Genomic DNA, 277,500 nt, shown 5'->3' with positions numbered 1-277,500 from the left:
ATAATAATAATAATAATAAAATAATAATAATAATAATAATAATAATAATAATAATAATAATAATAATAATAATAATAATAATAATAATAATAATAATAATAATAATAATAATAATAATAATAATAATAAATAATAATAATAATAATAATAATAATAATAATAATAATAATAATAATAATAATAATAATAATATAATTAATAATAATAATAATAATAATAATAATAATAATAATAATAATAATAATAATAATAATAATAATAATAATAATAATAATAATAATAATAATAATCATAATAATAATAATAATCATAATAATAATAATAATAATAATAATAATAATAATAATAATAATAATAATAATAATAATAATAATAAGTAGATGGGAGCGTCATTGACCATCTTGACGCCGGAGAGTCGTACAAATATCTAGGGATTGACGGGAGTCCTATGCAGGACGCCTCGAAAATCAAAACGACTCTCTGCAGCGAGTATGTGCGGAGACTCCGGAAAATCTGGTCATCAGAACTTTCCGGGAAAAACAAAGTCTCTGCAACAAACATGCTTGCTGTCCCGGTACTCCTCTACTCTTTCGGTGTTCTGAAATGGGCCCGAAAAGAACTCAGAGATCTCGATATCAAGACACGCAAAGTCATGAATATGAATCGGAGCATGCACCCTAAATCCTCCATCACCAGATTATACCTTTCCCGGCACATCGGAGGGAGAGGTTTACAGAGCTTGGAGTGTCTACACGATCGTTTGGTTTTGGGTATAACATACGAGGTTGTCAATTTCACTGCAGATGAAAACGACTTCCTTATGCAAATTGTTCATAGTCATGAGAATAGGCATAAGGGAACGTTTTTATATAAGGCAGCAATCTACGCTGCAAAATCCCTCGGTCTTGGAAGAGTAAACCCTCTTATCGAACTCCCTAAGGAGGAATTTAAGAGGGTCATCAGCAATGCTGAGCAACAAAAACTGCTCAGCACACATATGGACAAGTCCATGCACAGCGTGTTCTTTAAACACGTGCGTGAACATGGCTTGTCCGAGCAGCTGACGTTTTCCTTCCTCAGGTCAGCTGGCCTGATGTCTGAGACCGAAGGATATATTTTTGCCTGCCAAGATGGTGTTATCAATACTCTTGAATACCGTGCTAAAGTGCTCCAGATGCAGCTACCCGACACTTTGTGTAGGGTGTGTAAGCAACATCCTGAGACGCTTATGCATCTGTTGTCAGCATGTCCTGTGCTGGCAAGAAATGCATATGTCCAGCGTCACAATGCTGCCCTGCGAGTACTTTACTACCACCTAAGACATACTCACGGTATCGATAAAACACCAGTGCTGCCTTATCTGCCAGGAGATATTCCGCAAGTTGTTGAGAATGACCGTTGCCGTATTTATTGGAACGTGCCATTCGCAACAACGCGGAAAATCGATCACAATAAACCTGATATTGTGCTCTTTGATAAAACCGCTCGTGACATTTATGTTATCGAGTTCTCAGCACCTGCTGAGTATAACATCACGGTTAAAGAAGAGCACAAACACGAAATATATCAGGATCTCCTGTTTGAAATTGGCAAACTCTACCCAGGCTACCGTGTCAAGCTAGTCGTACTTATTGTTGGCGTCCTAGGAGGGATGAAACAGACTTTTGTGTCTGCATTGGCTAAAATCCCAACTTGTTCTCCGCAAGTTGAGTTTTTGGCATCGCGGATGCAAAAGGCTGTTATTCTCGGATCCCTCCGTCTCCTAAGGCAACGAAACTTGGCCTGCTGCGCATGCTGATCATCTTGTTGATGAAGCATCGCAGCAGTAATGATTTGGCGCTCAGGTGAGGCCCTCGGTAGAGTCGGACTACCGGGGATAACCCCCTGAGCATTTAACTAAAAAAAAAAGAAATAATAATAATAATAATAATAATCATAATAATAATAATAATAATAATAATAATAATAATAATAATAATAATAATAATCATAATCATAATAATAATAATAATAATAATAATAATAATAATAATAATAATAATCATAATCATAATAATAATAATAATAATAATAATAATAATAATAATAATAATCATAATCATAATAATAATAATAATAATAATAATAATCATAATCATAATAATAATAATAATAATAATAATAATAATAATCATAATAATAATCATAATCATAATCATAATAATCATAATCATAATAATAATAATAATAATAATAATAATAATAATAATAATAATAATAATAATAATAATAATAATAATAATAATAATAATAATAATAATAATAATAATAATAATAATAATAATAATAATAATAATAATAATAATAATAATAATAATAATAATAATAATAATAATAATAATAATAATAATAATAATAATAATAATAATAATAATAATAATAATAATAATAATAATAATAATAATAATAATAATAATAATAATAATAATAATAATAATAATAATAATAATAATAATAATAATAATAATAATAATAATAATAATAATAATAATAATAATAATAATAATAATAATAATAATAATAATAATAATAATCATAAAATAATAATAATAATAATAATAATAAATAATAATAATAATAATAATAATAATAATAATAATAATAATAATAATAATAATAATAATAATAATAATAATAATAATAATAATCATAATAATAATAATAATAATAATAATAATAATAATAATAATAATAATAATAATAATAATAATAATAATCATAAAAATAATAATAATAATAATAATAATAATAATAATAATAATAATAATAATAATAATAATAATAATAAAATAATAATAATAACAATAATAATAATAATAATAATAATAATAATAATAATAATAATAATAATAATAATAATAATAATAATAATATAATAATATAATTTGTACCTTTCATTGTCTAGTGCCCGTTGAAAATTGATTATTCGACTATCAATATGCGATTGATAAGCGCGACGTTCAGCACCAAGATCATGCCCTTGATCCAAACGCCGCCACCTCAACTCTTCATCTCTAATAATAACGGTTAATCTTTCTGAAAAAAAAAAAAAAACAATTTTTGAGTTAAGGGCATTCTCAGATAATGCCCCCCCCCTGCCCCTCCTCACTTTTTAAAAATATGCAATGACTTTCAACTGTTATAATCGTATTAAAATTTTATTAATTAATAAAAAAAAATTAAAACCTTAACTGAAAAAAGGACAACGTAGTCGTAATTTTGTTGAGGTATAGATATTTTCAAAAAATTACTTACAATTGATGATATCAATTGGGAGTTAAACGAAATTTGTTTAATTAATTTTAGCCAATAAAATTAAAACCTTGAATTCTAAAATTGACATGAAGATATTACGAAAATTTATTTAACTAATTTTGTTTCACTCCTAATTAATATCAAGTGTAAATTATTTTTTTTTTTTTAAATCTATACCCCGGTGAAATGACTTATACGTTGTTCTTTTTTCAATTATTGTTCTAATTATTTTTTAATTAATTGATAAAAATTTGACACGATTATGACAGTTAAAAGTCATCGAAAATTTTTAAAAAGTGGGGGGGGGGGGGGTGGGGGCACACTTTCTGAGAATGGTCTTAAATTGACGAGTTAAATAATCATAGCGGTCACAGATTTTTGATATTGAAATTCCCTGACTTTTTCAAGTATTCCAGTTAAACAATTCGAAAATTCCCTGACTATGTGTAGTAATATTAAATTATTGGAAATATTTATTTAATTTAAAATAAAATGGCATAAGCTAATTTAATCAATAATTAATCATTGTCGTTAAATAAAGCTTTTTTTTTATTATTTGTCAATTTTCATAGTTTTTTTTTTTTTTTGTTTCTTTATTAAATGGATAATTTTTTATTTTTGATTTGAAATCCATGTTTTTATATAACTTACTTTATAATAAAATAAAAATAAATTTTTCATTTTTACTAGCATAAATTTCATAAATAAGAATATTTCATAAAATATTAATCAAGTATTAATGAAGTACGCGAATAATAAATGTAGTGAAACTTATTAGTTCATTACTTATGCATACATTTAATGTTTTTAATTGTTTATCACGTCACTTTTTGAACAGTTTTTACAAAAAACTAAATTTGTCGGATTTTTTCAGTTAAAAGAAAGAAAGTGAAAATTTTTCCAATTTTGTTACGAATTTCCCTAACATTTCCAGATTTTACAGGTTTTCCAAAAATGTAGCCACCATGAATAATATACATTAGGGTAATAATTTTAGTGCACGTAATATATAGGAGAGTAAAGTAAAAAATAACACGTCGCAGTAGAAAAGCTGCGACTCTCTACAAAACTTTGAAAGAGATAGTATATAAATTTAAGAGAATTGACATTTTTTCAATATACATACCAATAAATAGAAATAAATCCAGATTACCGCCTCCTAATCTGGGAATGAGCTGGCGATTAAACGCTTCCGCAACATTATTTGTGCGGATGACCGAATGACGAGTAGATACTCGTTCAGCTTGTGGTAGCCAAAATGTCTCAAGATATGTGATGAAGAAATTTACTCGTGGAAACTCTTCTCTGGCAAGATTAGCTTGACGTCTAATTTCTTCAAAACCTTGTCTAAATAAATTAGAAGGAACCAAAGGCAGTACCCAAGTCAAGTGCAAAATAATTTGTGGAGCACGGTTTAAACGGAGTCGTCGCCATCTCCTGGTTACAGCCTGCAGAAGAAAACGCTGTAGTTAATAACTAAAATTAACATTTTACGTTTTTTTTTAATTATTGGTATTTAATTATGAATAGTAAATTAAATATATATATATAGTAAAAAATTATTGTGACAATTACTCGAGTAAAGTGAAACCAGCAACCCCGAAAGATTGTCCACGGCATTTCATTGCGGATTGCTTGAATAGATGCCCTTTCGAAATCCCCAGAAACAAATCGAAGGCTGTTACGGATATTAGGTGATCTATCAACGATAAAGCGCCAAATCGCTTCATACATAGCGGTAGTTCTCCTCTCGCAGAGAATAAATAATGCAGGAAGTCCCTAAAAAAAAAAAAAAAAGTAAATAATTTAATTTAAATAGAACTATGACAGTTACCTTTACTCAAGTACACGTGAAAAAAAAAAAACAACTTAATTACCACATCTAATCGCCGACAGTGAATGATTAACAACTGACAGAACCGTGGTTGGTTTGGGACAGCCTGAAAAATAGTATATTTATATAAACATTGGGGTGTTAAAAAAAAAAAAAAAAAAAAAAAAAAAAAAAACTTTTTATTTTTTATGGTATTCAAAAATTCAAAGTAAGGTAAGAGATCTAGTACCCGATTTCTCATCAGGGTGGCCACAAAGAAATTATTTCAAAATTCCCTGATATTTCCCGGTTTTTCAGTAAAGTTTTTCACATTTGTCCCTGATTTACAAATTTTATTCGTATCATTTAGATATTCAAAGTTTTTATTGTATTTTCATTTTTAATAATAAAATTTAATAATTAAATCATGCGAGAAACAAAAAAAAATGGCAATAAAATTAATTAATATTGCCTAATTTTGATTATTCGATGTTAAAAATGTATAAGTTAAAATATTTTATAAGAAATTTTATTATTCAAATGAATTCAAAATACACTGGTTACAAAAATTAAGGGATATTAAAAAAATGTTTAATTTGTTAGTAATTTTCAACAGTTAGTAACTCGAAGGAAAATGGTCGTATGACAAAAACAAAAAGTCAAACTATAGCTTCAAGTGTCTAGTTTTCTGATCTGGTATTAAAATTTCTTTATTATGCACGATTCCGGAGCAATAAAAAATCAATCAGAATTATCGAAAAAAATTTATTAAAGCTCGAAGACCTTTTATCAGACGAGCAAAACTTTTGTAATTTTTTTTTTTTGATAACTTTCTTCGGATTACTCCGGAACCACACATAATAAAAATATTTTAAGACCAGATCATAAAACTAGACACTTAAACTACAATTTGCCTTTTTTGTTTTTGTCATACGACCATTTTCCTTCGAGTAACATCCTCTTGAAATTCACTCGAAAATTTGCAATTTTTTAAATATCCCTTAATTTTTATAACTTGTGGATTATTTAAAATTTTTTTAATTTTGAACTGTCACAATTTAATTCCAGGATACTTTTCGAAATTCCCTGACATTTCCATGATATTTCCCGACATTCCCGGTTTGTGGCCACCCTGGGCTTTATTTATTTGGATATCTAAATATTTACTAAATATTCTACTAAATTTATAGTTAATTCTAAAAAAAAAAAAAGAAATCCCGTATTTTTGAATATCAAAAAAAACAAAAAGAAAAAAAAATTTGTTTTTCTTTAAAATACCGTAATAAACATACGTTAAATGAAAAATAATAAAAAATAAAATATTGAATATTTCTGCCATTTAATTAAATAAAATGCTTAAATGATTTACCTTAAATGTTCCATCGATAAACAACTCTGCGACGTTATTTAAACGCTCCATCATTTGTTGAGATCCGAATATGAAGGCTAAACTTCCGTCTGTTCCTTGGACTTCACCACGATAGATTTCTACCGCAGGTAAATAACGATCAAGCATTGGTCCCACGTGGTTAACAGTTGCAGGCATTGGTGGGCGGTGATGCCGCCGTTCACGAATTATCATCATACGACCAGCCGCAGGATTGAATATATCGGCAATATCATCAAATCTGGATAAAATGAGTTTCATTATAATTCATGTAAATATGAGCAAAACCTATACAGCCACTATACATGTGACTGGCCGAAAATTACTGCTAAATATAATTTGAATGCAACTATTTTTTTACATTTCTACTCTAAAATTGTCAATTTTTTTTAAATCGGTATAATATATATTTATAAAGTTATACATTCAGTCATATTCAGCAAAATTATTCAATGACAAAATAGTTAAAATATCGATCTATGCAAAGATAACTAATACCATCGTCTCTTTTTTCTGCGTAATTTAAATTAAATTCGAATGATGTAAACAGATTGATTTATCTCGATACTAGACAATACAAAATGGTTTAAAGTTTAAACTATATAAAAAAATATAAATTTAAGTGAAGACCTTATCTACGAAATTTAATTTTACTTTATTACTAATTTTCCGATTATCAAATTTAATTTTATTTACTAATTTTCCGTATATTCACTTGATATTATAGATTATTGTTTATTAAAAAAAATATTTTTTCTTATTTATTATTTTTTATATTCATTAATTACTGTTATTTAAAACTTTTAATTGAAATTTTTAGCATTAATAACTGAATCATATAACAAACGATGAATCGCATTAAAAATTATACACAGTAAAAAATCTCCAAGAAAATTTTTAATGGCTCTAGGAAATTTTGTGTATTATGAATTGAAAATGGAAATTTTTTGGAGCGATAAAAAATGTCTTGCGTCTCAAGGAAATGCTTATTTTCATTTCACCATATTAAATGTTTCTTGCGTCAAAAATACCTTATGATAATCTATATATTTGTGAATTATTTAATGAATGTTTTTACTTACTCCTGAGAAACTGCATTAAATATTTCATTTGGAGGCTCATTGCTTCGCATTGCACGTCTCTTTAACTCCAAAATCATTTGTTGCCTTCTTAATTCCTGTGCTGTAAACCGTGGTGCATGAAAATGAGTACCAAAGACTTGCACATCGCCGTTGTCATCTACAGTTGCGGCTGCTCGACATCGAAACATTGACGTCCTTAAGGAGCAGATATATTCCTCCTCATCGGATTCATACCGGGCATCATGATGGTACATATGTCCATTATGCAGGAATCTCAGAGTCCCATGACGCTGTCCGCGAAGCGCAATCATGTTATTGGATGAGAATTTTTTTATGTTCAGCAAATCGTCTATGAAAAAAATATTTTATATACTTAAATGAAAAAAATTTTGAAAAATTACATAATTCAATAATGATAAATTAAAATAATGACTAACTTTAAAATGGACATACATGATACTGAAGTTAGCCGACGTCTAATTTTTGGGTTTTTTTTTAGACGGTATATTATAAAAAAAAAAATTTGAAAAAATTGCAGCGGTAGTTTTTAAAATTTTCTACATGTGCATATTTTTATTTATTTATTATTTTTTTTTTTTGCTATTGATTTATTGAAAAAAAAATTTGAGAATTTATAATTGTCTGTTAACTTCAGGATCATGCATATACAAATGTTTTATGTGAAATACTGCACGCGCAGGCGCAAGCGGATCTGCTCAAACTTAGTGATAGCTAATAGCTCATCATGAAGTTTTCAAATTCGTGCACTTGCGCAGTGTTCTAATGTAACCGTTGTTCACCGAAGTGGGGAGAGTTTCGTTTTGTCCTAGAGTCCGAGCAGGTCGCTTTCTGCTAGCCATTACTTCGGGTTTGAACGCGAGTGAGTATGTAAACTTATTGCATTACGCTCGTTAAACTCGTCTTCCCAATAGCAAACAAGCTACAAATTGATAATAAATTTAATATTTTACCCAAGAAAATTTTTATACAACGCCATAATCAGGTAAATATATCATATATATATACACATAGCAAAACCTGTGAGTATTCTCTGAGTACAATATATTATAACGTCATAATTTTTCTTTTGTTTTTTTTTTTTTTTGTTTTACATAATTTTAGATTTTTTTAATTAAATTATAATATTATAGTTAATAATTGCCACGGAAATAACAATTTCTAAGCCCTGCAAAATAATAAATCTTGAATTCTGAGAAATTCTATCTAAAATGAAATACCTAGAGTTTTGAGAAATCTTTCGCGATGTACAAAAAACAAAAACCTATAGAATATATGTATACATATATATACGTAGCTAAATCTGTGTGTGTTCCGTCCATAGTGTATGAGCGTCGTGTTTTTTTTTTCTTTATTGTTAGTTGTAGACATTTTCAATAAAAATAAAACATAAGTAATAATTTGTATAGTGTATTCAAAGAAAAAAAATAATGAAACTATATTATAAATCAGTATATATTTCTATTAGTATGAATATAACAGACATAAGACAAATTTTAAATTACAAATAAAAAAATTAAATAATTCAAAATATAACAATAAAAAAAATGCACATGCTCATTTTCAAATTCTATAAATGCGCATTTTTTTATTTTATTAAATTTTTGTATAGTTCACTTATTTCAAAATTTTGAAAATTAATAATTGTCAGCTACATTTACACTCATATATATATATATACTCATAAATTTTCAAGATTCCGGTAAATCGATAAAAAAATTAATTTCACATAAAACATTTGTATATGCATGATCCTGAAGTTAACAGACAATTATAAATTCTCAAATTTTTTTTTCAATAAATCAATAGCAAAAAAAAAAATAATAAATAAATAAAAATATGCACATGTAGAAAATTTTAAAAACTACCGCTGCAATTTTTTCAAATTTTTTTTTTTATAATATACCGTCTAAAAAAAACCCAAAAATTAGACGTCGGCTAACTTCAGTATCATGTATGTCCATTTTAAAGTTAGTCATTATTTTAATTTATCATTATTGAATTATGTAATTTTTCAAAATTTTTTTCATTTAAGTATATAAAATATTTTTTTCATAGACGATTTGCTGAACATAAAAAAATTCTCATCCAATAACATGATTGCGCTGCGCGGACAGCGTCATGGGACTCTGAGATTCCTGCATAATGGACATATGTACCATCATGATGCCCGGTATGAATCCGATGAGGAGGAATATATCTGCTCCTTAAGGACGTCAATGTTTCGATGTCGAGCAGCCGCAACTGTAGATGACAACGGCGATGTGCAAGTCTTTGGTACTCATTTTCATGCACCACGGTTTACAGCACAGGAATTAAGAAGGCAACAAATGATTTTGGAGTTAAAGAGACGTGCAATGCGAAGCAATGAGCCTCCAAATGAAATATTTAATGCAGTTTCTCAGGAGTAAGTAAAAACATTCATTAAATAATTCACAAATATATAGATTATCATAAGGTATTTTTGACGCAAGAAACATTTAATATGGTGAAATGAAAATAAGCATTTCCTTGAGACGCAAGACATTTTTTATCGCTCCAAAAAATTTCCATTTTCAATTCATAATACACAAAATTTCCTAGAGCCATTAAAAATTTTCTTGGAGATTTTTTACTGTGTATAATTTTTAATGCGATTCATCGTTTGTTATATGATTCAGTTACACGGAAAAAAATGATTGACAATAATTGTAGTTCAACTTGTAATTATTTAAGTTATGTTCAACAACTTATGTCGTTTCAATCAGTAAAATTATGATTTTAATGTTTAAACTGCTATAATTAACAGTTAATCGTTGAAATATACTGCTGGAATATTTAAAATTACTACTTAAACCTTAAAAAAATACAAGACACTTGTCAAAAAAAATGCATCTGTAATAATTAGCAGCTGAAACTAGAATAAATGATGTTCAGCTTACGAAAAATGACTTTTTTAAATAACAAAATTAACAAAGTATTAGTTTAATATTTATAATGAAAACTTTAATGTTTAATATTGTTTAAACGGTAATTTTTAAAAATTGAGTTACACATATTTTATTAATTCTCAGCAGATTAAATTAATGAAATAAATTCGAATAAATAACCCTTAGAACGTATTTATTATTAATGTAAATGATAAATATTTTCACTCAAGTTTACTAAAATTTACGAAGCAAAAATATAAACTTTATGTAGTATATGAAAATACACTTTATATTTATTGAATATCTCCGATCAGTAAAAAGTGTAGTTCAATCTCAGCACTTTTTACTATTTGACTTAGTATATTGTCACGTTATTATATGAATCATTGCCGTTTGCCCTTAACAATTGGTCCGAACGTGTTTTTTTTCGTTTCTTTAGTTTACTGCGCAGCTACTTAAATTTCTTTTGTTTGAGTCTTGGCTTGCAACAACGCGGATGAGTTTTACCAGCGAATTTGTGCGATCAGTTATGAGCAGTAGTTAGTAGTGAAACAAAAACATTTTTGTGGTGAAATAAAAAAATAATATATATACCGGAGAATAATTTAAACAGGTGAGCAATTAATTTAAATAGTATAAAAATAAATCATAAAAAATACATATAAAATTAAGTGTAAGTATATATATACTGATTATAATTTAACATTTCCATCCTATATATGCCTACTCTGATTAAAAAAAAGTATTGAGACAAAGGAAAAAGTATTAAAAAGTATTGAATTGACGATAAAACCAATATATTTGAGTACTTTTTTTAACCAGGGTAATTATAACTCAACTGTCTTTGTTTCTGATGTTTATTTAATTCATAATGGTTTCGCATTCTCGAAGACTACGATTATACTCACATACACATACATGATGTTTACATAAATTTTTCTCTATTGTTTTTAACACTTTTTCATTATTTTTTTTCATAATACTTCTTTGTTAAATAGACAATCATAGTTGTATTGTATTTTTTTTTAATTATTTAGCACCACATGTTAATCCATTATGCAAGAATTATGGAGTTGGCAGGTCCAGTGATTCATTTTTCGTCAATGAGAGGAGAAAGCTTTCATCGGGGTAATAAACTAATTGCTCGAGCTACTACTTCTCGAAAAAACCTTTGCTATACATTAGCACTGAAAAATCAATTAAAATTCCACCATAAATTATGCACAAAGTCCGTTGATAAATGTCTACCAGAACCAGGTCCTATTCAGCAAGGCTCAATTTATAACTTAAAAAACTTTACAGAAGTCATCAAATTATTACCTTCTGAATTAGATTGTGAAGACTTTGTTTGTTTAAAGTGGGTATGCTGCTTAGGAAAAAATATATATCCTAGTGATATTATTATGATGTTGACAGATACAAATCCATCATTTTCAGAAATTGAATATATATTATTTAATAAAAATGAAATGATTTACTTTATTTCTCGTCAACTAAAATATTTATACTTCGATTCACATTTCCAAGCCTACTGCGTTGATCTAAGTAGCCATGAACTTTGTAGTTTTTCTTTGACTGATATTGATGGAATTTCATATATGATTAAGCAACCAAATGGAAAAAATTATGTAATAAATTATTGGTGATGTTGAAAAAATTTCATAATTATTTTCCATCAATAATAAGTCAACTTATGTAAAAAAAAAATTTTTGTTTAGGTGATAAGACATTGTATGTATACAAAAAAATTTATTCATTTATTTAATTAATAAATATTTAATTAATATAAAATAAATACTCAGAGCATTATTTTCCATCCTAATTAACTTTTACTCTTTATTATTAGCTTCATCAAAATTTAAAGCGGTAAATTTTATTCATTAATAGAACAATTATCAAAAATTACTTTGACTTTATTAAAAAGTAGTGAATTTAATATCAATTAATATGATTTTATATCGAAAAATTTGATTTATATGATTATCTTATTTTATTGTTTGAAACAGTAAAATTTAATGTTTGGTATTTGATTTTTTATCGTTCATTTGAATATAAATTAAACTCTACCTCGTAGAACTATACATGTTATACTTGATAATTTTTACTGAGTGACGCGTTAAAATGTATAGTTTGAATAAGAATTTTTAGTATTGTAACTCTGACAAACAACTGATCCTTATAAGAAACTTTATTATTAAGAATGACAATTTTTACTGAGTTAAACTTGAAAAACTTCCTTTTATGCTTATACTTTTTCTTGTTCCACAGTTACATATTTTTATTTATGACTTATTAATTTCTTTCGTTCTACTCCATAATATTTACTAATATTCGGTCTAGGCGCGCTGTTACTATTTCAATCAGTAAAAAATAGTGAGAATCTGAGTATTATTTACTAATATTTTTTTTCCGTGTATTAATGCTAAAAATTTCAATTAAAAGTTTTAAATAACAGTAATTAATGAATATAAAAAATAATAAATAAGAAAAAATATTTTTTTTAATAAACAATAATCTATAATATCAAGTGAATATACGGAAAATTAGTAAATAAAATTAAATTTGATAATCGGAAAATTAGTAATAAAGTAAAATTAAATTTCGTAGATAAGGTCTTCACTTAAATTTATATTTTTTTATATAGTTTAAACTTTAAACCATTTTGTATTGTCTAGTATCGAGATAAATCAATCTGTTTACATCATTCGAATTTAATTTAAATTACGCAGGAAAAACGTATTGAACTGCCCGTGGCCCGCCATGAATTGCATCAAGTAGTAGTTCAATTCTCCGTGCTTGGATTTAAGCCAGTCATCCAGTGAGTGAATCAGCCTGTAGGTCCATTTTCCTCGAGTGCAATTTTCCCAACGATGGTTCCACTCATTAAGTGTTCATCTTTTTTCTGTCTTTAGTGCGTTGCTGTCGAGGCTTCCACCTCGTCGCCGTTGGTGTATTTTCCTACGTTGTACCTGATTAGGGAACTATGGTACTTGATCACTTCTTGTATTTGTATACCTATATTCTGTAAAATGTAATGAATACAGGTATACAAATACATAAGTAGTCGGTTACTGAGTCTCTTACCGTACTATCTTAAATTCATTTAAATAAAAAATATTTATTATGTTAATATTTTTTTATCAACAGACATTGAAGAATTACCAGCTGTAATACTCGATGATGCAGGTGGAATAGAACCTTTAAATGGTCCTCCTGGAATTTATGAACGGATTGAAATTATTGACTTTGATGGTGATGAGGTTGCTGATGAAGATGAAGTGACTTGTGTTTATTGTCTTACTAATCGTCCGAAGGTGGCGGTGGTCCCGTGTAATCATCTATGCCTGTGTCTTCGCTGTAATTTTGGCCGGGAATTACAGGATGCTGAGCATTTGAGAAGAAATGAATTTTATCAACCTTTGTGTCCTTTATGTCGAGGCTCATTCCGTTCAGCAAGACAAACGTAATCTAATAAAACAATAAAACAAACAGTACCCCCCACTTTTTACAAATATACAATGACTTTCAATTCTCACAACTGTAAAAAAATTTAATTAATTTATTAAAAAAAAAAAAATTAAAACTTTATACGGAAAAAGGATAACGTACGAATAATTTCGCCGAGATATAGGATTTGAAAAAAATTATTTACAATTGATATTAATTTCGAATTGAACGAAATTTGTTAAATAAATTTCAGTAAGATCTTCATATCAATTTTTTTTAAATCGAATTTCCAAATTTTGTAAGCTAAAATGTATTTTACAAATTTCGTTCAACTATCAATTGATATCAACTGTAAACAATTTGTTTTAAATTTTATATCTCGGCGAAATTACGACTACGTTGTCCTTTTTTCACTTAAAGTTTCAATTTATTCTTTTAAATTCATTAATTAAATTTAAATACGCTTTGACAGTTGAAAATCATTGCAAATTTTTAAAAAGTGAGGGGTATTGTTTGAGAATTACCTGAATAAATGTTTCAAAATAAACTGTAGACAGTTTAAAAAATGATCAGAGAGGAGTGTAAACGAAAAAAAAAAAAAAAAACACAATGAATGGTATTGTTTAAAGCCTATTTTTAATATTTTAATATATTTATAATTTTTGAATTTTAAGATAACTAATTAGTTGTAAGAATAAAAAAAAAAGTTTATTATATCTAATACTTGTAGTCTGCAAATAGCATGGAAATTTTAATAAATTGACTTATTAATAAACTGTATGTTTATTTATTTATAAACAATTTTTATTTTTTTATTTATGACATATGCGTAATACTTTTAAAAAATTGTGAGAAATGATATGTACTTCAGTACTTTAAATAACTAAGGGATTTATAAAACTATGTATCTCCACTTTTTAAACAAGTCTAATGATTTTCAATTGTCATAAACGTAATAGAAATTTGTTTTATTTATTAATTTTCCGTTTGGACCTACTTTTAGGTCTTGAATTAATTAATTTTAATTAATTAACTTGAGATAATAAAGAAACAGGTTGCAAGAAAAATAAATAAATTAAGAAAATTTTAATACGATTATGACGGTTTATGATTATTAGATGTTGTGGAAAATTGAGGGATACTGTATTTAAATTTCTTCTTAAAAAATTTAATTTTATCAAATTCATTTAAAATTGAGAATTTTTTTTTTTTTTTTTTTTTCAACGGTAACTCAAAATTTTTTTTTATTTAATTTATCATTAAAAAAAAAAATTATTGTATTTGAGTCACAAGAAGGAAAAGGTATGTTTTATTTTATAATAGTAATTATATAGTACTTAATTAATAGGTTAAGTTTATTAATTATTTAAGTCAGTGATATTAAGTGAATAAAATTTTAAAAATTGTTTTTATTGGCAGAAATATAAACTAGAACAAAGTTTAACTACAAAAGATCATACTGCCAGTATCAGAACAGCATCATCTAGAAAAAATTATTTGGCATCAGGAGCTGCTGATGATTGTATAAATTTTTATGATATAAAACGTCGTACGGAATCTTGAAAATTGATCCATCACAATGGTAATTAATCAATTTATTAACGAGTTTGAATGTAGCAGACATCAGAATTTAAAATTATACATAAAAAATAAATAGAGTAAATAATTTAAAAAATAATATTCATAAAACATGCCCTTATTAATTTCAAAATTTTTGAAATGCACATTTTATAAAAATTTTATTTTATTAATTATTTACTCTATTTATTAATAATTATAAATTTTGATGTCTGCTACATTCACATTCATATTTATTTATCTATATATTTTACTATCTATATTACTATGAGTGCGAATGTCTGACAAGTGGCAATTTTTTAAATTTTTGATTAAATAAATAAAATGTTAGTAGAATAAAAATTAAAAAATGAATATTTAAATCAATGAAAAATCAGTACACGCATTATTTTGAATTTAATTATTTAAAATTTATAAATTGTATCATGTCTGCTGCATTCACATTCAGACATAATGAAATTAGCTGACATCTAATAATTTTTTGATTTTTGAAAAATGATAAATTAAAAAATATATATTTTAAAAAATTGCACCATTAGTTTTTTAAGTTTTCTACATATGCATTTTTTTAGTTTTTTTTTTTTTTTTTTTTTTACTGAAATTCAGGACATTCTCAGTGCTCCCCCTACTTATAGAATCTCCTGATAATACAATCGCCGAAATGAATAAGTTTGCGAATGAATGATAAGATTTTTCTTATTAAATTTCAATGATAATAAAAATAAGCAAGAGATTCTGAATAAACTTTGGAGTAGAGTTTTTAATAAATAGTTAAATTCAAAGCATATTACAAATTTTTACAGTACATAGTGACTGTAGGTTGCTCATAACTTATTAATCACATATTGACCAATTAATATTTATTTAAACTCCATTTGTAGGTACAGTAAATTCTGTAACATTTATACCAGACCCAACTCATCTTCTTAGTTGTAGCAGCAATGGCAGCATAGGATTAGTAAGATGTGGAAATTGGCAATTGAAAAGACATTGGACGTCAGCTCACGAAAATTCAAAAATTAAATACATTAGCAGTTCATCTCACTGGTAAATTAGCATTATCAGTTGATCCTTATGATCAATAATTTATAGAGTAGAATTATCACAGTGTATACAATTGTGTGGAGGATTCGTGGGACTTCCTAGAGGACATTCTATGCTTTTGAAAAGTTTAAATCATTCGACAGAGTATCCTAATCATATAAAAATGATTGGGCGCATGTGCCCCCTCAATAAGCTTAGACTTCAAAGCGCCGTTCGTGTAACAAATTGTAACAAATTCCTTTTTATTTTAATGTACTCTTAATGTCATTGAAAATTAAATAAAAATTTATAACTTAAGATTATTTCAACGAGTAATTTTTTTCTTAATGATTAATTGATGAAACGAATATATCATCCATTTTAAATAATAAAAGTAACTTTAATTATCCATAAATATATTAATAAAAAATATATGAATCTATAATTATGGAATTTTTAACTCTGCAGTAATAAATTAAAAAAAAAAAAATTTAATATTCCGCAATTATAAAGACTATTAATATTTTGCACCAAATTAATAATTGTATCAAATTTTTTACAACCAATTCCAAAAGTATAATACTCTTACAAAGCTTTATCAAAAGATAATATTTAAATTTTAATCTAGATAATAGCTATGTAACCACAATGTCTATCTTACCGACGGAAGTTAATTGATATTTTCTGTACTTTTTATCATATGATAACATATTTATAAGGTAAAGAAGTTTAATTCTCATGGTAGAGATTATTATGGTAGTGTTTTAAACTGGTTGACTTAAAAAAGTGTTAGAGTTGTCATAAGATAGAAACATTATTAGGTAAATTTGTTAATTGGTTAAGCATTTTTTTTGTAAAGTTGTGTTGTGGTAAATTTAATAAGGGGTAGAAATATTTATGATAGACTTTATTTGGTTTAACTGTTAAATGGCATAGATATTTCAGGTATACATAGATTTGGATCAGATTTTCATGGCTGAAATGGTTGTGGTGGAGTTTTCAAATGGTAAAGTTACAAAATTGAAGGGATGTTTCGTGGTAATGAAAAAATTTCGTATAAAAAATAATTGATACAGTAATATTTTGGTAGGATTTTTATATGGTATAATTGTCTAATGGTAGAAATGTTAGGGTAGAACTGATCTTGATAGAATTATAGTTGGAGTAGAGATTTTTACGGTAGAGATGTAAATGTACCAGATTTTCATGGCAGAACTGGTTATGGTAGTGTTTTCAAATGGGAAAGTTATTAAATTGTAGGGATATTTCATGATAAAGAAAAAATTTGGTATAATTAATATTTGATATAGTAACATATTGGTAGGGTTTTAATGCGGTATAATCAGCAAATGGTAAAGAAGTTAGGGTGGACTTGTTCTTGGTAGTTACATTTGAGGTAGAGATTTTTACGGTAGAGATGTAAATGTGCCGGCCAAATCTATGGCAGTAAACTATTAGATTCTTCTTCGATATGTTGATCATCAATGACAACATGAACTTTTTGTTGGGAAAAAATCGAAATAAGAAAGTACCAATTATTCTTACAAATATTTTGAATTACTCCTTAAAAAACTGATTATCATATTTCTATGTTAATCGTTATTGTTAACAAATGGCGAATGCTAATTTCATTTGAAAATAAATAAAACAATAAGTAGTAGGTTATTTTTGACTTTCTAATACATAAGTGGGGTTATATTTTTGTAAATTTTATATAAGTATATTTAAATTATATTTATGAATATGGAACGTTGTTATTATTGAAATGATGTTTCAAGATTATACGGCATCACTTGAAAAACTACTTTATACTGTAATTATAGACAATAATTGATAAAAAATATATGAATATGACTTATTAGTTATAATGAAAAAAAACCATAAAATTATAAACATTAAGGCGTACTTAGATGAAATCGTTTCATTTCCACAACGACAATTCATGCATCTGTGACTTTCATGAGATCTATAAATTATAATTACGGAGAAACTGCGAAATCCGAAAAAATACTTGGAGAAAAATTTTAATTGATGTATCATTTATAAAAAAAGTCTGTAACCCGATTGACACCGCAGGCTGTCCCTGGAATTTCTTGCTTTATCAGATTTGTAGAGTAATATTAATCTTATCGATTTTAATAAGTTCAATAAGCAATTGAAAGGATAATGAGACTAATATTTAGTTATAATTGCGGTATCGGTTCTAGCATGTTTCCATAATATACTTAATCTTCATAACATAGTTCGGTGTAACACGAAATTAATATTATCACGCTTACCATATGAGACTGTATTAAATCGAGTTGGTGCTGGACCAGGATGTAATTAATTAAATAAGGTAATAATTACGCGTGAACAATACTTCAAAAGACCTTAAATCCTTCTGAGCCTGAGACGGATTAACTTTTTTTGTCATTGCTTATTTTTTTTAAAATTACCCGCCTTCATCATTAAATGCGCGCATGCGCAAGACAAGTGTTCCACACATGAATATAAAACTAATTAAAAACTACAAATTAACATAAAACAAGACAATTTAACAATAGGACAAACACAATTAATGATCGGACAAACGTTTATAGATAATTATAGACCAAATATGATAGAATAAAATTATAATTTGCATAGGGGGGGCTAACTAAACAATCAGTTATTATTTAATTTTTTATAAATAAACAAAATTAGGACAAATAATTATTAATGACGAACATTCAAGGGCAAACAACGAACAAACGATTTATTACAATCAAAATCCAAAAAAGTGTCAAAAAAAATTAGAAGGGGCTGACTTTGCTCAGCTGAAAATGTCTATCAACTATTGGAGGTACCAACTGTTGGCGGTTAACTTGGTGTCCAGTTGCGGCTGCAAGTTTCTCGTCAGTTTCTCGCCAACTTGGCTGTCAGGGCAGACGAAGTTGAGAGAGATCGTAAAAAAAAAGTCGCATTCTAGTGTACTGTTATGTCCTCAACAGCCTCAGGTGTCTCCACCTGTTAATTAATTAGTAAACTCAAGATATATAAGAAACGCGCATTTAAATTCCATTTGAAATAATATATTAATATCCTACAACACTTATTGCGTCTTAACAATATGAAGTAAATAAATTAAATCACAAATCGTCGTGGCACATACTCATCAAATTATATATTTTTATTATAAGAAAGTTAAATAAATAGATGGATAAACTTTATTTTATATTTAGAGAAACATAAATACAGTTTGAGTGGTCTTGGAACGTTTTCTGTCACCTGATACTTAAAACCTAAACAAAACACACGCATAAAAATCATGAATAGGCCCTTGTTCTAAAGTTAACAGTAAATATGGTTATAAACAAATACATACTCTATAAGCAAACAAGAAGAGGAAATATATAATAAATAAATCTTATTTATAAATGAAAACCATATCACAGGAACTTAACTATTATTGTTAATATATATATTTTTATATTAAATAAAGAGTGATTCATATAATAAATGAATTAATAGAAATATTGAAATATAGCATTAGAATAATTATAATGATGTTTCACGATAAATGATAATGTCAATTGTAACGAATAACTAAATATAGAATAATTATGGAACACACCTCTGATAGTCTAGAATATTTAACCGAATGATTGTATCCAAGTACGGGAAAATAGAATATAAATAATAAAAGTAATAAGAATATATAGAATGGATAAAGTAAAGAACGTAAATGCATAAGCTTATATCTCAAATTCGTATTAGTAGAAAGTATAAATGTATAAGTATAATATTTAGTAAAGAACATAGATATATAAGTATATATACATATAAGCATGAGTGTGAACATGAGAGTAGTGGGGAGAAGTTGGAGAGTGGAGGTCCGAGATCTCTCTGTCGTCTGATGTAACTTCACTTCTCTCCGAGAACTCTTTACGAATACAACTGTTATTACTGATCAAGTGTTATCCATACTTTATAATAAAATTCAGTCTTCAGATAAAAGTTATTTTATCAATTACATCTATCCTTAATCATAGTTTAATTATTTCATTAAATAACAATCATAATCATCATAATCGTAGTAAACAATAAATTTATCCACTGTTTTCAAATTCAAAATTGGTCCCGCGTGACAACGAACTGCCCACTGTCCAGGAGGTGGCGTCAGCTCCGATCCTAGTAACCTCCCAGGACATAACAGTACTGACCAATGAATTTGAGTAAAGTTTAAACTTAGTTACTATTAAGTGGCGCTAATTATTTCTCTGCTGGCAGTTTATTACGAAGCGGACCTAATATTAATAAAATAATAACAACGCCATTCCATTAACCATAAATACACGATACAAGTAAATTTTCACCGTATATTATTAATATTAATGCAAGTAATACAAATTAGTCAACTATTTGTTTAAGAAATATCTATATTCACCTATGAGTGTGAATGTAGCAGACATCAGACAAATTTAAAATTATAAATAAATAGAGTAAATAATTTAAAAAATAATATTTATAATAAATGCACGTATTAATATTTGAATTTTTTAAATGAGCATTTTTTGAAATTTAAATTTATTAATTATTTACTCTATTTATTAATAATTTTAAATTTGTCTAAAGTCTGCTACATTCACACTCATATTCACCTACAAGTGATTGAATGAAAAAAAAAAAAATGTCATTATTTGCCTCCTATCCTCAAAAGTTAAGCTTACCCTGATTAAAAATACTCATTGAAAAGGATTGAAAATTATTTCAATTCTTTTCAATCCATACGGAAGTTTTGGAAAGTATTGAATGGAATTGAAATTTTAATCCTTTGAATACTTTGTAATTCTTAAAATGGAATTCAAAAGTATTGAAAGGAATTCAATCTTTCATCATTTCAATACCTTGCAATATGGAATTATTTTGGTATTGAGAAGAATTCAGAAAGATTCAAAAATGTCAATTCATTTTAATTCTTTTCAATCCTACACTGGATCCGAAATATCGAACTATTTTGGTATTGGGAAGGATTCAAAAAGATTAAAAATATCAATTCTTTTAAATCTTTTTCAATTCCTCAAAAGTTTAGAAATTCTCATATTATTTTTGGATTCAATAGAATTGAAAAGTATTAATTTTAGGCCCAGATGAAAATCTGGTGCTATAGAAAGTATTCAATTCTCATCTTTTTCGTGATTATATACAAATTATATACAAATAAGGTATAATTATGTACGATTGTATACAAATGAATCAGGCGATTTTTTGTATCCTATTTATACATAATTTTATACAATTGTATAAAATCTTTTTCCATCGGGAAGTACATGTCGGTTTCTCCTCGGCCAACATTACATGTGATCTGAGACGTTCCCTACTCTACTGCCCTGGGTGTATAATATACTTTTTGTTACAGATGTTCGCTAAAAATAGGAATGTAATGGAATAACTAAAACTACAAAACTTTAAAAACAATTTTTATTTAATAATTATTATTTTTACATAATTGTGATAAGTTATAAATGATAATACTAATTTACTATTTCACTTATATTGTTAATAAATCATTTTTAAAAATGATCATAATCGTTAATATTCTTTGTATGTATTTAAAAAAATTAAAAATTTAGATTGCAGGTTAATAGTTTGACTTCTTTCCAATCGGCCAATAACATAATAATTTGATTATTATATTTAGTTATTTTCAGTAGTTTAGTGAATATTTCAGTCCGTACTACTTTTTTTTCAAGATTATCGAAATTCAAATATTTCAAATGCTGGAGATTTTTTAATTTGAAAATTGTTAATTCAGCTAAAAATAAAACAAATATGAAAATTTTTTTTTTTATGAAAAAAGAAAATTATAAGTAAGAAATAAATGAGATAAAATTGACCACTTGAAAAACCCTGATTCAGAAATCTAATTTGGAATGATTCAATCCATACTAGAGTGTATACCTATATATAGTCAATTTTGCCAACTTTGAATTTTTTTAGATCGTGTTTGAATTATTCCAAATTATATTTCTGAATCAGGGAAATAAATTGATGCAATTATTTGCAAAAAGACATTTTTATATACATTACTTTTGTGGCCCTGGTGAAAATTCTTCGGAATTTTGTCTGAAAAAGTTCTTTAGAACTAAGTTTTCGGAGAAAATTCCGAAAAATTTCCGCCAAGGAAGTCTATTATTTCTCATACTTTTGGTTGAATTTAGGCTAGTAAAAATTTATAACATAACCAAATTATTTTATCATAATAGTATTGAGACTATATTAATAAATAATTACCTTTTGTTGTACCTAAAAAAAGATAATTAAAATATATGGTCATGAATTCAATCCCATAATCATTCGGTACAATGCTTTCTGGTATTTCGTAGCGTTTAAGTGTTGTAAGATGTCTATTGCGTTCGTCGAAACGTGATATTTGAACGATAAATGTCCTTGCTCTGAAGAAAGGATCTAAAAAATAGTTACAAGGTGTATATTTAATTAGGCTGATTCTAAGCAATCATCTATTTTTTTTTCTTTTTCAAGGGCATACTCTCAAAAGTTTCAGTAGAATAAAAAAAGACGCCTGTTTAAATTTGAGCCCTTAATATTAATATTCAGTACTCCTTGAATACGATTTTCAATTTCCCATTTAAACCCAGTGAACACACTAACGTAATAGTGATATCACATCTAGAGAACAGGTAACGTAACAAATGCAACTTAAATTTTACATTCCGATGATATAAAATGTAATGTAAATGGTATGTCAAGTTTGTGACGTAAATGTGACATTAAGATTACATGCATGTTAATGACCGAGTGACATCACATTGGTGACCTGAATGTGACATTATATTTATATCACACACTAACGTTAGCTTTACATTCTAGATATTATCTGAAAATTAAATAACAAAATCAACTTATAAGTGACATAATCTTGGTGATTCTATTGTATCGTCACATTTACATCACAATGTAATGTTTCGGATATGTTCATACTGTTCCTTCATTCTTACATAAAAAATAGTTATATTTATTTTACATCGAAACATTTCATCACATTTATGTTAAAAATTTTACTTTAAAATGATGTACGTATTTCGACGGCATTGTAACAGAAAGGGTTATGCATAAAAATTATGTAAGGTACCGGCGGGTAATAAGGCCTAGCTAAGGGAGATTTTGAATAGAAATCGAAAATATTGCATTTAATTATCAAAATGTATTATTAATCTTTATTTCAATACATTACCCATAAAATGTACACGGAGACAAGAATATAGTAAAAATTACAATCTTATAATAAAATTTACTAACAAATATGAAAAAATACATTCTGTATTATAAATATTACTAAACGTTTAGTAAAATTTACTAGTTAGTAATAATTACATAATAAGATATTAAAAATTACTATGCGTAATGTATTTTTTGCTAACACAATTGTATTTTTTACTATCTGTATAGTAAACTCTACTATGTATAGATAAAATTAAAAGTTGATATGAATAGCATATACAAATATGTGTTACAAGTTCTGAATTCTTTGTCCAAAGGAGACACTGGGCTGTCAGACATAGGAAAGGACTCACGCGTAGGAGATCAGGGTTCGTATCTCCGTTGAAACCAAGTGATTTTTTAAAAAACAAAAATCGACACCAACACCAATACAGATGACATAAATAACAATAATAATCAAAATGATAGTAATAATAATAAAAAAAAGTTAAAGCTAACAAAAAATTAATTTAATTTTTAACCATTCTAATATAGTAAAATTTATTAAACAGAATAGTACAATTTACTTATCTGTTTATGAATTTTTCATATAAATCATAAGCGTTTCAAGATTACTATCTAAATTTAGTAATTCTTCCCATATTTTTTTGTAAATTTTACTATATTTTTTTCTCCGTGTAATGAAGTAATGGTAATTTTTACCATAAACAAACAAAAATTACACTTTTACAAAAGCCATACGAATAGGCCTTATTTTACTTCGGTATTGTAATATGGTCTACGAGTTAAACAAACTAGAATAGTTTAACTATACTCAATAAAATTGGTATTAGAGATGAATTATCATTGCTTGAATTTAGGAACAATACTTTTCAAGAGTCAGAAGACTAGATTGTTTTGCCCAACAGCACTTAAAACTATCAGTATCCTTTTTAAGAGTCAGAAGACTAGATTGTTTCTTATAATTTCTTTGCGCTACGATAGCATATGACGAATGATGAAATATAGAAGACAGGGAACGTGGTATCGGGACTCTGTAATTTTGTCGTAACAACTCTTATGCAGGATCTTTCTACTAGAGTAGCCATTAGCGGAGGCGATTATTTTAAATATAATTTCTGTCACTTAGGCCTTACTACCCGCGGGTACCTTATTTGTTATATATATATAATTAATATTTTTACATTCAATTTGTGTAAAAATAAATATTTAATATTGAAACGCGTCGAGGTTTATGTCGAATCGGTGGAATAAACTTTTTTTTTTTTTATTATATAAATTTACATCTGTATGTTCATTTGCTTATAAACAATTTGAATGATTATTTTTATTGTTATTAATTCATTTGTTTTATTATCGAGCTTTTAATTTCCACTAAGAATATTTATTGACCTTGTCTGGTACAATAATTAGCTGATGAGATATAAAATTCCAAATCTAAAAAGAAGATTTCCCCGTGTTATTTAAAAAGGAAATTCAAAATTGCAATCAGGAAGTACTTGATATTAATATTAAGTGCTAATATTTCAACAGGCGTCATCCTTTAATCCTACTGATACTTTTGAGAGTATGTCCTTGAATAAAAAAAAAAAATTAATACACAATAAAGTTACATACACTCGTTGACGGCTATTACGACATTGATACATGGAACGGTAAAATCATAATTCTGATTAGCGTTCCGCACATACGAAAAACTTGCAGTATGGGTTCGATCATAAGCACTAATTTTCACTGGTAAAACTTGCGATCGTGGAATTTTAACAATTGTTGTTAGCAAAGTATTTGATTTTATTCCCGAAAGTTTATAAACTACCATTATCTGCAAAACAAAAATAAAATAAAAGTAATTGAATTTATAAAAAAATTCAAGACCATCTAATTACATTATGAAATAACTCAAAATAAATATTTAAAAAAAAAAAAAATTACTTATATTGTGTTGAATAAAAGATCAAAAAATTTTATTACTTTTAAAATAAATATGTATCAAGTTATAGAGAGATAAAGAGATCGTCTTTTTTCCAAGCATGTGCGCGTAACATGTAAGTTGTCACGTGCAAAATAAAAAACGTTTAAGGAGGTTCGACCTAACAGTTATAAAAATCCATTATTTTAATTTATAATAACATAACGAATTCATAAATTAAAATTTACTACTTATTTAATTAAAGAAAGTAATGAATGACTAAGTTATTTTCAACTCATATGATTTAATAAAAAGATTTGGCAACAAGTTAAAGTTGGAAAATCCTTTTTACATTAGATTCGATCGAACCTCCCTAACAAATGCTGATATTAACCGAAGATTAACGAAGACTATTGAATTATTGTTCTGCAGTTTAAAGTAAAAAATACTACAATAGATTCGAAGTTTTATTCTAAGTACCCGATGAAAAAAAAATTTAATGGAATTGTGTAAAATTGAATAGAAAAAATGGCCCGATCCAATTGTATACAATCGTATATAATTCTATATAAAAATGCAAAAAAAAAAAATAATAAAATTATATATAAATGTATATATTTGTATACAATTATATAGAACTTGTATATAATTATATAAAATCTATATTTAGAACAAGTACTATTCTTTTCACGCAAGTATTTTTGTATTCTCCAACCAAGAACACAAAAGTTGCTTTAGCCAAGAGAAAAAATTTCTTGAGAGAAAAGATCGATGTGGAGAGGAGGAAAGTCACCGGTGCTAGGCAGCAGCAGCGGGAGTAGTTCGGTGCTCGCCACTAGATTGCGCCTACCATTTGTAGTGGGCCCCTGGTACGAAAGATATTTTAGAATTGTTAAATTCCAAATTTCAGTACGATTTTCTTCGAGTACTCTGTCATTTGACTGAGCTACAAGTACTTTTTTGAATTGTACTATGGTATATCCTATAATACATCATGACTTTAATATTTAATATTAATGTTTACTTGAAAAACTTTTTGCGAAATAAAAATACAAAAGAATACGTTTCAGATAAAAAAAAAAAAAAAACATAAAGAATCAACACGTCAATCTTTTGTTAAGAGAATATAATTTGATTGTGAAAAATTTAAGTCTCTTTTGAAGAAGCAATCTTTTGGATCAAGAAATTTTTTTTTCTTTTGACCCAAGCAACTTTTATTTTCACTTAAGCAATTTATTTTTCGGAGCAAGAGAATTTTTTTTAACGCCAAGAAATTTTTTCTTGGCTCAACGGTTTCTTTTTTTTCAATCAAAAGACGTTTATATTTTAGAGCAAGAAATTTTTTTTTCTTTGGGGCAAGGAAAAATATCTTGGTTAAAGTAAACTTGTTTTCGTTCAAAACTTTGAGTTTTTGGAGTGAGAAATATTTTTTCTTGGGGCAAGAAAAAGTTTCTTGGCCGAAGTCAAACTTTTTTTCGTTTAAAACGTTGAATTTTTAGCCAGAGATGACTTATTTTCTTTAGCCAAGAATTTCTTTTCTTAAACCAAGAAATTTTCAATTTCGCTTCAAAAATAACATTTTTTTGAGCCAGAGAATTTAATTTCTTGAACAAAAAAAAAGTTTTTGAATCAAGTATTTTATTTTTATTAAATCAAGAAAGAAACTTCGGAAGACAATAATTTTCTTGAATCAAGTTAACTGTTTTTTCTGTGTACGAATACAGTATGTAATTATGTACAAATTTATATGTTTGTATACAATTATACACAAATTATATACAAATTATATACAAAATATATACAATTGTATACAATTACATATAATTATGTACGATTGTATACAATTGGATCGGGCCATTTTTTGTATCCAATTTTATACGATTGTATAAAATCATTTTTCCTTGGGTATAAGTAATTTTTCATCATGAAATTAATAGGTTCTAAAAAATAATATTTTGGGGAGTAAAAATTAATACACGTAGAATAAAAGTCGGTAGATTTAGATAAAATATGCACAATAACTGATTAAATATGGGATCGCAAAAGAGCATAAAATTAAATAATTATACCACTTTATCTGCTGTTAAAAATTACTCACTAGTAGAGTAAAATATAGTCGAGTGATATTAATATTTCAATGAAAAATATTAGAAGTTGAAATAAAAATATCAATTTTTGGATTGGCCCAGAGTTACTTGAAATTACAGAGTAATTATTCAAAGAACATTTTTTCCGTATGAAAACAACATTCAAGGAAAACAATTCACATCACAACTATAACTATACGTACTTTTCTCTCCTCTGCATGAAAATCAATAAACTTGAGAAATTCAACTACATTATACCTAATTATTAATAATTTTTTTGTAGTTATTTCATTTCCAACGTAATCCAATCTGATGATGTGCATTGTTTTTGTACTATTATTTATAATGTAAAAATATTCATCAGTTCCTCGTCTTGTTATGAAAAAGAAAAAAATTAGAAATTTATTGAATTTGACCAGCATCGGTTAATAAATTAATAACTCTATGAACTTTCATATTTCTTACCGAATATTTATTGAGTTCAATGAATCTTGTAAGAAAATAGATGATGGTGTTGGAATTTTAGTCTTTTTTTCAACGTCCCAAAATAAAAGTTGATTGCGAAAACATACAACATAAATGAGTTTTCCAGTACCTACAAAATTTTACTAAATTAAATTTCGATAAATTCATCAAAATACAAAAAGAAACTCAATATTTATAAGCTATTAAATAGTAAATAAATTATATTGATTCACCAGTTATCCAAAGTTTCACTTCAATAAAATCCAATGAAATTGGATTTTCAATCCCACGATCTAATCCAACATTACGATCAACATGATCGTCAAAATAAAATGCATGTGATAAGTGGATGCCTTCATCAATCTTATACAACCAGTTTAAACCAATGCGAGTTATTCCCACAGCAATATAACCAGCTAAAACAATTCATTTGAAAATATATTAATTAAAACTCAGCAATAGTATATTGTGAGACAAGGGATGAAACAAGACAATTACAGACTAGGGTGAAGTTGGCTGCTCGAGCCGTAGACGAGGCCTGATCAACCGCAGTATAATTAATGTAACGGAACCTAAGTTCACCTCCGCCAACCGGAAGCCGAGGCCTCGCCCTTTTGGGCATACTCGCGCAACCGCAGTATATGAAATCCCGTTTCATCCTTAGTCACACACTAAGGTACCCGCGGGTAATAAGACCTAAGTGACAGAAATGATATTTAAAATAATCGCCTCCGCTAAAGGCCACTCTAGTAGAAGGATCCTGCATAGAGATGTTACAACAAATTTAAAGAGTCCCGATACTACGTTCCCTGTCTTCCATATATCATCGTCCATCATATGCTGTCGTAGCGCAGAAGAAATTATAAAAAACAATCTAGTCTTCTGACTCTTGAAAAGTATTGTTGCTAAATTTAACTGATGATTCATCTCTAATACCAATTTTATTGAGTATAGTTAAACTATTCCAGTTTGTTTAACCCGTAGGCCTTATTACCTTACCGTAGTAAAATAAGGCCTACTCTTATGGTTTTTGTAAAAGTATAATTTTTTGTTTGTTTATGGAAAAAATTACCATTACTTCGTTACATTTTATGGGTAATATATTGAAACAAAGATAAATGATAATTAATTCGATAATTAAATGCAATATTTTCGATTCTATTCAAAATCTCCCTTAGCTAGGCCTTATTACCCGCCGGTACCTTATATTTTTCTCGATTATCTGCATCGGAAATTCAAGACTTAGTGTCAACAGCCAGTAAGAAACGTGTTAATTTCAAGCCAATAATGCGAAGAACTGTTAGAGAATGAGAAATCTATGATTTACAGGCATTTAATAATAAATGAGACAAAAAAATTATTTTCACTCATTTTTTATTAATTTTTTACCACGTTTTTATTAACTCGCTTTTATGTATGTCTGTTCGAGTGGAATTTTGTAATTGATTTTAAAGTAACTTCTCGATGAGCAGGAGACTTGAAATTTGGAACAAAGCTCAAAATTAGATGACAATGCAAGAAAATGAAAAAAAAAATTTTTAAAATGAGAAGAAGCAGCACTAGAAGAGGAAGAAAAAAATTAAAAAAACAAAAACAAATGAAAAGAAATCGAATAAATAATTCATATTCGTTTGATTGTCTGTTCAGTACGAATTTTTTATAATTAATTTAAAACTAATTTCTGGATGAGTTATATTCTCGAATATAGCTCACGACTGGATGACAGATAAACAAACACTGTGTAATGAAAATACAATTAAGGAGATGGAAAGAATGTAACGACTAGGACCTCCAGCACCATGAATAGAGTCAGATGTTCAAAATTTTTAACTAAAAAGAATCTGGCTTTGATTTGTTTTAATATTTTGAAGTATAAATCCTACAAAAAATGAGTTTGATATATTGGTAGGTAGAAATCGCGATTTTCTATTTCAGATTTGATTAAGTGAAAAGAAACTGAAATAAAGCTGAAATTTGTCGCATGTCTCCGTCATCATCTTGTCCAGGCCTTTAAAATCGATTGCAAAATTTCACTCACACAATGCTAAAAAGCAGAAAATAATTATCAAAATAAAAAAAATTTTTAATATACCACGTTTTTAAAACGAACTAAAAAGTGTAAAATAATATTTCTTATTTTCATGAATATTTAAAACCACATACAAATTCCAAACTTCTTACAGACAGTCCTAAAAATTTATAATTGTGAATTTTTAATAGTTATGAAAATACTTGTAAGATTTAAAACGAAAAACGGGGGGCGCATGCAACAGATAATTGATGCATCAATAGTTCAATTAACAATTTTAATGCACTGCAAATAATATGGACTGATTTTAAAGTTTTTTCATTGATAGCTCTTCTCTACCCCATGTAGGAACTTACAAGCTCTGACAACGGGGCTAAGCACGGACCAGGACTGGGTAACCCAGCTCTGGCTCCCCAGTGTCGGCCCTAGCTAAGGCCCAGTCGTGGGCAACCTAGCGCTGGCTTTCCGCTGTTGGCCCCAAACGAGACCCAGTCATGGGTAACCCTGCTCTAGCTCTTCAATATTGGCCCAAGCTTGAACCAGAACTAGTTCACCGAGCTCTGGGTTTCCACGGTAGACCCTAGCTAGGACCCAGCTATGAATAACTTCTACCCATACAGGAAGCCCCCGAGTTGAACGACGGGGCCATGCCTGGGACATTATTGGGAAGCCCGTCTTGGCAAACCTATACTGTCCCATGCCTGGGCCATAACTGGTTAATTAGTATTGGCCATTCTAATGATTACCCAGGCTTGGGCCAAGACTGAATACCCTAGCTTTGGCCAACCCTAGAGTCACCATAACATGGGCCAAGATTGAATAACCTAGCCTCGGCCGTTGGATGGTTACCCTAACATCGGCCAACACTAGATAACCTAGCCTTGGCCAAGCCGAGAGTCATCCTAACTTGGGAATTATGGTGGTAGAGTAAGATAATTAAACTGGGTTCTTGATAAATAATCAATTAAATTTAATAAATTTTATTTTCAAAAATTATGTCATTATAATATAAATAATACGAAATTATTTTTTTCTTTCTTAATCAAAAATATAAATTAAATTGCTCTTTATATTTCATAAAACCGAGTGGTTGTAGTAAAATGAACAAGTAGAACATATAAAAGTTTCAATTGAACGTTAGTAGGTTCGTCCAGTAGCCAGCGTTCAAACTCAGCAATCAGAAGGACGGCAGTTCGCGCCCAGAGCCCAGCAGAATTTTCACCGCGTTTTTTCCACGTTATTTACATCACTTAAATAGTTTAAACGTTAATGATCACAAACTCTAGTACTTTAATAATAATAAATTTTTTTTAAAATGAATTTATGTGTTTTTTCGATGCATGGGCCAAGTCTGGCAACCAAGCATGGGCCAGGCCTGGCAACCAAGCATGGGTCAGGTCTGACAACCAAGGTTGGGCCAGGTCTGGCAAGCAAGCATGGGTCAGGGCTGGCAACCAGGCTTGGCACCCAGTTATCATTCCAGACTTCTACCAAGGCTGGAACAAGGCTGGCTTACAAGCTTGGCCCAGAGTTCAACATAGGTGAACCAAGCCTGAGCCAAGCCTGGGCCCGTCGTACTTTCCTATCTGGGACACTTCTTATAGTTATATATTGCATGCACCCCACGTTTTTCGTTTTAAATCTTACAAGTATTTTCATAACTATTAAAAATTCACAATTATAAATTTTCAGGACTATCAGTAAGAAGTTCGGAATTTGTATGTGGTTTTAAATCTTCATGAGATTGAGAATTATTATTTTATACTTTTTAGTACGTTTTAAAAACGTGGTATACCAATCATTTTTTTTTATTTCGATAATTTTTGTTAATTAAAATTTTCACTTGAAAACTAAAATGAGTAATCGAAAGTGACAGGTAAACAAATGAGAGTAATAAGGCTGCAAATAAACATTAAATATAACTGACACCGAGCAGAAATACGCATGTTTCTACCGGCTGTATGGGGGGATTTTTGAATTACGAATTCACTAGCAGTTGTTTGCAGCATTGGCTTGAAATTAATTTGTTTCGACTGGCTGTATCGACACTGAAGCTTTAAATTTTGTCGCTGGTATTATTAAAAAATTTTTGCATGACTAAGCAATCTAGAAACGACTAAATATTATAGGAATTTTTGCTTACATTATAAGTAAAAATTACTGAATCATAATAAGTAATATATCACACATATGTAGTCGTCTACCCGAGCCGAAGGCAAGAATGGTAAAAAAACGGATTGGGACGTCCTACTATACATTTCTCCGTGGTGTGTATACAATTTTTCACCAGATCTGTACCTGAAAGTTTAAATTTTTTCCTCTGTTTGTGAGAAGAATGGCGTATGCGCTAATTTTTATCATTTCGTTTGAACAAAAGGCAAAAATTTAAACTTTCAGCGCAGGTATGGTGAAATAAATTACCATTATAAGTAAAAATTACAAGGATTCAATAATTTTTACTTATGCGGTATGTAAAAAATCACTTTATTTTCTAATCATTTATAGTTTGCTAGTCATCTATCAATTGTTGCTCAAGTTTTTTCTTTTGTATTATAAATTTGTGATATAATGAGTAAGAGCTAAGCATTGAAACTATACTGATTAAATTAAAAAAACATATCTTACCTAATAAATCAAAAGAGCATTCTATGTCTTCAAAATTTAATGAACGAGGAAATTCTGCAGGAAAATTCTCGAAATCATTCAAATAAATTCGGCCTGCATCAATTGTTTTACGCCATTTTCTGTACAATAAAAATATTTTTTTTAACTCTTTTTCTTTTAAATGCTTGTAATTAGCACTTTTTAACGAGGGATATTGTAGTTTAATCAATTGATTCTTCCATGGTTTTATTTCGTTCATTGAACATTTGTCCTTCCACTTTGTCATATCATCAATGATAGCTTTCCAATTACTATCGACGTGACGTAGTTCCTGACGTTCTTTTCGTTCAAGATTAGAAAATATTTTTCTTTTAATTTCATTTGGCAACTGACTAAAGCTCATTGTTAATTTTATTGTATGTACTATTATCGAGAATTAAAAATTTAATCAATTTAAATATGACGAACTTGAATTATTTTCGTTAATATTTTTTTATGTTACGTAGATCAATGACTTGATCAAACGACAGTTTTTTAATTAATGAGTATGAGACACTTTCATTTACTTTATATAGAATATCTAAATGAGTAATAATAATCGAGAAATATTTCCTGGTCATTGTTAAATGTATCACCGATGCAAGTCGACGTATTTCTAATTCATCCTCGCATCTTCTATGCATGATGTATAGAAAAAACAGGATTGTGTCAGAAATCTGTAGAAATTGAATTTTTCGAAAATCCTAATTCAGATTGTGCCTCGACTCAAGAATCGTAGTTTTGTTTCTCTTTTATGATTCATTCTTTACTTGTATAATTTTTCATAATTAATTATTTGGATTTATTAAACAATACTTTATTAAATATATCTCATTACAAATGCTATAAGGGCTATAAAACATACTAAAAAAAAATTTTTCTAAAATTCCATTCTTTTTTATACTCAGAATTTTTTTTTTTTTTTTTTTTTTTTTTTTTTTCAAATTGAAATTTTTTTTCAACTAACGAAAAAATTTTTGACCACAATCACGTTAGTTCTGGAAACTAAATTATTTCGTCTCTATTCTACTCATAGAATTTAATTACGTCAATTTCCGAAAAAAAAAATTTTATACGCCCTTATGGCATCTGTAACGCGATATATTATGCATGGTAATTATTCCCATAATGTATGGAAATTATTACCATAATATATTGTAATTGTTACCATAAATTTCTCTCCGCGAAGTGAGTATTTATTCAATATAAAACTTAATGAATGTAACATATATAAGATAATCGAAGCTATGATAAAATTAATCTAAAAAATTTAATATTTTTTTACGTTTTCACAAAATTTCTGTAAAAACAATTCGAATTGAGTAATATACAGATATACACTAAGCATATATCAAATCATTTTTCTTAATCAGGGAGTATAAAGTGATTCTCGAAAGAATTCTATTTTTTAAATAAATTATGACTGAAGTTATAATTACACCTAAAAATAAATAAATGAACGGTGATACTATCAAATGAAATTCTATTCAACACCTCCATTTTTTTTTATGTTTTGTTCATTAGTAACTAAGTGCTTATGTTTACCATTAAATCTTGCAACGAAACATTGTAATAAATTTGCGTATTTTACTGATCCATGTTGTAGTCCTCTTTTTTGCCTTTTCTTTATTTCATTTATTATAAAATATCACAGTTTTATTAAGTATTGTTATACTTGACTTATTATTTGTCAATATTTAATTTTTTAATTTTTTCTTGTCATGGCTAAGAACATCTCAAACGAGATAAAATCAGCGTTGACTGAAAAGTTTAACGAATGCAAAACTTTTGAAGGTTTTACGTTCATATCTAACGGGCGATATCGTTTAGTTAACAATCAACCGGCGAATAAGTCACCAATTTTTTGTAATTTGTCATTTTCTTTACTGTAAAAATTTTCGAAAACGCGGATTTTATTCAGAGTGCATTCGTTTCTTTATTTATTTGTTTTTTATATATTAGGGATATCGAATGAACTCGTCGACGCCGACCTCACGTTGATCAAGAAAATTATCGTGTGGCGGCGACAATTGATCTCAGTGGAAATTTTGTCATCGGTGAGGGGGGCAAAAGTGGGAAGGGTAGGCAAAATAGGGCACTCCCAAAATTTTATTAAAAAAAATTTTTTTTTTTTCGTCTAATTGCTATAAATCCGATATACTTGCGGATTTTAAGCCCTATGCATGACACCTGGGGCAAAATGAACCAGTCGAAAATTCTTAAAAAATGATTCTTTCATATTTTTATCATCAAATTAAAAAAAATTTAATATATTAATCCATTTTTCGGCTGATTTTCTATACTTGGGGTAAGTTTGACCACTAAAAATATTCGAAAATAATATTTTATCTTTTAATTGATACAATTAAATGTCTAAAAATAGATCAGTGACCACAAATAGTCCTTCTACTATATTTGCCTTTAGTCGAGCATTTTTTTTCTGTGTACAACTACTACTACTAATATCGTTTACACATATAAAACGATAAAATTTTAAATGTAGTTGTATGATGAGTGAAAGTTTTGAGTTCGATCCCTACAAGTTGTATTTGATTTTATTTCATTTATTCATTTCTTTTATTTTTTTTTTTCATGTCTTTCATTGACTTTTTTATTAAAAATTAATTTATTTATTTCATGTATTGCAATCCTTATATATATATATATATATATATATATATATATATATATATATATATATATATATATATATATATATATATCATTTTTTATCATTGATATCAATGAATACCACTTTCATTTAATTTATATAGACAATAAGAAAGTTTATTTTTCGAATGGTCGTGGTAGCTAAGTTGGTAAAGCGTCGAGACCTAAAGGAATCTATGGTAATCCGCCCGTTACATATGCTAGCATTTGCTGTCATTTGCTGCCATGTACCCTCATCTGCCCTCATCTTCTGTGATGTTTCGAGTATGAAAATACAAAATTTATACTTGAAATGAGTAAATTTTCTAAAAATATTAATTTATTTAAAGCCGTAAGATGGACGGTGGTGTCATTAGGTCCGCCCAGATGACGGTGAATAATCACAGATTAGGATCACTCGAAGATCCCTGGTTCGAATCCAGGCTGCGATTATTTTTTCAAACGAATTTTATAATTTTCAAAAACTCTTTGGGTTTACATTATAAATTTAGGAATAATTTTTAAAAAATTACAACTTAAATTCCCACTCATTTTTAAAATTTTAAAATCAACTACCAGTGATGAAAAGTTGACGTCGCACCAACTTGCAGCTGTTATCTACACAGATGAAATTACACGAGTCATATATTTACTAAATTCTGAAATATTTGCCAAAAAAATTAAATCTATATGTTTATATGCATTAAAAATTTATAATTGAATACCTCTTTTACAACTGGTGCGATTGCTGATTTTGAATAAGTATTCAAACAGCAATTTTTTAGTTTAATAATCATTAAAAAATACTTGGTAGTTATATTCTAAATTAATAAGAAAATTTTCATATAAAAAAAATTCAAAACACAGAATTAAGATGATAAAATATTTAATATTCTTGTAAATCACATTTTTGTATCCAAGATCAACTTGTAAACAATCAAAAATGTATGGATGAAAATAGATACCAGCTAAAGTTACTTAATAAAAATTTTACCCTGTGAATTTTAATTGAGTCTAATATCAGCGATGTATATTACAAAAATAAAAAACCCAATACTGATATTGATAAAAAAACATATCAATTCTCTTAAGTATTAATTAATTAATGACAATCTTTCACCGCGAAAGTATAAAAATTAGTATTTAATAAAAAAAAACTATGGAAACTTTTGTCAATCATCAATAAATAATTTAAAAATAAAATATGAATGAAATTAGCCGACGTCTAATAATTTTTGTATTTTTTTTTAACGATGAATTAAAAAAAAATATTTCAAAAAATTGCATCTATAGTTTTTTTAATTTTCTACATGTGCATATTTTTTTTTTATCTTTAATTGAATTGTCGAAAAAAAATTTTAAAATTGACTATCAATAATTTTCAGATGTTTTTTTTTCAACAAATCAATGAAAAAAAAAAAAAAAAACTAAAAATATGCACGTTTAGAAAATTCAAAAAACTATAAGTGCAATTTTTTAAAATATTTTTTTTTTAATACATCGTTTTAAAAAATAATCCAAAAAATTATTAGACGTTGGCTTTTTTATGATACTGAACTTAGCAGACGGTTAATGATTTTTGAAATGATGAATTATAAAAAAAAATATTTTGAAAAAATGCACTTGTAGGTTACTAAATTTTCTACATGTGCATTTTTTTATTTTTTTTTTTTTGCGATTTAGTTGGTGAAAGAAAAGTCCTAAAATTATTACATGTTTGCTAAGTCCAGGGCTATTGCTTTTTTCAGTATCATATAAAATTATTTAAATAAATGTGATGAGCAATTAAATAAAAATAATATAATACAGATAAATATGAATGATGTCACAGTACACTTAAATCACATCCTTTTTTGCGATTAGCAATATGTGCTTCAGCTATTTTCAAAAATTCTGGTCGCTTAAGAAGATTGTACGCCAGCGCGAACATTTGCAAAGCTATTCGCTGTACATATTTAACTCCGCTACTAAATAAACTATGACCTAATTCTAAAGGTGTACCAAAGTCACACTCATCTGCTGCTATTGTTGCAAGTCTTACAACTTCTTCGAGTTTACTCATCAGTGATTGTCTTATTTCATTGCAGTCTGCTTTTTCAATCTGATTTAATAATTTCAGTAGATGACCTTTCAATAAAAAAAAAAGAATTTGGTACATTTTATTTAGATCAATAAATATAAATGAGTAAAACTTACTGTCAGTCAATGCTAATTGTCTGTATCCTAATTGAGTTTTTTTATCATAAGGGACAACAATACCGGCACCGTGAAAAGTTTTTGCTACAGCATCACGATTGCGTTTTTGCAAATCAGCTGAACTTTTGTCTAAGCTTATATCATGTTTTTTGGCATAGTTTTTTAATGATTGTTGAATACGAGAAATTTTGGCTTTTTCAAATGGACCGGCCACTTTTAAACGTTCTTCTACATGTGTCCTAAAATATAATAAATATTTTTGTGAATTAAAACAAAATATAAAAGAGCATATTATTAGGTAGATTTTTCTAAAATCTAACTATTGTATCTGTCCTCATGATTAATAATAATAAATATCATGAATAATTATTGGTCTGTCAATTATTTTTAAGGACAAAAACAGACTTTATTTACTAAAATTTTTAGTCTGTTTTTAATCGCTTTTAGATCTAAAACAGGACTTTTTAAAAATATAAATAATAATCATAATAATCTAGACTTATAAATTTATTTTAATTTTCTTAATATTTGAAACACAAATGCGCTTCAGTAATAAGATGTTATAAGAATTTTGATGTTTTCTAATGCCAAAATATTTTCGATTTTATCCGGTAAATAAGAAAAATTTTTTTGACATTTCAAAAGTTATTTTATCACTTTTATTCAATGCTGTAAATATTCAGTCAAGACAACTAAAAATTAAGCTGTCAAACTTTCATTAACTGCCGACATTTTTAAACAAAAGATACTAAATAAATAGTAAACAAAAAATAATCAATTCTGTAACTTAATATTTTTTTTATAAATATTGCCCATAAATAAAAATTTTATAAGTCCATGATTTAATCTATTTTTGTCCTTGCAAATTTTCAGAACTAAAATTATTTAAAGTTTAAGAATTAATCTAATTTGGTCTGTCCGTAATGCAATTGTTTTTTAAAATAACAGGTCAAAAACAACTTAAAATTTTTATAAAAGATCATAAACAGATGAAATAGTCCAATTAGACTAAAATCAGATTAAATTTTTCGGTCCGAGTAGATCAAAAACAGATTGAAATTTTGATAGAAATTCAATAACAGACCAAGTAGTCCAAATACAGTCCAGTTACACCAAAATCAGATCAAATTTTTTGACCCGAGTGTTTTAATGCAAAATGACCGTCACTGATTTTTCGGTCAGAGTCTGTCATTTCGGATCATCAAAAAATTTTTCGTCACCAATTTTGTCAGTCGCATCTAGCTAGATGATTTGTGACCATCATTAAATTTTTGGTCACAAATTAACGGTTAATCAAGAATTTTATTTTTTCCTCTGTATTATCTCGTGATATTTTTTAAGAAAATGGCGGTTTCAAAATTTGAATTTGTATAAAAGTTATAAAGGCGTTTGTAGGATGTCGCCACAATTGTGTCAGTCCGTCATCTTATGGATGGTCCGCTGACGGTCTTGTGACCATGATGTGACGGTTACCCTGATAGCCAAGTTGGCGAGAAACTGACGAGAAACTCGCAGCCGCAACCGGACACCAAGTTGACCGCCAACAGTTGGTACCTCCATTAGTTGATAGACATTTTCTGAGAAAGTTGGTGGTAAAAGTTGTAAATCCAAAAAGTTGACGGTCACTTTCTGAGAAAGTTGGTGGCAAAAGTTGCTTGCAAAAGTTGGCAATCATTAGTTGACGGTAAGTTTCTTTTAATTTCCTCAGAAACTTGCATTCCAGTTGCGGCTCCATACTGGCGCCAACTTTCTGAGAAAGTTGGCGGTAACTTATAGCCAAAAGTTGCAAAAGCTGAAGTTGTCGAAAACTTGTCGTCAAGTTGGTCGAAAACTAATGAATGACCAACTTTTTCACGATCAACTCGTGTTATCAGGGTAGCTTCACATCACTAACTATTATGGTTAGTTTTGTAGGTTCCAAAAATACCACTCATTGAAAAATGGATATAAGGTAAAAGACCTAGTTCCTAATCAGTCCATGTATTTGTATAGATATAATTAGTAAAATTAATAAATTATAGATACATAAATACATGAGTGAGGTACTAGTACCCTGATCGGATACTGGGACTCTTACCTTATGATATATATACTAGGGTTAAGAAAATTATTAAATATGATTCTAATGACTGATAGTTTTACTGCTTTTATGAGAATTCAAAAATCTTAAAACGTCTTTAGAGAAATCTACCTTCCACTCTGGCTGCCACGTGGCATTTTTTTTTTTTTTAATAATAATTATACTTACAAGACTGCACCAAATATATTTGGCGCAACAGGTATTATTTTATGATCCTTATTAGCTGAATTTTTAGCAACGAAAGCTGGATTTATTTTACATTCATCACGCCAATATCCATAATGTAGTCCATCTTTGTCGTTTCCTTTTAGAACAGTCTTTTAAAAACAATGAAGACATTAAAAAATTATAAATTTATATTAAAGAGTAACAATTACCTGGAACTCTGGTGTATCATAAAAGTATCGCCAGTGTCTCAAATATTTCTCCTTATCATCATCAGAGTATTTAATTATTTTACCAGCCAAAACATCATAAGGACCAACCAGCTTTAAATCAACACTTTTTAAAGATGACACAGGATCATCTTTAGATAATGAACAACAGAAGTCATAAAATTTATAAAAATCATCTGGCATTTCTACGAGAAATAATTCTGAAATAATTTTTTTTTTAGCAGCGAGACTCGTTTCTGTTTCTTCTGAATTATCATTCGATGTATTTATTTTATCATCATTATGTTTCGATGTTGACATTTCAGAATTTTCTGTAATTAAATCATTAGTATCAGAATTATTCGAATTACAAGTAATTGGTTTTTCCACTGCAGCCTCTTTCATTATTCTATCAATATCCTCTTCATCACACACAAAATCATCGTCATCAGTTGAAATAGACGGACTTGGTGATATTTCTCGTTTATCTACAACTTGCTGACATTCATCATCTTTTTTATTTTTTAATTTTCTTGATGACTCAGAATCATCATTCTCACAATCATCATTTAATTTACGTTTTTTACCTTTTTTAGTACTGGTTTTACCGCGATTACTCTGTAAAAAAATTAACTAATTAATAATATTAGTAATTATTTTAATTATAGTCCTGAAGTTAACAATGAGTGTGAATGTAGCAGACATGAGGAAATTCATAAATTCAAAATAAATGAATAGAACATAAATTGAATGAAAATAAAAAAATACATGTTTGTAGAATTTAAAAATCAAGATGTGTATTTTTTTTTATTTTTATCATTTCAATTTTTTCATTCGTTTATGTAAAATTTATAAATTGTCTCATGTCTGCTACATTTACACTTATGAAGATAACAGACAATTAGCAATTTTCGGATTTTTTTTTCCACAAATCAATTATAAAAAAAAAAGAAACTAAAAAAATGCACATGTAGACAATTTAAAAAACTATAAGTGCAATTTTTTTAAATATTTTTTTTTCGTAATTTATAGTTTGGAAAAAAATCAAAGAATTATTAGACATTGACTAACTTCAGAATCATAAATTGACAGACAATAAATAATTTTCGGATTTTTTTTTTCAACAAATCAATAACGAAAAAATAAAAACCAAAAAAATACACATGTAGAAAATTTAAAAAACTATAAGTGAAATTTTTCAAAATATTTTTTTTTCATAATTTATCGTTTCAAAAACAATTCAAAAATTCTTAAACAGCTAACTTTAATAATTCATAATTTAACAGAAAATTAGCCAATTTTTGATTTGGTTTTTTAACAAATCAATTAAAAAAAAAATACATGTAGAAAATTAAAAAAACTATAGGTGCAATTTTTTTAAATATTTTTTTTTATAATTTATCGATTTTTTAAAAATTTTAAAATTATTGATCGTCGAATAACTTCCGTATCATTTATAATATGATACTAAAAGTAGCAGACATCAAAAAAATTTATCTCTTTCAAATAAAGAAGTAAAATAATTATATGGGAAAGTTTAAAAAATCTACTGTGTAAATTCAAAAAATTGATGTGTGTGAATGTAACTGACGTGGGAATTCTTTAAATTTTTGAATAAGTAAATAAAATGAGCGTGAATATAGCAGACAAATTTAAAATTAATAATAAATAGACTAACTAATTAATAAAATAAACTTTTTAAAAAATGGGCATGGAAAAAATTTTAAAATGAATGAGTGCATCTTTTATAAATATTTTTTTTTAATTATTTATAATTTTAAATTTGTCTGATGTCTGCTATATTCACACTCGTATAAAATGTAAGCAAAAATAAAAACTGAAAAATGTGCACTAAAATAATTAAAAAGTTGTCTGATATCTGCTACTTTAAGGGCCAGTTTTTCAAACCGAGTTTATTTTTATCCGGGTTTTAATTATCATTGCTAGTATATCTATATATTATTAATATATAGATATATTAGCAATGATAATTAAAACCCGGATATAAACTCGGTTTGAAAAACTGGCCCTAAGTATTATTTTTGAATTAATAAAATTAAAATTGAAAAAAAATAATGATAGTAAAGTTAGCAGACATTTGAATTTAAAAAAAATTTTTTTTTAACAAATAAATAATCAAAAACAATTTTTCTAAAAAAATGGACCTGTCAAATTTCATAAACTATACGTGCAATTTTTCAAAATATTTATTTTTTTGTTAAAAAAATCAAAAAATTTTTAAATGTCTGCTAACTGTATTGTCATAAAAAAATAAAATTATCTTACTTGTTGAGTTGCCGGTGGATGTTTATATTTTTCATGATGTTCCGGATTTTTCTGATAACATCTCACACCATACTGACAAGCGACACGTGGATCGTCATAAAATGCTTTGAATAAATCTCTTGAATCCATTATTTATTGGTAATTATTAATTTATTAAATTTATCACTTAACAAAACCAAACCTATAAAATAAAATCACAACTTTATCAATAAAAAAAAAAAAAAATAAAACTCGTTCTTATTAAAATATATTTTAAAAAAATGTGTACTTACTAATCGTAATTATCTAAAAATAAATTTAATTCAAAAAACAATTAAATATGTAATTTATTACGACAATAATTCATTAAAAATCACACGCACTTTCCCTGATAGCACGAGTTGATCGTGAAAAAGTTGGTCATTCATTAGTTTCCGACCAACTTGACGACAAGTTGTCAATAACTTTAGATTTTGCAACTTTTGGCTACGAGTTACCGCCAACTTTCTCAGGAAGTTGGCGCCAGTATGGAGCCGCAACTGGAATGCAAGTTTTTGAGGAAATTGAAAGTAAACTTACCGTCAACTTATGATCACCAACTTTTGCAAGCAACTTTTGCCACCAACTTTCTCAGAAAATGTCTATCAACTATTGGAGGTACCAACTGTTGGTGGTCAACTTAGTGTCCAGTTGCGGCTGCAAGTTTCTCGTCAGTTTCTCGCCAACTTTGTTATGTCCTTAACAGCCTCAGGTGCCTCCACCTGTTAATTAATTAGTAAACTCAAGATATATAAGAAACGCGCATTTAAATTCCATTTGAAATAATATATTAATATCCTACAACACTTATTGCGTCTTAACAATATGAAGTAAATAAATTAAATCACAAATCGTTGTGGCACATACTCATTAAATTATATATTTTTATTATAAGAAAGTTAAATAAATAGATGGATAAACTTTATTTTATATTTAGAGAAACATAAATACAGTTTGAGTGGTCTTGGAACGTTTTCTGTCACCTGATACTTAAAACCTAAACAAAACACACGCATAAAAATCATGAATAGGCCCTTGTTCTATAGTTAACAGTAAATATGGTTATAAACAAATACATACTCTATAAGCAAACAAGAAGAGGAAATATATAATAAATAAATCTTATTTATAAATGAAAACCATATCACAGGAACTTAACTATTATTGTTAATAGATATATTTTTATATTAAATAAAGAGTGATTCATATAATAAATGAATTAATAGAAATATTGAAATATAGCATTAGAATAATTATAATGATGTTTCACGATAAATGATAATGTCAATTGTAACGAATAACTAAATATATAATAATTATAGAACACACCTCTGATAGTCTAGAATATTTAACCGAATGATTGTATCCAAGTACGGGAAAATAGAATATAAATAATAAAAGTAATAAGAATATATAGAATGGATAAAGTAAAGAACGTAAATAATGCATAAGCTTATATATCAAATTCGTATTAGTAGAAAGTATAAATGTATAAGTATAATATTTAGTAAAGAACATAGATATATAAGTATATATACATATAAGCATGAGTGTGAACATGAGAGTAGTGGGGAGAAGTTGGAGAGTGGAGGTCCGAGATCTCTCTGCCGTTTGATGTAACTTCACTTCTCTCCGAGAACTCTTTACGAATACAACTGTTTTTACTGATCAAGTGTTATCCATACTTCATAATAAAATTCAGTCTTCAGATAAAAGTTATTTTATCAATTACATCTATCCTTAATCATAGTTTAATTATTTCATTAAATAACAATCATAATCATCATCATCGTAGTAAACAATAAATTTATCCACTGTTTTCAAATTCAAAATTGGTCCCGCGTGACAACGAACTGCCCACTGTCCAGGAGGTGGCGTCAGCTCCGATCCTAGTAACCTCCCAGGACATAACAAGTTTCTCGTCAGTTTCTCACCAACTTGGCTATCAGGGATTGTTTTGGGACCGATACAACACCATTCAAAACATCTCTACTCAAATGGTACGCAGCCATCTTTATTCGTCGACATGTAAATTCAACAACAACTTTATTCATCAGTATATACTTATAGCGACATCTATGTTGATAAAAATATGAATTCACTTCATGCTTATTCAGAATCACCTGAATTCACAATCATCTTTATTCCATTATTTTGTATGGACGAAATAAAAAATGAACGAAATATGAAAATAAAATAAAATCAATAGCGATAACTTTAAAATTAAAGAATTAAATATACTTATTAAATGAAATACTATTGTAAATTACATTTAATAAAATTGAATAAATAAAATATAATTGATTCAACCGAAATAAAATTTTTTTAATTAATTTATTACGATAAATATTATTTTATAGGATGTGAGTTTAAAGATAATATATATTTCAATGATCATTTTTTATGGTTTGAGTTATATCTGTGAAAATCATAATAACCGAGAAGATTGTTGATCTGTTATTTGATTACTTATTGAACGTTTATCATTAACAAGCTATAAGTTATGAGAGTAAAAAAAAAATTTTGGAGAGTAATTTTTGATTGTTAAAAGTGCATATTAATATATATTACTAAATAATTTTAAAAGTTAAGTTATATTTTTTTCTAAAAATGTAGTTACTCGAGTAGAGAGTATTTATTTAAGTCATTAAAAATTACTAAAGATAATTATTGATTAATCATTTTGTTAATTACTATACGTTTAGTGTTACTATAGGATATAAGTTTAAAAAATATGTTTTAATAGTAATTTTTTATCGTTTAATCTGCATATTAATCTATGTTACTAATATATATATATATATATATATATATATATATATATATATATATATATATATATGTTAGGATCAATTAATTGATTTAACAATAATCTCCAGCATATTTTCTAAAGTTAAGGTACAATTTATTATAAAAGTAAAGTTACTCAAATACATATTTGTTCATGTACTGGTGTAGTTTTGATAATTGCTAGAGACTAGAGTTAATCAATCAATTAATCGTATTTTTACTCATTTGAATTGGTAAACTATTTTATATTCTGTGCAGATTATTTGTTTTGAAAAATTTTGTATTACTGCCATCATATTAAGAATAAAATAAATTTATAATCATCGCTTATAGTTATTTATTATCTATTCGATCATATTAAACTAATATTTATCGTAATAAATTAATTAAAAAAATTTTATTTCGGTTGAATCAATTATATTTTATTTATTCAATTTTATTTAATGTAATTTACAATAGTATTTCATTTAATAAGTATATTTAATTCTTTAATTTTAAAGTTATCGCTATTGATTTTATTTTATTTTCATATTTCGTTCATTTTTTATTTCGTCCATACAAAATAATGGAATAAAGATGATTGTGAATTCAGGTGATTCTGAATAAGCATGAGGTGAATTCAAATTTTTTATCAACATAGATGTCGCTATAAGTATATACTAATGAATAAAGTTGTTGTTGAATTTACATGTCGACGAATAAAGATGGCTGCGTACCATTTGAGTAGAGATGTTTTGAATCGTTGTATCGGTCCCATTGTTTTCGCTGCCATTGTTACCATAATTTAAAAATAGAAATTTAAAAACTTTTTTACCTTCGGTTGGTACGACTGAATAGTAAAAGTGAGTTTTAAATAAAAGGAATTTCTCGTTTATTTATCAGAGCTTTGTTTTGTTTGAATAATTCAATTATTTATAATAAACTATTTTTTAATTAACAATCAGAATGTTTACGAAAAAAGTATTTCAATTTTTTATTTTTAATGAATTATCATTTATTTAATAAATTTTATATATTTTATTAATAAGAATGTTATTTTACAGGTTATCAATCTCACGTGCCTACAACTAAACCGCCTAATGCCAAAATATATGTCCAATGCTACAGATCCATCAAGATTAGAAAAAAGTATGTTTTTTTTATGCTTAATTAAGTCATTTAATTACTTATTAATTGCTTTTTTAGCTTAACAAATTATTTTATTAATAATACAGTAGGATTTAAATATTCAGAATATATGATGCTGAAAGTAAACGACAACTTGAAATTTTAATGTTTTTAATTATGAAGTTAATTTGGATGACATTTGTCAATTTTTTAAATTTTTAAATAAATAAAATGTAAAAAAAAATAAATTGTAAAAATGCGTATTTAAATATTTGAAAAAATCAGTGCGCGTATTTTTTTAAATTTAATTATTTAGTTAAAATTTTTAAACTGTCTCATTTGCAACATTGGCACTCATTAATTGTCATCATAAAATTTAAAAAAAAAATCCGTAAGATGGTTTTTTAAAATTCTTCACATGCATTTTTGCCTGTCAATATTTATGTTTATTGAAAATAAATAAAATTTTTTAATGTCTGCTAATGTCAGCGTAATTTAGAATGAGTATAAATGTAGCAGACACGAGACATTTTATAAATTTTAAATAAATAAATAAATTATCTAAAAGTAATGAAGTTTAAAAAAATGCGCTCATGGATTTGCCACTGATCCAAGTAAGGTACCCGCGGGTAATAAGACCTAAATGCCAGAAATGATATTTAAAATAATCGCCTTCGCTAAAGGCTACTCTAGGAGAAGGGTCTTGCATAGAAATCTTACGAAAAATTTACATAATCCCGATGCAACGATCCCTGTCTTCTATATTTTGTCATCCGTCATATGCTGTCGTAGCGCAGAAAAAATTATAAAAAACAATCTAGTCTTCTGACTCTTAAAAAACATTATATGAGTAATGTATTGAAATAAAGATTAATAATACATTTCGATAATTAAATGCAATATTTTCGATTCTATTCAAAATCTCCCTTAGCTAGGCCTTATTACCCACCGGTACCTTACGCATTTTTTAAATTTTTATTCTACTTATACTTTATTAATCAATTCAAAAATTAAAAAAATTCCCACTTGTCCGTTGCATTTGCACTCATCATTTAGGGCCAGTTTTTCTTTGGCAATTTAAACCTATAGCTTTTTTAAACCTATTTTAAAAAAAAAAGCTATAAGTTTAAAATTCAAAAATTTTTAATAAAACACTAGTTATAAAAATTAAGGAATATTAAAAAAATTTTTAATTTTCGTGATTTTCTCCTGGTTGTAACTTATAGGAAAATGGTCATACGACACAAACAAAAAAGGCAAACTGTAACTTCAAGAGTAGTTTTCTGATCTGGTCTTTAAATTTTTTTATTATGTGCGGTTCCGGAGTAATCCTAAGAAAACTATTGAAAAATGAATTTACCAAATTTTTGCTCGTCTTAAAAACGGTCTCGAGCTTCAATTAATTTTTTTTGATAGTTATGATTGATTTTTGATTGCGGAATCGTGCACAATAAAAAAATTTACAAACCAGATCAGAAAACTAGACACTTGAAGCTTTCGACCATTTTCCTTCGAGTTACAAACTGTTGAAAATTACTAAAAAATTTGAAATTTTTTTAGTATCCCTTAATTTTTGTAACCAGTATATTTTTAATTTATTTGAATAATAAAATTCCTTATTAAATATTTTAACTAATACATTTTTAGCATCGAATAATTATAAGTAGGCAATATTAATTTATTTGATTGCCATTTTTTTTGGTTTCTCGCATGATTTAATTATCAAATTTAATTATTGAAAATGAAAATATAATAAAAACTTTGATTATCAATGAAACCAGAAAAATTTCTAAATCAGGGAAAAATGTGAAAAACTTTACTGGAAAACCGGGAAATAGGGAATTGGAAATCATTTTTGTGACCACCCTATATGTGAACAAATCGGTAGTTTTTACTCCTAATTCGAATTATAATAATCTGAGTAAAAGTTTATAACTTTCTGTAATAGATCTATGATCTTTATTATGTAAAATAAATACATTTTTTTGCACCTCCAAAATAATTAAAATTGTCATGGCATTTATTAAACAGAATTTAGCAATTACTAGATGATTGTTTTTAAGTCCACCTTTAAAAATAGAGTTAATCTACAGTAGAATCTCTAGTCTATCAAGATGTTAATTAATTTATAAAAAAAATGAAATTTCAAAGTAAATTAGCTTGTAGTATAGCGTCCATAAATTGAGAAATTTATATTATTCTTTACGTTGGTGTTAAAATCCTTGATATTAATAACGTAGGCCACAGATTTAATCAATTTGGTCTGTTGCCTCGAGTCTGACTTCTGACTTGTTGATATTGTTGGAAAGTGTACCAAATTATAAATATAATTATGTATTCCCACTTGGATATAATATTTATTAAATTCAAATTTATGACATTTTATTATGAAACAATATTCAAATGAAACTTATTTTTCTTTTGCATGAGAATGATGACAGATTTTTGTAACTTAATTAATTTAGCTGAGCTATTATGATTATCACATAATTTAAGTCTTAATAATGATAAATTACCGTAACTTTTCAGCATTAAATCAAGTTTGTTTACTTGGTCGAGTTGGAGGTGAGCCACAAAAACGAGGAACTGAAGAGCATCCAGTTGTAGTATTTTCATTAGCCACACATACAAACTATAAATATGAAGGAGGTTTGCATAAATCTATTGAAATAATTTTTATTTTTACTCATGTTCATATATGTTATATATTGGGATAGCGCAAAAAAACCGACTATTTTTTTTACGAGTCTCTTATGAAAATTTGTTGGTTTACGATGTTTTAAGATGCCTCCAAAAATCAGATAAAAAATTTTCAAGAGGTCGCTCACAAATTTTGAAAATATCAAAAATTATTGAAATTCGGATTTTTTACTTATAAATTTTTTCTTTCTGGCAGCAATAGTTTATATTTATAAAATCATGTCTTTACTGAAAATTTAAGCCCAAAATTTAAATATTTAAACGACGCTCAAGAATTTTGAATATTAACTGATAATATGTGACCAATACTTTGAATTAGTTTTTGTATTTTTTTATAACTCAATTATTGTCATTTCACTAAAATATAACTTTTGCATAACCAAAAATATACAGGACAATTTTAAACAATAAAATTTGACAAGTTTTGAATAAGCGAGAAAACCTAAAAATTGAATTAAAAAATAAAAAAGTATGTAATTAACTTATTATTTCTATTTCTCGGGTTATATTTTCATTCATTGCGATGCAAATTGATGGTGAAAAAATCGAGAAGCTTTATTATCAATATTCTCGGGTCGCTCGAAAACATTCAAAAGTCAGCACTCGGAAACATTCAAAATTCTTGAGCGAGGTTTAAATTATTTAAATTTTGGGCTTAAATTATCAGCGTTGACATGATTTCACAAATATAAACTATTGCTGCCACGAGAAAGAAAAAAATTTGAAATAAAACTTCAAGTTTCCATCATTTTTGATATTTTAAAAATTCATGAGTGACCTCTTGAAAATTTTTTATCGAGCTGATTTAATATATATATATATATATATATATAAGTTAGTAAATAATTTATAGGTGATTATGTACAACGTACCGATTGGCACAGAATATGTGTATTCAAACCGTACTTGCGTGACAACGTTTACTCAAATTTAAAAAAAGGCCAGCGTATTTTGGTAAACGGAAGATTGAGTTACGGCGAAATAAAAGACGACAACGGGAATCCTAGACCTACAACCGCTGTCATTGCCGACGAAGTCATATTCTTCCAAACGCATAAACAAAGCGAATAATCATACTTCAACAAAAGAACAATCTTGTATTAATTGTTACTATTACTTTCTTCATAACTAATTTTTTTACTTTCTTTCATGAAATACCTCGTAATATAAGTGTGTTTTATAATTATTTGTATAAAAGTTGAAAGCTCATAATAAAAGGGTGAAAATAAATATTAATAATAAGTAAATGATTTAATATTTACATCGTTTGGAGTAAATCCATAACAATTACAATAAAATGAAATTTAAATCTATAATTTTACAATTGATATATTTTGTCTTTACACATTAATTCTGTCTCTTACAATATATAATTATGTATAAATGTTTTTTATTTATTTATTTATTTTTTCACAATGTTTACGATCGATTAAAATTATTCATTTTTTTTTAATCGTCACAACAATTATTCTACTTTATCATTTATTTATCTAACGGCATTTTTTATAAACTTTAAACTGTTATGGCCGTTAATGTATAAATTATATACATTTGTTTATATATAAATGAGAAACAAAAAATTAAACATATACATATAGATTTTTTTTCTTACTCTCTAATAATATTATGCTCTTATAGATCTTATTTTTTTATAAATCATTCATTTTATCAATCAAATGAGTGATTAATATTTTTATTACCTTTTTTTTTTACCTTAGAGATCACAGTATACAAGAAACCAGATATAAATTTATTATTTTAATTCCACATTTGTTTTATTTTTAATTATCACCTTTAGTGTTTTGTGGAAAAATACATCCCTACATTTTTTTTTTCTACAGATCACCAGTTTATTTTTTAAAAATTAAATTTTTAAATAAAGCGCGAAATAAATTGATTTAAGGAGGTACGGGTCTGAGATATCCTGAAGTAGACAATTAGTAATTTTTGCATTTTTGTTAACAAATTACAAAAAAAAAAAAAAAGTAAAAAAATGGGCATTTAGAAAATTTCAAAAACTACAGGTGCAATTTTTTCAAATATTTTTTTTTTTTATAATTTATAGACAAAAAAAAATCCAAAATTCATTAATAAAATTTTGAAAATTTGTGGCATGTTTCAGTGACATTTCAAAAATATTTTGTGAAATTTTTATAAAAAAATAGTAAAAAATAAGCGAGTGGTAGTGGGGAGAGACGAGTCATTTAAAAAGTTTCCATGCCGTAGGCAGGATAACTCATGGCTATCTAAAATCAAAAAACCAAAAAAATTTCTTTAGTACATCAGTTTATATTGGATTTGAACGAAGGATTTTTTTTTTCAATAACTATTTATTTTTTAATTAAACAAAAGAAAGCATTTTTGGCAAAAATCTGAGTTTTTTACTCGTCTCTCCCCACTACCACTGGCTTATTTTAAAATATTTTTTTATAAAAATTTCACAGAATATTTTTGGAAGTATGCTTAATAATGTCACAAATTTTCAGAATTTTAATAACCAAACTGAAAAAAAAATCCCATCCTTTTTTTGTATCTCAGATATTATTAGCTGACGTAATAGTTTTTGGATTTTTTTTTAACAAACAAATTACAAAAACAAAAAAAGTAAAATAATGGACATTTAGAAAATTTTAAAAACTACAGGTGCAATTTTTTCAAATATTTTTTTTTTATAATTTATCGGTAAAAAAAAAAATCCAAAAATTATTACATCAGCTATCTTCAATATCATGTCTGAAATACAAAAGCAGGATGTGATTTTTTTTTCAGTTTCGTTATTTAAATTTTGCAATGATTCGTCTCTCCCCACTACCACTGGCTTATTTTTCAATATTTTATTATAAAAATTTCTCAGGATATTTTTGAACTGTTCCTTAATAATGTCACAAATTTTCAAAATTTAAACAACGAAACAAAAAAAAATCACATCCTTTTTTTTTGTATCTCAGACCCTTTCCCTCCAAATTTTCTACTCAAGTGACAATAAATTTCCAAAATAACGACCATTACTTTTTAATGCAACCACTAATTAAATTTTTTCAAACATACAAATTTTGAATAAAAATTTTTGTATTAAAAAATATATATCTATATATATTTCATTTTTTCTATTTATTTTATCCATTTATATTTAATATATATTCATATATGAATTTTAAAATGTAAGTCTGGCCCCGAATTTGAATAAAAAAATTTAAACCTCAATAAATTTTTCTCCCTTAAATTATTTTAATATTTATACGTCCTTCCATTGCTTACTTATATTTATAACTTATAAATTCTAGCATTTATTTATTTACATTTACAATATAAATCTTATACACTAAATTATAAGTCTATACTTTATAAAATTGCAACCTGCCAAATATATATGTGCACGCACTGTAAAAAAAAAACTTTTTCTTCTCACACATTAATTATTTACTTTTATTATTGTGAGATGTAGTGCAGTAAACTGACGAGCCTTAAAAATACACATAAAAAAAAATATGTGTACATTATAATATATATGTTGATACGATAAACTTGAAAGTACACAAAAACATAATAATTTGTCATATAATAGTAAGGTAACATTCTTGGCACAGATATATCCCTGTTAGCGCGGATAAATTTTTATTTTTCATACTTTGTATTCCTCTATTTTTTATTTTATGTTCAAGTGTAAATTCACCCGAACAATTATTTTATTTTTTAATTAACTCTAAGCATAATTCAATTTAATTATTTTTTTTATTTATCATATATTTGTAATCACTCATACCATTACTTCTTTATATTTAATAGATACTTAATTACTTCTTTAAGTATATTATTATTTTTATAACTTATAATATTATAGTTATATTTATTTAACTTTGTTATCACTTTTTTTTTTACAAGTGAAACGAGGATGACTGGGCTTTGAGCGGGACGATGCAAAAATAGTCACTGATTTATGAAATTTTCAATTTAACCGAGAAAAAATATTCATATTTAATATCGCGTTACTAAAACCCTAAGGACGTATCCTGTTTTTTTCGAATTATTATCAATTATAGGTCAGAGTAAGAAAAAAAATTGCGAGGATAGTAAAAATTATCACTCCACAATTAAATTTATGGGAACAAATATTTATTTAAGTAAAAAAACGAATGAAACATGAAGAAAAAATAAATTCATCAGGGTATTAGTTCTATAACATCCATCGTCAGGATCATCTGTACCTAAGATTACAAAAAAAAATTTTCAATTTTTAAAGAACATAACTTTGATAATATTGATGATATATTTGGGGGATGGTGCGTGATGCACAAAAATGATTTAGGTCATCAAACTTGCTTCGAGATTTTGGTATTCTAGAATCATTACAATTCCCAAGAACAACAGCAATCGATTTTTGAAAAAAAAAAAAAAAAAAAAAAATCTGAAAATTTAACCTTGATTGAAAAATGAAAAAATGCACATTTGAAAAATTAAAAAATTTTAAAGTGCTCTTTTTTAATTTGATTAAATTAAATTTCACAGCATTCAAAATTTTTTAAATGCGTTTTGTCTATTCTTGAATTAAAGAGGTTCGACCGAATCTAATGTAAAAAGGATTTTCAAACTTTAAGATTTGAAACTTAGTTTACATGTAAAGAAGTACTTTATCTATGTATTCTCTAAATTTGAATATGACCCGCCGTCTAGTTTTTTAGAAAAAAAGATTTAAAAATGACGTTTTTAAAGTTCTTATACACAGGCTTTTATGGCGGATAAGCTCCCGTCATGACTTGTTCGATTATTTTCATTATTAACCTCCCAAGTTTAAGAAATAAAAAACCAAATGCCATAAACTTGAATATTTTTGGAATATGATAAGATTTTAACAATATAGTGTTACCGTTGTAATTATTTAAATAATTCCAGTTAAACTTTATTAATTAATCTCGTTCATCGACAGAGATACAAATTATTGAGGGTTTGGCAACGTCGCGGAAGCAGCTGAGAGAAAAAACAAAGACAGAAATACATTAATAAGAAAGACGAGATTAGAAATAAATTTTCCCGCTTTAATTTGAATATCGATGTGTAAGAAGTTAGAACTCGCTGTTGCCAAATCTTTTTATTAAATCATATGAGTCAAAAATAACCAAGTCATTTCGTTACTTTCTTTGATTAAATAATTAATAAATATTAATCTATGAATTCGTTATGTTATTATAAATTAAAATAATGAATTTTCAAAACTATTAGGAGAATTTAGCAAACAAAAAAATTCAAACACTACTTCGAGTCACTAGTTTCGGTCGAATCTCTTTTATAACTTATATTTCGATCAAAATTAAATAAAGAATTTTTGTTTTTTAGTTAAATGAATATTTGTTCAGATAAATTAAGATGTAGAGAGATAATTTTTAATACCCTTGCAAGTTTTTTTTTTACTCTAACCTATAATTGATAATAAACCGAAAAAATACGATACGCCCTTATGGTTTTAGTAATGTGATATTTTTTTTATATAAAAATCACACAATATATGATAATATTTGTTTACACATGACCAGATTTATTTAAATGATACTAAATATAGCAATAAATAGCTTCATATTTATATAAATATATATTTGTATATATTTATTTATATTAAATACATATATGATTAATATTAATTCACATCTAAACAGGCATAATCATATATGAGTAGATATTATCATATCTGACCATGTATAAGGCTATTTATTGGCACATTTGATATCACATAAGGTCATATATGAACATATATAATCATAAATTAATAATTATATGATTAAGAATGGATATCATCATATTCATAATACTTATTGCCACATATTTACGCACTTATCTAATACATATATAAAACGGTTATATATACTCAGATATGAATTTACAATATCATATTTTTTTTTTTCATTAATCGAAACTATGTATATTCTCATATTTTATTTTTTAAAACTGATACTTTTGAAGCTTTTTATTGCTATACATATCAAATCATATATAATCATATATATTTTTAGATAGACGAAATTTATCACTACATGTTTAACATGAGCGATTCGATATGCTTATATTTATTTATAAATCATTGTATGAACAAATAATTATATATGACTATAATATATAAGATATAAACATAGATATTAGGGTGGCCCAAAAAACCTAATTATTTTTTTTTTCAGTCTCTTATGAAAATTTGTTGGTTTACGATGTTTTAAGAAGCCTCTCCAAAAATCAGCTCAATAAAAAATTTTCAAGAGGTCGCTCACGAATTTTGAAAATATCAAAAATGATCGAAATTTGAATTTTTATTTCAAATTTTTTTCTTTCATGGCAGCAATAGTTTATATTTGTGAAATCATGACTACGCTGAAAATCTAAGCCCAAAATTTAAATATTTAATCCTCGCTCAAGAATTTTGAATGTTTCCGAGTGCTGTCTTTTGAACGTTTTCGAGCGACCCTTGAATATTGATAATAAAGCTTCTCGATTTTCTCACCATCAATTTGCATCGCAATGAATGAAAATATAACCCGAGAAATATAAATAATAAGTTTTTTACATACTTTTTTATTTTTTAATTCAATTTTTAGGTTTTCTCGCTTATTCAAAACTTGTCAAATTTTATTGTTTAAGACTGTCCTTTATATTTTTGGTTATGCAAAAGTTATATTTTAGTGAAATGACAATAATTGAGTAATAAAAAAATACAAAAACTAATTCAAAGTTTTAGTCACATATTATCAGTTAATATTCAAAATTCTTGAGCGCCGTTTAAATATTTAAATTTTGGAAAATGTTGAAATTTGTTGAAATTTTCGGCATAGACATGATTTTATAAATGTAAACTATTACTGCCACCGAAGAAAAAATTTCGAAGTAAAAAATCCGAATTTCAATCATTTTTGATATTTTCAAAATTCATGAGCGACCTCTCGAAAATTTTTTATCTGATTTTTGGAGAGGCTTCTTAAAACATCATAAGCCAACAAATTTTCATAAGCGACTCGAAAAGAAAATAGTTGGTTTTTTTGGGCCACCCTAATAAACATATATATATAATTAATATACATATATTTACAAATGAAAAAAAGTTTTTATTTTTCTCGATTAATTTGTCAATTTCAAAAATTGACATTTTATTTTTAATTTTTTTATAAAATAAAATGAGAGAGATAAAATATCACGGCTGGACTCTAATTACTGGTAATCCAACTGGAATCTCATATGGTAATTTGGAAGATAAACTTTTTTATACTCAACCAGTTAATTTACCGGCATTGGAGGACGTTTTTAGTTTAGTTTAGTTTACTTAACTTAACTTTTTTCTTTCTCTTCTTTTAAACTATACATATTAAATGTTTGTAATTGTATTAATTGAACATGAAATATTCGATTGTCGGATTTATGAATCAGTCTTGATTAATTAGATTCACTTGGGCACAGCGACGAATCATAACTAGTGAACTTTAATAAAATAAAAGCTTACTTTTATATATGTTTTTTTTTTCCTTTTTTTTTTATACTAAACAGTCGCAACACATAAACTTTTCAATGCAAAATCAAGCAGATCCCTGTTAAGTCTCGCGTCACTTCCTGTCTTCCGGTTCTTGATTAGTTTTAGCGAGATTGTACGCATGGCTACGATACTTGGCAGGTGGATCATGAAGAGGAAGAGGCTGCTCAAAAGAAGGCTGATTCATGCTTGACATTGAGAGGTCAGTCGGCATATCTACTTCCTGTTCTATTCCGTTTACGGATACAGGGCTTTCTTCATCTGGTTCGGATTTTATTCGCATTTGCTGGCGTAATAACGATATATTTTTTATGTTTTTTAATTCTGTAGGATTGCGAAGAAATCTATAACAAAAATAATATAAATTTATATACATACTTCAATTGTATATAAGGTAAAATCCCCTATACCCGCTCAGTACCATTAGTCGCTCACTTTAACTGTTTAAGGCGATTTTTTATAATTTTTATAAAAAAAAATTACAACTAAAAATATTACTGATAAATAATTATTTGCGAATCTAAATATATTAAAATATCATGTATCAAATTATTTTATAACAGATTGTAAATTTAAATTAAATGACTGTTTGCAAAATCGCGCTCAGCCGGGGATTTTTTACTTTGACGTTCATTCGTTAGATTAAATTTAGGTTGCGTCAAATTTTTTAAGAATTGTTATAACTATATATTATTAAATACATTTTTAAAATTCATGAAATTTTAAATTATCAAAGAATAAAGTAGTATAATTTATAAATTATTTGTCCAAATCAATAAACTTATGATAGTTTAATTTATATTGTCTTTGAGCGACTATAGGGCCATGTGTTGGTCGAGTAATGGTACATGACAACTTTTAGTGAGCGACTACGAGTACACTCAAGGACCTTATTTAAAAAATTAACAATAATTAATTATCAAGATTATTCTTGAAACTAAAATTTGATTCTAATACTCGAAACTTTAAAAAATAACTATAAAAAAAAATATGGTTTTTAATTTTATTTATTAATTTATATTGAGTGATTTAATCTCACTCCAATGAAAAGTGACCGGGTATAGGGGCTTTTATCTTACGGCTGATTCGTTTTGAATGAACATTTTTTTTTTCACTCCCAAAGCAAAATATTTATGTGCCAAGAAAAAAATTATCGAAAATTTTCACCCCTCAATTTTTAAAAATTTTATTTTTATTTTAAATTGTTTAAAAAATGATAAATTATAAAAAAAAGAAATTTGAAGAAATTGCACTTATAGTTTTTAAAATTTTCTACATGTGTATATTTTTAGTTTTTTTTTTTTTGTAATTAATTTGTTAAAAAAAAATCCGAAAAGGGTTGTCTGCTAACCGGGATCATTTAAATCCAACAAAAAAATCGAACTATTTTTTCAAAATTCTCTGTAGCTCAGCATTTCAAGTTATTGGGTCACCATTTGCGGCATTTTGTAGATAATTTCATACTCTTCAAAAGTTCTCTCGTCAGTTTTACTGTGACTCTAATTATTTTTTCTGTATTGGTTCTGAAAATCATTTCTCTAATGATAATTTGGGTTTTTAGTTGATACTGACTAAACTAGAAAATTTACAGTAAAAATGCAAATAACAATTTTTTAGGAAATTTTATTCTCTACAAAAAATGTCCTCTTGGTTAAGTGGCTCAAGTTGCTCGTTCGCGAGATATAGAGATTTTATTAATTTTGTTAAAAATTCTTCCGATGCTTATCAAATTTAATTCTTTTTATTTTCGTTAATCCGTTGAATTAATAAAAAAAGAAATTATTTACTGATTTAAAATTAATATTAAAAAGTAATTGGTGGAATTTTTTAAAAAATATTTTTTTACAAAGAATTAGAGCTACAGAGAATTTTAAAAAAATAGTTCGATTTCATGCGCATTTCAAAAGATCCCAGTAGGCAGACAATTAAAAACTTTCCGATTTTTTTTTTCAGCAAATTAATAACAAAAAAAAAAAAAATAAAAAAATGCACATGTAGAAAATTTAATAAACTACAAGTGCAATTTTTAAAAATATTTTTTTTTCATAATTTACCGCTTAAAAAAAATCCAAAAATTATTGGAATCGGCCAACTTGTGTCATCTTTTTAAATAAAAAAATCAAAATAAAAATAAAAATTTTTAGAAGTTAAATTAATGGCTTAACTTCGAGAATTATTTTTTGGATACATAAATATTTTGCTGTGGAAGTGAAAACAAAAATGTTCAAAACGAATCGCCCTAATATATATTGCTATCAACTGTTTTTTTTATACTTACTGATAGCAGTGACGTTCGCCTTGAACTTTCCTCAGTATATTAACACGATAATAATAACGAAGTGCTCTACTCATTTTATCATAGTTCATAGACAAATGATTTTTTTGTATTCCCCAAAGTCTTGCCAGACCTGGCGGGTCAACTATTTTGAAAACTCCCGTTTCCTGGCTTTTCCACGCAATATAATGCGTATATCTCTGGGACGGGTCGTTTAGTAGCTGTTGTAAAAAATCCCAAAGAAGTCTACCATCTGATAAAAAAATATACATAAATAAAATAAAATAAATCAAGCAGCAGTAAGATTTTAATTAAATATATGAGCATACTCGTGTTGGGTTCAGGTGAATCGCTGGGAAAAAATTCTCTAGCAGTAGAAGCAGGTCGGAATCCTCCAGGCGTAAGTGGCATTAATTGAGATGGCAATGTGGGACTGGGCTGGTCCTTGACGCAGACTTCACTGAGTCTCTGAGCCGTGAGAGCGGTTGGTGTTGCTGGTGGACTACTGCTACTCTGATGATTATCCTCATCTGAATCACTTTTATACACTTGAGTTTGATTACTCTCAGCATGACCGGGTGATCCCGCTTGACTATCAACTGATGGCGCCGGTGAGAGTGTTACTGAATTAGCAGACATAAGTGAGGCAAGGTTCGCTGCATAAGGATTCTCAGCCCACGTTGGCGTTGGCGGATGTGAGTGAGGACTCAAAGGATACGCCGAATGTCTCGTAGGCGTTACGGGACTACTCGGAAGACATCGTTGTAATTGATTGAAATCGCGAGCCAGCATACCGAGGACATTGTGAAGAACGTCTCCGGCACCAGGACATCTTTCTCCCAAGTCTGATTTTGTTAGCAGACACAGAGCTTTTCCGTTCATTTGAAACATATCCATGTCAAACTGAGGCAGATCGAATTCACGTTCTGACCATCGTAAAAATGTCGCCACATCATCTCGCGACCATACTCGAGGATCTGAAGCTATAAATAATTGTAATCATTATTCATTGTTATATATTTTTATAATTAATTTATATATATATATATATTAGGGTGTTTAAAAAATTTTTTCTCGGAAACAGGTTCAAAAAATTTAGATATAAAAATACGGCTGTGAAAAATAGAAGAAACTGCAGACATATGTTTGTTGGGAATTGAATGCTCTAAAAAAAAGTCTCTTATAATTTTTTGAAACATCCATTGGTTCAAAAGTCATTGGAGCTGAAAGTCAAATTTCTAGTAAATTTCTAGGTTTTTTTATTTTTCCGGCGAAACTATCAGACTTATCACAAAATGTCATAGGAACTTTTTTGTAGAGAATTTTATCCTCTACAATTTATTATCAATAAAGTTTTTTCAAATTCCGCATTGTTTTCTAGTTATTTTCATTTTAATGTCAAGCTCTTAAAAAAAAGTCGTATCCTGATCGATTTCAAGAGCCTGATACTTAAATGAAAATAACTAGAAAACAATGAGGAATTTGAAAAAACTTTATTGAAAATAAATTGTAGAGGATTAAATTCTCCACAAAAAAGTTCCTATGACATTTTGTGATAAGTCTGATAGTTTTACCGCAAAAGTAAGAATATTTAAAAATTTATTACAAATTTGACTTTAAGCTCCAATAACTTATGAACCGATAAATTTATCAAAAAATGCTAAGAGACTTTTTTTGTACAGCGTTTAAATTCCTACGAAAATATGTCCGCAAAATTTTTCTACGACGCATCATTGCCTAGTTATACAAATAACAAGACGCAAAAAAAAATTTTCCATGTTATTCTTATGGAAAATAGAAAACTGCGATATAAAACTAAAGTTAGCCGAAGAATTATTAAAAAAAAAAAAATATTTGAAAAAATTGCACTAATAGTATTTTTAATTTTCTACATGTGCATATTTTTATTTTATTTTTTTTTATACTAAATCATTGAAAAAAAAAATCTAAAATTATTAATCGTCTATTTTAAGAACTCTAATTTTCCCGCGTCTTTTTAAATTTAAATTAAACTTTAGAACCTGTTACCTAGAAAAAAAAAATTTTTTTAAACACCCTCATATATATATTAAATAAAATAATAAAATAAATTACCTAAACTTGAAGGCAAATGAGTTTTAAAGTCCAACAGAGGACTTTGAGGTGGATGAGAGGGAAAACTCATGGGCGGATATCGCCACAATAAATCCGTGGGACTGAAAGGTAAAGATATCCCTGGTGGGAGACGGGAATCCATTCCCGTCATGCCGCCAGCAGCTGAGACCGGCGGTAGTTGCGGCAACTGAATCGTCGGCAATAGTTTCATAACACGACGTTCACACTATCACCTGGCTGCAACACAAAATAAAAAAACCTTAATATAAAATAATTATGTTGCTTAATACTCTAAATTGTACATCAGATCTTATTACAAAAAATTAAAACTAATTAATTTTATTATTTGACTTTAATTACAAGATTACTTATACTCATACTTATATGTTATCATAAACTAAAAGAATGTCGCGTGAGAGTATTGTATCGTAAAACGCGGTCTTAACGATAAGTTTATAAGAAACAGTGACTACTGACGGTAGCAGCAGGAAGACCAGTATCCGTTCTTGTCCCGGATTTGCATACCGCATTTCCATCGACGTCGAAGGTGCTTCCGTTGTAAAAACAGCTTCAACAAATACTATATATACATATACATATACACACGAAAAAAAAAAAAAAAACAGAATATTAAAAATTAATAAATAGTAGTAAAAAGTGGAATCTGTTATCAATAATTAGTACTATTATGTGCTTAATGCAAAGTAGTTTACTAATTTCTGCAGATTCCTAAAAACTACCATCAATTATTTCTAAAAGTAACTAAATATTATTACTTTTAGGTATAATACGTGGGTTATTAGTGAAAGTTAATTAATATATGGCATAATCTATTAAAAAGTAATTATTGGTCAAATTAACAATTGGTACACTGAGAAAAAAGTATAGTAAGAATTTTAATACTATAGTAAAATTAACTAACATATATGAAAAAATACATTCTGTATTGTATTTATTACTAAACGATTAGTAAAATTTACTAGTTAGTAATAATTACATAATAAGATATTCAAAATTACTATGCGTACTGTATTTTTTGCTAAGACGATTATATTTTTTACTATTTGTATAGTAAATTCTACTATGCATAGATAAAATTAAAAGTTGGTGGGGATAGTATATACAAATATGTATTACAAGTTTTGAAACTTTTGTCCAAAGGAGACATCGGGCCGTCAGACATAGGAAAGAACTCGTGCGCGGGAGATCAGGGTTCGAATCTCGGTTGAAACAAAGTGACTTTTTAAAAAACAAAAATCGACACCAACACCAATACAGATAACATAAGTAACAATAATAATCAAAGTGATAGCAATAATAATGAAAAGTTAAAAGCTAATAAAAATTTTATTTAATTTTTTTTCATTCGAATATAGTAAAATTTACTAAACGGAATAGTAAAATTTATTAAACAGGATAGTAAAATTTACTAAATATAACTAAAAATTAGTATGCAATATAGGAGATTTTTCATAGTCAGTATATGAGAAATTACTAAACGACTTGTAAAATATGCTTATCTGTTTATTAATTTTTCATATAAATCATAACCGCTTCAAAATTACTATTCAAATTTAGTAATTATTCTCATATTTTTAGTACAATTTACTATATTTTTTTCTCCGTGTAGATACTGATTTTTCCGGCCGGAAATCGCCAAAGTTACTAACTTTTATTTTATAAATTCGATATCACTTAAAATATCATTTATACATCATTATAAATTAATTTACAATATACATAAATCGAATAAGTGGTAAATAATAAAATGAAAAATTAGTATACTAGATACTGATTTTGTTTCTCATAAAAATACCGAAAATTTTTAACTCTTATTTTATAAATTCTATCCCATTGACTAATAATTAATATAAAATGTTATTTATTCGTTATTATAAATTAATTTATTATATACATATATCGAGTAAGTGGTAAATAATAAAATGAAAAATTCGTATACTAGATCTTTATATATTAAGATGTACGTTTACTAATTTTTTCGTTCCTCATTTTTAAATTTTTCTGTTTATTTGAATAGTAATAACTGTAGATATCAATTTATCGATTCTTTTTCATATTAATTTTAATATACGAAATTACAAATTTTGCTCTTCTGCGTATCAAATTTGAATATAAATAATATCCATTTTGTAATATATTTAATGATCCTGGTTTGGTATTAGTATCGAATATACTAATTTTAAGTCGAAAATAAACCACAAACCATTAAAATTTTGAGCATGATTTTTTTCCATGCATATTAATTATAATAAAAAAAAAAACATTAACAATAATAGACATTTTTAATTGCTCCGAGCTCGGAGTTTAAAACTCACAAGATTAATCTTTGTTATTTTTTAAAAGAGGCTCATGACGAATGAAGTCATCTCGTCAATTGGCTTTCTTGTACTTGTGCTGACCAATATTAACCCCACTTAAATTATTATTACAATTCGTTCATTAAAAGCTCGGACAATTGTGTAAAATTTATTATTGTTATTTATAAAATTTAAAAAAAGTAAGTAGTACACGCATGAGTTGAATATTTACATGTAACAACTATACATCAGCATTTAAGTATCGCTATTGGAAGTAAAGGCTATGACGTGGAAGATGGCAATTTCCTGGTGCGAGAGAGCAACGCGAGACAACGGCACATCGACCTTCGCGTGCCGGGAGTCCGCCTTCTCTTCGTGCCCTCTTCTTCTCTTTTCTCCTCCACCGCCACCACATCAACATCGTCGTCGTCGTCGTCGCCGTCATCGCCTCACCTTTTATCAAGCTGTCTCTCCTTTTCTTGCTCGTTTCCTATTAGTCTCTCCCTCTCTTCCTCGCAAGACATTTATATATATATATATATATATATATATATATATATATATATATATATGTATATGTATACTCTAGCTTTCTTCAACTGACTTCCCTTCTCTTTGTCCTGTACCTTCACATTACCTCGAGCCCTGTACACTACTTATTCTCGCTCACTGCTACTTTGATTCTTACGCAAGAAAAAGTAACAGACCAGATTCTCCTAGTGTGGAGTGTGGTGTAGCGGGTTCTGTTCTTCGTGTGCCAGAACTCGCACACATTTTATTTTACCTTTTTTGTTACATAGAATGTTAACACTCATGGCTTATGTCAGTCAATACTTGCTATGAGAAGTTATCATAATTATCAAATAGACATGACATTTACTGTGTATGGATTTTTTTTTTAATTCATTATTCGATAATAATCAGTTACATCAACATTTTATATACTTTTATATATTGGTATATAGAAAAAAAAATTTTTATTTACCCGAAAAAATTTTTTGCATTGAGTTTAAAACACGATCCTGTAGTTGGCAGACAATTAACAATTTTCGGATTCTTTTCTCGATAATTAAAAAAAAAAAAAAAAAAAACCAAAAAAATGCACTTGTAGAGAATTTTAAAAACTATGAGTGCAATTTTTGGAAATATTTTTTTTTTTTTATCATTTGTCGTTTAAAAAGAAATCAAAAAATTATTAGACTGACTAACTTTAGAATCATGAGTTGGCATACAGTTAACCATTTTTGAATTTTTTTTTTTAACAAATTAATAACAAAAAAATCAAAATAAAAAAATGCACATGTAGTAAAATTAAAAAACTACAAGTGCAATTTTTTGAAATATTTTTTTTTTTATAATTTATCGTTTAAAAAAAAATTCAAAAAATTATTAATTGATTAACTTTAGAATGATGAATTGGCAGACAATTTTCGAATTTTTTTTTAACAAATTAATTACAAATAAATGAAAAATAAAAAAATGCACATGTAGAGAATTAAAAAAACTACAAGTGCAATTTTTAAAAATATTTACTTTTTCATAATTTATCACTTAAAAATAAAATCAAAAAACAATTAGACATCGGCTAACTTCAGTATAATTGAAAACAAAAAATTTCACGCCAATATTAAATTAAAAAAGAAGACCTAACATGTGATTTTAAAGCTTTCATATAAATCTTAGTATATTTTTTCAATAATTTTTTTTGCAAGTACATATGAAAACCAGTTGATGAATAATTACAGCTCAAGAGTGACCATGTGTAAAAAAAAAAAAAAAAAAAAAATTCCGGGCGACACAAAGAAACAGAGGCACTTATGTAGTGTGTAGGATCGAGGGGAATACGAGGTCGACATACGGGATCGCCTTAATCGACTTGTCGGAAGTCGATACAGCGAAAGGTCCCACGTTTGAAGCGCGACCTCGTGGTTGAACGAGCCGTGCTGGTATATATATACATATACTAACAGTGTTGTTATTTCTTACGTTAACTGGTCCAGCAAAGAGCAAAGTGAAGCTGTGTATTAACAAGTATCTAATGTATAAAGTCAGAGCAAGTGGGGCCAAGCCATGCCGGGTCATCTCACACTACTCTATAAACAATCTTATAAATATGAATACATATATATATATATATATATATATATATATATATGTACATTAAATAAGTAACAGAATAACAAATATATATAATCAGAAAATAACAGAGAAAAATAAGCAGGCGCGGCTTTATATTCTGTTAACTTTACTCAGTTCATGTCAGAAGTTCGTAACATGCTTTATTCATACAGCAACGCGATAGCTTTACATAATGCATATCGGGCAACCAACGGCAATCGGTTATAGGTCTCGCTTTCTCGCGAGAACGCGTAAGAATGGCGCAATCCGGAAGCTAATAACTTTAAGACTTTTAAATTAAATTGAGAACCACTGGAACCGATTCCGCGATACCAGGCCTGGTGCTGCTGCTGCTGTCTTGTCTTTAGCGCTTTTGCTACGGAGAGCACGATCTCGTAAGAAGTTACGCTCCTGGGTAGAGTAGTGACCTCTTCTCTTCCTACTCCTTTTCTTTTTTATTATCTCATTCTGTCCCTGTCTTCTTCATTTATGCCTGAGGGGATCTACACGGCTTAAATGGCTTTAATAATGTCACTTGTGCAATTGTCGCCGCGAAAAATAATAATCATTTTTTTATTTTAAATTATCATTACGTTATGTTATTTATTGTCTCTTCCTCGTTTTATTAAAACCTTTACTCCACTACTTAAATCATGTCTAAACACATTTCATTTTTAGAGTTATTATCTGCTATTGTGTCTTATTTAAAGTTAATTTAAAATTTATTTAATTATTATAAGTAATGAATAAGGAAGTTATGCTATAGATTTTATACTTCATGGAAAAAAATTATGCTCAGTTTTAATAATTTTTTATATTCAAATTTGATACGCAAAAGAGCAAAATTTGTAATTTTGTATATTAAAATTAATATGAAAAATAAACAATAAATTGCTATCTACAGTTACTACTATTCAAATAAACAGAAAAATTTTTAAAATGAGGAACTGAAAAATTCGTAAACGTACACACCTGGGTCAAAAAAAAATCTTAAATTTGACTTGATTTAACTTAATTTCCTTTAAAGTCGTCGATATGCCGACAACTGTAGTCCAAATTTTAACTTTTTAAACTTCCCGGGTCGAAAAATTTGATCTGACTTTGGTGTAACTGGACTTAAACGTAACTTATTTCGACTCAAATCGATCCTAACTAAGCCACAAAAAGTCAAATCTAAACCAAAGATTATGGAGATGTTACAGACTAAAAAAATTAAATTAATTGAAATTTGAAGGATTTTGACTTAAATTTTAAGACATAATCAAGATTTTTTTTCAACGCAGGTATTAATATATAAAGATCTAGTATACGAATTTAATTATTATTTACCACTTATTCAATATATGTATATAATAAATTAATTTATAATAACGAATAAATAATATTTTATATTAATTATATGTTAATAGGAAAGAATTTATAAAATAAGAGCTGAAAATTTTCAGTATTGTTATGAGCAAAAAATCAGTACAAGGAGAAAAAAATATAGTAAAAATTACAATCTTATAGTAAAATTTACTAACATATATGAAAAAATACATTCTGTATTGTAATTATTACTAAAAGTTTAGTAAAATTTACTAGTTAGTAATAATAACATAATAAGGTATTCAAAATTACTATGCGTATTGTATTTTTTGCTAAGACGATTATATTTTTTACTATTTGTATAGTAAATTTTACTATAAGTACTATTAATAAATACTAATTTAAAAAAGTTAATTTTTTAATACAATATAGGATTTGTTACTATACAAAATAGTAAAAATTACTATTCGCAATGTATTTTTTGCTAACACGATTATATTTCTTTACTATCTGTATAGTAAATTCTACTATGCATAGATAAAATTAAAAGTTGGTGGGGATAGCACATACAAATATGTATTACAAGTTCTGAAACTTTTGTCGAAAGGAGACATTGGGCCGTCAGACATAGGAAAAGACTCGCGCGCGGGAGATCAGGGTTCGAATCCCGGTTGAGACCAATGATTTTTTAAAAAACAAAAATCGACACCAACGCCAATACAGATGACATTAATAATAATAATAATCAAAATGATAGCAATAATAATAAAAAGTTAAAAGCTAAAAAAAATTGAATTTTATTCTTTTCCATTCTAATATAATAAAATTTACTAAACGGAATAGTCAAATTTACTAAACGGAATAGTAAAATTTACTAAACGGAATAGTAAAATTTACTTATCTGTTTATGAATTTTTCACATAAATCATAAGCGTTTTCAGATTACTATCCAAATTTAGTAATTATTCCCATATTTTTTAGTAAATTTTACTATATTTTTTCTCCGTGTATCTAGTATACTAATTTTTAATTTTATTATTTACCACTTATTCGATTTATGTATATTGTAAATTAATTTATAATGATGAATAAATAATATTTTAAGCTAATGATTAATCAGTGATATCGAATTTATAAAATAAAAGTTTGTAACTTTTACGATTTCCGGCCGGAAAAATCAGTATCTAAGATACCAATTCTTAATTTTACTGATCATTACTTTTTAATAGATTATGCTATAAATTAATGAACTTTCACTAATAAGTCGCGTATTATACCTAAAAGTAATAATATTTAGTTACTTTTTGAAATAGTTGATAGTAGTTTCCGGAATCTACAAAAATTAATAAACTACTTTGCATTAAGCACATAATAGTACTAATTTTTGATAGCAGATTCCACTTTTTACTATTATTTATTAATTTTTAATATTCTGTTTTTTCCGTGTGGCAATACTACCGATTTCTTTTTTAAATGTTGGCGCCACGTGCTGGCATCCGTAAGAGCTGTTGATAATAACGAGAAATAATATATGATCGGATGAAGATATATTACATATATATTTTGTATAAAAATAAGCGAGTTTTTATTTTATGTTCAGTTGTAAAGTAGAGGAAGAGAAGCTGACGCAAGACGAACCAGGAAGGTCCTTGACGCTTTGACAACTTGAGATTCAAGTCAAGAGATTTATCACAACATGCGGATATAAAACTAAGTAATCCGTTGCTCATATTCTCCGTCACGTCAATTGATCTTTTATTCTTTGTCGCAATAATTCCGCCATATTTTATCATTTTTCTTTTTCCTCATATATGCATATATATGTGTTCCGCTACATACTTCCGGGTTCATCTAAGTCATAAAAAATTTAATTTTAAAAGAGTTTACTTAGATGTCACTACTGTGCCACGTTTTTCACATGTGCACAGTTTAGAAAGAAATACTTTTTACATAGAAAAAAAAATCTTTTAGAAGACAAGTTCAGGAATAAACTCAAGATTTTCTTGAACCGAGAATTTTTCTTGGTCAGAGAAAATTTTTACACAGAAAAAAAATTCTTGACTGAAAGTAAATATTCTTAGTTCAAGAATTTTTTTGAAAACTTCAATTTTTTTGAATCAAGAACATTTATCTTGAATCAAAAATTTTTTTGAAAATGTCAATTTTCACTTTGAATCAAGAATTCTTTTTGAAAACTTTAATTTTCATTTTGAATCACGAATTTTTCCAAATTTCAATTTTCTTGAATCAAGAACATTTATCTTGAATCAAGAATTTTTTTAAAAATGTCAATTTTCACTTTGAATCAAGAATTCTTTTTGAAAACTTTAATTTTCATTTTGAATCACGAATTTTTCCAAATTTCAATTTTCTTGAATCAAGAACATTTATCTTGAATCAAGAATTTTTTTTGAAAATGTCAATTTTCTTGAATAAAGTATAAATCTTTTTCGATGAAGACAAATTTTCTTTGCTCAAGAAAACCTTAACTTGATTCTTAAGAATTTTTGCCTTACAAATATTTATCTTGAAGCAAGAATTTTTTCAAAATTAAATTTTCTTGAATCAAGAATTTTCTTCAACTTTAATTTTCTTGAATAATGTAAAAATCTTTTTTAATCAAGATGAATTTTCTCTGCTCAAGAAAATCTTGACTGGGTTCCTAACAACGTTTGGCATCCAAAATATTTTTTTGAATCAAGAATATTTACCTTTACTCAAGAATTTTTTTTTTCTACGTACACGCACATATAAATGTATATAAATACTGTTTCTACTTGACATATATTTTTTAACTGTTATCAATAAAAATCTCTTGAATCTAAAAATTGCGCAACCGTTTGAAGCTACGTTACCAAATCACAGACCAGTAAAGTGAAAATGAATCTGGCAACCACTGGACCAGTGAATAGAATGGCCCAGGTTCGTCTTTTACTTATATTTCTAGTTTTCTCTGTAACAGCCACCGCACTTGGTCGGATTAAAAGAGAAAATGACTTCTCACGGTGGCGTTATCATGTTAGATTAAGAAATATTTAAACAGGTGATGATATAACCTTTTGCTTTTCAGTATAACGAAATCATTATCTCTAATAAACTTATAGTTAACAACGTTATGGATATTTTAAATTTTTTCTTTTTCAAATTAAAAGTAAAAAAGTAAGATAATAATTGCACCCGCCGTTTTACTACGTTTGATTTAACTTGGTAGTAAATAGACAAAAGTTTATCTTATCGATAAGTTTGAAATAACGTTGAGGTCAACAGGAATTTAAGTATTATCATGACAATTAGTGTTTTACGTCCAATTTTAGTTTGAAACTCGAGTTTAAAGTCCAAAATTGTTATGCTCGTAAATTATCCATGTGTAATAGTGATATGATAAAATAAAATTATTATTACATACGATGGGGACAGAGTTACTCGGCAACTTCCGATTAATACTCGGGTAAAATCGTCATGTGTTATGTGTTGGGTAGACTAACATAAGCAATGAGACATGACGAGATGGTACGCGACATCGTCGACGCTAACGTGTGATGCATAGGGAGACAAACATGACACAAGACAACAGGGAAGAGCTTTCAAAAGAGTCTACTACACTAGACAACTCATACCCATATTAAAACGCATACTAACACATCCTACATACTCCATATTCACACTTATATATGTATTTACACACATGTTACGCATGCGCGTTATTACGCGCGTAAGCATAATCATTCGCTAGTTATGCATCAAGTGAACGATACACTAGTCTAATATGTAATTAGACTGAAACTAGACTTAATTAGTTTTTTTCTATTCTTCAATTTATAAAAATATATATTGAAGGAAAAAGTGTAGTAAAAATTACAATACTATAGTAAAATTTACTAACAGATATGAAAAAATACATTCTGTATTGTAATTATTACTAAACGTTTAGTAAAATTTACTAGTTAGTAATAATTACATAATAAGATATTAAAAATTACTATGCGTAATGTATTTTTTGCTAAGACGATTATATTTTTTTACTGTTTGCATAGTAAATTTTACTATAAGTACTATTAATAAATACTAATTTAAGAAAGTCAATTTTCTAATACAATATAGGAGTTGTTACTATACAAAATAGTAAAATTTACTATACGCAATGTATACTTTGCTAACACGATTATATTTTTTTACTATCTGTATAGTAAATTCTACTATGCATAGATAAAATTAAAAGTTGGTGGGGATAGTATATACAAATATGTATTACAAGTTCTGGAACCTTTTGTCCAAAGGAGACATTAGGCCGTCAGACATAGGAAAGGACTCGCGCGCGGGAGATCAGGGTTCGAATCTCGGTTGAGTCAAGTGATTTTTTAAAACACAAAAATTGACACCAACACCAATACAGATGACATAAATAACAGTTATATTCAAAATGATAGCAATAATAATAAAAAGTTAAAAGCTATAAAAAATTAATTCAATTTTTATCCATACTAATATAGTAAAATTTGCTAAACAGGGATGGTAAAATTTACTAAATATAACTAAAAATAAATATGCAATATAGGAGATTTTTCATAGTCAGTATATGAGAAATTACTAAACGACTTGTAAAATATGATTATCTGTTTATTAATTTTTTATATAAATCATGAGCAATTCAAGATTACTATCCAAATTTAGTAATTATTCCATATTTTTTAGTAAAATTTACTATATTTTTTCTTTCAATAATTAATTTAAATGAAAGGGAACTCATATGTGTATATATATATGTTTTTTTTTTCACTTGGAAAGTTTACACTTGATAGTCTGTAAGAAAAAGCCTTATAGAAGTCGAGAGGCGCCAGTATGATGATGTTCGGGGTCGCCGACCGATACAGGGTCGCACACAAGGAACCAAGAATTTGCGGACACACATACCAACATTTGCTTATTCCTACGAAAATGTATGACGCACAGGGAAAATTACATATGTCGTATTCAGAGAACATCTTCGATTTAAAGTTATCAGTCGCATGCATATGTAATAATAATTCTTGTAAGTCAAACTACTGAGAAATGTATATTATTTTTTATTAAGTTTAAATGATATCTTAATATATATATATATATATATATATATATATATATATATATATATATATATATATATATATATATATATATATATATGTTCTTTGTTATTTTATAAATTACAACTTTCAAGTACGAGGACGTACGATAAAATTTTAATTTTATTTAAACTTCATATAGTTTATAATTAAATGATATCTTATCGCTTGTCCCAAGTGTTTTTGTGAAACTTGGTAGACAGTCTGATGCGATATATGTTGTATATATATGTGTATACTTTTATAGCATTTTTAAAACAATATTTTCATTACAAAGAAAATTATTTAAAATGTGTTGCACATTAAGCTGGAATGTTAAGTGTGTACACAGATATAACTCGTGTTTTTTTAACGTACGTGACTGTTATTACAACCGGAAGTTTATTAATTTATTGATTACATATCTGTTTAATTATTTAGTTATACATACATTTTGTTCTTCACTCAATCGAATAATTTTTTATCAATTAATTTATCAATTATTAATCTTAAATAAATATATATAGACACAATTCATGTAAAGGAAAATTTTAATTTTCAAGAACAGATTTAAATGTCAGTTATTATTTTTAACGTCGAATTATTAAACAGCAAAAAAAATTGTTCTTGTTTAGATAATTTTATTCGATTATCTTATTTGTTAAAAATTAGTATAAATAAATATGAGCTTTTTTTTACCTAAATTATTTTTTCAGTTTAATTTTTAATTAATTAAAATAATTAATGAATCAAAAAATTAATTATTATTAAATAGTTTTTTTTTGTATAATATATATATGAATATATGTTAATAATATTATTTAAAAAAAATTATATTCATTATATATGAAGTAAAAAATTTTTGATAATTATCTTCAGTTGATTATTTAAATAATTTTATTTTTTTTTATTAAATAAAAAAATTAAGAAGAATTATTGAAGTAAAAAAATTATTTTAATTTTTTAGGTTCTGATATTGCTCCAATCTACTTTATATATTTTTAATTACACTATTTACTTGGTAGATAAATAGGGACATAAAAAAAACAATCAATTAAAATTAAATAATTTCATAAATGACTCAATCGTCATTTTTCCAATTATATTTTAATTGACATAATTGATTAATCATTAAATTAAAAAATATGTAATCTCTAATTATTGATAAGGTTAAAGCAACAATAAACACTATAAGAGACAAGATTATATTTCATTTTTTTTACCGTTAACGATTAATATTATTGAATTTTGATTTTAACATTAATTAATCTTTTAATTAATCAAATTCATGCTTTTTGATGATAATAAATTAGATTTACTAATTAATTTCAAGTGATGAAATAAATTACCAGGATACAGCAATTATTGACAGGTTAAAAACTCGACTGATCTAACTATTGACATGCTGTTGCTCCAATTATTGACACCCATAATGCGCATGCGTCATTAATCTGTAGAACTAAATGTAAGAAATAAAGTCTCTAAATAATTTCTAATTTATTAATTATTATTCAATTAATTGGACGAATTTTAATCACCAAACTATTCGAAATATTTTTTAATCAAACGAAAATTAAAATCGATTAATCACTTTATTTATAACAATTCAATAGTAAATATATGACAGCGTGGGTTCACCGGAATTGTCATTAGGGTTTGCAACAGATTTATGTTTAAAAAAAGACGTTACGGTGATGTCTACTAATCTGTCAATATGAGATACAACTTCAATATTACGTACTAATTATTGACATCCACTATTTTAAAATTAAAAATCATAAAATTTACTGTAAATATATCATATTGTTAATTTTTGATAATTTATTCGTTTATCAGAAAAAAAGTTGATGTGATTAGATGGAAAAAATAATTAAAAATCATCGTTTTAAAAGACTGCTTTTCTAACCGGAATAGTTAAGAAATTTGACGCTCCCAAGCTGTTTTGATAGACACCAATAAATTTAATTTTTTTTATTAATAAATATTTGATATTTTTCATTAACAATAATTCTTTCAATTTTTCAATTATAAAGATTGTTTATAAATGTATACGATTATTATTAATATAGTAGATGATTAAGTATGTCTTAAAATAAGATAGAGTGTCAATAGTTGGTGCTTTTACCTTATATTTTATAATACACATGAAAAAAATTTAGATATTTACCAAATGTCCTTACAGTATCAAACTTTTTTAGTAAATTTTACTAATGAATTATCCGCGTGTATTTTTATTATAAACATAATAAGATTAAATAAAATCTTAAAATAAAAATAAAAATAAGAAGTAGTGTAATGTAAGCAACCTGTTACACTTGGTTTAATGTGTAGGGATGACTGAGAATCACTGAGGCCCCCACAAAGAGAGCAGCGAGGCCGTTGGTGCACGTGCAAGCGAGTAACATCAACCGGAAGTCGATAAAAAGCCCAGTTCACCCTCGTCACTCAGCACCAGCTTCTCGTCATGGGAACGAACCTCTTCAGCAAGCGGTCCAGATCTTAAAACCTGCCTGAAGAGGATGCCTTCCTTTCTCCCCCGTCTTATGTCCATCCAACCATCCATCTATCCGTCCAAGAGTCGGGTTGCTCCACCTCCTAACGATTCACATGCTTTGCCTTCGAACCCTCTTTTGCCCTCAGACTCAAAAGTCTTCTTAATTTCACCCTCGGCGTGTAAAAACACAACACACACGCAGTATTGTACCATAGACTTTCAGAGACCCTTCTATGGCTTTAGTCTCATCTCAACAAATTCCTTATTTTTTCCTCACTTGATAGATCCGTTATGTTCCCTAAGCCAAGTGTTCTTTAACGGCACTAACATTTTCCTTTGACTAACTGAACGTTAATACCTACACTTGATATCTGATTCTTAGAACACCATACAAAAAATATGTCTCATCATTTTTTACTATTTTCTTTCTTTACCCGACATCTATGCGGTATTTTTTTTTAAGTTTTATTTATTAGTTTAATGGGGACCCACTTGTATGAATATTGAATTTTCGCGCGAAATTTGAAATTTTTTTTAAAACCGCCATTTTTTAAATTTAAATTTTTTCTTAGCCCGAGGGTCATGGTACAAATACCTTTTACACGGAAAAAAACAGAATATTAAAAATTAATAAATTGTAGTAAAAAGTGGAATCTGTTGTCAGTAATTAGTACTATTATGTGCTTAATGCAAAGTAGTTTACTAATTGTTCTAGATTCCTAAAAAATACGATCAATTATTTCAAAAAGTAACTAAATATTATTACTCTTAAGTATAATACGTGACATTAGCGAAAGTTTATTAATTTATTGCATAATCTATTAAAAAGTAATGATTGGTCAAATTAAGAATCGGTATCTCATACTGATTTTTCCGGCTGGAAATCGCAAAAGTTACAAACTTTTATTTTATAAATTCGATAGAACTGATCAATTATCAGCTTAAAATATCATTTATTCATCATTATATATTAATTTACAATATACATAAATCGAATGTGATAAATAACAAAATGAAAAATTAGTATACTAGATACTGATTTTGTTGCTCATAAAAATACCGAAAATTTTTAACTCTTATTTTATAAATTCTATCCCATTGACTAATAATTAATATAAAATCTTATTTATTCGTTATTATAAATCAATTTATTATATACATATATCGAGTAAGTGGTAAATAATAAAATGAAAAATTCGTATAATAGATCTTTATATATTAATATGTACGTTTACTAATTTTTCGGTTCCTCATTTTTTTAAATTTTTCTATGTTTATTTGAATAGTAATAACTGTAGATACCAATTTCTCGATTCTTTTTCATATTAATTTTAATATACGAAATTACAAATTTAGCTCTTCTATGTGTATCAAATTTTAATATAAATAATAGCCATTTTGTAACATATTTAATGATCCTGGTTTGATATTAGTATCAAATATACTAATTTTAAGTCGAAAATAAACTACAAACTATTTAAATTTTGAGCATCATTTTTTTCCGTGTAGTTCAATAAACTTTTTGTTTTTTTTTTATTATTAACACTATAAAAGTCGCTATTACTGCATTGAAAAGACTTTTTTAACCATTGGGAGACTGTAAATAACTCGCTAAATTTCGAATTTTTTGGTCCAAAAATTTAATCTAGTATTCATTATATATTCATAAATATATCCTTAAAATATTAAAACATTCCATGCAATAGTTTTCTTTAAAAAAATTCCCAAAAATCATCTTTTTTTTATGATACTGGTTGATCAATGTCTAATAATTTCTGAATTTTTTTTTAAACAATAAATTGTAAAAAAAAAAATATTTGAAAAATTGCACCCATAGCTTTTTCAATTTTCTACATGCGCAAATTTTTAGTTTTTTTTTTTTTTTATAATTAATACTCGAAAAAAAATCCGAAAATTTTGAATTGTCTACAACTTCAAAATCATTTTTTTTTTATCTAAAAAAAAATGGATGTATAATAAAACTATTAGCGAGTAAGAGAACCATTAAAGTGATAATAACAAGATAATTAATATTAATTTAAAAATTAAAAAATATAAATTTCGTTCGAAACGGAAACTTTTTATTGATGAGTAATAAAAAAAAAAAGTTTACGGACAAGAATTGAAGATTATAGTTGACGTAGGAATTTTCGGTGGCTATATTTTTTAATAATAAAATGTAGTATAATATAATATAAGTATTGTCGTGTCATCTCACTTTTATGCCCCGCCTTTTACTTCACGCTCTACTCAACCTATATTCCAACCATTGTCAGAACTTCCGAAGAACCTAAAGAATCAAGACATTCTCTATCCTGTTTACATCAATCATAAGTATATATATATACATATATATAATCTAATAAAATATAATTTTAACAATAATAAAAAAATTTTTTTTTTATTTTTTTCAAACAATAAAACACTATATATTTTCATTGTTAATATAAATGTATCATTTTTTTGTTAAAAAGATCAGCTTGATATTTGAAAAGACGTGATTTATTATCCAGGTATATAATACTGAGCTATATCAAGTAATAAGTTACGACTCTGTAAAAGACTACGTGATGTAATATGATGGAATCGTTCCGACTTTCTTATTTCCAGTTTCTCACTTTTTTAAAACTTCTTCCTTTTTCTCAGTTTTTTTTTTTTTAATTTCCTGTTTCGTAAGACGCGATTACATAACGATTCATCGATTCGACTGCGGCAGCCAACCCGGCTCAAGTCTCTTGCGCTTAGTTAATTCTTACGCAATACTGCCGATTACTATACGTGCAAGACCTGTTAATGATGATAATCACTGGTATGCAAGAGGCTCTAGACAACAACTGACAACTATTTCGTTTTCACACCGATTCTCTTCTCTATTTCGTTATCATTTTTTCTTCTTCCTTTTTATTATTAAAAGCTGTCTTAGTATATAACACATATACTTTAGTAACTCATAATTCACACAGAAGAAAAAATGATCGAAGTAAATATTCTTGATTCAAGAAATTTTTTTGAAAACCTCAATTTTCTTGGTTCGAGAAAAAGTTTCTTTGCTCGAAAAAATCTTGACTTGGTTACCGGAAATGACGGTCAAAAAAATATGTTTTTGACTCAAAATAACTTTTCGAGAAAGAAAGGGTTTCTTGGTGCAAAAAATTTTTACTTGTCTCAAAAAAGTTTTTACTCGACTCAAGAAATGTTTTGCATTATTAATTGAAAATGAAAATTTTTTTGAAACGAGAAAAAGTTTCTTTGAATCAAGAAGAAATTTATTGGGAATAAAAAAAATTTCTTGCATCAAGATACACGGAGAAAAATATAGAGTAAATTTTACTAAAAAATATGAGAATAATTACAAAATTTGAATAGTAATCTTCAAACGCTTATGATTTATATGAATAATAAATAAACAGATAAGCATATTTTACAAGTCGTTTAGTAATTTCTCATATACTGACTATGAAAAATCCCCTATATTGCATACTAATTTTTAGTTATATTTAGTAAATTTTACCATCCCTGTTTAGTAAATTTTACTATCCCGTTTAGTAAATTTTACTATATTAGAATGAAATTTTTATTAGCTTTTAACTTTTCATTATTATTGCTATCACTTTGATTATTATTGTTATTTATGTTATCTGTGTTGGTGTTGGTGTCGATTTTTGTTTTTTAAAAAGTCACTTTGTTTCAACCGAGATTCGAACCCTGATCTCCCGCGCACGAGTTCTTTCCTATGTCTGACCGCCCGATGTCTCCTTTCGACAAAAGTTTCAGAACTTGTAATACATATTTGTATGTGCTATCCCCAGCAACTTTTAATTTTATCTATGCATAGTAGAATTTACTATACAGATAGTAAAAAAATATAATCGTGGTAGCAAAAAATACATTGCGTATAGTAATTTTTACTATTTTGTATAGTAACGAATCCTATATTGTATTAGAAAATTGACTTTCTTAAATTAGTATTTATTAATAGTACTTATATTAAAATTTGCTATACAAGTAGTAAAAAAAATAATCGTCTCAGCAAAAAATACATTACGCATAGTAATTTTGAATATTTTATTATGTAATTCATACTAACTAGTAAATTTTACTAAACGTTTAGTAATAATTACAATACAGAATGTATTTTTTCATATCTGTTAGTAAATTTTACTATAGTATTGTAATTATTACTATACTTTTTTCTCCGTGTAGATGTTAATTATTTAAAATTTTTTCTTTAAGGAAAATTTTAAAAAACCGGAAACACCATCCAAGTAGTGGTCTACGACAGTGTGCTTCCTTCGGACCAATGACGAACTGGATTAGAGTTTCCGGGAAGTGACTTCACGGTTGTGAAGGCTCACCTTCATAATTGTATTCCTCTTTCCTTTCTTTGCGCATTAAAGATTTCACTAAGAGTGCAAGAATAAAATAAAAATAAAAAAAAAAAAATAAGAAGTAGATAAAAAAAAATTAAAATTGATTTGTATCATAAAATTATTTAAAATTATTTAAGCGTTATGAAGATTACTTCAGTATCAATGATAATTGATATAATTTATTTTTCATTTAATTCAATTATCATATAATTATATAAATATTCATTTAGATATGAAATTTAGATGAGTAAAAGATTAAACCACGATTTATTAATAAATTTATCATCGAAATATCAGCAGGAAAATTTAAATTGATATCAGAAATATTTTTCTGTACGAATTACTAAAAGAAAATCAGCTAAATTAAATGATTTATAGAGGAAAGGGAAATTTTTATTCAAAATTTGTTTTGAAGAAAATGTAAGTGACTGAAATACAAAAAAAAGGATGTGATTTTTTTGGTCAGGATTCGTTATTAAAATTCTTAAAATTCGTGACATTATTAAGTAACATTTCAAAAATATTCTGTGAAATTTTCATAAAAAAATATTGAAAAATGAACCGGTGGTAGTGGGGAGAGACAAGTCAAAAATTATGATTTTTGCCAAAAATTGTTTTTTTTGTTCAATTAAAAAATAAGTAGTAATTGAAAAAAAAAATCCTTTGTTCAAATCTTAGATAAACTTATGTACCAAATAAATCTTTTTCGTTATTTGATTTTAGATAAAGCCCTGAGTTATCCTGCCGGCATGGAAATTTTTTTAAGTGACTTGTCTGTCCCCACTACCACTGGCTCGTTTTTCAATATTTTTTTATGAAAATTTTACAGAATATTCTTAAAGTGATGCATAACAATGTCACACATTTTGAGAATTTTAATAACGAATCCTGAAAAAAAATCGTAATATCCTTTTTTTTGTATCTCATACCAGCTTCCCGTGTCTAATATTATTTAATATTTATAACATCTTGTTCTATATACATTAAGACTAATTAGGAAGGTAAGTAAATAATTATTGAACGTTAAGGTTCGTCGGGTCGTTAATAGATTAGTTCGCGTATAAATAACACCGGTCATAAATTAGAAGAAAACGAGACGAGGGAAAATGTATTATACATTTAAGTGGAAAATATAAAAAAAAAATAAATATTAATTTTAAAAATATCCGAACAACTATTTATAGGATGAAAGGAAGTCTACCTGCATTTACCTGGGGTTCACTACCTGCTCTAACCGACATCTCAAAAACTTGCTCATCTGTGCATTGAGTAGTGGGTGGTTGCTACCAGAAAGAGGTTCGACATAAGAGTACACATACAATGGCTTCATCGGGTAGGCTGAGAATTTTTTTTCAAAACAAGAAATGAAGAATTTATTGTATAAATGTGACTGAGCGTGAGAAAAGATTTCAAATTTATCTTATCGAGATAACAAAGCGACTATTCATAACTATTTTTTTTTTACTATTATAATTATTTTTAAAATTTTAAATTAAATGATTTTTATAATTGTCCAGATGTTTTTATCATATGTATATATATATATACATATGTAACGCTATACTGGATTTAATAACGAGCTTAACGATGCGTTGGTCTCTCGCCCAAGTTTTACTACCATGACTAAAATATTAAATATTTAATAAAAAAAACTACTACCAAAAAATAGACCAAGAAAGATGTTCACAAAGAAAAAAGTATAGTAAAAATTACAATCTTATAGTAAAATTTACTAACAGATATGAAAAAATACATTCTGAATTGTAATTATGGCTAAACATTTAGTAAAATTTACTAGTTAGTAATAATTACATAATAAGACATTAAAAATTACTATGGATTATATTTTTTACTATTTGTATAGTAAATTTTACTATAAGTACTATTAATAAATACTAATTTAAGAAAGTCAATTTTCTAATGCAATATAGGATTTGTTACTATACAAAATATTAAAAATTACACGGAAAGAAAATTCTAGTAGAATTTACGATAATAATATCGTAATTTGTCCTATTGATTACTGTAATAGTGGACTAGACTTTCAAAATCGTAATTTTTACGATGTAACGTTGGAAATTTCATTTAAGAAATAATACTTCAGACAAATAATACCAAGTCTTAAGCTCTCTAGTATAAATTACGATGTGAATATCGTAAAATTTGAAGAGAAACTTTAAATAAAAGAATAAAATAATGTCCGGACGTTGGATTCGAACCCAAGTCCTTGCGAGTTCGAAGTGTTGGACGCCTTTGACCACTCGGCCACTGAAAGCTTTCACTTTAAAATATTTTTAAGGTTCATATAAACGATTTGAATATACATTCATAAGTCATGAGAGCGCCTCTTACGGAAGACGCAGTTAATATTTAAAAATTACGATAAATTATCGTAACTTTTCGAGCTTATATCGTATTGTAACAGAGGCAGCACTGTAATATTTATTTTATTCAAAAGTACATAGAAAGATAAATATAGGAATAAATATAGTTTTTGAATTGTAATTTTTATTTCTTTTTATTTACGATATTAAATTGTAATTTTTGAAGTAATTTTTAATCCTAAAAGTCTTTGTTAAAATTACGATGTTAAATAGTAAAAAATATAACCCATATAGTAAATTTTGAAATAAGATATTTTAAAATTGACGCTAATAAAAGCCTAGTCCACGATTACGATATTAACATCGTAAATTTTGCTAGAATTTTCTTTCCGTATACTATACGCAATGTATTTTTTGCTAACACGATTATATTTTTTTACTATCTGTACAGTAAATTCTACTATGTATAGATAAAATTAAAAGTTGATGGGGATAGCATATACAAATATGTACTGCAAGTTCAGAAACTTTTGTCTAAAGGAGACATCGGGCCGTCAGATATAGGAAAGGACTCGCGCCCAGGAGATCAGGGTTCGAATCTCGGTTGAAACAAGTGATTTTTTAAAAAACAAAAGTCGACACCAACGCCAATACAGATTCTATAAATAATAATAATAATAAAAATGATTGCAATAATAAAAAGTTAAAAGCTAATAGAAATTTAATTTAATTTTTTTCCATTCTAATATAGTAAAATTTACTAAACGGGATAGTAAAATTTACTAAGCAGGGATGGTAAAATTTACTAAATATAACTAAAAATGAATATGCAATATAGGAGATTTTCCATAGCCAGTATATGAGAAATTACTAAACGACTTGTGAAATATGATTATCTGTTTAGTAATTTTTCATATAAATCATAAGCATTTAAAGATTACTATCCAAATTTAGTAATTGTTCTCATATTTTTTAGTAAAATTTACTATATTTTTTTCTCCGTGTTATCTTATCCGTTTCAACATTTGAATTATTGTTTTTTTTTTAAGCAAGCAAAAAATTAAAATAGTACTACAGGATATTAATAGAGAATCGGTGAAAAAAATTTGTAAGGATCAATAAGCGAATAAATTTTCTACAAATAGATAAATATTATGCTATTTTGGTTATTCTCTTGAGACTTTAAGCGGATTGAGAAAGGATAGTATGGTATATAGGTGTAAATTGCTGTCTGGTACCGGTTGTATAAATATGCCAGACGGAAGTGAAGTACAATAATAGAATCTAAACGTAGATCTGACCGGACAAGAGATGAGGAAGCAAAATACCAAGAAGACTACATCACTACAGAATAATAAAATAAAATAATTACTTTTTATCGTTTTCTGTATTTAATTATACGTGTAATTTTTTTTATTTAATTGTTTATTTTAATTTAAATGGTGTAAAATTTATTGACGTGTATTAAAATTTAATTTATTAATATTAATATAATTTATGGATTTTTAATATTAGGAAATTAATAATAAAATTAAGTGATCTAATTTTCAAGTAATAATAAGGTAAAAACACCAATTATTGACACCTTATCTTATTTTAAGACATACTTAATTACCTAGTATATTAATAATAACCGTATACATTTATAAACGGTCTTTATAATTAAAAAATTGAAAAAAATTATTGTTAATGAAAAATACTAAATATTTATTAATAAAAAAAATTAAATTTATTGGTGTCTATCAAAACAGCTTGTGAACGTCAATTTTCTTAACTATTCCGGTTAGAAAAGCAGTCTTTTAAAACGATGATTTTTAATTATTTTTTCCATCTAATCACATCAACTTTTTTTCTTATAAACGAATAAATTATCAAAAATTAACAATATGATATATTTACAGTAAATTTTATGATTTTTAATTTTAAAATAGTGGATGTCAATAATTAGTACGTAATATTGAAGTTGTATCTCATATTGACAGATTAGTAGACATCACCGTAACGTCTTTTTTTAAACATAAGTCTGTTGCAAACCCTAATGACAATTCCGGCGAACCCACGCTGTCATATATTTACTATTGAATTGTTATAAATAAAGTGATTAATCGATTTTAATTTTTGTTTGATTAAAAAATATTTCGAATAGTTTGGTGATTAAAATTCGTCCAATTAATTGAATAATAATTAATAAATTAGAAATTATTTAGTTCTACAGATTAATGACGCATGCGCATTATGGGTGTCAATAATTGGAGCAACAGCATGTCAATAGTTAGATCAGCCGAGTTTTTAACCTGTCAATAATTGCTGTATCCTGGTTATTTATTTCACCACTTGAAATTAATTAGTAAATCTAATTTATTATCATCAAAAAGCATGAATTTGATTAATAAAAAGATTAATTAATGTTAAAATCAAAATTCAATAATATTAATCGTTAACGGTAAAAAAAATGAAATTATAATCTTGTCTCTTATAGTGTCTATTGTTGCTTTTATCTTAATAATAATTATATACAAGAAACTAAAACAGTTCAATGGAACGAATAATAATTCTATTTATTATTATCTTTCAGCTAATATATTTTGTCCATTTTTTTTCTCGCTTTACGATTCACCGACTGGTCGTCTCAAAGTGCATTCTCCGAGAAAGCGACGAGGGGCCGGATGCCATCCATCCATGTGATGTTAGATTCTCCTTTTGCTCAGGTTTTCGTCTCTTCTCTCAAACTCAAAAGATGAAATGAGAAGAGAATAAAAGAGAACGGAGAAAGATATGAGAATGGGGGAGGGGTAGAGATGAGGGTCCAGGAACTGGCCAAGAGTCGACTGGGCGTTCTGGTCTCTCAATACCACTTTGCCTTTATGTACATCTACACCACCTTTAAAAACCAACTAATAAAAATACAAGAAAAGAAACGTATTCGTGACGCAGATCCAAGGTCCAAACTTCCGGTCCGGATACTGGACCGGTTATCTTCTCTCTTTTCCTCCTCTATACAACAAACTCTGCTAAGTCATCAACGTACTCACAATGTTAACCTCTCTCACACTATACACATTTATATATACATAGAAATATTAAATGTATACAAGTAGATGAGAACTAATATTCATACCGGATGAAACACCGTTAGTTATCTCACTAATTATTTTATTATCAATCCATAAAACTATATGATACAGAACGTCTCATATATTATTTATTACTCCTTATATATAATTGTATCCTTACAAACATATATTTTAATCTACACATGCTAATAAAATTTATAAACGTTTATATTTAATCGGACTTAAAAAATCATAAAAAAAGGAGTAATAGATCATAGCAACAAGACATTTGTTCTTTTATCTTGATCTTAATGAGCAACGTTCCCCAACACGATCCAACTCTCAGATCCTAGGAATCTTCGGTATCTTTTATATACATCTGTGTATTATATGTATATACAATAATACTCGTAGACTTGTAGAGAAATGTACTTTTTACCCGAGTCGCTTCCTCATCGCCCTTGCTTCCGGGTTCCGGGTTCTTCCGGCAGTCTAGTCAGAGCTACGTCTGAAAAGCCCTTTTTCAACCCCATTTTATATCTCTTTCTTCTTCTATCTATCTCTTTCTACACTACATTGACTTCACTTCAACCCTCTATACATTCCGCCTTTTCCCTTTCAACCCCTAGTCTCTCCCCCCCTTTCTTCGACATTATCTCGTTGGTATAAGTAACCCCTGACAAGGCATCACCAGGAGAGGGTGGACGAATGGAAATTCACGATGAAACGCTTGCTACACTCCAATGAGATCGATAATAACAACCAGAATTGTACCACCAGCTATTTTATGCATCGAGTTTATTTAATCTTTTATTAAAGCTATTATTGGATACCACGACTGTCGTTATCATACTCTCTATATGTTTCATAACCAATATATTTATTATTATTTTTTACTCCAATTAATGCTTTTAAATTCGCTTGTATGTTTTATGTAACTCGGATGCTCCAAATTAATTTTTTATCAAATCTTTAAAGTTCATATTTTCATTATCTTGTTATTATTATTGTAATCGGTTTTACAGAATGACACTAGTATTGATAAATGTATTTTTGTTTCACAGAAGGCACCTATTTTGTAGAGCTATTAAATAAAAGGGAGAACGTACGATCGATAAAACGAGATGTAGACGAGTGTAGTGTTTGTTGCAGTAAAACGACAGAAGGATGAGAGTTAAATGGCAAAAAAAATTCGAGCTGTGCCTGCTGTTATATTTTTATTCTGGACTTATGTCAGATGTATAGAAAATGTATATTGCACTACATAAATAAATTTTACGTTGAAAAATATATATTTTTTATGTTATGATTATGATACTTAAGTTAGCAGACGTCTAATAATTTTTGAATTTTTTTTTAAACGATTAATTATAAAAAAAAAAATATTTCTAAAAATTGCACCTATAGTTTTTAAAATTTTCTACATGTGCATATTTTTGTTTATTTTTTTTTTTTTAATTAAATTGTTGAAAAAAAATTCAAAATTTTTTAACTGTCTGCTAAGTTCAGGATCACTTATATGTTTTATAGATTTTCATAATTATGTTTTTTATGTATTCTAATGAGGTGGCAAAAAAAAAATATTTTGAAAAATTGCACTTATAATTCATCAAATTTTCTACAAGTGCATTTTTTTAGAAATATTTTTTTTTTATTGTTTATCTGTTAAAAGAATTTATTTAAATTTCAAATATCTGCTAACTTTACTGTCATTCTAATGAGTGTGAATGTGGCAGAGACAAATTTAAAATTATTAATAAATAGAGTTAATAATTAATAAAATGAACTTTTTAAAAAATGGGCATTTAAAAAATTTAAAAATTAATAAGTGCATTTTTTTTTAATTTCAATTTTTTAATTATTTACTCCATTTATTTTTAATTTTATATTTGTCTGATATCTGCGACATTATCACTCATGTACTCTAAGATATATTTTCAATGTACTTAAAATATATGATATATATACGAAAATCGGCCAAATGTTAGCTATTTATAATATATTTTTTTTACATATAAGAAAGCCGTAATTTCAAAATTAAGATTTTTATAATTAATCAAATTTTGAATCATTCATTATGAATCTTAATTTTTGAATTGCAGTGAAAATATTGGTCGCATTCAAAAAGTTTTCGAACAAAAGTTGTAGAAAATTTAATTTTCGAAAAAAAATGCCTCTTATAATTTTCTCTTAGGACTACTAAGAAAGCCGTAATTTCAAAATTTAGATTTTCGTAACTCCCCAAATTTTGAATCATTCATTATGAATCTAAATTTTTAAATTACAGCGAAAATATTGATCGTATAAAAAAATCATAAGAGACATTTTTTTTTTAAATTAAATTTCCTACAACTTTTGTTCGAAAACTTTTTTAATAAAGCCAATATTTTCGCCGTAATATCAAAAATTTGAACTACTCATTTAAAAAATAAAGCAAAAATCATGTCCCTAGTAAAAATTCTACTGAGTAAACGCAGATTAAATCCAGAGTTATTTTAATATTTAAACTCCAATTTGGAGTAAAATTCACTTCTAAAAGGAGTTTATTTTAATATAAAAATTCTGAGAGTAAATGCGAGTTTAAATAAAATCCGTATATTGACTCCGAATTTTTTAGTAAATAAATAAAACGTGATGTATATTTTAAAAAATTTTAATTTAAGTTAAATCGCAGCTTGAAAAGTTTATCCATTATGATTGTAAACGGAAGGAGAGATAAGACAATAGATAAGGAAGATGAGTAATAATTGTATATCTAAAAATAACTATATGCGAGACTTGTTGTTTGGTTTGTCGAGTTCTTCCGGCATTGCAACTTATTATACAGGAAAAAAAATGCGAAATGTCTTTTGTAATACAGCCCCGAGAGATGGCAGCTCAAGTCAACAAAGAAATTTCATTTGCATATTCTTTTTTTAATCTAATGCTATTAAATTATTCGGTTTTAATTTCAGTTGAAACAAAAATAAAATTGTGAACAACAATTGGTTTGAATCGAAGGGATTTAATTATTTTGAAAATTTTATGAAACAAAGCTCTGGTGAACTCAGTTTATATTTTGAAAGCAATAACGATCGATAGCAATGCTTTAAATTTATACCATTTAAAATTTAAGTCTCACGTCAAAATGTATATTAAATTTTAAATTTATATTGATTTATATATTTCGTCTCTGATTTATTATACAGAGATTTTAAAATTTATTAACTTCAGTCTGGCCCGTTATATTTTTTAATTATAATATATCAATAGATATTTTAGAATGATACTGAAGTTAGCCGACATTTAATAATTTTTAGATTTTTGAAAAACGATAAATTATTAAAAAAAAAAATATTTCAAAAAATTGCACTTGTAGTTTTTTTAATTTCCTACATGTGCATATTTTTAGTTTTTTTTTTTTTTTTTTTTTTTTTTTTTTTTTTTTTTTTTTTTTTTTTTCAAATTGATAGAAATAAAAATCCAAAAATTGTAAACTGGCTGCTAACTTCAGGATCATATTTTAGAATCTCAAGTTTAGTGATTTTAATATTTTTTTTTAACCATAATTACAAAAAAAAAAAAAAATAATAAAAAAATGCACATGTAGAAAGTTTATAAAACTACAGGTGCAATTTTTTCAAATATTTTTTTTTTTATAATTTGTCGTTTTTAAAAAAATTCAAAAATTAATAGACGTCAGCTAACTTGCATCATATTTTATTAATTAAAATATGTAACTAAAAATAAAAATTTAATTTTAAATAAATTTTTGTTTCAATAAAAAAAAATGTTTTTTATGACATCACTGTCAAAGTTTAAATACCTCAGATTATAATTGATGTCTATTAAAAAAAAAATAATTTAAGTATTAAAAAATTTTATACGGGTTTTCATATTAAACAATAATTAATTAATTAATTTATTATTTGACAGGAAAATTTACCAACAAAAAAAATTATTATAATAAATAAAAATTAATATTATTTTATTTATGATGTTGTAAGATAAAATATATATAAGAAATAATATAATAACTATAAGTATATGGAGAACAATGACTGTAAGCATTTCCGTTTCAGCTTAATAGCTTACGTCACGGTTTTTATTTCCTGACAATCGATTATAAAAAGATTGATGATTCGTACGACTGCACCACAATCTCAATGATCAGATGTGATATACTGAGATCTATACAATTTAAATATATATATCTACATATATATCATACAATAAACTTGCTTATCATACACGATTCATGAACGTGTTTCGTGTCCACACATAAACTTAAAGGGTAAAATATAGAAACAGAAAGTCACAGCTGTACATATAATAAATTATATGTAACATCTGACTTTAATGAGTTAAATCTACGTGACATATTTTCTTTTAATTTAAATACTATTGTTTTTATACTATTACTAAAAATATAAATATATCTTTAAAAAATCATACTAACGTTAGCAGAAGTCTAATAATTTTTGGATTCTTTTTTATAAAATAAATAATAAAAAAAAAAATATTTTAAAAAATTGCACTTCTAGTTTTTTAAATTTTCTACATGTGCATATTTTTTATTTTTTTAAAAATTAAGTCGTTGAAATAAAATTAAAAAATTTTGAACTGTCAACTAACTTGGCGATCATATTAAAGTTAGCTGACGTTTAATTTTTTCAAAAACGTCAAAAAAATTTTTTTTAAAATTGCACTTGTAGTTTTTTAAATTTCCTACACATGCATTTTGTTATTTTTTTTTTTTTTTTTTTGAGTGTAGCAAATGTGACAATTTATAAATATTATAAATTTAAAAAACGCGCGAATTTTAAAATTATAATTTTTATTCAAAAATTTAAAAAATTTCAAATTCTCTGCTACATTCACTAAATTTATTTTTGTAATTAACTGCATTTTTTTAGTTTTTTGTGAGTGTAGCAGATATATGGCATAAATATTAGAAATTTAAAAAACGCGCGGATTTAAAAATTTAAATTTTTATGTATTTATTAAAAAATTTCAAATTGTCTACATTCATTTTTTTTGTAATTGACTGAAAAAAAAATTTGAAAATTTGAAATTGTCTATTAAATTTAGAGTGTAAAACTTGAAGACGAAAAATAAAAATTCAAATTCGAATTTAAAAAAAAAAACTAACAATTACCTTGATTCTCAACTGGTGAATAAAATCCGAGAATGAGTGTCACTGGCCGCTGTCTCGCCGTTGCGATAGACCGTGCACTTTACCACTGTTCATTGGTCAATCTGGACGACGAATAAAAAACAACACGTTATTCCTTGAGGAATAATAATATATAAGATTTATAACTCGCGGAAGCACACTTGACCAAAAACGTCCTCAATTATTTATCTCTCGTTATTTAAACTAATTAATCCATTAACTGATTATTTAAATTCAAATTTTTACCATCATGTTGTAATAAACAGTGCAATTAAACCAATAAAACACAAGTAAAAAAATAAAAAATAAAAAAAATATCACAGACAAATATGCTGAGATATAAGTTTTTAATTCAAAATACTAAAACACACTTAAATAAATATTTTAAAAATCACTAATTAACATCCTCGTGGTATCACTTAGTCTCAGTAATTATTAAATTATCTGTTAATCATAATGTTTTTTTTTTTTTTTAATTATTATTTTAAATAATAATTTAAATAGCTCGTAATATTTAACACTGAATTGTGGTTTAAATTTAAAAATTACAGACGGTACGAAAACAGAACCGTCACTTGTTGAGGTTGACGAGCGACTGAACAGAGAATCATCCAAACGTCCAATCGTCGCGCCACTCTACAAGCGGCTTTAGGAAGTGTCGGATGGCGGAAGGTTGTCCTTTCTTCCCCACCTTCCTTATTCCACACGACGATGGATATAATACCAGTACATATATGTATATATCACACTGTCGACGTAATCTACGACATTTAAACGCTAGTATGACAGAGAAAGAATAAAAGAGTAAGAAGAAAGCTCTCCTCACAACAGTAAATATAAAACACTATAGTATTACATATATATATATATATGTATGTATGTATGTATGTATATATATATGTATATATATTTATACTAGATAAAAATTTTCTAATAAGAATCAAACTCCAAAATCATTTGATAATTTCAGTAGTGTATGACGTATTGGGCAAAATGTCGTGATCCGAACGGAAATACTCGAAGCTGGAGCACGAATCAACCCGAGAATACCCGAGTATCAGTAAAAGAAACAGCAGCAGCAACAAGAAGCAATGAACAACATCAACAACGCAGACTGGTACACCAGAAGCACCAGTTGAACAACCATACAACTACAACAACAACATCAACCAGACAGAACGTGGTGGAACGTGATGGTAGGAGATTATAAGGGGGAATTATCGTCGACTGAAGTGAAGACTTCCTCGTAGCTTCTTCATACTATCACTGTATGTAAAATATATATGATAGTCGACGACAATCACACGAGTCTTCTTTCTTCTCACTCTTCAAGTATTATTGCTTTATATATATTAGGGTGGCCCAAAAAAACCGACTATTTTTTTTTCCGAGTCTCTAATGAAAATTTGTTGGTTTACGATGTTTTAAAAAGCCTCTCCAAAAATCAGATAAAAAATTTTCAAGAGGTCGCTCACGAATTTTGAAAATATAAAAAATGATCGAAATTCGGACTTTTTACTTATAAATTTTTTCTTTCTGGCAGCAATAGTTTATATTTATAAAATCATGTCTATGCTGAAAATTTAAGCCCAAAATTTAAATATTCAAACGGCGCTCAAGAATTTTGAATATTAACTGATAATATGTGACTAATACTTTGAATTAGTTTTTGTATTTTTTTATAACTCAATTATTGTCATTTCACTAAAATATAATTTTTGCGTACCCAAAAATATACAGGACAGTCTCAAACTTAACTTATTATACAATAACTTATTATTTCTATTACTCGGATTATATTTTTAATCATTGTCACGCAAATTGATGGTGAAAAAATCGAGAAGCTTTATTATCAATATTCTCGGATCGCTCGAAAACGTTCAAAAGACAGCACTCGGAAACATTCAAAATTCTTGAGTGAGGTTTAAATATCTAAATTTTGGGCTTAAATTTTCAGCGCAGTCATAATTTCAGAATTATAAACTATTGCTGCCATGAGAAAGAAAAAAAATTAGAAATAACACTTCAAGTTTCAATCATTTTTGATATTTTCAAAATTTGTGAGCGACCTCTTGAAAATTTTTTATTGAGCTGATTTTTGGAGAGGCTTCTTAAAACATCGTAAACCAACAAATTTTCATAAGAGACTGAAAAAAAAAAATAGTCTGTTTTTTTTCGGCCAACCTAATATATATATATATATATATATATATATATGAAATAGCATCTCTTTCTTAGCAGTACTACTCATACTTATCTGAAACTTTTGTCTCATTTATTTCTTCTCTCTTGAGCTCTGTCACGTGCGGCATTTATAATATTCTCATCGGCGCTCTGTCTTACGGAAATTGTACCAATCTTTACGATGCGGGCAACGCTATCGTTCCACGCTCGTTTGACCTTTTCAATTTGCGTGGCGCAATTGATTCAAATGTAAAGCCATCTTTTTTTAATATTTTTTTTATTTACAGGATTGAATGTGATTGGGACATGGATATTTATTTTTATTTTTTATTTAAATAACTACCTCGTCTCATCAGACACATCACTTTCAAAATTGCTTGGGTCACTTAATGACAATTACTTTGTTGAATGATGAACATGATTTAAATATATATTTAAACTATTATCGTTTAATAATCGAGATTTATTATGGATATTTTAATATTCATTTAAAATAATTTTACAGCTTGATATTTATTTTTATTGTTATTTACCAGGCAAAATAAACTTATAAATAAATTAAGCGATAAGAGGATGATATACTTTAAAGATAAGAGATTCATTTATTGTTGATGCTTTAAGTTATTACTACCACGTTTGTAAATACCGATAATTATTACTAAACGTTTAGTAAAATTTATTAGTCAGTAATAATTACATAATAAGATATTCAAAATTACTATGCGTACTGTATTTTTTGCTAAGACGATTATATTTTTTACTATTTGTATAGTAAATTTTACTATAAGTACGATTAATAAATACTAATTTAAGAAAGTCAATTTTCTAATGCAATGTAGGATTTGTTACTATACAAAATAGTAAAAATTACTATGCGCAGTGTATTTTTTGCTAACACGATTATATTTTTTTACTATCTGTATAGTAAATTCTACTATCGATAGATAAAATTAAAAGTTAGTGGGGATAACATATACAAATATGTATTACAAGTTCTAAAACTTATGTTCAAAGGAGATATCGGGCCGTCAGACATAGGAAAGGACTCGCGCGCGGTAGATCAGGGTTCGAATCTCGGTTAAAACCACAAGTGATTTTTTAAAAAACAAAAATCTACACCCATACCAATACAGATGACATAAATAACTATAGTAATCAAAATGATAGCAACATTAATAAAAATTTAAAAGCTTATCAAAATTAAATTTTATTTTTTTCCATTCTAATTAGTAAAATTTACTAAATGTAACTAAAAATGAATATGCAATATAGGAGATTTTCCATAGCCAGTATACGATTAATTACTAAACGACTTGTAAACCCGAGTCAGAAAATTAGATCTGTTCTAAAATAAATGATAAATTCAAATATTTTTTCTTTAATTCGAATTTATAAATCGTATTTATTTTATATAGGAATTTAATCTGTTTTTACCTGTAATATTCCTTATCCAGACTAATATCAGACTTATTTTCGTATGATATTTAGTCTGTTTTAAATCGGGTTTAGACTAAAAACAGACTTATTTATTATAATTATTGGTCTGTGTTCAATTGTTTGTAAGGACAAAAACAGACTTTATTTACTATAATTTTTAGTCTGTTTTTAATCGCTTTTAGAACTAAAACAGGACTTTTTAAAAATATAAATAATAATAATAATAATAATAATATAGATTATTAAATTATTTTAATTTTCTTAATATTTGAAACGCTCAGACACTTCCGTAATAAGATGTCACAAGAATTATGATGTTTTCTAATGCAAAAATATTTTCGATTTTATCCAGTAAATAAGATAATTTTTTTTGACATTTTAAGAGTTGTTTTATCACTTTTATTCAATGCTATAAATATTCATTCAAGACAACTAAAAATTAAGCTGTCGAACTTTCATTAACTGCTGACATTTTTAAACAAAAGACACTAAATAAATAGTAAACAAAACATAATCAATTCTGTAACTTAATATTACTTTTATAAATATTGCCCATAAATAAAAATATTACAAGTCCATGATTTAATCTACTTTTGTCCTTGCAAATTTTCAGAAGTAAAATTTTTTAAAATTTAAGAATTAATCTAGTTTGGTCTGCCTGTAACGCAATAGTTTCTTAAAATAACAGGTCGAAAACAGCTAAAAATTCTTGTAAAAAATCAAAAACAGATCAAATAGTCCATTTAGACTGAAATCAGATCAAATTTTCCAGTCTGGATAGATAAAAAACATATTAAAATTTTTATAGAAGTTCAATAACAGACCAAGTATTCTAAATACTGTCCAGTTAGACCAAATTCATATCAAATTTTTCGACCCGTGAAATATGCCTATCTGTTTATTAATTTTTCATATAAATCATAAGCATTTCAAGATTACTCTCCAAATTTGGTAATTATTCTCATATTTTTTAGTAAAATTTACTATATTTTTTCTCCGTGTATTTACAGGTGTCTCTACACCTCTATAGAAATGTATCACCAGATAACAAAATAAATAATTATTTTTTGTAAAACTTGTTATGATTTATTAAATTTTTAAAAGTTGCGGTAAATTTATATAATTTACCGATGGTGAAATCCTACACCTGCAGCAATATATTTACAATATGTATTGTGGGCGTTACATTCACTTTTATTTTATTGCAAAAAACATTAAACTCAAAATTAAATCATTTATTTTCAAATATTACATTTTATTTTTTATTCTACAACACAATTATAATAATAATAATAATAATAATAATAATAATAATAATAATAATAATAATAATAATAATAATAATAATAAAATCTTTTCATTGGAGCAGAGTATTATGTATTATTGTTATTATTATTATTATTGTATCAGAGTATAAATCGCTATTGAAAAAATTTAATCCACAATGTAAACATTTAATTCTTAAAATATTTCATTTTAGTGTGGAGACCTTTTCCTTTCCCTCATGTTATTCTTCTGGATCCGCATTGCATTCTTTCTTCCACATACCACACGGCATAAGTATATCTACTAAAGATCGGATCACAGGTCGTAAGGTTTATCTTGTCGGTGTCTTTATTTTTTTTCTTCCTTTTCATCCTACATCCCCGCTTCTGGACAAAAAGCGTTTCTCTCTCTCGATGTAGTAATTCCTCTTTGCAATGAAATTTCCTCGTAGAAATCAAAAGAAGAACTTTTTGGTGTAGTCGCGGGTCTACTTCGGATAAATCTATAGTGGGATTCGAGGGTGATGATGTAGATGAGGAAGAGGGGGTAAGTTTAAAGCAGGACAGGTAGTCTGAGACGCCCACAAACCTGTTTTACCTGTTATATCTCTTAGCTGGCTTATGAGTTCCAGCTCGATGGGTTGCAGTGGTGGTGATGGTGGTCGTCCGTAACGTCTCCGATGATCAAGGTGCAGGAAAGGATGTGGTGAGGCTGCTGATCCTGCTATAGGTGACGAGGAATCTTTCATTTTTTTTCCCAGGCAACTCAAATGTTACTCCCCATTGTACTGAATAATTATCTTGTCATTTTTTTTTTCTAACCATCAGTTTTGTACACTTCTGTTTCAATAATTATTATTAACTTTAATCATTGACATTAAGAAAAAAAAAACTTTTGAAAATGTCATTTGACAATAGTATAAACAGAAGTATTTTATTTGGAGAAACTAATTTTTGTTTTACTTTAAATTCTTTCAGAAAAAAAGGTTACGATATTTGAAGAATATGATAGAATATATATATATATATATGTGTGTGTGTGTATATAGTAAAGCTCAAGTATACAAAAGAAAGTGAAGGAGGTGCGGCATTAGGGAGTGGACGAAGTGAAGAACTTTGAGTGGATCATCCCGGATGCACCTTCAGTGTCTCTTGATACAACCCGTAGACCATCAGACTACTATTATATACCATCACAGAGAGTACAGTAGTAGTAAGTTACGCGTCACATTCCTGAAGAACAGCGCAACCTGTCCTGGTTCTCTCTTTACTTCGGTCGAGAGACCTGATGCGAGAGGGTCTTCATTCTCGTCGGCCTCACCACATCGGAATGGCGTAACGGGCGATTTATACATGCCGCAACGTGCAATCCGATGTTGTAACCCGATGCAGGTCTTAGATCCTCGCGCCCTTTCTCTTTACATTTTTTATTTATATATTTTTTCACGATTCACATGACGCGAAAACTTATTCACCTTTCGTGGCTTAAGTGCATCAATGTCTCTACTAACATACTAACTTTTGCTTGATACTTTATTCATCAGAAAATTTACCCGGGTCGAAAAATTTCATCTGATTTTAGTCTAACTGGACTGTAGTTGGACTGCTTGGTCTGTTGTTGAACTTTTATAAAAATTTTAAACTGTTTTCGACCTGTTGTTTTAAAAAAAATTGCATTACGGGCAGACCAAACTAGATTAATTCTTGAATTTTAAAAAATTTTAGTTCTGAAAATATGCAAGAACAAAAGTAGATTAAATCATAAACTTGTAATATTTTTATTTATGGGCAATATTTATAAAAATTATTTTAAGTTACAGAATTGATTATGTTTTGTTTACTATTTATTTAGTATCTTTTGTTTAAAAATGTCGGCAGTTAATGAAAGTTTGACAGCTTAATTTTTAGTTGTCTTGACTGAATATTTATAGCATTGAATAAAAGTGATAAAACAACTCTTAAAATGTCAAAAAAAATTTTCATATTTACTGGATAAAATCGAAAATATTTCGGCATTAGGAAACATCAAAATTTTTGTGACATCTTATTACGGAAGTGTCTGAGCGTTTCAAATAATAAGAAAATTAAAATAACTTAATAATCTATATTATTATTATTATTATTATTATTATTATTATTATTATTATTATTATTATTATTATTATTATTATTTATATTTTTTAAAATTCCTGTTTTAGTTCTAAAAGCGATTAAAAACAGAATAAAAATTATAGTAAATAAAGTCTGTTTTTAGTCTAAACCCGATTTAAAACAGACTAAATATCATATGAAAATAAGTTTGATATTGGCCTGGATAATCACTAGTATGGACAAAAACAGATTAAATTACTATATAAAATTAATACGATTTACACAGAAATAACAGAATGTTAAAAATTAATAAATAATAGTAAAAAGTGGAATCCGTTATCAATAATTAGTGCTATTATATACTAAATGCAAAGTATTCTACTAATTTTTGTAGATTCCTAAAAACTACCATCAATTATTTCAAAAAGTAACTAAATATTGTTACTTTTAGGTATGATACGTGACTTATCAGTGAAAGTTTTGTTAATTTATGGCTTAATCTATTAAAAAGTAATGATTGGTCAAATTAAGAATTGCTATCTTGGATACTGATTTTTCCAGCCGAAAATTGAAAAAGTTACAAACTTTTATTTTATAAATTCGATATCACTGATCAATTACTAGCTTAAAATATCATTTTTTCATCATTATAAATTAATTTACAATATACATAAATCGAATAAGTGGTAAATAATAAAATGAAAAATTCGTATACTAGATCTTATATATTAATACGTACGTTTACTAATTTTTCGGTTCCTCATTTCTTAAATTTTTGTATGTTTATTTGAATAGTAATAACTGTAAATAGCAATTTATCGATTATTTTCTTTTCGATTCTATCGATTCTTCAAATTTAAATATAAATAATAGCCATTTTGTAATATATATAATGATCCTGGTTTGATATTAGTATCGAATACACTAATTTTAAGTCGAAAATAAACTACAAACTATTAAAATTTTGAGCATCATTTTTTTCCTTGTATAAAGTTGAATTAAAGAAAAAATATTTGAATTTATCATTTATTTTAAAACAGATCTAATTTTTTGACTCGGATTTAATTAAAAATTTCAGAATCCGAGGATTCAATAAATAAGTTTGTATAAGATGATATAGAACAAAAGTTTGTTTGACCCAGATAGAGGGTTGTTTAATTTCCTCAGTAACTTCCGATAACCGTTTGATGCTTCCGTCATATCAGGGTCGAAGTCAGTGACGATGTTACCAGAGTCGTTAGAGACGGTTTGTATTCGCGATGCTATTTAGTTCCGGTTCCCTTTCCATCTAAACTTTTTACTAGTCCATGTATACATTTATTTATAATACTAGCCCTTTTCCGTTTTCTCGCTACTGTTCTTCCTTGACTTCCGTTCACTTCGACTTCCTTACCATCCAGTGGGAGTTTTCCGTTTCCTTAGTCGCTTATTATTATTTCTTTTTATGTATTTAATTTTTTATCATAACGAATACGGCTGAAAAAAAGTATCAAGATTAATGTTACTGTTTTTTTTATTTGCACTGAATTTTATGTATACTTTGTTTTTGTTGTTAGACACAGCAATCACGTAAAAGTTTTTGTTTTGTATGGTCAAGGCGAAGAATCATACTTAGGATATGAAAACGAAAGAACAAGCGGAATTGAGGTTCATGTAACTTCCTTTCCTTTTTGATATGCTTCGCTGACTCCCTTCCTCTCCCACAGATTGTATGACAGGGTGTCCCAATGAAATACCCATACTCACATCAATTGCGATATAAGATTATTTAAAGTTAAACTATTAAGAAAAGGTGTCATTTCTTATATTATGTTGTATGTATGTTTTTATACACTCCAGTTAGAAAGATATTATCGGTTTAAATATAATTTAAATAGATACAAAAAGTTACGTCTTTATTATTTATTGTATTTAAATTAAATGTGAAAGTATTATGAAACTGAATAATTGCTTAATTTAAAAAAATACTTTTTACTGATTAATCATGATTATATATAAAACAAATAAATTAATATTGTTATTGAAAGTGCGGAAACCCATCAACTTAATATGAAAAGTTTGGTATACATTTTCATATACACGGAGAAAAAAATATAGTAAATTTTACTAAAACATATGAGAATAATTACTAAATTTGGATAGTAATCTTGAAATGCTCAAGATTTATATGAAAAATTAATAAACAGATCAGCATATTTTTACAAGTCGTTTAGTAAGTTCTCATATACTGGCTATGGAAAATCTCCTATATTGCATATTCATTTTTAGTTATATTTAGTAAATTTTATCATCCCTGTTTAGTAAATTTTACTATATTAGTATGGATAAAAATTAAATTAATTTTTTATAGCTTTTAACTTTTTATTATTATTGCTATTATTTTGAATATTACTGTTATTTATGTCATCTGTATTGGTGTTGGTGTCGATTTTTGTTTTTTAAAAAATCACTTGTCTCAACCGAGATTCGAACCCTGATCCCCCGCGTTTGAGTCCTTTCATATGTCTGACGGCCCGATGTTTCCTTTGGACAAAAGTTTCAGAACTTATAATACATATTTGTATATGCTATCCCCAGCAACTTTTAATTTTATCTATGCATAGTAGAATTTACTATACAGATAGTAAAAAAATATAATCGTGTTAGCAAAAAATACATTGCGTATAGTAATTTTTAATATTTCGTATAGTAACAAATCCTATATTGTATTAGAAAATTTACTTTCTTAAATTTGTATTTATCAATAGTACTTATAGTAAAATTTACTATACAAATAGTAAAAAATATAATCGTCTTAGCAAAAAATACATTACGCATAGTAATTTGAATATCTTATTATGTAATTATTACTAACTAGTAAATTTTACTAAACGTTTAGTAATAGTTATAATACAGAATTTATTTTTTCATATCTGTCAGTAAATTTTACTATATATAGTATTGTAATTTTTACTATACTTTATTCTACGTGTGGGAGTTCCGAAGTTTTAAAAAAAATCACTCCGCATACGGAGTAAATTGAGAGTTTGTTTTTTCAGAGGAGTGATTTTAGACTGATCTGGATTTTATTACAATTCGCATTTTCTCCGATTTAGAATTTTGATAATAAAATAAACTCCTTTCAGGAGTGAATTTCCCCCCGAACCGGAGTTTCAATATTAAAATAGTGCCCTTTGTACTTCCCCTTCTTACAATGTATTGTATTTAATTTTATCAAAAGTATCAAAAAATTTTTTTCCGATTTAGGGGCCAATGACAACGCGAAGTTCAGATTGTAATTAAGAGTCTGAAAAAATGAAATTTATTAATGCTTAGCTCACTTATGGCTGACTTCAAACAAAGATTCAATTTTAAAAAAAAAAAAATTTCTTACCAAATTTTTAGACTTTGATCTTAAAAAACTAAAGAAATCAAAGTTCGATTTTTTAAAATAAATTATGATTCGTACTATGGCTATTATATCTATAAATAAAATAAGTTTTCAATCTTTTAAATCAGGCCATTGATTTTCGAGAGCTATCATCAAACCACAATAAACGATCGATGAAAAAATAAATTCTTTGGTCAGCAGCAAAAAATATCTTCTTAATTTATAAATACAAATATTTTAAAACTTTTTTATACAGTCATATTTATATAATTTATATTTATCGAATTTTCAGATATTAAAATCTCCTAACAATAAAAAATTTCTGGTTTTTTTAAATCAACGGTATTTGAACTTTCGCGGCCCCGAAAACATAAATATACAAGAATTTCAGGTATAATAATACTTTTTTTGAAATTATATTAATTATAGATGATACTGTCAATCAACCAGAGAATTTATTAATATTCCAAACATTTCGTGCTTCAATACTTAAGTAATTGAAGAAGCTTATCATGTTTAATGTAACCATTGTATTTTATTTTTAAATTCTTGGCATACTAAAAATTAAAATATCAACAATATCTAATTCATATAAATATACATAATTAAATCCGCTCAACTTTACCTCATAATATAATAAAAGACCCAAAGGTTATAAGTATAAAATTATTTTAAATTAAAAAATTAAATCAACGGTTTTCACATCCGACCATTTATAAATTTTTAATGAATTTTATTTTAGATTATTTCCAATCGATCTGTCTGTCTTTCAGTCTGGGAATTTATAATTTAAAACTTTATAAACGGTTGACCCCGTGGGCTAACCTCTAAAAAACCCGCTATTTTCGAGCTCAGAGAGCTCGAAAACGCTAATGATAGTAGAGGTTTGAGCTCTTCGAGAAATAGAACTGACTTAGAGTACTGTAGCCGCCTTAGCTCTTACTTTGAACCCCAGGATCTTACCATTTACTATGAGATACTATTTCGAACCTCTGTTCGACATATTTTCTTGTAATTTAAAATTTTTTAATAAGTAGTAAGTAACAGTACGTAAATAGTAGCTTGTTTCGATCATTTCAGAATGTTTTTTATTATTTGAAATATTTAAAATTATTTTTGGTACAATTATTTAAACCAACGAAACAATTGCAATTAAATCTGTGAGATCGAAAGACGAAAGAGACTATGAATTGGTGCTCGATTCAATTTTAGGTACATTTGATAAATTACATGGAGAGTTATCTTGGGAAAATGAGGACAATTGACATCTTTTTAATATTTCATCGCCAATATCTTTCAACTAATATATTGAGAATAAATTTCTCTTCGGACAATTAAATTGGTTTTGTTAAATCCTGTTAAACTAAAATTTATTTGGGCCAACTAAATTTTATTACCTAATGATTATTAATATTATTATATTAAATCTAATAAATATTATTTAGACACAAAAAAATATATTCATTTAGAATAAATATATATATTTGTTCGAGGTTAATAAATATATATTTAAACCTAATGATTATTGATTTAATAAGTTATGGTGCTAGGCAGCAGCAGCGGGAGTAGTTCGGTGCTCGCCACTAGATCGCGCCCGCCTTTTGTAGTGTCCCTGGTAATAAACTTATTTCAGAGTTATCATATTTCCAACTTGAAGCATTCATAGGTCGGATCTGCTGTAAATCAGCAGAGTGACGAAAAGCCTTTTTCAATAGTTATGTAAGGGTGACTTATATTAAAATCTTACAGTAATATTTAATATAAATGTTTTCTTGAACGATTTTGTCCTAGTAAAAGAGAAAAAAATCGTGTCAAGGATATAAATTATTTTTCTAGACATGCATTTAACCAATTACTTTAAGGCGCGTCTATTTTTCCTTTGCAATTACATACGCTGTTTACAATCCCTGATTAAACAAAACGATTTGTGACGATTAAAACTGTTTTAATCGTTTTAAATTGTCATAAATCGTCAATTGATGATTAAAAGCGATTAAATTTTTCGAATGAAGATTAAAGACGATTCATGACGATTTGAAATTTTAATCGTCATTAATCGTTTTTAATCGTAAAATAATGAATCGCCTTTTGATGATTTGGGACGATTAAATCTGAAAATTCATGACGATTATGACGTTTAACGACGATTAATGATGATTTAATTTTTAATCGTTTTTAATCGTCACAAATCGTTTTGTTTAATCAGGGATCTATCACTTCAAAGAGCGTCTATTTTTTATGTACAACTTTATACAGTATTCACAATTAAGCACTAAAATCAGCGTCTATTTTTTGCGCTGTTTGATACACAGATCTTTTATTGTGTGCTTCTCTATTAAAATCTATATTTACCTTTTTTATTTATTGGCTTACTTGAAACAATTTGTTTTTATTATTTCTTGCCCTAAACGTCCTTTTGGATGAATTGATAGTAACGGACGAAAAACAATTTCAATAACCAACGTCTTTCATAATCCTGAATTGACAATAGACCACCGATTTATTTTAGATGTTCAGGAAAATGAAAGTCGACTCCTCATTATAATCGATTGATTAATTGTTACAGACTCAGTAAATTAAAATTTAATGGTTCATCTGAGTTGTTAGGTTCATGAAGTTGTCTGTTTTAGTGCCTAAAATTAGTGAAGGAACCATTTGCACACGAAAATAATATGTAGTGTCATTTACTACAAGGTTGCAGTAAATGTGTTTGTAGTTAAAAATACCACATAAATGATAAAAGTTACAAAATATGCGACAAATTTTACAAAGTTAATAAGTTGAATTTACTCCTATCTTGCGGTTAATTCTACTGCACACTGCAGTAACAAATACTCCAGGCGGGAGTTGAGAGTACTACAGAAGAAGCACTTCCCGCTATTTCGCCATTTTGAGGTTAATCTGTTGTGTATATTCAATTATTAAAGCGTCTCATAAATAATCATCTGACTTTTTTAAAACTCAAAAATTAACAATTTTTAATTTTTTTTATTCTGCTTGTTCTTGGTGCGCATTTATGATAAAAAATGTCGTGAGAAAAAAAATAAAGATTTTGATAGCTTTTTTGCCTTTAAAAGTTGGAAAAAAATTGGCTTTCATGTTTTTGGATATAATTTTTATTTTATCAATCTGATCAAAAAAAATTTAACATGGCCCAGCATCCCTGATTAAAAAAAGGGATTTAAAACGATTTGCAATGTTGAATTCTCATAAGAAGAGAGATTCAAAAGTATTCAAGGTATTAAAAAGTATTTAAAATTTTTTATTTCGAATCTTTTTAAATCCCTTTTTTTAATCAGGGATAGGTGGATCCTATTTTTAAATAATTACCATGTTTAATAAGTATATACAAATAACTCAATAAGTGATTTTTAAAAATAATTTATAAAAATTTTAGGTTATATACTGTTTATTTTTACGTAATCGCATATCGAGTGAATTGAACTACAATTGGAATTACAAATACCGCATGCTGTGGCATATCTTATTTTTTTCGATAGTTGACGCTTAACTACAATATTGTAGTAAATCTAACCATAATTTGTAGTTGTCTCATGTCATACTACAGCCTGTGGTAAATGGAACTCCAGTTGTTGTTGCCATTACTATAATTTATTTTCCGTGCATTTATCGGACGGGATACCCGCTGAAATTAGCAGAGCGACGATAGCCCTTTTTTGATAGTAGTATAGGAATCCTGTATTACACTATGACATTAATGTTCCCTTAAACAATTTTGGTCATAGTACAAAAAAAAAATACGTGTTAAGAAAATAAATCATTTTTCTAAACTTGAATTTATTTGACTGTAAAATAAATATTCTGTCATTTTAGAATAATATTTAATTATTATTAATAACTTATTCTCTGAGGCTCACTAATATATTTCATTATGTCTACTTTATAAGCTCTACAGGCAGTCAATATGATTTTATGCTTGCTACTTAACGCGTAATTCTCTTTACTTAATGTTTTGTGGTTTCTAATAATTTGTTTTGTTGGTGGATTTAAAATAGTTTGTAAAAACAACTAAATATATGATTGACAATGGACAATTTAATCATTTTGTTGTCATAACTAAAATTTAGTTGTCAGAAGAAAATTTTTTTCTCAGTATACATACACGGAGAAAAAAGTGTAGTAAAAATTACAATACTATACATAGTAAAATTTACTGACAGATATGAAAAAATAAATTCTGTATTGTAATTATTACTAAACGTTTAGTAAAATTTACTAGTTAGTAATAATTACATAATAAGATATTCAAAATTACTATGCGTAATGTATTTTTTGCTAACACAATTATATTTTTTGCTAACACGATTATATTTTTTACTATTTGTATAGTAAATTTTACTATAAGTACTATTGATAAATACAAATTTAAGAAAGTAAATTTTCTAATACAATATAGGATTTGTTACTATACAAAATAGTAAAAATTACTATACGCAATGTATTTTTTGCTAACACGATTATATTTTTTTACTATCTGTATAGTAAATTCTACTATGCATAGATAAAATTAAAAGTTGCTGGGGATAGCATATACAAATATGTATTATAAGTTCTGAAACTTTTGTCCAAAAGAGACATCGGGTAGTCAGATATAAGAAAGGACTCGCGCGCGGGAGATCAGGGTTCGAATCTCGGTTGAAACAAAAAGTGACTTTTCAAAAAACAAATATCGACACCAACACCAATACAGATGACATAAATAATAATAATAATCAAAATAATAGCAATAATAATAAAAAGTTAAAAGCTAATAAAAATTTTATTTTATTTTTTTTTTCATTCTAATATAGTAAAATTTAAGCGGCATAGTAAAATTTACTTAACAGGAATAGTAAAATTTACTAAATATAACTATAAATGAATATGCAATATAGGAGATTTTCCATAGCCAGTATATGAGAACTTATTAAACGACTTGTAAAAATATGCTTATCTGTTTATTAATTTTTCATATAAATCATAAACGTTTAAAAATTACTATCAAATTTAGTAATTATTCTCATAATTTTTATTAAAATTTACTATATTTTTTTCTCCATGTACACTAGGACATGATCTCTAAATTAGTCAGAATCGTTTTATATGTCAAGATTTATTAAAAACTAATTTTTCAAAAATCGAACAGAAACCGATAACTTTTTTTTTCCAAAATTTTAAATTTTTCAGCGGGAAATTTAAAAGATAATTTTACTTATTGTTATCAAAATATGTCAAGCATACTTTTAAAAAATACTTTCCAAAAAAAGAATTCATTTACGTAAATGTTATTGATAAAATCTAATTATATAAGCATTAGAATATATTATGCATACATTTATATATAGAATTTGCGATAAATACTATTATTTATATAAAATTATAATTAAAACCAGACAGTTGAGAAATATGATTTGGTAATCAAATCAAATACTACTTTTTATTTTCCATTATTTATTTTTGAATATAAACTCATGTCTTTTTTTTTTCTTAACAATTTTACTATCAAATAATTTACCCTTAATTTATATCTTATCTTTAATATCATATAAAATTTAACTATAATCTTTAACGATTTTATCTTATATTGCATATATATGTTTAATAGATTCAAACGACTTTATATATATATATACATATATACAGCAAGTTGATCGATATTCTATAATATAAATAAAATGCAATTTGTGAGCTAATAAAATTTTTTTTTATTTCCCTCATAAAGCTGCAATCGTTGCAATCATAATTATAAAAAAATATATATATCTGTACAGCGATTGTAGCAAACCTAGCGGTGATTACATGAATTTCTAAAATAAAACTCACCGACTCCCTGTTGGTATTTTCCTTCACTATAAAAATGTGACCGAGTTTACAGCTGATATTTTTGTTACTTGAAAAAACCAAAAAATAAATAAATTATTTGTGGTTAATTATTTATCAGTTTTATTGCTTGAATATTTCAAATTTGTGACTGATATTTATAAAATTGATGGTTTTTTTTTGTAATAAATAAGTTATTAAAATGTATATTAAATTATTTGACAAGCCATTTAATTATGCCAACGACATCACCTGTTGTTCGTTTAGAATGCAAACAATCAATAGTGATTACATTTTTTATTAATCATTTTTTTTATTGACAAATAAAAGTTATGACATTTAAATACTATGAATATATTAAAAGTTTATACTGAGGTAATTAATCCTTAATTTTTTATATTAATTATAATGAAATTATCTGACGTCTAATAATTTTTGGATTTACTTGAAGACAAATTTGTATTTTGGATTTTCTTGAAGACAAAAAGTATCTGACAGTTTGACAGTAATGTTAGCGGGCATCTGTCAATTTTTTAAATTTTGAAACAATAAATTTAAATGTTTAAAAATAAAATTATCTTGAAGTTAGTGGACATGAATTTTTTGATTTTTTTTTCAACAGTAAATTTAAAAAAAAAAAAATAAACTAAAAATATGCACATGTAGAAAATTTAACAAACTAAAGGTGCAATTTTTTTGAATATTTTTTTTTTATAATTAATCAGTTTGTTAAGAATTCAAAAATTATTTAACGTCTGTCAAATTCAGTATCGTAAAATTAAAACAAACTAAAAAGTATAAAATAATATTTCTCAATCTCATGAAGATTCAAAACTACATACAGATCTATTCTTACAGATAGTCCTGAAAATTTATAATTGTGAATTTTTAATAGTTATGAAAATACTTGTAAGATTTAAAACGAAAAACGTGGGGCGCATGCAATATATAACTATAAGAAGTGTAGAGAAGAGCTATCAATGAAAAAACTTTAAAATCAGTCCATATTATTTGCAGTGCATTAAAATTGTTGTTTGAACTATTAATGCATCAATTATCTGTTGCATGCGCCCTCCGTTTTTCGTTTTAAATCTTACAAGTATTTTCATAACTATTAAAAATTCACAATTATAAATTTTCAGGACTGCCTGTTAGAAATTTGGAATTTGTATGTGATTCTAAATCTTCATGAGGTTGAGAAATATTATTTTATACTTTTTAGTTCGTTTTAAAAACTTGGTATATTAAAAATTTTTTTTATTTCGATAATTATTTTCTGTTTTTTAGTATTGTGTGAGTGAAATTTTGAAATCGATTTGAAGGCCTGGATAAGCTAATGACGGAGACATGCGACAAATTTCAGCTTTATTTCAGTTTCTTTTCACTTAATCAAATCTGAAATAGAAAATCCCTATTTCTATCTACCAATATATCAAACTCATTTTTTATAAGATTTATACTTAAAAATATTAAAACAAATCAAAGCCAGATTCTTTTTAGTTAAAAATTTTGAACATGTGACTCTATTCATGGTGCTGGAGATCCTAGTCGTCACATTCTTTCCATCTCCTTCATTGTATTTTCTTTACACAGTGTTTGTTTATCTGTCATCCAGCCGTGAGCTATATTCAAGAATATAATTCACCCAAGAATTAGTTTTAAATTAATTTTAAAAAATTCGTACTGAACAGACAAACAAACGAATATGAATTTTTTATTCGATTTCTTTTCATTTGTTTTTGTTATTTAATTTTTTTCTTCCTCTTCTAGTGCTTCTCCTTCTCATTTTAAAAAAAATTTTTTTTTCATTTTCTTGCATTGTCATCTAATTTTGAGCTTTGTTCCAAATTTCAAGTCTCTAGCTCATCGAGAAGTTACTTTAAAATCAATTACAAAATTCCACCCGAACAGACATTCATAAAAGTGAGTTAATAAAAACGTGGTAAAAAATGCATGCTTTGAAAATTCAAAATATGGTAGATGCATTTTTTTAAATTTTGTTACTTAAATTATTCAATTTTTTTGTGTGTAATTAAAAAAATATATGTCTGCTGTATTACACTCATCTGACAGTTAGCAATTTTTTAAATTTTTAAATAAATAATTAAAATGTCAGTAGAATAAAAATTAAAAAATGCATACTTGAATAATTTAAAAATCAGTATGAGCATTTTTAAAATTTTTATTATTTTGAATGAGCGTGAATGTACTAGACATCAGACGAATTTGAAATTATAAATAAATAGAGTAAATAATTTTAAAAAAATATTTTTAAAAAATGCACTTATTAATTTTTTAAATTTTTAAATGCGCATTTTTTAAAATTTTATTTTGTCAATTATTTACTCTATTTATTAATAATTTTAAATTTGTCTGATATCTGTTACATTCACACTCATTTATTTTTATCATTTATTATGATACTGAAGTTTGCTGACATCTAATAATTTTTTGACTTTTTTTCAAAGCGATAAATTAAAAAATATATATATTTTGAAAAATTGCACCTAGAGATTTTTCAATTTTCTACATGTGCATTTTTTCAATTTTTTTTTTTTTATAATTAGTTGAAAAAAAAACCCAAAAATTGTTTATTAAATTCAGGATCATTAATTTATTGAAGATTACTAGAATTATTTCATATCTGCTAGATTCACTTAAAAAAAAAATATTTCCGAAAATTGCACTTATAGTTTTTTTAATTTTCTACATGTGCATTTTTTTTAGTTTTTTTTTTTTTTAATTAAATTGTTGATCAAAAATTCAAAAATTGTCTGCTAATTTTAGGATCATTTATATTTATCCTGGTTAGTATACCAAAAATTTTTGAATATTTTTTCACTACTTAATAACAAAAAAAAACAAAAAAATAAAAATATGCACTCGTAGAAAATTAAAAAAACTATAAGTGCAATTTCCTGAAATATTTTATTTTTCATAATTTATTGTTAAAAAAAAAATCCAAAAATTATTTGACATCTGCTAAATTCAGTATCTATATTCACTTACTTTTACGTAAAAATAATAACATTTTTTTTTTTTTTTAGGCATTATTATGGTGAAATATTAAATTTACAAATATATACATCAAACAATATATATATCATAATAATAATAATGGAGCAGGTAATACCAACGAGTTGGTTAAATAAAATTCTCTTGACTGTAAGTTTGGGATGTGCAATATTTTGTTTAATAATAGAACAGTGGTTCACTTTGACATCATTATCTATATATATTTCATTAATATGGTGTATAATTGTGATAATAATATCAACTTGGTTGAGTTGTTATCTTTTAAAATTAACATTGAAAGCAGTTTCGCCAATTAACATCCACCCAGTTGATAAAATAATTAAAAAAATTTTAAATATCGAATTAGAAACCAACAAAAAGTTATCATCTCAAAATGATGAAAATAAAATATCTGATAAATCAAATGATATAAATAAAATAATAACTGAAATAAATGACAAATTTATTGACACCTGGTACGCAATTATCAGTAATGACAGAACATTTAACGACGAATCAAAAAAAATTCTCAAAACACTTTTCGAAAAAGTTTACAGCAAAATATTACTAATAAATAAAATAAAACTATCGCATAAATTTGCTGATATTTTGCTACTGCATTTGAAAGAATATCGACGCGCGTTACGTCGAGTTGACAAGGGCAAAGCCAAAGACATTGAAGAAGCCTACAGATGTATACATCCAGGATCTCGCAGTAATTCAACACTAGAACACACACTGCATCGAATTGTAAAAATTATCATCCGCGAATTTATCCAGTGGGAATTGACAAATTCTTTACCATGTAAATTATTATTATCAATACTTGCCAAAAAGTTATCTGTTGTTTTGCATCAAGTGTCTGTACCTCAGTGGATTTTTATTAGAATAATTAAATATTTACAATTTACTGATAATAAAATATCTAGAGATACTGATAGGGGAATAGTATCTCAAGGTTTAAGTACAGGAATAACTTCAGCGACAGCTGCAGTAATAAAAAGACAGTTGCCAAATCCAGTATTAAATGATAACAACCCAATAATTGAGATAACTTCACCTAAAATAGTAACCTCGTGTAAAAAAAACGACAGGATATCTCTGTGTCTTGATGGACTGTCGACAATTGGGCACAAGGGATTGTGGAATGATTTGAATGATGTAATAGATTATGATACTAATGACAAGTACGACGACGATGACGACGATCATATATCACCAGTGTATGAAGAGCCGACGGACTTCGCGACGACAATCGCACGTCTGAGAAATTTACTCCAACAAAAATCGACAGTCAGCACTCCGTTGCCTGTCGAAGAAAAATCTTTTGCGTACGATAACCAGTTTGTTAACTTAGCGATACCTTGGACTGAGTTTCATACATCGACTGATGGCTCACAGCAGTTGTTGTACTGCATACAATTTGATGACGTTGAACAACATGGCGAAGATATGTTTGAAACAACGATCGCGACTGTGAGAAGACAGTACGCGGACTTTGTCCAACTGCACAAGAGTTTAGAAGAGTTATCAAATTATTCTTCAGTTATATCAGACATTCGTTTGCCAGATGGAGGTCGTGTGGAGATGGAAAGTTATTTGAAGACACTCTGCTGTAAACTGTCACCTGACATTCCAACGCAGCTGAGACATTTCTTGAGACCAAATAGCGGAGGCAGTAAAAAAGCGGACGCAGTTGCTCCGAGGTTCGATAGATTTTTAGCTAAGACAGTCACTGGAGTCTTCAATACTTTGAGAACTGTGGTACCGGGTTTTGAAATGGATCAGGAAGATGACAGTGTTCCGATGCCGACACTCATGCCTTTATCAGACATTCCATGGAGGTTTGTTGAAGATATTAAATCGAACAAAATTACTGATGAGTTGGAGATGCTGTTAGCTGATAGAGTAGATTATTGTTCTGTTGACACTGCGTACGAAGCTGTTGAGTCTATTGAGGCTGATGGGGAATCTGAACTGTTGTCACATTGGCTGGAAATAGTTAACACTCCGTATGATGAAGAACTTGAGGAGTTAGATAGTAAATTGACTATGTCTTGTATAGGCATTGATTTAATTTGTGAAATTTTAGCTGGTGTTGATAGTAACAATACTCTGAGACAGGAAACTGTCGTAAGATGGACGAAATTATTTTTTGGTAGCATTACTGAGCCATTAATTAGTCAGTATATTTTTAAATTTTATAATAATTTAAATTTGATGTCGGTATTTTCTAATGAACAGGATGATAATTGTAGTGAAGACATTGATGTTGTTGAAGGGAAATTGTTTGGGATACTGGAGTCAAAAATATCAAGTGAATTAAAATTTATTTTTGGGGAAAATGATGTTAAAAAAATAATTAAGTTTTTATTAAAGTCATTGGAATGTCAAAAAGTAAATCTTGATTTGTTGCTGCAAATTGTTGATATTTTAGCATCAGAATTGTTGGCTGCGTCGAAAATTAATGATGATAATTTGCTATCATAAAATAATTGTTAGAGGTTTAGTTTATTTTTTTATAAACTTAAGGGGGAAGGATCTGAGATACGAAAAAAAATATTTTGGGATTTTTTTTTGAGAGTACGTTCTTTATTAAAATTTTGAAAATTTGTGACATTGTTAAGCGACATTTGAAGAGTATTCTCTGAAATTTTCATAAAAAAATATTGAAAAATGAGCCAGTGGTAGTGGGGAGAGACGAGTTATAAGAAAAGTCTCTATGCCGTAGGCGGGATAATTTAGGACTTTTATTTAAAATCAAAAAACCAAAAAGATTTCTTGGGTACATATAAGTTTATGTTAGATTTGGGTAAGGTTGCGAATTCTTTAATGAGAATATTTGCAATTAAAAATTAAATTTTTAATCCGTAATTGAAATTATATCGATTAAAATTACGAAATTAATTTTTAATTCAACAACTTGAATTGAAAAATTAATTTTAATTCAGAAACGTTGAGATTAAATATTAAAAAATTAATTTTAATCCAAAGACGTGGGATTCAAAATTTAAAAATTAATTTAACACGTGAAATTAAAAATCGAAAAACTAATTTTTAATCAGACAAGTGAAATTAAAAACTGAAGAATTAGTTTTTAAATTGACACGTGGGTTTAAAATTTCAAAAATTAATTTTAATTCAGAAACGTGAGATTAAAAATTAAAAAATTACTTGTTAATGCCAACACGTGGGATCTAACATTGGAAATTACTTCTTAATTTAGATACGGTACGCAATCAGATAAGTAATCAAGACAAAATATTTGACGACACATAACAGGAAAGAATACTGTTTTACTTAACATTCAAGATTAAATATTTTTAAACTTACTCTTGATCGTCACGTACAACAAAATTTGAAATAAAAAGATCATTCATAGGTGAGAAATTTAAGAATTAAATTTTTCGAATAATTTTCAGTGTAAACAGTGAATTTAAAATTAAAACAACACTAAGCCGATGTTGTCATAAGTAGGGTCAGGATTTTTGCGTTAATTTAAAAATATTTAACAATAAGTGGTGTGAAGTTTTTTATATTACGGGGAAAATATTGGTCGTATTCAAAAAGTTTTTAAACAAAAGTTGTAGAAAATTTAATTTTCGAACAGAAATGTCTCTTATAATTTTTTCTTAGGACTACTAAGAAAGCCGTAATTTCGAAATTAAGATTTTCATAATTAATCAAATTTTGAATCATTCATTATGAATCTTAATTTTTGAATTGCAGTGAAAATATTGGTCGTATTCAAAAAGTTTTTAAACAAAAGCTGTAGAAAATTTAATTTTCGAACAGAAATGTCTCTTATAATTTTCTCTTAGGACTACTAAGAAGGCCGTAATTTCAAAATTTAGATTTTCGTAACTCCCAAAATTTTGAATCATTCATTATGAATCTTAATTTTTGAATTACGGTGAAAATATTGATCGTATAAAAAAATCATAACAGACATTTTTTTTTTAAATCAAATTTCCTACAACTTTTGTTCGAAAACTTTTTTAATAAGGCCAATATTTTCGCTGTAATATCAAAAATTTGAACTACTCATTTCAAAAATAAAACAAAAATCATGTCCCGTCACGAGTTATTCTGCCTACGGCATGGATACTTTTTTTAAGTGCCTCGTCTCTCCCCACCACCACTGGCTTATTTTTCAATGTTTTTTAATAAAAATTTCACAGAATACTTTTGAAATGCTACTTAACAATGTCACAAATTTTGAGAATTGTAATAACGAACCCTGAAAAAAAATTTACATCCTTTTTTTTTTGTATCTCAGACCAGCTTCCCCTTGACGAGAAAAAAAAACGAATTATATCAGTATGGAATAACGATGTCTACGTACCTGATTGCACTGTTAAGAGAAAATGGAGCCGCTATTACTTTAATTACCGTAGCTGTAATTAAGTGATTATTACCTTGTACTGTTTTATTTTGAATCCAAAAATTTATTTCCATTTTCTCTATAGTCATTTATTGTCTTTATTAAAAAAAAAAATACTTACGTTACCATTAAAAATTTTTATTAGTATTTGAACTTAAAATATTTTACTTATACCTATGTAAGAAATTAACTCTATTTAAAATAACTTTTATACAAAAGAAATGTAATTTATATTTTTTTGTTTTTACACAAGTCTCATATTGTTTGTTATAATATATTAGATATCAATTAAATTAACAATATCAAGTGAAGAAAATACAGTAAAATATGAGACAAAAAAATTATTTTATTAATTGTATTATTTATATTTTTTGCACAAAATTTTTGTCATCGTCTCTAGTCCTTGGAATTAGTATCGGTTTGAGTTTTTTGTTTTTCAAGTTGTGCCCTTTACAAAAAAAAAAAGTTTATTAATTACAATTCGAATAAAAAAAGAGATTGATGGATTTCTAAGTCATTGCAAATATTATTATGTTCTTTAAATTATTTTTATATAAAGTATTATCTTGACTAAAACTGACATTTGTATTTTTTACATAAAATTATTTTAAATTTACATACCAAAAAGAAACTTACGCACTGTGCCATTAATTATTTGTACGACGAATAAATAAAGAAAACATTTAAATAAATAATAAATATAATTATTTATAATTATAATCTTTAAAAATTAATTAACATATTAATCAGGAAGCTGAAGCTAGCGGCCGTAATAAGTAGCGGCTCGCAATTTTTTTTTCCGTAGCCGCTACTTATTACGATTATTAGCACAATCTTTTGCCTGGCCGCTAGCATAATATTTGGCGTGGCCGCTACTTATTATGGCCGCTAGCTTCAGTTTCATTATATTAATCATCTACTATTATGAAGATTTGATTTTTTTTTTTAAATAAAATTGATTTTAAAAATAATTAACAATTTTTGAAACTGTCGGTACTAATAAATGCCGGAATGATAAGTGAAAGAAAGGAATAATTATGATTGCGATCAAGATGTAATACCTGAAAAAATATATATCATCAAATTAAAAATAATTTTATTAATTCATCACTTTTCCAAAAACTATTTTCACTCCAAAATTATTTATTTTCTGAAGACGTTGGTGAATTCGAAATAAAACAGTGAGTTAAAATTCTATTAATGGCACATACACGCATATCAATGTCATTATTAGTGAAAAAAAAATCAGGATTAATGTAAGTCATATTTGCAATAAAAACTTAAAAAAGCCATCTTCAGTAATCCATTAAAAATGGACATTAAGGGGAACCACTAGTGTGACCGAGAAAAAAGATGATTTTTGGGAATTATTTTAAAGAAAGCTACTGCATGGAATGTTTTATTCTTTTGATGATATATTTTTAGATGTATAATGAATACTAGATTAAATTTTTGGACCAAAAAATTCAAAATTTAGCGAATTATTAACAATCTCAACGCTCAAAAAATAAATCCCCACACTATTGCAGTGATAGCAACTTTCAGACTGCGTAAAATAAAAAAAAACCTTAAAGTTTATTTAATTAGAAGGTATTTTCTGTACCATGACCCGCGGGTTAAGAAAAAAATTTAAATTTAACAAAATGGCGGGATTTTTTAAAAAATTTCAAATTTCGCGCGAAAATTTGATGATTTTTGGCTGCTAAAATTACATTTTTGATTCGATTGAAAAACTGGAGGTTCATGGTACGTAAAAACATATAAAAGAAGCTGCAATTCGAGTCAAATTGATCGGATGATTTGTCTTCGAGTTATAACTGCAGCAGTTTTGAAAAATGTATTTTCGAGAACCAATAAGCGGCTGCTCTTTAAATGTAACTCAAAAAATCTATTCGAGATATGCACTAGAAATTGTAGTATGTTATTTTTGAAGGTATAGACTATCGAAATGTGCACAAAAAAAAATTGATTTTTAAAAAATTTCACACTAGTGGTCTCCCTTAAATTCAAATATAAAAAAAAAATATATATATATTTTACCTCAATTGATGATTGAAATCATCTTCAATATCATCATCATCCCAGTTATCTTCCCATACACTAATATCTTCATTATCTTCATCTTTTGCAGTCCAATCTAAATAAAAATAAATTAAAATTACTATACAAGAATTAAAAAAAAAAACATGATACTGGAATTAGTCGATGTCTTATAATTTTTAGATTTTTTTAAAAACGTGAAATTATAAAAAAAAAAATATTTTAAAAAATTGCACCGATAGTTTTTTAAATTTTCTACATGTGCATATTTTTAAATTTTTTTTTGTAATTGATTTGAAAAAAAAAAAAAAAAAAAAAAAAAAAAAAAAAAAAAAAAAAAAAAAAATCCAAGAATTGCTGTCTGTTAACTTATGAGTGAATGTAGCAGAGAATTATAAGTATTTTAAATTTTGAAATAAATGAATAAATTATAAGTAGAGTAAAAGTAAAAAATGCATATTTAGATAAATGCTAAATCCGTACGCGCATTTTTTAAAATTTCATTATTTTAATTAATTAATTTATTTCAAATTTATAAATTGTCCCATGCCTGCTACAGTCATGTTAACTAACGTAAAATAATTTTTGAATTCTTAACAAATTAATGAATTATAAAAAAAAAAAAAAATATTTTAAAAAATTGCACCTTTAGTTTTTTAAATTTTCTACATGTGCACATTTTTCTTTTTTTTCTTTTTTTAAATTCAAACTGTTAAATAAAAATTAAAATATTCTTAATTGTCTGCTAACTTCAGGATCATAAAAAAAACATGATACTGATGGTACGCAGCAATTTTTCTATAAAAAAAAAAAAACAATACTTCATATTAATAGAAAAAAATTAAATAATTTAATATAAAATACTTCAAAAACTTTTTTACGATCATATTTTCAAATGACTTTTTCTAATAATAAATTTAAGTATTTTGAGTACGGCAGAAAAAAAGTGAATCAGCAAAATTGTAAAAGAAATGAAATATATGCTAAAATATACCTTCAGCAGGAAATTCCTCGAATTCATCATCCTCCTCAAGCAATCCTAAGTCAACCTTAGTTTTATCTGCTTTGTTGTCAGTCATTTTTTATTAATTTTATAAAATAATTTTAAAAATATTATATGACAGCAAATCTTCTAGAAATTGTGAATCTTTGATCTGATATTCGAACTCTGTTTCAGTAAAAATTCTAGGTTAGAATATACAAAGAGCTAAAGGCTTTTACACAATGGAAAATCTACAGTACATTCGAATTTCATTAACTTGGAAGTTCTCCTTAATTTTAACCCCGACTACGAGCTACGCTGTCTCCCTCCCATCTGATTCGCATGCATCATTCATGTGACGTAAAAGCGCATGTGCGTAGTCTACTCTAAAGGAAAACTGTCAAGTTGATTTTTTCGATACGAAACAAAACATCATTCCTTAAAATAGAAGACAAAATAAATAATGATCCTGAAATTGACATACAATTAACAATTTTTGAATTTTTTTTTCAACAAATAAATTACAAAAAAACTAAGAAAATACAAAAAACTACAGGTGCAATCCCTGATTAAATAATTGAATTCAACCGAATTTAAAATTTTAATTCTGTTATATTTTGTCGAATTCTGCAAAATTGAATTCAACCGAATTGAAAATTTTAATTTGAATGAAACAGAATAAAACCGATTTAAAAATTTCAAATTCGTTTTAATTCAGTTTAATTCGGAATCAGAACCAAAAATTGGATAATTACTTTCGAATTAATCAGAATTAAACCGAATAGAATTATTTAAATTCGTTTTAATTTTGACAAATTCTGGTTTTCCTGCCGAATTAGACAGAATTCATTTTTGAGTTAGCTACCGATTTAACAGAATTTATCTGAATTGAATAGAAATAAAAATTTAATTCTGTTTAATTCGATCGAATTCAGTTGTTTAATCATGAATTTTTTTTAATATTTTTTTTTTTGTAATTTAGCACCTAGAAAAAAAATTCCAAAATTATTAAACGTCGGTTAATTTCAGTATCATAATAAATAAACAATTGGTCAAGTCCTAAAAAGAATAGAAATTTTTAATGTATGATGACACTATGTATGAGAATTTAATTAATAAAGAGACTTTTAAAACAAATTACTTTTTAAGGCAGTATTCTATTTTGAGGGTGCGAAAAAAAGAGCTATTTTTTATGAATTTTTAATGAAATTATGAATATAGATATACATGTAGGGTTTGCTAGGCTAAAAAAAGACACTATTGAAATACTTTTAAAAAAATTTTCTTTTATATATTCGACCTGCCGTTTCACATTATTCCTTCGTACGGGAATGACATGCTATTAGGAGTGGACAATCTCACCGTACTGGGGTATCAGCTACTCAAAAGCCAACCATCTTTCACTTGCTACGCGCTGGACGCGGAATTCGACATAACCCTGCTTAAAAAATCCGATAGATTCTTATAGCCAAGGTATAAGGCCCTATACTTAACTATAGCACTTCTCATAGAACTTATTCATTCTTATAAAATGTCTATGGGAATTTATAAGAAACTATTGGATTCTATAAGATTTTCTAAACAGGGAAATACCGCGCGACGAGAGATCGGCGAACTGCTACAACGAGACGGAGAAATAAAAGGGGTTACAAAATGCGCGGAGCACCATATTAAGCTAAAACCCGGCACGGAACCGATCAAAACGCGGTATTTTCCGAAAAACCCGAAGATGCAAGAGGTAATGAATGCTGAGGTCGATAAAATGTTGAAAGACGGGATCATAGAACCGTCTAACAGCCCGTGGAATTCTCCTGTCGTGTTGGTACGCAAGAAAGACCGAAAATACCGGTTCTGCGTCGATTTTCGAAAAATTAACGAAGTTTCTGAAAAAGACGCGTTCCCGATTCCTCATGTAAACGCGTCGTTAGATAAACTGAGAAAAGCAAAGGTGATCAGTACGATAGACCTGAAGAGCGGTTACTGGCAAATACCACTGGAGGTGAACAGTAAAGCGATTACTGCGTTCACCATCCCTGGTCGTGGTCTACTCCAGTTCCGGGTCATGCCTTTTGGTCTGCATTCCGCACCTGCAACGTTTCAACGCGTAATGTATGAAGTAATTGGCGCTGATATTTATATAGAAACAATCAAAACATGGAACCTCAACTGACGATGGAAGAAGAAATCTGGCTGATGGAAGAGATGCTCCAGCGACCATCGCAGCTGATTCTAACCCCAACCACCTCGACCATCACAGTCTATTCTTGTCTCTCTGCTGCTTGAAGCTCAAGCCAATACTGGAAAGACCTCATTGGCCGCACACTTACTCATACATTATTATCAAAAATACGTTATCATCACTTCGATAAAATTCAGCAGATAACCCGTCCCGTAATGATTTGATTTAAAAAATTTCTTTATTTATATTTTGTTTGTAATACAAATTTTACAATGTTTATATAGTTTTATTTTGTTTTCGTTTTATAAAAACTAACCAAACACGTTTATGTTTTTAATTTTTAGTGTTAATTGATTTATTTTTATTTTAGAATCGGATAAAAAATTTAGAAAAATACCCCATACATTCAACCCGGAAATGATTTAATTTCAGAAGATATAACTTTTGAAATAATTTACTTACCATGGACACTACAAAAGGGCGGCGCGATCTAGTGGTGAGCACCGAACTACTCTCGCTGTTTCTGCCTAGCATTATAACTTTTTAAATCTCTCTCTCTCTCTCTCTCTCTCTATTCTGCTACAGCAGACATAAAACAACTTATAAATTTTAAATAAATAAATTGAAATAATGAAGTTTAAAAAAATATACTAAAAGTAACAGACGGCAGACAATTTTTTAATTTTTATAAACATTTACTAGTAAATAAAATACAATTTTTTGAATTTACACAAAAATATTTTTTAAAATTTGTCAAAGTTTTTTCTATAAATATTTTATGTATTTTCTTAAAAGAAATAAATATTTTTTAAGTCTGCTACTTTTAATATCATGGAAAAATACGCGTACTGACATTTCATTTATTGAAATACGCATTTTTTATTTTTATTCTGCTAACATTTTATTAATTTATTCAAAAATTTTTAAAATTCTAACTTGCGTTGCATTCACACTTATTCTATACTTTGTTTTTTTTTTTAACAGTAGCGACATCTATAATCATCATGACCTACGAATAAAATAAAAAGCATTTTTTAGTGACGTCATATTACAACACACGTATACTATAAAAACATGATTTTATACCATATATACATATATATTTTTGTGATGAACAGTACAAAGCATACAAAGTGATGTTGTGACTTGTATGACGATAAAATGAACCAAAATAAATTATTTTTTTTAAATTTACATAAAATAAGTGGATTTTTAATGTAACTTTTTACACTAACTAAAAAAAACACATATTTTAATTATTTACATACTAAAAAAAAATTTAATTATTTAATTAACATCGAGTATTAAAATTCGATATATGAGTTTATCAAGTTCAATATAAACAATCAGGTATATCTTTTTTTCTTTGTTTTTAATTTTACTTTATTATAAAATTTTAAATTAAAAATAATTCGCGCTGCAGATAATTTATTTTAAATTATTATTAATAATAAAAATAATATAATTTTTCAGGTGTATGGAATTTATAAATTTAAAATTACACAGTGGATATGCATTCATTACGTACACCAAGAAAATTTCCTGTTTTTGTATTTCCACAGAGTATTACCTTTTATTTAGATGATCAATCAACACATAAACAAGTGCTGACACTTTATAATCCTTATGAATTTCCAGTTAAATTCAAAGGTAATTTTTAAATTTAATTTATTTATTATTATGTATGGGATTGTTTTTATTATTGATAATAAATTAAAAATTTTTTAGTTTTAAGTACTTCTCCAAATAAATACAAAGTTGTTGATCCTGAGGGAACAATAAAATCTCGATGCTGTGTGGACATTGTTGTAAGACATACTGCTCTGCTGGTTGCTAATTGCAATGTAGTAGATAAATTTAGAATTCAAATGCAAGAACATCCAACAAAACAAGTAATTAATTAAAATTTTTTTTAATGAGTGTAAATGTAACGCAAATGGGAATTTTTTAATTTTTGAATTAATGAATAAAATTTCAGTAGAATAAAAATAAAAAAATTCGTATGTTGATGAATGAAAAATCAGTACGCGCATTTTTTTAATTTATTTAAAATTTATAAATTGTCTCATGTCTGCTGCATTAACTCTCATGTTTTTTTAAACCATTTTTAGTAGACAGAAATTTATATTTTTATAAACTACATCGACTTTCTAATTAGCAAATTGTCTAACTCCATTTCAAAAAATTCTCTATCTATGCGAAAAAAAAATGAAAGATTTTTTTTTTCATGTAAAAATCAATTCCATATCTAGTATGTGTAATATTTTTGTCAAATAATATTTTCTCTGACTATTAGTATCTGAAAATTGCACAGAATCACTTACTAAAAAAATTAAGTTAAACAATTTGCTAATTGAATCGTTTATTTGAGAAACCCCATAAGTCATGTTTTTTCAAAATTGAGTTTTTTGCATTTTTGGGTCCTTCGGATGTCCCCCCATAGAAATTAATAAAAATATCCATCAAATCAGTGTTTAAAAAATAATTAACGGGGTGTCAGAAATTTTATTTTATTGAGAAACCCCATAAGTCAATGACTTATGGGGTTTTTCAAATAAACATATGCAGCTTTAGTTTTATAGAAATAATTTTTTCTTTTTTATTTAAAATTCGCGCTTTTTTGGAAAAAAAAAATAATACGACTAATTAAAATACTTAAATTAATTATTATTTTTTGTAATTTCTGAGTTTCAGAGTTTAAATACATTATATACTTCATTTTATGAGTCTAATAATTTATTTGAGTAGAAAAAATAAATAAAACAATGATTTTATAACTTTTTCTTCCGTTTGGTTGAGAAACCCCATAAGTCAATCAACTTTAAATAATTTTTTTTAGTTTCAATCAAAACATGGAATTTTTCTTCTTTGAATATTTTCAGACGCTAACATTATTGTCTTAAATTATTTATTTATTATTTCAATGGTAAAATTTTCCAGAAAAATGTTTTTTGTGTTCCCTGAAAAATTTTGTTTTCTTGACTTATGGGGTTTCTCAAATAAACCATTCAATTAACACATCAATTTTAAATTTTTAGTCATAATCTATATTATTAAGAGAATAAAGAAAATTTTGTACCAAACATATCTCTATGATAGTTGCTGTTATTAAATTTGGTATCGTTAAAAAAAGTCTTGACTTAAATTTGTGCTTTTTGATGGCTTAAACTTTTTTTTTTATTGCCACGTATCGGAAATAAATCAATTTATGACAGTAAAAAGTAAACAAACTTAATTTTTCACGGGAAGACATTGACTTTAATTTGTGCTCTTTCATAGTTTCAGATGTTTTTAGTCACTAGTTACTTCTAAGCCTTAAGCTTTATAAGTAATTATGAATATATATGTGCATATATTAGATTGTGCCAAATACAATTGAAAAATCAGACCGTGTGTGGATTTTTTTTAAGAATCCCATGATTTATACAATTGATGAATTATTAAATTATTTAAAAATAAAAAACTAAGTGAATTATAAACATAATCTTAATCATTTAATAAAAATAAAAAATTTATATTTATATTTCGTGTGAAAAGGTCATAGGTAAAAGAGATGTTGAAGCAAAATTATTACCGGGGGCCTGTGATACCGGAAGAGGAACTCCAGATCCTGATATGTTCCAACAATTGCCTCTCAATGAAAATAGGCAGCAAAGGAATTATTCTTTAGCTTCTCAATCACGGACAATAGAAAGTACGTTTTTTTCTTATTTTCAATTTTCTTATAATCAATTTTATATTTTAAAAATATTTTTTTACTTTGTTTTAGGGGGAACAAATTATATAGCACTTGTTGCTGGAATTATTTGTATAATTGGACTGCTTTTGCCTACTGAAGGTGAACAAAGTTTGAGCATACCTGAGTATCTTCACTTGTCAATTAATTTCAAACTTATATTATCTTTTGTGTTAGGTAACTATTTTTTTTTTTAAATATTCATATATTTTTGAAACCATTGTCCGAAAGTGCCCTCACTTTTTTCAAATATTTAATGATCGAATTAAAAATTTGATAATTAATTTTAAAAAAAGTTAAGTTATTCATTAAAAAAAGGACTAAGCAGTTACAATTTCACTGAAAAATAAATTAAAAAAACAATTTCAATTACTTATAAGTTAAAAACCAAAAACATTAAAAGTATAAAAAATTATTATATTGAACTAATTAGTTTCACTATATTTAGTATTCGCATACTTGATTAATATTCTATAAAACGCTCTTATTTATGAAATTTATTCTATTGAAAATGAAAGGTTTATTTATATTTTATTATAGAGTAAGTTATATCGCGTTACAGACTGAAAAGCCATAAAGGGGTTTACAAAATTTGTTTTTTTTTTTTTTTCGGAAATTAACGTAATGTTCTATAAGTATAGTAAAGACAAAAAAATTTAGTTTCCAAGACCAATGTGATTGTGTCTTTAAAGTATAAGAATGATAAAAAACGTTCGAACTTAAGGACAATTTTTTCGTTACTTGGAAAAAATTTTAATTATAAAAAAAAATTTTTTTCTCTAAGTATTAAAAAGGATGAAATTTTGAAAAAATTTTTTTTTTAGTATTATACTTTTAGAACATAATTACGTCGATTCCCGAAAAAAAATGATTTATACGCCCTTATGGCATCTGTAACGCAATTTAAAAACAGATTTAAAATAAAAAATAATTCATTTAATGAATGAAAAAAAAATCTCTGAACATTGACAAATAATAAAATAAAGTTTCATTTAACTATAATCATTGATTATTTATCTTACTGACTGGCGCCATTTTATTTTGAATTATAAAAATATTTCTGAAGGTTTAATATTACTACATATCATCAGAGAATTTTTTAATTATTTGACTAATGTATCTGCAAGTCAAGAAATTTCAGTTTCAAAAATCTGTGGTCATCAAGAATTGAAGCTCAACGAAATTTTAAAAATTTCAGTAAAAAATCTTCATGTCAAGATTTAAATTTTGAATGTCAAATTTTTTAAACTAAAATTTATTTGCCTAATTTCTTTTAATTCCTAATTGATAACTAATTTTTTTAAAATTCTACATTTTGACAAAATTGTAACTGCGTTGTCCATTTTTTAATTAATGCCTTAATTTTTTTTAAATTAATTAATAAAATATTAATACTGTTATGAGCAGGGTTGTAAATAATGTATTACTTTCTTTAATGCATTAGCCATTAAATTTAATTTTTTAATGACAAGAAATTCCATTAACCATTATATTTAATTTTTTAATGGCGAAAAGTTCCATTAACCATTAAATTTTAATTTTTAATGGAAATAATTTCCATTGAGAATTAAATTTGACTTTAATAGGAGCAACTTCTATTCATCACAAATTCAGTTTTTCAAGATAGTAAATTACGAGTAAACGTCGACGATTTCTTTATTTTTTTAAATAGAAATAAGTAGAGGTATGCGAATTATTCGGGAATTTTCGAATAATTTGAAAATTTGAATTGTTCGATTCGATTCGAACGATATTCGCACATCTCTAGTGGGCATTTCCATTGACCATTAAATTTGGCTTTTTTAATGGTGAAAATTTCTATTAGGAATTTTACAACCCTGGTTATGAGAGCTTAGATTCATTGAATATTTTTAAAAAATGAGGGGGGGGGGGGAAATGTCCTTAAATTATAAATATCTACTACTAAATATTTTTTTCTTTTACAGGATTGGTTACAATAATAATTTTAAGATTGTAACCATTAATAAACCTCCAACGGAAGAAATAATAACATATGAGATAAACTTAAATTTAATTATTGAGAAAAACGCACAATTTACGTAAGAATTGTTTTAAAGTGATATTACGTATTATCTTTCTTTTTTTTATCATTACACAACATTTTTTTCTTTCAATGCTAGTCTGTAAAAATATATATAGAATTTCGTGCCGTTTCCTTTCACTTGAATATATAATAACTATAAATATTTTTTTATTTATTACATAAAAATCACGCTTATTAATTTAATAATGAATCGTGGTATGCTATATTTACTTTATTTTGTAAATATATTTAAATAATTAAGTGTCATTTATATATATCTGTAAAGAGATGACTTTTTCTTCTGTAATTTAATGTCTTTAATGAATTGTAACAAAAGAAATGATAATTTATGGAATATTAACTTTAGTGTCGTGCAATTAATAAATAAAATTGCATATTACACTTAAAATTACATTAATTACGATAAAATAAAAAATATTTATTTATAAAATACATATTTTTTTTAATATTTAATTTTTTATTTTTGTCTGAAATAAAAAGATTTTAAAAAATTTTACAATATCAATATCAATATACTGACGTTTCCTTTTTTTTTTTTTTTCGAATTTTTTGTGCTCAACAATAGTACGCTGTGCGCTATAGGATATCTTTGTGTATTTATTTCTTGACATCACAATGTTTTTATTTTTTATTTTTATTTTGTTACGAAAACTTGAAATCTAAAAAAATAAATATAAATAAGAATGACGAGCGTTAATAAATTTGGTCAATTAATTTAGATATTAATTTATTAATGTTTATAAAATAGAAAAAAAAATACTTAATACATTTCCAAGTATTATTTTTATCATCATGTCCTATTATCAGTCATTGAACTAAACTTTTAAAAAGTTTGTTTAACTGTCCCATCACTTTGGCTTTTAATAATTGCGTGTTTAAGTCTTTCGTTATGGGGTTTATAATCCATTAATGTATCAGAAGGTAACTGTAGTACACGTCGAAGAGTTTCTTTGATACGACCAGTCGTTGCTGTATCCGACGAGGTTTTATTCCATACACATACCTTGTCTTCCTATAAAAAACAGCATAAACTATTTATTTTAAAGTACGATTGAAACTCCACCCGTGCAAGAAATTTCATTTCAAAAGGATCCAAAAAAATTTCGACATCTGGTAGTTTTAAACTTGAGAGGTTACAGGGTTTTAAGCGTGAAAAAAACACTTTTGTTGCGAATTTTTCTCAGCTATATGGATAAAGTAAATTAATTTAAACCTTTTGTATATTGTTAAGTGTCATTTCAAGAACATTCCCTGAAATTTTTACGCGAAAATGTCTACCAACAAGCCGGTGACAACCCGGGTCAAAAAATTAGATCTGTTTTAAAGTAAATGATAAATTCAAATATTTTTCTTTTAATTCAAGTTTATAAATCGTATTTATTTTATATAAGAATTTAATCTTTTTTTGCCCGTACTATTCTTTATCCAGGCCAATATCAGACTTATTTTCGTATGATATTTAGTCTATTTTAAAACGGGTTTAGACTAAAAACAGACTTTTTTATTATAATTATCGGTCTGTATTCAATTGTTTACAAGGACAAAAACAGACTTTATTCACTATAATTTTTAGTCTGTTTTTAATCGCTTTTAGATCTAAAACAGGACTTTTTAAAAATATAAATAATGATAATAATTTAGATTTATAAATTTATTTTAATTTTCTTACTATTTGAAACGCTAATGCGCTTTCGTAATAAGATGTCACAAGAATTTTGATGTTTTCTAATGCCAAAATATTTTCGATTTTATCCAGTAAATAAGAAAATTTTTTTTGATATTTTAAGAGTTATTTTATCACTTTTATTCAATGCTACAAATATTCAGTCAAGACAACTAAAAATTAAGCTGTCAAACTTTCATTAACTGCCGAAATTTTTAGACGAAAGATGCTAAATAAATAGTAAACAAAGCATAATCAATTCTGAAACTTAATATTTTTTTTTATAAATATTGCCCGTAAATAAAAATTTTATAAGTCCATGATTTAATCTACTTTTGTCCGTGCAAATTTTCAGAACAAAAATTTTTTAAAGTTCAAGAATGGATCTAGTTTGGTTTGCCCGTAATGCAATTGTTTTTTAAAATAACAGGTCGAAAACAGCTTAAAATTTTTGTAAAAGTTCCAAAACAGATCAAATAGTCCAATTAGACTAAAATCAGATCAAATTATTCGGTCTGAGTAGATCAAAAACAGATTAAAATTTTGATAAAAGTTCAATAACAGATCAAGAAGGCCAAATACAGTCCAGTTAGACCAAACTCAGATCAAATTTTTCGACCCGGGGAAACTTTCTCAAGAACGCCTTTGAAAAAAGACGATTTGCGGTGATCACTGTATCTCAGCTAAAAATTTATGTGAAGTCGAGTTCCCTTCAAATTTAGTTAAAATATCAAATCCTCCCCCCAACTATCTCTGATAATTTTTTTTTTCATTTCTACATTTTTGGTGGTTATGTAAAGTGAAAATTTCTATTTTTCACGGAAAATTCTGCCATTTTGGAGGTAGAAAACCCCTTCAATGTAAAAAATGAATCTCAAATTTGACGTTGAGGGGGAGGTATTTTATATGTAGAAAATGTGTACCAAGTTGAAATAAATCAGTTATGTAGTTTTCCAATGGCAGTGACCACAGACTTTGAAAAAGTAGTTTCGAGAAAAATGCGTTTAAAGTTTTAGAAAAAAAACGTGAAAAAAATTTTCTTTCTTTCAACTTAAAGGAGGATGAGGCAAGGGTTACTCTGCTTGACTTGAAATTTTAGGACAATATTCTTGAAATTTTCAACTATAAGACAAAAAAAAATCGATTTTTCAAAAGTGCGAAACCCCAGATTAGTTGATAACAAATTCGTGTTAATTGTCTGCTAACTATCGGATCGTAGTTATTTTCTATTCACCTGAAATCTTACAGATACAACAGCTCCACATATTTCTTCACCAACCATAAATTGTTCTCCCAACATTGCTAGAATAAGGTTCTCCCAACAACGATCTACTGAACCTTTTCTCAACGTGACTGCCCATCTTCCACCTTGTCTATTAGCTAAATCCTTGACAAAAAAAATCATTACTAAGATCTCGTAATTAAATTATTGTTTATTAATAAATATCATTAATTTTATTTACATACTTCCCACATAGGTTTTATTCCATTTTTAAATAAATGGAAATCCGATGAAGGTATGAGTTCCGATGGTCTTGATAAATGACTGTAAAGTGACCAAAATTGTTCGACACTACCAAATCGTCCAATAAATTTTAAATTTTCAGCATAACGTCTATCACTCTGTTTGCCAACAGATCTTCTACTATACCATAATGTATAACCATACTGTAAACGGTTTTCGTTTGGACCTATTTCTATGGGAGGCTAAAAAAAAAAATATATATATATATATATATATATAGATTACTAATTTGTAGTTTCAATAAAAAACTATAAGTATATTTTAAAATCTAAGTAATTAAATAAAATTTAAAAACTTATACTAAAAAAAATTACTATGATACGAAATTAGCCGACGTCTATTAATATTTGGATTTTTTAGAAAATGATAAATTGTTGAAAAAAAAAAAAATATAGAAAAATTGCACATTTGATTTTTTTAATTTTCTACATGTGCAAATTTTTATTTTCTTTTTCTTTGTAATTGACTTGTTGAAAAATAAATCCGAAAAATTTCAGGATATTGAAGTTAGCAAACCTTAAATAATTTTTGGATCTTGTTAAAAACTATAAATGAAAAAATTCCACTCAGAATTTTTTCAATTTTCTACATGTGCACATTTTTAGTTTTTTTTTTTTTTGTAATTTATTTGGTGCAAAAAAATGCAAAAATTGTTGATTCTTTGTTAACCCCATGAAATTGAAGTTAGCAGACATCGAATAATTTTTGAATTTAAAAAAAATGCTGAATTGTTGAAAAAAAAAATTTGGAAAATATTGCACATATGATTTTTTAAATTTTCTACCTGTACAAATTTTTGTTTTATTTTTTATAATTTACTTGTTGAAAAAAAAAATCCAAAAAACTTGAGGATGATACTGAAGTTAGCAGACGTCAAATAATTTTTTGATTTTTTAAAAAATTATAAATTAAAAAAAAATATTCAAAAAAATTTCATGATGATGAAGTTAGCAGATAGTTAAGAATTTTAGGATTTTTTTTTACAGTAAATTAAAAAAAATGCACATGTAGAAAATTTAAAAGACTAAAGGTGCAATTTTTAAAAATAATTTTTTTTTTTATAATTCATCAGTTTGTTAAGAATTCAAAATCATTAAATAAAATAAAAAAATTACCAGTCTAATTTTGAGAGCTTGGTTATTAGAGTCTTCATCTCCACTTTCATCACTTACTTTACCACTGTAATAAAATAATTTTATTAAAATAAATAACAATAAAACTTTTTCAACAATCAATAACCAATATTTTATCATCGTACTAAATAATTTAATTACTGCAAGCATGTACTGTTTAAAAAAAATGATCTATTGTTCAAATTATTCAACACTACATAGCAATTTAAACAAAAACATGACAATGTGTAACAAAGAAAAGATAAAATAAAAAATAACTCACGTGTCGTATTTTTCAGACATGTTGAATAATTTATAAATATTATATATATACTTATATAGATATATGAGCAATATTATTAAAAAGTATAAACAATGTCTTTTAACAGGTACTAATTAATATAAAAGCTTTTTGGCTTTGTAATAAATATATATTCAAGTTGCTATCACTCTCCTTATTTTTTACAACGTAGTAGTATGTACACGCTGATGTACTTATGCTCGATACACGTTTTTTTATTTTAGATATTAATGTTTTCCCGTGAAAAACTAAAGGTCAGTTCCAGTCACTTCCACGCAAGATTCAACTTTATAAAAATTCACAATTCGCTGGACAATAGTTTTATTTATTTTCCTTGACGATAGGGGGCGGTTACTTCAAATTACTATTCATTTTATAGAAAATTTATATTTTTCTCACATGGTGTTTAAGAAATTGTGCTTACCGATTACTATTTCAGTTGTGATTATTCAAAAATAGGCAGTATGACAACTTTACTGAGGATTTATTTACTCGAGAATCATCTGTACTCAAAAGCTGTTCTTGGACTACCAGTTTTGTTTTAAAACTGTTCTTTTAGTATACTCACTAGTTCTTTTTTGTCCGCCACTGCCGTTATTACCAACAAGCAGTAAAGCAGCAGAATAAGTTTTGATTGGTGATTTCTTAAAAAATTATTTTTAATAAAAACAAAAGGGGACCTAACGAAAAAATTGGTGGACCTTAACGGACCTAACAGAAACCTATCGATTAAGGATATTTTCGTTGCGAAATTCTTAAAATGAGGTGCTATAATTGTGTAAGTGATTTCTTATGGAACTTTGAATTGAATACCAAGCATAATTCATTCTCTATTTAGTATAAAATAATATAGTTCGTCGTGAATGCGTCTTAAACATATATATAAGTCGTATAGCATAATGTTTTGTATACTAAAATATTTTCAATGTCTATGTTCTAAATACTAAACCTTCCTGAGAATTAAAAACATTAAATTGTTCCACGGATATATATGATTCCAGGAACTAGTTCCTTTTCGCTCTGGAAACGTTCCAGGTTCAATCCCGGATTCCGGGTCAAAAAATTCGATCTGTTTTAAAATGAATAATAAATTCAGATATTTTTTCTTTTATTCAAGTTTATAAATCGTATTTATTTTATATAGAAATTCTATCTGTTTTTGCCCGTACTATCCCTTATCCAGGCCAATATCAGACTTATTTTCGTATGATATTTAGTCTGTTTTAAAACGGGTTTAGACTAAAAACAGACTTTTTTATTATAATTATTGGTCTGTATTCAATTGTTTACAAGGACAAAAACAGACTTTATTCACTATAATTTTTAGTCTGTTTTTAATCACTTTTAGATCTAAAACAGGACTTTTTAAAAATATAAATAATGATAATAATTTAGATTTATAAATTTATTTTAATTTTCTTACTATTTGAAACGCTAATGCGCTTCCGTAATAAGATGTCTCAAGAATTTTGATGTTTTCTAATGCCAAAATATTTTCGATTTTATCCAGCAAATATGAAATTTTTTTTTGAAATTTTAAGAGTTATTTTATTACTTTTATTCAATGCTATAAATATTCAGTCAAGATAACTAAAAATTAAGCTGCCAAACTTTCATTAACTGCCGACATTTTTAGACAAAAGATGCTAAATAAATAGTAAACAAAACATAATCAATTCTGAAACAATATTTTTTTTTGTAAATATTGCCCGTAAATAAAAATTTTATAAGAGTCCATGATTTAATCTAGTTTTGTCCTTGAAAATTTTCAGAACTAAAATTTTCTAAAGTTCAAGAAGTAATCTAGTTTGGTCTGTCCGTAACGCAATTGTTTTTTAAAACAACAAGTCGAAAACAGCTTTAAATTTTTGTAAAAGATCAAAAACAGATCAAATAGTCGAATTAGACTAAAATCAGATCAAAGTATTCGGTCCGAGTAGATCAAAAACAGATTAAAATTTTGATAAAAGTTCAATAACAGACCAAGTAGGCCAAATACAGTCCAGTTAGACCAAAGTCAGATCAAATTTTTCGACCCGGGTAGCATAATGTTGTGTATACTAGAATATTTTGAATGTCTATGTTCTAAAAACTGAACCTTCATGAGAATTAAAAACATTAAATAGTTCCACGGATATGATTCCAGGAACTAGTTCCTTTTCGTTCTGGAAACGTTCCAGGTTCAATCCTGGATGTTCCTGGAACTACCCACCTCTAAATCAAGAATAGCTCGTTTACTCGTTCTTTTTCTTGGTTTATTTATTTCTTTTTCTTCCTCCGAGCAATCTCTTTCATGTCATTATTTGCGGTTTGCGCTCTCAAACCAAGATACATACCCAGTAATGACGATGTAAATTTGTGAAGCTGAGTTACAATTATGAGAAATTGCTTTTTTTTACTTCTACCTATCGAAATAAATTAATTTATCTCGGTGATTGATAATAAATTTTTTATTAATTTGTGAATTTGTACATCTTTATAAATTAATTTTATTTTAAAATTTTGAGTATATTTTGGAATACATTTTGGTATAATTTATTTTACATTTTCTTTTTTATTTATTTAAAGGAAACAGCGGTATGAAAATAGATTACAGAGGACATTTTATTTTGATTTATAGGATGCTACCGATTAGCCATTTTTTTCTATGCAGAGGGTTCAACAATTTCTTTTAAATGATCATTTGACAAGTAAACAAACAATTCTCTGATAAAAGTATCCGGAAGTTGTAATTCATAAAAAATATTATAAATAACTTCCTTACACTGATAGAAGGATTTCTTAGTATTAAAAAAGATTTGTTAATATTTAACAAATCATTTCTTAACGGAGCTTTATTTAAGAAATATTTATTAATATTTAACAAATCATTTCTTAAACATCATTTTTTTGTATTTAATAAATATTTCTTAGCATCTAATAAACGATTTGTTAATATTTAATAAACGATTTCTTTCCATTTAAAAAATGATTTATTAGTATTTAATAAATCACTTTTTAACATTCAATGAATCACTTTTTAATAATTAATAAATGAATATTTTATATTTAATATATTTTTTATTATTTGAACAAATTTTTTTTTTATATTTAAGAAATTATCTATTAACTTATTTATTAAAATTTAATTCATAAAATCACACAGTTCAAGAATATATATCTATATATGTTTTTGCATGCAGCTACACACATTCATTAATATTTGTATTTATAAACAAAAATAACTAAAACAACCATCGTATAAAATTTTCTGTTCTTTTAATTTCAAAATACAATTTCATAGTAATTAACACTATAACTAGAATAAACAAATTAAAATTTCTTATATTAAACTACGCTGAGAAATAACATAAAATCCGTTTGATAGTACATGTGTTTTTAATGGTTTTATATTTGATTAAAATTGAACTGAATAAAATTAACAAGGCTTCCATATTTTCATAGTTATAGTATGGATGACAATTTACAAAATACTTCTGATATAAATATTATTTAAGTATATGAGAGCTTCAGTTGTAGGTTACGTTTAACCATCAATGCAAGCTAGAACGGAGTAAACAATATGACGTCGCAACGACACACACATATAGCTTTTTTAATACTTGTACACCACTACAGGCTCGTGTGTAGCCCTCTACCGACAAATTCGTCTAAGAAATATTTATTAAATATTAACAAGCCTTGTTTGGTGCTAACAAATATTTCTTTTATGTTAATAAGGCTTTGTTAGCATTAAAAATATTTCTTAATAATAAAGAAGTTACTTATTTCATTATAATAAATATTGTTAATAATTACTAAATATTTGTTAAATCCAAAAAAGTCAGTTGAGAAAAATTTAATAAATCAATTTATTACTCCTAAACAAATCCTTCTATCAGTGTAGAATCTTTTATGTAGTTAACTCTTATCTGAGTTTTCCACAATTTAAAAAAGATTTTATTTTGATATATTGGGTACTCTGGAAATCGAGGCTCCCGTATCAATATTTTGCTTAAATCAACAATCTTAAAATAATATGCCAAGTATCGCACATTTTTATGTAAAATCTCTATAAATGTGATATTACTGCCTTCTATCACATTTTTTTTCATTTTTTCAACTTCTAAAAAACATTCAGCTAAATAACCGTCAAATATCCTCATCACAAACAGCTTTAATATTTTGATTAGATACATAAAAACCCGCTGCTATCAATTCTACAATGTGCCTTTTAATAGAATCCATAGCATTAATGTCCTTAGGGAGTTTTTCAAAGATCCAGATGTTATTGTAAGGATTGATATGACTACTCATATGACTTTTAAAGTACAAAAAAAAATCGTTATTTCTTTTAGAATCAAGGTTTCGAGAAAATGAAATTAGCCAATTCTTGAATACTGTATGGTTGTTAATATCAGCAGCTGCATGGAAAATTGTTTCAGTGGTACGGGTTCCTTTACATATGCAAAAAAGATCAAGCACATATTTAATTAATGCAGTACCCATGACATCGTAGTGTTTAGCTTTAGCAGCATTAGTAAAAAGAATGATTTCGTCATCAGATTTAGCATTAATGTCAGCTTTCTTAGTCAATAATAACGTCATGACTTCTTTTGTTCCTTCATCGGCGGTAAATTGCAATGCAGTTCTGTTAATGCGATCATATTTTTCTACACCATTTTCTTTCAAATACTTGACGATATCGTGATTGGAGAATTTCATGGCACTATCTAGTACTGTTTCTTGAGTTGTTTGATCTCGTTTGTGCATGTCAGCACCGATTTTTATTAACTTTTTGTTATGTTATGATTTATTCAAATGATTTATTATGATTTATTATGATTTATTTCAAATTTTATTTCTCATACAATCAAAGTAAAAAGCTGTGTAAAAATAGATTACATCCATAATTTACTCATAATCACTCAATATGATGCTACACTGTACAAAGAGCGGTGTTAAAAAATGAACTTATTTTAACTCTGCCCGGTGTAAAAATGAAATTACACCGGTGTAAAAGCGGAGTAGAACCGGTGTAAAAACGGGGTAACCGGCGTAAAAGCGGGGTAAACTGCGTCCGCTTGGAGTTTTGACTTTAAAGATTATAAAATACAAAAAATGTCAGTTCTTTATGAAAATTAATAAAAAATATTATTTGCATAAAAAATAGCATGAATTTTAATAAAAAAAAATGTGAAATTCGTATAAGAAATATCATAAAATTTTTTAATATTTTATGAGATTGCGCAAAAATTTGTAAAAAAAAACCTAAAATTCTATGAAATTTTATGTAATTTTAGTTCATTTTCTTACAGATTATTAAAGAGATATTTTTAAACGAATAAAAAAAATAATAATCTGAGTGGGATTCGTACCCACGCTTGCTAGGTACTTCTAAAGATAGTTGTTATTATTATTATTATTTTAGGCCTGGTTTGATCGTACTTATTCTTATGTTTATCTTACATGGTCAATACAGGCGTCTTTTTAGGCGGTAATGAATCATCAGTGATCGGAAACTGTTACGATTAAATCGGTTCTTGAATTTCGAATCGGGCGGTTTTATATAAGAATTCATGTAGGAAACCAGGAGTATCCGGATTTCCACATGGGAAATCCGGATAGGAAACTGTGGGAACATGGATTCCTATTTTGACATAATGCACATTCCCATGGGAAATTGAGACGAAAATCCACATGAGAATCTATTTTGGGATCTAAGCTGGATAACTACATAGGAAACCATATGGGAATCCACTTGAAAACGCCATGGGAGAAGTTACATAGAAATCTAGGCTAGATTCCCATATGGATTTTTTGGCGGATTGGTACCAAAATTTTTATTTTTAGTTATACTTTCAATTTTTTGATACCATAATTTTTTTTTTTTTTTTTTTTTTAAGAACTAGTATATATAGTAAAAATTACGAATGTTAATTGATAATGGAGTAGAAAAAACTATTAAAAACTAAAAAATAAATATTCTTACATTACTTTCTAAATATAAATAAAATGACTAAAATATTGTTGATAATGAAAATTTTTAATTTTTTTAAGTACAAAAATATGCAAAGTACGATATTTTTACAACTTATTGTTTTCTATTTTCATTATTTTGACGGTTCCTCATATGAAAGTGACGTTGCAGTCCGTTCATTATTTCATTACGTTGAAACATAACTTCGTTGTAACAAAATTTTGAAAATGCAATTGGACATTCATAGTCCACATATTCAATACATTTTGTGTTCCTTCCATCAGGTATAAATTTAAATGAAGATTTTGAATTAACTAAAAAAATAATTATTTTAAAAATAAATCACTTAAATAATTTAAATTTAAATTTTAAATAAAATAAATAATTACCACAATCGTAATTTGTGAAAAAACATGTTCGATGGTCAGAATTAATTACAAAACCATTACCATCAGGTTTTATGGAATAGTGTCCTTGAGCCGTGTTACGAATTGATGGAAACTGACTTAAATGTTCTTTGTAATGAACGGAATACTTCCAATGATCAAGATTTCCAGTTTCATCAATAATATTAAAGTTTTCTCTAAATAGATAATTTGAATTTTTAAAAATATAAATATATTTAAATAAATTTATAAAAATGGACTTTTGATTTATACTTACATAGTGGGATTTAATTTCTTCACATTACTAAAATCTGCCACATACTCCCACACATCTACCGGTCTTGCATTTTCAATAGTAACCTCAACAACTACGTGATGAACTTTTTTAAAAATGAAAAATATATAGAAAAAAACTATTGCCAAAATATAAATTAGCGTACGAAATTTCCACGTCAACGGATTTAGTCCCATTCTTATATATTCAATATCACCAATTAAAAATTTAAAAATTCAAAATTAACTTGCCCGGTAATATTTAAAATTTTAAATTCAAATTTTTATAAATGATTTGAATTAATCGTTCACTTAATTTTTTTTTCTAGTAAAAAAGTGATGTGTAAATCAGTAAATTAAATAAATTATTGTATCGTCTGTCCCATACAGCGTCTGAGTATTATTTGACAAAGTCATTCAATATTCGAAGACAAATGTTGATCCTACTGTTTCCTCTGCGTCTGTTATCTTTCGTTTTATTTTTATCTCAAATTTAAATCGACGCTCCACATATATATTGTAGTGTTAGTGGTAGTAGTATATATATGTAGACAGTATTTTTGACATATTGAATAAATATATATTCTAAATTATATTTATGGTAAAATATTTTTATTCAACATTCTAATGCTAAAAATTATTTTTTACTTTAATTCGAATAGTCGACTGTCAGAAAAAAAACTTCTTTTTTTTTATTAAATACATTTAAAAAGTTACTTTGATTTTTAAAAAATCATAAAATTTCAGTTCTGTATCACAAAAATTGAGCTGGCGCACGGGGGCGGGTTCTTTTCTATTTAAAAAACATTGAAAAAAAATTTTTTCCGAATTTTGAATTTTATGGTCTTATAGGAAATTAAATTCTCTACAAAAAAGGTTTCTTGTGTCGTACGCTTAAAGTTGATAGAAAAAAAGTTATAGATGATGAAACTCAAGGGTAAAAAATCGAATTTTTAGGATGAAAAAAATTTTTTTGTTTTTTATTCAGTAACTAGTAGAATTTTTTTTTTTATTATTTTGTAATTGAAGTTCTTATAGAAAATTTAATTATCTATAAAAATGGTCCTTAAAGAATTATAAATCTAAAGAACCCAAATGAATGGTTTATTTGAGAAACCCCATAAGTCAAGAAAACAAAATTTTTCAGGGAACACAAAAAACATTTTTCTGGAAAATTTTACCATTGAAATAATAAATAAATAATTTAAGACAATAATGTTAGCGTCTGAAAAATATTCAAACAAGAAAAATTCCATGTTTTAATTGAAACTAAAAAAAATTATTTAAAGTTGATTGACTTATGGGGTTTCTCAACCAAACGGAAGAAAAAGTTATAAAATCATTGTTTTATTTATTTTTTCTACTCAAATAAATTATTAGACTCATAAAATGAAGTATATAATGTATTTAAACTCTGAAACTCAGAAATTACAAAAAATAATAATTAATTTAAGTATTTTAATTAGTCGTATTATTTTTTTTTCCAAAAAAGCGCGAATTTTAAATAAACAAAAAAAAATTATTTCTATAAAACTAAAGCTGCATATGTTTATTTGAAAAACCCCATAAGTCATTGACTTTGGGGTTTCTCAATAAAATAAAATTTCTGACACCCCGTTAATTATTTTTTAAACACTGATTTGATGGATATTTTTATTAATTTCTATGGGGGGACATCCGAAGGACCCAAAAATGCAAAAAACTCAATTTTGAAAAAAATTGACTTATGGGGTTTCTCAAATAAACGATTCAAATACAATGAACCCTAATTTTTAATTTTGTATAAAAAAAAATGTTTTTGAGATATTTTAAATGGGAAAGAAGTCTTCTCTACTTCAGCTTAAATTTGAGAGCTGAAATTTCAGGATTTTTTTTTTTATTAAAGTAACTTTTGAAGTGTATTTAATATAAAAAAAAAAAATCCGATATGAGCTAATGTTTATTCATATATCTGTGTGTAATTATTGACATTAATTTACTTATACAACAGAATAAATAATTACAAAAAGTTTATTGATATTAATAATAATTGAAATTTTTCTTTGTACAGATTTTTATTTCAGAATTATCAATAAACTAATAATTACGACCACATACCGAAGCTTGAATTAATAAAGGTTTTTTTTTTTAATTTTAAATGAAAAAATTATTTAATATTTAATTATTTAAATACTTTTTACAAAACTGGCAACACTAACAATAGATTATTATTAAGATACATCTCAATTATAAGTTTCTATAATAAAAAAAAATATAAATAATTTGTTTATTAAAAAATAAATAATAAAATTTGAAACAATTAAATACAAAACTTGGCTGTAAAAAATTTACAGATATAAATTTAAAAATTTTTATTCTTATGGTAACAGCTCTCAGAACTGTGGCAAATATATTATGCTTTTAGATTAACATTTATAAAAAAACAACTGCAAAAAATGTTTTTTTTTTTTTCAACTTGTAAAAAATAAACGTAGTTAATAATGTACAATTTGTCACGTTACACTCGTAATTTCAACGTTATCATTTTTATGCATCATTGAATCGGCATGACCTGGCAAATGTTTCATCACAGCATTGTCAACAGACATGGATTTTAAATTAAGAATTCTTATTAATCCATTTTGATAACCAGCTGCAATCCACAAATAACTCCAAGAATTTGGGTTCCAAGCAAGCTGTGAATGGTAACAAAAATTTTATTATAATTTAAACTAAAGTTCTTTAATACTAATTTTAATAAATTATTTGCTATCATTAAAAAATAACTAAAAAGACGCAGATAATTATACGTCCTTATGACACTCGGGAACTATTAAAACATATAAAGAAATTTTTTTTAAAAGTACCTTCATTACTAAAGTTCTTAAAATTTGTGACATTATTAATCATCATCCCAAGAATATTCTGCTAAATTTTTATAAAAAAATATTGAAAAATAAGCCAGTGGTAGTGGAGAGAGACGAGTCACCTTCAAAAACCAAAAAGATTTCTTAAGTACATAAGTTTATCTTGGATTTGAACGAAGGATTTTTTCAACTTCGCTAAGAAAATTGCAAATTTTCGAAAATTCGGGAAGTTATTGGTTTCAGTCCGATTTTCGAAAATCGAATTTCTAAGAGATCTTGACGTTTTGAGGTTCTAGGAAGCTATCCCGACTAATTTCACGATGATATCCGATTTTGATCATCAAGGTGCCATTCGACGCGGCTTGCGAATATTTTGAAGCTGAAAAAAAATAAACTTGATCGGTAGGGCTCGTTCAAAGATATTCCAAAAATAAACTTTTTTCAAAAATGTTTTTTTTGGATAACTTTTTACGTTCTCAATGGATTGATTCCAAAAGGAACTGGGCTCTGAAGCTTCATAAGCCGCGCCGAATTTCGCCTCAAACATAAAAATCCGTTAATTCTTTCAAGAGAAACCGTTGTCGAAAGAATTAAAAAAAGCTTGAAGAGCTCGAAAATGTATCTACAACAATTTTTCGAGCTCAAGGAGCTCGAAATAGGCGAGAAGTTGTGGGACTGGCCCGCAAGGTCAATCGACAGAGCGATTTTTTTTTTCAATTACTACTTATTTTTTAATTAAATAAAAGGAACAATTTTTGGCAAAAATCCGTGTTTTTCGATTGCACCTTTACCAAAAATTCAAAAATAAATATTTTGTTTAGTCCTTTGTTCAAATCCAAGATAAACTTATGTACTAAAGAAATCTTTTTGGTTTTTTGATTTTAGATAAAGTCCTGAGTTATCCTGCCGGCATGGAAATTTTTTTAACTGACTCGTCTCTCCCCACTACCACTGGCTTATTTTTCAATATTTTCTTATAAAAATTTAGCAGAAAATTCTTGGAATGATGCTTAATAATGTCACAAATTTTAAGAATTTTAAAAACGAACACTGAAAAAAAAAATCACAATATCCTTTTTTTTTTGTACCTCAGATCCGTTTCCCCTTAACTAATATATTTTCTCAGTTACCGATGATTTTCTAGTTAAATCGATAATGAATAGTGTTATTTCGGACAGTCTTGCATTGATTAAACGTTTCGGAATAAAGCCTGAGCTTGGGGAAATTTGTTCTGAATAGAAATGTTTTGAAGTAATCAGTTCAAAGATAGTTTTATTTTACGATAGCCATGTTTTAGGTAGAGAAAGGCTATTGAGTTGTCTGTGCATAGAGAGGTTTTGGAGCGACTTGTCATAATGTCAAACTTACCCCACGGCAATTGACTTACAAATATATTCTAATCTATATTATTAAGAGAATAAGGAAAATTTTGTTTCTGTCAGATCTAGATGATAAAATTCATTAATGTTATCAAATTTGGTATCGTTAAAAAAAGGCTTGATTTGAATTTGTGCCTTTTCATTGTTTAAACTCTTTTTTATTGCCAAGTATTGAGATAAAGCGATTTATCTATATCATTCGAATTACATTTAAATTACGCGGGAAAGCAGACTATTGCATTCATTTTCTTTAAATAAATTAATATATTGATTACTCTATCAATAAATATGACTGAATGTCACTGAATATAGCTATATTATTTATATCGCGTTACTTATTCTAAAATGACATATTTTTATACTCCCTTTTGGTTTTAGGAAGCTTCTCAAAGCCAAAAGAGCGTACACAGAAAAAAGAAGATTCATTGACACAAAAAATCTTATACTAGCCTAAAGAAAATTTTTACTTACCCTAAGAAATTTTTTGTATTGTAAGGTAAAAGTCCCTATACCCGCTCACTTTTCATTGGAGGGAGATTAAATAACTAAATATAAATTAATAAATAAGATTAAAAACCATATTTTTTTTTATAGTTATTTTTTCGAGTATTAGAATCAAATTTTAGTTTTAAGAATAATAGTGGTAATTAATTATTATTTTTTTAAATAAGGTCCTTGAGTGTACCCATAGTCCCTCGCTAAAAGTTGTCATGTACCATTACTCGATCAACACATGGCCCTATAGTCGTTCAAAGACAATATCAATTAAACTATCATAAGTTTATTGATTTGGACAAATAATTTATAAATTATACTACTTTATTCTTTGATAATTTAAAATTTCATGAATTTTAAAAATGTATTTAATAATATATAGTTATAACAATTCTTAAAAAATTTGACGCAACCTAAATTTAATCTAACGAATGAACGTCAAAGTAAAAAATCCCCGGCTGAGCGCGATTTTGCAAACAGTCATTTAATTTAAATTTACAATCTGTTATAAAATAATTTGATACATGATATTTTAATATATTTAGATTCGCAAATAATTATTTATCAGTAATATTTTTAGTTGTAATTTTTTTTTATAAAAATTATAAAAAATCGCCTTAAACAGTTAAAGTGAGCGACTAATGGTACTGAGCGGGTATAGGGGATTTTACCTTAAATTGAAAAAAAAAATTTATTTAGGACTAGAAAAAATTAAATTGACGCAATAAATTATTTCTCAATGCATAAAATTTCTTGGTGCAAGTAAAAATTTTTTGTGGCAAGATATCCTTTTTTTCTGCGTATTTTATAAATTTAGTAGTTATATTTCGGCAGTCACGTAGTGACTGAAGTTGCTCGTATACACTGACAAAATAATAAGTATAAATAAATGATTTTTTGAATAGTAGTGGAATCACTTGCCGAGGGTCAGTTGACAGAACCATATTATTTAAATTATTCTTACCCTATTAACTGATGTAAATTGATATTGTTCAATCGGAATAGATTTCATGGTTTCGCAGTTCACCGGATTACGTCTATTAGATTTTTTAACTAAATTACTCTTCCAATTCTAAAAAATAATAATAAATTACTTTCATCAATATTTAAAATCTAAATAATCAGATAGAATAAAAACATTTAAATTCTTACATTTAAATCATCATGAAAAACAATTCCAAATCTATCTTTACAAGCGTCATAACTTTCAGGCATATATTTATAACCATTTGATTGGTCATTGTCTTTTAAATTTTGATCCGAACTATTTTCAGTATCCGTAGGCTCACCAAAATCAACGACTTCAACACTGGAAACCAGCCATCGTTTTTTAGTAAGCTTATCAATTTCTTTAATATACATCATTTGAAATGGAAAAATAGCAGCTATATCTCCAGCTAACGTACCATGGCAGATACCATTCGCGTAATCAGACACCGCCAATCCATAAGTCGTCGAATTACAAGGCAACAGTGGAAATATTGATGAAGGAGGGTCTCTAACTCCCATCAAATATGAAACAGTATGACCTAGACCAAGAGCATCATCATAAGAAGTGTAAATATTCGGCCAATGTATCATCCAAGCGCCATTGGTACCAGCACCTTTCTTTACAGTATCAACAGGACAGTAGGGATCTTCTAAATCCCAAACTTTCGTACATCTATCCAAGCTAGATGTTGCTAAATAATTTTTCCCACTTACTGGAACAATTCCGACATAAGTAACAGCATGTCCATGAGCGTAAAAGTGTTGGAAAGCATTCATACTAATCGTATTTTCATTTTTCATTACCAGTAATGCCGATTTACTCATCAGGTCCCAAATGGCAACATACCCATTTGAAAATCCAGCTGCTACTGTATCATGGCCGTGTAATTTATTCCAACTCAAACTCGTGCATTGCCAAGCAGCTTTGTCGTCTTCAGCAATTATTTTATTAACATACAAAATAATTACTGGGTCTGTTTGATATACTGGCAAATCATTGTCGTCAGTTTTTTCAAACTTCAATTCCTCGGGAAATGGAAGAGAGTAAATATGAACTCTGCCGTCTGATGACGCGGTAGCGAGCAGTCCCATTCTTTTCAATGATCCAGATATATCATTTTTTAGTATGTCATGGTGATAAGTTCCTGATGGACACCATTCCATACACCAAATAGTACCATTGTTATGGGCAATCACATAAGAAAGCTTCGGAATCGGAGGAACTGATAGAATATGATCCAAGTGTCCCAAGTTCCATATCTGGATGATATTTTTAAATTTGTAAGAATTATTTATTTTGTATTTACTTTCCATCGTCGGGTGAGTGCTGACTGCCAGATACTGGTCGGCTTGATGGCAGTACATGGGCGCAGGGATTGGCAACCAGGCCATTGACCAAACTGGGCCACCGACAAAAAACATCGGCACGTTATTGACAATCGACGACTCAAATTGTTTCCAACACTTCCATCCTTTATCTCTTTTTTCTTCCTCCGTTAAATTCTCCTCTTTTATTATTTTTATCCTGACGAATTCAAAATCCTGCGAGACATTTTTCATCTGTTTCGTTCGCATAGATACTTTTAGTTCCGGAAGATAATCTTGAGCTTCGGAATTCTTTAATAAATTAAATGAACTGGGTACTAAATTTTCAAATAATTTTAGCTCATAGTTGTGCAATTCGAATGTCATTGTCCATTGAAGCGATGGAATGTAAGTTATATTTGCATTAGAAAGTGGATAGACTTCATTCTTTCTCAAAAATTGAACTCGCGTACTAGAAGTTATTTGCTTATCAAACGGTTTTAATTTACGTTTGTTTTTATTACTGCGTTTATCGCCTTCCTCAACAGCACCGACGTCCTCATTATTGTCACTGTCGTTACTTCCATCGCTGAGTTCATTGACATTAAAATCCGAGTCTTCACCAGAGTTTATTTTGTCCGAATGCTCTGATCTCACATGATTGGCAACGTCTTCTTGAGACTTGGAAAAAAATTTACAAACTTTACAAACGAATTCTGTTTGAGGCACGAAATTACACAGACTATAGTGTTTGCATATTTCATTTATGTCACTAGTAGCAAACTCACAACCGAGATTGCGACATTTCGCTTGTCTATTAGCTGCTATATCTTTGGACCAAGCGCCTTTCCAAACATTCGGTACTCGTTTAGAACTCGGTGGCTTTACAATGAAGTCCTTCACTTTTAATTTTACTTTCTTACTTTTTTTCGGCGGTGGCGGCTCGTCTTTCACGATTTTAGTAAACTCTAAAATTTTAGTCGTCGCTTTTTCAGCGGCTCTACGTTTCTTTTTACTGTCATCATCGTCGGGTACGTCAATTACCATCGACGCTTGACGTTGTTCTTCACGATGCACACGTTCATGAAAATCTTGGGATGACGGCATAAATATGCCTTTGCATAATGGACAGACCCACATCATTGCGTCTCGTTCCTCTTGTGATTTCCCGCAAAATTTATAATGAGAAATAAAACCAATGACGCTGCGTTTTGCCGTTTCACATTTTTCGCAAATTAGTGATCCTTTTTTCTTCTTGATAGCAACTGTAAGCACACTTCTCCATAATTTTTCATTGTTCTCATAGTCTGGATCGCGGGAACCCTGTAACCATCCGGTATTATTGTGCTTTGATAAATTATGAGCAGACCATTTTGATCTCAACATTTTCTGGTCACATTTAGCGCACTGGATTTCTTCATCTTTGTTCGCTTTACCTTTCTTACCAGTTTTCGTTTCTTCATTATCATTATCCGGCTGGATATACCATCCGGTTTTTTTACCTCTTTTACTTTTATGTTTTCTATGTTTTGCTGAATTGTCATTTTCTTCATAATCGTCATCTTCGTCGTCATTATTATTATTGTCTTCGTGCTCGTCATTTGAAACTGCCTTTTTATTCGAATCATCGTCATTTGAAACTGTCTTTTTATTTGAATCATGCTCGTCATGTACCGTCTTCTTTTTACTCAAAGATGGTGAACTAGTCGTGGATTTTCTAGGCCGTCCACGACGTCTTCGAACAGGAACATCAACAGGAGTTTCTATTTCTTCATTATGGCAATTTGTTTCTTCATAATTTTCTTCTGTTTTTTTACAATCTTTGATGTAAATACTTTCAAAATTTTCTGCACTTCCAACTTTACTATCAAATGCTGATTCTTTATTCAAATTTGAAATTTCTACTTCATCCAAATTAGAACTTGGTAATTTTTTATTCAAATTGCAAACTTCCGATTCTTCATTGAACTGACAAGATTCTATTCCTTCATTTAAATTAGAATTTTCTAATTCTTTGTTCAAATTTTTATTTAAATTACAAACTTCTAATTCTTCATTTAAATCAGAAGCTTCTACTTCTGTATTCAAATTAGAATTCTCTAATTCTTTATTTAAATTTTGATTTACATGAGAAGTTTCTGCTTCTTCATTAAAATTAGAACTTTCTAATTCGTTATTCAAATTTGAATTTCCCAATTCCTTATTTGAATTTGAATTATCCGATTTCCTATTCAAATAATTTATTTCCGGTTCATCAAATTCTGATTTTATGGGTAAAAGCATCGGAGTTGGTATTGTTTTTAAAAAATATTTTCGTGGCCGACCGCGTTTTTTCGGCATCATTAAATCAGAATTATCAAAAACATCAACAACTTTCTGATTTTTTTTTTTTTTCGGTTTTTTTTCCTTCTTCTTACCATTTTTATTTTTTGCAGGCTCCAATTCTTTATCTGTTGATTCATTCCCAGTAACTTCTTCAATTTCAACTTCAACAGTCTGCAAAATTCTGTTCAACTCTTCAGTAGGCTGTTGGCATAAATCTTGACTATTAAGAACATCATCACGCGACGCATTTGAATTTATTGTAGACAGCTTTATTACTTTTGATGGAAACGTTTGCTGCGAATTAGCGTTCGATGATCTGGTTTCATTTTGTTTCCGTCTATTGGCTGCAGAACTTCTACTGTAAGTCAAAACAGTTTTTTTGAATCCTCGCTGAGACTTTTCTTTGTTGCTACCAGGTTTATTTTGTACTGCATCAATAAAAATGACATCGTCTTCACTATTATCAGACTGTTTTGCACCAGCATTTTTTGCTTTGTTTGCAGCAGCAGTACCCGCATTCGGATGTTTTATTAATTTCCTGGGGGCTAATTTTGTAGGTTTTCTTAGTGCTGGTTTAACAGCAACTGCTTTATCTCCAATTATTTTTAATTTATTTGGCGGCGAAATACTTTGATCATTCCCAACAACTGGAGATTTAATTACAACGATACCATTTTTACTGGGACTTCTCCGGAGTATTAAAGGTTTCGCGAGTGTCTCAACATGATGAGCAATTATCGGAACAGACTTTTTACTTACACTTTTATTTTCTGTTTCCGTTTGTTTTTCATTTTCCGAATTCAATGTTTCGGATTTTTCTTCAGCCACTTCCTTGGTATTTGAAGCTTCACTTGCTGTCGATGAATTACTTTTTGAATTTGAATCTACTTCTACATTTTGTGAATCTCGTATTATTAATTCTTTTTTATCTTTATTAACTTGCACTGATACCGGCTTAATACTATTATCTATTTTTATTTTATCTTTGAATATTTTTATTTTCTCATCGAGCCCCAATTGTTTTACCATTTCAGATGTTAATATAAACACACGTTTTCCCGCTGCTGCATTATCATTTTTATTTTTATTCGATGAATTTTCTTCAGGTTCGTTTGAATTTTTTATCTCATCAGACATTTTAGTTTTTTTTTATCTGTAACTTTTATTCCTGTCAACAAAAAAAAATATTTAATAAATATATTTAATTGAAAAAAAAAAAAAATCATTTGATATTTATTAGATTATGTAATTATTTGTGATAAAAAAAAATGAATGATCGCAAAGTTAGCAGGCAGTTAAAAATTTTCGAATTTTTTTTTTCAACGACTTAATTTGAAAAAAAAAATAAATAAATAAAAATATGCACATGTAGAAAATTTAAAAAACTTTAAGTGCAATTTTTTAAAATATTTTCTTTTTATTATTTGTTTAAAAAAAAAAATAAAAAAATTATTAGACCGGCTAACTTTAGTATGATAAAAAATGATACCGAGAAAAAATAATTAATAAAAGAAAATTTAAAAAAAAATGGGCATTTAAAACATTTTGAAATTAATAAGTGTATTTTTTATAAATAGTTTTTTTTTAATTATTTATAATTTTAAGATACTTTTTTAAACAAATCAATTACAATAAAAAAAAATTTGAAAACATGCACATGTAGGAAATTAAAAAAACTTCAAGTGCAAGTTTTTTGTTTCTTTTTTTTTTTTTTTTTTATTGTAACTGATTTGTTTAAAAAAAATCAAAAATTTTGAGACGTCGGCTAACTTCAGTGTCATAAATTTTTGATTGTCAATTTTAGAATCATACGTGGATTCGATCTTGAGACCTTTGAAATTGTAAACAGAAAATTTTAAATGATTAATTAATTTTAAAAACAAAATTTCTTGTAATTTTAAATATTGAAATATTTTTTGTCATAAATAAAATTAAATGACACCGAATATTTAATAATTAAATGTTTAATTAATTATTCCTTTACTTACATTTATTTAAAAATGAAGGTTATGTTTAAAACAATATAATTGTAACTTTCAACACGTATTACACCATCTTACATATTTATACATTTACCTCAATGTATTTACAGTTAATTAATAACAATAACCGAACAGTACTAAATAATTAGTTTATTATAAATTTAAAAAAATATAAAATTAAATTTACTGTAGATAAGATTCGAACACACGAGGTTCGACTTTACAGAAGTCGTCTCTAGACTTTGTATACTTTAATGAAGGCGGTCATGTTGATTATTTTAATTACTGCGATTACTTTGCACATGCGTTAAGTAAAAACTGACTTTTTAAATTTTTAAAATTAAATTTTACATAAGCAAAAATTTTTAGACTTTTTTTTTTTAGCAATAATTCATTAGTTTAAAAGAATTTGCCATTTTGTAGTTTTTACTCATGCGCACAAGTAAAAATTCTTTATCACTTCTCACATTCGAAATTATTGTATTTAATGAATGAAATATTTTATTTTATGATTTAGAACTTTGTGTGAAAAAAATTAATTTTGAAATAGAGTTTCATCATGAGTGTCAATGTAGCAGACATCAGATAAATTTTAAATTATAAGTAGAGTAAATAATTATAAAAAATACACTTATTAATTTAAAAATTTTTTAAATGCGCATTTTCTAAAAATTTCATTTTATTAATAGTTTTAAATTTGTCTGATGTCAGCTACATTGACACTCATATTTAATTCTTTTAAGAGGAAACTGGACCTTTTTCTTACACAGAAAAATAAACGGCACAATTTTTGTTGCATTCGTAGACCCTGATAAAGAAAAATTATTTGAAATGATTCAAAATAATTTGAATCGAATTATATATATATATATATATACACGCTTAGCATGGATTAAATCATTTTTCTTAATTAGGGAAGTAAGTGATAATTTTAAAACAATTTTTCTCGGAGACGAATTTGAATTTTTAGTCCTCTGTTGAGATCATTCTCAGCCAGTACCCTTAACTTTTTAAAAATTTTCACTGACCTTTAATTGTTCATAAGTGTATCAAAATAGTATCAATTAAAAAAAATTAAAGCATTACTTGAAAAAAGGGCAATGAAGAATTTTGCTGAGGTATTGATTTAAAAAAAAAAAAATTACTTTCTGTTGATATCAATAAGTTAAGGTAGTTCACTCGCAAAACGACTCTTCTTAGGAATGTGATGAAATTAAAACATGAGATTAACAAAAATGTCCAATATTTAATGAAAAAAAAAAACGAAATTTTTTCACCGATTGTAAGACGAGATACTAACAATCAAAAAGTGCATAATTAACATGCTGGAAATCTATCAAGTATAAGAAAAACATGTATTTTCCTGAATATCTTGGAAACGGATCTTACCATTTTTTTAAAAAACTTATCCACTGTTAAAATGAAAAAATTATAAATTTTTTGAAAAAAACTCTGAATTTTTCAACCGATTTGTTTAAAAAATATTGATTTTTAAAATATAAAGCAATCACAACTCGGCAACGTTGCAGCCATCTCATATTTAACCCGCGGAAATTCAAATGTCACTTAGTTGGGTTAATTTTTGAGCATGAAAGTATTGGAGGTCAAAAAATTTTTAGAAAATTTTTCGAAATAATTTTTATGAATGTTAAATATTTATTCAATGATTTCAAACAAACAAAAAAATTATTTTTTGATATTAACTCATATTAATGATAGCTCGGCTGTCCAATTCCAAAATACAGTAAGTGATAAATTTTTCAAAATCGATTTTTTAGTATTTTTAGTTCCAATGGAGTTTTGTGAACATGATTCTATACATATTTCAAAAATTTTATTTTTGTCAGTTACTGTGTTTTGAAATTTGTCAGCCGAGCTTTTCGAATAGTTTTAGAATTTTTAAAAATTATGATATTGAAAGTAGCACACATCGAACAATTTTTTTCTTTTTAATTGCGATTTTCTTGTAAGTTTACAAAAAAATTATGAAAATATGCACAAAAATTAATTCTATCTAAAATTTGTGATTGTCAATAATAACAAAGTACATGTATATTAAACTCACACTATATAAAGATCGCTACCTATACGTTTAATCTATAGACTATTCAATATAAATGTTTGCAGCGTGGCCACAATTATTATACTCATAAGTGTGATTGTATTAGTGTGTATCTGTATATTTAAAAACTAAAATGCATTGGATACAGTCTCTCACAAAAATAAAATATTCTAGCATTGAGTTTCTCTAACTTTTTGTCGTTACGATTACGCTATACTTTTGGCTACGAATGTCGCGAGTGAACTACCTTAAACGAAATTTGTTAAATAAATTTCTCTAAAATCTTTGTCAATTTTATAATTCAAATTTTCAAATTTTGTAGGCTAAAATTTATTCAACAAATTTCGTTCAACTCCTAATTGATAACAGCTGTAAGTAATTTTTTTAAGGTTTTAATTTTTAGAATTAATTAAATTAATTTGAACACGGTTATGATAGTTATCATTTTATATTTTTAAAAAGTGGAGTACTGTCTAAGAAGGCTCTCAAAATTTAAAAAAACTCTAAAAACTATTTCAAGTTTCCAGTTTGTCCGTGAATTAATGAAATTGAAAATTGACGTTACCCTTCAGTAGCAGAAAATTATTCTAATTAACCAAAAGGATAAGAATGGGACAAATGATTTAAAATAAATAAATAAACATGTTTTATCAAGGAACAAGATGGGTTTATTTTTCATGTGTTTATTAAAAATTTAAACCATTCGCCTTAGCAATTCATTAATTTTGTCTTCACGATTACCAAAGTCACCACCTTCAACATAGTGGTTGGTCTTCTTACGCCATCCTCCAGTTGGTGTGTTAAGCTATAAAACAATACAGAATATGTTATAAATATAAGTATATATATTAGAATTACTATATCAAATGTAAATAGAATTAAAAAAAAAAAAATGTTTAAGATTTTCTCTAGATTATATAATTTGATACTATATAACATTTGGAATATCTCGTATTATTTTATGACACAGTGAGAGGCAATGAAACATTTATTATTTTCATCACCATGCCTATGTCAATCAATTATTTTTTAATCAATAATTGAACAGTTAATTAAACTAATTAAGTAAAATTAAGTTATATTATAATTTACCTTGAATGGCCACAAGAAGTTGCTGGCATACTTGAATTTGGCTCCAACTGTGAAGATTTCGTGAATCAAATCTTCAACACAGATAATGTCGGAGCGGCCTAAAAAAAATTAAAACCAAAATTGTAATTAAAAATTCTCTTAAATTAATTCTCAATTTTTTGTGATGAATATCAAATAAAAAAAAATATTTACCCAATTTCTTCTCAATGATTTCGTTGCTAGTGATTGGGATACGTTGACGATCAATTTTAGCGAATCCTCGTTTGTAAATTAATTCACGTACTGATTTCAAGTTGGGGTATCCCCAGGTGATGTAGGGCTCCACAATACGTAACATATTAATTGTCGCTTTGTTCAATCGGATGAATACAGCGTTGTTGATCTGTTTCAATCTCAATAACTGGAGGATCTTACGGGGTTTAGGGGCAATTTGATTCACACTGTAAAAAAATTAATATCTATAGTATTGATTCTGTATAAATGAATTTATAATTTTTTATTATCGTTCCGTACTCCGAATAAAAATCTAAGAGATAATAGATGATCCTGAAGTTGACAATTAAAAAAAATTTTTTTTCTACAATTCAATGTAAAAAGAAAAACAAAAAACTAAAAAGATGCACATGTATAAAATTAAAAAAACTACAAACGCAATTTTTCAAAATGTTGTTTTTTTAAATTTATCGTTTTGAAAATAATCCAAAAAACTATTACACGTCGGCTAACTTTGGTAACATGAAAATAGACTTGAATTTTCATACTTTAATAAGTAATTCAAACAAAATGGCCCCAAAAATAGAATTTTTAAATTAGATGACTATTTGAAATCGGTAAATTTATTTTAAATAGAAAAGAGTAAAAACCGAGACTAATAATTGAGCTGGATGACTGCTCATATTTATTTCTTATTTTGGATCATTGTTATTTCTTTTTATAGTTAATTTTTATTATTCGCGTTGTGATAACAGAAATGTACATTTTAAAATTTTTTCAATTGCGAAAAGAGGAAGTCTACAATTTCTGTGTTGCCGCCAAATGACCACAAATTCTTATAGAAGACGAAATAATTTTTTCAAATAGCTGTAACTTCTTCAAAAATGAACCAATTTAGACATTTTTCTTTTCAAAATTTTCGTCTTTAAATGTTCTGTCCAAAAAAACATACAAACCAATGTTGATGATATTAAAATCTATGAATTTTAAACTTTTTTGAGAAAATCGCATTCTTCTCTAAAACTATGCGAGATATCGAAAAATTTTATTCTTTAAAAAAATCTTTCGTCGAGTTTTACAATAATTAGCGGTCATTTGGTGGCGCTATGGAAGCCGTAGAATCCTTAAGGAAAGCGTTAAGTAAATAAATAAATAGATTATTATTAACTTACCCCCGAATACGAATTACTAAAGCCAAACGTGCTTCACCAGGAATGTAGTAATTTCCACGGTTTTTGGCTTGTCTTTTCATTCTTACTTCATCTCGTTCCTTCATTCGGTACTCTTTGACATACTGTTCAGCACGTTTGAAGATTTGTTTTCTCTTCAAATAATGCGCAGCACGTTGCTATAATAATTAATAACAATAATAATGAGATGCTAATATAACATTAATTAAAAATTATTAGTTTGAAAAAATGAATGAAATAATAATTTCAAATTTAAATACCTTGATGGATGCCTGTACACGAACGGCTTTAGCCTGTACACGGCGTTTCCTTCTTTTCAAGACGGACTCAGGAACCACTGGTAATTTTTTTCCTGGGGTAACAACATCTTTCTTCTTTCTGTAATTTGAATTATAAATTAATAAATAAATATTTCAAATTATATGAGTAATTAAAATAAAAATAGAAAATTGATTGGAGCTCTGATTCAGCGCATTGGATTTAGAGGTTAATCAAGTGATTATTATTTTATTTATCACTGGCACTAATAATTACACAAATTTGAATTTTTTTTTTTAATCAATTGAATGATAGATTTAATTATTTAAGAGATTGTAAATTTTCTTGTTTTTAAATTTTTAAAATATTAATTTGCAAAATGAGAACGTTGACATCAATGAGTGTATTTTGTTAATAAAGTAACACTTGTTTGAGAATAAATTAACAAAACTAGATATCGAAAAATATTATTGATAGATTTATTAATCTATACATAATAATTTTGTTTAATTATTTATTGTTTAAACAGAGGATGTTTTAAGATTTAATAAAAACAATAAAATACTCACGCGTCCGCCATCCTTACTCGCGATAAAAGAACGTGCAATGCGACTTGAAGCTTAGTTCACACATCCATTTGGATAGACATGAATTTATCAACAGTCAATATTCGATCTTCCATTTGGCGGGAAATTCAAAAAATTCTCTATTCATACTAATTTTTATATTTTGTATTGAAATAAAAATAAAAAATTAATATATTATTGGAAATATTTGAAATAAAATACAAACTAGTTGAATATAGGGGAAGGGGGGGGTAAACGGAGTACTTAAGGAAATACAAAATTTTGGAGGACTCAAATAAGCAAATCTTTTTGTTTAATGATATTTAAAGTAAATAAAAAAAAAATTTCAGTTGTTAAAACAAAAAAATTTTTACTTTGGCGGACAAAATGGGGTATCCCCCAAAAAAGGTGAAAAAAAAAATTTCTACATATTAAATCAATTTGATTAAATTAAAATTTTTTATAAGTAAGTTACATAAAGAAAAATTACATTTTATATAATTATTGGATGCAAAGAAAGAAAAAAAATTTGTATTGGTTTTTATGTTTTTATTTTTTATCATCAAACAAAAGCTATCAATATTTTTCGACTGGCACTCGATTTTTGAACAAGTTTAACAAAAAATAAGCCAAATAATGCTCAGTTATATTTACAAAAGTTATTTTGGAACGTTTGAGAAACATTTTTTAAAAAAATTTTTTTAAATAAAATTTTGGGGGTGTCCCGTTCTTCTCCCCCCCCCCCCTCCTTCTCTTCCCCTATAATTAAAAAAAATAAGTAAAAATTCATATATATATTTTTATAAATCCAGGATTGAGTTTTTTTAGAAATATGACAAAAATATAAAAATTTTTAACTAATTAGATTATAATGTGTAACTAATAAGTATTATTAGGAGTTAAAAATATAAAAGATCTTTTTTTTCTATATTTTTAAGGTAAAAAATGAAAACTTATTAAATCAGCTTTAGAATACATTCAGTAAAAATTGTCTATGAGTTTTAATTTTTTAATAGTAAAAAGATCATTGAACAAAAAATATTGTTTTCAAGTATCTGCGTGTTTGAATCCTCCCGTGAGAATGATTTGTTTAATCATAGTAAAAATAGACTCCAACCAAGTAATATTTTCTTGATTCAAGAATTTTTATACTTATTTTAAGAAAATATTGGTAAATATTGGTAAAATCAAAAAGAGTATATTATATGACTTGTTACTTTTACAAATTATTAGAATTTGGAAAACCTCTTTATCTACGCGAGTTATTTATTGATAATAATGATTCAAGACGATCCGAGAGACTAACTATTAAAAAGAACAATGTTAATTTTAAAATGCCATACTTTTCTACTATGCTATACGAGCAATCATTTGTTGTATCAATTATCCGTCTTTGGCAAGAGTTACCCTTAGATCTGATTGAATCAGACAGCATTGAGATCTTTAAGATCAAGTTGTATAATTATTTACTAAATCTAGATTTTAATTTACTAAATTTGTAACGATGTATCATTGATCTTTACATCTCTCATTGTTTATTGTATTTTTGTCTATATGACTGATTAACATTGTTTATTGATCACTTGAAATTTTATACTACTGTAAGATCATCTGTATGATTTCACCTTGCTATTTGCCTGTGCCTTGGCATGAAAGTTTAATAAATAAAAAAAAAAATAAATATTTTTGGTCGGAGTATATTATTACTAAGATTAAAGAAATAATTTTCTCAGGAGGATTCAAACACGCAGATACTTGAATACAGTATTTTTTTTTTTTTCAGTAATGAATTTTTAAGAAAATCGTCTATAGAGTGTAGGAAGTTTCATTAAGATCCGATAAGAATTGTAGGCGCTATGGTATCTTGGAACCTACGTGACTAATTATGATAAACTTCTTTGAAAAATCTACTATGAGGACAAATGTAATAGATTTCTATGAAATATACCTGAAAATATGATAGATTTAAAGTAACTAACTTATCAATAATCAATAATTCCATTTAATCAGTAAAAAAAAAATATAATTTTGTTTTAAAATTATTTTGTTATTGAAATATATGAGGAGAATTATATACTATTAGAGAGCATGCGACTAAGTACTACACTAATTACTTTTTTGACAAAAAAATTATTTTTAATTGTTTTAAAAATCTTTATTCGCTTTTAAATTTATAATTTATGATATAATTAGAAAGAGTTCCTGATAGCGTGTCATCTTCAATAGACTTCAACTGTAAAAGATAAAAAATTTTATATGATGTAAATTAATTATAAATATAAAATAATTAAAATCCATACCGCACGACGTAAGGCACTCCAGTATTTTGACATTTTGCAATTTGTTGAAAATGCAATATACTCTAGATTTCTTGCTAATCGACATAAATTTTCATGTTCAATTTTATTGTTATATTTATTTTTGTTTTCTGCTTTTTTGTAATTATTTCTCAACGCAAGAACTAATTGACGATAATTGTGAACTCTGATCTAAAAAAAACCATTATTTTATTTTTATAATTGTAATTTTTTACTTTACTTTATAATTATTTGATGCTTACATCTATTTTTTCCCTTCTAACCATACGAGTTGGTTGAGGTTTGTATATTTCTGCAATTGGCAATTTTAAAAGTTTTGGTAACAGTCGACGTTGATTGTTATAAATTTTAAATTTTTCTAATGATTTTTCATAATGGCTATCACGTTCACAAGCATCACATGCCATTTGGCAGGGCTCAGCATTGAATCCAAAATATTTTGAGTATAAAACATGTCTACATCTAAAATAAAATATTTTTTTTTTTTTTTTTATAAATCATTAGACTGTAAAAAGAGCGGTGTTAAAAATGGATTTAATTTAACACTCTGCGGTGTTAAAATGAAATAACACCGGTGTAGGCCATGTAATTTGGTGTGAAAAAACTCCAAATATAGCAATTAGAAAAAAAATGTATTACATATAAAAAATATACAAATTTAATGTACCTGCAGATCAGGATGTTTTTCGCGGAATAGAAATAAAAAAAAGGAAATGAAAAGTAAAAAATCTATTGGATCTAAATTTCTGAAATTTGAAGGTTAGGTACATGAAATTTAATAAATATTATTTTGAAAAAATTTCAATTTTGCTGTGTACTTATTTGAAGGAGGAAGCTGGTATGAGATACAAAAAAAAAGGGATATTGTTTTTTTTTCAGGATTCGTTATTAAAATTCTCAAAATTTGTGACATTATTAAGAAACATTTCAAAAATATTCTGTGAAATTTTCATAAAAAAATATTGAAAAATAAACCAGTGGTAGGAGGGAGAGACGAGTCACTTAAAAAAAGTCTCCATGCTGTAGGCAGGATAACTCATGGCTGCCTTATCTAAAATCAAAAAACCAAAAAGATTTCTTTAGTACATAAGTTTATCTTGGATTTAAACGAAGGACTAAACAAAATATTCATTTTCAAATTTCCGGTAAAGGTGCAATCAAAAAACTCTGATTTTTGCCAAAAATTGTCCCTTTTGTTTAATTAAAAAATTTGAAGTTATTGAAAAAAAAAATCCTTCGTTCAGATCCAAGATAAACTTATATACCCAAGAAATCTTTTTGGTTTTTTAATTTCAGATGAAGCAGTCATGAGTTATCCTGTCTACGGTATGAAGACTTTTTTTTAAATGACTCGTCTCTCCTCACTACCACTGGCTTATTTTTCAATATTTTTTCATGAAAATTTCACAGAATATTTTTGAAATGTTACTTAATAATGTCACAAATTTTGAGAATTATAATAACGAATCCTGAAAAAAAAAAATCACAATATCCTTTTTTTTTGTATCTCACACAAAAGCTTTCTCCCTTAATTAATTATTTGTTATACGTAATTTATTTAAAAATTACACAATTTTACGCCCAGAATTTCAATCACCAATAATTTAATTAATTAATAAAATTACGTTTAACTATAGTAATCGAGTAAGTGGCAAGTATTCATAAAGTAAAATATTTTAACACTGAAAATTTAAATACCTACACCACCTGGACTTATCACGGTTTGTTTTTAGTGTAATATTTAAAATATTCATAAATAAAAATAATACAACATACGCATCAGCAATGCAAAATTGAAGGACATTTTCAAAACTTGAAAACAGATGACTAGACTTTCCCATCATAAGGTACTGAGCATTCATCCAATCTTCAACTCCTAAATAAATTCTACTGAGCGCTTTTCCACCAAATCTTCCAGCTCGACCAATATCACGATAATACTGTTCCATAGTTAATGGCAAAGACCAATGTATCACACAACCAACACCAAATTTATTTAATCCAACTCCCAAATCATGAGTTACAACCAATATTACAACTTTTCCTCTCATCCAATCTTTTTTCGTTTTTACTCGCTCATTATGATCTAGCTCTAAAATTAAAAAAAACTTCATAAATAATTTTTTATACAAAAAATATATCATTACAACTAATTAATTACTTGCACTATATGAGGCTGTAGGTATTCCACGTTGTGATAACTCCTTAGCAACCAATATTGTCTCTTCCTTTTTACGACAAAAAATAATGCCCGAAAAATTATCCATAACTTGTTTAAAATTATTTATTAACTGTGTTAAGTCCTCAAAAGGATCTAAAATATCTTTGAACTTAACGTCTACATAAATATTTGGTCGGATCCAATTGTAACTCCCATTATTCTCAATAGCATTCAACATTTTTAATGAACTTTTAATATCGTTATTAATATCTCCAGTTCCTATTGAAGTTAATGCTATTAAACGCACATTTGGACAACTATCTCTTAGTGGAATTATTTTTTTATATAATTTATTGTAATCTATTGACTTATCACTAGCACAATGTGCTTCATCCACAACAAACGTTAATATCAAATCTTTATCATACAATTTTTTAATATATTCCTGTTTAAAAGAAGCCAACAATTATATAGTGAAATAAATAAATTTTGGAGTAAAAACAAAACTGCTTTTAAAATTCCAAAAGCATTTAAATATTTTCTTTAAGACTTTTGAATTCAAGTATTTTTAAAATAAGTAGTTCGGTTTTCACTTAAAATAAGTGAATATTCGTCAATTTCACTTATTCATGTTTACAGAGCAGATTTTGACTTTATGAACAAATTTTGACATTTTTTTTTAAAAGTATAAATTATAAAAATAATGATATGAAAGAAAATTAAAAAAAACTTTGACAATAAAAAAATCAAAGGTTAAAAAAATTTTAAATATAAATATTTTACTTTCGAGCTCAAATGTAGAATAATATGAATGTGAATGTAGCAGATATTTCTGATTAAGAAAAATGGTTTGAAATGATTTAAAATAATTTGAATCGACTAATATATAGATATACTAATACTAAGATATACACTTAGCACAGATTGAATCATTTTTCCTTGATCAGGGATTAGACAAATTTAAAATAATTAAGAAATCGAGTAACCCTGATTAAACAACTGAATTCGATCGAATTAAACAGAATTAAATTTTGAATTCTATTTAATTAAGATAAATTCTGTTAATTCGGTAGCTAACTTAAAAATGAATTCTGTCTAATTCAGCAGGAAAACCAGAATTCGTCCAAATTGAAACGAATTTAAATAATTCTATTCGGTTTAATTTTGATTAATTCGAAAATAATTATCCAATTTCTGGTTCTGAATCCGAATTAAACTGAATTAAAACGAATTTGAAATTTTTAAATCGATTTTATTCTGTTTAATTCAAATTCAAATTTTCAATTCAGTTGAATTCTGTTTTGCAGAATTCGACAGAATATAACAGAATTAAAATTTTGAATTCGGTTGAATTCCGTTTTTTAATCAGGGAATTATTTTCAATCAGTATTTTTAACCAGGGTAATTTCTTCTCAAATCATTATGTTAATATTTTCATTTGTTCATAAAAATGTAAGTTTAAAAAAAATTCTGTCTCGAAAGCTTCTGGAATTTCATCCCTGGTGAAAATTTTTCGGACTTCTGTCTTAAAAAGTCTTTGGAACTCTAAAAAAGTCTTTAGAATTTTAGAACTGAGTTTTTAAGACAGAAGTCCGAAAAATTTCCACCAGGGATTATAAAAAATTCTTTTTATGCAGAATTATTAATAAAATATAATGATAATTTTTTGTTTTACTTTAAATAAATCCGAGGCGCATACTGTAATAATAACATAGATAAATCGTGGCGCTGAATTTTCATCATCTAATTTATTGATAACATTTTCAAAATTTTTCTTTGAAAATTTTGAATTAAAAAACTGTACATCAATCTTTTTTTTCAGCAAATATTCAACTTGCTCCTAGAAAATAAATTAATAAATATATAATATATATTATTAGTTTCTACAATTCATAATATTTACTAATAAACTAACATACTTCTAATGTATTATTATCTGGCACAATAACTATCGTTATTTTATTAGGAATCATAACACCGGGTAATTGAAAGCACAGAGATTTCCCGGCTGCCGGAGGTAAATTAATTAAAACATCACGAGTTTCTGAAATGTAATAAAAAAATTAATAAGTGTAAATGTAGCGCACATAGAGTTTTTTAATTACATATAAATTACATTTAAAAAATTTACATTACTGTCATATTTATTTTTATTTTATTCAATAAAATAAATATACTTTCAAATGAATTCTAACCTGTCAATACAGTCCATATTGCATTGCGTTGTTCATTAGATTTAAAAGATTTATAACGAAATACATCATTTAAACATTCGAACATTTCAATGTCTAGATTAGTCTCCATTTTTGAAAATATTTATTAGTTATTTTTAAATAATTAAATTATTTATTAATATATAACACAAATGTATACTAAATCGTACAAAACTATGTTTATATACACCGTATATTAGGGTGTTAAAAAAAAAAACTATTTTTTTTTAGGTATCCAAAAATTGAAAGTATAACTAAAAATAAAAATTTTGGTAGCAATCCGGGCTCTTAATAATGATATTAAGGTTTTCCTCAATCCATTTTTCTATTTTCCATTTAAATAACACGGGAAAAACATTTTTTTTTTTGGAGTTTTCTAGCTCACAAACTAATCGACGGATTTTTATGCACAAGAAATGTTTTTATAGGAAATTGAATGCTCTACAAAAAAAGTCTCTTATCATTTTTTGATAAATCCCATTGTTCAAAAGTTATTTAAGCTTCAAGTCAAATTTATACTAAATTTTGAGATTTTTTTACTTTTTCGGCGAAACTATCAGTCTTATCGAAAAATGTCATTAAAACTTTTTGTAGATAATTTTATTCCTTACAAATTATTACGAATAAAATTTTTCGAAATTCCGCATTGTTTTCTAGTTATTTTCATTTCAATTTCAAGATTTTAAAATCAATCAGAAATCTAATTTTTGAAGAGCTTGACATTGAAATGAAAATAACTAGAAAACAATGCAGAATTTCAAAAAACTTTATTCATAATAATTTGTAAGGAATAAAATTATCTACAAAAAGTTCCAATGACATTTTTCGACAAGACTGATAGTTTCGCTGGAAAAGTAAAGAAATCTCAAAATTTACTATAAATTTGACTTAAAGCTTAAATAACTTTTGAACAATGGGATTTATCAAAAAATGATAAGAGACTTTTCTTGTAGAGCGTTCAATTTCCTACAAAAACATTCATTGTGCATAAAAATCCGTTGATTAGTTTGTGGGCTAGAAAATTCCAACAAAAAAAATTTTTTTCCCGTGTTATATAAATGGAAAATAGAAAAATGGATTGAGGAAAACCTTAATATCATTATTAAGAGCCCGGATTGCTACCAAAATTTTAATTTTTAGTTATATACTTTCAATTTTTGCACACCATAAAAAAAAATTTGTTTTTTTTTAAAACCCTACTATATATAAATATAAATACAAATACCCCATGTGTGATAAATTATAGTGGAATTATTTTAAAAAATTACTTACTAAAACATGATTGTAAAATTAGCAGACATCTGATAGTTCGTAAAACTTTGAAATAATAAATTCAAATATTTATGAAACAAATATTTAAAAAAGCACATGCTTAGACATTTAAAAATTCAGTACATGCATTTTTTTATATTTTACTACTTCATTTATTCAATTTTTTTATATATAATTAAAAAATTGTCGTGTCTGCTACATTTACACTCATTGCCAAAACTTAAATTTATAAATTCGAAATAAAAACATAATTAATAAATTAAAAGTTAAAACTAAACAATAAAATATTTTTGAAAAATGACAAGACAAAATTATTGATACATTTAGAAACTTTTATTTAGTTTTAGATGTAAACAACTTATTAATAATCATATTGATAATTAAAAAAGACAAAGTTACAATTTTTATAAACCGACAAAAAAATATTGCGAAAATAAATTTTATAATTTTTGATGATTTAGTTTGATAATGTGATACTTTTTAATATACTGGCATTTTTTGTTGAGTTAATAGTAATCCAAAGCGTCTTTTCATTGTAATCCTCTCTCTTGAATATTTGTCTTCTGGTGAAAATCGAGCAGGATGTGCAGTTACTGTTGGTTTTCCAGATGGATCAACTTTTTTTAGTGTGTACACACGCTCGCCTTGCTCGTTCAAATAATACATGAGATACATTTTATTGTTTTATATATTTATTAATTAATTTACGCTTTTAATAGGATTGTTATTATATTATTCTTGTATACAGATATATAACCTTATAACTCGCCTGTAAACACGTGGTGAAGTGTTTGTACGATAAATTGATTGATAATAATAAATATACCCAAAATAAGTTCAGTGGTAAGTAGTCACTAGAGGATCTGTATGTCATTTCTGTTTTGAGAGCACTCTGGTGTCGGGAAATTCATTTAAAATTCGTGTGAAAATTCCTTAGTAGCAGTTTGCTTTAGGAAAAGTTTACTTACAAAATTTTCCTTGAATTTTTCATCAAATATCCTTCAACTTCGGACTATTCCATTTTTTGTGACAATTTGTATTCAACTTGATGTAAATTTACTGCCTGAGTTAAAATGTGTGTAAATTCACTTAAAAAGTTGACTAAAAAAAAAATGTCAATTTTATGTCGATTTATCGTTAATTTGACTTGGAAAATTGTTAAGTATATTTTTACCCTTAAATTGTAGACAATTTCATGTATAATTTTGCTTACTTTTTGAAATGGTAAGAATGAACATTACACGGAGAAAAAAACACAGTAAATTTTACTAAAAAATATGAGAATAATTACTAAATTTGAATAGTAACCTTGACACGCTTATGATTTAGATGAAAAATTAATAAACAGATAAGCATATTTTACAAATCGTTTAGTAATTTCTCATTTACTGGCTATGGAAAATCTTCTATACGCATATTAATTTTTAGATATATTTAGTGAATTTTACTATTCCCTTTTAGTAAATTTTACAATCCCGTTTAGTAGATTTTACTGTATTAGAATGGAAAAAAATAAAATTCAATTTTTATTAGCTTATAACTTATTATTATTGCTATCATTTTGATTATTATTTTTATTTATGTCATCTGTGTCGTGTTGGTGTCGACATTTATTATTTTAAAAATCACTTGTTTCAACCGAGATTCGAACCCTGATCTTCCGCGCGCGAGTCCTTTTTTATGTTCCACGGCTTTTTTTTTTTTTAAAGAAGTTTATTTGCAAATTATAAATATACATAGCTCATACATAATATTTTATTTTATTTGTATTGATTAGGCCGCAAATAACAAAAAAAAAGCCTTCATTATTATTTTGATTTAAGAAGATGGTTGTCCCATTGCCTTGGGCAGCTCATATCCATTGGTTCTCGTGTTGGTCCTTGTACTCCTTACTTGTTGTTGGTTAGATTATTTATTTATTTATTTTTTTTTTCTTTTCTCTTTTTAGTAGCCATGATGTTAAATTTTTAAAACTTCATCTAGCTTTTTGTCTCTATGCCTGACGGCCCGATGTGTCTCCTTTGGACAAAAGTTTCAGAACTTGTAATACATATTTGTATATGCTATCCCCACCAACTCTTAATTTTATCTATGCATAGTAAAATTTACTATACAGATAGTAAAAAAATATAATCGTGTTAGCAAAAAATACATTGCGTTTAGTAACTTTTAATATTTTGTATAGTAACAAATCCTATATTGCATTAGAAAATTTACTCTCTTAAATTAGTATTTATTAATAGTACTTATAGTAAAATTTACTATACAAATAGTAAAAAATATAATCGTCTTAGCAAAAAATACATTACGCATAGTAATTTTGAATATCTTATTATGTAATTATAACTAACTAGTAAATTTTACTAAACGTTTAGTAATAATTACAATACAGAATGTATTTTTTCATATCTGTTGGTAATTTTTACTATACTTTTTTCTCCGTGTACTGACTTTTTTTTTCGTAAAAGTTTACCTTTGAATTGAAGAAAAATTAACCGTAAATTTTTATTTTCAACTTTTGCTGTCAAATTGTCAGCAACTTCGGGCAGCAAATTTCAGGTAATTTCAACATCAAATTACCGTCAATTTTAAGCTAAAGTGGCTATTAGGGAATTTTATGTATAAATTTGCTTATTTTTTAAAATGTTAAAAATTAACATTACCAACTTTTATGTTCTAGTGAAATGGCGCTATTCTTAAGAATTTTGAGTTTCAAAATAAATTTCCCAATACTACAATGCGCTTAGAACAGAAATCACATACAGATCCTCTTGTGGCTACTGACTACTGACCTTTTAGTTATATACTTTATGATCAAGACCGGCTGGGCCTCGTGTTCACATTGAAACAATTTTTTTTCAAAGAAATAAGTGAAGAGTAATTTAAAATACCATCATGACAGACAGTGACGACGAAATTCCTCAGTTAAGTGAATCAACAATGGCTGCCTTACAAGAATTTTATGCAGAACGTCAACAAAGAGAAGAACAAATTAGTAAAACGATAATAAACGGTGACAGTGAAACATCTGATAACAATGTATTTGATGAAGATTGGGTAAGTTAAATATCTTCAGTATCTACAATTGATAAGGTTATTTTTATAATTATAGCGGGAATTTAATTTTGAAATCCGCAGCTTTGAAAAATAAGCCGCTAATAAAAATTATTTAAAATATTTTTATTAATATTTTAAAATAGGCCTTGATATGTAATTCTATATTTTCTTACCTTGTAAAATATATGAGAAATTAGAAATTTCGTGGTATAAATAAATAAATATGAATTAGAAAAATATTGCACACCTCAAACGCGAAAGCGCTCTATTGTCGCTCGATTTTTTTCGGTACCTCACTCACTTTCAATCGCCTTTACGCTTTTTAAAGTATATTAAAATAGGATGAAACATATCATCATATAGAGAATTTCTTCAGAAATAATTATAATATAACACGGAAAAAAATGATGTCCAAAATTTTAATAGTTTGTAGTTTATTTTCGACTTAAAATTAGTATATTCGATACTAATATCAAACCAGGATCATTATATATATTACAAAATGGCTATTATTTATATTAAAATTTGATACACATACAAAAGCAAAATTTGTAATTTTGTATATTAAAATTAATATGAAAAAGAATCGATAAATTGGTATCTACAGTTATTACTATTCAAATAAACATACAAAAATTTTAAAAATGAGGAACCGAAAAATTAGTAAACGTTCATCTTAATATATAAAGATCTAGTGTACGAATTTTTCATTTTATTACTTACCACTTATTCGATTTATGTATATAATAACTTAATTTATAATAACGAATAAATAACATTTTATATTAATTATTAGTCAATGGGATAGAATTTATAAAATAAGAGTTAAAAATTTTCGGTATTTTTATGAGCAACAAAATCAGTATCTAGTATACTAATTTTTCATTTTATTATTTACCACTTATTCGATTTATGTATATTGTAAATTAATTTATAATGATGAATAAATGATATTTTAAGCTAATAATTGATCAGTGATATCGAATTTAAAAATAAAAGTTTGTAACTTTTGCAATTTCCGGCCGGAAAAATCAGTATCAGATACCAATTCTTAATTTTACCAATCATTACTTTTTAATAGATTATGCCATAAATTAATAAACTTTCACTAATAAGTCGCGTATTATACCTAAAAGTAATAATCTTTACTTACTTTTTGAAATAATTGATAGTAGTTTTCAGGAATCTAGAAAAATTAGTAAACTACTTTGAATTAAGCACATAATAGTACTAATTATTGATAACAGATTTCACTTTTTACTATTATTTATTAATTTTTAATGTTTTTTTTTTTCCGTGAACATAAAATTGATTATAAGAGCTTTTCAAGCTCGAAAACAGCGGGAAATTTTAGGGTTGACCTTCAGAGTCAGCCGGTCTCCAAATTTTTTCAATAGATTTATTTTCTTTCAATCGTGTGTAAAGTAAGGAATTGAAAAAAAATTGATTTAACAATTATTATATTTTTACACAAAAAAAAAATAAGTAGTTATGTCACTGTGCATAATTACTACAAATTTATTCATAAAATTTTTTTAATTGATATAAATATCTCATTCTAGCAATTAAGTCAATTCTGGTATGATGATGAAACGGTTAATACAATAACTACAGCAGCTCTCAATATTACTAACAATGATGGGAAAATAGCTCTTATTTCATGTCCAACTTTATATCGAGCATTAAAAAAAGATGCAGGAAACAGACAGAGTATAAATTAGTTTACATATATTTTAGAATTTAATATTTTTTATAAATAAAAAAAGATTTTAAAATAACTTTAATTAATTTATATTTTTAGTTAAAATTTTTGAATATGATCAAAGGTTTTCTGTTTATGGATCAGATTTTATTCCATATGATTATAATTTTCCACTCCATGTACCTGAAGAAATGTCTAGTGGTTTTGACCTCGTGATTGCGGATCCACCATTTCTATCAGAAGAATGTCTTACAAAAACTACTGAGACGATTAAATTTTTATCAAAAAAAAATATTGTTTTATGTACAGGTAATATATTAATACTTGAAACAAAAACTTGTCTATAATAAATGTTAGTCAACTAATTATTATTATTATTTATTAGGTGCACTAATGGCTGATACAGCAGGAAGACTTTTAAATGTTAAAAAATGTGACTTTCAACCGCATCATAAAAATAATCTAGCAAATGAATTTTCATGTTTCGCTAATTTTGATTTTGATGCATCGATAAAAAAATAAACACTTGTTTTTTATTGATATATTTATGTATAATAAATAAAAAAAAAAACTTTCGTTCAATTTATAATTTTGAATTCGAAGACTTGTGATAATCTTTTGCAAGTTCGACAGCATACTGAGCAGTTCCTGGTGCTGTAGAAACTCCATATCCACCATGACCATAATTATGAACGACCTGTTTTATTTAAAAAAAAAATTCGTTGATTGGTGGTTTTTTTTTACAGCACTTATTTATAATAATTATTAATAATCTGTTATGATAAACATTGGAGTGGTCCTTATGAAGGTCACTTTTGAATTTTAATCATTTCGCCCCTTCAGACTCTTCCACATAATTAAAAAGAAATTCTTGTAAAGTTGTAGCTCTTTATTTTAACATTAACCTGGCACCCAAGAACGGAAGTTTAAAATGGGAAAAAACATGTATTTTTTTAAGTTAAGCTATGATTATTTATATTTCTGGTAACAATTGATGGAAAAATTTGGAACTTTGGTAAGAACTTAGTTACTTGTATGAGGTTCAAAAGAGTGTAATCGAAAAAATTTTAGACTGCTATTTTCTTACTTCTAGATTCTAGGAAATTTCGTTTTTCTTTCTTTTCCAATTTTTTGCTGCTTGTCGACAATTGAAGAAATATTTGGCTATTTCTGTGTGTTTTGCATCCAAACCAGCTTCAAAACTTCCCACTGTTTTCGAGCTCAACGAGCTCGAAAGCAATATTGTGAGTACATTTAGTATGAGATCTTCGAGCTCGAAAATGCTCTTATATGTGATTGTTTTTTTATGAGCTTGGATATCTTGGTTCACTTCCAGAAACTTATTTTTGCTCGTAACTTAACTAGGGAGAGTCGAATGTTCGGGTCTTAGTGATCTATACGATACCCGGTGACTAGTTACATCACTTAGCCAAAATTCACGAGTTCAACAACCGGTTATCGACAGTAAATAAATTCAAAATTTAAATAATTACATTTTCAGGAGTTCTAATTTACCCTGTTACACTCTCCCTTGCCAGACTGTCATCCGGGTTCCAGATGATCACAAAGGCCTGAACATCCTAAGGATAAAAGATGGCCGTGTATTCAAGACTAAATGAGTTATAGATTGTAGAAAAAAAAATGAAAATTTTATTTAAATTATTAAAACAAAACGAAAAGAAAGAAAGAGAACAAATATATTATTTCTTCTTTTTATTTGATTTGGGTGGAGGTGGACCCGTGTACCAGCTACCAAGGCTCGTCGAACGAACTCAGCCCAATCTCAAGAATGTCTTTCATCAGGTACTCATCTGTGTCGCAGAGCTGGAGATTCTCACATTCCGAATCATCTGACCAATATTGGCCTCCGTCCACCATTTCCATCTCAGCCCAGTTTGGGCTATGTTCTCTATTTTTCGTCTTGTGGTTCCTTTCCTTCTTTTGTTGATCTATGTTGTAAGTTTTGGAACCAGAGGCCTGACTAATGGCCTCGGGTGGGCCTTGTTGGACGGCCAGTTTCTCTCCTTCTGAACTCTTAGGCTTTTGGTCTACCGGATCACTAGCTTGAGGCGTCCAGGCTTCTTCCTGCCACGTTTCAGGGTACCGGGCAGACGTTGGAACCAGTACATTAGGTTCAGCCGATGTTACGGGAGGAAGTCTAACTTCCCCAAGTTTTAAGCCTTCGAGAATCTTATCAAAAAGTTTTCGGCCCTGATGCGTACCCAAGTGTTTTTGCATCTTGTTTAACCTCGACAGATCAATTGTATCTGGCTGGTTAGCGAGCTTACGAAGTACATTGTACCGCTGATTCCGGCGCTTGGCACTCTTGGATTTTCCTGAAGATTTCGGTGCTTCCTCGGGAATTACTGTTGCCTGAACCGTAGTTGTTGGCGATAAAACTGAAGCGGTTAATCGCGGAACCAGAGCACGTGTTGTTTGGATTCGAGCTGGCCGTGTTTGCTCGATAACAGGCGGTCGTGTTCTAACAGCAACAAATCTTGGTCCCATTCGTGCTGGTCGAGATGTAATTGACGCTGGACATGATCTCATGGACGCTGGTGGTCGTCGTCCCTCTCTAGGGCCTACCTGAGTCTCAATCAGGCGGCTTGAAGCTGATAGACTACTTCGGGTAACTGCTGGGCCCAGTCGGTTGAAGCCTAACTGACCGGTTACTGCGTCCAGTACATCAGTCTGTGTTGCAATAGACCGATGTGCTGAAGCGCGGCGTGAGGAGCCACGGTAATAGTCTTCTCGGTATCGCCTCAGACAGCCAACTTGCTTTTGGGCGGCATCACCATTTGTCCAACCCTTTGGTTGATATCGGTTCATCTGAAACACAATTTTATTGATAATCTTTCTACAATATTCCTTAATTATAATTAAAAGTTAAACTTTCGTCTTATTAATTAGTATTTCGCTTCTGCGAGGGAATTTCAAATCGGGGGTATAATGGGTACCGAATATTTTACCATTGTCATTAATTAACTCGACTACCAACAATCTGACAATTTTTGATACGGTAGCTGGACCAAGATATTTGTAGCCTAGAGTCGCGCTGTAACCTTGATCTTTATTACTAAGCTTGCGATTTGGGTAGAAAACTGTATCGCTCAAATAAACATTCGGTATTTGTGTGTACTTATATATGAGTAGTATGTAGGTAACTTTCTCACGGGTACAGTATCAAATAAAAGTAATGTCTCATTTTAACTACAACCTAACCTATTTTTACCACACATATGGCTCATAACTTTTTAACAATATTGTAGCAGGACAACTACCTTAAGGAGGTTCGACGGACACTAGTGAGTCAAAGTAGTGTTTGAATTTTTTTGTTTGCTAAATTCTCCTAATAGTTATGAAAATTCATTATTTTAATTTATAATAACATAACAAATTCATAAATTAATATTTATTACTTATTTAATTAAAGAAAGTAATGAAATGACTTGGTTATTTTTGACTCATATGATTTAATAAAAAGATTTGGCAACAGCGAGTTCTAACTTCTTACACATCGATATTCAAATTAAAGCGGGAAAAATTTATTTCTAATCTCGTCTCTCTTATTAATGTATTTCTATCTTTGTTTTTTCTCTCAGCTGCTTCCGCGACGTTGCCAAACCCTCAATAATATGTATCTCTGTCGATGAACGAGATTAAATAATTTAACTGGAATTATTTAAATAACTACAACGGTAACACTATATTGTTAAAATCTTATCATATTACCAAAATATTAAAGTTTATGGCATGTGGTTTTCTATTTCTTAAACTTGGGTGGTTAATAATGAAACGAATCGAGCAAGTCATGACGGGAGCTTGTCCGCCATAAGAACTTTAAAAACGTCATTTTTAAACCTCTTTCTAAAAAAGTAGACGGTAGGTCATATTTAAATTTAAAGAATACATAGATAAAGTACTTTTTTACATGTATACTAAGTTTCAAATCTTAAAGTTGGAAAATCCTTTTTACATTAGATTCGGTCGAACCTCCTTAAGAACCCGTCCGCTGGACATTAACCCGCAATTCTAATGTCCTCTGGATATTATCTTAAACCTAACTTAGTTTATCGACCGGACCTAAATTACAGACAGTTTTATTTACTCAGCATTAAATCAAAATGTATCTAAATCTTGTCTTTACCTTGTACTTTCAACGCTTCCAATATTTTCAGTAGTTTCATTATCACAAAATTTTATTTCACTCTGATTTTCTTTGCTCTAAATTTCTCAATATTTAATTTATTAATTAATTAATTTGGTTTGATTTTAATTATCAATCAATTAATTTCACTTATAATTTTGAACTAATTAACTTTCCATAATTATTCTATATTAATTTACTCCACGACAAAATAATCCTTTTCTTTAATTTTTATTCCATGATTCCTATAAATTTTTTTAGAATCTTTTTTAATTTCAATTTATTAAAGAATTTAATTAACTTAATTTTATTATTTATTTATAATTACGTTACGACTACAATGTGTAATTAATTCGGCCGTTTAATTAATTAATTCGGGCCTGATGAATATAATTTCCACACACGACTAAAATCAAGCTTGTAATTGACTAGAAAATTCGGCCAGTGCATTGGCGTCACCCGGGCCTGAATATACAGACAGAATTGAGTAAACTATTTAATTAATTAATTGAGTGATTCGGCCAACGGAATTAATTCCGGCCTGAATTAGTTTATTGACGCTATTGTGAAATTAATTTATAGCGGCCGGTGGGCCTGGAATCAATTAATAATTTAACATTTTGGATTTAATAGACTTGTTTACTACATGACTTTCTACGCGGGAAATTATTTTATTCCGGCTGAAAGGCCTTGAATAAAATAATACAGAGTTACGAACAAGATGGCGGATAAGAGTGGCGTGACGATTTTCGAGAATGCGAGAATCAACGCGTGGTTAAAACGGCCGATGGGCCTGAGCCTGCCAGTTTAATTACGCGAGACCAACGAATATCAAGTAATTAATTATAATTAGTTCGGCCAATTAATAAAATCAATCAAGGGCCTTGTTTAATTATAATTTACCTCCAAATAATTTTAGTAACACTTGATGGATGGTAGCTGCTGTCTGCTGGTATTTTACTCGTCCAATTCGTTCTCCGTTTGTTGGTAGCTTCTTGTTCCTCAATGCTCGCCTCCTTGCTCCTCGTATGCAATGACTTTATTAAGTGATATGTCAATCTGTCAATAAACAGTGCGCATTAGAATATGTAATTAATTGATTAATATATCGGCGTATGGGGCCTGATAATTAAAATTAATTGCCTCGTTCCACGTAAAGCGGAAATGGACTTATATATTTACCTGAATAAAAATGTGCGTCCGGCCACTTTAGTCGTCTGACTAACTTTGATGAAATCCACGTTTCGCAGTCCTAGATGTATCTTGTTCCGCTCGGACATCTTGGTTCACTTCCGGAAACTTATCCCTACCAGTAACTAACTAAGGGAGTGGCGAATGTTCGCGTCTTAGTGATCTATGCGACACCTGGTGACTATTCGCATCACTAACCTAAAATTTGCGAATTTAACGACCGGTTATCGACAGTAAATAAATTCAAAATTCAAATAATTAAATTTTCAAGTTTGTTTGTGGCTTTTTTTATAAATATTTCTTAATGACAAGTAAATATACTTGGTACATACATATATCTGACGCCCTTATTTATTTGTAGCAATTGAATCATTTCTTTGCCACAAATGAATCACTCATTTCAACGCAATTGAACCACTTAAATATATTGTATTTTTTATAATTAAATATGTATTTGGCCATTTCCAAATATACGATATCTTTGGCCCGTATAAATCTTATTTTCAGTAAAGAGTTTTAGAGCTAATTAGATTTTAGCATCAATCCATGGGGTAAGTTAGAAGTTATCAAAAAGAAAAACATTTTTGAGAAAATTTTATTTTTGAAATACCTTCGAATTGCTGCAGCGATTACGCTCAATTTCTCAAAAAATGTTGGAATTAATGAGCCGCTTCAAACACCACTTCAAAACGACGAGATCGATTCAAAACTGTTTTCGAAAATCGGACCAATACCAATAACGCTACAATAAAAGTTTAGTGGTTACAACACATACTAACTAGTTAAATCAAATATTATTTGGTACTTAATCAAACTAAAATTGGGACTTAGAAAAAATTTCGGGGTTAAAATAATATATTATTTCGATATGATCTACATATAAATCGTTAAATTTGCGTTCGACAAGTATTATTATTATTTTTTTTTTTTTTTGAGCACCGAAATCTTTTCAGTCCCGAAACTTAAAATTTTTCTAAGTCTGAAAAGTCTAAATTTGTGTATGTCAGTCGATTCGGAGTTTCGTGACATGAACTTCTGTTTTATAATCAAAATCTATTTTTTTTTAGCGTGATATGTGAATTTTTTTAAGTTCTGAAGGTTAATTTGTGAGCGAAAACAATGGTTGCCGTAACTAAATTAATTTTGTTGCTGTAACGAAGTGAGTACTTGTACGCTTAGCTTATAAGTTAAGTAACGTCTATGGCTACTCATCGGCCGTGTGGCGTAGCGGTTCATCGTCGGTCTTGCGTGCGTAGGGCGCTAGGTTCGAATCCTTCTTAGGGCGACTGCGAAATAATTATTTAAGAAGCATAGGAAGGTTGTTAAAAATATAAGTTTAAGCGCGTGTGTCAGATAAATTTGACAAAAATATACATAAGCCATCTCCCATCACAAAAAAAAAAAAAAAAAAAAAAAAAAAAAATCATATAAAATGAAATAAACTTAAAAGCCTCGAAAAAAATAAATAAATAAATAAATAACCTAACAAACCATTAAAATTAACATTGTAAACAAAAAATAATTTTTTTTTTCCTTAAAATCCACTAAATTTCCATGGAGACAACAACTAAGTTTTTTTTGTTAGATGAAATATAATTTCATCACACTGGTAAATAAAAATTAGTTGTTCTCATAACTACATACATATGGTTAGCCGTACTATCCTACTTTAATTACTGTAGCTAAATATTATTTGTGTAAGTAATTATGAAATAATGTTAATATTCACTATTATTTTATAGTTTTAGCAACTTTAAAAATTTCGTTATGTTTAGTAAAAAATCTCAGTTGATTTAACGATTAGGGTTTAGTTCTTTGAATGACTGCTTTGAATTAAATATAACTATTTTTAGTCAGTTACATTAACAGTTAAAACGTTGAATTAACTACAAAATAGTAACTGCAACTAAATTTAATTGTTATATTAACTAAAATTGATTTGTTATCGTAGCTAAGGAAATACATTTGTATCCGTATATCACTATTTTTTTGTAGTTGCAGTTACTAATTTTTTCTCTCAGTGTGGTATATACAGTTATTACTATTCAAATAAACATACAAAAATTTTAAAAATGAGGAACCGAAAAATTAGTAAACGTTCATCTTAATATATAAAGATCTAGTGTACGAATTTTTCATTTTATTACTTACCACTTATTCGATTTATGTATATTGTAAATTAATTTATAATGATGAATAAATGATATTTTAAGCTAATAATTGATCAGTGATATCGAATTTAAAAATAAAAGTTTGTAACTTTTGCAATTTCCGGCCGGAAAAATCAGTATCAGATACCAATTTTTAATTTTACCAATCATTACTTTTTAATAGATTATGCCATAAATTAATAAACTTTCACTAATAAGTCGCGTATTATACCTAAAAGTAATAATCTTTACTTACTTTTTGAAATAATTGATAGTAGTTTTCAGGAATCTAGAAAAATTAGTAAACTACTTTGAATTAAGCACATAATAGTACTAATTATTGATAACAGATTTCACTTTTTACTATTATTTATTAATTTTTAATGTTTTTTTTTTTTCCGTGAATATAAAATTGATTATAAGAGCTTTTCAAGCTCGAAAACAGCGGGAAATTTTAGGGTTGACCTTCAGAGTCAGCCGGTCTCCAAATTTTTTCAATAGATTTATTTTTTTTCAATCGTGTGTAAAGTAAGGAATTGAAAAAAAATTGATTTAACAATTATTATATTTTTACACAAAAAAAAAATAAGTAGTTATGTCACTGTGCATAATTACTACAAATTTATTCATAAAATTTTTTTAATTGATATAAATATCTCATTCTAGCAATTAAGTCAATTCTGGTATGATGATGAAACGGTTAATACAATAACTACAGCAGCTCTCAGTATTACTAACAATGATGGGAAAATAGCTCTTATTTCATGTCCAACTTTATATCGAGCGTTAAAAAAAGATGCAGGAAACAGACAGAGTATAAATTAGTTTACATATATTTTAGAATTTAATATTTTTTATAAATAAAAAAAGATTTTAAAATAACTTTAATTAATTTATATTTTTAGTTAAAATTTTTGAATATGATCAAAGGTTTTCTGTTTATGGATCAGATTTTATTCCATATGATTATAATTTTCCACTCCATGTACCTGAAGAAATGTCTAGTGGTTTTGACCTCGTGATTGCGGATCCACCATTTTTATCAGAAGAATGTCTTACAAAAACTACTGAGACGATTAAATTTTTATCAAAAAAAAATATTGTTTTATGTACAGGTAATATATTAATACTTGAAACAAAAACTTGTCTATAATAAATGTTAGTCAACTAATTATTATTATTATTTATTAGGTGCACTAATGGCTGATACAGCAGGAAGACTTTTAAATGTTAAAAAATGTGACTTTCAACCGCATCATAAAAATAATCTAGCAAATGAATTTTCATGTTTCGCTAATTTTGATTTTGATGCATCGATAAAAAAATAAACAATTGTTTTTTATTGATATATTTATGTATAATAAATAAAAAAAAAAAACTTTCGTTCAATTTATAATTTTGAATTCGAAGACTTGTGATAATCTTTTGCAAGTTCGACAGCATACTGAGCAGTTCCTGGTGCTGTAGAAACTCCATATCCACCATGACCATAATTATGAACGACCTGTTTTATTTAAAAAAAAAATTCGTTGATTGGTGGTTTTTTTTTTACAGCACTTATTTATAATAATTATTAATAATCTGTTATGATAAACATTGGAGTGGTCCTTATGAAGGTCACTTTTGAATTTTAATCATTTCGCCCCTTCAGACTCTTCCACATAATTAAAAAGAAATTCTTGTAAAGTTGTAGCTCTTTATTTTAACATTAACCTGGCACCCAAGAACGGAAGTTTAAAATCGGAAAAAACATGTATTTTTTTAAGTTAAGCTATGATTATTTATATTTCTGGTAACAATTGATGGAAAAATTTGGAACTTTGGTAAGAACTTAGTTACTTGTATGAGGTTCAAAAGAGTGTAATCGAAAAAATTTTAGACTGCTATTTTCTTACTTCTAGATTCTAGGAAATTTCGTTTTTCTTTCTTTTCCAATTTTTTGCTGCTTGTCGACAATTGAAGAAATATTTGGCTATTTCTGTGTGTTTTGCATCCAAACCAGCTTCAAAACTTCCCACTGTTTTCGAGCTCAACGAGCTCGAAAGCAATATTGTGAGTACATTTAGTATGAGATCTTCGAGCTCGAAAATGCTCTTATATGTGATTGTTTTTTTATGAGCTTGGATATCTTGGTTCACTTCCAGAAACTTATTTTTGCTCGTAACTTAACTAGGGAGAGTCGAATGTTCGGGTCTTAGTGATCTATACGATACCCGGTGACTAGTTACATCACTTAGCCAAAATTCACGAGTTCAACAACCGGTTATCGACAGTAAATAAATTCAAAATTTAAATAATTACATTTTCAGGAGTTCTAATTTACCCTGTTACACTCTCCCTTGCCAGACTGTCATCCGGGTTCCAGATGATCACAAAGGCCTGAACATCCTAAGGATAAAAGATGGCCGTGTATTCAAGACTAAATGAGTTATAGATTGTAGAAAAAAAAATGAAAATTTTATTTAAATTATTAAAACAAAACGAAAAGAAAGAAAGAGAACAAATATATTATTTCTTCTTTTTATTTGATTTGGGTGGAGGTGGACCCGTGTACCAGCTACCAAGGCTCGTCGAACGAACTCAGCCCAATCTCAAGAATGTCTTTCATCAGGTACTCATCTGTGTCGCAGAGCTGGAGATTCTCACATTCCGAATCATCTGACCAATATTGGCCTCCGTCCACCATTTCCATCTCAGCCCAGTTTGGGCTATGTTCTCTATTTTTCGTCTTGTGGTTCCTTTCCTTCTTTTGTTGATCTATGTTGTAAGTTTTGGAACCAGAGGCCTGACTAATGGCCTCGGGTGGGCCTTGTTGGACGGCCAGTTTCTCTCCTTCTGAACTCTTAGGCTTTTGGTCTACCGGATCACTAGCTTGAGGCGTCCAGGCTTCTTCCTGCCACGTTTCAGGGTACCGGGCAGACGTTGGAACCAGTACATTAGGTTCAGCCGATGTTACGGGAGGAAGTCTAACTTCCCCAAGTTTTAAGCCTTCGAGAATCTTATCAAAAAGTTTTCGGCCCTGATGCGTACCCAAGTGTTTTTGCATCTTGTTTAACCTCGACAGATCAATTGTATCTGGCTGGTTAGCGAGCTTACGAAGTACATTGTACCGCTGATTCCGGCGCTTGGCACTCTTGGATTTTCCTGAAGATTTCGGTGCTTCCTCGGGAATTACTGTTGCCTGAACCGTAGTTGTTGGCGATAAAACTGAAGCGGTTAATCGCGGAACCAGAGCACGTGTTGTTTGGATTCGAGCTGGCCGTGTTTGCTCGATAACAGGCGGTCGTGTTCTAACAGCAACAAATCTTGGTCCCATTCGTGCTGGTCGAGATGTAATTGACGCTGGACATGATCTCATGGACGCTGGTGGTCGTCGTCCCTCTCTAGGGCCTACCTGAGTCTCAATCAGGCGGCTTGAAGCTGATAGACTACTTCGGGTAACTGCTGGGCCCAGTCGGTTGAAGCCTAACTGACCGGTTACTGCGTCCAGTACATCAGTCTGTGTTGCAATAGACCGATGTGCTGAAGCGCGGCGTGAGGAGCCACGGTAATAGTCTTCTCGGTATCGCCTCAGACAGCCAACTTGCTTTTGGGCGGCATCAGCATTTGTCCAACCCTTTGGTTGATATCGGTTCATCTGAAACACAATTTTATTGATAATCTTTCTACAATATTCCTTAATGATAATTAAAAGTTAAACTTTCGTCTTATTAATTAGTATTTCGCTTCTGCGAGGGAATTTCAAATCGGGGGTATAATGGGTACCGAATATTTTACCATTGTCATTAATTAACTCGACTACCAACAATCTGACAATTTTTGATACGGTAGCTGGACCAAGATATTTGTAGCCTAGAGTCGCGCTGTAACCTTGATCTTTATTACTAAGCTTGCGATTTGGGTAGAAAACTGTATCGCTCAAATAAACATTCGGTATTTGTGTGTACTTATATATGAGTAGTATGTAGGTAACTTTCTCACGGGTACAGTATCAAATAAAAGTAATGTCTCATTTTAACTACAACCTAACCTATTTTTACCACACATATGGCTCATAACTTTTTAACAATATTGTAGCAGGACAACTACCTTAAGGAGGTTCGACGGACGCTAGTGAGTCAAAGTAGTGTTTGAATTTTTTTGTTTGCTAAATTCTCCTAATAGTTATGAAAATTCATTATTTTAATTTATAATAACATAACAAATTCATAAATTAATATTTATTACTTATTTAATTAAAGAAAGTAATGAAATGACTTGGTTATTTTTGACTCATATGATTTAATAAAAAGATTTGGCAACAGCGAGTTCTAACTTCTTACACATCGATATTCAAATTAAAGCGGGAAAAATTTATTTCTAATCTCGTCTCTCTTATTAATGTATTTCTATCTTTGTTTTTTCTCTCAGCTGCTTCCGCGACGTTGCCAAACCCTCAATAATATGTATCTCTGTCGATGAACGAGATTAAATAATTTAACTGGAATTATTTAAATAACTACAACGGTAACACTATATTGTTAAAATCTTATCATATTACCAAAATATTAAAGTTTATGGCATGTGGTTTTCTATTTCTTAAACTTGGGTGGTTAATAATGAAACGAATCGAGCAAGTCATGACGGGAGCTTGTCCGCCATAAGAACTTTAAAAACGTCATTTTTAAACCTCTTTCTAAAAAAGTAGACGGTAGGTCATATTTAAATTTAAAGAATACATAGATAAAGTACTTTTTTACATGTATACTAAGTTTCAAATCTTAAAGTTGGAAAATCCTTTTTACATTAGATTCGGTCGAACCTCCTTAAGAACCCGTCCGCTGGACATTAACCCGCAATTCTAATGTCCTCTGGATATTATCTTAAACCTAACTTAGTTTATCGACCGGACCTAAATTACAGACAGTTTTATTTACTCAGCATTAAATCAAAATGTATCTAAATCTTGTCTTTACCTTGTACTTTCAACGCTTCCAATATTTTCAGTAGTTTCATTATCACAAAATTTTATTTCACTCTGATTTTCTTTGCTCTAAATTTCTCAATATTTAATTTATTAATTAATTAATTTGGTTTGATTTTAATTATCAATCAATTAATTTCACTTATAATTTTGAACTAATTAACTTTCCATAATTATTCTATATTAATTTACTCCACGACAAAATAATCCTTTTCTTTAATTTTTATTCCATGATTCCTATAAATTTTTTTAGAATCTTTTTTAATTTCAATTTATTAAAGAATTTAATTAACTTAATTTTATTATTTATTTATAATTACGTTACGACTACAATGTGTAATTAATTCGGCCGTTTAATTAATTAATTCGGGCCTGATGAATATAATTTCCACACACGACTAAAATCAAGCTTGTAATTGACTAGAAAATTCGGCCAGTGCATTGGCGTCACCCGGGCCTGAATATACAGACAGAATTGAGTAAACTATTTAATTAATTAATTGAGTGATTCGGCCAACGGAATTAATTCCGGCCTGAATTAGTTTATTGACGCTATTGTGAAATTAATTTATAGCGGCCGGTGGGCCTGGAATCAATTAATAATTTAACATTTTGGATTTAATAGACTTGTTTACTACATGACTTTCTACGCGGGAAATTATTTTATTCCGGCTGAAAGGCCTTGAATAAAATAATACAGAGTTACGAACAAGATGGCGGATAAGAGTGGCGTGACGATTTTCGAGAATGCGAGAATCAACGCGTGGTTAAAACGGCCGATGGGCCTGAGCCTGCCAGTTTAATTACGCGAGACCAACGAATATCAAGTAATTAATTATAATTAGTTCGGCCAATTAATAAAATCAATCAAGGGCCTTGTTTAATTATAATTTACCTCCAAATAATTTTAGTAACACTTGATGGATGGTAGCTGCTGTCTGCTGGTATTTTACTCGTCCAATTCGTTCTCCGTTTGTTGGTAGCTTCTTGTTCCTCAATGCTCGCCTCCTTGCTCCTCGTATGCAATGACTTTATTAAGTGATATGTCAATCTGTCAATAAACAGTGCGCATTAGAATATGTAATTAATTGATTAATATATCGGCGTATGGGGCCTGATAATTAAAATTAATTGCCTCGTTCCACGTAAAGCGGAAATGGACTTATATATTTACCTGAATAAAAATGTGCGTCCGGCCACTTTAGTCGTCTGACTAACTTTGATGAAATCCACGTTTCGCAGTCCTAGATGTATCTTGTTCCGCTCGGACATCTTGGTTCACTTCCGGAAACTTATCCCTACCAGTAACTAACTAAGGGAGTGGCGAATGTTCGCGTCTTAGTGATCTATGCGACACCTGGTGACTATTCGCATCACTAACCTAAAATTTGCGAATTTAACGACCGGTTATCGACAGTAAATAAATTCAAAATTCAAATAATTAAATTTTCAAGTTTGTTTGTGGCTTTTTTTATAAATATTTCTTAATGACAAGTAAATATACTTGGTACATACATATATCTGACGCCCTTATTTATTTGTAGCAATTGAATCATTTCTTTGCCTCAAATAAATCACTCATTGCAACGCAATTGAACCACTCAAATATATTGTATTTTTGATAATTAAATATGTATTTGGCCATTTCCAAATATACGATATCTTTGGCCCGTATAAATCTTATTTTCAGTAAAGTGTTTCAGAGCTAATTAGATTTTAGCATCAATCCATGGGGTAAGTTAGAAGTTATCAAAAAGAAAAACATTTTTGAGAAAATTTTATTTTTGAAATACCTTCGAATTGCTGCAGCGATTACGCTCAATTTCTCAAAAAATGTTGGAATTAATGAGCCGCTTCAAACACCACCTCAAAACGACGAGATCTATTCAAAACTGTTTTCGAAAATCGGACCAATACCAATAACTTCCCTTTTTTTTGCAAATTTTCAATTTTCTTAACAGGAAGTCAAAAAAACGAAATTCGTTCGAGACTATAGGAGTCAGAAAATAGCTGTCTAAAAATTTTTTGATTACATTCTTTTAAACAACAAGTAATTAAGTTCGTGACAAGTTTCGAATTTTTTCATCAATTGTCACCAGAGATATAAATATTCAAAGTTTAATTTTTAAGAATACATGTGTTTTCCAATTTTAAGCTTCCGCTGTCTTGGGGGCAGTTATTTGGAAGATTTTGAGAGGGCGCAACGATTAAAATTCAAAAACGTCCTTCATAAGGACCACCGTAATAAACATCGCGTGCCAAAAGGCTAAAGGGCGTATTGCTACAGGTTAGTAGAGAATTATGCTGAAAGGGCGTATAAAAAAATTTTATTTTGCCATTAGCTTTGAAATTTTTCGAAACGCAAAGATCTGCAAAAAAAAAATTTGGGCATCCTTGAGCTGAAAGGGCGTATCTCAAGACATACGCCCTTTTACCTTTTGAAAAGTAGTGCCTAAAGATAAAAGGGCGCATAAAAAAAAATTCTAGTTTTAATACAAAATACTGACAAATAATTTCACAAGACAAGTTAGATGAAAAAACACTCCTCCTACACTTTTTTTTTTAATTTATTAAAAATAAAATAACTGAAAAAAAAAAAAAATAAAATGAAAATATCAAATTTTCAATTGAATAAAAAATTTTCATAACGACTGTAAAAAATAAAAATTTATTGACTTTTTCTTTAATCAGTGTTTTGGATTATGGATCCGTCATGAATCAAAATATATGAAAAAAAAAAAATCCAAAGTACGTGCGACAGACACGGAGGAAGAGGGTATAGGAATCGTATCTAAATGAACCGGTTATTTCTGCTTTTTTTTTTTTTTTTTTTCAATTTAGTATAAGAATTTTAAAATACTATTATAAAGTCTAATAATTAACTGTGAAATAAAATAACATTCATACAATTTGCAGCATTTTTTTTTTTTTTCATTTTTAGACTTCGGCTAAGCTTTTTAATAAATTTTTTAGAAAAAAAATTTATACGCCCTTTTACCTTTTGGTCACAAAATTTTTAAATTCCTAAAGCTAAAAGGGCGCATAATTAAAGACATACGCCCTTTTACCTTTGGGAAAACAATATGTGATTTTCGAGCGTAGAAAATGTTTACTAATCAATTGGCGATGAAAAAAAAATTTATGCGCCCTTTTACCTTTGCAAAGGTAAAAGGGCGCATACATTGGTATACGCCCTTTTACTTTTTGGCACGCGACATACTTACATTAGTTTTACCACGACCATTTGATATTTTTTCAATTTCAATCCGGACTCCACCTTCTCTATGAGGTCTAAGTCCAACAGCATATTTTAAAGTTTGTGCTTTTGACAATGATGGTAATAATTCTTCACATCTTTCTCTTATTGACTTAGTATCGTGTGGACAAATTAACTTTTTAAATGTTTCAAAATTACGGGTGCCACCGAGAGTACAACTACCGTCAACACCAGGTATTATATATGTATCTATTTCACTATAGAATGTTGCTTTTACCCATGGTGCATGTACCTTTATTACTTGTCCTCGGATTGGTATCATTTTTTTATCATTACACAATTCTCTAGCACCAAATCCTGAACAATTAAAAACAAAATCATAATCATCAGCTAATTCTTTTAATGATTTTATTTTTTTAATCATAAAGTTCGTCCCTTCGGCTCTTAATCTAAAATATTTTTTTATTAATTAAAATAAAAATATTACTTTTCATAAGAATTATTTAGAAATATTATATTTACTTATTCATTGCCCAAGGAATATGATGTTGACATTGAATTACTACTGTTTTAAAATAACAACCATACTTATGATTTTTCCCAATCAGATTAAATTCTTCATCAGTTGCTTTTCGATATATCGGAACCACTGATTCCATTAATTTATTCTATTTATAATAATATCAATTAATGTATGCACGTTGAATGATTTTTTTACCATACCAGCACCGAAAGTTTAAATTCCTGCCCATTTTACCGCGAAGAAAGCCGTTTTCAGCACGGTTCGGTATACGCAAGTTTAAATGTCCTACTTTTCTCCCTTGGTGTGTAATATACTAATTCCACATTGTAAAGAATTCAAATAACTGTAAATTACGGTAATTTACGGTATTCGGAAGGATTACAGTAAAATACCGCAAATTATAGTAAATACGGTATTCTGCGGTAAAAATACAGTTTTTCAGTAAATATACGGTATTTTATAGCATTACGGTACTTCCTGGTCAAAATTGCAGTATTTTTATTGTAAATTTGCAGTAAGAGAACGGAAGTTTACCGTTAAATTGCGACCAGCCTACAGTATTTTACCGTGAAGTGAAGTATTGCACTGTTCTTACGGCAAAAATGTTGCAAATGACGGCAAATTGCCGTAGAAATACAGTATTTTCGATAAATTACGACAAAATGCGATAAATTACCGTAATGTGAACCCGCCAAGGCTGCATTCAAATCCCTAGTAGAACCAAATTAAGATAAACTACCGCATTTTACCGCAAAATGCCGTAATTTACTGCAAATTTGCCTCAAAATACGGCAACTTGCCGTAAATTATCGCAATTTATGGCAAAATACTGCAATAGCATCGCAAATTTTACGATGAATTGTCGCAATTTGACCGTAAATTTTCCGCAAAAAATACGATATTTGACCTAAATTATTGTATTTTACAGTAATTTACCGTAATTCGGATCTGCTAGGGATCGCAAGTTTCAAAAAATTATTTGGTTAAATTTTTTATGTTGACATAAGTTCTACTAAGGGTAAATCAGTAAACCAGAGTTGGTTAGATTAAGTGCTTATGTTTATTAGTTGATTTTAACACGAAAAATGTGTTAAATTTATACAAATGTTCTGTTAAATGTACACAAATTTTCTGTCAAAAGAACAGATTTTATGTGTTCAATTTTATTTAACATAAAATTTGTGTTGAAGATCAACACAAACGCAATGTGTTGAATTAACACAAAAATTTGTGTAGACCGTTTGCAACACACGATTTGTGTTGAATTTAACACAAATTTTCTAACTGTGTAAACAACGCAGAAATTTTAACTTTCGGTGCAGGAATTTTCAACATGATCTAAGTTTCATCAAACAAATTGTTAACTTAATAAAAAAAGCCATTATTTTTCTTGTTTAATTACTTAAGCTTGCATATTTAAAATACAGCATTAATTTTTGCCATGCAACCGGTCAGACAATAGCCTGTTTTGATTGTCTCCAGACATTGCAACTTTCAGTAACAATGCAGGAAATATGAAAAATATAGTATGCGGCACGGAATAAAACACGAGTCTAGATCTCAAGTATCGTCAGCTCTTGCCTTCGACGGGCAATCAACCAACCTGGTCTGAAATCATCTCGTTTAATTCCTTGCCACACAATATACTAATAAAAAACATAATAAATTCAAAATTGTAAACCTGAACAATATCCGTACTAAAATTAGAAAACATATAAGCTTCACTTTGACCAACACCCGCTTGAATAGGCTCATAATTTTTAGTTATTTCATCGTAATATGAGTAAGAATCATGTATCAATTTTTGAGTTATTTCTTCTGTTGGTCCAGAGTACGTATGTCCAACTCTGAAGAGTCCCGCAGCAACATAACTAACAAGATCATCGTAACTTTCAGCGAGTACTGTAATATTACTATTTCTTAATTCACTATTTAATTTTAATGCTGTTGTCAATCCGACAATTCCACCTCCCACTACCGCGACTTTCATAATTACAAATATAATTATCGTATATATAAAAATAAAACAAGTAATGTTTCAATGCACACTGTACAAGTACTTGTACTAAACTGATTGTAAAAAGTATCATTTATTTACTCTCGGGTTATTTTTAACGTGAAGACTCACAATTTTTTTATCTTATTGTCGCAATATGTTCGTGAGTATAATCACGTGCGCAGTCTGACATCGCAATCCATTAAATGTATTTAAAAATAAAAACAAATAAATAAATAAAGTCCTTAAAGTTGGTCCAAAGGTTCCTTCGATTCTTTATTATATTCATTTGAATATCTCATATATATATATAATGACATCATGAGGAAATATGTGTACAATAAAACGGAATAGATGAATGTACTTAAGCCTAATTATAGAGATCTTACCAAGAAGATTAAAAATTCTCTTTAATATATATTTTATACAATTCAATGGGTGAAAATTTATATATATTGATATAAATATTTTAATTAACATCATAATAAGTGTGTTTCTATGTTTGTGTGGGTGTGAGTGTGTGTGTGATAATAAGTACATATGTTATAATAACAATTATAAGATAACGACAATATCAGCAATAACAACAATAGCAACAATTTAATACGCTATCAATACACAGTTGGACCTTTATATAAAACTATTTTAAATAATATAATACATTAATATACATTTAAGTTATCTGATATTTCTTGAGTCGAAATCTAAGGCATACTTTAAACCTTAATAAGCATTGAAAGTCTACATTAGACTTTTTAAAACATAATTATTGTAAAAACTTGAAATGAACCAACTTAGGCTTACAAAGGTTTGAATTGAACCTCCGTAGGCTTACAAAGGCATGAATTAGAATTAAAAAGACATATCATGAAACGAACGAATTCAGAATTTTTTAAATCGACCCTCTGTTAGTCCCAATCAGCCTGTGGGACCCACTCCACCTTTTGGTGTCATTAGCGCACTACACGGAGAGAAATGTCAACTAAATATGCCTATGCAGCATAGTAATGGTTACATTACTCTATAGTTTATGTAAGCAGTCATATAAGAGCGGCGTGACGCAAACTATAGAGTAATGTAACCTTTACTATGCTGCATGGTCGTAACTACTTGTCATTTTTCTTCATATGGAGAGATGACTGGATCACTTACATCAATTCTCTAATAGTCCACGAGTTTAACAATTTTATCTTTTTGTAGTATTCTTTGCAAGTTTTTCCTTCTGTTAAGGGGGTATTCTGGTCTAGAAATTTTAAAAATTCGATTTTCTTTTTTTTTTTGTAAATTTTCAAAGTTTAGACCCGCAAAAACATGCCCTTAAACGGATTTTTCAAAATTCGAATTATTTTCGGAGATACATGGGATTTTGTGATACGGCATCTAAACCGGCCGAGTGGAGTCGGTCATACAATGAACGGCAGATGTTGCCGGACGACTTGAAGACTTGTTCTTTTCAAGAAGAAGGCCCAATATATGGATCTGGGATCGTCGATTAATCCAAAGTGAGTATGAAATATTATCTGAGTTATTTTACTGAAATTGTTTCTCAAACTTCAAACGCGTTTTATCCAAAACTGCTTTTTTGGAGGTGGTTGACATGATATCTCAAGTTCTACCGTACCGATTCCTAATACCTACTGTACCATTAAAATAGTTACGTTCGTTTCACGATCTATGTCTATGTAAGTTCAACTCAAGCCTTTGTATTGTAATCCCAGTAAGAGAATAGACCTCGGAAATTGCCCCCACTACCAAACATTTATGAACTGCGCATGCGCACAGAAAAGTAGGAGAACATTTAGCATATAAAACATCTAGGGTGGGAGTAAAAACCGACGACACCCGAGGTGCATTCTCTTGGTGGGATGACAATAAGTCTAAACTGATCCATTTCAAGCTTTTACAATGATTACGTCCTAAAAATTCTAATGTAGGTTTTCAATGCTCATTTAGGTTCAAAGTATGCCTTAGGTTTCGACTCGGGAATCGATATGATTTTATTATTAATAAAATAATTATGTCACGAGTGAGTAAAACATTTGAAAATAATGTTGCAATAGTGTTTTTAAATTTAAACGGAATAACGTTAATAATCTTATAATGAGGTCCGACTGTAGTAATTATATTATATTATATTATATTTATTTATATTAACAGAGTGGACAGTATATATAGATTAAATAATATTTATCGCTTAAAGTTTTGTAATTAATATCTGTCATGACCTATTTGATTGCGGTCACTATATCTGATGTACACATCAAAGTCACTTGTACGATAATGCTGTTATTTAAAAAAAAAAAAATGGTCGTAATATTGAATTACTTTATAGCATAAAAATAATGGTCATAATAATAATATGAATTAAAAATCCTGGATTTTGGAATATCATTCGTGTATTTGTTGCACGTGTTACCAAATACTGCTGGCAAATATTATTTTTGATAATTAAATAAATTCAATTTCACGCTTGTTTTGGATGTGGTGCTGGTGTAGGAGCTGTATCTGATCGAAAACAAGATAAAAGAAAACCTGTGTACATTAAAAATATTACTGTTATCGCTAACAGCATGTACATATAAATATTTAATTCTGGTTGTCGAAACCTATTTTTTCTCAACCATTCAAGTACTTCATCTTCTTTATGAAGATCACCTGAAAATAAATATGGAAATTATTTTCTGTGGTCTATTTATTTTTAACAAATTATTAGGGGAGAGTGGGGTCAATTGAACCAGTAAGCTTAAAAAATCGAAAAAAATATAAAAATGAGTCGTCCTCTTGGAATTATATTTTAATACACTAAACCTCAGTCTGACCAAAATGTCGAACCAATATAATGATTTAATTTTCAAATACTAGTTTTTGTGTTTTTAGGCATCTGAACTTTTTTTTCAGCTCTCGACAAATTGTTTAATAATTTTTTAATTTTTAAATGAAATCTTAAAATTTTTTTTGTAATACCTTCTTACATATATTAGTCATAAATTTCTAGCTTTACTTCTAGTAAAATAGTTCTTGAATATTTTTTTTTAAACTAATTATTTAAATAAAATCATGTGGAGTCAATTGAACCAGTACTCTCGGGGACGGTTGAACCACACGAATCACACTGTGAGCATCAGACATGCGCGCGCATCTTGACTGAATGTGAAAACAAGCTAAACTAACCAAGAAAAAAAATAATTATATTGGCAGAAGTTTTAAAAGTGATTGTTATAACATGTAATGTTATAAAAAATAATAAATATGATTAGAAGTGTTGTAATTTTAGTTTTAAGCTGTAATGAATAGTAAATTATTCATTAAAGTCATTCGCTTGTGGTTCTAATACTCTTGGTTTAATTATCCCCGACTAGTGGTTCAATTGCCCCCGCAAAAGGGACGATTGAACCATTTGATGCAGTTGTACAATTTTGTATTTATTGAAAATTTTCATCATTCGTTATGTACTTATGAGAAATGATAGTCTATATAATAAATTATAATTTTGCAAAAAAAAAAGTTATCATTTTGCTTTTATTCATATAAAAAAAAAAATGTCTAAGTATTTTTGGTTCAATTGACCCCACTCTCCCCTACATCAACTGGACTTTTTAACTTCCCGCTAAGAAAATTTAAAGTTTTTAAAAAAAGGAAGTTATCGGTTTCGGTCCGATTTTCAAAAATCGAGTTTTCAATTTGAATTTGAATTTGAAGAGCTCAAAAATGTATTTTTTTTTTACCTCGATAAATACTTGGAAATCTTTTTCGGAAATATACAATGGCTGGTAATTTAGTTACACCCCATTTTCTAGCGTAACGTGGATCTGCCATTTTTACAAACGTTATATCTAAATTATCCGTTTCACCATCAATTGTTTCTAATTTTTTATCTACTTCTGCACTTTCTTTATTGTCGTGTTCATCTATTGAAAAATAAAAAAAATTGCTGTTTACATTTATATATTATCATATTTATCAAATTATATACAAAACTTACAGAAGAATACGGCCAAAAATTCATTTTCATCTAGCAATTTATCAAGCATTTTCTTATTAACTTCTTCAATTTCATTTTTAATTTCAAATACATCTTGTGAAGTTAGCCAAGCAAGTATTTTATCTTCTTGTGTAAGATCACCATCATATATAAGAGCTGTTTTTTTACGGAAGTATGTTAATGATGGTAAATTAATAATACCATATTTTTCAGCTGTCTCTGCACTGGATATTTTAACAAAGTCAATTCCAAATAGATCAGCTTCACCGTCTATTTTTTCCAGAGCTTCCAGTATTTCATCACACTCTGGACAATCTTCATCGTCTATATAAAAAAAAATAATGAATTTTTAACTTCCCGCTAAGAAAATTGCAAATTTTCAAAAATTCAGGAAGTTATTGGTTTCACCCCGATTTTTGAAAATCGAAATTTCAACAGATGTCGACGTTTGAGGTTCTAGGAAGCTATTCTGACTAAATTCAAGATGATGTCCGAGTGTATGTATGTATGTATGTATGTAAATATTCTGTAACTTTTGAACGGATGAACCGATTTTGACTTTCGAGGTGTCATTCGACGCGGCTTGTTATTTACTATGAACACTGAAAATTTGAGCTTAATCAGTAAGGCACGTTCGGAGATATTTCAAAAATAAAATTTTTTCAGAAATGTTTTTTTTTGAATAACTTTTAATTCGCTTGATGGATTGGTTCCAAAATCTAATCAGCTCTAAAACTTTGTAAGCCGCGTCGAATGCCGCCTCAACAATTAAAATGGGTTCCTTCGTTCAAGAGAAACCGTTAACGAAAGAATTTAAAAAAAAATTTTTGTTAGTATTTTGGAAATTTCTCAAAAACGACTCTATAAATCAATTTCAAAATTTGATCAGTTGTAGAACTCAATAAAACGCGTCGATTGCCACCTTAAACGTCTTAATCGGTTTATTCGTTCGAAAGATATCGTTGTAGAAAAAATGGTAAAAAACGTTATTTTTCAAAAACAAAGGCATGCAAAAGTATTTTCGAGCTCCTTGAGGAGCTCGAAATGAGTGGGAAGTTTTGGGACTGGCCCACAGGATCAACCGACAGACCGATTTTTTTTTTTTAATTAGGGTGTACTGCAATAAATTTTTATTAAATTGAAAGAATTTTGAACTGCAACTATTTTTTAAAACAAGTGAATCGAATGTTTTTAATTTCCCGGAAGGATCCGAATTACGGTAATTTGCCGTAATTTCCGGTATTACGAAGAATTACTGTAAACTACGCTATTTTACAACAAAAGTATGATATTTTTGCCGTAAATTTGGGGCAAACCCGTAAATTTGCCTTAAAATTACTACAAGCTTACGATATTTTACCGTAAAGTAAAAAGTTGCACTTTAAAAACTGTAAAACCAAAAGATCATTCGGCGCTTTACGGTGACAATGTCACAAATTACTGCACATTTCCGTAATTTGCCATAAACCCCGTAAATTACCGTATGTTACTGTAAACTATCGTAAATTGCCGTGAAATGCGGCAAATTTGTCATAGAAATTTTCAATTTTGTAATTGGTACTTACAAAAGAAAACTGCTAAAAATGGTGATTCGTCAAAAAGACGTTCTAACATTCTTTCATTAACAGATTCGATTTCATCAGCTAATTCACGATTATCGTCGTCAATCAACCATTCCAATACAGATTCTTCATTTTGTAAATCACCTAAAAAATAATCATAAAACAGTTATTAAATTTTATTTAAAATATTTAAAATCACTGTTTGGTGTACCTTCATATAGTAGAGGATTGCCATTCCTAAAATAGACCAATGCTGGAAATGTTCTAATTGAGTATCTTTTAGCTAATTGAGGATCATGAATTTTAACCATTTGAATTCCAAAAACATCGCATTCATCGTCTATTCGTTCGAGTCCTTCCAAAATTTCATCACAAATATGACAATTTAGTTTGTCTAAACATGTGTTCAACATAATTTATTAATAACTAATAACAATTACATACAATATATACTAAAGTTTTTTTTTTTTTACGACTATTTTTTTTTCACTCCCAACTGAAAATTTTGTTGGAAATGTAAAGAACAAATTCCCTGAAAATTTTGGCCCTGAATTTGATTTATTTTTTTTTTTTAATATTTATAATTCAGCAGGATTTTATGTTATTGAGTTGTACTAAAGTGCGATTTACTCAGAATTGAATGTTCTACAAAATTATATTGCGTAGTAGTTGTAATCTGCACTTGTAAGATTGTACAGTATAGGTCACCAAAATTGAATTTTGTAGAAAATTATTATTTTTTTAAAGTTATTTTATAAATGACTAGATTTATGAAAAAAATTGAAATCAGAAACTTGTAAAAAATTTCATTTCCTATAAAAAATGTCTTATAATGCGAAGCGCTAAGAGTGATATTTTTTACGCGGAGAAAAAAGTATAGTAAAAATTACAATAGTATAGTAAAATTTACTAACAGATATGAAAAAATACATTCGGATTTGTAATTATTACTAAACATTTAGTAAAATTTACTAGTTAGTAATAATCACACAATAAGATATTCAAAATTACTATGCGTAATGTATTTTTTGCTAAGACGATTATATTTTTTACTATTTGTATAGTAAATTTTACTATAAGTACTATTAATAAATACTAATTTAAAAAAGTTAATTTTCTAATACAATATAGGATTTGTTACTATACAAAATATTAAAAGTTACTAAACGCAATGTATTTTTTGCTAACACGATTATATTTTTTTACTATCTGTATAGTAAATTCTACTGTGTATAGATAAAATTAAAAGTTGGTGGGGGTAGCATAATACAAATATGTATTACAAGTTCTGAAACTTTTGTCCAAAGGAGACATCGGGCCGTCAGGCATAGAGACAAAAAGCTAGATGAAGTTTTAAAAATTTAACATCATGGCTACTAAAAAGAGAAAAGAAAAAAAAATAAATAAATAAATAATCTAACCAACAACAAGTAAGGAGTACAAGGACCAACACGAGAACCAATGGATGTGAGCTGCCCAAGGCAATGGGACAACCATCTTCTTAAATCAAAATAATAATAAAGGCTTTTTTTTTGTTATTTGCGGCCTAATCAATACAAATAAAATAAAATATTATGTATGAGCTATGTATATTTATAATTTGCAAATAAACTTCTTAAAAAAAAAAAAAAGCCGTGGGACATAGGAAAGGACTCGCGCGCGGAAGATCAGGGTTCGAATCTCGGTTGAAACAAGTGATTTTTAAAATAATAAAAGTCGACACCAACACCATACAGATGACATAAATAATAATAATAATCAAAATGATAGCAATAATAATAAAAAGTTAAAAGCTAATAAAAATTAAATTTTTATTTTTTTCCCTTCTATACGGAAAAAAAATTCTAGCAAAATTTACGATGTTAATATCGTAATCGTGGGCTAGACTTTTATTAACGTCAACTTTAAAATATCTTATTTCAAAATTTACTATATGGGTTATCTTTTTTTTACTATTTAACATCGTAATTTTAACAAAGACTTTTAGAATTAAAAATTACTTCAAGAATTACAATTTAATATCGTAAAAAAAAAGAAATAAAAATTACAATTCAAAAACTATATTTATTCCTATATTTATCTTTCTATGTACTTTTAAATAAAATAAATATTACAGTGCTGCCTCTGTTACAATACGATGTAAGCTCGAAAAATTACGATAATTTATCGTTATTTTTTAGCATTAACTGCGTCCTCTGCAAGAGGCGCTCTCATGACTTATGAATGTATAATTAAATCGTCTATATTGACCTTAAAAATAATTTCAAGTGTAAGCCCTCGGCGGCCAAGTAGTTTAAGGCTTCCGATACTTAGCACTTGCAATGACTTGGGTTCGAATCCAACGTCCGGACGATTATTAATTTATTCTTTTATTCAAAGCTTCTCTTCAAATTTTACGATATTCACATCGTAATTTATACTAGAGAGCTTAAGACTTGGTACTATTTGTCTGAAGTATTATTTCTTAAATGAAATTTCCAACACTACATCGTAAAAATTACGATTTTGAAAGTCCAGTCCACCATTACAATAATCAATAGGACAAATTACGATATTTTTATCGCAAATTTTGCTAGAATTTTCTTTCCGTGTAATATAGTAAAATTTACTAAACGGGATAGTAAAATTCACTAAATATATCTAAAATTGAATATGCAATATAGGAGATTTTCCATAGTCAATGTATGAGAAATTACTAAACGACTTGTAAAATATGCTTATCTGTTTATTAATTTATCATATAAATCATAAGCATTTAAAGATTACGATCCAAATTTAGTAATCATTCTTATATTTTTTAGTAAAATTTTTTTTCTCCGTGTAAGATACAATGCGTTAACTTTGTCATAATATGAAATTTTTGAGAATTTGCGAATCAAACTTTCCATAAGTACAGGTTTTCCGGTTTTCAGGATTACAATCTCGAGTAATGACCCTTTTTCCATAGTTAGGTGACTACAGAAAGATAGATAACTAAAACGTTCAAGCAGAATTACAAAAAAATATCATGTTATAGTACAACAGTTGAATGCGAAAGAAAATAGTCGTAAAAAAAATACCCTAGTACATACAATTAGCATACACGAAGAAAAAAAATATATACTGCGAGCTACCGTCGATTTGCTCAAACGAGGCCCCTTTTACTCAAATATTCAGCATCGAGTCAACGGGAACTGCGATGAGAGAACTAAATTTAGTTCGTAGCACATATTTTTTTGCTCAGTGTAATTATTCATTTATGTTCTAAAATTACTTACAAAAATATACTGCAAGATATTGAGTATCTTCAACAGAAGCTTCTAACATCACTCGAGTTATTAATTCAATTCTATCTTCAGTCCTTTGGGTAATAAGCCATTGAAGAACTTCTTCTTCTTCAGCTAGATCTCCTTCAAATACACTAGGAATTTGAGATTCAAAGTAAACAAGTACTGGAAAATCTGTTACACCATAGTCTTCAGCAATTTTGAAATCCTATTAAATATTAAAAGTTATTTCGATAATTTTTTTTCTTTTTTTTTCAATTAGCATTTTACTTACTTGTGTTTTAACGAAAGTAATACCATGTCGATCACAATCATCATCAATATTTTCTAATTCTTCAAGAATTCCAGCGCACTGCTCGCAATCGTCACTGTCTGTGAAATAGCTTGTAAATTAATCAGTCAAAACCCAATAATAAACTAATCAATAGGCATGACAAAAAAACGCAAATCTCTAATACTATAACAATGTTTTTTTTTTACAATTTCATTTAAGGGGAGCCCCACTAGTGTGACCGTCTGAAGTAAAGATGATTTTTGCAAATTTTTTAAAGAAAGCTACTGCATGGAATGTTTCAATGTTTTAAGGATATATTTGTGGGTTTGTAATAAATACAAGATAAAATTTTTGGACCGAAAAATTCAAAATTCCCCCCATTGTTGCAATGGAAGCGACTTTCACAGTGTGTGAAATAAAAAAAAACCAAAAAGTTTATAAAACTAGAAGGTATTTCCCGAACCATGACCGCGGCAATTTTTAAAAATGTATTTTTAAGAACCGATAAGCTGCTGCTCTTCAGATGTAACTCAAAAAAACTATTCAAAATATGCACTAGAAATTGTAGTATGTTATTTTTGAAAGTATAGGCCATTAAAGCCCGCATAAAAAAGATATATATAGCTGATCATATACCGAGAGTTATACTTTGCATATATAAGAATAGATAAAATTATATATGGGCAAATATATCAAATTTTGCCGCTTATTAAATATATTAGTCATACATGTATTATTGTATAACATATGATATAATGATGTAATACATTTTTGATATAACATTAAATATATACTGTAAAAAATAATTTGAAAATTACAGTACAAAAGGAATTGAATTTTCATAACTAGATATTTGAATTGTATTTTCAATAAAAAAAGCTTCAAATTTAATGTAGATAATTTAAGAATCAAGCTGGTATTTAAAATTAAGAAAAAGAATATGAATTTTAATAAACGTACTTTTAATTTATATTTATTTTTTAAATTTTCAAAACAAGTATTGAAAATTTTAAGACATATTGAATTTTAATGACTCCATTTGAAATTTCATAATACTTATTTGAAAATTTAATTACTTGTATATAAAATTTCTACGCGTGACGTGCTGCGCGTTCAGTAATCAAGGATTGTGGATTAGTGAAATATATAATAAATGTGAGTAATCTGAGCGGTGTACATCAGACTTTATTATTGTTAAGTTTTTATTTCCTCAATAATATAAAGTAAATAAAATTTGTGACTGAACTGAACATCAATGACAGTATACAGTATTAAATGTGATATAGCATAATGCTAATAAACATAATATAGTTTTATAGTGATTTAAATATTAAAATGTGATTTAACTTTAAAATATTTATTTAATTTCTACTTTTTTAAACGTTTAAGAAAAAAAATATAATTTACCGCTATATTATATTATATTATAACAATGGTTAATAAAAAAAAAATTTATAATGTTGTTTATAAAGAATTGATGACAGTTTACAAAATTTTGAAGTTTTATCAATAAAAATTTTATTACTTTATATACCTAATAGTCTTTAATTTCCATGTAACCATACACTGTTGAAAAAATTGTTTGAATTTTCAAAACATTGTATATAACGCAATAAACACATACAATTGTGTTTGAAATTTCATTGTAACGATCGTATAGAATTTAAAATACACGCTTTTGAATTTTCAAATAAACGCTTCAGACTTTCAAATACATCTATTTAAAAATTAAAAAGAAATTGTTTAAAAATTCAAAAACGTGTATTTTAAATTCTATATGAAATTAGTAATGAAATTTCAAGCACAAATGTATGTGTTTATTGCGTTGTATACAATATTTTGAAAATTCAAATAATTTTTTTAACAGTGTATAACATTTAATATACCAGTAAGACATATATTTTATTATTCGTAGATATATAACTTGTATTATATTCGGAATAGTATATGATTCGATATATAATATATATTATATTTCACCATATAGGATGAACAGTACATTGAAATCGATTATTGAATTGATTTTAGAATCGGATGAATCCATTAGAAAAATGAACAATATTATCATTTATCAAATATATGTAGGATTATACATAGTGATATGTAGCAATGATATATTACCATGAATATGCGGTAGTATATATATGGCAAGTTATATTGTGATACTTTATGAGGGTATATATGTTGTAAAATATACATAGTTTTATATAACAATAATATATCTCATGATATACTTTACATTATATACTTTCACATATAAAAAATTATTATAATGTTACATTATATTTTGCAACATATATGGAAATATATGGCAGTAATACATTTGAAGTTATATCGTCACATATATCATAACTATATTGAGTAAACATATATAATTAGATATATATAATTTTGCCGTTATATATGGTTATATATTCACCCTATACTTATCAATATATGTTCGACCATATATACTTTTTTTATGCGGGAATATGCAAAGAAAATTGATTTTTTCGAAATTTCACACTAGTGGTCCCCCTTAAATTTCTTTAAATAATCAAGGAAATAATTACTAATCATAAGTTAATGGATAGGAGATGAAAAAATTAATTAATTGAACAATTAAATAAAATAAGGATGTAATTGCATTCCTGGCGAGTCCTCAGTGTCTTCTTGTGTGCTAGTAAAAATGTAATTTGTTGTTTTGTGATTTAGTGAAAGCTTAAACATTCAATGTTATTTAATTAAATAATAAAATAATTAGTAAATTAATTAAATAATATTAAAAGAATAAATAAATAAAATTATTAAAAAGGTAGTATACATATAGAGATTAAAAAGCAAACAAAAATTGACAATAGTATGAGTTGCGACTGCATCATTAATTGGTGGTACCATCAGCTTCTTCCGGGACTTCAACTTGTTCAGTATTCTTGACCTCCTGGTGATGTTTGTGCCGCATCTGCTTGCGGAACGCTTTTGAATTGCACATGTCACAAAGCGTTCTGTTCCCTACGGCAGCATTAGTACACGTCAGCTTGAGAGAAAGAAGAAGATAGATAGACAAAAAAGAAAGTTTAAGACAAAAAAAAAATGCGCGATTAGCTGAGGCAGTTACATGCAAAAAGCAAAAGCATTCGATATTATAAATTATTATTTATCTTTTTTTAATTTATTTACTTTAGCTTCTATAATTTATTTTTAATCATTTGAAAGGATCAAGGATATTTAAGGGTTTGTTATTATTTTACTTTAAACAAAACTTACAAAAGTATACGGCTAATGATGTAGATTCGCGAATAAGGTGAAGAAGATCTTCACCTTCCAATGCCTCTATCATTTCTCCAGATGGGTCTTTTTGTGTCATTAACCATGAGAGAATTGCGTTTTCATCATATAAATCACCTGTTTTGTTTCATTTATTTATTATAAGTTTTTAAATAATTAAAAAAAAATAATGCTACAAGATTAAAAGAACAAAAATTGAATTATGCATAAGTACGGTCTCACTTGTCATTAATATTCTTCAATGCTTTTATTTTTAATTCCTTTGTTATGTCCAAATTTTTTAATAAAAATATTTTTCGCTCAAGGTTTGTTTTGCTAGTGCGCGAAAACGCAGTGTAGACAAAATTGCAGTAGCAACTTTCTCTCTACTACTTCTATGGCACTACCCGATAGGTTTTTAATAAATATTTTAATGATAACATGACTTTTTGATAGCAATTTTAAATCATAAGGTATCGGTGGGTGATAAGGCCTAACTAAGGGAGGTTTTAGATAGAAAGGAAAATATTGTATTTAATTATTGAAATGTATCATTAATCTTCATTTCAATACATTAGCTATAGAATGTAGTGAAGTAATGGTAATTTTTACCATAAACAAACAAAAAATTATACTTTTACAAAAACCATACGAATAGCCCGGGTCAATAAATTAGAACTGTTTTAAAATAAATGATAAATTCAAATATTTTTTCTTTAATTCAAATTTATGAATCGTATTCATTTTATATAGGAATTTAATCTGTTTTTGCCCATAGTATTCCTTATCCAGGCCAATATCAGACTTATTTTCGTATGATATTTAGTCTGTTTTAAATCGGGTTTAGACTAAAAACAGACTTTTTTATTATAATTATTGGTCTGTGTTCAATTGTTTTTAAGAACAAAAACAGACTTTATTTACTATAAGTTTTAGTCTGTTTTTAATCGCTTTTAGATCTAAAACAGGACTTTTTAAAAATATAAATAGTGATAATAATCTAGATTTATAAATTTATTTTAATTTTCTTAATATTTGAAACGCTAATGCGCTAATAAGATGTCACAAGAATTTTGATGTTTTCTAATGCCTAAATATTTTCGATTTTATCCGGTAAATAAGAAAATTTTTTTTGACAATTTAAGAGTTATTTAATCACTTTTATTCAATGCTATAAATATTCAGTCAAGACAACTAAAAATTAAGCTGTCAAACTTTCATTAACTGCTGACATTTTTTAACAAAAGATACTAAATAAATAGTAAACAAAACATAACCAATTCTGTAACATAATATTTTTTTTTATAAACATTGCCTATAAATAAAAATTTTATAAGTCCATGATTTAATCTACTTTTGTCCTTGCAAATTTTCAGAACTAAAACTTTTTAAAGTTCAAGAATTAATCTAATTTTGTCTGCCCATAACGCTGTTGTTTTTCAGAATAACAAGTCGAAAACAGCTTAAAATTTTTATAAAAGATCATAAACAGATGAAATAGTTCAATTAGACTAAAATCAGATCAAATTTTTTGGTCCGGGTAGATCAAAAACAGATAAAAATTTTGATAGAAGTTCAGTAACAGACCAAGTAGTCCAAATACAGTTCAGTTAGACCAAAATCAGATCAAATTTTTCGACCCGGGAGACCTTATTTTACTACGGTAGGGTAATAAGGTCTACACTGATAGAAGGATTTGTTTAGGAGTAATAAATTGATTTATTAAATTTTCCTCAACTGACTTTTTTGGATTTAACAAATATTTAGTAATTATTAACAATATTTATTATAATGAAATAAGTAACTTCTTTATTATTAAGAAATATTTTTAATGCTAACAAAGCCTTATTAACATAAAAGAAATATTTGTTAGCACCAAACAAGGCTTGTTAATATTTAATAAATATTTCTTAGACGAATTTGTCGGTAGAGGGCTACACACGAGCCTGTAGTGGTGTACAAGTATTAAAAAAGCTATATGTGTGTGTCGTTGCGACGTCATATTGTTTACTCCGTTCTAGCTTGCATTGTTGGTTAAACGTAACCTACAACTGAAGCTCTCATATACTTAAATAATATTTATATCAGAAGTATTTTGTAAATTGTCATCCATATTATAACTATGAAAATATGGAAGCCTTGTTAATTTTATTCAGTTCAATTTTAATCAAATATAAAACCATTAAAAACACATGTACTATCAAACGGATTTTATGTTATTTCTCAGCGTAGTTTAACACAAGAAATTTTAATTTGTTTATTCTAGTTATAGTGTTAATTACTATGAAATTGTATTTTGAAATTAAAAGAACAGAAAATTTTATACGATGGTTGTTTTAGTTATTTTTGTTTATAAATACAAATATTAATGAATGTGTGTAGCTGCATGCAAAAACATATATAGATATATATTCTTGAACTGTGTGATTTTATGAATTAAATTTTAATAAATAAGTTAATAGATAATTTCTTAAATATAAAAAAAAAATTTGTTCAAATAATAAAAAATATATTAAATATAAAATATTCATTTATTAATCATTAAAAAGTGATTCATTAAATGTTAAAAAGTGATTTATTAAATACTAATAAATCATTTTTTAAATGGAAAGAAATCGTTTATTAAATATTAACAAATCGTTTATTAGATGCTAAGAAATATTTATTAAATACAAAAAAATGATGTTTAAGAAATGATTTGTTAAATATTAATAAATATTTCTTAAATAAAGCTCCGTTAAGAAATAATTTGTTAAATATTAACAAATCTTTTTTAATACTAAGAAATCCTTCTATCAGTGTACGGGTTAAGCAAACGGGAATACCCGAGAAAAAATTTTTATATATAATCATATATAATTATGTCTAATTATAAATAACTATATATAATTATATATGGATATATATATATATATATATATATATATATATATATATGTATATGTATATGTATATATATATAACATTATTTATGATTATATATACAAAAAATTTCTCCGAATAGTATTATATATAATCATATATGATTATATATAATCTTATATATATTCATATATAATTCTATGTAATTATACATAATTATATATGATTATATATAAACATTTGTTCTCGGGTAGTTTAACTATACTTAATAAAATTGATATTAGAGATAAATCATCACTTAAATTTAGCAACTATACTTTTGAAGAGTCAGAAGACTAGATTGTTTTGCTCAACAGCACTTAAAATTATCAGTATCCTTTTCAAGAGTCAGAACCCGCATGAAAAAGCTTTATATGTGAAAACATATATGATAAAATATATGAATATTATAATGTGATAGATTGTAAAATATATAAAATAATATTAAAATTTTTGCCGTATTAATATATGATAATATATTGGATAAAAATATATTGCTAGAATATATTACCAATATATTTATCAATATATGACTTCTTTATGTATGTTTTACATATATATTTTAATATATCTTTTATTATATTGATATATTATATTGAAAGTAATATATTAATTAATATATAGTATTTTTTGTATTTTTTATATATGGTTTCCAGTATATTGTAAAATATATGGCACTTTTTTTACTTTTCTTAAGTTATTGCGTTAGTTATTCAGTAAAAGTAAGGTCAATGAATAGAAAAAAAAAATAATAAACTTGACTTTTTTTTTGTGGAATCGTGTGGAAATTGAAAAAGTATATTGAAAAAATAAAATTTTCAATATATAGCGAAAAATATAAGTTTTAATATATTGGAAAAATATAATTACAAGATATTGCGAACCATATATTTAAACATATAAATTCTTTCATATATAATCAATTACATAGAGACCATATACCACTAATTATATGGGTCAAAATTTATGGAAGTATATATCAAGTTTATTATATTATACTTATAAATTATATATATACTATCCATATATGGCAAGAATATATTGAGCATCATATGAGATAATATATATAGAAAAATACAAAACATTATATATGGGTAAATATATTATTATAAATATATAATCCAATATATGTAAAAAACATATATTTTTCAGCATAGATATGTTTGTCGCTATATATTTATCACGTATTCACCATATATTTTTTTATATACTTTTAACGATATATAACTTTTCCATGCGGGAGGACTAGATTGTTTTTTATGATTTCTTCTGCGCAACAGCATATGACGGATGATAAAATATAGAAGACAGGGAAGGTGGTATCGGGACTCTATAAATTTGTCGTAACATCTCTATGCAAGACTCTTCTACTAGAGTAGCCTTTAGCGGAGGCGATTATTTTAAATACCATTTCTGTCACTTAGGCCTTATTACCCGCGGGTACCTTATTAAAATTTTTTATAGCTGACAATAAATGCTGTTTTTAAATGAATCAGTGAAAAGTACTTCAGTCAGTGATAATTGTTATTACTGCTCAGAGAACTCACTGATTGGACCATTTTTCCCTGATTAATTTAAAGAAAGTGACACCGCATTTTTGCAAGAAAAAAATATTTACCTGCATAAATAACCGGTTCTTTAGATCCCATTCTAAAGAATAGTATCGCAGGTAATGCAAAAACTCCATATTCCTTAGCTAATTGTTTATCATCAATTTTAACAAAATTAATACCAGCATGATCAGCTTCATCATCAATATGTTCTATTTCAGTCAACACTTTACTGCATTGTTTGCACTCTTTACTGTCTATCTAACAAACACTCGTTAGATTATTATTAACGAAAATAAAATAAAATAGAAAAAAAAATTAAATGATTATTGATTTATAAATTTTATATTTTTTCACTCACAAAAAAATACTGCAACATAATCCGACGTTTGGCGAATTTTTTGGAACATTTTTTTGTTTATTCGTTCGATATGATCCGTTAATTCCATGTTTTCAGGATTTGTCAACCAATCAAGTATTTCTTCTTCATCATCAATGTCCCCGTCATAATTAATGTACTTCCCCTTACGGAAGTAAGTGATACCCGGGGGATTTCTAAACCCATATTTTTTAGCCATCAAACGGTCACTCATTTGGACTATTTTTATTCCATATTCAGAAGCTTCATCATCAATTAATTCAATATGTCGTAATACACGTGGACTTTCTGGATCTTCTTCTTTATCTATACAAATTATTAAATATTCATATAAACATTTAAATATTTAAATTTGAGAAACTAATAATAATTCTACTTACAAAATATTACCGCTAAAAATTCTTTGGTTTCGATATATTTTGTCAATTGTTCACGATCTATTTTTTCAATACTTGCATCATTTCTTTGCCTTACCATCCATTCTAATACTTCCGATTCATCCAAAATATTACCTAATAATTTTTAAAAATTAATCATAATATTAATTCATAAGATATATAATAAAAAATATACACAAACTAAAATACATGCAGTTAAATTTAAATTCACTGAAAAAATATCCATATACATACACTAAGTATATATTTATTTATGTTATTAATTCAAAATGCAAAAAATATAATTTATATTTACACAAAAAAGAAAATAATATTTTATAATTAAATAAAACTTTAAAGTTTTACCCTACACGGAGAGAAAATTATGGTAACAGTTACAATATATTATGGGAATGGTTCCCATACTGCATGGTAACCGGTTTTTTTTGAAATGTTGATTATAGGAATGGCACCCATATATCGCGTTACTAAAACCAAAAGGGCGTATAAAATTTTTGTTTTTGCTCCAATCAATGTAAAAATATTGAAAACGTTAAAATCTATGGAAAAAACGAAAAAAAAAATTTTTTTGTTTTATGCCCTTTTGGTTTTAAGCAAAAATTTTTTTAAAGTCATAAGGGCGTATCCTATTTTTTCGGTTTATTATTAATTATAGGTCAGAGTAAGAAAAAAAATTGCAAGGGTAATAAGAATTATCACTCCACAACTTAATTTATCTGAACAAATATTTATTTGAATAAAAAACCAAATTTCTTTATTTAATTTTGATCGAATCTTAAGTTTGTCACAATTTTTTAAATTCAACAATTAATGTAAAAAATATGTATAATTCGGGAACGAAAATAATTCTAAATTCTATGAGTGCTGTGAAATTTAATTTAATCAAATTAAAAAAATGCACATTTAGATTGTTCAATTTTTCAAAGGTGCATTTTTTCATTTTTCAATCAAAGTTTCATTTTCTGTTTCCTGTTTTTTTTTTTTTTCTTTTTATTTTCAAAAATCAATTACCGTTGTTCTTGAGAATTGTTATGGTTCTAGAATACCAATATATCAAAGCAAGTTCAATGACCTAAATCATTTTTGTGCATCAGGCTTTGTCCCACAAAAATATTATCAATATTATTAAAGATTAATTTTCAGCGATGGTAATAGTTTATAAATTTTTTTATTATTGTCAAGTTATGTTCTAAAAAAAATAAAAAAAATTTTTTTCATACTCTTAGGTACAGATGATTCTGACGATGGAGATGGTATAGGACTAATACTCTGATGAATTTATTTTTTCTCTATTTTTTATTTGTTTTTTCACTTAAATAAATATTTGTTCATATAAATTAAATTGTGGAGTGATAATTTTTATTACGCTGGCAATTTTTTTTCTTACTCTTATCTATAATTGATAATAAATCGAAAAAACAGGATACGCCCTTATGATTTTAAAAAAATTTTTTCTTAAAACCAAAAAGGCGTAAAACAAAAAAAAAATTTCTTTCGTTTTTTCAATAGATTCTAATGTTGTCAACATTTTTACATTGATTGAAGCAAAAAAGTTTTTTTATACGCCCTTTTGGTTCTGCAGAACCAAAAGGGCGTATATTTTGAGATACGCCCTTATGGTTTTAGTAACGCGATATATTATGGTAATCATTCCTATAATTATGGGTATAATTCCCATATGGTATCGGAATAGTTCCTATGGAATCATGGTAATCGTTACCATGTAACTATGATAATGATTACCATAATATTATGGTAATAATTCCCATACATTACGGTAATCGTTACCATAATATTATGGTAATTGTTACCATAATACTTAGAAATTATAATGAATTTTTTTTTTGTAATAAGCGTTTTTTTTGTATACTTAAAATTTTGTAATATTTTGTAATATACAAAAAAAACGCTTCTTACAAAAAAAAATTATTATAATTTCTAAATATTATGGAAATTATTACCATGATATTATGGGAATTATTTCCATAATATTATGGTAACGGTTACCATAATATCATGGTAATAATTTCCATACATTATGGGAATGATTACCATAATATTATGGTAACCATTACCATAATATGATGATTATGTTTACCATAATATGATGGTTATGTTTACCATAAAATTATAGGAATAGTTACCATAATATATAGGGCTTATTCCTATATACACTTAGGAACCATTACAATGTGATTATAGGATGGGTTACTATTTGCTTGTGGGAACTATTTCTATGAGTATGGTAATCATTACCATGATTCTTTCACATGCGATATGGGAACTGTTACCATAATGATAGGAATTGTTCCCATACTTATGGAAACTTTTCCCAGAAAGTATGGGTCTATATCCCATAATCCCAAGTGATCATTACCATAACGGTATGGGATGATATTTCATAAACGTACTAGGAACAGTTACCATAATTTTCTCTCCGTGTAGTGGATCCGAATTAGGTGAATTATTATATTTTACGGCAAAATACCGTAATTTACTGCAAATTTGCCGACTTCATAGTCATTTGCAGCAAATTAGGCGATTCGCGGTAGAATCCGATAATTTACAGTAGAATATGACAAAATACTGTATTTTACAGTAAAATCCCTTATGGCAAAAAAACTAATCAGCACTTATGAGAAACACTACCGCTTTAGTGCGTTCAATAATATTCTTGCGTTTAATTGACTAGTGTGTTTAGTGTAATTAATTTGAATTTCACAGTAGAGTAGTACCGACTGTTTCGATTACTAACGAACACTATTGAAACCTGGTTAGCTCTTGTCACTTTCAGTAATATTGAAAGATTCACTAATCAGGCTACTAATGATTACTAATGAAACGCTATTTAACACTAATCTCTTCCAATAGTACTGCCAGACTTAGTATTTAGAGTATTACTGATCACTAATACAATGTATTGTTAGAAATTTTGTGTTAAATTCAAGACAAATCGTGTGTTGCAAACAGTCTACACAAATTTTTGTGTTAATTCAATAAATTGCGTTTGTGTTGATCTTTAACACAAATTTTATGTTAAATAAAATTGAACTCATAAAATCTGTTCTTTTGACAGAAAATTTGTGTAGATTTAACAGAACATTTGTGTAAATTTAACACATTTTTCGTGTTAAAATCAACTAATAAACATAAACACATAACCTTACCAACTCAAGTGTACTGATCTACCCTTAGTAGAACTTATGTCAATTTAGCGAACAATTTAATCGGTTCAAAAAGATATGAAAGTTATCTAAATTTAATTGTAAAATGTATATATTTAATTGTAAATAAATTATAATCCGAATTTCTCTGCAGACAATGCTGCTACAATGCTTTGCTTGGTTATAGTAATGAAGAATTGCGCGGGAACGTTTAGTCGAACAACACAAATTTTGTGTCAATTTTCGAATAACACAAAAAATGTGTTACATTCTAGATTTTCTAATCATTTAACATAAAAAATCAGTTAAAGTAAAATAACACAATCGGTTTGTGTTGAATTAACAGATTTCTGTGTTAAAAATCAACACAAAAAATTTAACCAAATAATTTTTTAACACAAATACACAAAATTTCTAACTGTGTAATCACTCCCAACAATGTTGCAAGATTCATAAGGCAGAATACTAATGAACACTAATAGAACATTATTCAAAACTAACTACTACCAATAGTGTTGCAAGATCCATTACTACTTCGACTAATTAACACTAATACAACACTATTAACACTACTCTCTCAAAATGAATCAGTGTAAAAACCTACAAATCAGTGAATATTCACTGCGAATCAATCCCAAGTATATTACTGATTAAATTAGTGATGTACTTAAGACTAATTGTGCAGTGAGTATTCACTGATTGGAGTACTTTTTACTGATTTATTTTAAGAGAATAATCACTTCTAAAAGTGTTGCAAGATTCATCAGTCGAAGTACGCGTGAACACTAATACAACCCAAACCAATACTAATTACAACCAATAGTGTCCCTGATTAAACAACCGAATTCGGTCGAATTTAACAGAATTGAATTTTTGATTCTATATAATTCAGATAAATTCTGTTAATTCGGTACCTACTCTCTAAACATGAATAAGTGAAATAAAAACGAATAAGCGAATATTCACTAATTCTGTGTGCAAACCGAACCACTTATTTTAAAAAAGTGGTTTGCACTTAAAATTAGTGAATTTTCACCAATTTCACTTATTCATGTTTACAGAGTAACTTAAAACTAGAATTCAGTCTAATTCGGCAGGAAAACCAGAATATATCCAAACTGAAACGAATTTAAATATTCCTACTCGGTTTAATTTAAAAATAATCCTCGAATTTCAGGTTCTGACTCCAAATTAAACCGAATTGAAACCAATTCAATCGGTTTTATTCTGTTTAATTCGAAAATGATCCTTGAATTCTTTTAAATTCTGTCTTACCGAGTTGAACAGAACATAATGGAATTAAAATTTTTAATTCGGTCGAATTCAATTGTTTAACCAAGAGTTGTAAGATTTACTAATTAGAGTACTTATGGTCACTAATGATCACTAATAAAACACTTATCAACACTAATGAATTTTCGATGGTGTACACAAGTGTTCATTAATTTTTTCCGTAAGGGATGCTGTACCTTTCGGTAAAATACTGCAATGTTACCGCCAATTTGCGCTAACATATCGTAAATTTACCGTAAATTGTCGCAATACTGCTGTTAATTTTATGTTTAACTGCCGCGAATTTATCGTAAATTTGCCTAAAATTATAAATTACAGTTTTTGGCGGTAATTTACCGTAATTCGGATCCACTAGGGTATAGAAAAAAAAAATTATTACGGTCTCGACGCCAAATATGGCAAACTGTTGATTTAAAAAATTTAGTAGGGGAGGGTGGGACAAAGTGGGCCCCCTAAAATTTGGAGTTCCCCGAATGATTTGAGGGTAAAATGGGTCCCCAAACGCTTAGGGGCCCACTTTGCCCCACCCTCCCCTATTAACATATCATAAAAAACTTTTTGAAGAACGGTTTTTATTTGTTACTAAAAACTACTGCCAAAATTGACGGCGGGACCGTTCTGGAATGGCTATAAATTAAGCGAACTAAACATTTAGTTTATTCCTTTTTTTAAAAGAATAAATTGATAATCTAAATTAAAATTTTCAATATAAAACGTACATACCCCTATTTAAGTAATAACTTTTATTTCGCATTTATAATTAATTGTGTACTAGGATCGTATCATAATAATGACAAAACTACACAATAAATTAAGAAATATTATTATTTTTTATTGTAACCTATCGATTTTTTTTCTCCGTATACATGAGTTTCGTTTTTTTTTATATAAATAAATACAATTTACAATAAATTATAAATTTATATTTTACAATTCAAATTCAATATTTTTTTCTATTGTACATTTTTTAATTAGAGCGATGAGGTAAAAAAAAATTCAGACTTTTTAATAAAAATCACAATAAAGACGTAATTAAAAATAAAAATATTTTTTACCTTGTCGCTAAAGTCTGAAATTTTATCAATGGCTTATCTTACCCCACCTTACCCTAATGATTAATTAAATTATTAATTCGGTAAATTAATAGCTAATAAAAATTGCAACGGAGATCGGGTAAAATTTAATAAATTTTAAAAATGGAAAAAAAAATAGTTTTTTATAACGTTAGTGATATTATTTTAAAACTTTTGAATATTGAAAAATTATTTGGCAACAGATAAATTAAAATGTGAAAACAGAAATGCGATTGAACGTACAATTGAAATTACATAAAAGTTACAGAAGATAAGTAACGAAAAAAAAAAGTAAATAAAGAAAAATAATTAATAGATTAATTATACGCGCACTTAACAATACGATAAAAGATTAATATATATTATTATTAATGACAAAGTGATTTTTTTTATCAATGATTGATTTAAATAAATAGCACCCGGAAAAAGTATGAATTGGTTTTTAAAGTTAACAGAAAAAAATTTTTCTTAAAAATTAAAAATTCAAATCCATATTATTTTCCCGCGTAAATTTAAATAAATAAATAAATAATCGTGTAAAAGATAAATGATGTTTATAAATATGGAGAGGATGGCAGTGAAGATGATGAGTACGATGACATGGTTGATTTATGATGATAATGTTTTGTTGATTGACATCGTCCAATGCACACTGGCAAACTCGAGTCTCTCCTTAGTTGCACGATGCTTGTATTCATCAGGATCGTTTTGCTGGTCGACACTTCAAACCTTCATGAGATAAGGAATTCCCGCGACAACTGTAAAACCGGATATAACAACTTTATTCTCTCAGTCTTTATTTAAAGAGACGTTTTTTTTATATATTTTTCGATTGATGTATTTTATTTTTGTTTTGTTGATCTGAATTAAAATATTTACCACTTCCGAAAAATCCTCTTTTCGGTTTCGTTACTTTGTTGGATTGGCTTGATGATTTATCCTTGTCCGTCCCAATTTTAGCATTCTTTTTGCTCTCCTTAGCAGTCAATTTGTTAATTGGCTTGAGTTGAGGTTCTGCAATCGTTGGTGCAGTTGTAGGGGTAGATGTTGAAGAGTGACTTGATGATAACTTGTTACCAATCTGTGTCTTCGCTGATTGTGAAACGCGGCTGACCTTGGCGACCTTGGTACCGCGATTGACATTAGCAGGACAGCACTGGTAGGGCTCATAGGAGGGTATTGTGGGTTTCGCGTTTTTACCACCCATTCCGATGTAGAAACAGCCGTCGCCTGTCGGTAAGCAAATAATCGTGTCAGACAACATAATAATGGCTGTTCTTTTTTTTTTTAAACGTTAACGAGGATATGGGAAATTTTTTTTAGTTGGATTAATAGTGAGCATTTTTGTTAGACTGAGTCGAGCAGAAAAAACGTGCGCGGAAATATTTTTAAATAAATTTAGTTAAAATCAAACTTAATGCTAATAATTAACGCGATATCTACTGTTATATATTTAATTAATGGTTAGAAGAAATAAATTAAGAAGAAATTCGAAATTTATATTAATATCTATCGTATTTCAATTATAAGTTTCCCTGATTAAAGAAAATGATTTAATCAATGATGAATTTATATTGATATAATTTACAAATTAAACTGTTTTCAATTATTTTGAATCATTCTTTCTAATTAGGGTTAAATTCCAAGCAGAAGAATAACTACAATTAAATGCGTTAAAAAATACTTTAATAATAACGCTCAATACGAGCATGCATTAGATTATAATAAAATTATTTTTAAATATATTATTTAATAAAAAAAATTATTATTTAGAAAATATTAAAGCCATAAAATAAATGATTAACTATAATATTATATAATTTAAATAGGTAATATTCGGTATTTAAATAAATTAATTTTAAATTTAGTCAATTTCACTGGTGATTAAAATGCTATTGAATATTTTTTATGAAGCGGCTAGTTTATTAAAATAAATATGAACTGTGAGGTATAATATTATAAAAATAATTTCAGATTTAATACCATTTAAAGTTTTAAACAAATGTTAAAAAGCTGGGATGCTAAAAATGCAAAAATTCTTATTTATGAGATGTACAGTAAAATGCGCAAGCGAGCGTTGAACGCCCAATGGAAAAAGATTTTATACAATTAGATAAAATTGAATAGAAAAAATGGCCCGATTTAATTGTATACAATCATATACAATCGTATATAATTTTATATAATTGTATACAAATATATACATTTGTGTATAATTACATACTGTATTCGTATAGATTATATATAATTATATACAATTCTATATAAATGTATACAACTATATACATTTGTATATAATTTTATAAAATTTTATATGATTGTATATAAATTTATATATTTGTATATAATTACATACTGTATTCATATAGATTATATATAATTATATACAATTCTATATAACTGTATACGAATATATACATTTGTGTATAATTACATACTGTATATATTCGTATACAGTTATATATAATTATATACAAGTTCTATATAATTGTATACAAGCACATACATCTGTATATAACCACATAATTTATTCGTATGGATAATATATAATTATATACAATTATATTGTTGTATACAAACATATACATCTGTATATAACCACATAATGTATTCGGATAGATTGTATATAATTATATACAATTCTATATCATTGTATACAAACATGTACATTTGTATATAATTTTATAAAATTTTATATGATTGTATACTAATTTATATATTTGTATATAATTACATATTGTATTCATATAGATTATATAGAATTATATACAATTCTATATAACTGTATACGAATATATACATTTGTGTATAATTACATACTGTATATATTCGTATACAGTTATATATAATTATATACAAGTTCTATATAATTGTATACAAATATGTATATTTGTATATAATTTTATTATTCTTTTTTTAATTTTATCTAGACTTATATATGATTGTATATAATTATATAAAAAGTTTATATAATTATGCATCACCTCTATCCCATTTTATATAATTCATACATAACTGTATACACTTATATAAAATCTTTTTTCATCTGGCGATTGTTAAAATACAACATTTAAAAAATATAAAAAAGGTTAAATTATTATAAATGCAATGCAAACGCCTCCAGACCAGCTTATGTCTGTAAAAAAATAGTAAACGCCGATAAAGAATGAAAATAACAAGCCGTACAGGGGGTACGTCAACGGGTATGTATAATTGTTGACGTATGAAAATAAAGATCGCCAGGGTTTTCTATTCCTACTATGCGTAAAATAATTTGAAATTGAAAACAAAAAAATTAACGGTAAAAAGTAAAAAAATATATAAATAATAGTAATAATTCGACACGCATAAAACTTATGATTTGTTGATATATCTATTCCTCGATTGCGATCAATCCAAATTAATACCTACTACAATTGCCGATCTCGTTGATATTACGTAACTTTAATTACTTTTTATTCATAATTCTGTTTGGAATTTTGTTTTTGTTTATATATTTGAGAATTCATTGGCCAGATCCAAATATATTATACTTTGAGGAAATTTCAATCCAAATTTTTATAGTCATGACTCAGGTAATCTTGTGATTTTTTTTACCTTTTTGATGATTTTTCTTCATAGTTCTGCTAGGCTTTTTTTTCATTTCAATTCTATTATCTTCATCACTTATGTTATCAGCATCATTATCATCATCATCATTATCGTCGTCGTCATCTTTATCATCATCATCATCTTTATTATTATCATCATTATCATCGTCGTCATCTTTATCATCATCATCATCTTTATCATTATCATCATCATCATTATCATCGTTGTCATCTTTATCATCATCATCATCATCATCATCTTTATCATCATTATCATTATCGTCATCATCTTTATTATCATCATCATCATCATCATCATCATCATCGTTATCGTCATTATCATCATCTTTATTATCATCATCATTGTCATCATCATCATTATCATCATTATCATTATCATCATCATCATCATTATTATCATCGTCGTTATCATCATTATCATCATCTCCATCATTAACATCATTACCTGTGTACCAAGAGTATGAGATGTCATCATCATAACCACGTATACGCGAACTACTCTGTGTCTAATAAATACTACTAACTACATATGATTTAATTCGCGATAAATAATATTATTAGTTCCCGTAAATCAGCCGCTGGAGGTGTAGCCCATACGCAATTTTATATTTAATAATAGCTAAATAATCTTTATAAATTTTATTTTTTTATTTTTCCTTAGTAAGCAAGATAATGCGCTAATAGTTCGATGTGTTATTAATCATGCGATAGACAGAAAAATAGATCAAAAAAAGTATTAAAAAAAAATGAATAAATTTTAGAGCGGTATTTTATCTAAAATACATTAAATGTAAGTTTTATTATTATTATTAATATTATTATTGACTATTGCGCAGTTTACGAGTATTAGAGTACGAGAAAAGGAAGTTTTACAGAATTTAGGATTATACGAAAATTTAATCGTCCATCAAACAGGATTGTAAAAAAAAAATGTTGTTTTTCATTACATATAAAAATTATTAAACAATAAACATAAAAGGACTAGATTTCTGTAAAAATAAAAAAAATATATGGATTTAATATTAAAAATAAAATGTTAGTTGATATTTTGACTAAACTGTTTAAATATTATCAGATCAATTGAATTAAATTAAGGTAAAAGCCCCTATACCCGTTCAATACCATTATTCGCTCACTTTAACTGTTTAAGGAGGTTCGACCGATACTAGTGAGTCAAAGTAGTGTTTGAATTTTTTTATTTGCTAAATTCTCTCAATAGTTATGAAAATTCATTATTTTAATTTATAATAACATAACGAATTTATAAATTAATAATTACTACTTATTTAATTAAAGAAAGTAATAAAACGACTTGGTTATTTTTGACTCATATGATTTAATAAAAAGATTTGGCAACAGCGCGCTCTAACTTCTTACACATCGATATTCAAATTAAAATGGGAAAAATTTATTTCTAATCTTGTCTCTCTTATTAATGTATTTCTATCTTTGTTTTTCCACTCAGCTGCTTCCGCGACGTTGCCAAATCCTCAATAATATGTATCTCTGTCGATGAACGAGATTAATTAATAAAGTTTAACTGGAATTATTTAAATAATTACAACGGTAACACTATATTGTTAAAATCTTATCATATTCTAAAAATATTCAAGTTTTTGGCATGTGGTTTTTTATTTCTTAAACTTGGGAGGTTAATAATGACAATAATCGAACAAGTCATGACGGGAGCTTGTCCGCCATAAGAGCCTGTGTATAAGAACTTTAAAAACGTCATATTAAAATTTTTTTTTCTAAAAAATTAAACGGTCGATCATATTCAAATTTAGAGAATACATAGATAAAGTACTTTTTTACATGTATACTAAGTTTCAAATCTTAAAGTTGGAAAATCCTTTTTACATTAGATTCGGTCGAACCTCCTTAAGGCGTTTTTTTATAATTTCTATAAAAAAAACTTACAACTAAAAATATTACTGATAAATAATTATTTGTGAATCTAAATATATTAAAATATCATGTATCAAATTATTTTATAACAGATTGTAAATTTAAATTAAATGACTGTTTGCAAAATCGCGCTCAGCCGGGGATTTTTTACTTTGACGTTCATTCGTTAGATTAAATTGAGGTTGCGTCAAATTTTTTAAGAATTGTTATAACTATATCTTATTAAATACATTTTTAAAATTCATGAAATTTTATATTATCAAAGAATAAAGTAGTATAATTTATAAATTATTTGTCCAAATCAATAAACTTATGATAGTTTAATTGATATTGTCTTTGAGCGACTATAGGGCCATGTGTTGATCGAGTAATGGTACATGACAACTTTTAGTGAGCGACTATGGGTGCACTCAAGGACCTTATTTAAAAAATTAATAATAATTAATCATCAAGATTATTCTTGAAACTAAAATTTTATTCTAATACTCGATACTTCAAAAAATAACTATAAAAAATATGGTTTTTTATTTTATTTATTAATTTATATTGAGTGATTTAATCTCACTCCAATGAAAAGTGAGCGGGTTTAGGGGCTTTTACCTTACTATAAATAATTAAAAAAAAAAAAAAATAAAAATGTTTTAATTATGTAGCAATAAAAATATAAACTATTGTAGAGTTTAATAAAAAAATATAAAGTAAAATAAGTCCGGAAATAAATTATAAAGATGGAGAACGCGCACGTCTGGGCACTATCGCTTTTTCATTTTTTTTATAATTATAAGCCGGTATATCAGTTACTATCGATATTAAAGTCACAAAGAACAGTACACCCGTAATAATAATCATCATTCTAGATGTTTCCTTACTTTTTTGTTCGATTAGCCATTCCAGAACTTTGTCCTCGTTCTTAAGATTACCTATAAAAGTCAGACACACGCACACATTTATAGAATAATTTTTAAATTATCTATCTGAATAACACACATGTACGTTATTTCATTTTTTAATAATTATAAATAAATATTTTCAATAATAATTTTGATTTCAATCGAATATCAAATTCCGTTAATAAAAAAAATTTATCTTTTTGTTTTTAATAAATTGTCCAAAATGTTATGGAATAAACACAATTCATTTTGTGATTAAAGTACATAATTTTTTTCTCTTACTTTTTTTAGTGAAATAATAAATTCCACTTTAATCAATTATATATATTTTTTAATTAAATAAATTAATGACCCTTACCGTCATACATGATGGGTACTCCAGTTTCGTAATAAACGAGAGCAGGAAATGAAAAGATTCCAATTTCTGCAGCCAATTTAGCGTCTTTTGATTTTACAAACTGTATTCCATGTTTATCAGTATCATCGTCTATTGTCTCAAGTTCTTCTAATATTTGACGGCAAGTGCTACATTTTTTTTCATCATCATCATCTGTAAATGAAATATTTATTTGATATATTATTAATAATTATCTGACAATATTCATGAATAATAGAGTGATTCGTTTCAGAAGTTTTTTTGCTGCTCATCAAACAAAATATTCTTCTACGTGTCGAAAAAAAAATTCTGAACAAGTTTGAATTTTTTATTTCAATTCTAAGTTTTTCACATTTGATTTCAAAGATTTTCTATTTAAATTACACGGAGAGAAAAGAATAATAATGATTGCTATGCTACCTCGCATGAAAAAATTTTATATCCTAAAATTATACTGAATAATATAACATATTTTATATTACAATATAATTGTTTATATAAGAAGTCATATATATTAAAATAACTATTTTTTTGCCGTTTTAATTATATAATTATATATTTTCAAAATATACAAACATGATATATAATATTATATGTTGGCATATATTCAAGCTATATGAACTCCATATATTGAAAATTATATTATAAACACATAAGTCATTTTATAATGTTAATATATAAGCTAATATGTATTATCGACTTATAAAATTTAAAGTCTAAAAGGTTTATTTCAAGCCTATATCAAGTTGTAAACCTAAAAAAGCTTAATTCAGTTTTTTTAAGTCAGAGTTGTAGATTGACATCCCCTGATTGAAACGCACACTTACATGTAAACATCTTTATGGTCAGATCTACTTAATATGTACTGAGATATCCGTTCTTTCTTTATTAATCTGTACCTTGATTTTCCTTCCTGAGTTAAACTGATAAATTGAATGTTCATTTCGCCAATTAAAAAAATATTCATATTATATATTTTTAAGTATATTATCCAATATATAATGCAATATATTGGAAAAATATAATGAAAATTATTTTTTTTTATAGCAGTTACTATACTTTAAAAGATATGTCTCGATTGAATTTCATTATATTGGAATTTATAACCGGGAAATTATATTTTGAAAATATACAATGCTCTATAATAAAATATATATTTTCTTTTATAGTTTATGTTATAAGAAAAAATATAGTTTCAAGTTATATGAACATTATATTCAAACATATACAAATTTTCGCCGTTTTATATAATCATATATTTTCGTATACAAAATAAAAATATACATTTTTTTCATGCGGGACATAGTAACCAGACTCATTTTTTGTAAAATGGTAAATAATGCTATGTAGAATAGGACTCAGTAGCACTTTTCTGGTAATGATTACTATGTTACATTGAAACAACTAAAATGGTAAAAATCGCTATCTAGCATGGGAATCAGGGCTATGTGGAATGGTACTCAGTCCCATGCTGGAATAGCTGTCGTTACAGTTTAATAAGTGAGACAAGGAAGTTAACATGCGCAGATGTTTGCGCAGTAACCTGTGTGTATGTGTATGCATATATATGTGCGATGTATATTATTAAATATTTTAATTTATTTAATTATTATTTATCTGTTATCAAAAAATGATATTTCTTTTTGAGCATCATCTTAATTATTTCAATAGATTAATTCAATTTCTACATATATCTATTTATAGTAACCTGAGTTATTTGTTTTGTCATAACCTTATTTACTAAAAATGAAATAAACAAAACATGGTAAACGTTACTAGGTAACATTGTAATGATGTCCATTTACATAGTTCTCTCGTCAATGTAGAATGGTAATCAGACTATGCTAGCATAGCCACCGTTACTATGTAGAATGGGGGAGATTACTCTACCCGGTGACTCGACGCTAAAAAATCCTCGTTTCTATGTAGCATAGTAATGGTTACCATTCTACATAGGAATTAGAACTACTTTTTTCTCTTCGTGTAAGGTATAAGAGACCCAGTACCCAATCAGGGAACTAGTACCCGATCACCCATGTATTTGTATATATATATATTTACTAAATTTAGCTAAATACAGATATACAAATACATGAGTAATTGAATACTAGTTCCCTGATTCGGTACTATGTTTTTTACTTTACGTGTGAATAAAATTATTTTTTTCAGCTTTCTACTCTATCAAAAAAATCCATGTGGGATTGCATGGGAATCCATATAGAAGAGTATGGATTTATGTAAGAATCTATAGGAATTGATATAGGAGGATATGAATTTATATTAGAATTCATGTAAGAAATCCATAAAGGAATGTGGGCTTCTACATAAATAATTTCTATAGAGTTTACATGGATTTTAAATGAAAATTTTTAAAATCAAATAGGAAGTATTTAAAATTAAACTTAAGTGTTCAAACGTGACAGCATTTTTTTTTAAACATGTTATCAATATTTTGTTTGATGAGGAAAGAAAAAAAACCACCGGAAATGAAACACTGATGTATAGTAATAATTTAAAAAACTGAAATTTATCTTACAAAATAAAACAGCTAGATGTTCAACATCATTGATTAAAACTTGGAGTGTTTTACGATCAACACTTTCAATAACATCTGGTGTAGAATGACGAAGCTGTAAAATCCATTCAAGAATAGACTCTTCATGCATCATATCTCCAGTATAAATTTGACGGAATTTATGACGGTAGAAAGCAAGCGCTGGTAGTCCAGGAAGATCATATTCTTTTTCAATGTTATCATCAGAAATTTTAACAAAATCAATATCTTCTTCCTCACACTCGTCATCGATATTTTCAAGCTCTTGAAGAATCTTTTGACTTTTTTTGTCACCTTCTTTATCTGCAGTTAAAGTAAATTTAATTAAAACCATTGTATGTTTAATTACTCCCGGATCAAAAAATTAGATCTGTTTTGAAATAAATGATAAATTCAAATATTTTTTCTTTAATTCAAGTTTATAAATCGTATTTATTTTATATAGAAATTCAATCTGTTTTTGCCCGTACTATTCCTTATCCAGGCCAATATCAGACTTATTTTCGTATGATATTTAGTTTGTTTTAAATCGGGCTTAGACTAAAAACAGACTTTTTTGTTATAATTATTGGTCTGTGTTCAATTGTTTTTAAGGTCAAAAACAGACTTTATTTACTATAATTTTTAGTCTGTTTTTAATCGCTTTTAAAACAAAAACAGGACTTTTTAAAAATATAAATAATGATAATAATTTAGATTTATAAATTTATTTTAATTTTCTTAATATTTGAAACGCTAATGCGCTTCCGTAATAAAATGTCACAAGAATTTTGATGTTTCCTAATGCCAAAATATTTTCGATTTTATCCAGTGAATAAGAAAATTTTTTAGACATTTTAAGAGTTATTTTATCACTTTTATTCAATGCTATAAATATTCAGTCAAGACAACTAAAAATTAAGCTGTCAAACTTTCATTAACTGCCGACATTTTTAAACAAAAGACACTAAATAAATAATAAACAAAACATAATCAATTCTGTAACTTAATATTTTTTTTATAAATATTGCCCATAAATAAAAATATCACAAGTCCATGATTTAATCTACTTTTGTCCTTGCAAATTTTCAGAACTAAAATTTTTTAAAGTTCAAGAATTGATCTGGTTTGGTCTGCCCGTAATGCAATTGTTTTTTAAAAGAACAGGTCGAAAACAACTTAAAATTTTTGTAAAAGATCAAAAACAGATCAAATGGTCTAATTAGACTAAAATCAGATCAAATTTTTTGGTCCGGGTAGATCAAAAACATCAAAATTTCGATAGAAGTTCAGTAATAGACTAAGTAGTCCAAATACAGTCTAGTTAGACCAAAGTCATATCAAATTTTTCGACCCGGGCTTAAAATAGATGATATATAAAACTTACAAAAGAAGACAACAACGTAGTCATTTTCATCAAGAATATTTTCTAACATTTTAATATTAACTTCTTCAATTTTGCCGGGTATTTCAAGTGTGTTTTCATCAGTAAGCCAAGAAAGAACTTCATCTTCATCTTCAAGATCTCCACCATAAAGTAATGGTTCTTTATTTCTAAAGAAAGCCAATGCTGGTAATTTTTTAATATTGTGTTTTTTAGCTATTCCAGTATCTTCAGTTGTTACGAAAATAATTCCTGTTTCATCAAGCTCGTCATCAATGTTCTCCAATTCTTTTAAAACTGTTTCACACTCATCGCCTTCGTCACAACGGCCAGCTAAATTATTTTTATTTATTAAAGTAAGAAATAATAATCGCAATAATAATAAAATTGTATAATTATTCAGAACAAAAATTTATATTTTTAATTAAAAAATACTTGCTGAAATAAACAACGACGTATTCATGTTCATCAATAAGACCAGACAGAATTTCATCAGTGACTTCTTCAATAGTAGCTGTTTTTTTTTGTTCGATTAACCATTGAAGTACTTCATCTTCATTGAGTAAATCACCTTCGTAGATAGCTGGGATTTTGTCCTCGAAGTATACCAAAGTGGGAAGATGATCGATACCATAGTCTTTAGCTTCGGCTGCATTGTCGATACGAATCATAACAATTTCTTCTTTCTCGAGATCATCATCGATATTCTCCAACTCATTTAAAATCCTTATGTTCTGCTTGTCGTCTTTTTCATCTAGGGTACCAGGATGAAGTGAATGAAGATGAACCTTGATGATGATGATTATTATAACTAAACCGACGTTATGTCAATGATATGACTTACATCGGAATTTACTTACAAAATAATACAGCAAGGAAGGGTTGATGTTCAATTAGCTTCTCCATCATTTCGTCTGTTACTTCAGGAATCTCACGGTGTTTTTTTTGATGCAGTAGCCATCCAAGAAGTTGATCCTCATTCATCAGATCACCTAAAAGTTGTTTTTAATATTTTTAATTCTACATCGAGAGAAATTTATAGTAACCGTTCCTAGTACGTTTATGAAATATCATCCTATACCGTTACGGTAATAATTAGTTGGGGTTATGGGATATAAGCCCATACTTTCTGGGAAAAGTTCCATAACTGTGACATTAATTCCCATCATTATAGTAACAGTCTCCATATTGCATGGTAGTAGAATTATAGTAATGATTACTAGGGTGTTTAAAAAAAAAAAAAAAAACAAAAAAAAAAAAAACAAATTTTTTTTTTTATGGTATCCAAAAATTGAAAGTATAAAAATAAAAATTTTGGTACCAATCCGGGCTCTTAATAATGATATTAAGGTTTGCCTCAATCTATTTTTCTATTTTCCATTTAAATAACACGAGAAAAAATTTTTTTTTTTTTTTAGAATTTTCTAGCTCACAAACTAATCAACAGATTTTTATGCACAATGAATGTTTTTGTAGGAAATTGAACGCTCTACAAAAAAAGTCTCCTATCATTTTTTGATAAATCCCATTGTTCAAAAGTTATTTAAGTTTCAAGTCAAATTTATACTAAATTTTGAGATTTTTTTACTTTTCCAGCGAAACTATCAGTCTTATCGAAAAATGTCATTGGAACTTTTTGTTGATAATTTTATTCCTTACAAATTATTACGAATTAAGTTTTTTGAAATTCCGCATTGATCACAAGTTATTTTCATTTCAATGTCAAGCTCTTAAAAAAATAGATTTCTGATTGATTTTAAGAGCTTGACATTTAAATGAAAATAACTTATGAACAATGTGGAATTTCGATAAACTTTATTCGTAATAATTTGTAAGGAATAAAATTATCTACAAAAAGTTTTAATGACATTTTTCGATAAGACTGATAGTTTCGCTGGAAAAGTAAAAAGATCTCAAAATTTACTATAAATTTGACTTGAAGCTTAAATAACTTTTGAACAATGGAATTTATCAAAAAATGATAAGAGACTTTTTTGTAGAGCGTTCACCCTTAGTGATTTTTAAATTTATAAACCAGTAAGTATTTTGAAGTACAAGCGAACTTCATCATCTCGGAACTTCCCCTTAATCTTAACCCACTACGAATTACGCTCTCCCACCCGATGTTATACGTTGTACGTGTCTGTGTATATTTATGTAGGTGTAAGAGCGCATGCACCATAGTTTACTTTTTAAGGGGTTAAAGGGTATCCGCTAATTCGAAAATTCTAAGAAATTTCCGCTCCTCTGTGAACTAACTGTCCGACTTAATGAAGTTCGAATGTAAATATTTTTATTCATACACAGAAAAAAATGAACTATACAAATTGAGAACGACAAGTAATATAATGATAAAGTGATCAGTATTTGAAATGTTAAAATTCCCCATATTGACACCGGGTCCGGGCAATAATTTCAAACACTAATTTTTAAAGTTTATTTTTTTCCATGTGTATGCAATTATTTTAAGTTTTGGGGTTGATCTACTAATTCAGTGTTAATAAACTAGACTGTAAAAAATCAGGAGAGTGAACGCGGAGTAAATCTGGAGTGAATGCGAGCGGATGACTGTTTATTTATTTGATCTCCTTGGAGTGAAATTTACTCCTAAAAGGGGTTTATTTTAATAATAAAACTCTGAACTGGAATGAATACAAATTGAAATAAAATCCAAATCACTCCAAAATTACTCCGCTGAAAAAACAAACTCCCTATCTATGGACGGAAAGAAAATTCTAGCAAAATTTACGATGTTAATATCGTAATCGTGGACTAGACTTTTATTAGCGTCAACTTTAAAATATCTTATTTCAAAATTTATTATATGGGTTATATTTTTTACTATTTAACATCGAAATTTTAACAAAGACTTTTAGGATTAAAAATTACTTCAAAAATTACAATTTAATATCGTAAAAAAAAAGAAATAAAAATTACAATTCAAAAACTATATTTATTCCTATATTTATCTTTCTATGTACTTTTGAATAAAATAAAAATTACAATGCTGCCTCTGTTACAATACGATGTAAGCTCGAAAAATGACGATAATTTATCGTAATTTTTAAATATTAACTGCGTCTTCCGCAAGAGGCGCTCTCATGACTTATGAATGTATATTCAAATCGTTTATATGGACCTTAAAAATAAGTTAAAGTGTAAGCCCTCAGTGGCCGGGTGGTCCAAGGCATCCGGCACTTCGAACTCGAAAGGACTTAGGTTTCGAATCCAACGTCCGGACGATTGTTATTTTCTTCTATTATTCAAAGTTTCTCTTGAAATTTTACGATATTCACATCGTAATTTATACTAAAGAGCTTAAGACTTGGTATTATTTGTCTGAAGTATTATTTCTTAAATGACATTTTTAACGTTACATCGTAAAAATAACGATTTTGAAAGTCTAGTCCACCACTACGATAATCAATAGGACAAATTACGATATTATTATCGTAAATTTTCCTAGAAATTTCTTTCCGTGTACTCCGTATGCAGATTGATTTTTTTTTAAAACTCCGGTACTTCAAGTGATGGAGCGAATTCGGATTTAAATAAAATCCATAATCACTCTGGATTCACTCCCAATTTTTTACAGTGCATGCAATTGATTTTTTTTTTGTCCCTAGTATATTATTTGCAACTATTAAATAATATTCAGAACCTTTATAGCCTCTTTTAAAACGTCATATCAATAATTATATACAAAATTGATAAAAATTTTTAGTGTATTTCACTGGTGCTCAACCTTAGAGTAGGACCTCAAGGCCCTAAAGTCAAATTTTGTATAATGAGTTATTTAATTTTAAATTTATATACCATCATAAATATGCGGAATTCCTTTTTCAAATAGAACCAAAGTAGGAAGATTATCAAGACCGTATTCTTTAGCTTCTTCATCGTCATCTATTTTTACAAATGCTATGTCATGTTGATCACAATCATCATCAATATTTTCTAACTCAGCTAACACTTTTTGACTTTTCTTCTGATCTTTGTCATCTAAAAATAATAATAAACATTATATATATACTGAAATAAATGTCGTAACAGTAATTCTAGTTATAAATAAAATAAACACTAACAAAATAAAACAGCAACATGAGGCATTTTTTCAATGACCATATCGAGCATTTCATCGGTAATATCTTCAATTTGATCAGATGCTTGTTGTTCATCCAGCCACTTGAGAACTTTCTGCTCATCTTCAAGATTACCTTCATAAATAGTTGGGATTCCCTTTTCAAAGTAAATCAAAGCTGGCATTTTTTCAATTCCATACTCTCTGGCCTCATCGGCATTATCAATTTTAACAAAAACAACACCCAGTTGATCACACTCGTCGTCAATATTTTCTAATTCATTTAAAACCCGTTGAGATTTACGGTCGTTATTGTCGTCTATTTATTATTCAAATTAAATAATTAAATCATTATTTTAACAGTATATTTATTAAACTGGGCCGAAAAATCGACTATTTCTTTTTTTTTTTCGATGCTGTCAAAATATTACTCCTGATGATAAACAAAAATTATTGTGCAAGTTTGAGCCCTTAATATTGATATTAAGAGGTGTATCGTTACGACAATTCGTTTTTTGACGGAAATTTCATTTTTTACCCAAAACTTGTAAATTATCTATCTGAAAAATTTGAGCAATGTATATTCTTGAAGGAAATTGAATTTCCTACAAAAAATCTCTCTTAGTAAATTGACGTAAAATGAGCCGTTTCCTTGTAACCGTGCCTTAAATATTGATTTGTTTTTTAAATTCTTTGTTTCTATTATTAATGTTTGTAACTACTACAAGTATTAAAATTTTTTCTAGTCAAGATACATATTTTTGAAGGAAATTTAATGCTCTACAAAAAAGGTCTCTTAACATTTTTTGCTAAATTCACTCCTTCGAAAGTTATTCAGGTTATTTAAGTCATTTAAACTCAACTTCAATCTTGAATAACTTTTGAAGGAATTAATTTAGCCAAAAATGTTAAGAGACCTTTTTTGTAGAGCATTAAATTTCCTTTAAAAACATGTATCTTGATTAAAAAAAATTTTAATATTTATAGTAGTTACAAAAATCCGAAATAGAATCAAAGAATTTAAAAAACAAATCGATATTTAAGGTACGGTTACAAGGAAACGGCTCGTTTTACGTCAATTTACTAAGAGAGATTTTTTGTAGGGAATTCAATTTCCTTTAAGAATATACATTGCTCAAATTTTTCAGATAGATGATTTACGAATTACGGGTAAACAATGAAATTTCTGTCAAAAAACGAATTGTCGTAACGATATACTTCTTAAGATCAATATAGAGGGCTCAAGCTTGCACAATAATTTTTTTCGGTCATCAGAAATAATATTTTCACAGTATCGAGAGAAAAAAAGTCGATTTTTTGGCCCAGCCTTATATTTATATATGAATTTAATTATATATTATTTTTTATAAAAATTAATAACTTACAAAACAGTACAGCGATAGTCTTGCCTTCTTTTACCAAACGATCAAGCATCTCATCAGTAACATCTTCGATTTCATCTTTTTCTAGTTGAGATAATAACCATTCAAGTATTTCATCTTCATTCTCAACGTCGCCTACAAAACAAATAAAATTGTTTTTATTAATTATGAATTAATTACACTTTTAATTAATACAACTCACCATCGTAAACATTTGGTATTTGTTTTTCAAAATAAACAATTGCTGGTACGGAATCAATTCCAAAATCTTTGGCTGCTTTTGAATCATCTATTTTAACAAATTGAATCCCATGTTTATCCAAATCATCGTCTATTTTTTCAAGTTCTGCAAGTACTTGCATTGAGTCATCATCCCCATGATCGTCTACATTAATATTAAATATTTATTTTTAATTTATATATAGTTAGTTAATTGTTATTTATATTTACTTACAAAAAAGAACAACAAGATTATCCATATTTCCAATTAAAGTATTTAGAGTTTTAGCAGTTACGTCTTCAATTACATCTTCTTCATCCCCAGTACTTTTATTTGATACTAACCATTCTAAGACATCTTCTTCTTTGCTGAGTTCATCTGTAATATATTTTTTTATATATTTATTTATTGCTGACCCTCAACAGTCACTACGCGGAAAGAATTTTTTGATAAAAATTACTCTGTAATTTCAAGTGATCCTGGGCCATTACAAAAAATTGGTATTTTTTGTTTTAAATTTAAATTTTTCGTTAAAATATTAACATTGCTAGAGTATATTTTACTATATTATTAAGTAATTTTTTAAAAGTCTTATATTTAATCGATTATTGTGAATATCATCTTAATCTATTAATTTTTACTCCATGCGATTAATTTTTACTCCCCAATACACTATTCTTTTAAACCCATTAATTTTTTGATGAAAAACTGCTTCTAACTCGAATAAATTTTCTAATCTTTGGAAGTAATTTTTACTCTAAACTGTCGAGTAATATTTCAGTAGTCTCCGTTAATCTTCGGTTAATATTAGCTTCGATTAAATGTCTTTTATTTTGCTCGCGACAACGGACATGTTACGCACACAAACGTAGGCTTGAAAAAAAGACGATCTCTGTATCTCTCTATAACTTAATATTTATTTTAAAATTAAAAAAAAATTTGTATCTTTTCTTTTTCAACACAATACGAGTAATTTTTTTTTTATTCTTTTTAAAAATATTTATATTAATTCATATTCTAAGGCAATTAGATGGTTTTTGAATTTCTTATAGAAATTTCAGCCTATTCATTGTAATTTTTATTGTAATTCAATATAAATTTTATAAATTGAATCATCAACTTTTTATCATAACCGACGAGTAAAAATTGAACTAGAGAGAATTTATTTAGACAGCCGCTAGGTGTCATTTTTATTCTTAAGTATGAGTAAAAATTAATCTGATTGATTTTTACTCACTGAAAAAGTAAAATTTCATAATTCAAAAGTAAAAAGTCGTAATGGCCCGAGATTACTCAATTTAGAGTAATTTTTATAATAAATAACATGGCAATATTCATACGAAAATTCTTTCCGAGTAGGGTCATGGAGACCTTAGGAAATTTTTAACTCCAAATATTTCAATAACGATTGAGTTTTTTAAAAAAATACAAAGATACTTTTTTTGTAGAGAATTTTACGTTTTACAAAAAAGATATCTTGCAATTTTTTGGATACTTCAATATTTACAGAGATATTTGTAAAAAACCAATTACACTTTTGTCTTAAGGGAATCTGGTCTGAGATACAAAAAAAGAGCATGTTTTCGTGACTTTTTTTTTGGTCAGATCTTCTTTATTAAAATTCTTAAAACTTGTGACATTATTAAGCATCACTTTAAGAATATTCTGTGAAATTTTTATAGAAAAATATTGAAAAATAAGCCAGTGATAGTGGGGAGAGACGAGTCACAAAAAAAAGTCTCTATGCCGTAGGCAGGATAACTCAGGACTATTATCTGAAATTAAAAATAATTAAGTGACTCGTCTCTCCCCACCACCACCGGCTTATTTTTCAATATTTTTTTTTTTAAATTTCACAGAATATTTTTGAAATGATGCTTAATAATGTCACAAATTTTGAGAATTTTAATAAAGGAGGTACGCTGAAAAAAAAAAAAATCAGAAAAATATCCTCTTTTTTTTGTATCTCAGACCAGCTTCCCTGCTTAATAACTGCAAGAAAAAATTTTTCACTTGATTTACTAAAATAAATAGATTTTTTTGAAGCTATCCCGTATGAAAAAACAATATATGGTTAAAATATATAAAATCATATATGTTTGGGTAATTGCCTATATTCAGGGCTCACCACATTTTTCAATGTTTCCAGTGCTTATACCTTAAATATCTATAATTAAATTTTTTCCACGTGTTCAGCTACATGGTGGATTGAATTTTCTGTATGAGTTTTTGTCTCTAACATGTGATATCTATCCGAACTTTGTAACTAATGTGCACAAAATTGGTAAAAATAACACAAAATCATGTAGATTTTCAAATATAAAATTTTTTCTAATAATAATAATTAAATTTATTTCAAGCCGTAAGATGGACGGTGGCGATAGGAAGGTCTATCTAAGTTACAAATAATTTTTTGAACTCTTGTAATAGTGAAAATCAGCATATTTGTGTTATTTCAATATTTTTAAGGTGTACAACAGCTCACCTAACATTTTGTTATAAGTAGTTTAGATGGTATCCGCCTCCCTTTGTTAGTATAGTGTCTGGCTGAAGCCCACAACACTGTTTTACGCCGAAGCGTACTAGTAGAAGATGTAGTCTAAGGCAAGAGTGCGTTAACATAGCCTTACTGATGAGTCCGTTAACGTACTTAGGACGAAACTACATGCATTGTGGCAATTAGGCATATACCTTGAGTTTTGGTGGTTGACTTAAGAGTCAGTACATTGAAAAATTAGAAAAATATGTCATTTGATGCAGTATAGCACGGAACATTGAAAAATATCAATAATGAAATAATATGTCATGTTTATAACCCTATTATAAACACCTGAATATTGACGCTTAATTTATACTCAATTTAGGCAAATATGTCGTCAATCTGCTGACAATTGCATGATGACCAATTTGGTTTCATCACTAATTGCTCACAATAAGGGTTTTGCTAATTTAAACATGGGTGAGCCCCACTTCTAAACAATTACCTATGTTTGCAACTAAAAAATATATGATATATTATATTGTATATTAAAGAAAATCATATAGAGTTTTTTGCCGATTTAATATAAATTTATATACAGTAGTAAATATATGTTTTCTATATATGTAACTTACATGTTTTTTATATTAAGCTATATACACATTTATCTTATAATATATTGTATTGATATATTTCCTTTTATATTCAAAAAATATAAAATTTTTATATAAATGAAATATATGGTAGCATATAATTTATATTATATATGGCACCATATATTTTCTTTGTTATATTTAAGCATATATTTTATTCGGTGTATGTATGTGTATATGGGTATATTATATATTCGTTTCAAATTAACTAATTTCGAGAATTTTATTTGCGATTTAAAGAGTATATTAAAATTTAGATCTAATTTAATTGGAGTGGGTCATACGAATAAAAAACTTTTTTTTTCCATACACAATATAAATATATGTTTTTATATATGATCAAAGTATATTTTTCGTATATGATAGCAATATATATTTTTATGTATGATAAAAATATAGTTTTTATATATAACAAGAATATATATTTTCATATATGATGAAAATATATTTTTTGTATATGATTGACATATATATTTTATATATGCTAAACATATATGGACTCGTATATGATGAATATTATATTTTTTAATATAAAAGAAAAATATATCAGAAAATATAGTTAAATTCGTCACATATATTTTCTAATATTTATCATATATTTTTACATATATTTTGACCATATATGTTATTTTCAAGATCTATTTTTATGCCAAAAGTCTCTGTTTCCGTTTTTTTTTCTTTCTTGTCGTAAAAAATAATTTTGTTATAAAAAAAAACTTACGTTCATAAATAATAGGTATTTGATGACGATAGTAAACTAATTTAGGTAATGGCCCTAAATTATACTCTTCAGCAAGTTCTTCATCAGCAATTTTTACAAAACCAATACCCAGTTGATCAGCCTCATCATCGATGTTTTCTAATTCTATCAGAGCTTTTGCGCATTTCTTGCAGTCTGGCTTGTCTGTCCCATTTTAAATCAAAAAATTATTTAAATTACGTTTATTTGTGTTAGTTTATTTTTTTAATTTAAGAATATGAAAGTACAATTAATCATCGAATTAACAAAAAAATTTCTACTGCAGGTAAAATCCTAAAATTTAACTCTTTCATTTTCTTAAAAAAAATTCTATCTATTTTTAACAAATGGTAGTTAATTACTACAGGATTTTTAAAAGTGGAAGCTACACCATCGTTATGCTTTGCTAGTGATAGGAAAAAAGCATTTTAAAATTAAATTATCTAGTATATACAATTGTCCATATTTTTTAGTAGAAAGGATTGTTTATTTCTACTTTTGGTGTATAAATTTATTTTATTATAAACTATAACTATTTTTTACAAATGTCGAAAGGCATTTTAATGAATCAATAGATGCCTATTTTTAGAGAGTGTACTTACTAGAACTAGCACCAGCACACCGCTCCGTATTTGGACCTATTCATATCGACACACATAGAAAAAAAATCTTCTTTTTCCTTATTGCAATAATAATTAGTATGTACAATTAAAACAGATGTCAAGTGAACTGTTTTAGATAAGTCTTATTAAAACTATTTAAATATGATATGAAAATATGTACATTGTGTTGATGAAATATAAAAAAAAATTTTTTTCAATTTCTTATAAATTCAAAATAAAAATTGTTTTTACGTGCAAAATTTTTAAATTTTTCGAAGTAACTTAAGGGGGACCACTAGTGTGACCGCCTGAAAAAAGATGGTTTTTGGTAATTTTTTTAAAGAAAGCTATTGCATGAAATGTTTCAATGTTTTAAGGGTACACAGTTAAAAATTTTGTGTTAAATTCAACACAAATCGTGTGTTGCAAACGGTCTACATAAATTTTTGTGTTAATTCCACACATTGCGTTTGTGTTGATCTTTAACACAAATTTTATGTTAAATAAAATTGAACTCATAAAATCTGTTCTTTTGTCAGAAAATTTGTGTACATTTAACAGAACATTTGTGTAAATTTAACACATTTTTCTTGTTAAAATCAACTAATAAACATAAGCACTTAACCTAACCAACTCAAGTATACTGATCTACCCTTAGTAGAACTTATGTCAATTTAGCGAACAATTGAACCGGTTTAAAAAGATATGAAAGTTATCTAAATTTAAATGTAAAATGTATATATTCAAATGTAAATAAATTATAATCCAAATTTCTCTGCAGACAATGCTGCTACAATGCTTTGCTTGGTTATAGTAATCAAGAATTGCGCGGAACGTTTAGTCGAACAACACAAATTTTGTGTCAATTTTCGAATAACACAAGAAATGTGTTACATTCTAGATTTTCAAATCATTTAAAATAAAAAATCTGTTAAAGTAAAATAACACAAACGGTTTGTGTTGAATTAACAGATTTCTGTGTTAAAAATCGACACAAAAAATATAACCAAATAATGTTTTAACACAAATACACAAAATTTCTAACTGTGTATATTTATGAGTGTGTAATAAATGCAAGATAAAATTTTTCGACCGAAAAATTCAAAATTCCCCCCATTGTTGCAATGGAAGCGACCTTCACAGTGGGTGAAATCAAAAAACCAAAAAGTTTTTTAAACTAGAAGGTATTTTCCGTACCATGACCGTCGCGCTAAGAAAAAAATTGAAATTTATGAAAATGGCGGAGTTTTAAAAAAAAATTTCAAATTTTGCACGAATATTTGATGATGTTTGTCCTGTCAAAATTACAGCTTTGATTCGATCGGAAAACTAGAGGTTTATAGTACGTACACGGATAGAAAATTATGGGAAGTGTTCCTATGCATTATGGGAATAATTCCCATAATGGTTTAGGAACTCTAGCCATACTATTATAGGGATGGTTTCTATATATTATGGGAACAATCTCTATAATAGTGTGGGTACAATTCTCATACTATTATAGAAATCATTCCCATAATGGTATGGGAACAGTTCCTATACCATTATGGGAACCGTTCCCACAATATTATTGGAACTATTCCCATATCATTATGGGAACCATTCCCATAGTAGTATGGGAATACTTCTCATATCACTATGGGAACTATTCCCATAATGGTATGAGAAGTATTCCTATAATATTATGGGAACTATTCCGATAATGTTATGGGAACCATTCCTATGATATCATAAAAAGTTTTTTTTTCAAAGTAGTGTAGAAGTTGTTTAAAAATTTGAGATTTTATCGAAATTGAAATTTTTATTTCCAAAATTTGAATTTTCTTAAATGTACTGCGCTGACAAAAAATTTCTGTTAAAAATTTTGATGTTTTTTGCCAAATACTAATTTTTTTTTTCAAGGTTTGAATTTTTGTTTTTATGTTTAATAATATTTCTGTGTATTGTAGAAGTGATTTCCACACTTTTCTTTAAATTAATATTTTCATGATAGTGTGGGAACCATTCCTATAATATTATGGGAATCCTTCCCATACTATTATAGGAACCGTTCTTATAATGCTGTAGGAACGCTTCCTATAATTTATGGGAATGGATCCTATAATTTATAGGAATAGTTCCTATGTATTATGGTCTTAATTCCTATACTGGTATAGGAAAGAATTTCACAAAATAATGGGAACCATCACCATACTTTTCTCTCCGTGTAAAAAGTATTTTCTGTACCATGACTGCGCTAAGAAAAAAAAATTTTAATTTAACAAGATGGCGGGGTTTAAAAAAATAATTTCAAATTTCGCGCGAAAATTTGATGATGTCTGGCCTGGCAAAATTACATTTCTGATTCGATCGAAAAACTGGAGGTTTATGCTACGTAAAAACATGTATAAGCTGCAAATATAAGCTGCTTTGAGTTATAACTGCGGCAATTTTGAAAAATGTATTTTCGAAAACCAATAAGCTGCTGCTCTTCAGATGACTGTTACTCAAAAAAACTATTCGATATGCACTAAAAATTTGAAAATGTTATTTTTAAGGTATAGACTATCAAAATATGCAAAAAAATTTATATTTTCAAAATTTCACACTAGTGGTCCCCCTGAATTATTAAAATTGCTTATGTACAAAAGCTGTAAAAATATAATTTAATAATTTTTATCATTAAGAAAAAAGTTCAAAGATTTAAATATTTAAGAAGACAAAAAAAAAAAAAAAGTTATATTGTACAGTAAAAAAAAAAAACTTACAAAATAGTACAGCTACAAATTCAGTATCTTCAACAATTTTATTGAGAATTTTGGCATTTACTTCCTCAATTCGATCAGGCAAATCCATGGCTTCTAGACTTGTGAGGAAATCTAAGACACCTTCTTCATCCATTAGGTCACCTATTTAAAAAAAAAAATAATAAATATTAAATAATAAAATCTATTATTATTTTTATTATTTATTTTTTAAAAATAATATATTCAAAGTTTGTTGAATATTTCTTTATATTTTTTAAATTTATTTATTTATAGATTGTAAAGTGATTCTAGGTCAAATGACTTGTGGTTCTCGTATGCCAGGCAAGGTTACTGCTTCGGCGAGATTCCAATAAAAATTTTCTGGCGAACTGTGTAACCCGCCTCCACATGGGTCTGATCTCCAATCGTTAAGATTGCATTGTTGAAAGACAACATCATACAATAAAATCCCGTTCAATGTCTGACTAATTGTAACCTTAACTACTTTAATACTAATAAAATTATTTATAATCAAACCCTAGTATTCAAATTTCATTTTAAATTTTCATCAATAATTAATAAAATCCAAAAAAAAAAAAAATACTCACCCTCATAAATGATCGGTTCTTTTTCCCGGAAGTACGTGAGTGCCGGGAAGTTTTTAATCCCATATTGTTTAGCTAATCGTTTGTCATTAATTTTAACAAAATCAACTCCAAACGTGTCGGTATCATCGTCTATTTTTTCGAGTTCTGCTAAAACTTTATCACACGTAATGCAACTTCTCGCATCTGAAATATTCATTATATATATTAAATTTTTATAATAGAATAACATCTTATTTAATACAATTAAAAATTTAAAATACCCAAAGTAATTAATCTTATTTTGCAAGCACTGCCAAAGAGCAGTAGATGTACTACCGTTAATTGTAAGTTGAAAAAGCTCGTCAACAAATCTTCAGTAACTAATGTATATATATAAGTAGTGATAGACTATGTTACATCATTCCGACCTTGCTTTTCAATTAGCCTACGACGATACTTCGAATTATTTCGTCATAGTAGAAATCAATATATAATGGAATATCAAAGTAACCAACGAAACCGCAACCAGATAAATTTTATATACTATCACTGAAGAAAAGTAAATCAGGGAGTTCTTTGGTATTAAGAAGTAACGTGTGCTAGCATTGATTGGTAGGTGTTGGATTACAAAGGCCTCAAGGATAATTTATCTTGGCTGATGCCAAAAGGTAATAAATATGACTTATAATTTAATTTAATTATCATAAATGTTTGAGTTTATCCATTGAGATAAATTTTTAAAAAATGATTTGAATTTTCGTAAATTTATTATTACTTAAGATGTTATCTGTTAACCGTGGAGAATGGCGTAGCGTAGTACTCTTTGCTTGCATGCCCGCCAATTTAGGCGATGTCGTTACTGAGAATAGAGCTGAGAAATAAGTTTAGAGGGAGTTGTAAGAGAGAAAGAGAAAGAGTTTAAAAGACGACAGATAGTATTATATTATTGGAGGGGATGACTTTCATCCATTCACGCAATTTTTATATATCTTCACTACTCAATCTTCTTTTCTTCTTCTTCTTCTTCTTCTTCTTCTTTATCTTCTTCTTCATCATTGTCTTCATAACATTTTCAAACTTTATATTTACAGTCATACTTATTCTCACGCATGCGTTATTTATTATTTAAAATACAACTGACGCGCTTACATTAATATCTACTGGAAGTATATCAATGTCTATCATAAAATGTATGGTAAAATTTCGTTAGTTCTAATTTTGAAATAGTATTAGATATTTTTGTTTTTATGTGTATACTAATATTTTAACGGATCAGGTTTACCATCTAACATTGCCATTAAATATTTTTTATGATCGGAAACAATTTTAGCCCTGATATTTTTTCCAATTCTTCACACCTATTAATAAAAAAAAAATAAATAAATAAATAAAAAAAGGTAGCAGACATTTTTAGAAACTTCTTTCAACGCATCTGGTAATTTGAGGAGCCTAAAAATGTGACAGGTTGAACGAATGGAAAATGAATTATTTTGTAATGATTGGAGCTAAAAATTAAAAAAAAAAAAAAAACAATATTTGTACATAGAATGGTATTAATAAATTATGTAAACAAATAATAATAGTTATATTTAATATGAAAATAGTGTTGTTAAGTAGCTCGAGTTAAGCTGAATCTCGCATCTGGGGGCCGATGACTTTCTTATTATTGGGTACTGGGTGGCAACCTGTTGCGGGGGATCGGATTGTCGTCACGATGTTTTCCGGACAGAACCCGATCGTCTTCCGAGGTGGACAGAACTATAATTTGGAGAGGGAAAGTATAACGTTGTACTGTGCCAAAATAACTTGGGTACGTATTCTAAAAGCGGTGCAGGCCACCACGTCGATCGACGACTACTGCGTCTAGTAAATGTTCTGATTTTACCAACCAACCAACTCTCTTTTACTTCTGTGATGAATCTTACTCACTGTACTGAGAAAACCCAGCAAATGATGATCATAATGATAATTGTGTAGTCTAAACTACGTACTCTAACATTAGCAAATGAGGTTTAAGAGATGCTACAATAAAAATAAATGAAAAAAAGACAAGATAAGATAAAAAATAAAAATAGTCTGAAAGAAGATTCGGGTATCAAAGATTTTGTTACGCAACCATAACCGCATGTTTGCCATCACGTGTGGTTTATGTGCCAGGGTGAAAGACACCAATGTAATAACGATGACGTATTGCAAACGTTGACTTACACCAATAAACAGCAACAAAGTCCTTTTCTTGAAGGAGACGTTCGAGCTGCTTTGCAGTAACCTCTTCAATCACCGGTTCAGATTCTTTTTGATGGTGTCCAGTTGATGATGATGATGATGATGATGATGATGATGATGATGGAGAAGAAGAAGTCTTTCCACTGCGCGTGACACTAGGTTCGTCCTGGCGCACATTTTTAGCTCCGTGTACTCCGTAATTTCCGTTAGATAAAATCACAAAGACACCGAGAAGAAGAAAAAGAAATAATACACTCGGCCTCGGCATCACTGTGCGCCAGTATCGGCACCCCGTCGAACCGTCGTTCGTCTTCGACATTACCGCACTGACTGCGACAGTTATTTTTGATTTTATAACAGCGTCCGCCCTAGCTAGCTGAGTATAATCATGATGATGATGATGAGCTCGCGTGATCCAAAGCGCCGCCGCGGACAAAATACCCTGTAGAAGGGGCAGTCAAATTGTGGATGACGACCGTACACAAATTTTCGACATTGCTCTTCATCACGTCTTTACTTTGCGACCACCACCTGAAAATCATGTAAATTATGGCATTACCTTTTTTTCTTTTTAGCGTGGGAGGATTCGCTGCAGAGTCAAGTGGAAAAACTTACATATGTTATATCAGAAGTAATGTATGCAAGAAAGATCGAGTTTTATTTTCAACTCGAGTGATTTTACATAAACAAATTTTAAAAATAAATTTATTTATCTTTTTGCTACACCGCTAAATATTTTTATTCTTTAAGTTTTTATTTTATACAAATAAATTGTCTGTAAATATAAATCTTGGTAAATGTTTCTTTTTTTTTTTGTTTTAAGATATAAGATCGATAAAAATACGACTCGATGAAGAGTGTGGCAATATGCTTTTAATGTTATAAAAAGAAACATCTTTAAAACCAAATGCTACCATTAATGATGTCTTGTAGAAAATAAATAATTTTAAGTTTAACTTTATAGATTTATAACATTAATAAATATTATCGAAATTCAGTTTACCCTAATGTCAAGGATATACATTTATATATATATATATTAGGGTGGGCCAAAACAAAGAAGTAATTTTTTTTTCGTTAGTTACCGTGAAAATATTGTTAAAAATGATAAAAAAAAAATTCTGGTAAAGTTTGAGCTCTTAATATTAATATTAAAAGGTGGCGCTTCGTGATTTTTTATTTCCTATTTAAATAACATGGAAAAAAAAATTTTTAGTTTGGAATTTTTCGCCTCGGCAATGGCTCATTGTACGAATAAGCCCAGCATATTTTGTAGGGAATTTAACGCTCTTCAAAAAAGTTTTCTATTATTTTTTGATAAATTCATGTGTTCAATGTTATTGGAGCTCGAAGTCAAGTTAGAGTAAATTTCGAGATTTTTTTACTTTTTCGGCGAAACTGTCAGACTTATGAAAAAATGTCATAAAATCTTTTTTGTAGACAATTTTATTTCCTACAAATTATCATTGATAAATTTTTTCCAAATTCTGCATTGTTTTCTAGTTATTTCCATTTCAATGCCAAGTTCTTCAATTCGATCAGAATACAATTTTTTTAGGAGCTTGGCATTTAAATGGAAATATCTAAAGAAAAAACGGAATTTCAAAAAAATTTATTAGATATAATTTTTTGGAAATAAAATTGCCTACAAAAAAGATTCTATGACATTTTATGATAAGTCCGATAGTTTCGCCGGAAAAGTAAAAATTTCTATCTAAATCGAAAACCACTAATTAGAAATGATTTTCAATTTTATCAATTATAGAGCCTTATTTTCGCAGAGGTGACATTCGTCAAGATTATCTTGAGCTGCTTGATAGTCATAGTGCTAAATATGATAAATCATTTCTGGTTAATGCTATCAGAGTTTGAAATAAGCTACCAGCTAATTGTACACAACAGCCGACCTTTATGGAATTTCGTCAATCAAGTTATGAATATTTTTTAAATTATAATAACTAAATATTTTGTACTATTTGTGTGGATTACGATTTGATGATTGAATAATGATTGAGATGGAGACTAGATTGATAAAAATATTAAATTTGATAAATATATGTGAAATATCGCTTATTGTTAATTACACCAATGTATGCTATACGGATACCCATGTGTATTGGAACAATTTTTAGTCGGACAGACATCAGTATTACACAGTTAGAAATTTTGTGTATTTGTGTTAAAAAATATTCGGTTAAATTTTTTGTGTTGATTTTTAACACAGAAATCTGTTAAATCAGCACAAACCGATTGTGTTATTTCACTTGAACTGATTTTTTATGTTAAATGATTAGAGAATCTAGAATGTAACACATTTTTTGTGTTATTCGAAAATTGACACAAAATTTGTGTTGTTTGACTAAATGTTCCCGCGCAATTCTTCATTACTATAGCAAAACAAAGCGTTGTAGCAGCATTGTCTGCAAGGAAATATGGATTGTAATTTATTTACAATTAAATATATACATTTTACAATTAAATTTAGATAACTTTCATATCCTTTTAAACCGATTCAATTGTTCGCTAAATTGACATAACTTCTACTAAGGGTAGATCAGTATACTTGAGTTAGTTAGGTTATGTGCTTATGTTTATTAGTTGATTTTAACACGAAAAATGTGTTAAATTTACACAACTGTTCTGTTAAATGTACATAAATTTTCTGTCAAAAGAACAGATTTTATGTGTTAAATTTTATTTAACATAAAATTTGTGTTAAAGATCAACACAAACGCAATGTGTGGAATTAACACAAAAATTTATGTAGACCGTTTGCAACACACGATTTGTGTTGAATTTAACACAAAATTTCTAACTGTGTAGTCATCGAAATCAAGATTTGGATGAGTTTTGGCTTAGGTCAGAGCAATAATATATGAAATATCCGAGAAAAATATTAAAAACTGAGTTTTTCGAAGTTTTTGCTGACAATATGATTAAATCTACACAACAAGTTAGATGTCATATGCTGATCAAAAGAGACTATGAAGAGAAAGAGTTGGTATGATTTCAGACACATTTTAGTAATTATATTTTTATTTATCCGGAAAAAGTAACATTTTATGTTATTTTTTTAACTTTTAAGTACCGATATTTTTGGAACTAACTAACTGATTTTTATGTTTGAGATGACAATCGGCACATTTTTTTTAATTCTAGAGCTGGTTGAAATTTGGAATAGATTGGTTCAGCTGCTTCGAAGATATTTGGAAAAACCCGTTTTCACCACTCTTTATTCAAAGATGACTCTCAAATAAATTAGCAGATTGAGACGATTGAGGTGGCAATCGACGCGTTTTATAAAGTTCTACACGGAAAAAAAAAATATGGTAAAAATTACAATCTTATAGTAAAATTTACCAACAGATTTGAAAAAATACATTCTGTATTGTAATTATTACTAAACGTTTAGTAAAATTTACTAGTTAGTAATAACTATATAATAAGATATTAAAAACTACTATGCGTAATGTATTTTTTGCTAACACAATTGTATTTTTTACTATCTGTATAGTAAATTCTACTATGTATAGATAAAATTAGAAGTTGGTGGGAATAGCATATACAAATATGTGTTACAAGTTCTGAAACTTTTGTCTAAAGGTTCTGAATATTATTTAATTCTTGCAAATAATATACTAGGGACAAAAAAAAAATCAATTGCATGCACTGTAAAAAATTGAGAGTGAATCCAGAGTGATTATGGATTTTATTTAAATCCGAATTCGCTCTGTCACTTGAAGTACCGGAGTTTAAAAAAAAATCAATCTGCATACGGAGTACACGGAAAGAAATTTCTAGTAAAATTTACGATAATAATTTCGTAATTTGTCCTATTGATTATTGTAGTGGTGGACTAGACTTTCAAAATCGTAATTTTTACGATGTAACGTTAAAAATTTCATTTAAGAATACTTCAGAAAAATAATACCAAGTCTTAAGCTCTCTAGTATAAATTACGATGTGAATATCGTAAAATTTCAAGAAAAACTTTGAATAAAAGAATAAATTAATAATCGTCCGGACGTTGGAATGGAACCAAAGTCCCTTCGAGTGCTAAGCGTCGAACACCTTGGACCATTCGGTCACTGAGGGCTTACACTTTAACAGATTTTTAAGGTCCATATAAACGATTAGAATATACATTCATAAGTCATGAGAGCGCCTCTTGCGGAAGACGCAGTTAATATTTAAAAATTACGATAAATTATCGTAATTTTTCGAGCTTACATCGTATTGTAACAGAGGCAGCACTGTAATATTTATTTTATTCAAAAGTACATAGAAAGATAAATATAGGAATAAATATAGTTTTTGAATTGTAATTTATATTTCTTTTTTTTTTACAATATTAAATTGTAATTTTTGACGTAATTTTTAATCCTAAAAGTATTTGTTAAAATTACGATGTTAAATAATAAAAAATATAACCTATGTAGTAAATTTTGAAATAAGATATTTTAAAATTGACGCTAATAAAAGCATAGTCCACGATTACGATATTAACATCGTAAATTTTGCTAGAATTTTCTTTCCGTGTAGTAAAATTTACTAAATATAACTAAAAATTAATATGCAATATAGGAGATTTTCCATAGCCCATATATGAAAAATTACTAAACGACTTGTAAAATATACTTATCTGTTTATTAATTTTTCACATAACTCATAAGCGTTTAAAGATTACTATCCAAATTTAGTAATTATTCTCATATTTTTTACTTGAATTTACTATATTTTTTTCTCGGTATATGCAACATATACATTGAAATGTATGTTTGTTATATGCAGTTTGGTTTTGATATATCCAGATCTATTTTTTTTTCGAGTGGGTACTTTGTCAATACAAATGTTCCTTAATATGACCCTGTCACTAGTCACAACGTAGTCAAGGCTGTTGGGTCATTTGATGGATAAACAAACAAATCTTGATAAAAATATCAATCTCTTTATGATTATCTTTAGTTACTTTATATAACGACGCAATTATAGAAGGGGCACGAGTTCACACAAAATGTAGTGGGGACAATTAATATAACGTGTCCTTTAAATTATTGGTAATCCATATAGTAGTTAGTCAAAGTATCGATAGCTTCTGAATAAATGTAAGTAAAAAAATATATTTTGAACCAAAATAAATATTATTTTGTATTTGAATTACAATTCGACTTCTGATACTTGCAAAAAAATATTCTTTTTTTTCAACACGGCAAAATTTTAGCATTGCTACTGCATTAAGAAAAAGACAATTCAAATTAAAGTAATTATTTTAGTTGTGGTCATAAATACTCAAAATGAGTAATTTTTAGACCTGATGAAAATTTGATTTTTGAAAATCGGACCGAAACTAATAACTTTCTTCTCTTTGAAAACTTATTATTTTTTTAAAGGGAAGTTAAATAAGTTATATCTAATAAGGTACCAGCGGGTAATAAGGCCTACCTTACGAACAAAAAATTATACTTTTACAAAAACCATACGAGTAGGCCTTATTTTACTACGATAAGGTAATAAGGCCTACGGGTTAAACAAACTGGAATATTCGAGAAAAATTTTTATATGTAATGATATAAAATTATTTATAATTATATATAAAAAAATGGCCAAATATAATCATACATAATTATGTCTAATTATATATAATTATATATGTATATATGTAGAACATTATATTTAATTATATATACAAAAAATTTCTCGGAATAGTATTATATATATAATTCTATATAATTATACATAATTATATATGATCATATATAGTTGTATATAATTATATATGATTATATATAAACATTTTTTCTCGGGTAGTTTAACTGTACTTAATAAAATTGGTATTAGAGATGAATCATCACTAAAATTTATGTCTAATTATATATAATTATATATGGATATATATAGAACATTATATATAATTATATATACAAAAAATTTATCGGAATAGTATTATATATAATTCTATACAATTATACATAATTATATATGGTCATATATAATTGTATATAATTATATATGATTATATATAAACATTTTTTCTCGGGTAGTTTAACTATACTTAATAAAATTGATATTAGAGATAAATCATCACTAAAATTTAGCAACAATACTTTTTAAGAGTCAGAAGACTAGATTGTTTTTTATAATTTCTTCACTTAGGCCTTATTACCCGCAGGTACCTTATAAATTGTTTTTTCTTAGTGCGGTGTTGTTTTAACGCCCTTTTCAGAATTAAATTTTACACCGGAATAGCGTTGACATATTCATATTTTTTTTTTTACAGTGTAGCGAAAGATTCACTCATCTACTATACAAAATGTTTAACATAAAGATATTTTTATTGGCAGTTTTGGTAATGGCTTTGTTTGCTGCCGAAACTCATGCATGCGCTGGACTTGGCGAAGCAGTACGAACAAATAATTATTATTATTATACATAAATTCTATATTATTTTATATACTGAATTGAGTATATAATTATTAACTATATTTTTTATATTTTTTCCAGTGTACAACTGACAGCGATTGTTGCAGTGGTAATACATGTAAAGATTTCTTATTCAAATGTACAATTTAAGTTATCTTAAATTAACTTTGAATTCCATTTCAACCCAGTTTATAAATATATTTGTTTTAAATTTATAACAAAATAATTACGACTATTTTTTGTATGAGGTCTGGTTTTATTGTAAACATATGTAAATTATGTCCAACGAAATTTAAAAGTACCCGTGAAAAATGAATCATACATGGCCGTATATGGCTCATACGTGGAGCATATATGGCCATGCATGACTGTATTAAAAAAGTTGGTATGTCCATGTATGGTCATATATGCTCCATATATGGCAATGTATGACCATATATGCTTCATATATGAGCCATATACGGTCTTGCATGGCCATGAATGATTCATTTTTTACCAGAATGCCCGCCTCGAACGCTCGTCCTGTGATAAATGAACCATACTTGACCATGCATAGGCGTATATGGTTCATATATGGTCATACGTGGGCAGACATACTTTTTCAATAGTCATGCATGGCCATATACAGTCATATAAAACCATGCATGGCCATACATTTAAACTTTCTGTTGTAACTGTCTAATTTTGTTTTATTCTGACTTTAATGTAACTTTTTTTGTTTTAAATTTGAATAAACTATATTTCAATTGAATCAATTTTGACTTAAATGAAACTTTTTTTAACTTAAATTTAGGTAAAATTATTTAAATTGACGAAATTCTGACTTAAATGTGACTTTTTTTGTCTTAAATCTAAAGGCGATACAGTCAAATTGAACCAGTTTTGACCTCAACGTGACTTATTTTGTCTTAAATCGATCCTAACTAAGCCACAAAAAGTCAAATCTAAGTCAAATGTTATGCAGATTTTACGGACTAAAAAAATTAAATTAATTGAAATTTGAAGGATTTTGACTTAAATTTTAATTCATAATCAAGATTTTTTTTTCGACCCGGGTAAGGATGTTCAGGAAGTGAAAGAAACTTAGTTAGTAAAAAATGGGCGGAAACAAACAGTAAAAGAGAAGCGAAAAATAAAAAGTAGATCCTTGTAAAACACTATGAGTGATACAAGTTAAAAATCATAATAAATAATAAATATATTATAAAAAAATATTGTGAACGATACTTATAGATGAGATAATTGTAGAATAGTCAATAACGTCATGATATTCGAAGTATAGGTATAGAATAAGGTGATTTGTAAATGAAAAATATTTATTATGTATCATGTAACATATTTTATTCAAAAATAAATATACAGTCTGAAAAATTGTTGTCGATTTCCCGGATCGAAATATTTGGTCTGATTTTAGTCTCATTGCACTGCATTTGGACTAATTGGTCTGTATTTGTACTAGTTGATCTTTTTTTGATCTTTTATAAAAATTTTAAGCTGTTTTTGATCTGCTGTTTTAAAAAACAATTGCGTTATGGGCAGACCAAACTAGATTAATTCTGGACCTTAGAAAAATTTAGGTTCTGAAATTGTGCAAGAACAAAACTAGATTAAATCGTGGACTTATAATAATTTCATTTATGTCTAGAAAAAATTTATAAAAAGTATTCTAAGATCTGGAATGAATTTTTTTTTTGTTTACCATTTACTTAGTGTCTTTTGTTTAAAAATGTCGGCAGTTGATGATTATTTGAGAGCTATATTTTTTAGTTGTCTTGATAGGATATTAATAATATTTAACGAAAGTAGTAAAATTGCCGTTAAAATCTCAACAAAAATTTCTTCAATTCACTGAATAAAGTCGAAAAATATTCTGAGATTAAAAACCATATCAAAATATTCATCTGTGATATTGTAATACGAAATAGCGACAGCACGTTTTAAATATCAAGAAAATTTAAATAATCCTCTATATCTAGATGTTCCCGAATCACTTTCCATGAGCAGTAAGTTTAATTGAACTTTATTCATTCTTGTTATTTTTAATAAATCATGTAGTAATTAATTTTGTCCACAAATAGAAATATTATTTTTTTTTTTAATTATTTTTTGAATTCAAATTTATTGCTTTTATATAACGCTTTTAATGAAGCAAAGAATTGAAAAAAAATTTAGTCACGTAATTTTTTTTTTTAAATTAAGATTATTCAGTGTCGCAAAATCTTTGAGTTTCTTAGAATAATTTATTTTTTAATGGCAAGGTTTTTCACCAATTATTCTTTAAATTAAGATTCTCTTTCATTTTGAATATAAACTTATAATAATAAATTTCTGTATTAATAAAAAAATCTAACAGATGATGATAAGGAACTGAATGAGTTGGAGGTAGAAGAAGCCAGAGGAAAATAGCTGATTTTTCTCAGAGTGTATGTTCAAAGAAAATCTCAGTTACTAGGATGCACTGTCAGAAGAAAAGAAGGAGGATAAAGTTAAATTTTTTTTAAGTAATGTCTATATGTTAATTGAGGCTAATTTATTTATTAAATAAATATTATTTTATATCAATGTGTAAAAAAATATCAAACTTTCATTCATTTTTTGTTTTTATTATTTATCATTATAATTATAAAAAAAAAATTTTAATCTGTTTTTGATCGAATATTGATCAAAATCAGACTAAAAATAATTGACAGAAAAAGTCGGATTTTGAAGTAAATAAGAATAAAAACAGACTAAAAATGATTGAAAATAAGTCTGAAAATAGTCTAAATAAGGAATAGTAAGGGCAAAACTAGATTAAAATTCACATATTAATTAAATATAAAAAAAAATAAAATTAAATAAAAATAATTAAAAATTTTTAGTTGATTAAAAACAGATCAAATTTTTCGACCCGGGTTATTTTTAAACATTTTTTTACTTAAGAATATATTTATTTTTTGCCTTTACTTACTGCATGCGCAATTGCAATTTATGATATTAATTATGACATATTTATGCATTCATGATAAGAAATTAAATACTTCAGATAACAATTCTTAAGAAGTTTTATGTAATTTTTGTATGAAGGTCGTAAAAATATTTTCGCAATTAATTTAACATAGTATAATTTATCTGCAATATTACACTGTCTATTTGTTTTTTAAAGTCAATTAATAATGATAATAAATATAAAGGGGAATGGTGGATTTGGGTGATTGTAGTTGTGAATATGTAGTAATACTTACTATCGAGACTAATCCTCTTACTTTAGTCAGTACGATACCAGACACCATGAAGAAAACAACTCGTAGTATGGACATCGTTATTGTTGGTGGTGGTTTGGTATGAATTATTATTTTTATTTTTTTTACTTAAAATTTTATTTTAATTATCAATAATTATAATTATTATGAAATATTGATATCATTAACGATATTTTTTAGGTGGGAGGATTATCTGCTTGTGCTCTCGCTAAACGTGGTCATCGTGTTCGTGTTTACGAGTATCGATCTGGTCAGTTTTTTTTATTAAAGTTCTTAAATAAATTTAAAAAAATAAAAATAATAATAATAATAATGACCAAAGGAAACAAAAATTCATTTTTTAAATTACTAAAGAATATATTATCAGCTTGTTTTATTTATTTATTTTTTTTAATGCCGGTGCTAATAGTGTAGATAAGTGTAAATAATATACAAAACAAGAACCAAATTTATGTACACGTGAAAAAAAACATATGGAACTTGAATTTATAAAAAAATTTCGGAAAATTTTTTAGCTTTCATTAATTTTTTTACAATAGGGCTGCCCGTTTCGAAATAACTGTTCAAAATTTTATTAAATTTGGCATATTATCACGGAAAAAACAGAATATTACAAATTACTAAATAATAGTAAAAAGTGAAATCTGTTATCAATAATTAGAATTATGTGCTTAATGCAAAGTAGTTTACTAATTTTTGTAGATTTATAAAAACTACTATCAATTATTTCAAAAAGTAACTAGATATTATTACTTTTAGGTATAATACGTGACTTATTAGTGAAAGTTAATTAATTTATGGCATAATCTATTAAAAAATAATGATTGGTCAAATTAAGAACTGGTATCTTAGATACTGACTTTTCCAGCCGAAAATTGAAAAAGTTACAAACTTTTATTTTATAAATTCGATATCACTGATCAATTATTAGCTTAAAATATCATTTATTCATCATTAAAAATTAATTTACAATATACATAAATCGAATAAGTGGTAAATGATAAAATGAAAAATTCGTATACTAGATACTGATTTTGTTGCTCATAAAAATACCGAAAATTTTTAACTCTTATTTTATAAATTCTATCCCATTGACTAATAATGAATATAAAATGCTATTTATTCGTTATTATAAATTAATTTATTATATAAATATATCAAATAAGTGGTAAATAATAAAATGAAAAATTCGTATACTAGATCTTTATATATTAATGTGTACGTTTACTATTTTTTCGGTTCCTCATTTTAAAAATTTTTGTATGGTTATTTGAATAGTAATAACTGTAGATACCAATTTATCGATTCGTTTTCATATTAATTTTAATATACGAAATTACAAATTTTGCTCTTCTATGTGGATCAAATTTTAATATGAATAATAACCATTTCGTAGTATATATAATGATCCTGGTTTTATATTAGTTTCGAATATACTAATTTTAAGTCGAAAATAAACTACAAACTATTCAAATTTTAAGCATTATTTTTCTCCGTGTCATAGATTATAAGAAAAATCGGTCTGTCGGTTGACTCTGCGGGCCAGCCCCAAAACTTCCCGCCTATTTCGAGCTCCTTGAGCTCAGAAAATTGTTGTAGATACATTTTCTCTTCGAGCTCGAAAATACTTTTGTATGCCTTTGTTTTCGAAAGAAAACGTTTTTTACGATTTTTTCTCAAACGATATCTCTCGAACGAATAAACCGATTAAGACGTTCAAGGCGACAATCGACATGTTTTATTGAGTTCTGTAACTGATCAAATTTTTGAATTGATTCATCAAGTCATTTTTGAAATACTTTCAAAATACTAAAAAAAAAAAATTTGAAATTAATCGAGTCAGTCATTTCGAAAATATTTGGAAAAAACCATTATCCACGATTTGTTTCTCCCGCGATATCTCTCGAACAAATTAACCGATTGAGATGTCTAAGGCGGCAATCGGCGCGTTTTATTGAATTCTAGAGCTGATTAAAATTTGAAATCGATCGCGTCAGTCGTTACGAAATATTTAGAAAAAACTGTTTTTCACCATTTCTTTCTCCCGCGATAACTCTCGAACGAATTATCCGATTTTGATGTTTGAGGTGGCAATTGACGCGTTTTATTGAGTACTAGAGCTGATTAGATTTTAAAGTCGATCGTATAAGTCGTTTTTGAGAAATCAATAAAAAACTAAAAAAAAAATTTTTTTTTTTTCGTAATTCGCCAATATTTTCGAGTCTATTCGATCGAATAATCTGAAATTTTCAGGAAAGTTGGAGGTCAACAAGCTCTTTCGATTGCCACCTCAACCATCCAAATCGATTCATTAGTTCAAAAGTTACAAAGAGTTTACATACATACACACACACACACACACACACACACACACACACACACACACACACACACACACACACACACACACACACACACACACACACACACACACACACACACACACACACACACACACACACACACACACACACACACACACACACACACACACACACACACACACACACACACACACACACACACACACACACACACACACACACACACACTCGGACATCATTCTGAAAATAGTCAGAATAGCTTCCTAGGACCTCAAAACGTCGACATCTGATGAAAACTCGATTTTCGAAAATCGGAGTGAAAACAATAACTTCCCGAAATTTTTGAAAATCGTCGATTTTCTTAGCGGGAAGTTAAAAATTGTTTCTTAATTAATTTTTATCAGAAAACGTCAAAATTAATAAATAAAAGAAGAGAACTCTACTTTCATTTCGATTCCTGAACGGCTTTTTACCTATGCAGTAGGTGGTCCAAAAAAACGACGAATTTTTTTTTCGAGTCTCTTATGAAAATTTGTTGATTTACCATGTTTTAAGAAGCCTCTCTGAAAATCAACGCGATAAAATATTTTCAAGAGGTCGCTCGCGAATTCGAAAATATCACAAATGATCGAAATTTAAATTTTTATTTTAAATTTTTTTCTTTCTCGTGGCAGCAATAGTTTGTATTTCTGAAATCATGAATACGCTGAAAATCTAAGCTCAAAATTTAAATATTTAAACCTCGCTCAAAAATTTTGAATATTTCCGAGTGCTGTCTTTTGAACGTTTTCGAGCGACCCGAGAATATTGATAATAAAGCTTCTCGACTTTTTCGCCATCAATTTGCATCACAATGAATGGAAATATAACCCGAGAAATATAAATAATAAGTTACTTACATACTTTTTTATTTTTTAATTCAATTTTTAGGTTTTGTCGCTTATTCAAAACTTGTCAAATTTTATTGTTTAAGATTGTCCTTTATATTTTTGGTTATGCAAAAGTTATATTTTAGTGAAATGACAATAATTGAGTTATAAAAAAATACAAAAACTAATTCGAAGTATTAGTCACATATTATCAGTTAACATTCAAAATTCTTGAGCGCCGTTTAAATATTTAAATTTTGGGCTTATATTTTCAACGTGGTGATGATTTTACAAATACAAACTATTGCTGCCACGAGAAAGAAAAACATTTGAAATAAAAATTCAAATTTCAATCATTTTTGATATTTTCAAAATTCGTGAGCGACCTCTTGAAAATTTTTTATCTGATTTTTGGAGAGGCTTCTTAAGACATCATAAGCCAACAAATTTCTATAAGAGACTCGAAAAAAAAAATAGTCGGTTTTTTTGGACCACCCTAATATAATATATATTTTAAAGACATCAGAATTGAAGAAGCCCGAGGTCAAAGCATTGATCTTTCTCTGTCATATCGTGGTCGTCAAGGTCTCAAACTGATTGATCTTGAAGACAAAATTGTTAATCATCACGGTATTCGTATGCGGGGTAGAATGCTCCATGGTAAAGATGGAAGTCTTAAGGAAATGATTTACGACAGCGTGAAAAAAAATGTAAGCCTTATTAATTTCTTTTAATGAATTCATTTTGTTAATTTTTAATATATAATTATTTTAAGGCACTCTATTCTGTTAGTCGGATGTACATGAATCAAGTTCTTCTTGACGGTAAATTATATTTTATTATTATTACTATTGAATTTTAATAACTTATGTGCTTATACATCTGAGTTACAAACAAGAACAAAGGATATAAAATGACTAACGAGAAAAGACGGAGTCATTTTACATCAAGCTTAAAGAAACCTTATAAAACGCGATATCATATTTCTTCATCCCTTCATCCACTCGGAACGACAAGATATTTTAATAATATGAAATAAAAAATATTTTTTTTTTTGTAAACGAAAAAAAAGCAACAATTTAAAAATTTAGGTTATTAATACTTATTTGTTTTATTATATATCTTTCTCCAAGATGAAAAAATATGAGTATCAATAGATTGTGTTACTTATAAAAACCACGAGTATTTTAACAAAGAATCGAATTTCAATGTATCAAATATAATTATTTCTCTTATTTTTTTTTATTGATGATCAACTGGTTGGCATTCAAACCACAGCTGCTGATAAATATCCAACAGTAACTTTGTTCTTCAATCATAAACTTCTAGAAGCTGATCTGGATCTTGGCAAATTGAAATTTTTGAAGTAATTATAATTTTTTTTTTTTCAATTAGTATTAAATATTTTATTTGTTTATTAAGCTAATAAACTATTTTTGGTAGCACAAAAAAACATGAAATAATTGAAGTAGAAGCTGATTTGATAATTGGAGCAGACGGTGCTCATTCTACGGTACGTAAAATGATGTTGAAAAGACCTGGTTTCGATTTTTCACAAACTTATATTGAACATGGTTATGTTGAGATCAATATCCCGCCGCGAATGATTGATGATAATCGTCCTGAACGTGGTCATGAGGTAAAATAATATATTTTTAATTTATTGTATCACGTTGTTAATTCCAAAAGGACATATTTATAAACGCCCTTTTGGGGTCTTTTCCAAACTATGTCTTGCTGCTCAATTCTTGAGAAAGACGATAGTTGAAAATAGTTGCTCGTGGCTTGCTCAAGATCTACTCAAGGCTCAAAATTAACCTCGAGCCTTGAGCAGAAATGATGCAGGAAATGTGCCAGAAATTTTTCAACTGAACTGTATCTAACACGGAAAGAAAATTCTAGTAAAATTTACGATAAAAATATCGTAATTTGTCCTATTGATTATTGTAGTGGTGGACTAGACTTTCAAAATTGTAATTTTTACGATGTAGCGTAGGAAATTTCATTTAAGAAATAATACTTCAGAAAAATAATACGAAGTCTTAAGCTCTCTAGTATAAATTACGATGTGAATATCGTAAAATTTGAAGAGAAACTTTAAATTAAAGAATAAATAACAATCGTCCGGACGTTGGATTCGAACCCAAGTCCTTGCGAGTTCGAAGTGTCGGATGCCTTGGACCACCCGGCCACTGAGGGCTTACACTTTAAATTATTTTTAAGGTCCATATAAACGATTTGAATATACATTCATAAGTCATGAGAGCGCCTCTTGCGGAAGACGCAGTTAATATTTAAAAATTACGATAAATTATCGTAATTTTTCGAGCTTACATCGTATTGTAACAGAGGCAGCACTGTAATATTTATTTTATTCAAAAGTACATAGAAAGATAAATATAGGAATAAATATAGTTTTTGAATTGTAATTTTTATTTCTTTTTTTTTACGATATTAAATTGTAATTCTTGAAGTAATTTTTAATCCTAAAAGTATTTGTTAAAATTACGATGTTAAATAGTAAAAAATATAACCCATATAGTAAATTTTGAAATAAGATATTTTAAAATTGACGCTAATAAAAACCTAGTCCACGATTACGATATTAACATCGTAAATTTTGCTAGAATTTTCTTTCCGTGTATCTTCAATATTCTTGTGTCAATGCCTTAAACAAGTCATGCGCAAGTCTTGACGACGATTTCTTGATACACGATCTTGCGCAAGAGCCATATGTAGAAAAAGACACTAGTGACTAGGGATTTTACTCAAGGCACTGGCACCAGAATCTTACTCAAGCATGTGTTACTTGGGATACGCTCTTCTAACTCTCAAAATATGTTTTCTAATTTTCAGTTTTAGCATAAATCTATAATAAGATTAGCAATAAAAAAAAAATTAGGCGCTTTTTTGGCTTTAAATTTAGACACTAAACCCAAAACGGCGTATAAAAAAAATTTGGATTTAATCAGAGTATAAAATTAATAAAATTTTTTTTTTTTTTAGTTTTGTATGAGTTCAAATCATTTACATATTTGGCCGCGAGGTACATTTATGATGATAGCTATGCCAAATGATGACTATTCATTTACTGGAAATATTTTCGCTCCACTTGAAATTCTTAATGGTCTTGACACACCAGAAAAAGTTATTGATTTTTTTAATAAACAATTTCCTGATATAGTTCCGCTTATTGGCGGTAATCAGAAACTTATTGATAATTTTTTTATGGTTAAACCGAAATCTCTTATTTCAATAAAATGTAATCCTTATCATATGGGAAAAAGTTTAATTTTGGGCGATGCTGCACATGCGATGGTACCTTTCTATGCCCAAGGAATGAATGCAGTAAGTATTATAAATTGATAAAAAGTTATAAGGTAGACGAAGTACTTAAAATAGCAATCTCTACTATTTTTCCTTTACTGGAAAATTAAATAAGGTGAGTAGGTCACCGGTGTTCTAGTTGCACTGTAAAAATTTTTGAATTGAAAACGATCCCTGATATCTTTACACGGTATTCTTGGTATCAATTTACGGTGTGAAATATCAAGCAGTGTACACGGAAAAAAAGTATAGTAAAAATTACAATACTATAGTGAAATTCACTAACAGATATAAAAAAATAAATTCTGAATTATAATTATTACTAAACGTTTAGTAAAATTTACTAGTTAGTAATAATTACATAATAAGATATTCAAAATTACTATGCGTAATGTATTTTTTGTTAAGACGATTATATTTTTTACTATTTGTATAGTAAATTTTACTACGTCATAGCCTACTTTCATACTCTTACAACCAATAACAATTACCCCAGTTTTCGTTGGTTACGTGAAGTATACGATGTGCTTCCTTACAAGTAAGTTTTATTTAAATAATATATTTTTAATCAGTATAATATTATCTGATTATAATCGTATTCATCATTAGTATTTATCAATTAATTAATTTCAAGTTCGAATCACATTTACCACGCTAATTATTAATTTATTATTTATATTTCAATATTTTTATAATTACACACGGAGAAAAAAGTACAGTAAAAATTACTAACAGATATAAAAAAATATATTCTGTATTGTAATTATTACTAAACGTTTAGTAAAATTTACTAGTTAGTAATAATTACATAATAAGATATTCAAAATTATTATGCGTAATGTATTTTTTGCTAAGACGATTATATTTTTTACTATTTGTATAGTAAATTTTACTATGAGTACTATTAATAAATACTAATTTAAGACAATAAATTTTCTAATGCAATATAGGATTTGTTACTATACAACATATTAAAAATTACTATACGCAATGTATTTTTTGCTAACACGATTATATTTTTTTACTATCTGTATAGTAAATTCTACTATGCATAGATAAAATTAAAAGTTGGTGGGGATAGTATATACAAATATGTATTACAAGTTCTGAAACTTTTGTTCAAAGGAGACATCGGGCCGTCAGACATAGGAAAGGACTCGCGCGCGGGAGATCAGGGTTCGATTCTCGGTTGAAACAAGTTATTTTTTAAAAAACAAAAGTCGACACCAACACTAATGCAGATGACATAAATAACAATAATAATCAAAATGTCAGCAATAATAATAAAAAGTTAAAAGCTAATAAAAATTTAATTTTATTTTTTTCCATTCTAATATAGTAAAATTTACTAAACGGAATTGTAAAATTTACTAAATAGGAATAATAAAATTTACTAAATATAACTAAAAGTGAATATGCAATATAGGAGATTTTCCATAACCAGTATATGAGAAATTGCTAAACGATTTGTAAAATATGCTTATCTGTTTATTAATTTTGCATATAAATCATAAACGTTTTAAGATTACGATAAAAATTTAGTAATTATTCTCATATTTTTAGTAAAATTTACTATATTTTTTTCTCCGTGTACTACGAAATCTAATATGGTTAATAAATTTTCTTTGTAGGGGAGAGTGGGGTCAATTGAACTAAAAATACTTAGACATTTTTTTTTTTTTATATAAATAAAAGCAAAAAGATATATCTTTTACCCTACACCGTGGGCTCAAAACTTTTTACAGTGTGTATACCTTTACGGATCTTGATTATTGTAAATTTACATTATTTTTTACGGCGTAAAACATAAAAACGTTAATTTGTATCATTAAGTCAATGGTTTTTTTTGTACGTCTCGTTCTGAAGTTTAAAATAGACAACACTTTTTCAACTTTCTTTCAACACTTTTTTTTACACGGGTTGTTGATTAAATTATTTACGCACTTTTTGAACAAAACTTGCATCAGAAATTTCTTAAATATACTCACGCTTAACATAAATATTTATGTTATGTTGTGGCATATCATATTTATGTATAGCATTAAAAATAAAATTTTTATATATACAGGCTTTCGAAGATATTCTTATACTCAATGAACTAATGGATCTTTATAATGAAGATATGTCACAAGTATTACCAGCTTTTTCAAAAAAACGATCTGCTGATGCTCATGTCATTTGTGATCTTGCAATGTATAATTATATTGAAGTAAGTATTTAAATATTAACATCTAAAAAAATTATTTCAACTCTGCATTTTTGAATTGTCATTATAGAAATCATTGACATTATTATAAATATATTTATCATAGATGCGAGAGCTTGTATTAAAAAAAACATTTCTTTTACGTCGTACACTTGACACATTTCTTCACAAGATGTTGCCAAATAATTGGTTACCTCTCTACCATACTGTTCATTTTACTCGAATGGGATTCCGTGATTGTGTTGAAAATCGTGCTTGGCAAGATAAAGTAAGATAATTTTATTATTTGTAGTTTTTTAACATAAGTAGTTACGTTTTATTTATGAAGCTGGAGGTAGCGGCCAGCAATTTGTTGCGTGGCCGCTACTTATTCCGGCCGCTAGCTTCAGCCTCATGTTTTATTTCATGTATTTTAATTTCTTTCAAAATCTGAATTAACGAAAGATTAAAAGAAATTTTGCCACAGCCATATCTTATCTATTATAAAATTTTCAAAACTGATTACATATTTGAGATCTTTTTAGAGAAGTATTGATTTTAATTTGTACTTTTTTATGATTTCCGAAATTTCATTATGATTGTAAGTTTAATTTTAGAATAATTTTAAATGTAATTTAAATTTGCACTAAAAAATGTTTCTTTACGTTTTTTTCTTTTTTTTTTTTTTTTTTTTTTTTTTTCATATTCCAAAGTTACTAACATCAAAAATTTGAATAAAAAAATATCTCGAGATTAAATATTATTATTTTTTTTTTTAAATTAAACTCAAAATCTCTTCCGAAAAACTTTCAAAATCTTATCATAGTTTTCTTTATATTTTTCATCATATCGAGGTTTTTTAGAAATAACAAAATTGCGAGAGACATACGATAGTAATAAAAAAAAAATAAAACAAAACAGAGTAAATAATTTGATAAAAAATTGAATTTAAAACAAAACATATCAAATAGGGAAAGGGGGGCTAAATGGGCCCCTAAAAGTTTGGGGATCCATTCACCCCTACATCATTCGTGGCACTCAAAATTTTAGGGGGTATATTTTGCCGCCCCCTGCTTCCCCTAAGTTAAGTTGTGATCTTTGAGTTACGGACTGCAGATTGTTGATTAATAAAAGTTATTTAATTATTATAATTACATTTTTATTTTTCAGGTTCTCCAAAGATGTATGTGGTTTTTATTTGCGGCTATAACAATTGGTATTCTCTTTACTTCATTAAATACAGCCTACTGGCACAGAGCATAATTTTTTTTTTTCTAATAATTTTCATCGTTTCTTGACGGATCCGAATTACGGTAAATTTCCATAATTTACTGCATATTGACGAAATTAACCTTAAAATACTATTTTTCCACAACAATTTTGCCGCATTTTACTGCAATTTACGGTAATTTTCCATGATAGACGGTATTTTAAGGCAATTTACCGCAATATCTAGCATTTTTACTGTAAGCACTGTATCCTTTTTTTATTTTTGTAGTTATATAGTATAATACTTTACTTTAGGTAAGATACCACAGGCTTACCGCAATTAACGGTAAATTGCCTTCCTTTTACCGCAAATTCGCGGAAAAAATGCCGTACGCAAAAAAATGAATTATAAAAATTAGTAATTGATAACTAAAAATTTAGAATGTGGTCACAATTTAATATCATCTCAAACAGTAATTTCGTGGTTTTATTGAATATATTATAATGATCTTAATTTAAATATTTAAATTTAAAGTATTTATGGGGCATTTCGCGCCAAATTGGACGGTTTTAAGAATTTTAATTTTTAATTTTTGTTATTTTTTGACATTTTTTAGGACTTATCAAAAAACTCATCCTCCTAATTTTTGATATTTTTTTGATAATTGGTTCAAAAGATGGTTTTCTCATGGTTTTTTGTTGTACTTTTAGAAAAAAAATACAAATAATTTTTTAGAAAAATTTTTCTGCATTATGAGTTTTAAAACTTTAAAGTCGTTTTCTGAAAATCATGCATATTTTAATTTTCCTGAAAATGTGTCTCAACAAATTACTATCTATTCCACAACTTTTCAGATGGTTCCGGTCGTGGGACCTCCGCGGCTACTATTTTTTTTTCGACTATTGAAAATTAAAAAAATTTTATTTTTATAATTTAAAAAATTATAATAATTTAACGTTTCAGCTCCAACATTCGATGTTTGGAGCATTTAAGTTTATAGTAAAAAAGTAAAAAAATATTCAGTATGATAAATGAAATTTTCAATGTCAAACAATTAATTTTATGTACAATGGTATATAATTATTACTTTCTTCAAATTTTTGCAAAGTATATTTCAAGCGCATCAGTTTTTATACTTTGAAACAATAAAATTTTAGTTATGTTTGTAAGCTTTTAGTCTATGTGAACCCTAGCAGATTTGAATTGCGGTAAATTACCGTAAATAACCGTAATTTACAACGCTCGGAAGAGTTTGTGTGATTTACCACAATTTACAGAAAATTGCCGTAAATTACGGTAGTTTACGGTAAATGACAGTAAAACCCGTATTTACGGCAAATTTACGATAAAATTGCATCAATTCGCCGTAAAATTTACGGCAATACTGTAGTGTTTTTACCCCAAATTTACGGTATTCAGAATCATTGCCGTAAAAATACGGCATTTTACCGTAAACTGCGGTTATCTACCGTAATTTGCGGTATTTCACGGTAAAATACGGTATTTTCCGTAAAATATGGTAATTTACCATAATTCGAATCCACTAGGGAAACAATTAACCTAAAATGTTACTGATGCGCGGCTATATCTATATGGCAAGATGACATATTTTATCATTTCAAACAATAAAATTTAAAAACCAAAAGTGACTATTTTTTTTTCATATCAATATATTTTAAAGAATCATTCTTATACTTTTTCGCTTTCAATATTATATTATTTATAAATTACCCTCTTTGATGCGGGTTTATCGTTCAAACAATAAAAATTTATTGAAAATCCGAATAAAATTTGTCATTTATTTTTTTGCGTGCGTACTTTCGTTGCGAAAGTCCGGTAATTTACCGCAAAAGACCGCAATTTTTCCTAATGCCGTAAATTGCGGTTATTCTCGTAATTTACCGTAATCCAGATCCACCAGGACTGCCCGCTCTATAATATAATAATAATATTCTTCGTCCTTCATTAATAGTTATACTAAAAAACATTCCGTACTATTAATTTAAAAATAACAAATCATATAATATTACTGTAGTCTAGAAGTAACAATTATTTTTTTCTTAAATAATTAATTAAATGTAGTTATCATTAAACGTATAAAATTAAAATATATATTAAATTTGAAATAGCATTTTAATATGAACTATAGGTTCAACTAGGTCACTTGATATTAACTAAGCACTTTTGTACTCATGTTTTTATGCTATAAAATAAAAAAGCCTTGATAATTATCATATTAAGTGTTTATAAATTTTTTCTCATCCCATACTCAATGAATATATAATAAAATTTTATTTAAATATATTACAAATATAAAAAAAAAAAAACTTTTATTCTATAATCAAACTTGTATCTTTAGCATTCTTTAAATAATTGTATTTTTGTGTTTCAAAAAAATCCAGCAAACGTTCTTTAAATAGGCCATGGTATTTATCTATTTCTTGACGAGTTGGCTCAGTGATTTTTGGAACCTCTAGAGGTGCTCCCACTACAATAAATTATTAAAATTTTCTTTTGCAATACTTGAATAATACTTTATAACTATTATCAGGGTTGCGAATTCTTTAATGAGAATATTTGCAATTAAAAATTAAATTTTTAATCCGTAATTGAAATTATATCGATTAAAATTACGAAATTAATTTTTGATTCAACAACTTGAATTGAAAAATTAATTTTAATTTAGAAACGTTGAGATTAAATATTAAAAAATTAATTTTAATCCAAAGACGTGGGATTCAAAATTTAAAAATTAATTTAACACGTGAAATTAAAAATCGAAAAACTAATTTTTAATCAGACAAGTGAAATTAAAAACTAAAGAATTAGTTTTTAAATTGACACGTGGGTTTCAAATTTCAAAAATTAATTCTAATTCAGAAACGTGGGATTAAAAATTAAAAAATTACTTGTTAATTCCAACATGTGGGATTAAAAATTGGAAATTACTTCTTATTGACAGCACTTATAACAGGAAGTAATACTGTTTTATTTGACCAAGTTTAAATATTTTTAAACTTACTCTTGATCATCAAATATAATAGAATTTGAAATAAAAAGATCATTCATAGTTGAGAAATTTAAAATTAAATTTTTTGAATGATTTTCAGTGTAAACAGAGAATTCAAAATTAAAACAACACTAAACCGATATTCGAAATTTAAAATTTTTTATTTGGTTTTTGATACGAAAATAGAAAATTAAAAAACGAAATGTAATTTTTTGATCCGATTTAGCTATGGCTAATTAAAATTTTTGATTTACTTTCCAATTATTTAATATGGAATTTAAGATTAGAAAGAAATTTTTTGATCTGGTTTCCCGAATTGAAATGGTTCATTTATTTTAAAACGTAAATTTAAAAACTAAGCTATTCCATTTTAACGCTACTTCACAAATTAAAAATTTGAAATTTAATTTTTAATTCAAAAATGTAGGATTGAAAATTAAAAAATTATTCTTTTTTCAAAGATATTGGATTAAAGATTGAAAAATAATTTTTAATTTTTTGTTTTTGGATTATGAAATATAAAAAAAAATTTAATTGAAGCACTACGCAATTATAAATTAAATGCACTATTTGCAACCCTGACTATTATATATTATTTTTTTATAATTTGAAACAATTATATTACCAACAACTGAGATCGGTCTTCTATTGGGTACAATACCAAATGTATATTGAAATAATCCACGACCTTTAATATATACTGGAACTAGTCCAGTAAATTTTCTCACAATCTCTTGAAATTTATATAGCAATGAATTTTTTTTAGCGTGGAACTGATCATATATATCTGTTTCTCCAAATGAAAAAACGGGTACCAATGGCGCGCTATTAACAATAATTTAATTAATAAAAATAAATACTAGACTGGACCAAAAAATCGACTATTTTTTTTTTCTTTCGATACTGAGAAAATATTATTTCTGATGACCAAAAAAAATTATTGTGCAAGCTTGAGCCCTTTACATTGATCTTAAGAAATATATCGTTACGACAATTCGTTTTTTGACAGAAATTTCATTTTTTATCCGAAACTCGTAAATCATCTATCTGAAAAATTTGATCAATGTATATTCTTAAAAGAAATTGAATTCCCTACGAAAATCTCTCTCAGTAAATTGACGTAACCCTAGTAAAAATAATTTAGACTTTACTCGATTTCTGACCAGTAACTGGCCAGCGATCCCGGCTAAAAAACAGAAATCCCGCCACCTACAACTAAGGCGTACACATTGGTCACACTAATATATTTTCTGTACTAGTGTGTATGTATGTGTTTATTTTTTTCTGCTAAACCTATATGAAAAATTGCTAAAATAAATATTAATAAGCAGTGGAAATACTATAAGTCAACACTTGTGTGCGTTAATATGTAAATAATTTTTTGTGACAGATACTTGAAATCTACGACATTTAGCGCCTATAGCCGGCAGCTAAAAATATTAGATAAGATACAGCTGGTAAAAAAGATACCTAATCGTTCTAAAGGTGACGTCATCGTTGGATCAAAAAATATTTTTTGGTTACATGTGCGATAGCAAACGACCAAAAAATATCGAAGTAACTTAACGAGCCATTTTGTGACAAAATTTATCATCATTTTAATTCGTCCACTTACCGACTTCTCTTTAATTTTCAACAAATACTCAAAACAATCTTACCAAATAAATAAACGCGGATTTATAACCTGCCATTTATAGGCACTAAATGTAGTAAATTTCAAATATCTCTCACGAAACTAATGTATTTATCTAGTACGATCGAGTCTAAGACGCTCGCACTCGATAGATAAACTACTGTTATGATAAAGAATTAATAATATACACATTAAAAAATGGAATCAATGAAAAAAAGGAATACAATAAGTGAATTGCGACTATGGGCAACAGAAACAAATATTGTAAATTGTCATTTAAACGAATTATTAAAAACTGGGAAGGACGAAGTCGAAAAAAGGAATAATTAAAAAGAAAAAATATTATATATTATTATTAATAAAATTCTAATTATAATTTATTTTTAAAAGTGCGATTTAATGATTATATTTATTTTTAAAATATAATGATGTTACCGGCTTTGTAGTCTAACATTCATAAATTAAACTTTGATTTTTAGAGTCAATGAAAGACTCAATAAATAAATTTTATAATAGTTTTGTTTGTGAATCATTATTTTTATTTTAAGTTATAATTTTATATCTCAGTTAATTAATTTTTAATGTCTGTCAATGCAGATCAATATTTATCTATTGATCTATATATATCCATGTTTCAGGTTAGATTTATCTATCTATTGTATATAAATTTTTGGAGTAATTTTGAGAAAGGTACATTAATTTGAATTAATTATTAATTTGTTGGTATTTTTTAAAAAATCGTTTTATTTTTTTGAAGAACTGATAATTTTAATAACCTCAAAACCTAAAATTTTAAAGTGACCGTTTTTTCAAAGCCGCCATGTTTCTCTTGGATCTCTAGTAAAACTGGCCAGTTACTTGACAAAAACTCGATATTCCACTGGCCAGTTTCTGGCTTAAGCCGAGTAAAACTGGCTAGTTACGAGACAAAAACTCAATTTCATTTCTACTAGGGAAAACGAGCCGTTGCCTTGTAACCGTGCCTTAAATATTGATTTGTTTTTTAAATTCTTTGTTTCTATTTTGCATTTTTGTAACTACTGGAAATATTAAATTTTTTTTTAGTCAAGATACATTTTCTTAAAGGAAATTTAATGATCTACGAAAAAGGTCTCTTAACATTTTTTGCAAAATTCACTCCTTCGAAAGTTATTCAGGTTATTTAAGTCGTTTAGACTCAACTTCAATCTTGAATAACTTTTGAAGGTATGAATTTAGCCAAAAATGTTAAGAGACCTTTTTTGTAGAGCATTAAATTTCCTTCAAAAATATGTATCTTGACTAGAAAAAATTTTAATACTTGTAGTAGTTACAAAAATTCAAAATAGAAACAAAGAATTTAAAAAACAAATCAATATTTAAGGCACGGTTACAAGGAAACGGCTCGTTTTACGTCAATTTACTAAGAGAGATTTTTTGTAGGGCATTCAATTTCTTTTAAGAATATACATTGATCAAATTTTTCAGATAGATGATTTACGAGTTTCGGGAAAAAATGAAATTTCTATCAAAAAACTAATAGCCGTAACTATACACTTCTTAATATCAATATTAAGAGCTCAAGCTTGCACAATAATTTTTTTTGGTCATCAGGAATAATATTTTCTCAGTATCGAGAAAAAAAAATAGTCGATTTTTTTGGCCCAGTCTATAATGAATACTATCTAGAAGTGTGTGAGTAATTCGAAATTTCGAACAGTTCGAATTTTTATCATTATTCGTAAAATCTTTGAATCATTCAGAAATTCGAAATATTCGATTCAAATCCAATTCGCATACTCCTAATAAATAATTTAATACTAATTAATAATAATAATACAAACCCTGTTTTTAAAGCCATCTTAATAAAACCTCTTCTTTTATTGTAAATAATACGGTAAGTTGATGGTTTACAATTCAAAGCTTCAACAGCTCCCCCAACCATTAATACAACAGCTTTATTAAAATCTTCAGAATCTTTTTTCTTATAATTCAATAAATATTCGATACTTTCAGCACTTGAACCACAAGCTCCTAAAAATTTCAAATAATTCTTAAATTTTTAATTATTCACAATTTATCACAAATAAATAATTACTTACCGCAGCAATACGCGAATTCTCTAAAAAATGGTACCATAAAATGTTGATTAAGTGTGAGCATTTTAGGCTCGAGACCAGGAAACAGTTTTTTAAAATCTAAAACATCTGTTGCAAATGCCGCAAAAGCACCGGATGCCAACATACCATGAGGATATGAACAAAATAAATAATTTTTTGACGGATCGAGATCCACAGTCTTATAAAGTTTTACTGGAAAATAATCACGATAATAATGCCACCACCTACAATTTCTTAAACGTAAAGTCCATCGTCTTCTATTTTGAAAATTAATTATTATTATTATTATTATTATTATTATTATTATTATTATTATTATTATTATCATTATCATTATTATTATTATTATTATTATTATAGCCCTGGCTAATTATTTCCATAATTTACCGTAAAACGCAGTATGTCTACGTCAAGTTTACCACCATTTACGATAATTGACGGAAATTTTCAGTAACTTAGGGGAATGTGGGGCAAAGTCAGTCACCTAAAATTTTAAAAACTTTAAAAATTATGAGGGCCCCTCAAAATTTTTTATACGTCAATAAATCCAGACGGATAATAAGCTTATGAAATTTTTTGCATAATGAGGGATAAAATAGATCACCAAAACTGTTCATTAATATAATTTATCAAGAAAGTTAAAGATAGAGGAGCCTGGGACACGACGGGCCCCTTAAGCCTGTTTGTTCTTTTTGTGGCTTTCAACTATCAAATTTGTTTATTTTCCGTCTATTTTGAAAGAATCAGTGGAAATTTTACAAAAAATCGAAAAAAAAAAATTTTTTCTGGGTCGCGTCGGCACCCTTCTCAAAAAATTATAAAAAAAAATTTCTTTTTTTATTTTTCGTCAAGTTATGACCTCTATAATTTTTTTATAATATTTAAGGCCAATATGTAATATGTGGGGTGAAATGGACCACTCGAAAAAAAATTGAAAACGGAAAATAAAAAAGTAAAAAATTTTTTCGTTACAATTTTTTTTCCGAGTGGTCCATTTTGCCCCACATGTCCAATATTTGCCTAGAATATGATAAAAACATTACAGAGGTCATAACTTGACGGAAAGTAAAAAAAAATAAATTTTTTACCTAATTTTTGAGGGGGGCCCACTCTGCTTCTAATTTTCGATTTTTCAATTTTAATCGACGCAGTATAATGAAGTGGAAATAAGTGTCAAGGGTCTAAACATAAGTGAACGCGATGAAAAAATTAACGATATTATTATTATTTTCCTTGAGGAGCCCACTCTGCCCCACCCTCCCCTACAATAATTTACGGTATTTTACAGCATTTTCGTCGTAAACATCTGTGTTTTTTAACTTTGCAGTAAATTATCGGTATTTAGTGCAAATTTACGGCAAAAGTACTACACTTTTACTGTGAAATACTGGAAAGTTACCGTAAAACACCGTATTGTACCGTAAATTGTGGTATGTTACCGTAAATTCGGAACCGCCAGGTAAAATAAATTTAAAACATAAAAATAAACTATTTATAAACTATAAAATTAAATAAACTTACGCACGTCCACCTTTATTACACGTATCTTTGTCATAATATAACCATGCGAAATAAACAATAAGTAAATATCTCATCCATTCAGTAAAAAAAATTAAATAAATAGTCGAGAGCCAGCCAATAAAACCACCAAAAGCAAGAACAAAAATCCATGCTGCAGCAGCAAGTGTTTGCAGTCTTCTTTCTAATGGCACTCGAAATGGTGCAAATTCAATACCAAGTAACTTCATTACATTTAAATAAAAACTCTTAAAAATATTTTTCACTTGTTTTAAATAATAAAATGGTTTTCTTAATACTTCATAGCAGACTTCAACAATTTTTGAATTATCAATAAGTGTTCATTGTTTACTCATGTACTTTATCACCTGTAGTGTTATCAAATTTTATTTCAAGTGTATAGATAATGGAAATGTTTAAGTTTTAAAAATATATTCAAGTATTGAGTTCAGTAATTCAATTAACTAAATTGTTAATTTAATTTTTAAAAATACGGTTTACAAAAAAAAGAAAAAAAACGATTAATCTAAAGAATTTTAAATAAATAAAGTGATAATATAAACTAACTCTACGAACACTCGCGGCACATGTGTATATTTTAAAGGACAAATTTAGCGGTCTGCTTAGTTATCTGTTCTATATATACATATATATTATTTACACATCGGACATTATGTTTACTAGTAAATATGACGATAACAACTTGAATAGTAAAAAAAAAACAAAAATAAATTATGAAACCACTTGACAATTTTACACAACTACGCTATTTTTTTCAATAGCCACTGTGTTAAGACTCGAACTTTGTATTTGAGACTTAGTTCTTTGTGACGATAACTTTTATCTTATTCATCATCAGGTATACTAAAATAACTTATTACATTTCGACCGATTTTATTCATTTATATTATTATTATTATTAATGTTATGATAATTTAATTATTAATTTAATAACTGTACCTCAACACTTGTCGTAAAAAAAATTCATACTACTGTAGATAAGACAAATTATTATTCAGTTTTTTTTTTTTAGTAAATAATGGATAATACTTATAGTTTTAACCTTGTAATTTTACAAGTAAATATATGATGAAGTTTAATTTTTTTCATTTGAATAATCTTGTGTTGATCGCGTAAACTTTTTATGATCATTTCATTGTTCAATTTAAAATTTTCAATTTATTTTGTTTACTTGATTAATTTATGCTGATATTAGAATATAAATTGTAAATTATTGGAAGTTGACTTTGTAAATTGTTTTTTTACTTGTAATGAGAAATATGAAAAAAAAGTTTTATCTATTCAAAAGTTTATTATTTTAAATTATATATACGCATCAGAAAATAATTATTTAAAATATGACATATGTTTACTGTTAATTACCTGTGGATTTATGTAAATTTATGTTAATTAATGAAGATTTATGACAATACATATGTACTATGAAAAGATTTGAGTAGAATTTTAATTCTTTTTTAAAAAACTTGAATCCTTAAACATTAATTATAAACATTTTTATATATTTTTGAATTCCCGCTTAGAAAATTGATGATTTTCAAAAATTTCGGGAAGTTATTGTTTTCACCCCGATTTTCGAAAATCGAGTTTTCATCAGATGTCGACGTTTTGAGGTCCTAGAAAGCTATTCTGACTATTTTCAGAATGATATCCGAGTGTCTGTATGTATGCATGTGTGTGTATGTGTATGTGTGTAAATAGTCTATAACTTTTTAACTAATAAATCGATTTGGATGTTTAAGGCGGTGATTGAAAGAGCTTGTTGGCCGTCAACTTTCCTGAACATTTCAGATTATTTGATCAAGTAGACTCGAAAATATTGGCGAATTACGAAAAAAAAAATTTTTTTTTAGTTTTTTATTGATTTCCCAGAAACGAATTGAACGATCGACTTCAAAATCTAATCAGCTCTAGAACTCAATAAAACGCGCCTATTGCCACCTCAAACGTCAAAGTTGGTTAATTAGTTCAAAAGATATCAGCGTTGAAAAGTTAAAAAATAACATTCTGTTATTATTTCCAGATAAATCAAAATGTACTGTACTAAAATGTGTCTAAAATTTTACAAACTTTTCCTCTTTATGGTGTCTTTTGATCATCATATAATGCCATCAAACTTGTTCTTTAGTTTAAACCATATTATCAACGAAAAAATCGAAAAACCCAGTTTTTAATCATTTTCTTGGATATTTTACATATTATTGCTCTGACTTAAGCCAAAACTCATTCAAATCTTGATTTTGATCACTGACATTGATTTCTGCATCGATATATTTAGTTTATTGAACATAATCGGGAATTAAAATTTAAAAACCGCTTGTTCATTAATGATTTTCGATTCTTAAACTTTTAAACTTTAGCATAAAGCGTAACTTGTTGGAGTTTGAAAAACTCATAAAAAAACAATTGCATGCAATAAAATTTTCAAGTTCGAAGAGCTCGAAAATATAGTCACATAAATATTTTCGATTTCCTTGAGCTCGAAAATAGCGGGAAGTTTTGGGGCTGGCCCGCAGGGTCAACCGACAGACCGATTTTTTTTTTTAGTAATATTTTTTGTATTATGACATTATTTTATAAAATATGTATCATTCAAAATAATAAATAAAATTTCATCAAGATAATTTATTGAGGATACAACAATAATAAGATTATACAATGCCCTGGTGCGACCAATACTGTAGTATGGGAGTGTGATCTGGGACCCGATCTATAACTATCAGATCGAGAAGCTGAAATCGGCAGCGGAGAGTGGGGTTAATTAAACCAAGGGGCAATTGAACCAGTAAACTTAAAAAATCGAAAAAAATATAAAAATGAGTCGCCTCTTGGAATTATATTTTAATACACTAAACCTCAGTCTGACCAAATTTTCGAACCAATATAGTGATTTAATTTTAAAAAATTCAAGTTTTTGTGTTTCTAGGTATCTGAACTTTGATTTCAGCTCATGGCAAATTGTTTAATAATTTTTTAATTTTCAAATGAAATCTTAAAATTTTTTTGTAATACCTTCTTACATATATTGGTCATAAATTTCTAACTTTACTTCTAGTAAAATAGATCTTGAATATTTTTTTTTAAACTAATTATTTCAATAAAATTATATGGGGTCAATTGAACCAGTACTTTTGGGGACGGTTGAACCACACGAATCACACTGTGAGTAATCCGACATGCGCGCGCATCTTGAATAAATGTCAAAAAAAGCTAAACTAACCAAGAAAAAAAATCGGTCTGTCGGTTGACCCTGTGGGCCAGCCCCAAAACTTCCCGCCCATTTCGAGCTCCTTGAGCTCGAAAAATTGTTGTGGATACATTTTCGAGCTCAAGGAGCTCGAAAATACTTTTGTATGCCTTTATTTTCGAAAAACAACATTTTTTACTATTTTTTCTACAACGATATCTCTCGAACGAATAAACCGATTAAGACGTTCAAGGTGGCAATCGACGCGTTTTATTGAGTTCTACAACTGATCAGATTTTGAAATTGATTTATTGAGTCGTTTTTGAGAAATTTCCAAAATACTAAAAAAAAAATGTTTTTTTAAATTCTTTCGTTAACGGTTTCTTTTGAACGAAGGAACCGATTTTGATTGTTAAGGTGGCATTCGACACGGTTTACAAAATTTTAGAGTTGATTAGATTTTGGAATTAATCCATCGAGCGAATTGAAAGTTATTCAAAAAAAAACATTTTTGAAAAAATTTTATTTTTGAAATATCTCCGAACGTACCCTACCGATTAAGCTCAAATTTTCAGTGTTCATAGTAATAACAAGCCGCGTCGAATAACACCTTGAAAGTCAAAATCGGTTCATCCGTTCAAAAGTTACAGAATATTAACATACGTACGTACGTATATACATAATAGAAAAGAGTTGAAACTATGAAAAAGCACAAATTCAAGTCAAAATCTTTCTAACGATACCAAATTTAATAACATTAACCAATCCTATCATACAAATATGCCGGGAACAAAATTTTTCTTATTCTCTTAATAATATAGATATATAGATAATTTCTATTGTAAAATTTCCGAGGGCGTTGAATAAATAAATAATTAATTTACAAGAATAAAAATGAATAATTAAATTAGTTATCGATAATGAAAAAATATAAAATGTCTTCATTAATTATTTACTCTTACCCTAATTAATTATAAGTGTAAGTAAATAACATTGGAATAAGAATTATTTTTTATTTCTCACTATGAATAATAATAAAAATTTTTTTTTTTTTATAATTTTTTATTCAATAGTTTTGTTTTCAATTATAAAAATTTCCAACTGATAGTAATGGAATAAAAGTTTAAAAATTAACAGTAAGACAACAAATAAATTTTTAATAAAAAATTTTTTTTAATTAAATAACAAACTTCAATATTTTTAACATATTCTCTTTTTTTTATCAAATAAATAAAAAATAAGTTTAAAATACTAGTAAGTAAATTACAAAGTAAGTGATGATCATTAATTATTTTAAATAAACGTAGATCATAAACATTTAATGGATTGTCCGTCATTTATAGTCAACTCATCATTTAATTTTTATTAACATCTGAACAAAAACTAAAATTTATAAATTTATTCACTACGGGGTTTTTCTTGACGTGTCGCCGATCGGCTTATTGACTAATTTATATGGAGATCACAAAATTGTGTTAATTATTTTAATTAAGCGTAAAATTTTGCCGAAAAAAGATAAATAAATATTTGACAGTATATTAATTATAACATTAAATCCATTAATCTACGACGTACATGACAATGATTGTCCATCTTTTTAAGGTATTCTTTAGTCAACAATCCACTATAAATTACAAACATTTTATTTAAAATATTCATTCAAAAATCTTCATCTTTTAATTATTTAGTGATGTCTATTTTTTTTCCATACATTTTATACTTCCACATCTTAAACAATCGACAACTCACCAACATAATTATATTTAAGTAATGTAATTTCTACACCACCTGCATTGCGGACCAGTTTTACAATCTGAGATTTTTTAATCCGATTAAGGTCCAGTTCCAAACTGGGTTTATTTTTAATCCGGGTTGAAATTATTGCTGTTATATCTATATACTATTAATATACATATTAGGGTGGTCCAAAAAAACCGACTATTTTTTTTTTTCGAGTCTCTTATGAAAATTTGTTGGTTTACGATCTTTTAAGAAGCCTCTCCAAAAACCGACGATAAAGAATTTTCAAGAAGTTGCTAACGAATTTTTAAAATATCAAAAATGATCGAAATTTGAATTTTTATTTCTAATTTTTTTCTTTCTCGTAGCAGCAATAGTTTATATTTGTGAAATCATAACTACGCTGAAAATATAAGATCAAAATTTAAATATTTAAACCTCGCTCAAGAATTTTGAATGTTTCCGAGTGTTGTCTTTTGAACGTTTTCGAGCGACCCGAGAATATTGATAATCAAGCTTCTCGATTTTTTTTACCATCAATTAACATGACAATGAATGGAAATATAACTCGCATGGTTAGAAATTTTGTGTATTTGTGTTAAAAAATTATTTGGTTAAATTTTTTGTGTTGATTTTTAACACAGAAATCTGTTAATTCAACACAAACCAATTGTGTTATTTTACTTTAACAGATTTTTTTTGTTAAATGATTAAAAAATCTGGAATGTAACACATTTCTTGTGTTATTCAAAAATTGACACGAAATTTGTGTTGTTTGACTAAACATTCCCGCGCAATTCTTCATTACTATAACCAAGCAAAGCATTGTAGCAGCATTGTTTGCAGGGAAATTTGGATTATAATTTATTTACATTTTAATATATATATTTTACAATTAAATTTAGATAACTTTCATATCTTTTTAAACTGGATCAATTGTTCGCTAAATTGACATAAGTTCTACTAAGAATCAGTATACTCGAGTTGGTTAGGTTAAGTGCTTATGTTTATTAGTTGATTTTAACACGAAAAATGTGTTAAATTTACACAAATGTTCTGTTAAATGAACACAAATTTTCTGTCAAAAGAACAGATTTTATGTATTTAATTCTATTTAACACAAAAATTTGTGTAGACCGTTTGCAACACACGATTTGTGTTGAATTCAACACAAAATTTCTCACTGTGCGGAAATAGAAATAATAAGTTATTTACATACTTTTTTATTTTTTAATTTAATTTTTAGGTTTTTTCGCTTATTCAAAACTTAGCAAATTTTATTATTTAAGACTGCCCTGTATATTTTTGGTTATGCAAAAGTTATATTTTAGTGAAATGACAATAATTAAGTTATAAAAAAATACAAAAACTAATTCAAAGTATTAGTCACATATTATCAGTTAATATTCAAAATTCTTGAGTGCCGTTTAAATATTTAAATTTTGGGCTCAAAGTTTCAACATAGACATGATTTTACAAATACAAACTACTGCTGCCGTGAGAAAGAAAAAATTTATAAGTAAAAAATCCGAATTTCAATAATTTTTGATATTTTCAAAATTCGTGAGCGACCTCTCGAAAATTTTTTATCTGATTTTTGGAGAGGCTTCTTAAAACATCGTAAACCAACAAATTTCCATAAGAGACTCGAAAAAAAAAAATAGTCGGTTCTTTTGGGCCACCCTAATAGATATACTAGCAATATTAATTTAAACCTGACTAAAAATAAACCCGGTTTGAAAAACTAGATTTAAAAAAATTTCAAACTGAAAAACTGGCCCTGAAACTGCGAGTTTGAATGCCTGTTTTGCCAGTCGAAACTATTCAATTTCAGGCTAATGCGACGGGTAAAAATTACTAAATTTCTTTCCTAGGGAATAGTTTCTTACATCATTTTATTCCTGTTATTATCACATTTGTTTATTGTAAACCTTTATGTAACTCTAATAACCAACCAAATTATTGTGTTCGAAAATAAAAAAAAATATGAATTCCAATAAAAAAAATTTTTTCAATAAATAAAAGTCTATTTTTTTTCATTCACTTAAATTTGCATATTAAAAAAAACGGCATTTTTGCCTCACTATTGATAAGAAATCAGCCGTTTTTTAATGAGTGTGAATGTAGCAGACATCAGACAAATTTAAAATTCGAAATAATAAAAAAAATGCATGTATTGATTTTTTAAATGCGCATTTGTTTTTAATTTTATTTTTTAAAATTATTTATAATTTTAAATTTGTTTGATATCTGTTACATTCACACTCATTTTTTTTACCGTCAGGCACTAGAACTCGCAGTATCAATGCAGGTAATATGTAAAATATAGTGCGAGGCACAGGATAAAACACGATTGCAGACTACAGGTGATGTCATCCCTTGCTATTTAATCGGACAATCAACTTTACTCTCGTCTATAATTATTTTGTTCCATTCTTTGCCACGCAATAGGATAGAAGTACCGTTTTTGGGCACTTAAAAAATTTAAACAAAATAAATCGTAAAATACGCAATGACATAACTAATGTTTTAAAAAATACTTTAATCTTACTATTACAATAGCATTTTTTTTGAATACTTTTTCATTAATTAAAATAAAGTATTAAATGTTCAAAAATGGAACAGTGGCCACAAATGGGACTTCTACCCTATCCTTTGATAAAAAATAATTTATGTTTTTATTTCAATATATTAAGTATCCTAGTACCGTTTACGGGCTTAAACAACTATCAAATACCCAGCGGAACAAACAATAATTACCGATAAATCCTACATAAAAAAAATATTTATAAAAAAAAAAAAAGGAAAATTAGTCATAATATATAAAAAAATAAAATTAAATGTATATTTTTAATCATTAATATTTATATCTGTCGTACTAAATTAAATAATTAATTTTCTTAATAATAATTGATTACTTTAATAAATTAAATCCTTTAATCAACCCATTAAAGTGAAAACAGTATTAATTAACTTTAAATTTTAATAATTTTTTTTTGTATGTATAGTTTTTTTTCCGTCAAAAATTGTCAACAACGACGCGGCGTCTAAAATTAAAGAATAGCTCAAGCTCTTTACATCTTATTGCTTCAATAATATACTAATTAATTAAGCCTAGTAATCATTTCATTTTTAATAAACTCGGATTAACTCTCACTCAAAATATAAAATAATTATTGTAATGATAACACTATTAATAATAATAATAATAGCACATATAGTCACGTAAACATTCAAGCCAGTTTTTACAAATCCTCTCAGGGTTCATTATTTTTTTTTTATCATTATCATATATAATGCGTGCAAGATTTAACATATATACTATTATTAGCAAAGGTCAATTAGTAAAATAGTAATAATTTACAATAAATTGTATTTGATTCTATAACAACAACCACTTCAGGATTTTTAAACTTATTATCAACTGTCTAACAACCTAATAACTATGATTTATACCATCAATCTCATAAATTTAAATAAATAAATATTTTAATATTCAATTTTTATAAAAATATTAACGATAATAAAATAAGATAGTTACGACATAAAATTAAATATTAAAATATTTATTATTTTTATTGTTCACTTTCTCAATAAAATCTATTTGACAAAATTTATCGCGGTTAAGATTTAGCGATCATTTAATACGCACGCTTACTACTTTCGGATCTAATTTATATTTCAAACTTATATTTTAAATTAACATCGGAATTATTTATAATTATTCTAATTCAAAAATAATAAAAGGTTTCGCGCGATGCTATAAATACTGATTTCTGATGTTGCTTGGCAGTTATTTCGTTTTTTTTTGTTCTACAGTTGTAAGTATATTATTTTCGTCATATATTGGTTAAAAATTTCACACTTTTTTCATATTTAACTGCTTTCGGTTTTCGATAATCTATTGTACATAACTCATTTTTTTTTTTATACATAAATGTATGTTAGGGTGGTCATTAAAAATTAAATTATCTCAGGCGCACTATAAAAAGCTTTTTTTTAGTGAAAAAATACATGGGGAATTTGGTTTTTTCTTTTCAAGTAAAAAGAACACGTGTTGAAGGACGATCAGAGTTTATTTTTCGATACAGTCGCGGTTTTTTAAAAATATCTCATGAAATATACAGATTAGAGGAAAAAATCATAGGAACAATTTTGTAGGAAATTAAATTCTTGACGAAAAAGTTCATGTTCATTTTTTTTTGTAAATTGTGTATTTGTGAAGATTTTTTCAAAAAACTTTTGAATTTTATTAATTGAGCATTTAAGGAGGTTTGACCGAATCTAGTGTAAAAAAGATTTTCTAACTTTAAGATTTGAAACTTAGTATACATGTAAAGAAGTACTTTATCTATGTATTCTCTATTCTTTATCTATGTATTCTCTAAATTTGAATATGGTCCACCGTCTAGTTTTTTAGAAAAAAAGATTTAAAAATGACATTTTTAAAGTTCTTATACACAGGCTCTTACGGCGGACAAGCTCCCGTCATGACTTGTTCGATTATTTTCATTATTAACCTCCCAAATTTAAGAAATAAAAAACCACATGCCACACGGAAAGAATTTTTTGATAAAAATTACTCTATAACTTCAAGTAATCCTGGACTATTGCAAAAAATTGGTATTTTTTGTTTTAAATTAAAATTTTTTGTTTAAATATTAACATTGCTAGAGTATGTTTTACTCTATTATTAAGTAATTTTTTAAAAGTCATAATTAATCGACTATTGCGAATATCTCATCTTAATCTATTAAGTTTTACTCCATGCGATTAATTTTTACTCCCCAATACACTATTCTTTTAAACCCATCAATTTTTTGATGAAAAACTGCTTCTAACTCGAATAAATTTTCTAATCTATGGAAGTAATTTTTACTCTAAACTGTCGAGTAATATTTCAGTAGTCTCCGTTAATCTTCGATTAATATTAGCTTCGATTAAATGTCTTTTATTTTGCTCGCGACAACGGACATGTTACGCACACAAACGTAGGCTTGGAAAAAAAGACGATCTCTGTATCTCTCTATAACTTAATATTTATTTTAAAATTAAAAAAAAATTTGTATCTTTTCTTTTTCAACACAATACGAGTAATTTTTTTTTTATTCTTTTTAAAAATATTTATATTAATTCATATTCTAAGGCAATTAGATGGTTTTTGAATTTCTTATAGAAATTTCAGCCTATTCATTGTAATTTTTATTGTAATTCAATATAAATTTTATAAATTGAATCATCAACTTTTTATCATAACCGACGAGTAAAAATTGAACTAGAGAGAATTTATTTAGACAGCCGCTAGGTGTCATTTTTATTCTTAAGTATGAGTAAAAATTAATCTGATTGATTTTTACTCACTGAAAAAGTAAAATTTCATAATTCAAAAGTAAAAAGTCGTAATGGCCCGAGATTACTCAATTTAGAGTAATTTTTATAATAAATAACATGGCAATATTCATACGAAAATTCATTCCATGCATAAACTTTAATATTTTTGGAATATGATAAGATTTTAACAATATAGTGTTACCGTTGTAATTATTTAAATTATTCCAGTTAAGCTTTATTATTTAATCTCGTTCATCGACAGAGATACATATTATTGAGGGTTTGGCAACGTAGCGGAAGCAGCTGAGAGAAAAAACAAAGATAGAAATACATTAATAAGAAAGACAAGATTCAAAATAAATTTTTCCCACTTTAATTTGAATATCGATGTGTAAGAACTTAGAACGCGCTGTTGCCAAATCTTTTTATCAAATTATATGAGTCAAAAATAATAAGGTCATTTCATTAATTTTTATAATTAGATAAGTAATAAATATTAATTTATGAATTTGTTATGTTATTATAAATTAAAATAATGAATTTTCATAACTACTAGGAGAATTTAGCAAACAAAAAAATTCAAACACTACTTCGACTCACTAGTGTCCGTCGAACCTCCTTAAAAGATTACGAATGTTGAAAATAACGTTTTTTCTTAAATATAGACAATGTAACTCATAACATTAATATTAATGCTTGTTAGAGTTTCTATAAACTTAGAAAAATATTATTTTCAATATATGTAATCCTTATAACGCACAATTCATCAGATCTAAAAAAATTTTTTAAAAATATCTTCATAAATACACATTTTATAAAAAAATGAATATCACCTCTTTTGTCAAGAATTTAATTCCTTACAAAATTGTTCCTATGATTTTTTCCTCTAATCTGCATATTTCATGAGATATTTTTAAAAAACTGCGCCTGTATCGAAAAATAAAAAAATTCCCCACTTATTTCTTCACTAAGAAGAAGCTTTTTATGGGCCTGAGAAAATTTAATTTTTAACGATCACCCTAATATATATTGGGGTGAGCAAAAAAAAAAAGAACTAATTTTTTTTCTCTAAAGCTCTTCAAAAAAGTAGAGTTTTGATCGGTTTAAAGAGCTTGACATTAAAATGCAAATAACTCTAAAACAATATGGAATTCGGAAAAACTTTATGAGAAATAATTTGTAGGGAATAAAATTGTCTACAAAAAAGGTCTTATGACATTTTGTGATAGGTCTGATAGTTTCGCTGGAAAAGTAAAAATATCTCAAAATTTACTATAAATTTGACTTCGAATTCTAATAACTTTTGAACGCATAGATTTATCAAAAAATGATAAGAGACTTTTTTTGTAGAACATTCAATTCCCTACAAAAATATATCCTGAGCTTATCTGTACAATGAGCCATTTTGAATGATATTTTGATAGTAACTAAAGAAAACAAATTAGTTTTTTTTTTAGCCCATCCTGATGTATATATATGTATATATATATAATTTTCCTTTTTTATCAAACTACTATTTTTTGAGCTCACACTCTTTTTTACGATCGTTATACTTTTTCATTTGGGCAAAGAATTCCCAGTATTTATCTATTAAACAAATAACTGGGGGTAAGGCTAGCGTGTGCAAAGGCGACGATATACAAACAGCCAATTTGTTTTTTTTTCTTTTTGATGAATTAAAGAAAAAAATGCACACTGATGTCTTGTAATTACGTTAATGAATCTGGAGATTGATTGGGTTGATAATACCTCATACCGTTGATCTGCAAACAAATATAATAATGTTTATAAATAAAATTAACTAGGGTAGTACGAAGAACAATTTATGTTCACTTAAAAACCTTCTCAAACAGTGTTTTCCACTTTTTTTAAATATTCAATGACTTTTTTGTTATAATTATTAGTCTGTGTTCAATTGTTTTTAAGGTCAAAAACAGACTTTATTTAATATAATTTTTACTCTGTTTTTAATCGCTATTAGATTTAAACAGGACTTTTTAAAAATATAAATAATAATAATAATCTAGATTTATAAATTTATTCAAATTTTCTTAATATTTGAAACACTAATGCGCTTCCGTAATAAAATGTCACAAGAATTTTGATGTTTCCTAATGCCAAAATATTTTCGATTTTATCCGGTAAATAAGAAAAATTGTTTTGACATTTTAAGAGTTATTTTATCACTTTTATTCAATGCTATAAACATTCAGTCAAGACAACTAAAAATTAAGCTGTCAAACTTTCATTAACTGCCGACATTTTTAAACAAAAGACACTAAATAAATAGTAAACAAAACATAATCAATTCTGTAACTTAATATTTTTTTTATAAATATTGCTCATAAATAAAAATATTACAAGTCCATGATTTAATCTGCTTTTGTCCTTGCCAATTTTCAGAACTAAAATTTTTTAAAGTTCAAGAATTAATCTAGTTTTGTCTGCCCGTAACGCCATTGTTTTTCAGAATAACAGGTCGAAAACAGCTTAAAATTTTTATAAAAGATCATAAACAGATCAAATAGTCCAATTAGACTAGAATTAGATCAAATTTTTTGGTCCGGGTAGATCAAAAACATCAAAATTTCGATAGAAGTTCAGTAGTAGACCAAGTAATCCAAATACAGTCTAGTTATACCAAAGTCAGATCAAATTTTTGACCCGGGTGACCATCCAAGGCCACTGCATATTTTTAAAAAGTGGGAGGCACTGTCTGAAAATGCTCTTAAATGTATTTTTAAATTTATTTATTACTAAAAATATTCAACAACTTGCTTGCAATTTTTTTTAATTCACGGAAAGATAATTTTAAAACGTCCTTGGTTTTATAAAAAAAATTGCACTGTTTGTGTTTGAAAAAAAATTATCTTACGTTCAAATATTATTGCACTATTTTTTTTTCTCACTACAATTTATTTGAGATCAGCACAGAAGTACAACGAAAAAATATGTGCATATCTTTAATTAATAATTTAATAAACAGTTAATACTTTATAGATTACAATACTGATCAGTAATAGATGAATGTAATCAATTAATAGATTAATGTAATCAACACAATAAAATTCAAAACTAAATTTTGGTACGGAATTTTTAACACCATTTTTAACAATGTCAATTACTACGTTGCTTATACAATGTAACTTATTTAAAAATTGTGTAACAAGTAATAATAATGTGGAAGTTATTGTTGGAATACAGCTATAAAAGATGTTATGATAAAAATACAAAAGTATAAAAAATAAATACGCGCTAATTTTAACATTTTAAATAACAGTATCACTATTATTATTATTATTATTATTATTATTATTATTATTATTATTATTATTATTATTATTATTATTATTATTATTATTATTATTATTATTATTATTATTATTATTATTATTATTATTATTATTATTATTATTATTATTATTATTATTATTATTATTATTATTATTATTATTATTATTATTATTATTATTATTAATTATTATTATTATTATTATTATTATTAATTATTATTATTATTATTATTATTATTATTATTATTATTATTATTATTATTATTATTATTATTATTATTATTATTATTATTATTAATTATTATTATTATTATTATTATTATTATTATTATTATTATTATTATTATTATTATTATTATTATTATTATTATTATTATTATTATTATTATTATTATTATTATTATTATTATTATTATTATTATTATTATTATTATTATTATTATTATTATTATTATTATTATTATTATTATTATTATTATTATTATTATTATTATTATTATTATTATTATTATTATTATTATTATTATTATTATTATTATTATTATTATTATTATTATTATTATTATTATTATTATTATTATTATTATTATTATTATTATTATTATTATTATTATTATTATTATTATTATTATTATTATTATTATTATTATTATTATTATTATTATTATTATTATTATTATTATTAATTATTATTATTATTATTATTATTATTATTATTATTATTATTATTATTATTATTATTATTATTATTATTATTATTATTATTATTATTATTATTATTATTATTATTATTATTATTATTATTATTATTATTATTATTATTATTATTATTATTATTATTATTATTATTATTATTATTATTATTATTATTATTATTATTATTATTATTATTATTATTATTATTATTATTATTATTATTATTATTATTATTATTATTATTATTATTATTATTATTATTATTATTATTATTATTATTATTATTATTATTATTATTATTATTATTATTATTATTATTATTATTATTATTATTATTATTATTATTATTATTATTATTATTATTATTATTATTATTATTATTATTATTATTATTATTATTATTATTATTATTATTATTATTATTATTATTATTATTATTATTATTATTATTATTATTATTATTATTATTATTATTATTATTATTATTATTATTATTATTATTATTATTATTATTATTATTATTATTATTATTATTATTATTATTATTATTATTATTATTATTATTATTATTATTATTATTATATTATTATTATTATTATTATTATTATTATTATTATTATTATTATTATTATATTATTATTATTATTATTATTATTATTATTATTATATTATTATTATTATTATTATTATTATTATATTATTATTATTATTATTATTATTATTATTATTATTATTATTATTATTATTATTATTATTATTATTATTATTATTATTATTATTATTATTATTATTATTATTATTATTATTATTATTATTATTATTATTATTATTATTATTATTATTATTATTATTATTATTATTATTATTATTATTATTATTATTATTATTATTATTATTATTATTATTATTATTATTATTATTATTATTATTATTATTATTATTATTATTATTATTATTATTATTATTATTATTATTATTATTATTATTATTATTATTATTATTATTATTATTATTATTATTATTATTATTATTATTATTATTATTATTATTATTATTATTATTATTATTATTATTATTATTATTATTATTATTATTATTATTATTATTATTATTATTATTATTATTATTATTATTATTATTATTATTATTATTATTATTATTATTATTATTATTATTATTATTATTATTATTATTATTATTATTATTATTATTATTATTATTATTATTATTATTATTATTATTATTATTATTATTATTATTATTATTATTATTATTATTATTATTATTATTATTATTATTATTATTATTATTATTATTATTATTATTATTATATTATTATTATTATTATTATTATTATTATTATTATTATTATTATTATTATTATTATTATTATTATTATTATTATTATTATTATTATTATTATTATTATTATTATTATTATTATTATTATTATTATTATTATTATTATTATTATTATTATTATTATTATTATTATTATTATTATTATTATTATTATTATTATTATTATTATTATTATTATTATTATTATTATTATTATTATTATTATTATTATTATTATTATTATTATTATTATTATTATTATTATTATTATTATTATTATTATTATTATTATTATTATTATTATTATTATTATTATTATTATTATTATTATTATTATTATTATTATTATTATTATTATTATTATTATTATTATTATTATTATTATTATTATTATTATTATTATTATTATTATTATTATTATTATTATTATTATTATTATTATTATTATTATTATTATTATTATTATTATTATTATTATTATTATTATTATTATTATTATTATTATTATTATTATTATTATTATTATTATTATTATTATTATTATTATTATTATTATTATTATTATTATTATTATTATTATTATTATTATTATTATTATTATTATTATTATTATTATTATTATTATTATTATTATTATTATTATTATTATTATTATTATTATTATTATTATTATTATTATTATTATTATTATTATTATTATTATTATTATTATTATTATTATTATTATTATTATTATTATTATTATTATTATTATTATTATTATTATTATTATTATTATTATTATTATTATTATTATTATTATTATTATTATTATTATTATTATTATTATTATTATTATTATTATTATTATTATTATTATTATTATTATTATTATTATTATTATTATTATATTATTATTATTATTATTATTATTATTATTATTATTATTATTATTATTATTATTATTATTATTATTATTATTATTATTATTATTATTATTATTATTATTATTATTATTATTATTATTATTATTATTATTATTATTATTATTATTATTATTATTATTATTATTATTATTATTATTATTATTATTATTATTATTATTATTATTATTATTATTATTATTATTATTATTATTATTATTATTATTATTATTATTATTATTATTATTATTATTATTATTATTATTATTATTATTATTATTATTATTATTATTATTATTATTATTATTATTATTATTATTATTATTATTATTATTATTATTATTATTATTATTATTATTATTATTATTATTATTATTATTATTATTATTATTATTATTATTATTATTATTATTATTATTATTATTATTATTATTATTATTATTATTATTATTATTATTATTATTATTATTATTATTATTATTATTATTATTATTATTATTATTATTATTATTATTATTATTATTATTATTATTATTATTATTATTATTATTATTATTATTATTATTATTATTATTATTATTATTATTATTATTATTATTATTATTATTATTATTATTATTATTATTATTATTATTATTATTATTATTATTATTATTATTATTATTATTATTATTATTATTATTATTATTATTATTATTATTATTATTATTATTATTATTATTATTATTATTATTATTATTATTATTATTATTATTATTATTATTATTATTATTATTATTATTATTATTATTATTATTATATTATTATTATTATTATTATTATTATTATTATTATTATTATTATTATTATTATTATTATTATTATTATTATTATTATTATTATTATTATTATTATTATTATTATTATTATTATTATTATTATTATTATTATTATTATTATTATTATTATTATTATTATTATTATTATTATTATTATTATTATTATTATTATTATTATTATTATTATTATTATTATTATTATTATTATTATTATTATTATTATTATTATTATTATTATTATTATTATTATTATTATTATTATTATTATTATTATTATTAT

At 26.8% G+C, this 277,500-nt stretch overlaps 26 protein-coding genes and 2 long non-coding RNA genes across 41 annotated transcripts in view; 10 read left to right on the top strand and 18 right to left on the bottom strand.

Moving 5' to 3' along the window:
• Positions 1-179: 179 nt before the first annotated feature.
• Positions 180-2,558, top strand: LOC128668436 (GATA zinc finger domain-containing protein 14-like; the record flags this gene model as incomplete). The annotated part of the gene is made up of 2 exons (XM_053741481.1): positions 180-376; positions 1,910-2,558. Coding segments are annotated over 2 exons (846 nt in total), but the record flags the coding sequence as incomplete, so codon positions are not given.
• A 1,087-nt stretch (positions 2,559-3,645) lies between these two features.
• On the bottom strand, positions 3,646-7,887 carry LOC128668405 (uncharacterized). The gene is made up of 6 exons (XM_053741329.1): positions 7,577-7,887; positions 6,477-6,735; positions 5,172-5,234; positions 4,870-5,073; positions 4,421-4,742; positions 3,646-3,734 (listed from the first exon to the last, which is right to left on the bottom strand). The coding sequence occupies exons 1-6, from the start codon at positions 7,885-7,887 to the stop codon at positions 3,646-3,648; spliced, it is 1,248 nt and encodes a 415-aa protein (XP_053597304.1).
• Positions 7,888-9,853: 1,966 nt separating this feature from the next.
• LOC128668379 (uncharacterized) lies at positions 9,854-14,031 on the top strand. Its single transcript, XM_053741206.1, has 2 exons — positions 9,854-10,001; positions 13,651-14,031. The coding sequence occupies exons 1-2, from the start codon at positions 9,962-9,964 to the stop codon at positions 13,968-13,970; spliced, it is 360 nt and encodes a 119-aa protein (XP_053597181.1). The 5' UTR covers positions 9,854-9,961; the 3' UTR covers positions 13,971-14,031.
• Positions 14,032-22,021: 7,990 nt separating this feature from the next.
• LOC103574511 (uncharacterized) lies at positions 22,022-33,405 on the bottom strand. Its single transcript, XM_053741238.1, has 7 exons — positions 32,870-33,405; positions 28,449-28,631; positions 28,216-28,345; positions 27,954-28,122; positions 25,372-25,576; positions 22,807-22,980; positions 22,022-22,327 (listed from the first exon to the last, which is right to left on the bottom strand). Exons 1-7 carry the CDS (start codon positions 33,249-33,251, stop codon positions 22,134-22,136), a joined length of 1,437 nt encoding a protein of 478 aa, XP_053597213.1. The 5' UTR covers positions 33,252-33,405; the 3' UTR covers positions 22,022-22,133.
• Positions 33,406-37,330: 3,925 nt separating this feature from the next.
• On the bottom strand, positions 37,331-42,978 carry LOC103568726 (histone PARylation factor 1). 2 transcript variants are annotated; one of them, XM_014439441.2, is made up of 7 exons: positions 42,745-42,978; positions 42,473-42,653; positions 40,774-40,804; positions 40,190-40,518; positions 39,981-40,129; positions 37,733-37,971; positions 37,331-37,663 (listed from the first exon to the last, which is right to left on the bottom strand). In XM_014439441.2, exons 2-7 carry the CDS (start codon positions 42,599-42,601, stop codon positions 37,362-37,364), a joined length of 1,179 nt encoding a protein of 392 aa, XP_014294927.1. In that variant the 5' UTR covers positions 42,602-42,653; positions 42,745-42,978; the 3' UTR covers positions 37,331-37,361. The 2 variants fall into 2 exon arrangements, with proteins under 2 accessions (XP_014294927.1, XP_014294926.1); XM_014439440.2 differs by having other exon boundaries at positions 40,190-40,804.
• Positions 42,979-46,026: 3,048 nt separating this feature from the next.
• On the top strand, positions 46,027-50,378 carry LOC103568725 (single-stranded DNA-binding protein, mitochondrial). Its single transcript, XM_008545685.3, has 4 exons — positions 46,027-46,240; positions 46,324-46,408; positions 48,917-49,036; positions 49,941-50,378. The coding sequence occupies exons 1-4, from the start codon at positions 46,226-46,228 to the stop codon at positions 50,156-50,158; spliced, it is 438 nt and encodes a 145-aa protein (XP_008543907.1). The 5' UTR covers positions 46,027-46,225; the 3' UTR covers positions 50,159-50,378.
• A 3,930-nt stretch (positions 50,379-54,308) lies between these two features.
• LOC103568723 (ets DNA-binding protein pokkuri) lies at positions 54,309-89,779 on the bottom strand. The gene is made up of 5 exons (XM_008545683.3): positions 89,158-89,779; positions 60,955-61,191; positions 59,190-59,843; positions 58,864-59,113; positions 54,309-56,929 (listed from the first exon to the last, which is right to left on the bottom strand). Exons 2-5 carry the CDS (start codon positions 61,163-61,165, stop codon positions 56,659-56,661), a joined length of 1,386 nt encoding a protein of 461 aa, XP_008543905.1. The 5' UTR covers positions 61,166-61,191; positions 89,158-89,779; the 3' UTR covers positions 54,309-56,658.
• Positions 89,780-89,900: 121 nt separating this feature from the next.
• LOC103568724 (uncharacterized) lies at positions 89,901-91,863 on the top strand. The gene is made up of 3 exons (XR_548879.2): positions 89,901-90,005; positions 90,146-90,443; positions 91,647-91,863. It is a non-coding gene; the product is annotated as an uncharacterized LOC103568724 (long non-coding RNA).
• Positions 91,864-105,372: 13,509 nt separating this feature from the next.
• Positions 105,373-112,849, top strand: LOC103568722 (uncharacterized). 3 transcript variants are annotated; one of them, XM_053741215.1, is made up of 3 exons: positions 105,373-105,717; positions 106,630-107,265; positions 108,390-112,849. In XM_053741215.1, exon 3 carries the CDS (start codon positions 108,460-108,462, stop codon positions 110,845-110,847), a length of 2,388 nt encoding a protein of 795 aa, XP_053597190.1. In that variant the 5' UTR covers positions 105,373-105,717; positions 106,630-107,265; positions 108,390-108,459; the 3' UTR covers positions 110,848-112,849. The 3 variants fall into 3 exon arrangements, with proteins under 3 accessions (XP_053597190.1, XP_008543904.1, XP_053597191.1); XM_008545682.2 differs by lacking the exon at positions 106,630-107,265; XM_053741216.1 differs by lacking the exons at positions 105,373-105,717; positions 106,630-107,265 and adding an exon at positions 107,288-107,414.
• Positions 112,850-112,943: 94 nt separating this feature from the next.
• Positions 112,944-116,019, bottom strand: LOC103568721 (26S proteasome complex subunit SEM1). Its single transcript, XM_014439454.2, has 3 exons — positions 115,776-116,019; positions 114,782-114,878; positions 112,944-113,189 (listed from the first exon to the last, which is right to left on the bottom strand). Exons 1-3 carry the CDS (start codon positions 115,858-115,860, stop codon positions 113,138-113,140), a joined length of 234 nt encoding a protein of 77 aa, XP_014294940.1. The 5' UTR covers positions 115,861-116,019; the 3' UTR covers positions 112,944-113,137.
• Positions 116,020-119,040: 3,021 nt separating this feature from the next.
• On the top strand, positions 119,041-124,064 carry LOC103568719 (motile sperm domain-containing protein 1). 2 transcript variants are annotated; one of them, XM_008545680.3, is made up of 6 exons: positions 119,042-119,292; positions 119,416-119,592; positions 119,671-119,834; positions 121,480-121,636; positions 121,712-121,855; positions 123,625-124,064. In XM_008545680.3, exons 2-6 carry the CDS (start codon positions 119,454-119,456, stop codon positions 123,654-123,656), a joined length of 636 nt encoding a protein of 211 aa, XP_008543902.1. In that variant the 5' UTR covers positions 119,042-119,292; positions 119,416-119,453; the 3' UTR covers positions 123,657-124,064. The 2 variants fall into 2 exon arrangements, with proteins under 2 accessions (XP_008543901.1, XP_008543902.1); XM_008545679.3 differs by having other exon boundaries at positions 119,041-119,292; positions 121,480-121,855.
• Positions 124,065-124,131: 67 nt separating this feature from the next.
• Positions 124,132-128,639, bottom strand: LOC103568718 (eukaryotic translation initiation factor 4E type 2). Of its 2 annotated transcripts, none has more exons than XM_014439458.2 (6): positions 128,327-128,639; positions 128,047-128,110; positions 126,874-127,113; positions 126,641-126,793; positions 124,504-124,755; positions 124,132-124,402 (listed from the first exon to the last, which is right to left on the bottom strand). In XM_014439458.2, the coding sequence occupies exons 1-5, from the start codon at positions 128,344-128,346 to the stop codon at positions 124,567-124,569; spliced, it is 666 nt and encodes a 221-aa protein (XP_014294944.1). In that variant the 5' UTR covers positions 128,347-128,639; the 3' UTR covers positions 124,132-124,402; positions 124,504-124,566. The 2 variants fall into 2 exon arrangements, with proteins under 2 accessions (XP_014294944.1, XP_014294943.1); XM_014439457.2 differs by having other exon boundaries at positions 124,511-124,755.
• A 3,836-nt stretch (positions 128,640-132,475) lies between these two features.
• Positions 132,476-133,096, bottom strand: LOC103568730 (uncharacterized). The gene has a single exon (XM_008545690.1). The coding sequence runs from the start codon at positions 133,094-133,096 to the stop codon at positions 132,476-132,478; it is 621 nt and encodes a 206-aa protein (XP_008543912.1).
• Positions 133,097-134,348: 1,252 nt separating this feature from the next.
• Positions 134,349-135,446, bottom strand: LOC103568717 (uncharacterized). The gene is made up of 3 exons (XM_008545677.3): positions 134,967-135,446; positions 134,693-134,886; positions 134,349-134,617 (listed from the first exon to the last, which is right to left on the bottom strand). Exons 1-3 carry the CDS (start codon positions 135,158-135,160, stop codon positions 134,418-134,420), a joined length of 588 nt encoding a protein of 195 aa, XP_008543899.1. The 5' UTR covers positions 135,161-135,446; the 3' UTR covers positions 134,349-134,417.
• Positions 135,447-137,298: 1,852 nt separating this feature from the next.
• Positions 137,299-146,670, bottom strand: LOC106693145 (uncharacterized protein MAL13P1.304). Its single transcript, XM_014439450.1, has 4 exons — positions 146,291-146,670; positions 140,835-145,470; positions 140,647-140,754; positions 137,299-137,637 (listed from the first exon to the last, which is right to left on the bottom strand). Exons 2-4 carry the CDS (start codon positions 145,437-145,439, stop codon positions 137,455-137,457), a joined length of 4,896 nt encoding a protein of 1,631 aa, XP_014294936.1. The 5' UTR covers positions 145,440-145,470; positions 146,291-146,670; the 3' UTR covers positions 137,299-137,454.
• Positions 146,671-148,991: 2,321 nt separating this feature from the next.
• LOC103568729 (60S ribosomal protein L7) lies at positions 148,992-151,739 on the bottom strand. Its single transcript, XM_014439452.2, has 6 exons — positions 151,669-151,739; positions 151,102-151,219; positions 150,824-150,999; positions 149,631-149,878; positions 149,439-149,536; positions 148,992-149,151 (listed from the first exon to the last, which is right to left on the bottom strand). Exons 1-6 carry the CDS (start codon positions 151,677-151,679, stop codon positions 149,041-149,043), a joined length of 762 nt encoding a protein of 253 aa, XP_014294938.1. The 5' UTR covers positions 151,680-151,739; the 3' UTR covers positions 148,992-149,040.
• Positions 151,740-153,775: 2,036 nt separating this feature from the next.
• Positions 153,776-158,717, bottom strand: LOC103568716 (ATP-dependent DNA helicase Q5). Of its 4 annotated transcripts, none has more exons than XM_008545676.3 (8): positions 158,340-158,716; positions 158,064-158,188; positions 157,820-157,984; positions 156,145-156,589; positions 155,760-156,075; positions 154,226-154,445; positions 153,966-154,154; positions 153,776-153,898 (listed from the first exon to the last, which is right to left on the bottom strand). In XM_008545676.3, exons 1-8 carry the CDS (start codon positions 158,446-158,448, stop codon positions 153,821-153,823), a joined length of 1,647 nt encoding a protein of 548 aa, XP_008543898.1. In that variant the 5' UTR covers positions 158,449-158,716; the 3' UTR covers positions 153,776-153,820. The 4 variants fall into 4 exon arrangements, with proteins under 4 accessions (XP_008543898.1, XP_053597624.1, XP_053597623.1 ...); XM_053741649.1 differs by having other exon boundaries at positions 158,276-158,367; XM_053741648.1 differs by having other exon boundaries at positions 158,261-158,345.
• A 1,223-nt stretch (positions 158,718-159,940) lies between these two features.
• Positions 159,941-160,441, bottom strand: LOC106693144 (H/ACA ribonucleoprotein complex subunit 3). The gene has a single exon (XM_014439444.2). It carries the CDS (start codon positions 160,302-160,304, stop codon positions 160,110-160,112), a length of 195 nt encoding a protein of 64 aa, XP_014294930.1. The 5' UTR covers positions 160,305-160,441; the 3' UTR covers positions 159,941-160,109.
• Positions 160,442-162,421: 1,980 nt separating this feature from the next.
• LOC103568715 (EEF1A lysine methyltransferase 1) lies at positions 162,422-165,272 on the top strand. The gene is made up of 4 exons (XM_008545675.3): positions 162,422-162,686; positions 164,249-164,396; positions 164,488-164,697; positions 164,774-165,272. The coding sequence occupies exons 1-4, from the start codon at positions 162,525-162,527 to the stop codon at positions 164,908-164,910; spliced, it is 657 nt and encodes a 218-aa protein (XP_008543897.3). The 5' UTR covers positions 162,422-162,524; the 3' UTR covers positions 164,911-165,272.
• Positions 165,273-166,100: 828 nt separating this feature from the next.
• Positions 166,101-170,089, bottom strand: LOC103568714 (uncharacterized). Its single transcript, XM_008545674.3, has 3 exons — positions 169,718-170,089; positions 169,439-169,594; positions 166,101-167,217 (listed from the first exon to the last, which is right to left on the bottom strand). The coding sequence occupies exon 3, from the start codon at positions 167,215-167,217 to the stop codon at positions 166,138-166,140; it is 1,080 nt and encodes a 359-aa protein (XP_008543896.1). The 5' UTR covers positions 169,439-169,594; positions 169,718-170,089; the 3' UTR covers positions 166,101-166,137.
• Positions 170,090-170,845: 756 nt separating this feature from the next.
• Positions 170,846-173,268, top strand: LOC128668404 (EEF1A lysine methyltransferase 1-like). The gene is given in 5 exon segments (XM_053741328.1): positions 170,846-170,854; positions 171,106-171,159; positions 172,504-172,690; positions 172,782-172,991; positions 173,068-173,268. Coding segments are annotated over 5 exon segments (597 nt in total). The 3' UTR covers positions 173,205-173,268.
• LOC103568728 (D-aspartate oxidase) lies at positions 173,204-182,614 on the bottom strand. Its single transcript, XM_014439456.2, has 4 exons — positions 182,261-182,614; positions 180,579-180,724; positions 180,064-180,505; positions 173,204-173,380 (listed from the first exon to the last, which is right to left on the bottom strand). Exons 1-4 carry the CDS (start codon positions 182,567-182,569, stop codon positions 173,267-173,269), a joined length of 1,011 nt encoding a protein of 336 aa, XP_014294942.1. The 5' UTR covers positions 182,570-182,614; the 3' UTR covers positions 173,204-173,266.
• Positions 174,397-178,500, bottom strand: LOC128667271 (uncharacterized). The gene is made up of 3 exons (XM_053741039.1): positions 178,014-178,500; positions 177,735-177,890; positions 174,397-175,513 (listed from the first exon to the last, which is right to left on the bottom strand). Exon 3 carries the CDS (start codon positions 175,511-175,513, stop codon positions 174,434-174,436), a length of 1,080 nt encoding a protein of 359 aa, XP_053597014.1. The 5' UTR covers positions 177,735-177,890; positions 178,014-178,500; the 3' UTR covers positions 174,397-174,433.
• Positions 182,615-182,939: 325 nt separating the features above from the next.
• On the bottom strand, positions 182,940-232,375 carry LOC103572925 (uncharacterized). 4 transcript variants are annotated; one of them, XM_014439453.2, is made up of 27 exons: positions 232,040-232,375; positions 229,853-230,035; positions 229,266-229,406; positions 226,519-226,554; positions 225,899-226,081; positions 222,280-222,423; positions 222,028-222,210; positions 221,829-221,960; positions 220,448-220,762; positions 220,182-220,364; positions 217,226-217,357; positions 216,805-217,119; positions 216,369-216,698; positions 214,985-215,305; positions 212,431-212,622; positions 200,116-200,247; positions 199,718-200,041; positions 199,425-199,613; positions 194,906-195,043; positions 194,534-194,650; positions 191,660-191,757; positions 191,377-191,593; positions 188,331-188,513; positions 188,123-188,263; positions 186,558-186,881; positions 186,301-186,483; positions 182,940-185,230 (listed from the first exon to the last, which is right to left on the bottom strand). In XM_014439453.2, exons 1-27 carry the CDS (start codon positions 232,323-232,325, stop codon positions 185,040-185,042), a joined length of 5,313 nt encoding a protein of 1,770 aa, XP_014294939.2. In that variant the 5' UTR covers positions 232,326-232,375; the 3' UTR covers positions 182,940-185,039. The 4 variants fall into 4 exon arrangements, with proteins under 4 accessions (XP_014294939.2, XP_053597012.1, XP_053597011.1 ...); XM_053741037.1 differs by lacking the exon at positions 194,534-194,650; XM_053741036.1 differs by lacking the exon at positions 226,519-226,554.
• A 5,965-nt stretch (positions 232,376-238,340) lies between these two features.
• LOC128668399 (uncharacterized) lies at positions 238,341-239,232 on the top strand. The gene is made up of 2 exons (XR_008404140.1): positions 238,341-238,457; positions 238,559-239,232. It is a non-coding gene; the product is annotated as an uncharacterized LOC128668399 (long non-coding RNA).
• A 2,513-nt stretch (positions 239,233-241,745) lies between these two features.
• On the top strand, positions 241,746-253,796 carry LOC103572923 (kynurenine 3-monooxygenase). The gene is made up of 10 exons (XM_014439448.2): positions 241,746-241,798; positions 241,900-241,969; positions 245,432-245,622; positions 245,688-245,736; positions 246,191-246,278; positions 246,356-246,551; positions 247,919-248,260; positions 250,308-250,448; positions 250,552-250,713; positions 251,595-253,796. The coding sequence occupies exons 1-10, from the start codon at positions 241,748-241,750 to the stop codon at positions 251,685-251,687; spliced, it is 1,383 nt and encodes a 460-aa protein (XP_014294934.1). The 5' UTR covers positions 241,746-241,747; the 3' UTR covers positions 251,688-253,796.
• Positions 253,797-253,900: 104 nt separating this feature from the next.
• Positions 253,901-260,833, bottom strand: LOC103568751 (2-acylglycerol O-acyltransferase 2-A). The gene is made up of 5 exons (XM_014439449.2): positions 259,898-260,833; positions 258,359-258,633; positions 258,101-258,290; positions 255,270-255,469; positions 253,901-254,122 (listed from the first exon to the last, which is right to left on the bottom strand). The coding sequence occupies exons 1-5, from the start codon at positions 260,122-260,124 to the stop codon at positions 253,965-253,967; spliced, it is 1,050 nt and encodes a 349-aa protein (XP_014294935.1). The 5' UTR covers positions 260,125-260,833; the 3' UTR covers positions 253,901-253,964.
• Positions 260,834-264,248: 3,415 nt separating this feature from the next.
• LOC103568750 (protein GDAP2 homolog) overlaps positions 264,249-277,500 on the bottom strand; it is a 39,412-nt gene continuing 26,160 nt past the window's right edge. For all 3 annotated transcript variants that reach the window (XM_014439446.2, XM_014439445.2, XM_014439447.2), the window contains exon 11: positions 264,249-271,933. In XM_014439446.2, coding sequence (XP_014294932.1) covers positions 271,880-271,933 — 54 coding nt within the window. In that variant the 3' untranslated portion in view covers positions 264,249-271,879. The remainder of the gene's footprint in view (positions 271,934-277,500) is intronic.

Source organism: Microplitis demolitor, chromosome 8, assembly GCF_026212275.2.
Source record: "Microplitis demolitor isolate Queensland-Clemson2020A chromosome 8, iyMicDemo2.1a, whole genome shotgun sequence".
Classification (NCBI taxonomy): domain Eukaryota; kingdom Metazoa; phylum Arthropoda; class Insecta; order Hymenoptera; family Braconidae; genus Microplitis; species Microplitis demolitor.
This window is presented reverse-complemented; position numbering and strand designations above follow the sequence as displayed.

What these genes read in the sequence shown, in the direction of transcription:
- LOC128668405 (XM_053741329.1), bottom strand. Translation starts at nt 7,887, where the DNA reads ATGATTGCGCTTCGCGGACAGCGTCATGGGACTCTGAGATTCCTGCAT. An exon ending in ACTGTCGGCGATTAGATGTG is followed by an intron (nt 5,074 to 5,171) that starts GTAATTAAGTTG and finishes TTTTTTTTTTAG; the next exon opens with GGACTTCCTGCATTATTTAT. An exon ending in GCTGGTTTCACTTTACTCGA is followed by an intron (nt 4,743 to 4,869) that starts GTAATTGTCACA and finishes TTTCTTCTGCAG; the next exon opens with GCTGTAACCAGGAGATGGCG.
- LOC128668379 (XM_053741206.1), top strand. Translation starts at nt 9,962, where the DNA reads ATGAGCCTCCAAATGAAATATTTAATGCAGTTTCTCAGGA. An exon ending in TTTAATGCAGTTTCTCAGGA is followed by an intron (nt 10,002 to 13,650) that starts GTAAGTAAAAAC and finishes TTTTATCAACAG; the next exon opens with ACATTGAAGAATTACCAGCT.
- LOC103574511 (XM_053741238.1), bottom strand. Translation starts at nt 33,251, where the DNA reads ATGAGCTTTAGTCAGTTGCCAAATGAAATTAAAAGAAAAATATTTTCT. An exon ending in AGTGAAACTTTGGATAACTG is followed by an intron (nt 28,346 to 28,448) that starts GTGAATCAATAT and finishes AAAATTTTGTAG; the next exon opens with GTACTGGAAAACTCATTTAT. An exon ending in CGTAATAGCCGTCAACGAGT is followed by an intron (nt 22,981 to 25,371) that starts GTATGTAACTTT and finishes ACTATTTTTTAG; the next exon opens with ATCCTTTCTTCAGAGCAAGG.
- LOC103568726 (XM_014439440.2), bottom strand. Translation starts at nt 42,601, where the DNA reads ATGGATTCAAGAGATTTATTCAAAGCATTTTATGACGATCCACGTGTC. An exon ending in ATGATACACCAGAGTTCCAG is followed by an intron (nt 40,130 to 40,189) that starts GTAATTGTTACT and finishes TGTTTTTAAAAG; the next exon opens with ACTGTTCTAAAAGGAAACGA. An exon ending in ACAATTAGCATTGACTGACA is followed by an intron (nt 37,664 to 37,732) that starts GTAAGTTTTACT and finishes TTTTATTGAAAG; the next exon opens with GTCATCTACTGAAATTATTA.
- LOC103568725 (XM_008545685.3), top strand. An exon ending in TCCATCAAGATTAGAAAAAA is followed by an intron (nt 46,409 to 48,916) that starts GTATGTTTTTTT and finishes GTAACTTTTCAG; the next exon opens with CATTAAATCAAGTTTGTTTA. An exon ending in AAACTATAAATATGAAGGAG is followed by an intron (nt 49,037 to 49,940) that starts GTTTGCATAAAT and finishes AATAATTTATAG; the next exon opens with GTGATTATGTACAACGTACC.
- LOC103568723 (XM_008545683.3), bottom strand. Translation starts at nt 61,165, where the DNA reads ATGAAACTATTGCCGACGATTCAGTTGCCGCAACTACCGCCGGTCTCA. An exon ending in TCATTTGCCTTCAAGTTTAG is followed by an intron (nt 59,844 to 60,954) that starts GTAATTTATTTT and finishes AATTATTTATAG; the next exon opens with CTTCAGATCCTCGAGTATGG. An exon ending in GGCGAACGTCACTGCTATCA is followed by an intron (nt 56,930 to 58,863) that starts GTAAGTATAAAA and finishes TTTTTGTTATAG; the next exon opens with ATTTCTTCGCAATCCTACAG.
- LOC103568722 (XM_008545682.2), top strand. Translation starts at nt 108,460, where the DNA reads ATGGAGCAGGTAATACCAACGAGTTGGTTAAATAAAATTCTCTTGACT.
- LOC103568721 (XM_014439454.2), bottom strand. Translation starts at nt 115,860, where the DNA reads ATGACTGACAACAAAGCAGATAAAACTAAGGTTGACTTAGGATTGCTT. An exon ending in CGAGGAATTTCCTGCTGAAG is followed by an intron (nt 114,879 to 115,775) that starts GTATATTTTAGC and finishes ATTTTTATTTAG; the next exon opens with ATTGGACTGCAAAAGATGAA. An exon ending in GATTTCAATCATCAATTGAG is followed by an intron (nt 113,190 to 114,781) that starts GTAAAATATATA and finishes TTTTTTGTAAAG; the next exon opens with GGCACAACTTGAAAAACAAA.
- LOC103568719 (XM_008545679.3), top strand. Translation starts at nt 119,454, where the DNA reads ATGCATTCATTACGTACACCAAGAAAATTTCCTGTTTTTGTATTTCCA. An exon ending in AAGAACATCCAACAAAACAA is followed by an intron (nt 119,835 to 121,479) that starts GTAATTAATTAA and finishes TCGTGTGAAAAG; the next exon opens with GTCATAGGTAAAAGAGATGT. An exon ending in TATATTATCTTTTGTGTTAG is followed by an intron (nt 121,856 to 123,624) that starts GTAACTATTTTT and finishes TTTCTTTTACAG; the next exon opens with GATTGGTTACAATAATAATT.
- LOC103568718 (XM_014439458.2), bottom strand. Translation starts at nt 128,346, where the DNA reads ATGTCTGAAAAATACGACAC. An exon ending in ATGTCTGAAAAATACGACAC is followed by an intron (nt 128,111 to 128,326) that starts GTGAGTTATTTT and finishes ATTTTATTACAG; the next exon opens with TGGTAAAGTAAGTGATGAAA. An exon ending in AAGCTCTCAAAATTAGACTG is followed by an intron (nt 127,114 to 128,046) that starts GTAATTTTTTTA and finishes TTTTTTTTTTAG; the next exon opens with CCTCCCATAGAAATAGGTCC.
- LOC103568730 (XM_008545690.1), bottom strand. Translation starts at nt 133,096, where the DNA reads ATGCACAAACGAGATCAAACAACTCAAGAAACAGTACTAGATAGTGCC.
- LOC103568717 (XM_008545677.3), bottom strand. Translation starts at nt 135,160, where the DNA reads ATGGGACTAAATCCGTTGACGTGGAAATTTCGTACGCTAATTTATATT. An exon ending in AAGAAATTAAATCCCACTAT is followed by an intron (nt 134,887 to 134,966) that starts GTAAGTATAAAT and finishes TTATCTATTTAG; the next exon opens with AGAAAACTTTAATATTATTG. An exon ending in TTTCACAAATTACGATTGTG is followed by an intron (nt 134,618 to 134,692) that starts GTAATTATTTAT and finishes TTATTTTTTTAG; the next exon opens with TTAATTCAAAATCTTCATTT.
- LOC106693145 (XM_014439450.1), bottom strand. Translation starts at nt 145,439, where the DNA reads ATGTCTGATGAGATAAAAAATTCAAACGAACCTGAAGAAAATTCATCG. An exon ending in TTTTTCATGATGATTTAAAT is followed by an intron (nt 140,755 to 140,834) that starts GTAAGAATTTAA and finishes ATTATTTTTTAG; the next exon opens with AATTGGAAGAGTAATTTAGT. An exon ending in AATTTACATCAGTTAATAGG is followed by an intron (nt 137,638 to 140,646) that starts GTAAGAATAATT and finishes TACCATTCACAG; the next exon opens with CTTGCTTGGAACCCAAATTC.
- LOC103568729 (XM_014439452.2), bottom strand. An exon ending in TTAGTAATTCGTATTCGGGG is followed by an intron (nt 149,879 to 150,823) that starts GTAAGTTAATAA and finishes ATTTTTTTACAG; the next exon opens with TGTGAATCAAATTGCCCCTA. An exon ending in AATCATTGAGAAGAAATTGG is followed by an intron (nt 149,537 to 149,630) that starts GTAAATATTTTT and finishes AATTTTTTTTAG; the next exon opens with GCCGCTCCGACATTATCTGT.
- LOC103568716 (XM_008545676.3), bottom strand. Translation starts at nt 158,448, where the DNA reads ATGGAGACTAATCTAGACATTGAAATGTTCGAATGTTTAAATGATGTA. An exon ending in AATATGGACTGTATTGACAG is followed by an intron (nt 158,189 to 158,339) that starts GTTAGAATTCAT and finishes ATTACATTTCAG; the next exon opens with AAACTCGTGATGTTTTAATT. An exon ending in TTAGAAGGGAAAAAATAGAT is followed by an intron (nt 154,155 to 154,225) that starts GTAAGCATCAAA and finishes GGTTTTTTTTAG; the next exon opens with ATCAGAGTTCACAATTATCG.
- LOC106693144 (XM_014439444.2), bottom strand. Translation starts at nt 160,304, where the DNA reads ATGTATCTCATGTATTATTTGAACGAGCAAGGCGAGCGTGTGTACACA.
- LOC103568715 (XM_008545675.3), top strand. Translation starts at nt 162,525, where the DNA reads ATGACAGACAGTGACGACGAAATTCCTCAGTTAAGTGAATCAACAATG. An exon ending in ATGTATTTGATGAAGATTGG is followed by an intron (nt 162,687 to 164,248) that starts GTAAGTTAAATA and finishes ATCTCATTCTAG; the next exon opens with CAATTAAGTCAATTCTGGTA. An exon ending in AGATGCAGGAAACAGACAGA is followed by an intron (nt 164,397 to 164,487) that starts GTATAAATTAGT and finishes TTATATTTTTAG; the next exon opens with TTAAAATTTTTGAATATGAT.
- LOC103568714 (XM_008545674.3), bottom strand. Translation starts at nt 167,217, where the DNA reads ATGAACCGATATCAACCAAAGGGTTGGACAAATGGTGATGCCGCCCAA.
- LOC128667271 (XM_053741039.1), bottom strand. Translation starts at nt 175,513, where the DNA reads ATGAACCGATATCAACCAAAGGGTTGGACAAATGCTGATGCCGCCCAA.
- LOC103568728 (XM_014439456.2), bottom strand. Translation starts at nt 182,569, where the DNA reads ATGAAAGTCGCGGTAGTGGGAGGTGGAATTGTCGGATTGACAACAGCA. An exon ending in TTAGTACGGATATTGTTCAG is followed by an intron (nt 180,725 to 182,260) that starts GTTTACAATTTT and finishes TATTATAAATAG; the next exon opens with AATAAATTAATGGAATCAGT. An exon ending in ATTCCTTGGGCAATGAATAA is followed by an intron (nt 180,506 to 180,578) that starts GTAAATATAATA and finishes AAAATATTTTAG; the next exon opens with ATTAAGAGCCGAAGGGACGA.
- LOC103572925 (XM_014439453.2), bottom strand. Translation starts at nt 232,325, where the DNA reads ATGCCGAGGCCGAGTGTATTATTTCTTTTTCTTCTTCTCGGTGTCTTT. An exon ending in AATACCTATTATTTATGAAC is followed by an intron (nt 222,424 to 225,898) that starts GTAAGTTTTTTT and finishes AATATATTACAG; the next exon opens with ATGAACTCAGCAAAGAAGAA. An exon ending in CAATCCTCTACTATATGAAG is followed by an intron (nt 188,264 to 188,330) that starts GTACACCAAACA and finishes ATTATTTTTTAG; the next exon opens with GTGATTTACAAAATGAAGAA.
- LOC103572923 (XM_014439448.2), top strand. Translation starts at nt 241,748, where the DNA reads ATGAAGAAAACAACTCGTAGTATGGACATCGTTATTGTTGGTGGTGGT. An exon ending in GAATCAAGTTCTTCTTGACG is followed by an intron (nt 245,737 to 246,190) that starts GTAAATTATATT and finishes TTCAAACCACAG; the next exon opens with CTGCTGATAAATATCCAACA. An exon ending in CAATGTATAATTATATTGAA is followed by an intron (nt 250,449 to 250,551) that starts GTAAGTATTTAA and finishes TATTTATCATAG; the next exon opens with ATGCGAGAGCTTGTATTAAA.
- LOC103568751 (XM_014439449.2), bottom strand. Translation starts at nt 260,124, where the DNA reads ATGAAGTTACTTGGTATTGAATTTGCACCATTTCGAGTGCCATTAGAA. An exon ending in AGAATTCGCGTATTGCTGCG is followed by an intron (nt 258,291 to 258,358) that starts GTAAGTAATTAT and finishes TGAAATTTTTAG; the next exon opens with GAGCTTGTGGTTCAAGTGCT. An exon ending in AAGATGGCTTTAAAAACAGG is followed by an intron (nt 255,470 to 258,100) that starts GTTTGTATTATT and finishes TATTGTTAATAG; the next exon opens with CGCGCCATTGGTACCCGTTT.